Genomic DNA, 284,583 nt, shown 5'->3' on the forward strand with positions numbered 1-284,583 from the left:
CAAATCAGCGTATGGAATTGAAAAGTTTGTGCTGTAATTCATGTAAGCTATAAGGTGACCTTTACCACCTGTTTATATCTTTTTTAAGCTATGCCAAATGGTGCAAGTTGTTTGAATGGTGAACAAAAACAATACTACAGCTTATACACCTACTCAGCAGTGGCATCAAATAATAGATCATTGAAAGATATCTGCAGTTGCATACAGTCTGTCTGAGTCCCAGGGTGTAAAACTCTGCTTCTATAAAAAAATTATAGAAGGATGATGAGATGATGAATGGCAAATACAACTTTTCAAACTATACCATTCACAATTTGCTTTTGCTGCTACAGCAGTTACGCAGCATTTGGGGAGAGAGGCGGATCTTGTGTAATTTTGAACTCAAATGCTTGTAAATGTGACCAAAGTTAAAACTAAGTATTATTTATAGATAATCTTTATAATACAAAAGCTAGTGATAATATTCTTATGAAAAGTACAGTGTTTTCTTCCTTTAAATTGCAACCTGAGATATCCAGATTTTACTTTGAAGTTTTTGCCAGTTTCATTGACAAGTTGAGGGCTTATTGACTTATACTTGGGACATAACTTTGTAATAGATCAGAAGCATTATGACCATATGGAAAGAGAGAAGAAGCAGACTAACTCCTTGCTTTAACATAGAGACACGTAGCTATATAGCTAGACATATAGCTATGCCACATAAATCATCTGTACTTTTTTTTTTCAGAGAATGCACAAGATGTTGTACAGCATATTTTATACCTCTTGCCAGATGCAACACTGCATATGGAAGAATTAGAAATCATTGCAAGTAAAATTTCTGATATCGTAAGGCTTGCAGATATAAGCGTAACACTTGCAGAGACTATATTTTCTATACTAAACTATATTTTGCTGCAAGAAATAGAAGATGAGAACATTAGAAAACTGACCAATAGGTAAGTAAGATAACTTGCCGAGAAGTGGCTTCCTAAGCTAAAATGGCACCATGGAATAATTCATTCAGTCTGTTAAAATACGACCACAAGAGTTAGCAGTTTCTGTACATGGTTCTTAAGCGTGGTTGTGGTTCTTAGCAGTAGAGATTGATTATTGTGCTGTCAAAGGTGTTTTTACCAGAACCAGTTCTGCAGAAGTCACCATCACGGAGTTGTTCTTTATGAGCCTCTCAGCCTGGAGGCAGACCAGGGAGACTGCCTGGCTGCCATCTCATCTCGGAGGTGATCTCCACACTTCACAGCAGTGAGGTCTGTTGGCGGGTCAGCCTGGAGACACGTATCTGTTCCACCAGCACACCAGGCGGGAGTGCTGGACCTGTGCTGATAAAGATTTTTCAAACAGCTATTCAATGTTAGACTTCAAAATCTACATTTAGGATCCTATGTCCATTATGTGATTCTCACACACCCTAAAGTCAAGGTTGCTAGATAACTTTAAAAACATCTCTCCTTTGAGATCTTAAAGGTAACTCAACTACCTGTTTTTGAAATGTCTGGCTTCTGTTGCTGAGCAGCGCACTGTTCAGAAAACTACTGCCAGCCTTTACAAAGGCAAATGCAAGTACACAGAGCTTACTCATCTCTGATTTGGGCAAGGCAGCTTACCCACTCCTCACTGCACGGCCTGAACCTCCAAATAGGAAAGATTATTCTACTTTGCACTGGCAAACCCAATGCTAACCAACAGTGTAAGAGATGCCGTGTTCATCGTATTAAAGTCCTTCAGCATCTCTCATTTTAAAGACTGTGCCTGCCTGCAATTTTCTTTCACTTAATGTAAAACAGTATTTTAATAAGAAATATTAAAATAAATATCAAAAGCAAGAAAAATGAAGTTTCCACTTAAGTTCTAGGTGGGGCATAGACTACACAACAGCCCAGTTGTTTGTACTGGACAACTACGCATTGCCTTTTCAAAGAAGTCAGGAGCCCGCAAGGAGGAGTAGCTAAAAATAGCTTAGAAAATCTGCTGGAGAGAAAGCATTGAGCATCGTGATCCTTTTGGCTGTATGCTCTCTCTTCAAAGTCTACCGCACTGCAGTGTGTGGAGTGGGGGCTGTGATAGCTGCCAGCACTCAACACCTCTGCCTTCTCAAATAGGCTCTGGGGTTTTTTTTTAAGTGAAATATCCATTAGTTCGAATTCTCCTCTTGTGAAATGTAAGGTTCCAGGGACAAGGATGATCTTCTAATAGGCCCTGGACTCCTGATCCTTAATGGAGACGGAGTTGGTATATGCAAGTTGTAATAAAAACGTCTTTACAATTTTCATGGACAGGAGAATCTTAGGTATTTTAATTTCTCCATAGATCTGACCTCAGAAGAGCATAACCATTGTGATGATTCCTGATGAGTGCTAGCATGATATCCTCACAAGAGCTATTAAGCTCCTTCTTTCAGGCCTCGGTAGAAATTTTGGATCCCTGATAGTTTGAGGAAGTTGAACTTTGCATCTCTAGGGCAGCTGTGGCTGAAAGGACCCCATGGGGGTCCTTGTGTGTCTGGGCCCAACAATGCATGAAGATAACACCAGACCAAAGAAGGACAGGAAGGTTTTCCTTTAGTCTGTTGGGGCCAAGCTGTCATACACACTTTCAGTAGAGTATTATCCCTTCTTGCATACTGCTGAATAGCCTTAAGGGTGGCCAAACAAGATGTGGAGCCATCTCTGACTCTTTTAATACCCATGGGCATTAAACAACCCTGATTTGCTGCTTCCTTTGGATTCCAGCCTCTTCTCTCTGCTTAGAAAAAAACCCCTTCTGAAAGCAGGGCCCAGAAAGCCTGTGAAACCTCCATCCTCAGAGATGTTCAGAGCTTTACTGGACAAGATCCTCAGCAACTGACCTACCGTTAAAGCATGCCCTGCCTGAGGGAGGTAGGGAGTTGGAGGACAGACCTCCAGAGATCCCTTGCAGACTAAAATATTCTGGCTGTAATATCTCACTTGAGGGTACAATTAGATGATTGCAAATAATCAAATTAGCAGGTTTTATGAGTTACTGCCTTCCAGATGAAATGTAGTATTTGACTGGGTGTGAGTTTTCACCCAGGTCTTCCCAGAATCACCTTGTGTTGTCCCCGCGGGAGGGTACCTTCCACCTGCCAGATTTTCAGCCTACTGAAAAATGCTAACTCAACTGCTTGCCATCACCTGACCCTGTGCCAGACAAAATGCCATCTACCCCAAAATGGACCTATTCTGCTCTAGTGATTGCTCCTTGTGATCATAAATCAGAGCAGAGGGTTTTAGCTGATTGTCTCCTGGATGTATATTTTGAAGTCAGGAGAACGTTTCAAGAGATGTATCTTTTTTTTTTTCTTGCCGTTGCTCTTGGTAAAGTATCCTGAAGACAACTGAGGAGATAGGCTATAAGGTGACTTACACAGAAAGAAATACGTCGGTCATAACCACTTCCTTGGCTTTGTTGGTGATGCGTCCAGATCCCAGTGTGTTTGAAGGACTGGCCTTTGGCGTTACCTCCTACGACAGAGGCGTGGATCTCAAGGTGAGAGCAAATATCCCCTCAGGGACCACTGACTAAACCAGACAATCCTCCTGCTATTTTGGACCGTTGTGTATTTGACCTGAGGAAAGCAGCTCTGAGCATGTCATCTCTCTCTCCTGCAGATCGATGTTCAAGAAAACCCTTTCAAAAAGGCCTGGGCCTCAGTGTTTTTGCCAAAGTCACTTAAGAAATTCCTAGGGAGCGAGCACTCTGACCCAGACAAGCATTCGAAGATCCAGTTTAAGTTTTTTGGCACTACTTCACTCTTTGCGGTAACTACGACTCCTAACAAACGCTAACACGGCAGTAATTGGTTCAGCTGTTCTTAGAGCGTATGAAAGAAAAATCCCAATAGCGTCATCTGTTCTGGGCACATTTACCATCAGACTAATGGAGCACTAAGAAATGTGCAGGGAAAATGCACCCAGGCAGCAAAACCTTCTCTGTAGCCATGATGCTGTGAGAGGTGTCTGTAGACCTTAGACTTTTTGTTCATTTTCTGTAGCTGATGTTATTCTAATACTTCTGTTCTGTAGGAAAAGAACATAGCCTAATCTTCCTCTGATAGTAAGCTTTTTCTTAAGGAACATGCATAGTACATGTCAAATATAATGAAAATAATTTCAAGTTTTATGTCTCCATTAAAACAACGGCAGCACTGATACACAGCATTTAGGACTATTCTAGTACTTGCTATGTTTTCTTAACTCGGGGAGGGGGTGGATGAAGGTAATTTAAAAAAAAGATATTTCTTTTGGTATGATGGAGCGTACAGTGTGCTGAGCAATGCTTTTCACACAAAAGAAGCATTCACAATTGTGGCTACTATCTAATGAGCTAAATGATGTACAACTGGCTGTTTTGACGTACTGAAACGATTATACAGCTTTCTCAATCCAGCTGGTGCATCTGAAACTGTTCTGCTTCAGCTGATGTGGAGGCTGTCCCTGAATTTACAACTAACTACATTTTCTAATGAAGTAGCAAGTAGCTAAATTACATCAGGCATCCCATGGTGTTTAGCTGATCGCCATTTCCAAGACATACAATTTAAAAAAAATGGAAGCAGGGAAGAGCTTGGATTTTTTTTTTTTTTTGCATACATGTATTTTTTCCACTGCAGGATGACAGTTTAATGAAGGAGAGGTTGAATACTTACGTTGTGAGTGCCAGCATTGAAAATGCATCAATTCAGAACCTTAATGAGCCTGTGACTATTACTCTTCAGCACATAGACCAAAATACGGTAGGATGTGTTCATTTCATCAGAGACATGTTGAAGTAAAGCCTATTTCACTTACCCTTACAATAAACTGGGAACAGGACATATAAGCTAAAAACATTTTTCTGCCTGACCTCTCTGTGATATATCAACCAAAACATTGACAGATCACACAGATCTCAGTGTTTAATTCCTGCAGGTTAGTAAAACTTGTGTCTCCACTCCTAAATCCATGCTTAGCAGCAAGGAATGTTTTCATTGTTTCTTTGTTTTGATCTGGGCAATTATTTTCAAGGAATAGTTTATTTGCTAAAAAATGGAGGTTTGGGGTTTGACTGAAATGGTTTGTAGATTCTCTGAATTCAGCAAATTGTTTTAGTCACCAAAAGGGGTAAATTTAAAAAAAAAAAATCAAAACATTGCATAGATGATTTCAAAATTAATTTGCTTTGTTTTGTTTCAAAATTATGTTTCAAAACTAAAATCTATCTTAAATTACTTTTGATGGGCATGGTCAAGCTTGTTGACTGGGTTCCAACTTAAGATTTTTGTGTTGCAGCTGTTTATGGTCCAGCCTCCACATAAATATATTGCAAACCCAGAGCAGAACAAAATAATTCAATAAGATAAATTTGATTAAAGTTTAAGTTAATGAGAGCTTGAAAATGCTGCTTTTATGACAATATGCTCTTTCCATTCAGTTCTAGCAAGTAATATCTACCCAGAAATTTCATCTAGATAACCCCTCTCTTCCATGGTTTTTACTCCACCAGGCCATCTGGCACCTCTCAGATTTTTTTCCTTGACCTTTTAAAAATATCCTAATTAAATATTTAATGAGATATCATCCCAACCTTCATCTTTGGCTCTCTGCCTAATTATATTTGACAGTCTACAGATCACATGTCTTAACAGCTTATCTGTTCACGTGGCTTCCTGTAAACTCTGTGCTTTATTAAACTTCATTAATAATAAAAGAAAATGAATCTGTGCCTTGGGAAAGTTTGCTGCAGCATTATGAGTAATAAACTAGAACGTCCCCAAGGGAAAACATTGCATTGAATACTCATTTAAATCTGTTCAGCTGTTTGCAATATGCAGGCAAGCTTTATTTTCTCTTAGGTGTCTTTCCTGCCTGGTTTCAGAGACAGTGGAAACACTGAAATTCTAAACCAAAGTTTTTCTTGTGTTGAGAATTATTATTTTTTTTATTGTACAAAATCTCAGGTTGTTATTCTAGGTCTTAGTCATAACTTTTGAATTTCACCAGTAATTCAGTATGACATCTCCGATACCACATGAAGCTAATGAGATCAGACACAGGAATCAGTCTAAGCTGGGGAACTTGTCAGATTTTCTGCTGTCCTTAAAAGACAATACATGGTACAGAAAGACTGGGAAAACTGGGAAAACCACCGACTCCCAGCATTTCCCTTGGTAAAGGGGAAGGCGAAACTTGGGACCTCTGCTGGTTTTCAGTGCCATGGATGAGATGGCCGATATTCCAGCTGGTTTCCAGTGCCCAAGTGTCCAACTGCTCCTGAACTGCTGGCATCTCCCGTGACCTGCAGACCCTCTGCAGCACCACCATGCAAATAGTCGCAGAGATCAGTGGGCTTTCAGCACAGAGGAAATCAAATCAAACTGCCGTAGTTATAAACCCTCATTACAGGCAAGATGCACCGTCTGCAAGTGCAGGCGGTGTACAGACGTACTGAATAAATGTCACAGCCTCCTTTTTCTCTGCTTTCAGGGTAATGCAGCCGTGCACTGCGTCTTTTGGGACTTTTGGAAGAACAGTAAGTGATATTTACAGAGCTGCCACGCTTGCTTTGTCACCAGCCTCACAGAGCCTTTGGCTCCTTGACATTGTAGCTTGAAACTCTGAGACTGTCCTCTTGAGTCTGTTGCTGGTTTCCATCGACATTGCTACCTTCGTAATCAGTGTTACTACCAGGGGATACGTGTTCAGCATCGTACAATGGTGCATCTACGTGAATAAGAAGACGGTTTAAGAAAAAAAGCAGAAATTCAATGAAACGTCAGAAGACTTCTCACAGTTTCTTCAGGGAAGTCAGCGGGGGCTTTGCTGTGGTTAGGTCTTGAATATGGCTCAGAAAGTCAACAGACACAGAAAGAGAAGTGTGTATTGGGTTAACTCAGAATGCGTGGGAGAGGTTTTTCTCTGCAATTATTGGTGTTAGAATAGATATATTTTTTAAATTGGAAGATTACCTTCTGAATACGTCATACATGCCACATAAATAGGGTCATAAATTTAATCTTACCAGGGAAGATCTGGCTTTTTCAACGCTACACTCTTCCTAAACAAATCGTCTGCCCTGTAAATATTTCTTGCCTTCTGTGTTTCCACAGCCTGCAGTGTAATCTAGCCCAGCGCACTTTCCTTACCTTCCTTCTTTCTCTGTGTGCAGGCATATAAATGAGTTTAAATATTTTTTCATTCCACCAAAGGCTTTCATCCAAGTTTTGAGGTTCTCAGGCAACTATATAAGATGTGTTCCTGTGTGAAATCTCACTTGCGTGCTGCTAAATGACCCTGCAATCTGTACTAACTTGAGCTCGTATTCACACATTCTGCGTGCTGCAGAGCTATAAATGCCTGAGCATGACTAACTCTGCTTAAAAATCCCTTTTTCTCTATTACACAGATGGACTGGGTGGTTGGAATACATCGGGGTGTGAAATGGAATATACAGATATGAATTACACAATCTGTTTTTGTAACCATCTTACCCATTTTGGAGTCCTACTGGTAAGTACTCCGTGAATCATCTCCAAAAAAGTCCCGTGGCACTAAACAAAGTCATCGCTAGTTTGGGGAGAGATGGGAGATTCATATCTATACAACCTGTTTGATATCTGCAATTTTGCCAAAATCACTAATAACAAACAAAACAGTTATAACCATTTCTATGGTATAAAGTCCTCTAAATGTCACTTGCTTCAAGGCAAATTCATTTTACAGATGTAGTTTGTACTTCTTTGCAATGTAACTTAATCAACGTTAATGTGTTATTTGCTGCATTGTAAGTACCCTGTTAAATTTACTACCTGCCAGTGGCAACTAATCACATTACATCTTTCTGAAAGTTTTATCTAGGCTCCGTCAGAAAGGGAAGTTTAATATAAATGGGGGAGATGTCATTAACTATTGTCTCTTATTTCTCTGTAACACAGAGAACACTGCCTCTAAAGCTGAATGTCAAAAAACGAGATTACTGCTTGAGAATGGGCTGCAACAAATGCAAAGTGTTAGGCACGTTCAAAGCAAACTGAGTAGATTAGAGTTGTCTAATCCCAGTAGGATACAACCCACACGATGGGATAAGGCCATCCCTTTGCCTTCAGATGCTTGCCCGGCTTCCCCTAGAGGTCAGCATTACCCTGCTCCACCAGAGGCACGCAAGCCCTCCCTGGTAGTAAAAACGTGACTTCCACAGGAATTTCGATGTCACGGATTTCGGACAACTTGCTAAAGTTTCCATTCAAGCAGAGAGAATTCAGTCTGATTTTAAGATCACACCCCTTCAGCACTGCCACTTTAGTAATCAGCACAGTTACAAGTATTTAACAGCACCATCGATTGTACGTCAAAGATGTAGGTTACCACTCTGAGGTTCGAAGTTTCGCCAAATAGAAGAGACACTGTGGCAGGGAACAACAAAATCCTCTCAATATTACTCCTGGCAGCAGCTGTGGAGGAGCAGGGCCCAGCCTCCCAGCTGATTTTTGCAGAGGGATCGTTTCTGGATCTGGAGAATCCTCCCACGCTCCAAGACATTTAGCAGGTCTGTGCAGTTCCCAAGCGTGGCAGCTGCCATTGAAACGAAGTAGAGTTTCTCCTACAAAGCGAGCTCCCAGTGGAATTTTTTTGGCAAGATCCTGGAATTCTCGTTGAATTTGTGGTTTCTGAAGTACAGTTTTTCTAGCTTCACAACTTATTACTGGATACTTTAAATACTGCATATTTTTACTAGTTTGGATATTCTGTAGGACTATACAACAAGAAAGACAGAAAAATATTAATGGGCACCCTCCAAAAGTAGCAGTAAGCAGAACAGAAGTTGATTTCTTTATCAATGTGAAAGTGTGGAAAGCAATTTTCTTTGTCTGTTATGGCAAACAACTGTGATTCTTTATTTTATAACGTAGGACTTGTCCCGGACAGAGATAGACATCACACATGATCGTATATTAACTCTGATAAGCTATGCAGGATGTGGTGCTTCTTCCCTTTTTTTGGGCATAACACTGGTGACATATCTAGCACTTGAGTAAGTTTGATCCTTTTTCTTTTATTGCTTTTAATATGTTAGCAATAATGAATTTGCAGCAACTGTCAGAATGTTTGTAATATTTCATGCTGTGTTGCATAGGAGGGAAGACTGAGAGCTGACAGTATAAATATTGCTTTATTTTTGACCTGCAATTGTGGTGAAATAAGGGGATTCAAATACTCATGCTTCAATACAAGCACTAGTCTGAACTGTTCAGCAACTTCTATATTCCTAAATTTCTGTCATTTCATAGATTTACCCACGGACATGGGTAAGATATCATGTCAAGGATCTGGAATATTCCCTGTATATAGCCTACACAGTGGATGATATTGACAGTAAAATAGGGAAAATTTTGTCTTTTGCTCTTGGTCTTTCAGATGTTTTGTCCTTTTGGATAGGTTTCGTTTCATACTGTATGTGCCAGTACCTCCTGGCACGATGGGGCCCTAGACTTAGGTAACTGTGGGTGCTTTCATAATCCAGTAATATTGCAATAACATTAATATTGGATGCAGTAGTAAAAAGATGATGTTATGTCTGTCTCTTCTCCACCAAGTGTGAAAACCCTAGCAAATCTCCATGTATATAGAAGCTCTGCTTTTTCAGGCTGCGAGATCTGCTTCAAAACCACACTAGTGATGTGATGTAAAACACTAATGTAGACACAACTTATACCACAAGAAGCCAGTTCATAATATGACGAATACACATTTGTGCTACTTTGCATTAGTGAATGCACCCAGCACAACTCATGCGATGATAACCTTGTGGACTTTCCCCTTCTTTTTAGAAAGCTGCGGAGAGACAACCCTTCAAAAATCCTGCTCAATCTTTGTGCCGCGCTGCTGATGCTGAATGTGGTCTTCCTCACCAATTCCTGGCTGTCCTCGTTCAACCAGCCAGGTTTCTGTATCACCGTGGCAGTGCTCCTTCACTATTTCCTTCTTGCAGCTTTCACGTGGATGTGCCTGGAGTCCGTTCACTTCTACCTGGTTCTTGTCAAAGTTTTCAATATTTATGTCCCAAAGTACATCCTAAAATGCTGTATTGCTGGCTGGGGTAAGCAAGCAGTTTCTTCTCCACTTCTGTGCTTGTAAACTTCTCTAAGATAGGGGCATATCTGCAAAAGTTAATTAGGACACTGAGCTAGTAGAAATGTGGTGTACACCTTGAGCCGTAAGGATAGATTTCTTCCCCCAGGCAGGTTCAGCTTAGGTTTCTTCTGCCCAGGGAGACATTAGCAGAAAGTGCTCCCTGGGCAGAGTCATATGCAAGGAACGGTGAAAGTGGGTGTAAGGAGCGGCTTTCCCTACTCCTCCTGCTCTTTACAGGAATGATTTCTCATGGTACCCCACGTCAGTGGATGTGCCTGAGGAAGTATGAGCTGCCCGTAGCCTTCACCCCTGCATTGGTGATGCTCAGAGGTGATTTTGACCTCCTTCTCCAGGCCTCGTGTCCTTACCTGCCATTCTGTGCACGATTTCCCTGTGGGGGGTGGATTCGGTTTTCGTTCATAGCTCTCCTCAGGCAAGTTCACCTTTCCTCCAAGCACTGAGCATCACACTTCTTTGGGAGAAACATGACAAAAAGGACCCAAAATGCTGACTCAGCTGTTAGAGAAGGTGTTACCAGAGGCACTGACCCAGAGCAGAATTTGGTCTATATTTTTTGGGTCGCCATTAGATGCTGTTTTAAAGGGGGTTTTTAGGCTTTTGAGTAGCATGCAGCGTATCACCTTAGATCTGGTGTCACATTTAATTGTTCTCAGGGGCAGCCATCCATCATGGTGGTGTTGGCAGCAGCCGTTCTCAACAGAAAAGCCAGAACTGAAAGAAATATGGGAAATGGGGAATGAGTGGAAGGGAAGGCTGATAAAACACTGTCTGGAAAATGTCTATCAGATCTTACCACAAAATGCTGTGGTCTGCTTGTCTTTTGACACTCTGCTTTTTGTAATAATCAGTTGGGTTTATTTTACCAGATTGGATCCCTTCTGGAGATGTTTGAACAGTCACAAACATTTTGCAAACACAGATATTTTTATGCCTACTCATCTGTAATTTACATAAATAAGGAGATTAAACCTGCTATGCCACACATTTAATTATACTCATTTCAGAAGAGCTTGAGGGGTAGAGTTTGATCCTAAGCTGTACATGTCTGCTGTAATTACTCATCAGAGGTTATCTGACATCTTTCCATATTCTCCATTTCTTCTTTTTAATCTAAATATTTTTTTTTCTTTTGCCTTCCATATTAGGAATACCAGCTATTGTAATTACTATTGTGCTTATTATAAATAAAGACTTCTATGGCAATGGATCACATTCTGAGAGCAATCCCTTCAGCAATTTGTAAGTATAATACTTTGAGCTTTTCAATAGTCACTAGAGTATTTTAAAGATACAAGAAATAAAGTGAAGGCAACTTCTCTCTTGCTTTTGCCTTTTCTCCCCCATCTTTTAGTGATTCTGGTTCATTGGATCATTTTGGATATATGGCTACTACATGGAGTAACTCTCACATCAGTGGACTGGGCTTGAGGACAGGAAGGGCTTCTGCCAGTCAACTCCATTTTTACTTTCTGGAAAATCTCTTTCTTTTCTAACTCAGTCTGATGGGACATTTGTATATGCTCCTGCATGTTCCAGATTTCTGGTAAAACCTAAAGGCAGAGTAATTGCTCTAGTATTTTGCACGCTTGCTTCTGTTTTTTTTAATGTCAATTCACATCACTGTCTCTTCATAATTTCAAATTCTTTTATTTAAATCATCTCAACTTCCTCTCTTTTCCAATGGGAAAACACGGCATTCTTTCATCCTTTTTTAAAAGGGTTTTATAGCAAAGAATGCTTCTATTGTTTTTTTGCCTGTATAGCATGATCTGATCACTTGTTGGTGAAGATTACCCGGAATATTTGAGTTCTATCCCGTTAGAGAGGCAACACACACCCATGACACCTCAGAGGGAAAACTGTTACTTTAGCAAAAGGGCAGTAAAACTCACTAATTCATGTCAGAGGAAAAGCTAACCAGTGCTCATCTCTGTCCTATACTATTATTTTGACTCCTAATTAAGTCATATTTAACTCGGTTTTCCTAAGGCAGTGTGTGTGCGCGCGTACACATTATTAAGTTGTGAAACAATTTTCAGGTTTATCTGAATTTGGCAGAAATATTAAAGTCTCAAAGTTATTGAATTTCTATAACATCCATAAAAAAGGCAAGTGGAGAGATTCTATGAATGTCCTCACTGGGGGAAAGCAATGGGCGTTAGGGAATGCCCCTTACTAGGTATCAGAGAACCATATGGGACATTTATTTTGGAAACCAGGCTTCATTAGTTTCACTGCTCACAAAACTCCTTATTGAATACACATCTCCCTTTCTTGCAGTTGCTGGATTCAGGAGAACATGGTGTTCTACATCTCCGTTGTGGCCTACATCTTCTTAATATTTTTGACAAATACAGCCATGTTTATCACTGTTCTCCTTCAAATCCATGCTGTGAAAACAAGGACACAAAAGAGATCCAGATTCTGGAAAAAGGGTTTTCTTCAAGACCTCAAAAGTGCTTTCAGCTTGATGCTCCTTTTGGGCTTAACTTGGGGCTTTGTCTTTTTTGCCTGGGGAGCAGTGAGGATATTTTTCTTGTATCTCTTCAGCATTTTTAACACCTTGCAAGGTAATTTCTGAATGGAGTACTGTTATAGATACAACAGTTTAGGGCCATGGAATAGAAATAAATTTCTAACGTCATGTAATTCAAGCATGGGGGAAGAGAAGTGCTCATATAGCTTTTGTGTTACAGTGTTTAGCTATTATAATAGGAAAGCTCCATTGCAGTGGGGTGATGGTGTTGTTTAGACAGCATTGCTGTGATAAATATACTATTAAAGACACGAATTTGTGCCTTTGAAACATGGGTCCCAATAAATGCATCTTTTCAGGACCTGGCACAATCCTTTTCATCTGGGCATAAAAATGGTTGATAGACTCTACAGTGACTTGCAGATTATTCTTATACCAAATGTGCAGAAAGCTCTTCCCATTACCCTTTCATACGCACAAAGGACTCAGTGCAATTCCGGGCCAATGTGATGCTGGCCCAGGGACCACCTCTCTGCCCATATATAACATACTGGTAACTGAGTGGCATACGAAAAGTTTAGAAAAGGGACAGCAGGTTGGAGAATCCACCTGAAAACCTGTGAAATTATCTTCTTACTTCTTCAGGGTTCTTTATCTTTGTGTTTCACTGCCTAATGAAGGAAGAAGTAGTGAAGCAGTGCCGACTACACTTTTGCTGGGGAAGATTTCGTCTGAGTAATTATTCTGGTAAGCATTGAGGGGTTTTGTTTAGCTTGACTCATAAGTCTTCGCCTGCTACTGGTGTCATGTTTGCTCCACACTAAGAAAAAAGGCTCCCCTCAATAGCCTTTCTGCATTGCATTGGATAATTGTTCTTCAATAGGTCTTTATCTTCTTCCATTAACTGCTTATACGATATGAAGATGGGGTGACAGCATGCAGTAAAAAATGTAGATTTCCAAAAAAGATTTCGGCTTGGTCTCTGATTCTCTTCTCACATGCCATTCAGTGTTCCCTTACATAAGCTATGTTTTTGGTGGCCTTCCAGTCTTCATACAGCCGAGGTTCAGAAATTTATGCAGGATATTGGACATACTAGTAGCTATTTTTTATGTGCAGGACCTGGGTTTGCTCAGCCTGGGAAGGAGAAGGGAGATGTAATTACTGTCTTTGGCTGTCTGAGGGGTGGTTATAGAGAAGAGACAGACTTCTCAGAGGTGCACAGCAAGAAGAGAAGAGGCAATGAACACAAGTCGCAGCTATGGAAATTCCCATTATTTATAAAGAAACACGTTTTTCACAATGAGGGTAGTTAAATAGGTGACAGTGGCCCAGAAAGGCAGTGGAAAGAGTCTCTCTCCTTGGAGAGTCAAAATTCAGCTGGATAGGTGTCTGACCAACTCTGGGCAGGATGTTGGAGTGAAGACCCGCAAGGGTCCCTTCCAACCTAAATTATTCTAAGATTCTACTATCTACCAGCTCAGCACGAAATAACATGGGCTGTGGCTTATTCTGGGTTACTCTGGTAATGTTGATTTTTCACAGAAATGTGGAAGAATTTAATAACTTCAGTACCTCTGTGTGTCTATCAAAATTAGTTGACATTATGAATGGGAGAAGCTAAATCAGTTGGTTTAGCCTTTTCAGGAAACCAGACTAAAAATCCTGTATTAATACATATGTCCTGTACACAGCGGTCTTGTGCATTGTGTGCTGCTGAGGAATATGTAGCTTTCCATTTGCAGAGGGGGGAATCTGCAAGAACGCTCCAAGTAGCACATAGAGTATTCTCCCTTGAGCATAAGCCAGCTCGATGCTGTATGATACAATAAGGGTAAGGCTGCCATTCCTCTCCTTTGTGTACCACCTGTCTTCTTCCATATGACCTTATCCAAATTAGTATTACTAGATTGGGTCTCTAAAGGGGAAATAGAGGACTGAATTGCTGGTATCCAGCCCCGCCTGCACGAGTGTGACAGAGCTAGTGTAAAAATTAACAGCAGGAATTGTGCATTGTGCTTCACGGAAACCCACGGCTTCAGGGCAGGTACAAGGATGGCACAAGAAGCAAGCACAGACGTTTCTCCTCCCTGGTCTCTAGTAGTTTGGGATGTGACACCTGTAAAAAAAATCTTTTTATTCCTGTGCCTTCCACTCTCTGATTTCAGACTGGAGTGGGTCAGGTGCAACTGCTGGATCTACACCAAGGCACTTAAACCACAAATCACCATCCCAGGCTTTGTGGAGTCTAAATTCTAATGGAACAAGTTCAACTTTCAATGGTTCGGATTTCCTTCCCAGGACTTCTCCAGATAAAAATTTTAGGATCGGTAAGAAAAACAGTATGCCCTGCATAGACTAGAATGCAGTAGGTTCCATATGGTGACTGTCAAAACCCAAGCAACAGAATTAAATAGAAAACCTTTTACTGCTTTGTCTGTGTCAGACTTCAGTTTGGGGTAAATTGCTACCTTACAGATGGCTTTTGCTGTACTAAAGAAAGTAAGAAAGCCCTTAAGATCCTAGTATGGCTCTTCTCCAAAAGGAAGGGAACTCTCTGCTCAGCTTCCACCTTAGGCACTTAAGAGATATTCTAGCCTGGGCCAGCTGGCTCTCATTCTCATGGGACCTACTTCCAGTCAGGGAACACTACAGTCTATTGCATACATTCCCAAACGAGCAAAGATCTTGAGGGTTACAGAAAGCCAAACAGGACTTGCTGTGAGCCTGTTTAATCCAGAAGAATCCCAGCAGGAGGTTTTGCCTTCCAAGATGGAGAAATTGTTGCAGACCCCTATTCTGAAAAAGGAATGCCTTTAGAGGAATTGTGACATAAGCACCAAACATTCCTGGTTGTTTTTGGAAACATGCTGATTTCTGTTATCTCCCCAAAGACCTTAAATCAGTGAGTTCTGTATAGACAGGTTTCTTTCTAAATATATTAACCCAAATGATTATAATAGAAATTTTTCCCTAATTCTTTTCCATAGCTGAAGTTCATTACAACCCCAGTGCTGTACCTCCAGAAGATGCTGAGACCAAACATCCTTGTTCACGAAGAATACTACCCATGGATACAGGGCACTATCCACTGAAAGCAAGATTTTTTCATTGATACTGAACTTGTTTTCTTCTGATCATGTAATGATGGCTCTCTTTTGTGGCATGTAGAAATAAACATTGATCTAAATAATTACTTCTAATGTACAATTATCACTCTGAACACAATTATGGAGCCAAAACATCCCATGATTCAACTCACTAGGCTTCAGTGGAGTGACAATACTGACCACATAAGGATTTGGTCTCCCTGTGTTTCCAAGGTTAGCCCTCATGTTAAACAGAGACTGGAAACATTCTCTTCCTCATCATTAGTCCTTCTCATAGTTTGTCCTCTTTTTTTTCTCTTTACACCCTCCTGCCATACCTCTGCTCCCTTCTTCATCTGATACTTATCCTCAGAACCTAATATGCATAATATTGAGTTTCAAGTCACATTTTTGAGCCTGGTGGCTGACTGTCTCGGGCATGGATGTCTAGGCTCCTCAATAAGTATCTTTCATTACTTTTCCTGAGATGGACTTTGATCAACTTATAAATTAAGAAATTGGACTCAGCTTTCCAAGATGTTCCTTTCAGTTGTATGTTTTTATTTTCAGACATGCTGGCACTGTTGACTTGGATTTAGATCTCTAAAGAGATACACATGTGTGTTTAAATGTTTGAAAATGTTGCCCAGTACCTTCAAATGGAATGTGGAAACAAGAAAAACTGAAATCCCTGCCTCTAATGAGTATCCATGTGTACGATACAGGTTTCAGATTACCTCTCCTGCAAAAAAAAACCAAAACCAAAAAAACCACAAAACAACCAACCCTAGAACAATAGCAGATAAAATCGTACCATCTTTGGAGGTAGTGATTAAGAAGTTTGTCCTTTAGTAATACTTTGGTGTAAATACAGCAGGAGGTAAACTCCATTTCGTAACATCACAAGAGAGACTTAACTTTCCTCTCCTACTAAAGAGGGGCTTTCCTTCAGCAAATGTGTTTGAACTGGTAACTAGCCTGCTCAACCAAATCCTAGTTTCAGTTTTGAATGCCTTCTCTGTATCATTCAAGTGAAGATTTTTTAATGATTGCTAATATTATAAAATACTAACCTGCACCGATGACAGAGAAGTAAGAAAATATAAAGGAGCGATGTCTTAGAGCTGGTATGTACGATAGAAAATACAAAAGGTTCTTTCATTCTGTGAATAACTCCCACACAGCAATTAGTGGAAAAAGATGAGTATTTCAATATACAGTAGCTACAGCCAGCCTACTTGAAATTAGACAGATCACCTTCACTTCCTTGGCTTTCTGGGAGAAATGTTAGTGTTAAAAACACATGCAAACGAGTTCCACCTCGTACCCACTTGTTTCTAACTTGAAATTGCTTTCAGTGACAAAGAAATTTAATACAAAATACAGTTAAGTATGTCAGACACTCGAACTATCCTCTGCTTGTATTCTTTTCATTAGTAAACTCTTTGTTCCACAATCTGCTGCTGAATACAACTTTTCCCTGCTTTGCAATGAGAAGCAGGACATGATGTGCCGTGGTGCTGTGTGCTAAAGCTGTGCCTGACTCCGCGTGCACCCCTAACCCGGCTGCTGCACACCCCAGGGGGGTCCTGTGAGGGCCAGGAAGGAGGCTGCGGAGGTCTTCGCAGGAACCGGAGCTTTAGTCCTCCGGAGTCCCTTTTACACCAGTTTGTCTCTGCTATGAAATCTGTACACCTAGGTGGATGGACAGTCTGACACCGTCTCCTTCTCTACCACCCTGCTTCGACCCCCACCGTCCTCCTTCGTGCAGTAATTCTTTCTGCATACACTTTACAGGACAGAAGGTAATAGGCTTAAATTTAGACTAGGCATTAGGCAACAGTTTCTAATTTTAAGGAGTAAGTGGTCTAGAGTGCACATGGAATTGCCATCATTGCAGGTCTTAAAAATACTCATAGTGGTATGACATGCCTGCCAGAATTGGTATAAGTAAAGTTGATTTCGCCTTAAGGCAAAGGACGGACTGGAAGAACTGTTGAAAGTCCTCCCAACTCTATTTTCTATTACTCTAATTTAAAATAAAAAGGCAGCAAAAGAGGATCAATATGAGAGCAACATGAGACTGGCCTTGTCTCCTGCATACTGTAATTGTTTTATTACATACCTGATAAAAGACAAAATGTACCCTGATTTTCTGAAGTTTTTGCTAAATGCCCTTATAACATCATTAAATGATTAGGAGCAGCAAAGATTTGGATAAAAGCTAGACAAGCAGTAAGAATAGTGCTGGAAGTCTTAGGACTTCTCAGGCTGCCGAGAAATGGCTAGAAATGCCATTTTTTGGGCAGATCCGTCAGCGTGTTTCCTGCTTTGGAGGTATAACAGTAGGAAGAAGAGCAAGCTGCATGGCAGGAAGCAATGTCAGGTCTCCATTCTTGCTATTGATTTTTTTTCTATTCAAAAAGCAAAATTTGGAAGTAAATTTTTAAAAACCTGTCAACTAGCTTATGTAAAATGCAAAGCGCTATTTGCTCTGCAAAGGCGGTTAGCTCACTTCCACTCTCCATCATATGCCTAATGGCTTTTCCAGCTAAACAGTGTATCATTTATGTTTCAAGCATGGCATTGTTTAGGTTGTCAGCCGGAATGAAGATGTATAATTTTCTTTGGGCTGAAATAATATCTTCTCTGCCGCCACCACTACATTTGCTCTTCTCCAACATATCTACGCTGACATTCTGTCACAGAATTGTGCACTGATGGTTTTCACAGGGAGAGGACATGCACAAAGACAAATCTAATAAAAAATTGCTTTGCGCTTCTGATTCACATCCTAATAATTTTAAGTGATGGGAACAGCTTCCACAGCTCTGGCTTTGAATGTGACCTGACGGGCAGTGATGCATTACCGATACAAACGCATCCTCCTCCCCACGGTTTTGATTGTATCAGTTGAGTCTGCTCGCTCTCTGAGAAAGCAGCAATCTAAAAGCTCCTTTGATTTTTAAGTCATCCTTGTTTACTCCTAGGTTGCTTATTTTTAGTGATACATACACCAGGAAATGAGTGCTCTGTTTTGAACCAATGAAAGAAGGATTTCTGAAAGTATATTTATCTATGAAGACAATTATTTGATGTCAGATCTCAGTGGGTTGTTAACAATCAGTTAGATGATGCAAAAGAAATAAAAAATGATAGTAAAATCACTGCAGCAGCTCTGGTGACTTGGGCAAAACCCTCCCCACTCCCACCTTGCTATTTAGACCGGCACAAAACTCCACCACCCTTTGTACCAGCTAAGTCAGTGGATGCAGATCCAAGGTCTAGACAGCTCACTCAAGGGTCCCTGGAGATTTTTTATGTCTCTGCATCGACAAGTGGCTAAAGCTGCCTTCTAGCTCAGTGTATGTACAGCGCTTTGAAACCATGTGATAGATAAATATTTCTGGCGGGTTGACCCTGTCTGAATGCCAGGTGCCCACCAAAGCCATTCTCTCACTCCCCCTCCTCAGCTGGACAGGGGAGAGAAAATATAACAAAGGGCTTGTGGGTCGAGATAAGGACAGGAGAGATCACTCACCAATTACCATCATGAGCAAAAAAGACTCAACTTGGGGAAAATTAACTCAATTTATTACCAATCAAACAGAGTAGGATAATGAGAAATAAACTCAAATCTCAGAACACCTGCCCTCCTCCTCCCTTCTTCCCGGGCACAACTTCACTCCTGGATTCTTTACCTACCAGCAGCACAGGGGGATGGGGATGGGGATGGGGTTTACGGTCAGTTCATCACATGTTATTTCTGCTGCTTCATCCTCCTCAGGGGCAGGACTCATCACACTCTTCCCCTGCTCCAGCGTGGGGTCCCCTCCTATGGGAGACAGTCCTCCATGAACTCCTCCAACGTGGGTCCTTCCCATGGGCTGTGGTTCTTCACGAACTGCTCCAGCATGGGTCCTTTCCACGGTGTGCAGTCCTTCAGGAGCACACTGCTCCAGTGTGGGTCCCCCACGGGGTGACAAGTCCTGCCAGAAAACCTGCTCCGTGGGCTCCTCTCTCCACAGATCCACAGGTCCTGCCAGGAGCCTGCTCCAGCGCGGCCTTCCCACGGGGTCACAGCCTCCTTCGGGAACCCACCTGCTCCGGCGTGGGGTCCTCCCTGGGCTGCAGGTGGAGATCTGCTCCCCCGTGGACCTCCCTGGGCTGCAGGGGGACAGCCTGCCTCACCAGGGTCTTCCCCACGGGCTGCAGGGGAATCTCTGCTCTGGTGCCTGGAGCATCTCCTCGCCCTCCTTCTTCACTGACCTTGGGATCTGCAGGGTTGTTTCTCTTACATGTTCTCACTCCTCTCTCCAGCTGCTGTTTCTGTCTGTCCCAGCAACTTTTTTTTTTCCTTTTTAAATATGTTCTCCCAGAGGCGCTACCACTATCACTGATGGGCTCGGCTTTGGCTGGCGGTGGGTCCAACTTGGAGACGGCTGGTATTGGCTCTGTCGGACACAGGGGAAGCTTCCAGCAGCTTCTCACAGAAACCACCCCTGTAACCCACCCCCCCCCAAAACCTTGCTGCCACACAAAGCCAACACAATATTACATAGAATGACAGTTAAAGGTCACTACAGCTTGTTTAAGTTTTCTTCTGACAGTTTATGAATCTACAATAGTGGCTAGCAATACAGGTTAGCAATACTTATGCCCAAGATGTATAATTCTTTCTAAATTTAGCAGGCAGTTGTTATTGGGACAACGAAAGAAATGTCATTATGGGAAATGACTTGAGATTAAAAATCAAAATACTGGGAAGATAATTACCTATTGCGCAAGATGACTGTTAAGTCTTAATGCACAATACTCTATGCTCTTAGGTGTCAGAAAGTATTTAGCATGTAATGGCACTCTAATGGTTCTAAATTAAATGTATCATTGAGAGTTTCAAGGATGCCCAGAAGAATTATGCTTGCTATATCACTTCATTTCCTGATTGTTCCTGTAATAGAAGAAATTCAAGGATACATTCCAGTGTTTATTTTTCTCTCTTTTCTGAGAAATGACACCAGTATTTCACTGGCCATTCCCATACCGAAACCGGTTGAGGAAACTCTTGGCAAAGGAGGCTAGTCGGGATTTAGATATCCCTCTTGTTGCGGTATCACTGAATGCTGCTTCTGACAGCTCATCTGAACTGACCTGCTGTCTCACCTTCATAACACTGAGGGCTGGGATTGTGTTATTTTTGCTCCTAGACATGCTGGTAAGTCTTGTGGTATTTGAAAGTGTAACTCGATAGCTCATCTTCAGTTCCAGAAAACAGGGATGCAGTTCCAATCAAACATTATTGCAGGATTTGATGCCCTAAGTCTCAGTGCCTGCACAGCTCCCTCTGCCCTTGGTGTAGAATCAACTCCATACAGGTGACAGGGAGATAAAACCAGTGATAAACTAATGCATTTTTCTCCTAAATGAGTAGTCATTGACAATGAATGGTTACACTCTGCTATGAATGTGACACAGCCAAGGAAATTGTCATTAAAGAATCCTAAAAAGATATTTTCCCTTTTAATAGCTCAGTAGTCGTTTTGTCTCCAACTGCTGAGGACACTGGGCAATGGTAAAAAATCAAAATACAGGGTAGAGAAGATGTTGCCACTTAGTGGTGAAAAACATCAGATAGACAGACACTGAAACCAAGCTCTTGTGCTCTCAAGTGAAGAAATCCAGTGCAGGCAGAGCCTTATGCAACCTTCCTCCCCATTGCCTGACACTCGTAGCTCCGAAATGGATGCCTGGAGAGATGGGGAGGTGATGTTCTCTCTGTTTCAGAAGAGACTCAGATGTAGTGCACGGAAATGACTCATTCCCGTTCTCGCAGTAGGAACTGGAAACAGCCCTGGATGTGTTAGTAATTTGCTCTAAACATGGACTGCTGTCTCTGACATCGACGCTCGCTCCAGGTGTGCATTCAGGCCTTCCCATTTAATACTTCCCTGCCTGAACACTAGAAAATGGATTGGGAACAGTTACACAAGTCATACAGCCCATGAAATGGCTGTCAGATAAAAGCTTCATTCTTACTATCGACGTGAGTCATGATACTCTTTGTGCCCTCGTCTTGCCATTATTTGTCATGCTATTGGCAATTTCAATTTAAAGAGAAGACACTAAAGCTGCAACACAGATGCAAGTCAGAACCAAGGCAATTACGCGTATCCATCCCTGAGAATATCGTCTGTAGAGCAGGGACTCCTTTTCCCAACACAAAGGTGGCAAAGCCAGTTCAGAAAACACTAGGAAGAAAACGATATTTCAGATAATATTCTAGTTATAACTGCAGAGTCTAATTTATAAGCTATGTATGTTAAAGGACTCCAGGTTAGGACTTCTTGATGGAGGAACAAAAAGCCTTCCTTCATCTTTATGTCAAAAGAAGATGACCTAAAAGAAAGGCTACTGAGATTTGCGGGAAGGGAAAGATTTACATTGATCTGGGCAGACTATTAGACTTCAATCAGTTTTATACCTCCAGGGAGGAGTAAGAGGAATGTGCCTGTGGTGACCCAATGGCAGAGTCCTGCTCTGTGCTGAACAGTCTGGGCACGTGGATATCAATCAGGCTCATCTGTAGAAGAGATCCTAATCTGAGAAAAGCCTTTTATAAGAGAGGATGCCACAACAGAGTCTACCAAAATTGAGGACTAGGATAGACAAGCTGTTCGGTATCTCTCTGCCGTTAACACCCGAAGAACATAAACGTCAGTTCGCTCAGTGGAGAGACAGAAAGATACATCAGCCAGCAATAAACAGATGGCAAAATTGCTAGGAGAGACAATCAAAGCAAGGGTCGAAAATGAGTTTGAGACATAAAAGAAGAATTAAGACAACTAAATAGTTTTGTGCAGAAATGATACAAATAATGACCTAAGAAAGTGAGTTAAAATAATCCTAAAAAACCCAGGCTGGCTAATATAGCTGTAGTTCATTGTGTTATCAGTTTTGTGTTTCTATCACTCTACCTACAAAGCATTTTGACATATTTGTATAAATAACGATCAATGCAGCATGACCAATGTATACAGAAATAACAAAAATATGCTACACAAATTAATTACAATTTTGGAAAATCAATTCCTTTAATGGCAGTTAAGAGTTTTGCTGTTTTCTCCGTATTTTAGTTCGGTGCAGAGCAAATGGTTCTGAAAGAGATTTTTCTGAGTGGGTGACACTATGCAGCACATGGAAATGACTTAAGTCAGCAGTCACACTGCATTAAAACTGAAAATTTACATAAAAAATACAGCTAAATGATATACTCTTGGGTATTTTACTAGTTTGGGGGCTTTTTTTCAGCATGGAGTTCAAAAGGAACATTCATTTTCTGTGACGCCTGGTACTTGAAACAATAGCCAGAATTACCCAAATTGCTTTTCTCTTTGCACCAGAAGACAGAGCTCTAAAATAACGCCTTAGAGTTGTTTATTGTTTGGAATAATGATGCCATTCTCTTCCTTTTCAGCTGGATTTGCACAACTGAAAGCTACCAGAATCTGTGTTAAAAACACGGTGTGTTGTCTCCTGCCTAGTTTCTACCCATGACACTAATGAAGAGCACACAAAATTAATGAACAGAAACACTGAAATTCTACCATCATAAACAAATTGCATATTTGATGTTTACTATCTGTCCTTCAGGCTTTTGTTGGGTCTAGAGAATGTTATTTTGTGTGCTTTTTCAAAATAATATTTTTCACCTCCTAAAGTTCAACTACTATCTTACACTCCATAAAGAGAGAACCTGGCTGACTAGCTAAAACCTGCAGTAATACAAGGGCCGTTAAGAAGAATTATGAGAAACGAAGGAGCTTCCTTCTGCCAGATTCCCCCAAGGAGGCAGAAAACTGGGAAAAATACATTCTCTCACTAGAAAGAGAAAACCAGGTAGAATTATATGCTGCTGTGAGCTAGGTTAGACATATGTACCGTGCCCTATTAGAGAGAGAGCAAGGAAAATGTGTCTGTGTTTCCAGGTAATGCGGGCTTCTAAAGTGTGAAGCATCAGACTGAGCACTCAGGTTCAGATATATGAATTTAGGTCCAGTTTGGAATAAACAGCACATGAAGTACCAGAAGTAAACAGAATTTTAAGCCCTTGCCACTTTCTGGGGTTGCTTTCACCTGTGGCACATGTTGGTGTCCTCAGGAGGTTTAAATATGGGTTGGGAGGTCTGTCACCTTTCCCTTCACAGCTGAATCATCCCCCAAACCACCTGTTGGGAGCATCTCATAGTTCAAGAGTCTTCAATCCTCTGGATTATCTCTCACACAGACTGGTATAAGTTCATGTCCTCTGTTCTGCCATACAAAATGGTCAAGTGAGAGAATAAACCGATCCTCAGATTTCACGTTGTCAGCCCTGATCTCTCAGATGGCTCTGAAAGCTCTGGGACTGTAAGAGGTTGGGATCTAGGCTGCTAGCTGAACTTTGATGCATCAACCAACCTCTAATGCAATTCAAGGCAAGTAACAAGTTTCTTTCAGCTAAATTCCAGTTTCAGCTAAACACCCGATGTTTCATTCAGATGCCACCCTTAAGTATTCAACACTCGGTGGAGAGCAATTAGTTCCCAATGTTTGGCGATACCCTACTTCTATACAGGAAATCTAAACATTTTATGTAACTATCTGACATTAAGCTGTCACAATCTGCTACAGTTGCTGAACTCTACATTAAATATAATGCACAGTACTACACCAGTGTGGGTGGACAACATAATCGGGCATCCTCAAAGGCACCTAAATCTGTGAGCAACCTACATACTGTGCCTGCATAAAAGGATATATTATGGTTAATCGTGACAAGAACTTCTCTTCTAAAAGCACTTTCAAAAAACATAATTGGAATTTTTAACCCATGCATCCTTTTTGTATTAGTGACTCCTTCTTCCACCTGGCCACAGCATTGGACTTCCATCTTATCTACCATGTGGTCTGTCACCATCTGATATCTATGGCATAGTTGTGTTTGCAAGGATTGGGGTTGGGAGAGGGAAAATTAGAACTTTCATGCATAGTACTTAGAGGAGTTTTTCTGAGTATATGAAACAAACTTGATTTTGTGTGTCTGTATGTGTGCAGCTAAAGGTAAAGGGACTTGCCTATAAGATTGTTTTTGTGATTTAAGCAGGTTACCTTCTCCACTCCAACGTCACAGCTAAAGAACAATCTGGAGGAAAAAATACTCCAGCTACTCATCTTCATTTTCAAGGCATAAAGCTCAGTCCTTTGATATCTTTTAGACTTCTACTATTTAGAAATTAGATCTTGGCTTCCTTAATTTCAGGAGATTTAACTCAATAGGTCACATTCCTCGTACCTTATTTTATGTTAAAGTTAATCAGGAGTTCATCACAGAGCAGAGTTTAAGATTTGACTGTTGACTAATCTAAAGATAAGAAAACCCATAGTACTAACATGTTTGATTGAGATAGCATCATGAAGAGTTATTTTTCTCCCAGAAGATTTGAAACATCAGCTGTACCATCCAAAGCCAATAAATACATGGATTATTGCAAGGTAATAGGCTTCCGTACAGCAACCGTCTAGAAACCTGTTCAAACTTCAGCGTAAGTTGTGGTTTTGATAGCAATGAGACTGTTTCAAGGGACAAACCTAAGCTTTAATATAAGTGTTAGCAGGATTATGGCCATAAATATTGATTTTATATTGTCTTTTGGAAGGTCACTGCATTTCTGTGATAGAAAGACTCATCAGAGCATAGACAAGCACAGGCTGTCTCTATGGCTTTTTTGGCAAATACTATCTATACTCTGAAATACTTTATCTGCCATTAAGTTATAGTGTACAGTTGTGTGTTAAACTGTTATATTCTATCCTTACCTATACTATTGAGACAACTATTTCAGATTTTCATTTTATTTCCTTTTCAGAATATTTTGAAAAATATTAACATTTGCTAGGTAATATGCAAACCCTAATGCTACAGTAATTACAACACAATATTTACTTGTCAGATACCTCCAAGAAAAAAAACATCATTTCACCAAATATCTTTAAAGAAACTCCTTTTCTCTTCTTTTCCTCCTCCCTCTCTGCTCCACTAGCTGCAAAGCCAATAAAAAAATTCTCCACCTCCTACACAGTTCAGAACAGGATCTGTGTGCATTTCTCCTAGGCATGTTTTGAGACCCAGAAGGGGATGAAAGTAGTTAATGCGCAACGGGAATCTTAATTTCAGGCACAAATCTGTACCTTTCTATTGACCTTGCTGATATGCTGCAAGCTAAATATTAAACAATTTTTTGATCAATTTAAGTCCAGCCTGGGGAGAAGAAACAGTTAAAGAAATGTCTCAAGTATACTTGCATTCAGCTAATCAGACTTTGTGTGCATCTACAAATGGTACAGAACTGAAATCAATCATTGATAATGAAACCACAAATGAAAAATGGACCGAAGACTCCTTTCCAGGATTAGAAATACTGTGTACAATTTATGTTACATATGCTGTGATCATTTCAGTGGGTCTCCTTGGAAATGCTATACTCATCAAAGTCTTTTTCAAGATTAAATCAATGCAGACGGTTCCAAACATCTTCATCACCAGCCTGGCATTTGGAGACCTACTGCTTTTATTAACTTGTGTGCCTGTAGATGCAACACGTTATATTGTGGATACCTGGCTCTTCGGAAGAATTGGGTGCAAGCTGCTGTCTTTTATCCAGTTAACCTCAGTTGGAGTATCAGTGTTTACCCTGACTGTTCTCAGTGCTGACAGGTGGGTCTGATGTGACTGATTTGCCAGGAGAGACTGCAGGTGTGAAGTTAGAAATGAATAAAAGAGCAGAAATTATAATTTTGCACAATATTAAATGGCACATTGTAATTAACTAAAAAAAAAACAAATCAGCAACTCTCCCATTTAATTTTAAAATGTCTGTTAGAAAAATTGCAGCAGTTCTTTATAATGGTGTGAAGTGAGAAAGACTCTTTAAGTCTTTTCACCTTTTATTAGCTTGAAGTACAGTACAGGGGTTTTTTCTCAGTTGCACAGAAAAGGGAAACTGCTTAAGGCAATTAAGGAAAAAGACAGTATATTGGTGCTATCTAGTGGTGCACTAAAGTAATTAGGGAAAACGAAAAAGAAAACTGTGAAAATGACTGAGTGGAAATCCTTTGTCCTATGCACTCAGTGAGGCTCTAAAATCCTAGAATGTCAAAGATTGACATGTGGGGTAAACAGCCAAAAGAAAACACAGAACAGACTGTTAATAGTCTGTTAATGACTCTCATGATTTGATGGTTACTGTAATACTATAGTAATTTTCAGCTTGATAAGTGCTTAGTGGGACATGACACAATTATAGTACTTTCTCTTACAGTTCTTAGATCTTTTCCAGAGATATTTTAGCCCAGAGGTCCTGAAATTAAACTTGGGTTACAATGACAGCACTGTTAGTAGGGATCAGTGCTTCCATCTGACTGCTGTTAGGAGCTGCTGAACAATCAGTTTTCCATGCACTTCTTTTCTGAATTAACAAAACTAGGATGTGATTTCAGTTCATGAGCATGTCAAGGAGCAGAAAAACCCAAAATGAATTTTAGTATTAAGAGAGAAAAAGATTTTCATCTAGTATGCCAGCAATTGTGGATTGTATGTAACAGCAAGTATTTCATGTATCCACAATTTAAGCAATGCTACTGTTACTGTACTCCAAAAAAAATCAGCCAACACAGGAATGGCCACACTGGGTCAGATCAAGGGTCTATGTAGGCCAATACCAGCCTCCAGCAGTGCTAGCATAAGGACAAGAAAAGACGCATAGGAAGAATAAAAACCACTATACAACACTATGCTTATACCCTAAGCCTTCAGATGACCTTCTGAGCAGATGTGGGTTTTGTGTATTTAATAACCTCAATGGATTTCTCTTCTAGATCCTTGTTCAGCCTCTTCTTGAACTTGTTTAGCAATGACTTTCACTGCCTGTTGCATAAGCAACTCATTTTTTTGCTTTGCACGTGGCTTCCTTTGATGGCCCTGGCTCTTGTGCCAGGACAGACAGTGATCCCTAGCCATCTCTCCAGGCTATTCATGTTATATTCCATCCTTCATATAGTGGGGTTTTGAGTTAAGGTGTGCAGAAAAGCACATGGTGTTTGAGAGTTGCATGAATGAGAGATACAGGTAACTGCACAACAGTCTCTTTTGCTCTCCATTGTATCCCTAATAATTCCTAACATTTTGCCTTTTTTTTTTTTTTTTTAATAGTTTGGTGTGGGTTTTTTTACTGCTGCTGAATACTAAACTGATGTTTTCACTGAACTTTCTATCATAGCTCCAAGGTCTTGGTCCTGTATGACATCAATTCAGAATCCATCATGGACTAGATGACCTTTAAAAGTCCCTTCCAACCCCAGCTATTCTATGCTTTAGACACTTGCTTCTGTATTTAATTTTTCACGGTAGCTGTTACGTAAATACTCCATGCTGGATTTTCACAGCGTAACTACATGGGTAAACTTAAAGAGAAAGCTCAGAACATCAGTCATGTGAGCAATGCCAGACTATCATGTTCCAGTATGTTAGAAGAGCTCAAAGTCAATAAAAATGGTATTTACTTGATAAATAGCAGTCCAGCTTGCAGTTTTCTATTTAAATTTGCCTAGAAGAGAAAAAGACCAGATCCTCAGGTTGTGCAAAATGGTACAATTAAGCTCTTGTATCCTCCAGATCCTTTTTCACTTCCTTTTCTTTCATGCCAGTTTTGTGCCCTCCTGGAAGGGGTCTTTTCTTTCCGCATCATCCAGAGTCCCTGATACTTCAGGAGCAGGGTATATTGTTTCCTTTGCTTCATCCACCTTTGTGGCAGTTTGTCCTTTTTTCATGTGCCATTTCCACACAGATTTTCACACAACTACAGATTTACCCAGATCTTTCTCATATGTCTGACTCAGTCCACATGCTACAGAATCACAGCCATGAATCAACAGCAGTGTTAGCTCCTGTTTTATAAATATGAATGAATACTGGAGCATTATTTTTAGTCAAATCACTGCACTCAGCTGGGATCTTAAGAACATGGAAGAAAGGAGGGGTGTACATGCTTGGTTTCACGTATATATAAAATAGTTAACCTGTTTATACCTTTACTAGTTTTGCCTATTAATTCTGTCATTTACCTTTCTAGGCAGTGCCATAAAAAAAAAAGGAGAGATGATTGCCCTTACTGATCCTAATCCAAACAGTAGAAGTCATCTTTACTTAGGAAGGCTTTAATGACAAGTTCTGCCAGCCAATTCATTAAAATACATGCTTCAAATTAACTTTTACATTTCTATCTTAATTACAAAGAGCTAGTATCTGTTCATTTCCAAGACGATTCTACCACCCTTAGTTTAGCAAGAACAGAGATGCCTTTATCCTCAAGAAGTTTGTATTGTCAGTGCTTACATTATTTCTGTATTTATTCTGACAATGATGTTGGTTGGTTTTAGGTACAGAGCCATTGTTAAGCCCTTGGAACTGCAGACTTCAGATGCGCTCCTGAAGACCTGCTGTAAAGCTGGCTGTGTTTGGATCATCTCCATGATATTTGCTATCCCAGAGGCTGTTTTTTCAGATCTGTATTCTTTCAGCAATCCTGAGAAAAATGTAACTTTTGAGGCATGTGCCCCCTATCCTGTATCTGAGAAGATCCTGCAGGAAGCTCACTCCCTGGTTTGCTTCTTAGTGTTCTATATTGTACCCTTAGCTGTCATCTCTGTCTACTATTTTCTTATCGCCAGAACTTTATATAAAAGTACATCCAACATGCCAGCAGAAGAACATGGTCATGCCCGTAAGCAGGTAAGCTATGATCAAGCACTAAGTGTCCAATTTTCCAAAATCCATCATGCTGATTAAGTCTGCATTCTTGAGTAAAAAACCTTTACCTGATAATAGAGTAAAAAGCTCCATAGACTCAACCCATATTGGCAATCCAAATTCAGCTATGCACTTAAGCACATGCTCATGACTCATTAACTTAATTGTGAGTGTGCATGCTTTCCGAAAGAGGGATGGGGTTTGTTTTGCCTTATTATGAACCTATTAAACTCAGGAGTTAAAACACTGAATTGTAAAAACTGAGACCTCATCCATATCAGCTGACACATTAACTATTGTTCTTCTAAATCCTAGTCTAGATGAGATTGCCCCATGATTTATAATGGAAAGGGAATGTGCTCTGCACTGGAAATACTTTGTTAGAAAAATTATCAAATAGATTTATTTTACGGTTGGTTTCTTGGTTTGGTTTTTTTTTTCCATTTTGCTTTTTTGGTTACTAATGCATTTAGACTTTTAGACTCCTTTGAAAATCAGCACCAACTACGTAAACATGTGTTACTAACTGCTATTAATACCAGATATGCATTATTTTCTCATAGATTGAATCCCGCAAGAGAGTTGCAAAAACAGTGCTGGTGCTTGTTGCTTTGTTTGCCTTTTGCTGGTTGCCTAACCACATCCTCTACCTATACCGCTCTTTTACATACCATGCTTCTGTAGATGCTTCCACCTTTCATCTGATAGCTACTATTTTCTCCCGTGCCTTGGCCTTCAGCAATTCCTGCATCAATCCTTTTGCTCTTTATTGGCTGAGTAAAAGTTTCCGGCAACATTTTAAAAAGCAAGTCTCGTGCTGCAAGGCAAAATTTCGTACAAAGCCTCCCAGTGCTACCCACAGTAATACACCTACCAGAGCCTTGTCAGTCACGGGCAGCACACATGGCTCAGAAATCAGTGTTACACTGCTAACAGATTATAGTATCACAAAAGAAGAGGAAAGTGTTTAGTCCATCTGGGATGAAGGACAGAAACTGAGCCTTTGCAATCAAGTCACTACTACTGGGATCCTGGAAAGAGGTGGCATGCCTTGCCCTGTCTGTGAAAGAGTTTTCATCAGAAGTTCCTCATTTTTTTAAATATACAACAAAGAAATCAAACTGTGTGGGAGAAGGAGCTGCAACAGCTGAACTTTCCATTGTTCATGTTCCCAAGCATGAACAGAGATCCCTAGCTGGAATTCCTGAACTGGACAGGACAGGAGTTAGCAGAGTTGGTGCAAGAATTGGCTGTGAGGATGGTTTTGTTCTTGGTGACTTTTCTTTGACTTGTGACTGAGAGCTCCGTCTGTCAAGGACTTGCATCCACAGCAACCAAGCAAAACCACATATCTTCATAAAGTGATCAACCAGGCCGATTTTTTAATTATTTCTTTTCTTGTCCTGAAAGTTAAAAATTGTTAAACACATCAGAAAGCATGCTACAGTGAAAGAAAGCTAAGGTTTGTAGTACAGTGTAGGAAAAACAAAGCATTATGGGCCAGATCCACACTAGCCTTTGCTCTGTCAGTGACTTACTTTGAAACTCTGGGTGAGAGCTGACTGCTGTGTAAAGAGATGCTCCTCTCAGTTCCTAAGGAAGTCAAGGGAACCAACAGGTGATCATCTCTCTTAAAAAGCTATAATCATCTTGAAACACACTTGTAGAAGTTTTTGCGATCTATCAACAGTGCAGAGTTCTTTATTATAGTGATTTAACATCAAGAATTTGGGGTGGATCTATATTAGAGTTCTGGTTTGGATTTACAGGGCACTTTTGAAGTGAACTGCTCAAATGCCCACTCTTGCCTTACTCCGCTCCTGCACTCTGTCTCCCAGAGTCGTCTTCAATGCACAACCTGGATTTCTCTCAGATGAAACTGTGAGTCCTGCCCATGGAACCAGACTAGAGCTAATCTGAAGTAAAGCCCCCAAAGGTGTACGGGGGGGGGGTCAGACTAACCATTTACCTCCACAGATCTACTCCTGCTGTAGTGTACGTGGTCTTATCTCAGTGGTCTGCACATTTTCAAGCATGCTGGGAGAGCTGGATTTTTCTACTGCACTCATTTTCTATTCTTGACGTTATTCAAGTAGTATCCCTTTTCAATATTAGGATAGACTGTCTTTATGAGATAGGCCTTCTAATCTCAAATCCACTGATTTTATAACTTTGCATACAGAGGCAAGCCAGTGACAGCCTATCATGGGCAGCCTGTGCATCCCTAAAAAGCTCAGCAGCACTGCTGGCAGAGACTGTCTTCCCATAAAGAAATACAGGAGGCAAGTCTTCCTACCCCACATTACAAAAATGTTGAATGACACTTATTTTTATGAATTTCGTGCACCCTGAACCAGAATTTTATATTGTGGGAATTGGTGATAAAAAAACATAATAGATTTTCCATTGCTTAAACCAAGGGACTTCTATTTCAAAAAAGAATTTGTGCATTAAAAGTACAGAAGAGAGGCTGCAACTATATAAATTAAACAAAATAGTGCTGTCAGTCACAGAAGTTTGAATTTTAACTAACCCTTGAAGATACAACACCTCTCCAGCTACACAGAGCCCATAACAACACATGGATGGAAACCCATCCATCCATGTACCATTATTTGAGTTCATTAAAAGATGCAGAAAATCTATTTGCAGTCTCTCTCTGTTGACTGCCCTAATCAGAATAATAAAACCAAACTATAAATCCCAAGGGCATTGGAATACAATCTCTGTCGTCATCTTAAACCAGTTTAATGATAGGCCATTTTAATCCCATCAGGCCTGGCCTTATTTTACTGCAGTCTTCATGTTACATGCTGCAAGGCTATAAGCACTAATTTTCAAATGGATTCTCCCTTTTATTGTACCAATTGTACAGCAGGATAGAACCACTGAAATAAATGGAAATATAACAGCACAGAAATACAATTTATGGCAAAGCAGACCTTATTTTACTCTCTTTGTCTTAATGTAACACATTCCCTGGTAGTGAGCTATGTACAAATATAACAAACATATTGCACTGATGTTTTCCCCTTCTCTTTTTTCTTAATGGATCTGCAGGGTGAGACTGAAATAAATTACTAAGCCTACACACTTACGAGTCTACTTTTATCTTCCTGGATCTTACTATAGGGAATTCTAAACAAAAGAAAAATCGACTAACATTGCAGCTTCTTACATCATTCTTTATTGTAGCTGATTAAAGCTTTTGGAAAACATATCTGCCACATGTTCCTGGACTTCACAATTTATCTCTGTTGGAGACCATATTTCCCACTGCAAAATCCTTGGCTACACCTCAGAGTAGCCCTTAAAAACCAGTTTCCTAATTCACCATTTTCCTTGCTTTGCATGCAGCTGCTTTTTGCTTGTGTAACTACTCCTTTCACTGGATGATCTATCTATTGCTAATATATCCTGTTACAAAATTGATGTTTTTACTATATGCTGCACATGTTTTTGTTAAAGACTGGTAATATTTCAAGCCATAATTTAAATATTCTGTGTACTTTATGGTTTTATAATTCTGTACTTTCAAATCTTCATGACGTGTTGTATTGGAGTGATATATTGGTCAACATTTATTTTTATCTAAACAATCTGGTATTATTCATTCCATCTATTCCCCCAATATAATTATCCATAAAATGTCTCCACATTACCATAACTGGATTTAGGGGAAAAGGGTTGTTTCCTTTGCAATCTTTTCTGTGTTCCAAAAACCAGTTCTTTCACCCCTAGGTCTTACAAGTGTAATTCTATCAGAATAATGTCTATTTATAGAAATATTGAATGTTATTTAGCAAAGAGCTGGCATAAATAATTAGGGGTTTACTATTTATATCCACAATGAAAGAATAGGTAGAAACAAGGCACAAAATACTGAAAGGCAAGACTGCATCAAAGGTCTTATTCATGTGGAATCTTATTAAGTAAATACGATTTCTAGGATGTACTTTTTTAATAGTTTGTTTTGTGAACAAGATGTACACATTAACAGCTTTAATACATATAAATGTAACAACTAATGTTTGCATTAGCAACAGGTTTAGTATTGGCACTCTAATTTGTGCTGTCACTATGAGATGCTGGTTTAAAAAAAAATTCCACAAAAATGAACAAAACCATGTCAAAGCACGGATATAGTGTAACAGACTGCGTCTCCAGCAAATGACACAGAATATTAAAGTCAGTTATGAAATTATAGCCATTTTAAAGCTCACTGTTCTGTTTTCATAGAAAGTATCATTTTATTTTACATAGTTAAATATGGGCTGCCCACTGACACTCATGTTTTTCTGCTAAGAATATTACAATTAAAGAATAAGCTAAAGTTACACACAGCTACGGAACTTACACATCTCACTCAGTGGTACTTAAAAAAATAAATACAGGCTCTAATCAGCATTTAGTTATGGGCTCTGCCACAGATGGTCCCCTCAGTGCAAGGTGAACTGTTTTGTGGAATTTCCTTCGTCAGCATATAAAAGGATATTGAAATTTTAGCACATCTGGATCTGGTCTTGTCATTTTTCGCACCGTGAAGACTCCTCTTCACTCTCACTAGTCAGTGTAACAGCTACAGGCTCCAGCACCATGGTAAACCCAAAGAGGAGTAATCTCTCTGTGCTTAATCACTAGTTACTGCCTCCTTGATGTAAAATAACAAAGCATCTTAAGAAAAGAGTGTTAACTCTTTACCTAATTAAGTATTAGTTAGTTAATTGCTGGTTCCCCTCTATACAGACAGCAAAACACCACTTTACGAAAACCAAGATTTCGGTACTTTTAGGAGGTTGTATCTCTAGACCAACAATCAGCTCTGATGAACCAAGATTGCCTTTTATCACACAGAAGAGTCAGACACAGATACAAAACCATCATGCTAATGCCTCCTTTTGATATTTACTTTGAGATATTTTGTCAGGATTTAAATTCTTGACAGCATAGACTAACATGAGCTGTGTAACACTCAAGCTCTTCGCACCGTCCCCCAAACATGCAGCTTGCAGCAGCAGTGCTTGTGCAGCCATGAGTTACATCGTTTCAAGGACGTGATTGAGAGGAAAGCTGTCTTGACCCCCAAAATGATGAATTTCCAGCTGAATCAGCTCCCTGAGCTGGCTCACTGGGCTGTCTTTACTGTAGTGGAAGAGAACAGATGGTGGCAACACGGTAAGAAGCAGTGCTGCAGTAGCTGCCATCACGCATACTGTTATCTGCTGAATGTGTGAGGGAATTTGAGGTAGTTTGTCCTCTTAGCACATTACATTAAAGTGTGCAGACCAGATTTACCATGCACTAACCCTGCTGCACACAAGCATGCTCTCACTTCCATCAGATTGAGATTAAATCTGGATCTCCTACTCGCCAGGACAGTGTCCCAATTACTTGCTGTAGGCAGATCTGCACACTAGGGAAATCTGTACTGTGTAGGCTCAGACTTCACTACATTTACTCAGGTTATGAATGTAAAAAACTCTGCCAAAATCAAATAAGCACTTTAAGACTTAAATTGTATCGTTCTTACAATGTTTAAGGCTATGATTATCTTACTTCCAAACATATATCCAATTCCAATTTTTATAAGTAAGCGCAGTTTATGTTAAGCCTCTCATGCTCCTCACCAAAACCCAACCTATTTGAGAGCTAATACAAATGTCTCCTAAGCTGCCAGTTCATAAGTGATCACAAAACAATCTTTGGACAACTATTGTAATAGCCCTGCCAAGAGAAAATTCTTGAAGCATGAAAGATGTCATTAACTAGGCTGGATGTTCTTTGCGTAACAGCCAAAGGTTGCTAGAAGTCTATATTTATATCCTCAGCAATTTCATCTGACTGGCTGGTCAGACAGTTAGCTGATGTTGGCTTCTCCCTACAGAGCTTCACAAGCTCAGGATTGTGTCTTTGATTTTAATATCATTCCAGTCTGTATGACAGTAGAGATATATTTGTTCCTGGAATACTCATTTCCAGAAAACTTCTGTACTGAGTATCATTTTCATTTCTGAGTGGAAAGATTGCTTTGCCACTGGCAACCAGCCACTGCCAGCTTCGATGGGGCTATTCAGCTAAATTTTATTTAAAACATGTGCACTGTTTTAATACCTGGGGTTTATAGCTCTAAGTTAAATTTTGCAAAACCTAAAGAGTGTTCTTCTTCATCCTCTAAATAAAAATACTTCGAAATACATACTTGAACAATCAAATTTGGTTTTGATGTAATGCTATCTGGATTACACCGTGAAAACCACTAGATGGCACTGAATGAAGGTCTTTTAAAAGAACTGACTCGAATAAAAAAAAAATTATTTAAAATATTTAAGTACCCACAGATAGAGTACTATACTGATTAATAACTATCTGCAGACTTCATTAATGCAAACCAATTAAAAAATGTGAAGATAAGCCTCATAGCTTGCATTGTACCAACCTATCAACCCTTTCTGAAGGGAGTGCAACAGCTGTAGCTGGACACCCGCAGCCTGTCACACCCCTACCCTGTAGAAAGCAGATACTTGTGCTGCCCGGGTAGACTGGAACAGCAGCCTTTTCTCCCCAGGAGGCTCAATCGTTCAAACCATTTGCACCAGAAACCTGTGCCAAAGGAGGAGCAAGAACCCATGTGATTTTTTTGATATTTAGTAAGCCATTTTCGTCTCACCTACCTCTTTTTGGTTTTGTCTTTGCCTCTAGTAGGATACGAAAACAGACTTTGTGTCAGTGACAGATGATGGCTACCTAGTGGCACCGCACCACAACTGACAGCAGCAACTTGACAGTTCAGTGCTGTCCAAGGCACAATAGGGTAAAGTACTGCAGGAGGAAGTACTTCCAGTGCTTCATGCCCCTTAGCAGGCTTTTATTTTATCATATAACTGCAACAGTCTCCATGCAAGGCCCATCTAGGCACAGCTCCTGGCCCACAGCAGGCCCAAAAGGGTCTTCAAGCCTAGGGCCTCAGGGCCAAGCCGCCCTCATCCCAAGGCCCTGCCGGCGTTGAAACAGAGCTGCAGCCTAAAGGAAAGGAGCAAGGCCGGTCTGGAGCAGCGAGGAGAGCGACTGCCTTTGTCTCAGGCCGGCCCGAGCCCCGGCGGCCTCAAGCTGCGCCATCACTGCAGGCCTCAGCCCGCCCAGAGGCGGGAAAACAGGCCCCGCCCCCTGCCCCGCGGCCCCAAGCGCCCAGCCCTCTCCAGGAAGAGGCCTCCCTCCTTCCCATTGGCTTCGCCGCTCTCCACGTGATCAGCCAGCAGGCGGCTCAGTGGCTGCGGCGTGAATAGGGCCGGGAGGTGGGGAAAAAAAAAAAACCAACCCGTACGCGACCGAGGGGGTCACTTCCGCTCCTGCGCGCTGCGGGGCTCTGGGTCGGTCACCGGCCGCGTGAGGGGGAGAGGGTCCGCGCGCGCGCCCGCCCGCCCGCCCGCCGCTCCCGGCTGCGCGTGCCCGCGCGCTGCCCGGCTCCGCCGCTGAGAGGAGAGGGGCGGGGCGGGGCGAGCGGGCGCCTCAGGCGGCGGCGGCGGCGGCGGCGGCGGCGGCGTGGTGGTGGTGGTGGGTGCCTAGGCCCGGTGCGGGCGTCTCCCCCACCCCACCCCGCCCAGGCCCGCTCGAACGGGCCAGGATGAGCGGTGAGGACGGGAACGAGGAGTTCTACCGGCAGCTGCAGCTCCAACAGCAGTACGAGGCCGAGCCCGGCGGTGAGGGCGAGTCCGACCCCTTCACCTACGTGGACCCGGCCGATGGGGCCGCCTACGAGTGGGACCGGGAGAAGAAGGCCTGGTTCCCCAAGGTGGGTGCGGGGCGGGCCTCGGCGCTACCTGACGGCGGGCGGCCGGCCGGCCGGGCCCGCCCGGTGTCCCCTTTCCCGTTGTGAGGAGCGGCCTCCTCGCCTGGCCGCGGCCCTCCGTGGGGGAGCCTCGGGGGGCGGCTCTTTTCCCCCGTGGCGTGCCGAAGTTTCCCCGAGGAAGGGTGAGAACGAAGAGCAGTTGGTGTTGGGCCTCTTCGCCACGGAGGTGTCTGGCTTGTCTGGATTCGGCCAAATAGATGTCTGCTGCGAAGTCTCTGTAGTACTGAAACGCTCTTTTTTACAGGCGAAACCACGGCAGCTGGCGTTGTCTCCATCTGTAACCTTACCGGCTGCTTTCCGCTCTTTTGTTGCGAAGAGCTGTAGGTTGGCTTTTCTCCTTGGCTGTGAATCTCTAGAACTGCTCGGGCCTGGCATGAAGTCACGGTTGTATTTGTGGATCTTAACGAATCGGTGCTGCCTCTGACATGTTTAGGTGTCTTTATCACAGTCGCTGTGTGTTGTCTTTCTGTTGGCAGTGAAGAAGTGATCTAGTCTGTTAAGAGGTCTAGATGAAAATGGAGTAGTATATCCTTCTTTTACTGTTATTGGAAAACGACGCATGTGTAAAGGTGTTTTGTTTCCTCTCCTTAGATCTTGGAAGCGCACTTGAAAATTAAATGTATTGACTTAGAGGCATTCCACAGAATGGATTACAGTTTTTCACCTAGGCTTTTTTTATTAAATACTTCAAGTATAAAAAATGAATTTGCTATAACAACATGGCTCTTCAAGGTGAGAGAGGACATAGTTTTAATGTGTTGAGCCAATTACTGATCTGCAAGTGAAATAGTAGTTTTGTTGCTATAGAGCAGTGAATGAGGGCAATTACTTAATTTAGAAGTATTTAGACTTTTTTGTAGCATATGCTTGATAAATGTAATGTGCCAGTTCTTATTTCTGACTCTGAATTCATTGCAATTCAGAGAATCTGAGTGAGAATGAAGCCTGTAGTGCCAAGTTTATATGCGTGTAAACCTAGTAAAGTGTCCATGTAGCAGATGGCTTACAGAGGGGTGAAAACATGTGAAAAATCCAGAGTCACAAAGTGGAGCAGTGGAGAACTGAGTATCCCTGGCTCCCTGTGGAGTGCTATATCTAGTAAGCACAGTAACTTTTAACGGGGTTCTTGTTTTTTCTCACTGTTCCTTCCCCTCTTTCTCACCTCTTTTTTTAAATTTACCTCTGCTTCTCAGGAGCATTGGTCTTTCCTAAATGCCTTTCTTATCTCAAATTTCTGTGTTGGAGAGGAGATAACATTAAGGGTTGGACAGATTAGACAGGAACAGCAAAGTTCATTAGTAAATATTATGTATAGTAGAAGTTTGTAAAGAATCATTGTGGAGCACTATGTGTCATGGATGGGTCACCATGCTAGATACCATAATATCTCGGGTTACTTCATTTTGCTGATGATTATTCAACAGAATGTTGTATCAAAATAGATTTAAGAGACCACAGGAGCCAGAAGTTGTAGTTCTTTCTCCACTCCATGAGCAGTAATAAAATTTCTTATCTCTGTTCTCTGACAAAAGATTAAAATATTCTGACTGGTCTAAGTAATTGTCATCTACAGACTAGTATTGCACTGCTACTCTACTTTGGGAATAGAGTGTGTGCTGAACTTCTACTAAAGCATATTTCAAAGCAGTGGGAAAAGTTAATGATATTAACTGTCAACATACCTTAGAAAAAATTGGAGACAGTCAAATATTTAATTAAAGTCATTGCAACCTTGTGGATTATTTAATGATTTTTATTTCCATGGTAGTATGTTGATGGATACCAACTTTTTGTAGTCCTTCACAGACATAGCACAAAATCGCATGTTGAATTCATCTGCCTTCCTTTATCACTTGCTATGAAAAAACAGATGGATGTCTTCTGTAAGCATAGGGTTTCTGTTCTTCATTTGGTTAATCTATTCCTTTCCATTTCAGTGTGACCAGTAGTTAATTACATGCTAGCATGTCTGAAGTATTGTATTTCTTTTCCTATAAGCTTCCTTGCCTCAAACTGTACAACTGTCTGGGTATGGAGGTAGAACTGATCTCTTTCTGTGATGTTCTCCACCAGAACTGAATTGAAGCCCCAAGTAAAAAATTCTGTGAGTGCTTGTTTTCCATGCAGGCATGGTATGAGATAAGTTCCAATGAAAGCCTTTATACTTGTATAAATTCCTTTATGCTTGCAAAAACACATTTTAAATTGGAGTAGTTGTAATGGTATATATGGTAGGATGATAGCATATTAGGGAAAAAAAGTCTCTGTTATTGACTGACAAAATTTCACATTCTGTGGTAGGTAATTTGCTAAGAATAAAATTAGATTTACATGAGAATGTGGTTCCCCCTGAAGTTGAAAAATAATACTGCTGCAGGAAGGTGGCTAGTTGTTGCAGGTTTAATCACTGAATTATCAGTACGTTCTCTGATGAAGAAGAGTAATATTGTTCACCAGAAAGTTTAAAAGCTTCTTTATTCCCTGGATTTCATCAACTGTAAAACTAAGGATTTGATAAGATTGCTAGTGTCAAATATAATGAACCTGATTAGAACAGAGTCTCCTTTTCTTCGCTAAAGGTGGTTGTAGTCTTCCTTTCTCTTGACATTGTGTTATGTCATGTCTGTAAGAGCAGCCACTTACATTCCTGATTGAGGTGTGTTGCAGATCTTGTTTAGTGTAGGAGCTATTTCGTGCTAAACTTTGAAGTTATATGGGGTTCCACAGCATCTTGTGTTATTCATAAGCCTGTTGTTGTCAATTCTGCATTTTGATTTGTCATAATAAAAGGTTAGAGTTGAAACATCAAGCTTCCAATCATTAAGAAAGATATGAGATTGCATTATTATCATTGGCACTTACTACTGTCTGTTGTGCTGCTCTCTTACAATAGCTTAATGACATTAAGTTTTGTACCCTTTTGAATACTGATGAAGCAAGTGCAGCACAGGTCAGAGATAAAATTTTCAAAGGTTAAGGCATAGTTTTGGAAATAATTTCGGAGTGTGTAATTTCAGAAAATACTTCATAGTGCAGTGATTCTAGCAAAATCAGCTATGATGTATTATCTCTTTGCGTGTTATTGCTAGTGGCTGTTATTAAAATTCACCTGGCTAGAAATACTGGGTGTAATTTATAGTTGGGGTTTTTTTGTTTTGGTCTCTAAAAGATAGTAGCCAATCTTATATTTTACCCAAATATAGTCTCTCTCTAGGAAAGAGCAAGCTAATTATTTATCTATTAGTAGGATATAAAGTAGAGTGTACGGCCTTATTTATAAACAGTGTGCTAAGATACATCTCTGTCTAAGTGCAATATTTATTGTCTATCAACACAAATATATGTCATCTCTGAAAACGTTTCTGTGAAAAGGCAGATGCCTACAAATGTCAGCCATTTACCATCTGTGGATAAGTTGTTGGCTTACCTTCAGTGTCACTTTATCTCTTCAACACAGTCAGGAGCGCTTAGTTTCTGTACTTCAGGGAAACCCAATTTATGTGGAAAGCAGAAAGCTTTGCTTGAAAAAAAGCAGAACTTGTGGAAAGTTTGTTTAAAAACTTCTTGTGCTGTATGGAATTAGTATGTTAATATAGTCAGGTAATGTCTGAACTGATCATTCTTGTTGTGCGTATGGCTTTTAAAACTGTTTTTCAATCATCTTTGTAAATAGTGTTATTTTCTGTGTTGCTGGATTAGAAAATGACCATCATCTAGCTAACATTAGAACACTTTCAAACCTGAATTTGTAGTTCCCAAAATCTTGAATTAATTTTCCTAATTTCCTTTCAGATAACAGAAGATTTCCTGGCAACGTATCATGCCAACTATGGCTTCCATGCAGATGATACAGACAGTTCATCTGCTTCTGGCACAGCAACTGAAAGTAAGCAACCAGTAAGTTCTAAGACATCAGGAACACAACCATCAGCAAATGAGAAAGGACCACAACAAACAGATCCAAAACAAAAAGCGGAGAAACGGAAGCTTGAGCCAGGTAAGTGACAAAGGGTTTCCCTCTGTGTAGGCTGCAACCTCTATAGTACTGAGTGGAAACTGGCAATTGTTCAATGTTACCTACCATGTACAGCAAAGGTATGGGTTGTTCTGAAAATTGCCGGAATGGTTTTAAAATTGTATGGTACTTCATAGGTATCCTCCTAAGTCCATATACAAGGTGGAAAAAAAGGCAAATTAAGGCATGTTCAGAGCTTTTTCCCGTGAGCAAGCAAAAATTCTTAGAAATCTGATGGAATGTGAACATCAGTGTATGTTCCCATGTTTAATATATTGGCATAACTGCATTAAAACTCTTGTTTTTAGGATGGTTTCATGTTGAAGAAGACAGAAACACGAATGTTTATGTGACTGGTAAGTGATACCATTTATTTATCTACTTTGAGCTGAAGATGGTAAAAGAAACATGTGCGTCTTGCTGACTTCGAATATTATCTATTCAGTCTGCCACCTGCAAGCTGCTTAACGGTATGTTCCTGACTGCATAATGTCTTTCTGACCTTTAAATTGCAGATGTGGAAAAGTAACATAAGGGGCATATTCCATGCTTTTATGTTTTAAATGTGATATTCTGTGAGCTGTCAGCCAAGTCACTGTTGTTTTTTTAAGTAAGCTACAGCCAAGAAAAACAATTTCTGCGAGCTCCTAAGGAATAGGATACTGAGAACAAGTTTATAATAAGATCGTGCATTGACTATACACATCACTTAATAGTTTAATCTTCAATTTTTATTTGATTTTATAAATACATAATTAAATTCTTAGATAAGAAAGAGAGGAAACAGTAAGTACAAAACAAAAAGCTGGGAATAGAATGAGCAAGTAATAGGGAAGCTCAAATGAAACTATCTCTGCATTTATTATGGTATTTCTCTACCCGTTTTGGATGTTGGGGTGTTATCTTTAGGTGCATATACAAAGGTACATTTAGTGGTTCTGAGCAGTGACAAATGCACACACTTGAATTCTCAAAAATCTTCATCCAGGCCAAACTAGCATGGAACATTCACATAACTTTCTCCTCCATTTTGTTGGTTTTTTTTTCTTGTCCTCAATTTGAAGTTCAGACTTTAAAAACTCCATACGTTATCAGTTGCTTTTTTTTGTCAAATTTGTGGGTGGAGAGATAGTTGCCTGTTTATATGTTGGGGTTTTTTTTGTCTCAGATCCCTAGAGGTGCAGTGGCACTTAAAACTTCAGCAGGGTGGTTACATCTGCATAGGCCATTGTGTCCACTGCAATGTCGGTATCACGTGTAGCACTAAAGCTCTAGGTCTGCATATTAGGGAGTGCAAAGATGTTGCTGTATGTTACACCTATTAAAAAGCAAAAAGGATTTTCAAAATATTGTTATGAAGTAAAGTTTAAAAGGAAGTATCAAAAATATTGGTCCCAAGGGCAGTGGTTTGTTATGATGTATGTAAAATTTCATCCTTAAGTTTGATATCTTTCATTTAAAGAAATACTGTGGGTTTTTTGTTCTAATGAGGTTAAAAAAAATTTGAACATACTTAAGCCTTCTGTTTTAATTTATTTTGCAGGTTTACCTCCAGACATTACAAAAGATGAATTTATACAAGTCATGTCAAAATGTGGTATCATTATGCGAGATCCTCAGACAGAAGAACACAAAATCAAACTGTATAAAGATAAGGAAGGAAATCTTAAAGGAGATGGTCTCTGTTGCTATCTAAAGGTCAGTGGTGCACTGAAACACAGTTTTCCTTCCCACTGAAGATACTTGTGGCCACTGTTTTCAGAATCCTATTCAGAAGATTATTGAAATATCTAAAGTATAACTTAGAATTTAGGTGTCTGTTTTAAAGATTTATTCCAGAAACACCCCCTTACCTGCTTGTGCACCTCATTTGGTTCCTCTTATCCACCTCCACCCTCAGCCTGAAAATGTCCATAATACCTTGGTGAACATGTCTCTACATGTTCCTTTCTGTCTTGGCTGCCAGTGATTATGGGGTAAAATGGGGGACCTCTTCACCTTTTCTTTGAAAATATGCCACAGTGTGGCCAAGAATAGAAAAATAATGAGATGGGAAGGAACATACTGTAGTTCTGTATTTCCAGCTTTTAGTTGAGAACTGGTTAGGTTCAGAACTGTTCTTGTCTTCTATATTAACCTATAAAAATTCAGGCTGCAGTACTGTTTCCTTCATGTGTTTCACTTGTGAATCATTTGCAAAGTTAGTGCTTGCAAGTGCAATCTGCTTTAATTCTGCAAGAAGCGCCAGGCAGTACTAAATCAACTGCTTTGTAGTCTATACTAGTTTTGTAATTTAGGTAGTTAGGGCTGTTTAGTGCAAAAGTATACAGTCTCCGCTCTTAAGGACTTTTAGGAAAATGTTAAAAATTGCTTAAGAGCCTCAACATCTGCTGTTCTTGGAAAAGTGATACAAGCTTTATAGAAAACTAGCCCCCTGAATTTTTTTGATTCTTGCTTTTAAATTCATCAGCTTGATTGACCATTGCGGATTAGTTTCTATGACATACTTGAATGAATTGTATGCCGCTGCTTTTTGGGAGCATTAATCTGCAATAACAGTGGTGAAGAAATACTGGGTTTTGATTAAGAAAGCATTGCCAGCTGTGTGTCAAGAGACTTGGAAGAGATATGGCATTATGGTTTTCTGTGAAGGGAATTGATTCTTAGCACAATATTCTTAATTAAATGTTATTGGAATGATTTGACTGTACCATGTGCTTTAAAGCTTGTGCTCTGTTTTATCTTCAAATAGAGAGAATCAGTTCAACTTGCATTGAGACTTCTGGATGAGGCAGAAATTAGAGGCTATAAATTGCATGTTGAAGTTGCAAAGTTTCAACTGAAGGGGGAGTATGATGCAAGCAAGAAGAAGAAGAAATGTAAAGACTACAAGAAGAAGTTGTCTCAACAGCAGAAGTTTGTATTTTTTATTTCAGTAAAATATTGTTTGAATTCTGAGTGCTATTAGTAAAGCACTGCTTTCTTTCAAATGCAATTCTAAGAGTTATGCAAAAATTGAAGTCTTACCTGACAGTGAAATAGCTTAAATAATACACATTTGAAGGGGAAGAACCCCTAAATTAAATGTTGACATAATGAACTTCTTTGCAATTGACACATTAAAATAATACATAGGGAACCAAGGTCCTTTCAGATATAGCAGAAAATATTACAACTCTGGGGAGATGAAAGAATTTTTTTATTATTTTTTTTTCTTTCTCAGTGTGTGAGAGTGTGCAAGTCCTGTCATGATAGCTAGGCTTACTTTTATAAGGTAATAACACTCTGGCTGTCCACATGTTGTTTGTACCATACTTCGCTAGTTGCAAAGGGCAAGAGATGCTAGCTTCCGTAGGACCAAATACTAAAATATCTCTGTAGATTCCCCCAGACATCTCTCTCTGGTATAAAATATACTAGATTCATTGTTTTTGTCACTTAAAAATTGTTTTTTTGCATTTTGGAACCAGGAAGATGCAGATTAAAGAAGAAAGAAGTTTGAGTATATAGGACTTAATATTTTCATGGAAGCAGCATTCCACTAAACATTTTAAATAGTAATGCAGAGGGAACAAAGGCTACTTGATATCTTATCAGTTACAAACAAAAGTAGCTTGAAATGTATCAGCATCAAAGATACAGTGCCAGTTCTTTCTGTAAGAAATCTCCAGTGTGGAGAGAGAAGTATGAAAGTAATGAAATTGCATTTGACAGCAATTTCTGTGAATAAACTGACCTCGGTGTTCCTTTTGAGTTGAAGAGCATAATTTACTTGCAAAACTACCTCCATTGGAAATCCAAGTTTTCTTCAGTTAAAGTAGCAGGTACAATAAGGAACTTAAACAAGGTTCCCCCCCTCCCCCAAAATACAAGATTTTGAGATTTTACAGTGTAAGTGAATGTGTTCTTTTTTGGTAGTAGGATATGAAGTAGGCATTTCTATGAGAAGTAACATTTTTCGTGAGAAGGCAAAGTCATTAGAACAGATGCCCTGAGTTACATTGCTATGTTGTGGCAGTGGCTCTGTACACTGTGGAACAAAATACATCTTGCAGCAGTGCTTGTGTAAGACTTAAGGTGTTCTTGCATGCTTGTTTAAATAAAGCGGTTAAATTTAACCAAAGGGAATAGTGGATCTCCTTTTTTTACAAAACAAGTTAGGAAAAAATGGCAAAATATTGACATTTTTATTATACTTGGCAGCAGCTGGTTCCTGTGTCTGAGCTGATATTAGGAAGGAATTAAAACTTAAAGATTAATTTTTCAGTGTTTAAGAAAATGCTTTGATTTTAAAAATAATTTATATTCCCTCTGAGCATTTAAGTACCTTAAAACATCAACTGCTTTGTAGAAGAAGTGGTAAAACTGGGTGATGATTGCATTTTTTAGAAGAATAACTTAACTCTTTGTGTCAAAATACGTGTTTTAGTTGATGGATTGCAAGAAATGCCGAATTAATGATTTTTTTTCAACAAATACTTGTAGAAACTGAAGAGAGCCGCAACAATATCTTCTTACTGTTGCTTCATTTCATTAGACAGCTGGATTGGAGGCCTGAGAAGAAGGATGGCGCAACTCGAATGCGACATGAGCGCATCGTTATTATCAGGAATATGTTTCACCCAAAGGACTTTGAGGTAGGAAGGTGCAGTTTGCTACTGTAGATTGCGCTATTACAGTTAACATTGTCCGAACTTTCTGCAATAAGAATTTTAGCAAAATTCTAAGACGATGACAGCAAAATTAAATTTACTCTCTGGGCAGGGCTTTTTCCTGTGCCAAGCATCTGCTTAAAATTCATTCCTCTATTTCTAAAAAGCAAGAAAGATGTTGGTAAAAATGTATTTTTCAAATTGGCCTTTTTCACTGTGTGTATCCTGAAAGTATCCCTTTTTGGAATGAAAGGAGGAGTAAACTAATGTCATGGTTTAACCCCAGCCAGCAACTAAGCACCACAGAGCCTCTTGCTCACTCCCTGCCCCCCGCCCCCCCCCCCCCCCCCCCCCGCCCCCGTGGGATGGGGGAGAAAATCGGGAAAAGAAGCAAAACCCATGGGTTGAGATAAGAACAGTTTAATAGAACAGAAAAGAAGAAACAAATAATGACAATGATAACACTAATAAAATGACAACAGCAATAATAAAAGGATTGGAATGTACAAACGATGCACAGTGCAATTGCTCACCACCCACCGATCGACACCCAGCTAGTTCCCGAGCGGCGATTCCCCACCCCCAGTTCCTATACTAGATGTGACGTCACATGGTATGGAATACCCCGTTGGCCAGTTTGGGTCAGCTGCCCTGACTGTGTCCTGTGCCAACTTCTTGTGCCCCTCCAGTTTTCTTGCTGGCTGGGCATGAGAAGCTGAAAAATCCTTGACTTTAGTCTAAACACTACTTGGCAACAACTGAAAACATCGGTGTTATCAACATTCTTCACATACTGAACTCAAAACATAGCACCGTACCAGCTACTAGGAAGACAGTTAACTCTATCCCAGCTGAAACCAGGATAAATAACTACGTTAGAATGGAGAAACCAGCACAAAATAGCCTTGTTAATAAGTAGTATTTATTAAATTCAGGTAAGGGCTGTCTACCAGCTTCCAAGTGGCTTTGAAAATGCAGCATAAAAACAATTTATGAACTTTTAATAGACCAGCGGTTGTGTTCCATTGGTGATTGAGCAAAAATAACACTGGGAGAAGTAAGGGCTTCTTTTTAGTTTATCCTATGTGATTGCATTGCAGGAGGATCCCTTAGTGCTAAATGAGATCAGAGAAGATCTGCGGACAGAGTGTGAAAAGTTTGGTCAAGTAAAGAAGGTTCTCATATTTGATGTAGGTATTTTTTACATGTTGTGTTGGCAGAATTAATGTAATGTGTAAGTGTGCAAAACATTCAGGATTCTTTAAATATTAGTGGAGCATTTATTTGGTTTCTTGTGTTTATTTCATAGAAACTTGACCTAGTCTTTCAGTATTTTAAAATTAACTGTTTTGGAAATTAATTTCTAAGCACCTATCTATACCAGGCTATGTGAAGACAAACTCTAACTCTTCCTGATAACTTGGATAACGTCACAAGTTTGAAAGTTTATAAGTATGTTTATTTGTAGCTAAACTAGCTGAAACGTTTGTTTTCTGTGTTCAAAAAGTCTGTTCTGTGTACCCATAGAATAAAATATGTAAACTTGCAAATTGAATTTTTCAAACACGATTGTGTATGATCAGGATGGAGCTATATCCTGATTGATTTTGTAACACAATCTAAAAGGTGTTGGAATAAAAACAGTATTTTGAAAACTATTAAATGAAAGTTGTCTTTCCTTACAGCGACACCCTGATGGCGTGGCTTCTGTGTCATTTAAAGAAGCAACAGAAGCTGATCTCTGCAAGCTAACTCTAAATGGAAGGTGGTTTGGTGGCCGTCAGCTCAGTGCTGAAACATGGGATGGTGTAACGGATTATCAGGTAGCCTTTCGTGGTCCTATTTTATCAAATATTTCTTCCAAATTGTAAATCTGTTTTAATTTGAGAAGTGCTTGGTGTTCCTATCCCCATACCCTCCCCCTGCGTGTTCATGCCCTATCTTGCTTCTCTTCAAAAACTGCTAGGATGTCTCCAAAAAATCATCCTTAATTATTGAATTTAGCAAAAAATTTAAAGAACCTGTTCGATGTTAAAAATTGTGTGTTGGAGATGTCAACTTAGAGGATTAGCCACTGGATATACAGATCATAAGTTCACAGTCCATGGGGCCTATAGACGTCTTGAGATATTACTGCAATATAAATGTTTGTATAACTTTATCTGTGTAAATATTCATTTTTTACAAGTATGACTTTTGTAATGTGTATAAACATATCTTTAATAGGTGGAGGAGACTGCAAGAGAAAGGGAAGAAAGGCTTAAAGTGTGGGGATCATTTTTAGAGGATCCTGATGCAAAGGAGCAGCAAACTACATCTGATTCAGATTCTGCAACAAGTAGCGTTAAACTGCCTGAAGGCAGACAGCCTTCAAAAGTTAATGACACATCTAAGGAGGATGTAAATGATGAAGCCCATAAGAGGGAGAATAATGGTGAGGGCATTAATGAAGACGGTGCTCCATCTACAGACAGCAGCCTTGCAGGCAGTGATGTTGAAGCAGATACATAACATCTTTAATGCTTTATGAAAGCATGGTTTTTAGGGTGATGTTTGAGTTTATCCCTTTCTTCAGGGTGACTGCAGACAATATTCATATGAATATATGCATATTAGAATGTCATCAACTGTGTGCTTTAAAGTTTTCATTAATAGCAGTATTTAATGAGGTTCTAAAAGTTTGTATTAATTGGCTGTTCAGGTAAAGTAACTCAAGTTGCCAAGAATGCAGTAAAACTCATCAGGCTTCTTTTGTTCTAACTATGCTTGTCAGTGTTTCACTATGTAAGTGTGAAATATGTTCCAACCCTTATGTTTATGTAACTATATGTAACTTAAGTAGTGCAAAGCTATTACAAGATTGGTGGATTTTACTGTTAATTTTCCTGTACTCCTTGGAACTCAGTATCCTTAAAAATTATTCTTGTCCTGAGTACTTGGCTTGTTTTATGGAACAGATGCTGTGATATGTATAAGGTGTTGCTATGCATTAAGTAGCAAATGTTAAGAGTAGTACCAAGTGGCAAACTTTAAGGAAGTGGAAAACAAATAACATTGCCATAGCCAACAAAAGGCAAACTGAGTGAAGACAGATTATTAAATCACAGCATTCGGTAAATTATTTTTTTCTTCCCCTGTTTAGATCTTCTGTTGATGCTTAGATCTTCTGTTGAGGCTGGAATTTTGTCAAGGAGACTAGAAATGCATGAGCACACACATTCTAGGCCATAATTAGATAAGACTGATCTTAACTCTTATGGTCTGTATGCAGTAGGTATGCAAAATAGGCTTTTGACTGATGTGTTGGCTTTGTTTAGTTTTTGCTTTAATATTAGAGTAAAGGTTTTTGTTTAACTTTGTTAGAATGATGAATGTGAGTTCTTGTCAACATTTTAGTTTAGCCCTACATGCTCTTCAAAATGGGGAGGATCTCACATATTTCATAAAATTTAAAGGCTTTTGGCAACTTGAACTACATCTGTTGTGCAAAAGTTAGAATACGTGAAAATGCGCTTTCAAATAATACTCTTTTGTATGAAAAAAGCCAATGCTAGCCCTCTTAGAAGTATTTCCAAAAGCAAGGATTTAGAAGACATTCTAGCTTTAGATATCTTAATAAGTGGCAGGCTTTCAAAAATAACTTTGGGGGAGATGTTCTGGGCATAGTCATTCTTAATTTAGAATCCCATTATTTTGATACCTAAGGATAGAAGAATATGGGTTTAGTCACTAAACAATTAAAATATTGGTGCTAAATTCATAGCACACTGTTCATTCGGATGGTTACTAGTGCACATTTGTAAGGAAGATTTTATGAATTTTTTTAATTCATATTGGATTGCAAGAAACCATAGATGCTAATTCTTATATTTCCATCCTGAAGTATTCAGAATACTCTGAAAATTGGTGTTTTCAAACTTTGTGGTCTGAGATTACCATCTATATTTTTTCCAGAAGCCTATATGGTACTTGTAAGTTTGGGGTTTTTTTGTTTTGTTTTGTTTTTTTTTTTAATATATAATCAATATGTATGGGTGGCTATGCCAACCAGAGCATCTAAGTTAACACTTGCCACTGTGGTTATAAATGATATCTTTTTGTGACAAAATATCTGGTCTTACAACAGAGATGATATTTGGATTCTGGGTTTAAAAAGTCTGGGGGCTCATTATAAGCTGGCATAACAAATTTCCAATTTTGAGTTGCATTACAAAGAAGAGCTGTAACTCTTGCCAGCTAAGATAATTTTCTCATCTTCACAAGTTTTTGAATTGTACACTTCAGCGAAACAGGTGTTTGAACAATTCAGGGAGTCTGAAATACTGCCTGGTTTGTAGCTACACGTAGTGGCATATTCAGATTACATCTCTGGGTTGTGTTTGTTCTGCGTAGTTATTTTTATTGGTAATAAGCACCACAAACCTTTGAGGGCTGGAAGATTTTGCATATGAAGAGTGTAATTTAGTGTGGTGGGTATTGCTTTCAGTGTTCCTCTTTTTTTTTTTCTTCCAGCTTCTAGACTCCAGGCTTTAGATCTGTTAGACTATTGTGTTTTGTTAGCTTTTATTTTTTGAGAGCCTAGTCATATAACATTCTACACAGTTAAATCACCTGTTTTACTGTGGAATTGCAACTGATATAGGGAAACTATTGACAAATATATAAACATTGTACAGTTCTATGAAGCCTTATCATGGTATCAAACATAAAAAATTAAGGTTAGTGTTAGTGTTTGAAAAAAAGACTTTGAAAAATAAAGAATCATTATATGTGCAGTAACCTTCCTCTCTCCAATTGATGTACAAATTTGATTGGCTTGCTTCAAAAGTCAAACATGATGTTAGTCTTTTCACCTTTTCCTCTAGACTTCATGCTGAAGCAGAGCACTGACAAAGACTGAGACCAAATGCTTTCCTGGCTTTCCTATTAACTAGGATTCTTACAAAAATAAAAGCTGTTTTTCCATGAAAATACGTTGTTCTGAAGTGCGGCATTACACTCAAACTGGTATTTTCCTTTTGTCTACCTCTGTTATTCCCCAGTAAAATGTAAAAATATATTTTTATAAACTATTCATTGAGTTATTGAGGCATTTAATAGTCTATGGAGAGGTTAATGCAGCTGTGACTTTCTTTTCAGCAGATTTTAATTGAGACCGAATTCTTTTGATGTTTTCCTTTTTTAAATGATGCAAATTTTTATAAATTAATCTGAACATAAATTAAATTTTTTCATGAAAGTTAAAATTCCTATTTTGAAGTATGATTATGAAAATCTTATAGTATAGAGCAGTAATGTTTAATACCAAATTTTAACAAACCTGAAGCTGAACAAGCTGAGTTGCTTTTTAAACTTACCTTTTTCTCTGACTGAGCATCATCATAAATAAATTGGTAAGAAGTTAAAACCCCAATGCAATTTTCACTATATTTGTTCTTTTAATTAAAAGTGCTTTTTCTTAGGTTCCATTCCAGTGTTCCAGTATACTGCATGTTCCTTCATCCCTAGGCTTTTGGTGAGAGGTTCATTTTAAGAAGAGCAGTCTCCTTCCCTCTGTATGTTACGAAAACAGTAACTGGCAGCAGGTTGAAACACTTTGTGGATAATCATTGTTGTTCAGTTTTGAACTAGAGAAATATCTGTTTCTACTAATTCGCTCAGTGTGACAAAATGGATGTGAAAACACTTAAATATAACAGCAGGGAAACAGTATTAACTAACTGGTACTTCAGCATAATTCGGCATAGATAATCACTTTATTAACCACGCAATACAAAATCAGTTGCTTAGCTTCAAGATATGTTGGTAGTTTGCTTTACAATCAAATGCTATTTAGTGGTTTGCTGGCAAGGTGATTGTACAGAGTTAGAAATATTCATCAGAGATTACATGGTTTGAGGAGCATGGCCAAGGTAGACATCTGGAAACAAAAAGCCCCAAAAGAAAAGGCACGTAAGTTGTAGCAGGTTCTCGAATGTTCATATACAGCTGTAAAGAGAGAATTAGTTTCATTTTGCATCAAAATGTTTATCTGTTTCTCCTGCTGACTTTTTTTAATTACTTTTTTTAATTGAATTTCAGTCGCTCGTACAACTTACATTTTGTATAAGGATTGCAATTCACTTAAAATCATTAGTATGTTAAATGCAGTGCATTTTAGCTAAAACATGTCCTAGACATTATTCAGTTAGGGTTAATCTACTTACAGTTACAAATACTTAGCTTAATTCACTTAAGAAAACTTAAAGGTATTGGATGCTTCATAGAAACCCAAACTTGCCTTTAGATTTTCCAGTGAAATCAGTATCCATACCCTGACTTCTTGAACTGATAACCTAATCAAATTCTTTAAAAAACCAAACCAAACCATACCTCTAGACTTTAATTGGATTTTAAATTCTTATTTTTATTTCTGAATTTGAGGAAACATACTGCAGTATGATAAATGAATTATGTAAGTTGTGTACTTGTGTTGATTTGACTTGTGTGTATTTTAGTGCTCATTATACAAGGCTTGAAGTCTTACTGTCAGAATACTCTGAAAGTTCTGTAAAATGTTTATAGAATTATGAAATCTTTTGCAGCAAATTGTTTTTTGCTCATTCTGTAATATGAAAGTATATTGTTAGATTAAACTTTTCAGTAAGTTGACTCGGAATTTTTCTGACAGGTTATTTTCTTTCGATAAGTTAAATTGATTGTTTTCATCTATCCTTTAGAAAACCCAACATTAAAAAAAAATAATAAATTTGAGTAATATCTAGACCTGTGACAGCATCTGAGAATCCCTTGGTTTGTCTTCAATTTTGTTTCTTAAAGGGGTTGTGTTTTATACTACCTTTTTAATAAACAAACTCGTGAACAAAACAAGTCTTTTTCTGATTAGTGTCGAGATAATGCATTTGTCTTACTTTTTTCCTCTGTAAAAGATACTGTAGCATTTGGTGCCCAGTGACTTCAATTTATAAAGCCTATATGTTAACATGCCAGCGTTTTCCAACTGGAGTCCAGCAGTCATGTTGCTAGAACTGTAAGTGTTTGCAGTGGGATAGTGGGATGTGGTGTTTGTTCCCTCTTTGTGGGTTTTGTCTCAGACTTCATTCTGGCTGCTTGTGTTAGCAGACCCTGCATGAAGATAAAAGGAGCTGGAGGAATGACTGCAGACACCATAGTTGTAATAGAGATTGGGGGGGGACGGGACACTGTTGTTTGTTAAGGACAAGCAGAATTGCAATTTTTATTCTTGGAAATTAAGTTTTTTGGTGTTTGGGTTTTTTTGTGGTTTTTGTTTTTAAAGCTTAACATTTTGAACGCTTAAAAAGTGCTGGAAATCAGTTGTTTCAATTCATAAACTGCAAAGGAATAGGGATGATAATCCCATTTTTACCCAGTAGTTCTTTGGGGTGTTCACGTAGGAGCTTTAAACTGATGCCATCTAACAACCTTATGAGTCCTTTAACTGCCAACCTAAGAGGAAATTCTTGAATGAGGTCTTGAAAAGCTTTAGCAGATGAAATCTCTGCCATATGAAACAGTTTAGAAAAGGGGGTAGAAGAACGAATGATTGAGATGTTGGCACTTGCCCTGCTGATAAACTGGAATCCAGTCTGTCTCACAATGAAAATGTGTTTGTGCAAAGAGTGTGTCAATAAAAGACTAAGCACCATCCTGGGAAATCTTACAGCCTGGTAGTTAAGTTGTTCTGGGAGATGGCAGAGGGCGGATTCGTACGTATTTAGGCAGAGAGCATTTGACTGTGCTCTCCTACTTTCTGTGTAAACAAACTCTTAAGCTACTGCATAAAAGACTTCATGTCACCACTTTTGTGACTCTAGTTCCCCTGTGTATTATTCCAGCTGTGACTGGCAAATTTGACCCTGATTCAGCATTTCTGGAATGGCTGCAATTTGGTAATCTTGGCAACTTTACTACAAAAAAAACCCCAAACTACCTGTTTCTTGCTACAGCCGTTACAGAACAAGAATGATGTTTTTATTTTCTGAAGATTTCTGTAGTCATTTAAACAGATCCAGTGAAGAAGAGAGAGAAAATTGGGTATCCAGCTTATCTGGGATGGAGACAGGTGATCTCTTCCTTCTTCCAGATGTTTGTAGTTACACACTTAATGCTGAATATGTTATAACCTGGCATAGGAAAGTCCTTTCTGACCCTGGCCATGTTTGGTTCTCTGCCATAACTTGTTTATCATCTTTCACTAAACTCTTCCGAAGTCCAGACGCTGTCTTCTTTATTGTGTACACTTTGTCATAAAAAAAGCCCTACTTACAATCCTATTTTCCTCATTCCTGAAACCTCCTAACCTGGTTGACTTGTTGGAGTGCATTTCATGCATTCTTAGCAGATAGGCTGAAGGAAACGCCTAGTTCACTCGCAGCTAGAGGCTAGAAAGCATGTAGGGAGTTCATGAACATTGCTTGTCTCTTCCTGCAGTCATTGCGGAGTGCACATAGCTTGCCGGGGCAAGGATCCCAAACTGCTGGACGCAGCATGACCGTCCCACATCTGGAAAATCTTACTGGTGTGACACCGTTGGTGACATTGCGTTAAGGTAGGAGAATTCAATGATAATTTCAATGTATGTTCACTGACTTTCTCAGATGTTCCCTCATTTGAAAGATACTTGAGGAAAGAGAATGCCTGCTTGTTAAATTAATGCTTAATAGTTGGGAAGTGGAATTTTTTTTATTTTATTTATTTTTAAAACTAGTTTGGGCTGCATGAACTAGAGAACAGAGGGTTCCCTGTCTGATGCTACAGTGATGGGAAATTAATACTACTAGCAAGGGTAGGGGATGTGAAAAATACTGTATAGTATTGTCACTTGTGGTGAGCTGTCAACAAACATGTCTCTTAAGCCTGTGTTGCCCTTGCATCCTTGTCCACCTGAAGGACAAATAACTTGGACAATTACTTGCACTATTTTGCCATAATTAACCCATTCTGAGAGTCGTGTGAGGTGACCTGAGTCCCATTTCATCGTGAGCTCCAGTTCTTCTACTATAGTTTGACAGCAGTTAGTGGCAGACACAAATCGGAAGGATTTCTGCCTTTTTTTGCAGACTTCCTGCTGGAAGATGGAAGAATGGGAAATTCAGGTAATGCAGACCACAGTGCTCCAAATCTTAAGTCCTGACTCTTGGGACATTAGATTCCTCTTACATGCATATGGTTCACTGAGGGGACTGAGATATAACCTAGGTTATATCCAGCCTTCTTATGACTACTTGTGGGAAAGCACAAGAGGTTTTGGGGGGAAATGAGGAGAAAAAAAAAAAAAAAAAGACCATTCTTTCTTTTAAAAAATGTATTGTTTTTCTAATATTGTAACTACTGTGGTCACAATTCACAGAAGCGTAATAGCTGCTACACACCACTAAATAAATGGTGCTAAAAGAGCTTACAATTAATGTCACAAGCAAGTCAAGCATGTTAATAAAGTGGTACAAAGACACAGTGGCTGGCTTGCACTGAGTGAGGAACAGGAAAAATAGACCTCTGGGCCAGAGCTAATGCTTTTTAAATTGTACGTTGATGTGTGGTGGTAGAGCAGTGTAGGAAGAGCTGGTTTGCTGCTTGCTATTGAGATGGCCTGATGTAGTCCTTTTTCGGGCCATATGGTTGCTGATGACTTTGCCAAGCTTTCACCGCTTGGGTTGGAATTTTCCATGGCAAGCGTTGGCCTCCAGCTGAGCAACCAGAAAGTTTCTTAACCTAAACAGTGGGTTGCTTTCCGAAACAAAACTGGGAAAAAAATAGTGTCTCTTCCTGTGCTTGAAGTTGTTTGGCTGGGTTGTGCTAGTTTCTGCTCCCCTCATGGGCCTTGGGAAGATGCCTGTAAATCAGGAGGAAGGTTTTTTGGTTTAAGTTTTCTGTGTTTGGGAAAGTTTGGTCAGCTTTAAAGTTCTGAAAGATTGTCTTCTCCATCAGACAACTGCTATGGAGTATCCCCTTGCATTTCCTAACTGGTGGCCAACCTGTATTTGTCCCATCCCCACCACTATGTTCAGGTGGACCAGAGGTTGGAGTTGAGGAAAGGATGCAAGAAGGGCAAAGCAATAGAAATCCTAAGATGAGGACTGAGGAACTCTTGAGTTTGAACATAAATTGGTAGTTGATGACAGGGGACTAGGGCTAGTGAGCAAGGGATCATGAAGAGGGGGAGAAATGAACAGACAATATGGGGGAAGTAGAGCTAACAAGCAAAACTAGACATAGAAGCAAATGATAAACATGGACAAGAAGTTTGTAGGTGAAGGCTTGAGATTAAAAAAGGGAATGGATTATGGCTGGATAACCTTAATCCTCATTTTTCTTAATGTCTGAATAGTTGGCTTTACAGCCTGAACAGTCTTTTCATGCATAAGAAACACTGAGAGACCATTTGGAGGCAGCCTTTGCAGATATTTCAGAATACCCTTCCAGACACAGATGAGTGCAATGTTTATTAGGAAGGTACTGAGGATTGGGGGGTTTATGTATGGTTAGAAAACAAATCCGATAAATGTATCGGAATAGATTAAGCAACACTCTGTATTGCAGGGCTAGTTGGATGGAAACACAATCTAATGATTCATTAGGTTTTGTCTGATAAAACTGGCTATTGGCTGAAGGTTTCCCCAGTCTCTGAAAAATAGCGGCCTTCTTTTTGCTAGCAAGGTAAATCAATTATGCTATGCGGTGTGATGAGCTGTTCCAGTGAGACTGGAAAATTGAATAGAAACAGCAGGCACTTCTCACTGCATGCATAGCTTGAGCATTGCTAAATATGATTTTGATTACAGCAGAACGTATGAGCTCTGGTTGTAGAACTAGCTCCCCTGCGGCCAGAAACTGCACAAATGCATAAAAACGATCCTTCTCCAGGGCAAGCAGTGACGTTCCTTGTCCTACTCTTACCATATCTGGCAGCAGAGATTTTTAAGAACAAAAAGGAGTCTTACAGTCTTCTGTTGACTTCCTGCAAACTATTTTAGAGTAATTCCTGCCTTAAATCCGTAACTTCTGGTTGAGCTCCAGTGTGTGTGTTAGCAGTTTTGCTACCAAAGTTTTAAGCAACTGGCAGACCCACCACGTTCCTAGGTAAGTTGTTGCAAACAAAAAGGGGTTTTTGTTTGGTGGGTTCTTTTACTTGAATTTGCCATAATTTGAATTTACAGTAATTTAATCTGAGTGTCTTTTTCTAGCAGGTGAAGCAACTAATTGCTCTCGGAAGTCTTTTCCTTGTGGAGGTCTGTGCTGACAGTGATCAAGGTACTTCGAACTCTACTGTATCTAAAGTTGTTATTATTTTAAGCTCCAATGCGTATTTTTTTCTTCTTTAATTTTTTTTTCACTCTGTCAGTATGGGTTTTTTTGAACAATGCAAAAAACAGAATTGGACAAAGCATTTTGATAAGTTCACCCTGAGCTTCATCCAGGGATAATGCCACCTCTGTATTGTCTGAAGTGCTTCCATTCTTTTAGCACGCTTCCATCCTCAGGGTATATTTGCGCAGTGCTAGATCCTAAGCCCAGAGTTATAAAGATGGATGAAGGCAGAGTGAGAAATAACAGCTGGTGGATAGATGTACTGATGTTATTCTTCAATAGAGCCGATGCTATGGCATTGACAGGTAACTTATACAAGGTTGGTATCCAACAGGCCCTCTGCATCTCTAAGCCATTCACTGCTTTCAAGACGCAGTATGCCTTACTAAAGTTGCACATTGTACAGTTATATCAAACTTAGAGCTGACCAGCAAAAGATAACTGCATTGAATGAGTTAAAGACTAATTGGACTCAATTTGTCTGATTGGGAAAAATGCACCCCCATCAAAATTCTGAAAAATATAGTACATATTTATTGAAAGGTTTCTCCTTTTGATTTATACTTCAAGTATTTCCTATTAGAAGTATATAGTAAGGAAATCAGTAAAGAAAAGGTGCATGGAAGAAGCAGAAACCCAGATGATTAATCTAATCTTACTAGTAACGGTTCTTGTGGCACTACCAGTTTCAGGAAGAAGGCGGGCTCACCACTGACTGCGGACTTTAAGTTGAATAGTATTTCTTTGACTGGTCTGTTGTTCTTGTTTTGGCAGGGGCTGTTGGTTATTGAAAATGGAAGAAACAAGGAAGCTCTCTCCAAAGCCGTGTAAAAGCAAAGAACCTGTGAAAACAGAATGGGGGTCTCAGAGTGTTGTATTTACGTATTTCCAAGGGGATATTAACAGTGTGGTAGATGAACATTTTTCTAGAGCTCTAAGCAATGCCAAGAACCCACAAGACCTAAGCACAAAGCACAAGGGTGAGACTGTTGTCCTGAAGAACGGTGAGCGGCTTTCCACGTGTGAGCATGGTGTTAGACAGGGGTGACTAGCTTTCACTAACGAATTTAAGATGCAGCGTGCTTCAATTTGGAATTGTGTGCAAACAGAAAGCAAGAAAATTGTGCTTGCAAAGCCCTGGATTATGTAGCTGGGACTTCCTGGGCAAAAACCTGTGCTCGCTGGTGTCCTTCCCAAGCTCTCTGTTGGCGGGACCGGGTCCTTGTTTTCCAGCCAAGAGCCTCCATCACTGTCAGATGCATTAAGCACATTATGACTTAATTTGTTGTCTTTGCAAGAATATATTTGTCTAAGCTTGCAATTGTTAAAACCCTGCCTATGCCAGTGGCCTGTAAGAAAACACATGTAATATTTATTTGAAAGTATTGGTGGTGTTGGTTTAATCCTGTTTTAGTATGAATTTGTTGTTGATTTTTAAGATAAGCAGCACTAAAGTGAATATATATTTCTTTAAAAATGAATATGCAATCTGGTAGCATTCCCTTAGAAGTCCATTGGAATTTGCCTTGGAAAAAAGTGAGAATTTACGAGACTTCAGATGCTTTCTTTCTTTTTTTAAGTAGATAGCATGTCTCCCCATCAGTGGAATTTCTCTTCACATTGCTCCAAACCATATCCGTCATCTTCAGCTACAAGCATGTCAAATTCTGGTCTGAATTTTTCTGCTGCTGGTATGGCAGGCCAATACCAGCCATCAACTCTGCGGAGTCATCCAACTCAACCTGCAGATTTATGGCCCTTCCCTTCGATTGGGACTCCCAGTCTTACCAGTTCGGTGTATCATCATGCCTTGCCTGACCTGCATGCGGTAGATGAACCGATCTCTGACAGGAAATACGGTTCTCTTCTTGGTCTTCTGCAGCAGGAAAGGTGCCTGACATCCATGCAAGAATGTACCATGAAGCAACACTCAAGTCCTGCTTGTATGACTGGACCTGCTAGGTTACAAAATATAAGTCAAAGTTCAGCTCCTGGGGGAGGTAAGGAGATACTTATTATCACTTTATTCTTTGATAGCATCTTATGTAAAGAGACAAAAATAATACAGTCTGTTCCTACAGTTCACAAGCTGGAGTCATCTCCAGCCCAGCTCATAGGAATTTTTTTCAATAGTTAACCCATGCTGTGTACTGTTTTACTTGGGATTGATTAGCTATATAGTACGGCTTCATCAAAAATACGCACTGCCCACTTGCATAGTGTTTTGCCTTCTGGCTCACATTAGGGAGATACTTTAAGTGAATATAAGCATTATCCACAGTGTTATCAGGATCTCTACCTTATAGGTAGCAGGTAGGGTGGCACTGTGTGTACTGGATGCTCCTGTATTATGACAAGAAAGGAGTGGCCAGGTAAGAGCCCTGAGCAACCGAACTTACTGCGTAGGGCGTTAGTGATATTCTGAATACAGGATGTGAAACTGCAGCCCTTACCAGAATGGCCAGGGATTTCTCTCCCTCCCCAGTCTCTGTCTGTAGCTGGAAGGACTAGGGTAAAGGGGCTGGCGGGCTGGCCTTGCCTTGTCTGCCAGCTAATTGCTGCCTGCCACGAAGCACTGCTGCCCTGTGTGTCAAAGGCTGTGTCTGCGTTTTGCAGTAGATTTCCCAGAACTAATGCAATTCACGCAGAAGTGATGATTGTTACTTACTTATTATAAACAATTAGTAGGAATCCCAATCCTAGATACTACTAGCGCACAGGAGAAAGGGGCTGGTGGCTGAAGTCCGTTTCCCAGGAGCTTACGTTCCTACAGCATCTAGGTTGGCTGGATAAAATTGCTCCCTTGTGAGTAATTTCTGCCTTTGAGAAGCTCTCTGAGATCAAGCTTCCTGGCCAGAGCCCTGGTGCCCTGCTAGGGTATGCCTGCATTGCTGTTCCTAGGCGTTACCCGGATAGTCAGCTTGGCACTGGTCTCCAAGAAAAAGGGTTGTGAAATGTTTAGGGAGTTGCTGGAAAAATACAGCATGTCCTACCGGGTGCTTCTAGATAAAAAAAAAAAACAACAAACAGGCATGTGAAGAAGTGATCCTGAGTCTTAGGTTTTGAAAAATAACCAGCTGTGAAATACCTACTGGTTACCTGGTTTCTAATCTGCATCGGCAAAAATATGGCAGAACGTGGGCTAAAACTACCATTTACATCTAGAGGCAGTCTTCTCCACAGTTCCTCTTTTGAGGCTATACTGAAGCTCTGTTGTTATGAGGACCCCAACTGTAGGTGTGTTGCTACCTTAGTCCTGCTAGTGTGTCTAATGCCTGTCTGTGTCTGTGCATGGAAAAGGGAGAGTGTGTGTGTCTTTGGCTGGAATACAAACTTTCTGCTCATGATACGTAGTTAGATTTAGCTGAGGCTGTATGTATGTGTTACACAGGCATGCACCCTAGACTTTTTGCAGCTAGTAAGTGACAGTCTAATTACTTTAAAGACACTGTCTGGACTTCTAGGGTTTAATTTAAGAACAAGGTTAGGTGCCCTCTTCCCCCAAGGGGGCAATGTGAGCCTATCAAGCCTTGGGAACCCAAAGAACCAACCCCTCCAAAAGAGGAGATGTTTCATGAAACTAGTCTTGGAATCGAAAAAGGGAAGCAGTGCTGACAACAGTGGACTTTTTGTTGAGAATTTCAGAAAGAAAATGAGTGGGGGAAAAATTGAAAAGGAAATTAAACAGCTTGGTGCTCCCCAGCCATCACAAATCAAAGCCTTTTCTTTCAGGAGGTTTACAGGGCCTTTCTGAATATTCAGGGAGCCTTGTAACACCACATGTGTAACACTCTACATGTGCTTATCAAGCAACCCAAAAAGAACAGATAAGAAATGGCTGGCCCAGGTTCACAGGGAATCTTTGGCAAGTCCCTAGGATGTGTGCATCTAGTCTGGCTGTGGGAGTCCCTGTTTCTTGGCTCTATCTGTTAAATATACTTCTTGTTGCGCTGTGTCATGTTTAAGAACAGCTGATATTTATATTTATGGAAGTGTATATTGCTGTGCCAGACAGCACAGAGCTCCCCAGCACCTGTGCTATAGGCTGGGCTGCAAAAGCACAAGGTTTCTTTAGGAACTACTGTCTGCTTTTAGCTCTGTGTTGAATCTCTGCTCATCTCCAGTATTTTCTTTTTTCTAAGAGAGAAGAGCAAGCTCTTACCAAGGCTCAGAAAATCCCAGTGTAAGCCATGCCACTGCAGGTGAGTAATGAAACCAGCAGGTTTGGAACAAATGAATACTCTCCTCTGAAGGACAGCTGCCTTGTTTACGCATGCAGCATTAAAGATGCTTCCTTGCTTGCTTCCCAACTGTATTTCAAAAGCTTGCTTTTTCCCCAGATGTAGACACCATCTCCCATAGCTACATTAACAGAGAAGAGGGAAAACATTCTATTAAAATGAGATATGTGATTTTCTAACTCCATCTACCTTAGTTTTTATGGTTATACCATCAGCCTGCCACTTCACAATGCCTATTTTGCACTGGCTGTCCACGTTTCAGATCCCAGAAAGGTAGGACACCCCTTGCTTTGTATCTCAAGCACCTGGCTTCAGGCTGAGGTCCCCGTTGGAGCTGGGTGTTAGCATTACTGCAGTTTTCACCAGCAAATGCACCACACTGCTTGGAGAGTTGTTCTAAGAAATTATTCCCAAAGCATTCAGGCTTCCATATTTTTATTAGTCTCTTGAGACTGTGTCATACCCTGATGTTGGTTCTTTGATGTGCAGTATTTTGGGGATACTTTGGATGGGTCATTCTGGTTATTCTAGTAAGGGCCCTCTTGCATCAGACCCAAAGGTGCAATTTTTTTTGCACAACATCCTAAGAGATTGCGTGGACTATGCTGTTTGACTGTCCTGATACTGCTGTGTCTTTCAGGTATTCAGATTCATGACAGAAGACGAGATTTGTACTTTTAGCAACTGGATGTTTCTACTTCGTTCTGAAAGAGAAAGTTCTTGCTGTGAACTTTTATTATTTGCAACTGTGAATCAAGAAGAAATGAACTGCAGCTATTCTGTGCTTTTTCTCTCAGTTGGAAGAATACATGTACTATTTACTATCTGGGGAATTAAAAATCATCTTTTTCTATTCAGTAAATAACTTCTAATAGCTATGGTATTAAACCTGACAGTATGTTTGTTGTGAAGAAATATTGTCAACTTAAGGCTTTTCATGTAGCCCTCTTGAAAGGACTTCTAGCACTTTTTAATCTTTCTGTGTTTATTCATTTACCTTCTCTTGATAAGAAGCACGATTCTTATCAATGCAGTTGATAACTGATAAGTGCAGGGACGCAGTTAGCATAAATTCAGTGCTGCAGCTTCTTAGTTGATTTGATATCTCCATATTGTTTAAAATAGTCTTAGACCATGGGCAAGAGACTTCAAGAAAACCACAGGTCAGCAAAACACATTATCGTGTTTTGGAAGTACAGTAATTTGTAACCATACTTGCAATTCACAGGGACATTCTTCAGAAACTATATAATATGCATATGCCCAAAGGCTCTATTTTGCCTGCTTATAATGTATAATCATCCTCTAGAAAACAGTGAATTAACACTAGATCTGGGAGGAAATCTGGATCCTCACTGGATGCAATTGAAATCCCATTGAGTAAAAAGCTGGAGGTGGGAACAGTCTATTTTCCCAGTCTCTCTGCAGGTGTAAAAGGTTCTCTTTCTAAATAAACCCCGTGGGGCTGAATTTTAAATTATTGACCTTGAAAGGCTTGGCCACCTGAACAAGCAAAAATCAATCCCTTCGTGGTAGCTGCATCCCACAGATTTCAGAGCAGCTGAATGGAGGGGTGGTCTGTCTCGATGCTCTTCCATGCAGCAAAAGTGGCAGCCATGAACCAGGCATTGATACTGCACGTTCAGATCCTCCCCTTGCTTCACCACTCACCCTTGGCAAATATGTTTGCTGAAGCTACTGTGAGTAAAACTTCATGTGACTGGTGTTTAGATTTGTGCATGTAATCCCTGCAGTAAGAGAGACTGCTTAGCCTTTATTGTAAATCCTAAGGATAAAAAAGCTTTGGGTTTATTTTTTCCTTCTTCGTTAGCTATACATTAACTAAACATAAAGGAGCACAATTAACTTTTTCTGACAGCTCTACACAGTTGCTTAAAGAAATTTGACCTTTGAGATACTAGAGCTTGTGAGTTATAGGACAAATCCTTAGCTGGTGTAAGTGTTTGTGGATCTGTTTACACCAGGTATCTGTGCTGCCACCGGTCTACTTCAGTTATAACACCTTGTGTAATTTTATAAATAATTTGAGTTCAGCAACGTTAGATGTTTATGGTACTGATTTAAAAAGAAAAATTTTAAAAATCCCATTTGTATCATACAAGTTTGCTCTCGCATATACATGAGCTAGACCAACCTGAGATCACAGCGAGGGGAACTACTTTAACTAAATTAATAAAAGGTAGACCAACATCCTGTCTCCCTGTATAGACGAGCATGGAAAAATCACTTGTTTTTAATATTTCTACAAAATTGCCTTTCTTACCTTTTAAGTTTAGGAATACATCTCCAAGTAGTTTTCTTCTGTCGTGCCAGATCACTTAATTCCCTGATTTTTAGGGCTACGTGGTAAGATAACCTGATTTCCTCTATGGGACGAAGCAAAGATTTCCAAGCTGTACTCCATACATCTGTCTTACTAGTGTGTATTGTAATTTCGGTTATTGCTTCAAAATAGTGAAATATTATTTTTGTCTCCCTCTGCCATCCCTCCTAAAGGAAAATGGTTAAATAATTTCTCTCCAAGGTCTGAAAAGACACATAACAGTATATTTAAATGCTCTTAAAATGTAGTGCTGCTTGGTTGGTCCTGTGCGTGTGTCGGCTGGAAATATTCAAAGTGACTTATAACCTGTGTTTCTGGTGAATCAACCAAGTGGACTTGGACCGTGTGGGGGTGGGGGGGAAACCCCCTTGTTTTTAAATGTATGTCAGTGCAAGGACACAAGGCATCAGGGATTGTGCCTTGACATGGTAACGCTTTGAACCATTGCTTCGAGGTTTGGCAATGCTGCGTCTTTGTCATCCAGCTGTGCGGCAGACCTGGGAAAAAGGAGCAAGTGCTGGGCTCCACGCTGGGCGTACGGGTGCTTGCTCTCTTCCCAGGCTGTTAGAAGAATGATGACTTTGGGGTAGAGGGTTGGGGCACAGAGGCTCCGCCGTTTTGTCTTACACCACTGCAGCAACATGCACCAGAGCGTGCCTTGGGTTTACAGGCATCTTGCTTTTCTTCTGCAATAAACATGGTTAACCCATCAGTGCAATCTGCCTTTCATGATTTCATATGAATAGAGGTTTGAACATTTCACAGCGGTTCCCTACATTAGGTAGGCTTTTATATATAAGTGTATATACTATATATCTAAAATAAATATATACATATATATTTCTCTCAATATTGTTTGTCCAGAGGGGAGTGTTTCTTGTTTCTCCGCTCAGGCTAGCGCTGCGTTCCTGATGCTGCCATGCTGCCGTCATGCTCCGATGGCGGCATCTTCATTCCCATTCGGTACGTGCGCTCGTTTGCTCAGAAGGACTTGGCAGACAGCGCGCTGAATTCAGCAGCTGCCATCTGGTACTTCCCACGGTTATTTTCGGTTCCTTCTCTGAATGCAGCAATCATGGTGGTGACGGGAGGAGAAGGGATGTGGGATGTACCCGTTTCAACAGGTTCTGACTCCCCGAATGCTAGCGCACCTCTGCAGAGACCGCTCCGAAGGACAGAAGGACAAACGTGGGCCGGGTGCTACATTCTCTGGTAATCTACTGACCCTGTGGGAAACCACAGTTTGCCTCCCATTTGGGTACCATTTCTAAAGCTCTAGTCCAGGAATAACTTCTTTGCACAGATGGTTTTTTCTCCTGTCTTTTTCTGATGGGCAGATGAGATGCAAACTACGTGCTCTGTGAGCCCTGTTCAGAGACTAATGCAGAGAAAAACACTCAAGTGTTTGACGTGCCTACCCTGTGAAGAGTCTGGGGCTTTTTTTAATAAGCTGCAGGAACTGTTGTACATTTTTTCGCCATGCATGTCCCAGGACACAGCTATTTGCTTCCGCGTGTCTCGTGTTTGCAGGCGCCTTGCTCTGCCTTCTTGTGTGGGATGGCCCTGGTCCAGCTCCTCCTCTGATGGTCAGATAAACCTTGTGGGTGGCTGGGAGCAGCATAGCTGGCTTAGCTACTCCACCCCATTTTAGTCACTCATTAGTAGTGTTAAAAATAGTCCCAGACTGCAATGACAAACGAGAGAGATTCTTTTGCTATTAAAGAAAAACCTAAAGGTTTTTAAAAGGAAACAACAAAAAACAAAAGGCAGGAATGCTACTGGGTAACTTGGCCACAGTTTATATGGCCTCTTCTGGGTGTTCATTGCCTTTCTTCCCCATCAGCCTAGCTTTCTGCTTGACATCGGTCTAGTTCCGAAATGTCCCAGAAACACGATGGAGGTGTGACAGTATGTTTGCATTTATCTTATTCCTAATTTTGGATGAACAGCTGAAAGAAACACAAGTTTTCCCGTGTGTGCTCAGGCTGGAGGTGGCAGTGCTTTGCGGGGGAGCTGGGCTGTCTCCGGGGTCACTGCGAGAGGGGTGGCCCAGGGGACCACCAGGTCACAGTGATGCTCACAGCGATGTCACCTGGGAAAATGGTCATAGCTGGTGACCCTCACCCTGGAGCTGATATTCCTCATCCCTTTTTGGAGAGGGGAACTCAAGCTGCTGTTGCTTCTGTTTTTTGTTCAGGTGTCAATTAATTTGTCCCATCACAGGTGAGAAAGGGACACCTCATGCACCCATGTGGCATGTAGCCTTTGGTAAACACTTGCTCATCTCTGGAATTTTTGACTGTCTTGTGGTTTTTAAGCCTCTTTTCTGGCAGGCTCTGCCAAGCAGGACAGTCCTGCTCCTGGTGAGGGGCTCAAAGTCACACAGCAAGGCTGAGGTCTGGCCGGAGCACGTCAGCATTGCTGAATTTGTAGTTGTTTGAACTAACAGTGTGATCTGGGCCCTGCACAATGCTGCAGATGTCAGGAACCAGAAGTGATGTTTGCAAGTGTCCAAAATACTTTTTCTTTTTTTTTTTTTTTTTTTTTAAAGAAAAATAATCTCGAAAGTGGTTCATGTGGGAAAGTTCTCAAAGCATTGAAGAAAGCAAGCAGTTTGGAGGAAGACAAAAGTGACCTGATGGCATCCTCCCCCCGGCACGGAGAGCAGAAGCACGGGTAGGAAAGAGCTCGCCATCAGCCCGGAGAGGCTTTCGCTTTCACTCACAAATGTGACAGCTTCTCGTTCCTGGATAGATGAGCTCCCAAATCCCCCTAGGAAAATGGCAACCAAACCGAGCCGAGCCCTTTCTATCCCTTTCTGAAGGGCTGGCTCTGTTTGCTTCGTTTCCAAGCAGCCTGGAGAACCTCGCAGGCTGCCAGCCCTGCCGCTGGGGGTGAGAGCCTGGCAGGTCGGTGCCGCTGCCGGCGGCCACCCCAGCTGGAGCCGCGATAAGGAGGGGAACCAGAGCCAAACTTTTGCTCAGAAAGCACGGTGCTCTGCCAGCCTTTTCCAAAGCTGGTGTCAGTAAAAATGCCCCTTACTGGTTGGGGAGTTTTGTGTGTATTTGTGGTGGGGTTTTTTTCCCCCCTTGGACAGATTTATGACTAAGTGACCACATGGTCTTGGTACAAATGAAGGCAAACGTGAAATAACTAGGAGAGGTGATTTCCTGGGAATGGTAAAATGTTGTTGCACCGCTTTGTTCTGGGATGTGTTTTCCTGTACTGTCTGGTTTAAAACACTGCTTGTTTTGGGCTCAGGGCTCTAATCCACTTAGCCGCTGATCCACTGAGACCTTGGTCCTCCCCTCTGAGTTATCATGTATCGTTACACTTGGAGGATTTCAGCAGAGAACTGGTGCAAACCGGTGGTTTTGGTCCCTTGGTTGCTGGGAGGATGCTTTCCTTGTTTCAGTATCACACACCGTGTCGGAGGGCCGCGTGTTACCGCACTGGCAATACTGCTGTGCAAGCAACTCGGCTGTGGTCATGTCACCCAGATCACAATTTCTTTGCTGAGGGGGTGCAAAAGCAGCTGAGGTGTGGGAAGTCAGCGGCTGGGCTGCAGCACAGGACCACGGGGCTCTCCAGGCCAGCTCAGAGGATGCTTTCGGGTGGGCTGGAGCCATACCGGAGCTGGCTGACCCAAACTGGCTGTGAGGCAACTCAGATGTGGCGTTCCCCTAAACCATGGTCCACCGAGAGTCCCTCAGGTCCCCTCTGATCTGCCGTGAACCCGGCTGAGCTCCTCAGCACCCACGCTGCTGATTCACCCTGCCCCTGCAGCCGGGCTTCTTGGCGGGGGTTAAGCTGGGTGCAGCGCTTCCCGTGAGCAAGGCTGGCCCCAAAAAGCCCTTGCACCCCGGAAAGGTGGCTGCTTCCCCGACCTCCATCCTCACCTCTGTACCCCCATCTCCCCCCCCCCCCCCATCACCCCAGCCTGGGCTTTGAAAGCTCTGGGTCTGAGTCTGAGCAGAGCAATTTGTGTTTTCCCCATCTCTCTTTCTCCTCATGGCGAATGCTAGGTATAGCACGGGGCTATTTAAATATCATCAAGCAGTATTTCATACTGAAACACAACAGCGTTTCGTCCCCTGGTTACTACTTTTCCACCTGAGATAGGGACAAAGCAACAGCTCTCTCCTACACAGCGCAATTAAAATAAAAAGTTTCTGTGCTCAGCATTTTAAAATCTCTCAATTAGCTCCCAGTACTGTATATTTACCAGAGATAAGTGTCACTTTAGGTAAATCCCTCTGCCAAATGGAAAAACAAATTGAGCGGATGGAAGGAAACTGAATGTACCGAACACCCAAAGGGCAGCTCTGGTAACTGAGCGCAGCCCAAAATAATCCTGTACTCGCTGCCTGTCGCACGCTGTCTCCCTGTGCCTGGACGGCTGCGAGTGACTCCATCGGCAGCGGAGAAGCACCCCCGCACACATGGGCTTCATCTGTTACCCGTGTTTGTAGGCTCAGAGATGACCCAAGACTTGCAGATCCCATGAATGATGTGGTCAAAGGACAACCCTTTGATTTGGCCTTGCAGAAGATCAACCCTTTCTTGGTCTTTAAGGATTAGTTCCCAGGAAAGCCTTGAAAGTCTCAAAGTTTTGTGAACCCCATCCAGCTACTGGGCCCACAGAGCAGCCCCCACGCCTGACTGGGTCTGGTTGTGGCTCTGGAAACCAAGACCTCTGGATTTGTGTAAGTTGTAGAGAAATAGAGACTAATGCAGACGAGCCAGGTTCTCAGGGGGCTGGGGAGTAATGATATTGCTTCTTGTGAACTACCTAAATATCATCAAGTCTCAAGTGTGTGCCGGATAGAAGGTATTTAACAAAAGTCGCCATGTGCAGCTCACCAGCACGAGGAACGTTGTGTGCAATCTGGGTACTGTACTCAAATCACTCCAGAGAAAAACACAAGGACTAATTAAAAATGATGGGCAATTAGGAAAGTCCTCCAGCTGGACTTTTTGATGCATGAAGGAGGTTTTTTTTAAGGTAGAATAAGTAGAGTTTAAGGAAAATCTCCTGGCTTTAGTAAGCTGTCACATAACTAAGACATTTGAGATGTGTGTTGCTATCACAATTCCACCTACCGTGCATTGTTGGTGCTGGATCAGCGCCACGTTTTAAGAAAAGATTAACATCGAAACACTCTTTCCCCTGCTTCACGTTGCACCAATAACTGCTGATTGCAAGTGAGCAAAGAGCAGCCAGGCATTATTTTTCTTGTGAATCATAAAGGTACTTTGCTAGAAAAACAGCATCAAAGACTGCGCCGCGTTGCGGGTACACAGCACCCGAGGTCTCTGCGTAACATGAAGGTGAGTGATTTACTCTGAGTAAAAGGGCTGGGGCAGGAGGGGCAGGGGGACTTCCACTCTGCTCCATGCAGGATCTAAGCACCATCTCATTGACTTCTACATTTGCTGACAGAGTGAGTGTGAAACAATTGCCCAACGCCTGCCGTGGGCGATTTGGACTGTTTTTCTGGGTTTGTCCAAATATGTAGGACGAGGATCACGGTTGCACCATTTGTCTTGTTTCTTGCAAAAAAAAATAGTATGGACGAGTCAGTTTATTAGATGGATTTAAGGCGTAAAATCCATATGCATCATCTGTAAGATGACTTATTGAACAAAGCTGGTCAGCATGTGACTAACGCCTGCCCACACCTGGGCAGGGCTGGAGGATGAGCTGGGTCTGACGAGGAGGCTTCTAGGTCTGTTGTTCAAAACACGCTGTTATGGACCGCTTGTCTCACAGGGACACCTATGGGATGGTGCAACGGTGGGGAAGATCAGGAGGCAAAGCCCCACCGGAGCCCACAGCCACGGGCAGACAGCGAGTTGAAGGGTGCACCACGCATCGTCATCCCACAAGGCATCCCTGTGCAGCATCCTCCCAGTACAGGCGCAAGCGGTGACCCCCGCATAGCAACCCATTGTCTGCCCACAGGCTGTGTCAAGGTATCCCAAAAAGTAGGTGGTTTTTCTTAATTTTTCCTTGCTTACACAGGAAAGCACCTGGAAATACTGGTGAGAAGTGGTGGTTTGGGAAGCAGCTCTGACATTATCCCGCAGGGTGCTGGTGCTGCCTGGGCTGCAGCAGGCTGCCAGGCTGGTCTTATTCCAGGCAGATTTCCCACACTGACAGGCTGTAGGGCACAAAACAACCATACAACAGTGACTAATGGGAATTGCTGCCCGTCTCCATGCAGAAACACTTGGGATGGGAAGGTTTCAGGGAAATAAGAGCCTTCTCTATCACTCCTCCTTGCCTGGGAAAAATGCTTTCTGTGGCTTTGCAAATTGGGGAACGCGGGAACCAAGAGCCAGGTTTACTCCCCTGCGCATATCCATCCCTCTCATCTCTCATATACACAGCTGCAGCATGCACAGAAATTTGCTTTAATGCAAACTGAAAACCCAATGACCTTCTGGCCTGATCCCGGCTTTTATGCTTATGAAGACAGATAGAAACTTTCTCATATGCAGCAGTGCATCAGGAGCATAAGCTATGGCAATCCTGCCTGTCACCGACTTTGTTTATGTCAATAAGATCAGGAATGTTGCACATCTCTGCAGGCACGACGAAAGGAAAAAATTAGTGCATCTAGTCAATCCGGCTCAGTTTGAGTGGTTCTGGGATTGTGGTCTGAGTCTTTTTTAGCAATCTTGAAAGGAGGGAGAGAAATCTGTAATTAAATCAATACATATGTAAACGAGCATCTGCCACAGAACCAGTTTAGCTTCTTTGTGTTAAACACGTATTTCTGTTGATGTGTTATTTGTGACATAGTCTTTGTATATAAGGGTGTTATTAAATTGGATTTTGGCTTGATTTAAACAATTAAATGAGTCAAATCATTCTATGTATTTGCAGGATTTTTTAAGTTGTTATGTTGGCTCTTGATGTGTGTTCTTGAGACTGCCTCTCAGCTGACAGCTACTTTTATAATTTACGATTATTCAGAAGTAGGTTTGGGTAAATTGTGCAGCTGATAAACTGTCGGTGTTCGTGTTTTCACTGACCAAATGTGGTTGGATGTGAAACTAAGAGCCCTCCTCGCAAGACTTCTGAAACCTCAGCCAAAGCAATGGCTTCAGTAACTTCAGTCCGATTCTTTGGTGGCTCTAAACTCAAGTAGCTCTATTTCAGTCATCTGGCATATAGTAAAAATATTGAGAGCCTGAAGACTTCATGGTATGAAAGAAGATATTGTTATTTGCCATGTAGGAAATGAGTCTGGTCTTGCATTTCCTGAATGCTCAGCGCTGCCAATTTACTGCATGGATAAACACAATCCATTATTCTTTGTTTCTTTTCAGGGCCTGGTTCAGAGCTTGGACCTCCCTAAATCTCTCTTCAAAAAAATAAATATATTCCTAGCTGATCTCTTTGGGAAGAAAAAAAAACCCGTATCGGTCATTTTGCTGTCTGCGATCACTCATTCTGCAGTGACACTCCACAGTGTGCAGGGCTTGTGCATTGGATTTAGGTGCGGCTGGCGTGTGGGTGGCAGGGTCAGAGGATGAACATCTCTTCTTCCTGAGGCGTATACTCGTTTCTTCCTAAATTGGGAAATCTAGCTGTGTCAGTACGGCTCCATCAGGAAGGACGCTTGGTCTCGCCTCATTAGATATATATTTTGGCTCCAGCAGCTTTTCACCACGGGTGCATAGTCCCATGTGTTGTTAGATCATACAAATGCTGCATCTCTCTTCCTTTTTGCAGGATATTTCTCTTTATCTCCTGCCTTGCGTTGCTTCCACTGCTGCCACAGAAGGAGAGTGGGAGCAGTCCAAACAGCAAGGGTCACCTTTGGCTGCTTTTGCATATTATGGCACTTGGAGATTATTAGTGCTATTAGCAGTACTTTGCATGCCCGAGGATATGCAATGTGTTTGCACATATGCAGTTAAGTTTGCCCTCGGTTTGTGGGTGGATTCATTGTACTGCTGGTGCTTGTGATAGATAGATGGTGCAGCTCCTGGGTGACAAATGCCATGTCATGATGCTAGGAGGCTTCATCTGCTGTATAGATGCCCAGAATGAAAAGATGTTCACTGATCCCAAAGACTTTAACATTTGTCACGCTCTGCTGCTGCTGCTGCAATCTTTGAACATTACATTTGCTATATAGACACCAAAAGACACAAGAATAAGAAACGGATTGAGGCAAGGAATACGAATACTACCATTTTGCCTGATGCTAAACCAAGAAGATATTTGGAAAAGCCGCCTGCGGTGCCCAGCGGAAGAGGGATAACGCAAAGCCCACGCGTGCTCCGGGTGCAGTGCTTTGCAGATGCCTTAGTCCTCAAATAGAGGCAGCAACAGACTGCATGCAAGCCAGCTCTTCTTCCAAAGGTTCTGGCTCCCACAGCTAATGCTGCTACCTGGGGAGCTGCACGCTGTCCGGGAGCTGCACTCTCTCCCAGAGCTGCTGGCAAACGGCGCAGTGTGGGAAGCAAACTTCCCACCAGGTTTAGCTTGAAGAAGTGCTACATTACTGTACTGCATCAGTAAAACTAGTGAATTCCCACTGCTAAGGAAATGAAAACTGTAGAGCAGCTTGGCAGGGATCAGACAGATGGGTGAAACAAGGGAAAACAAGTGTTTCTGTCACAGTGTGTAACCAAACTGTGGTGCTCCCAGTTCAGGGATGCTGTGGGGTACAGCAGTATGCACAGGTCTCTCCTAGAGTGCAGCCGTCTGGATGCAAACCTTCAGTGTAGGAATTTACAAACAAACTTCGATCGTCACAAGGTAGGTCCTTAATTTCCTTGGTTATCGGGTACTCTTGGAAGTGGGCACTGGATCTTTGACCCTAATGTAGGATGACTTTTATGCCTGGTGTCTCCTGAGCTCCAGCTGGGCTGGGCTGGCATTGTAATCCAGCCCTCAACCCATGTAATGGTGTGTGCTGAGCATCATGCAACCCCATCCTGCATCCTCTAACGCTGTGTGTGGGAACGAAAACTGCCAGTCAACGTGCTGCCAGTCCGGGTGAGCCTTTCTGCCCTGCCACCACTGAACCCTGTAGGGACCCAGCAATTCAGGAGTTGCGTCTGCTGATCCCTTCCTAGGCCTTCATCGGGTCCCAGAGCTGCTGAGCGTTGGGGCTTAGTGTTGACTGAGGCTGTATGCTGGGCTGATATATGAAACACTCAAGGGCTCTTCATTAATTTTGTATGTTAATATCCCCAGGACAGTTATGCAATTTCAAGAGCATTTCATTTCCCATGCAGAGCTCTGACCTTTTTCCTACCTGAGGCATAATTTTACGAAAGACTTGCTGGCACCTTGCCACCCAGCAGGAAGCCACCACGTTGCAAAGGATTGTAGCGGCGGCTGTTAGGGAAGAAATTTCCTCCTCCTTCTGGGAAGAAGGAGAAGGTTCACCCATCCCATGAAAACCAGTTACCCACAGGCTGTGAGGACGACATGGGAGCAGAGGCTTCAGATGCCCCACGATCCTCCAGGCCATGGTGCTGCTCCTGTGCCGTGCGAGAAGCGGTAGGCACGTGCCCACTTGTGCAAAGTGGTTGTAAATTATGCTTCCTCCTGAGTCCTTATACATAGCTGGAGAGGGATTTCTCAGGGGTTTTGGAAATCTGCTCAGAGGAAGGAATTGTTTGCTGCAGAGCTGTTTGGTGTTATCCCTCTTCTGACCGGGAAAAGTGTCCCTGCATCAAGGTGGGCACCGTGTCTGGAGCTGGCATGGCTCTGCGATGTGTGCGCCCAGCGGGGCTTCGGCTTGCGCACCTCAGTGTACACACAGCCTCGGCCTTGACCATCCCTTACGGGTAGAGATGGTTTCAGCTCCAGATCCCATAGCATGGCCAAGACAGCCCACACGTCTGTGTGTCCAGGTGGGTTCCCACGTTCTGTTCTTCAGAGAGAGTACTGCAACTTGCTCCTTACCTTGACTTCACTTAGGTGGGGTTTTTATTAAAAGCAGCTAGTTATTTTAGGGGGTTTGTAGGAGAAGGAACATCACATAGGCGTTGTGGTGGTGTCTGTGGTTACCTGCCTTCTGCTCTGCTGGATGCCTTGTGTGATAGTGCCTTTGGCCGTGACCAAAGAGAATCTGAAGATCCTGGTCTGGATTTCAGCAGGGGCAGTGTCTGGCAGCTCCCGAAGTGGGCTAAAAGCACATAGTTGGGTCTAAGAGATGCCTATTGTCTACTATTAATCAGATATGCCCTTTCCATATGGTTCCTTGCAGGCACCATGAACCTCAAGCTCCATCCTCCTGGGACATGCCCATCCATCCTTGCCATGCAGGGAGGAAAACTTGCTTTATAACTTCTTCCTTTGAGCTCAGGTACGTGAAGGAAGGTGATATGAGAGCTCTGGGTTTGTACTGAAACACAGGGCTCATTCTTAGAGACCTGAATTGTGTGCTTCTACCCTCTAGGAGAAGCTCAGTGGTTTTTCTGGCAATAGCAGACCAAGAGGTCATTTCTACCACTAAACTCTCCTGAGGTTGTTTTCGGCAGCAACTGGTGCTTGGAAAATGAACCTGCTAAACATTAGAAGAAGATTGTGTAATTGCCTGGTTTTGTGGTTCGTTATAGCTTTGCATGGGTGGGCACTGTGGTGTGAACCTACTTTCAGTTCCATTGATGTTCTTGACTTGCAAAACTAAAGTAAAAAACCTGAGTCCCCTTTTCAAAGATCCTGACGACCGCCCCTTAGGCTGCACGCTCTGCTATTATTTCACACACTGCAGGAGGGAATTGGGGGAAATTCTCCTTCCTGCGCCAAATCCAGGCTGTCGCTTAGAAACTGTCTTTGCATCACGTGGCACTGCCACAGACCTTCACGGTCCGGGGGGCCGATTAGTAGAGACGGGAGTTGTGTGCGTGTGACAGCGCTGAGACTCAATATTGCACTACGTGATTATTAGCTGTAGCGATTCAGGTCAGTTCTTTGAGAATTAGGGTGAATTCAGTGGTCAGGAAGACAGGACGGGCAGTGATGCTCCTCAGGAACTGCATTGCAGAGTGGGAAGTGAATGGGGCTGTGGGAGGGCTGGGACCTTGTGGGGGGTTGGCCTTGGCTGGCTGCCAGACGCCCACCCAGCCGTTCTCTCACTCCCCTTCCTCAACAGGACACGGGAGATGATAAGATCAAAAAGCTCATAAGTTAAGGACAGGAGGATCCCTCACCAGTTACCACCACAAGCAAAACAGACTTGGGGGGAGGAGGGGGGGAAGGGAATCTGGTAATCCTGCAGCTTCACCTCAATATACAATCCACTCTGAAATAACATTGCTCTGAAGGTTAGAGCTGGCATAATAATTTTTTTTCTATATCCACTGAATATATCTGGCTGTTTCCATCTCTGGATCTTTAGTCTTCCCAGCAACAGAGACGCCTCATTTCACCAGTGATGAAATTGAGACCAGTTGACTTATCTAAGGTATCATAAGCAACCGGACGCAGGCAGCAAGAGAAAGCCAGCGTCCTGCCTTCCAGCTCTCTCCTCCTATATACCCAGGTGGCAAAGGCCAAGAGGATCCATATCCCAGCTGGCTCCTGGCCTGCGGTACGGCATGGGGAGGCTGATGCTGCAGGAACTGGCTGGGATGTGCTCTGGGTTTTCTTTCCTTTCTCTCAAACCACTTAGCCGTTTCCAGTACAGTTCCCCCAACTTACTGTCACCGGGCTGACAACACTCAATACTTACGTGGGTAGATTTTCTTGTGGCTCAGCAAAATGGTAATAATTTCTTGACAGCTGCACGTTCTTCTTCTCTTCCCTGAATACTGGGGGGAAATGGTCCTTTTTTCTGTCCTTATGGTTAGTGCCATTTAAGTGTTTTCCTTGACAGGGCGTTTGGGGTTTTTCTTTCACTGTATTTTGCAGCAAGTGGCCATTTCAGTGTGCAAGCCTCTCTGATTGCGTCACGTCTGTGTGATAGTTCCCTCCAGGTGTGCAGGGGTTTTTTAGGCCAAAGGTTTTCCATTTTAAAATAAACGTTGCTTTTCTGCTAAAAGGGAATTACAACTTCTGGGTTTTGGTGACTCATTGAAGCAAGAGAAGGAAAGTGTGTGCTCCAGCCTGGGCTTATGAGGAGCTGCTCTGGAAAGAAAAAGGTGTACCCTGAGCAGCGTTTGCATGTCCCCAGGCCAGCTTTCATCAGCTGATGTGGTGGCAAAGTGGGGATGTGCTGCCTGGGACTCTGGCTGAGCCTGGGCATCAACAGGAGAGCTGAAATCTTATGGCTCTGCAATTTGGTGTCCGGCTCTGTTCCCTGAACCCATAACCAGCACCCACCCACGAGGCACGTAGCGCTGGGTCAGATTTATTATGCGTGAGATATATTTGGAGGAGTCTTTTCCAAAGGAAGCTCGTTCCTCTGGTGTGACTTGATCTTGGAGGATGTGCATGTGGATCATCATCTTAATTTTAGTTTTTTAGTCCCATCCCCTCCTAAATCAGAGTACTTGAACAAGTCACGTTTTTCTGTAGCTCTCCAAGACCTTTGTCGGTACCTTATGGGAAACCTCTGGGAAGGATGAGGATGGCTGACACAACACGCTTCATGGGGGGTTTCCACCCACCGGCATGGTGGGACAGGAGCCAGAGCAGAACTCCCACAACACGAAGCAGCCAAGAGGGGCCGGAGCTGGGTGTGGGGGTCCCAGCACAGCAGCCGCTCTGCGGGAGCTGCCTGGGTGTGCGCCTGCCCCTGTGGTAAATGTGAGATGAGCTGAGGTCTCTCAGCCCTCTGTAAACAGCCTGCGGGCTGTAAACTCTGAGAAGTGCCGTGAGTCTGCTGGTAAGAGTGACTTGTACCTAGAAACTGCAGCAGATTTTCTCCCAGCGTCAGTGGGACGCAGGGGCTGGGGCTGCAGCATCTTCTGCCATCACATTCCTGGAAGGACAGGAGATGCCTTGCTTGTGTATCAGGGCTGTGATTCCACTGGGCTGGAGCAATTTCTTGGAAATCCCTCTCCTCCGGGCTGAAAAGGGCAGAGGGGAACGCTGAAGCTGGCATATCCAACGCCATACCATCACTGGGTGCTATGCGTGGCCACATCTATTGACCTTATTACTGGTTTTCAAGTTTTCAGCACCCTTTGCAGAAAGGATGCTTAGCACAGACAGCTCAGCAGGGTTTTTGGAGATTTGCAGCTCTCTGGGCAGTGACCAAAAAAAATTAAAAGCAGGTCTTTCTGGTGACAAGTGTGTCTGGTTGTGATGGAAATGGTGTGCCAGTAGGCAGGAGAGCTCGAGCTGCAACACGGCCTTTTGCGACTGGTACCTGTGTTGAAAATGAAGCATCTCCCTTGGGAAAATGAAGTATTTGTGGATCAGCTCGTCTACACAGCAACCATGATTTCAGCTTTCTCACTGTTTAGAAAGAGAAACATCTTAAAGACCCCCATGTCACTGCTTCTGGTAGCACTATCCCACTGCAGCACTGCCATGGGAAGTCTCCATCCTCCATCTGGTGCATCCCCAGAGCGCTGCAGGGAGAGGGAGTCCTCGGCCTCTGAGATGAAAGCTTAACATTTGTCATCGTGCTGCCACCATTTTCCTCTGCAGAAGTCCCCCAAGCTACTGGGACTGCTGGTGTGGAGGTGGGAGTCTGGGGCTGAGGCCACGGTGCTCCCAGCAGCGCAGTGCGCTGGCCGACCAGCCATCTCTGGCTTTAGAAGTCCTGCAAGTGCGGTGCATGCCGGGACTCCACTGCGGAGGAAAGCAAAAGAGAAAATCAATTACTGGTGTGTTTCAGCACTTCCACTTACCACACACAGCTGCCTCTGCACTGCTTAGGCATGAATTTAGTAAGGTGCAAACTGGGGCTGGGGTGCTGGTGATATCCTTGTCCTTATGGCCGGGTGTCTCCCCTGATCTCTGCAGCAAAAGCTCCTTTGCTTTGCAGTGCTGGAAAGAGGGAGCAACCCCAGTGGCCAGGATTTATTCCAGGAGGTATCTTCCCATGCTGGCAGGATGGTTTCCATAGCACCAGGGGTGCCTTTCTTCTATTTCCACTTTTGCATGTGTTGTTTCCTTTTAATTTTGCTAGCGAGGTGACGCTGAGCTGATCTTGCCGCTCAGGTTTCTGTGTGCGGGCGGTAGTTCCTACAAAAGGGATGCCGTCCAACCCTGCCCAGGGGTTGTCCTTGTCGTTGTGGCGGTCCGTGAAACTAGCCAAGTGGGGTCAGAGCTCAGCCCGAACCCGGGCTTTGCACCGCCTCTGGTCACAGCATCGGGGCTGGCTTGGGGCTGTCACTTGCTCTCCCCCACCGTGGCTGCCAGCACTTCGGCAGAGCACACGCTAAGCCAAACGTGGGCTCTGCGCCGGCTCGACTCCCACGGACTGTGGGAAAAGCGGAGGTGGCCAGACCCTGAGGAGACACATGCCAGCCATGGGGCCGTCCAAAGGAAAACCTGCAGCTGAGGTCTGTTCAGACAGAGAAATTCCTGCAACATCAGTGCTTTATGGAAGTTGGACTTGCCCTCTTCTTTTCTCTTGTCCCTGGCCTGAGCACTAAGAATATTATTCTGTCGGCAGCAGCTTTAGTTTGCTCTTCTCCCCACAAAACCTTTTGCTCTGCAGCCTGAGGACTAGCCAGAGCTGTGCCCACATCCCCGAGCCGCAGGGCAGGCGAGGCTGCATGTGTTCTTGGCTGCAGGGCTCCTCCGGCATCATCTGCGGAATCACATCCCAGCACGGAGTCCCTCTGTTTTTAGCAACAACTTTCCAGGTGGCTGCGTGTGGCAGGGATGCAGGGATGCAGGGATGGATGGGGCAGGGAGGGGAGCCAGAGAAGTCAGTAGATGGCAGAGTTGATTTAGCATCTGCTCTCTGCCATGTCTCTCGCAGGGTCACAGGGATTTTATGATGGATTTGTTATCAAGATGATGCCCCAAGGCTTGGGCCATTGCAGCCTGGCCTAGGAGCAAGCTGGGGCTGGGGCTGCTGCAAACCAGCTGGTCAGGGAAAGCATTCACACCATCACGCTGCAGCAGCAACAGGGCTGGCAGCACGCAGGGAGAGGGCTCCTTGCAACGCCTACGTTCCTGGGTCAGAGCATCATGGTTTATGTACGGTGCCGAGACGAAAGGGCCATGGGTTACCACTGCAGTACCTGTTGCATGCCACTGAAGGTGATGCTGCTCTGCCTTTGCATTGCTTTGCAAGAGATTCAAGTCTGATTTTGCCGCCTCCAACTGTGTGTGCATCGTCTTGGTTGGGCTCTCAGACCAAGCGTTACTAGAGAGCGTGGCTGCATGTGGATTTCCAGCCCAGCACATATCCATCCTGCCCCCAGGCACTGCCTTCTCCATGGGGGTGGTTAGTCCCAGGCAGGGGCTGCAGATTTTCTCCCCAAAGCCCTCAGGTCAGAGCAGTGCCCCTTGTCTGCCCCCCACCCTTTTGGCTGCTCACCCTTGCTGGCTGATCTCCTGCCATCGCCAGCAGCAGCGTCACTCTCTCTTGCTCACCTTGGGGCTGGGCATGGCCCCAGGGGGATCCCAGTGATCCTGAGGGAAGAGCACAGTCTTCCAGGGGATTCGGAGGTCAACAGAGGGAGAGGGGAGAAATGAGAGTGAAGGCTGAAAGGGGATGCAGTGAAGACCCACGGAGGTGATTCTCGTAGTGGTGAAGAAAGCCCTACGATGAGAGCCTTATGGAGGTTGATGTGTGTAAGGTTTTGAAAAAGATGAGTAATTTGCATTAATATTGCCTTAGCTGGGGGATTGTGGTTTAATGCAGGAGAGAGAAAGGCAGAAGATTAAATTAGTGGCTGCCAAATCAACCTGGGAGATTGCCCATCTCTTGGTAATTTCCAATCAGGATTCAGATGATTTGCTGCAGGATGTATCCGTGCCACGCAGCCCCGGTGGGATAACCAGACACGGCCAGCCCGGGGCTCAGCCAGCACGAGGGCTCACTGCAAACCTCTGGCTATGGAGGGAAAGGCTGTGCAGGACGGCAGGTGATCCGGGTTGTGTCGCACCCACCTCCCATGACAGAATCCACCTGAAATCCTTGGGGTCCCATCCATCCCACCACCGCATGTAGCATCACCTCCTGAGCTTTGGGCCAAGAGCTGTGGAACCCTCCTTAGGGTACAATGCAAACCCTGACCTATGGGCATCTCCCACCCGTGTGGCCGGGGACCCTCAATGGGGTGGTGGCACCCAAGCCTGGGGGGTTCTGCTGCAGCAAGGCTGGGTTTGGCCCCGTGGAGCTCAGCAAGCGCTTGGAGCAGGCTGCAGCAGCGTCTGCTGGGGGCTCAGCCCCACAGGGTGGGGAGGAATGGCAGAGTCCCCCCTCTCCTCCCGAGGCTTTTGTTTTGTCCTGGCTGTTTTTTTGGTCCTGGCTGTCTTTCGGTCCCCTCCTGACGGGGTGGGTGGGGGAGGAAGAGGCGATGCAAAGGCGACGCTGGGACCCTCCCCACCCACCCCATCGCGCCGTGCCGTGGGAGGCAGCCGCTGGCGTCGGCAGCCCCGTAGCCTCCCTCGGGTTTTGCTTTTCCCTGCTCCTACCCTCTCCTTTTGCAACATGAAAGGGCAGAGCCTCGCCAGGGTGTTTCACTGCGGCTTTGATGGTCGCGGGCCCCCGCACCCCGTGCACGGGAGAGCTGCTTTTGGCCCTCGGCTGAGCGCGGGGGGTACGCACGGGATGCTCCCGCTCCCTTCCGTTGTGACTCAGGCAGGGGCAGCAGGGGCTTGTTTGGAAGGGCTGGGGCCATGGGGCTCCCCACGCCAGGCTCTATTTTTAGGAAGCTGGGAGAAGTAGGTGCAGCCGTCACAGCAAGAAGTTTCTAGTGCAATTTGTGGTTTCACAGCTTCGGTAAGGCTCAGCATCAGCAGTTTAGAGGCCGGGTGCTCTCCGTGGCTCAGCATGGCAAGGCTGGCATCACTGCCCAGATGTGCAGCCCAGATGTGGCGCGAGAGCCACGTGTCCTTTGGGGCACTCCATCCTCTGTGGGGTCACTGGGGCTTGTTCGTCTGCCTTTCCCTGCTCTCCACCCACCTCAATCCTCTTAGGAAAGGCCAGCTCGGTTTGTGTCCATGAGTGGTACCGCAGGGTGGGGAGGTGAGGAGGGATGGAGGGAAGGGGGCACAGGGGATGATGGCCCTCAGAGCAGGGCAGCTCAGACAGACAGCAGCACCCCAGTGCCATCCCTTACAGCTTTTTCCCATTTCTCTTTGCTGCTCTGGAGGGTGGCAGAGAAGGGGCAGATGTCCCCTCACATCTCTGGGGAAAATGCAGTGGAGATGGTGCTCTACACCCTGCTCTGATTTACCTGCTGGGCAGCGGGAGCCTGGGACAGCTTGTGTTCGTGTCTGCTGGAGCTTGGAATTTTTGCTGACCTCCACATGGGTGTCTCCATGGCTGAGGGCCACGGCGAGTGATGGGGCTGCAGCCTGCCATTACCACCATAGTGGCTACAACCACCATCTTCTGCTCTTTTCTTCCACAGAGAGATGTGACTGTCACAAATATTGACACCTTCATCTAGCCCTGAGACTGCTTCTTGCTGCTCTGGACTCCAAGAGCTTTCTCTCATTCATACCAAGGTAAAAAATGAACGGAAACTGCAACGCAACCTTTCTTTCTCCGGATGCTGGTGATTTTTTCTGTGGTGTTCTGGCTATGTCTGTTCCCTCTTCCTCTATGGTGATGGGGTTGTCCTGGAGACACGAAAGCTCAGAGAATGCAGGAGAGGGAAAAATCTAAAGAAGTAACAAAACAAATGGTGGAAAAGCTCACATTTCCTTTCTGCCCATGGCCCTGTGTGGAAGGGATTTAGTTTAGGTTTCTCTCATAGGTTCCCTTCTGCATCCCTCCCACAGCATCACAGGCAAACTCCTTTTGTGACTCAGAATCAAATCTTTTTGAATGTATTGTTCTTAGTACTGCACAGCACCCAGCTTTTGTTAATTGTAAAGAGCATGTGGGGTAAGCAGCACATTTTAAAGAGCTAATCATGAAACCACAGCAGGCACCCCCCCCAAAAAAAAAAAAAATCACTCTCTTCTCATCAGCTTTCACCTTGCTGCCTTCAGAAATGCTCCCAGCCTTTGACAGATCACTGGGGCAGGCAACCGGATATTTTCTCAGTAAACAAAACTCTGAGTGCAGAGTACGAGTGGAGACAATTTGCTGATCAGCGGAAATACCACAACTAGGTCAATAGGAATGCAAGCGATGGATCACATTTTCCCATCGTCTCACCCGGGGGTTATCTGGCTGAAGGAACTGCCAGTCTGGGTTCGCAAGTGGATGGGTAGGGTTATGTTCAGAGGGTTTGAGGGGTGAAAGAAAACCCTCTTGGTTTCTCGGTGGTGGGCTCATCACTAGGTGAAGGTGTGACTTCGCCTTCCCTGGGGTTATCCCATGCAGGCAGACTCTTCCTTCTGGTGGTGGGTCCTCTCTCCATTGCCCGTCATCTCTTTGGACCATGTCCCTCTTTCCCCAAGGCTGTGTCCCCCCTCTGCTATGCTCCCCTTGTTCTTACAGCAGCCAAGTGGTCAAGGATGTGCAGTCATGATGCTACCTGGCCCTGGCAAGACATAATGTGGGATTTGAGGATTTTGAGTCTTTCCCCTTATCCCTGCCTTCCACGTGAAGCAGTGAGGTGGCAACAGAGCATGTCCCCAGGAGCCAACACCACCACAGCATCTCTGTCCTCCTGGGCTGCCTGGCTCTGAGCAGCAATGGTGATGGGACAGCCCGACAGGGTTCTGCCTTCCCCAGAGCTTGGTCGGCACCTCCTGGTAGATCTGGCACTACTGGCATCGACTCCTGTCTCAAGCCGGAGAAGCCCCAGGACCTAGTGGTGCGGGGTGGAGGTCGCAGATCCCGAGGGCTTGCTCCCTGCCAGCCAGGGCGGCGAGGGGCTGGATTGCTGACGTGGAATGATGGTTTCCTGATGATAAGCTGCCAGCCTGCCCTCCCCGCTGACGAACCTCTGCCAGGATCCCTGCTGTCATATTTTCCACCCAGTTTCTCCCGTCAGGGTGCTGGTGACTAGCGACTCTCAGTTTCCTGATTTGCAGCACAAGCCGGCCAACCGTCCGGTGATGTTTTGTGCCAGGTACCCAAACCCAGAGGCTTTCCCCATCCTCCTCACCGAATCCAGCAGCCCCTCCAAGGCTGCTGCCGGCGCCGGCTTCCCCAGCAAGGTGCATGCAATGGGACCGGCGATGCGCTCGGGGTTTCCGGCATTACCTACAGGTTCTTCTCATTTCGGCGAAACAGTGATGGGTCGCTATCCAGAAATGGCTTTGAAAAGGTTTTGTCTGTTGGGGACAGCCAGGGTTCAGGAATAGCTGTGTAAAACCTCACTTGCTGCTCTCTGCAACACTCATTGCTGCGGTTTCACACATTATCGGCTGCCTCTCAGTCCCGACACTCAGGATTCGGGGAAAGTATTAAATGATGACTTCTCATGTCGTTTTGTTTCTCATGTAGAGACTTCCCCCAGATGTGAGCGTTAAATGCAGAGGAAACTTTGAAGAGCCCTGGAAAATGCCGGTGAGCGCCATGGGGCTGAGGCATGGGGTGAGGAGTTTGGGGAGCGGGTGCTGATCCTCACCGTGGCCTGGTGGGCCTCAGCTGTGTGGGGTGTCCTTGGGGATGTCCACAGGCTTTTTGCCTGTGGCAAGCTCGCCGTGGCTGGGACGGTGTGGAGGAGCTTGGTGTCAGACCAGTCCGCTGTGAGGAGGCCAGGACTGGCCTTTCCAAATATAATGCCAATTTTAAGATAAAAAGAAACAAAAGCAGTGGCTAGGCAGTGCCGCCAGGCTATGTGTTGTCTTGGTCCCATACACAGCAGGGCTGCAAGCCCAAAGGACCGGGACCGGGTCCAAAGCCCAGTGACACCAAGGGGACCCCCCTCTTGCGACCCAACACGGGGCATCCCCACCACTGTTTGGATCACCTTGCTGCTGCCAGGAGGATGCTCCTGTGGGAGCTGGGAAGCCCTGGTGAGCTGGACAGCAAGGCAGCCCTTGGATGGCGAGGGTGCGTGGGCAGCCCTTGGGGCATGGGCATCCATGGAGGGGACCCCAGGGGCCACTCTTTCCTCTGGAAGGCCAAAATGATACTGGGGGACTGGCCACGGAGCTGGCAGACCCATCCTAAAGCTCCCCTTGTCGCAGAGGGGTGATAGTCCTGGCACGGTGAGGGGTTACATGGCTCCTAAGCACCAGCCAGGGACTCAGCCCCAGGCTGTCCTCTGCCCGGCTGTCAAATCGCTACCCACGAAGACCCTGGTGCCATCCCACACTTGTGATTTGGATGCTATATTTAGGAACATGGTGACCTGCCAAGGTCAAACTCTTACTTGGTTGCAGAGATGTTTGTGCTTTGTTACCAGCTTTTGCATTTGCAGCTTACAGCGCCCTAACCACACAGGACAGGATGCGAGAGAGTGGGTAGACAGTAAAAGCGAATGCTGGACTCCATCCTGCAACACTCTGAGCAGCCCTGACAAGGCGCTGTGTACCCTCTTTTCCTGGGGCTGCTGGCGAGCAGCACCCTGCTGAGCACCCCACTGCTTCTAGCAGGATCCAACCCTTTATTTGCTGCATGCACATCTGATAAGAACATTGCCTTTAGCGTGCTACTTTCAAAACAACTTTACATGATGGGTTGATGACTACCTTCAAACCGGCGCCCCAGCCCTCCTCACAGTACATCCTCGCAGCCCTCCTCCTCTGCACCCCAAAAGAAATCCAGATTTATCCTCTTTACATGGAGAAAAGGAGGTCTGTCCCTGTTTCAAGCAGTGAAGACCCCTCTGCATTTACCCTAAATTATTTTATCGGTGGTGCATGGCTGCACAAGTGTTGGATGCTTGAAGAGCTCGGGGGCAGGACCTTGCCTCCCTGCTGCTGACTTGAGAGCTGTGGGTGCATGGAGGGGACACGGGTTGCCCAAAGTTGCATGGTGGTGATGCTGGGAGGTCAGCAGCTGGCAGGGGTGCCCAGCATCCCCACCAGTCCTTTTCATGCCCACGTACATAGATATAGGTAACATGGGTAAGTAGGGACGGGGTCTGAGGTGGCTTGTGCCCTTGGGTGCAGGGTGAGCACCTCACTAGGGTACCAAGAAAGCTGCTTAAAACTTGTGTCTCCAAAGTGATGGCCAAGCACCAAGACCCAAAGTCCCGCTGTCTGTCGAGGAGCATGAAAGCCGTGCCCACGCTAGGGTCGCAGTGCCCATAGAGATGGTCCTTTCTCCAGCCTACCCAGGCAGAGACTTCACCCATGGGGAGCACAAGCGAAGGCCAGAAACCAGCACAACCTGCCTGCCTCAGTCAAGCGCCTTCACTGCAAAATCATCCTTCTCATGAAGGAAACAGGGGGCAAAAAGCCTTTTTTCCTCTTTTGAGAAACAACCGACTTTCCGAGTGCTTCCTAGCCCCTAGCATCCCACAGGGCTGTTCAGCAGCTCTGTCTGTGTATTCATGGTCTTCACTTCTTTGAACACAACTTGCCATGAAACTTTCATCCACAGCAGGAAAAAAACCACTGGCGAGTACTCTGGACTGTTTGGAGGGCAAATATGAATATATGGAATAAGAACCTCTTTCTGCTTCTGGTAGAATGGTAGGAAAAAGTATGGAAGTGCACCAGAGAAGAAAGTCTAAGCAACCTCTTTTGTTGTGGGAGATGGTAGTGAACAAACCTACCCACTACGAAGAGTTTTTTCCAGGAAGTGTAGGTTGCTGCAACCTGTATCCCTTGAGCAGCGGGTGCTCACACAACAGTTCTCATGCTACTTGCAAGCAGCACATTTGAAGGAGCCCCAGCAACGTGCACGGAGGATGAACGAACCCTACAGCCCTGCAACGCCCCGACCCATCAGCAGCACCTCGCCCAGCACCATGAAAATGTTCATGGGCTTCCTCGCTGTATTTACTGTAGCACAGACGATTGGGACCGTACTCTTCTGTTTGTATCTTCACATGAAGATGGATAAGGTAAGTGGAGAAATAAAGTTGTCCCTGCTGGATTGCTAACGCAATTTGCCTTCAGCCGTGGCGAGATGTGCTCACCAAAAGGACGAACGTGGTAGAAGATGATGCTGGCCACAGGAGTGGCATTTATTATACCCGTGTTCTCATTTCTGCTTTAATTTGCCACTAAGACGTATGCTGAGGAAGAGATCTGTTCCCTTCATTAACAAGACGAGAATGGATCAATCAAGAAGAGCTGTTAATAGCAAAGCTGGCAGCTAGTGGCCAGTCTGGGGAGAAGAGAGTGTGGTTTAAACACACAAGTGGCTATTTTAGGCTTGTTGGTGGGGTTTTTTTTTGGTGCCGTAGCACTCGGCAGCACCAGGACACTAATTGCGAGGATGGGGCGGTCCAGAAATGAAATTTTTTTTTTAGCATTTGCATGTATGAATTTGACCAACATCTCACTTCAGATGCCGTCTTTCTGCTTAGGGAAGAAAAGACTGGATCTTAGTACTTTGTCTTTTTTTGAAGAGACACAGTATCTGTGATCCTGTCCCATACTTGGGACAATATTTACCAAAAAATTTAAAACTGAAAAGCTGTTTTTGAGGTTGTCATGACTGCATCTGCACTGCGTGATGCTTAAAATGACTGATCTAAAGCTGCTTTCCTCCAAAGCAGAAAAGACTACCCACTAAAGAAATGAAATGCGTCTAAAACGCAGAATGAGTTCTCCTTACCAGATACAATGATAAGATCGTCATTACTGATTTTTAAATGTGTTGTCTCAACTTAAATTGAAATGTAAGTGGATGCCTTCTGATCTTCAAGGGTCGAGAGCAATCCTGAGCTACAGGGGCTTAAAAGTCAGGGGGATGGAAGGGGATTTCACTGCACAGAGGCTGCAGCCGGGGGTGAAGGGGTGGATAGAGGATCCCTGGCAGAGCGAAACGTGGCTGCGCGGGGCCGTGGTGGAGGATGAGAGGCAGCCGAAACACAGTCACAGGTGGCAGGAGAATTTCAGCTGCCGTCAGAGCTCACGGCAGCGCTTCAAACCCGACCCTCCACATCCCAGTGCTGCCTGCGCTGGATGCTCTGCCGGGCTGTGTGTCCTCACGTCTGTCTGCACTCCTCTTTACTGTTTAGCTGAATGTTAGTTTTTTTACGAAAAACAAATGTAATTCAAAAATCAGTATTTTTACATATTTATGTATATTTTTATATATTTATTCTTTTTTTGGCTTTCTGATTCTTTTTAATCTGATTTTTTTTAATCTGACGCTCTTGGCAGAATTCAGCCCTAACCCACAAGTCCTTTTGGTCTCTTGGCAGCTCCTTTAGTCAATAAGCTAGCTGAAAAAATGAAAAGCCACCCTGCATGGGCAGGGCAGCTCAGGGCTGAGCGAGCACCCCAGCTGCCTACTGGGGCTACTGGGGCGGCAGCAGCAGCGAGCCCTGAGCCGCTCGTTGAGATTTCTGTGCTGCTGTCTGTAAATGCAGGCGAGTGAGTATTTGCCACCTGCCTTTTGGAAAAGGCAGAGCGGGAAATTTAAATTCGTTATCAAGGTGGTAGAAAATAGGAAGGGGTCCTGAGCAATCCTCCTTTCATCCAGCACTGCCGGCAAGAGTCAGCCCTGTGGATGCAATTCCCGGTGGATGCGGGTACAGATGCTGTGCTGGGTGGCTGGTGGGAGCACTCGGTACCTGCAGTGTGTCTGCCTGGCTCAGCCCGATGCTGAACAACTGACCCTGAGCTTTCCAGGCTGCTATTTATGGCTGGCAGGAATGCAGCGTGGCTCCGCTGCCAGCTGTTGCAGGTTTCCCACTAACATCCCATTCACCCTCTCTTCTCTCTCCTCCCTGCAGATGGAAGAGGTGTTGAGCTTAAATGAAGATTACATCTTCGTGAGAAAAATACAGAAATGTCAGACAGCAGAAGGTCAGAAGTCGACATTATTGGACTGTGAAAAGATTTTAAAGGGCTTCCAGGACCTCCAGTGCAAGGTACACTGCCGTTAGGAGGATAAAGACCCCATTGAAGGTGGAGGGGGTCTCCCAGAGGCACACACACAGCTTCACCCCGAGCTTTTTTTTACCTTGGGGCTGCATAGCACATGCCCTTTTTTTACACTATATTGCTCTCATAGAAAAATCTCATCCATTTTTTTCTCAAAACGGTCTTGGCCAGAGCACGTCCGGCTGCGGCATGCCGAGGGGTGCTCGGGGCTCACCTCGGTGGGGATGGAGCTGCAGCCACCCTGGCTCTGCGCTTTGATCCTGGTCTGAAAAACATTGATTTTCTGCTGTCTGGCACCTTGCTCTGATCCTGTGCCGGGTGGCTGTGAGGATGCTTGCAGCCACCTGCCGCTGGGAGCACTTTTACACCCACATTGCCCCGGTGTCGATGACGGTGCAAGGCTTGGGCCAGGCGGCACGGCTCCTGGCAGCCGGCGAGGAGGAGGAAGATGCTATGCAAATGCCACCCCACGGGCTCCAGGGATGGCACCTCCAGCCAGTGCAGCGGCTCCTCACATTTGGGTACCAAAGAGCCAGCCTGCACTGCAATGTCCTCTTGGAGCGGCTGAGGGCTGCCCAGCCAGGGATGAGGTGGTCTCAGCCTGCTCAGCCCTTGAATTCGCTGTTTAGGAGTGGCTTTGCTGGCCAGAGCAGGCAGGAGAGGGATATTTCTTCCTCGTTGTCAGTGCCCGATGGCATCAAATGCCTCGGCTAAACCTTCAGGTTTGCATCAGTACCCAACTGACAACAGAAAACTGTGTCTGAGATGGGCCCTGCTCAGCAGTCCTGAAAACCCCCTCTTGTAGGGGCAGGGATGTGCCCAGCTTGCTGGGCAGCATCTACAGCGTCTCTGACATGGTTTTAAATGAAAAGGAGATTTTTGTTTGTTTCTTTCTTTTTTTTTCAAATAAACTTTCACCATCCCATCATTTTAATTGCATAAAACCTAAGAACATAAACCCTACAAACCCCTTGCTGCAAACAGCTGGTCAGCCCATGGCCATAATGTGATCCGGAGGAAAGTACTGGAGGGACTTTGCGGTTTCGGGTATGCTCTGCCAAGAGCTGGCAGAGCTGTTGGGGCCAAACAGCACCAACCTGAGCATCCTTTACACAGAAGCTTTCAAAATCATTGATTTGTACATCTTAAAAAAAAATATATATATATTTTTGCTGTTGTTACAGGACGGGGGAGCCGGCAAGGGACAGCCCAAGTTTGAAATGCAGAGAGGTGAGTTTCCTGGTGCCATCAGTGCACCCATGGCTTGCTAGGGGCAGGAGGAGTAGGTTGGCCTGGGAAGGGGTTTCCTTCACCTTGCGACAGCCCGCTGGTGCCCCAGGGCACGGCACGGAGGCAGGGGACTGGGTCGGGGTTTGGAGCATCCCTATGGGGGTAGGACTGGGGCTGGCAGAGGGAGGCACTGGGCATGGCTGTCTCACCAGGGCAGGTGGCTCTGGGTGCCATGTTGCCTGAAGTCAATGAAAATGGATCCAGAATTAACTGGCCTTTTTGCATTGCAGGCCATAAGCACCAAGAGCATCTCCATTTGATGCACAAAAACGAGACGTCCGTGACAGGTAAGGGGTGGGCACATCCAGGTCCTGTTCCCACAGTGGGCAAGGTGGCACAGTCTTTATCCCTCTTTACCCCTCGGAGGCTCCACCTTGAAGGCAGCTGAGTGTCTTTGCTGAGCAGAAGCCAGATCCTGCCTCACTCAAAGCTGGGGGTGGACTTTGGAGACTGCGTCTCTGAGCTGGATTTGGCCCATAGAGAAATATCGAGGGTGGGAGGTGCCGCGGACTCTGCAGAGGAGCTGTGCTGCCGGAGGGGGACAGCGGGTGCCAAGACATCGCTAACACCAACCTTTCTGAATTGCAGCGGAGAAGAGGCAGCCGATTGCAGCCCACCTGGCAGGTCTGAAAAGCAACAAGGTAGTCTCAGGTAAGACAGACCCGCTTGACACTGCCTTGGCTAGGGACCCAGTGGGGCATGGCAGTGTGCATCCCCCAGCCGGACCCTGCGATCCTGCCCCATGGCTCTGTAAGGGTAGGGACAGGGACAATACAACCCCAGCATGAAAGCGTGTCCCCAGGACACAGCAAACCTCCCAGCGGTCACATCACCACGTGCGCCTGTGCCACATCCCATGCCAGCTGTCCTCAGTAGCCTTACATACGCCTTCCTAGAAATGCACCGCAGCGGCTTAATCTTTACAGTGTTTTTTATGAGCGGAAAACTATTTCTCTTTGTATTTAAGGAAACCAACCTCTCACTTTTCTTTTGGACTCAAAACACAACGCTTTTGCTCTCCTGGCCATGTCTTGCCACGCTGGCTGCTGCGGGAAGGCTCTGCTGGCATATGGAAGGCTCTGCTGATCTAATCATCCTCCCACCTGTAGTGGTCCTGGTAGCAATATGGGCTGGCTGGTGACTTTACAGTCGCAACATAGATAGCTCCAAACTGATTTAGGCAAGCCGCACTTATTCACAGCTATGGCCGCGTTAGGTTTGAGAAACGCACGTGAGTCCGTTTGCATTCGTGCATCCCTCTGCACAGACCGTGGTTGCTCTCGCAGCTCCATCCACCAGCGTAGCCTTAGCTAAGGGGCATCCTGCAAGAGCAAGGATTACCGAAGTGAGTAAGAGCTTGCAAGGTCAGTCTCTTCAATCTGGCAAAGATTTCGCAATCTGAGCGCTTTTGATTTAATTCTGGAGTAACTGCCAGTAATCTGCAACTGCTCTTTCCATCTCTGACGCAGCATTTCACCCAGAGCTCAGTCTACCTGTGGAAAGCTTAGTGTTAGATAAGATCAAAGAAGCAAGAAACTCACTGCATTTTAAAACTCCCTGCTTAAGCACTTGCTGAGCCTACAAAGCAGGTTGAGATTGCCCCGAGAGCAGCAGCTGCCTGGAGCTCGACTCTGAGCCTCGGCCGTCGGGCACAGAGGACACATCCCTGCGGGATGCACGGGCATGGACCATGGGCTGCCTGGATCGCTCACGTTATTCCCCTTAGAGCCAGGTTGCTCACTGTTGCTGCTCTCACAGGTGTCCCTGTAGGCTGGGGAAAGCGGAGGCCCAAAATCCCTCCCGGAGGTCGTAGCTGAGCTCAGCCTCTTTGGCCGTGGCTTCCCAGTCTCCGTATCTGTACTGACTCCAGCAGGAGTGTGTGTTCATGCGCTGCTCTGATGCCACCAGTAGTGCCCCAAAAGCTATGGAAGTAGCAGGTCTGCATGGGCAGCGGTCCTGGCGGTGGGAGGCAGCACTTGCCATGCAAAACCCTTCCAGCTCCGCACCCTGTGGGCTGGGATGTTCATTTTTGTGCTTCCTTGGCAAAGTCTCGCCTTCTGCGGAGGCCAAGTGGAGGAGGGACTTTGACGGAAAGGCAATACCCAGTTTGGAAAAACTATCTGCCCTGGAATGGGTGCCTCTGAAGATAGGAGCTGAGGTGTGTGTTTTGGCAGTGTGCTGAGGGCTCGGAGGTTGTGCCACCAAAAGCCATGAAGAGAGCGACCCTACAGGGGTGGACACAGGGTGTTTGGCTCATGGTGGCAACTGTGTGCAATCCTCCACTCTAAGAATTTCCACTTGGTTGGATGAAGGAAGCAAAATGCTCCTCTGCTCGCATCATTGATTCAAGGGTGTCAAAGCCAGTGACCAGAAACATGGGTTAAACCTGGCCTGGCCTTGGGGAAGGGGACCTTGCTCCCCTGGGCTGGGAATGGTGTCCTGGGGTGGGCAGAACCCACTCCTGCACCCTGCAGCAGACAGAGGTTGTGATGCCAAATGTCTGTAGGGTTTCCCCCCCAAAATCAGCCTTCCAAACTGGATGTCTCCTCCCAGCTCATCTGCCATGCTTTCCCCTTACAGTGCTAGAGTGGCAGACAACGACGTATGGCCCCATGAACAACAGCTTGATATCCTACCAGGATGGGAAACTGAAGGTGAAGGAAGCAGGGCTCTACTACATCTACTCCCAAGTCAGCTTCTGCACCAAGGCAGCGACTTCGGCACCCTTCACCCTCTATATTTATTTGTATCTCCCCATGGAAGAGGACCGGCTCTTGCTGAAGGGACTAGACACACACAGCACTTCCAAGTCTTTCTGTGACCTCCAGTCCATCCGGGAGGGAGGTGTCTTCAAGCTCCGGGAGGGTGACATGGTCTTCGTCAACGTGACAAACTCAACACAAGTGAACTACAGCCACGGCAGCACCTACTTTGGCATCTTCAAGCTGTAGTGAGGAGGGGACTGACCTGAGCTGGGGGTCCAGCCTGACTTCACTGAGCAAAGTGGCTTTCCCCGTTTCCCGTATTTATGTTCCTCTGCCTCTTTGGTTTTCTTGTTTCTTAATTTGTATATTTTGTTATTTATTAACGAACACAAACGGAACAAAGTTTGAAGCTGTTGTTGTCTGCATTTTGCTTTTTTTCTTTCGTTGCCAACGGTTTGGTACGTGCTGGTGTTGTGTGTCTGGGTCCACCATGCCCTCTGTGCCTGGCAGGGTGGATGTCCCTGTTATGTCACAAGAGCTTTATTTAGCAAATTCTACCATCAACGTTTCTTTCCTAACAACGTAGGATGGCTCAGGGTAGTACTCCAGCCAAGCTAGGTTCATACATATCTCCCATACCAATCCGCCTACAAAACATCAACGGAAAAACATTAAAAGGCTTAGGAACGTCTCCTCTAAAGGAATCAATCAGCCAAACGCTGTCCGTATGTGCTAGCTGCTGGTGATGCATCGTTGCCACCCTAACTGTCTGCTTTATCTTGAGAACTGCCTTTTTTCCACCCATGCCTATCTACGAAACTCAACCAGCCTTCTTGTTTAGGGTGACACTGCCTTGGCCGTGTTCACGCTCGGTGACAATTGCCCTCCATCAGAGGGGCAATCGGTGGCCCAGGGGGACTGCTGATTTCAAGCCAGAGTGTGAGTAAGGCACCAGCAGTGCTCTGCTCTCAGCGACCCGAATCCGCTCACCAGACTGTCCTCCCACCTCTGCAGGTAGAGGACCCTCTGCCTGTGGGCTGTTCACTATCCTGTGGAAGGGGTGTTGGCCACCACCATCAAATTTGGACCTGCCTCCTCTCCTGAGACCCCTCCTACCCCAGGAGGAGGACCAGGGAAGTATGGAGGTGGCAGGACCAACTGCTTCTTCCCAAGCCCTCCAAGGTGCACGTGCAAAGCATCTTCTGGCTGCCCTCAGTGAGGATGTGGCACTTTTCCTGGAGGTCCAGGAGAGCAGGACTGTGCAGACGGGCAGGAGCCCATCTCGGGCAGGGGGGATCTGGGTGACAGACATGACCCTCTTCTCCAGCTTGGCCCACAGGGAAGGTGAGCTGAGCAGCAGCAGGGCACGAGGATGTCGATGCAGCATTTTTCAAAAGCATCTAAAGATGCTAAAGGTGGCAAGCCTGGAGCATTTGATTGTACAGGTCACGCTTGTCAGAGTGCAAAAGTTTGGAAATACTCCTGGAAGCCAACAGGTTTGCAAGTGGAAGAGCTTTCAGATTTGGGCAGTCCTTAGGGTTTGCTTGGCTGGAGGCTGCAGGTCTGGTCCTAACACAGTGCCTGAGTGCCACCACTGCCAGGACGGTCAGGGCGGTCTTTGCACAGCTCATTGCAGTCCTGGGTGGCTGGCATGGCCCCTTCCCAAAGATGGGGAGGCTCAGAGACAGTCTGGTTTTACTACAATTTAATATGTATTTGATGGCCGTTCTCCAAAACTGCCTATCACCATCAGGGAACGGACCGCTCTGACACTGGGTATAAAAACTACTTATTTAACTAAAATTGTCTTATATTCATAAACAGAGAGGGACTGTGTGCCAAGGGACTGCGCACGGCCGTAGCTCTGTTTTGCAGCATATTTCAACGTTCATGGTTCCCCCTTCCCAAGCGTGGGGTTTCATCCGCTGCAACTAATACAATTTATGAATTAAGAGATAGGTGCTTTGTATGCTTCGAACACCGCTCACCCTTCTCAGCCCCAGGCTGGGATTTCCCCAGGGTCCTGCTTGGGGTCTGGGGACCAAAAGGGCAGAGGGGTGGCACTGGGGGGGGGGGCACAGTGGGAACAGCCAGTCCCAAAAGCCTCTGAGGGCAGCCATCCCACCCTGCTCCTTGGGGCATCTTGGGGTGCCAGGGCCATGTAGCACCAAGGGCATTTTGGCTGGAAGAGACAGCGAGGACCCCCCCACCCTGGGAAGGCAGGGAGGCACCAGGGCTGGAGCCCCCAGCGCAGCTGTGGAGCAGAGGGGTGGGAGCTAATTTAAGGGAATTTAGGACACCTGGCTGGAAGAGGACTATTCCTGCTTGCCCTAAGGTCACGGAGACTGCAGGGACATCTCTACTTTGGAGCAGAGGGATGGCTGCTGTACGAGGTGGGACCCCGTGGCCGCCGTGCGTGGGGTGGCAGGGGCTGGGTGGCTGCTGTCTCCTGCGGTGGCGTGGGTCCCACCACCTCCTGAAGTGGCGTGGGTCCCACCACATCCCCGCTGCTGCTGAAACCCGGCCAGCCCCTGCGGGTTGGGCTTGTGGAGTCGGTGCTGGTGTGGCTGGAGAGCCCCAAACCTCTGCAGGGGGGAGGTGGAGGTGCCTGGCCAGGGTGGGAGCGTGAGTGGGAACCACAGGAGAAAGCAAAGATCGTGCAAAGCGGCATGGTCTGAGAAAGGGGAAAAAGCTGGCTGGGAGCGAGCAGATGAGGAGAGGAAGGGATTGCTGCGAGGAGCTTGTGCGTGGCCATTTTCAGGTGCCCAAAACCTTCAGGAGCAGAAATGCTGTTTGTCATGGGTGAGGGGAAATTGTGATCGGTGCACAGCTTTGAAATCCCCCCGCAGTCCCCCGGCTTTGGTGGCCAGGAGCACCCACCGGAGGGTTTGGGCCAGGCTGCGATCCCCAGCCCAAATCACTGAGAGGGAATCCAGGAGTGGCAAATCGCATGGAGAAATAGATTCTTCATACGTGGCTGGGGGAAACAAGTAAAGAGGGGAGGAAAAAAAAATAGGCATAAACCAACTTAATAAATTCTGCAGCAAGAGCAGCAGATGCCAACTGCCGCCTCCCCTGCCCACCTGGCCCCAGCCCCCTGCCCGCACCGCTGCCTTTCCCGGGGCTTTTGTTTCTTGGCTCCGTTACTTCTCTTGCCAAAAATAGCCCGTGGGATTCAGATGTGAGGTAGCGCGTGGGAGGGGAGGAGATGCGATTGCTACCATCCAGCTGTGGCCGTCTCCCGAGTGGCTTTGTTCTCCTCCCTGCCCCTGCCCGGTGCCGTGGCAGGTACAGGTTTCCTCTCGCCGTGGAAAGTTTGAAGGTCGTCAATACATTGATTTTTCCCTTGACGTGGAGCCTCTCTGTCACTCCTTGGGCTGTGGATTTTACAGTTTCTGAACTGATTGTTGTTCTTTCTGAGTAAAGAAGGGAGAAGGGGATGAGTACGTGGGGCACATCAGCAGGACTGACACAGAGGGCCATGGATGAGCAGCGGCAGGAGCAAGCAGCAGTGTGGTTATCTGCTGGGAGAGGTGCTTGCATGGCTCAAGACATGCTGAGCTCACCAGCTAATATATATATATATATATATATTTTAGTTCTATATAAGAAATGAGATTTTGATGGTTTTTTTCCCTTAAAAAAGATTGGGATGCCAGTTTCCAAGCTGGGTCTCTCCAGCTTGTGCAACTGAGCTCAGGGCTGCTGGGCAGCAGGAGCTGGAGGATGGCTGGCCACGTGCTGCGTGGCTGTGCATGGTAGCCACTCGGGTGACAAGTGTGTCCTAGCACCTCTGTGGACTACTTTGGGTCTTTTTTTTTCTTTTTTTTTTTTTTAATCCCCTTTCTCAGGCACCGTGTGCCTGGGTGCCAGCCTTACCTTGGCACCAATTGCTTGGTGACAGCCCTTTCTCCTGGTCGGGGTAGGGTCCCCATCTTTTCTAGGAGGCCAAACTCATTCCGTGCATTCCTGTCTGGGGGCAAGGGAGGCTTCTCCCTCCTTTTTTAGTTTGGGTTCAGGTTCACTCGTCCAGCAGAGCAGCGCTGCACTGGCGCAGTTAGTGGGAGCAGCACACCCACCGCAAACGGTCGCCTCCAGGACATCCCCAGACGCGGCGGTGGTTTGGGCTGCACAGATTAAGCTGTTGGTGGTTTTTTTTTTCTGTTTTTGCACATTGATGGTCATCTGGAGCCAAACTCTGTTGCTTGGAGGATGCTGGTGCTGTCTGCATTAGAGTTAGGTCATGCAAAGGGGCTGTTTGGGAGCTGGCACAAAAGAGGAGGCCAAAGGGACCCTGTATTCAGTAGGAGAGCAGGATGGATGGTCTCTGGTTAAGGCCTGGATCCGGCCTCATGGGGACCCAGGAGTGGAGATGCTCCCTCCAAATTGAGCCCGGGGGGATGCCTCCTCCTTGCTCTTCTGCCCAGTGCAGGCTCTGGGGCACTCGGGTCTGGATGTGGCCCTGCTCTGCCTCTGCAATAATTCCCCAAAGAGCCACTGGGGTTCAAGCAGGCACCCTCGCAGACTTCAGTGTTTTTCTACACTGTGCCCGAGACCAGTGTTTCTTTTTCACTTGTTCTTTTTCCCACTCTGACTGCTGTGTTTGGTGAGGGAGAGCAGGGTCTGGCCCTCGATCCTCCCGGTTTGGCTGTGTGCTGAGAGCGCAGCATGTCTCTACCAAAGAGTTAAAAATACCAGCATGCAGGAGAGGTCTTGTCCAAGTGGTAGACCAAAGGAAATCCTGTCACCACACCTAATCGCCAGAAAAAAAAAACTCGAACAAAAAAAAAAAAAGTCTCAAACAGGCAGGAAGTCACTTATCTACAGCAACCCACTGGTGCAGCGGAGAGCAGCTATATCTCCATAAAGCGTCCTTGTTCGCAGAGTGCAGGTGGAGCTTGAGGGATGGAAATGTATCTCCTTCCCAGGGGACCAGGTGCTCTTCCCTGCCGCAAGTCTGGGTGATGGTGGGAACAACAGCCCAAGTGCCAGCATCGCCATTTGCACCGGTATCCCCACCAGCATCCAGTAAATCGGAGGGTGGATGATGCAGCCACGGGTGTTTTGAGCAAATCAGGGATGTCCGGAGAAAGCACTGGCTTTGCTTTTGTGGCGGAAACAAAGGAAGTAGCACCGAGAGCTAAGAAGCGATTTTTATCCTTCTTTATTTGTTGAAAATGTCAATTAAAAAACTGTTCAAAATAAAAACATGTTAGAAAAGTTGAACTTGCATAAGTAGTTACAGTAAATAAACCTACATGACAAAGATAAACTGGAAGGCAGCTGACACAACATCCATCTAAAGACACTCACTGGAACCTATTTACAAAGCACTGTAAACAAAGTAAATATGGAAACATTGCTGTCCATCCGGCATGGCTTCTTTTCCTTTTTATTTTGTTTTCTTGTCTTTTTTGGCTTCTAGCTCTTGACAAACACTTGATCCAAAGTGTCCCAGTGTGCCCTCCATCACATTACATCTTACAAACATGCATATGTACACAGCACAGGTTTCAACTAAACCGGGGGGCAGCAGGGAAACATTTCTACCCTCTCCTCGGAGTGTAAACGGCCCTTGGTTTGCTTCCTTGCACTGGCTGCGCATTGCGAGTCCGGTCCCCAGCCCGCCTTCGGGCAGGCAGCAGGACGGGTCGATGCCAGGGTGTTTGGGCATGGCACCCCAGAATAGCAGCTTGAGCCGCTCGGTGTGCAGCAAAGGTTGTTATCCTGGAAAACGATTAACCAGCACAGCAGGGCTTGACTGTTGACCAAACTGCTCAACTGCGTGCCTGGGCAGGGATGTGGGGAGCTGCCATCCAGCTGGGATACTCTGGAGATGGCAAGTGTAGCCAGAGCGAGAAAGATCTCTGGTTTGTCCTAGAAACAGCTTAGATTTAAAAAGGGTTTCTGTTTACACTCCTTATGATGTTTTGGAGTCTAGCTCTCCCCAAACACCATTTGCTATGTTGGGGCTAAATTTTAACTGAGAGGAGGGAGTTGTAATTATTGCCTCTATTATGTCCTTCATGACCAACGTAATGGTATGACTGTAATGAGCTGTGGTGTGTCTGCACACCCTGGGACCATGCTGCCCTGTGATATACGTAAGACTTATTATTAACTTTAACAGAAGGTTACTTTTATAATGCTGCTAAGGAAGGAAGGAAAACATCAGTTCTAAACTAGAGTATAACACCAAATAAGATGAAGATAGCCGATACATATGCATGTTGCCTGTGTGCTGTGTTCGAGGAGCTGTGCAGGGATCTGGAAGGGTGTTGCACGTCCTTGCCCCAGGAGCGTTTCAGTTCTTGTCAAAGCATAAACATAAATATCTTTCCTATCCCAAGAGAAAGTTCCTTTTTCCTAGCCGAAAGCCCCTTTGGGGCGATGGGGGGACAAGTGGCCGTTGGCTAGGTTCCCAGCCTTTGGAAAGGAGCGATGGAGAGCCTAACGTGGGCAGAAAGGAGCAGGGAACCAGCACACTTGGGGGTTGTTTTTTGTTGTCAAGCAGTGTTTACATTTCATACAGAGAAAAGCATGTCCTGCAAGGGGAAGCACAGCAAAACTATAAACTCATACGATACCTGGACACTCAATGTGAAAAACCAGGGGGTAGGAGTTATAGGTCATGCATAAGAAAAGGGATGGGGGGGCAGAACAGCAGTTACCTGTTGTGCTGATCACGAGCTGTTAGGAGGCAGCACTGTGCAACATACCTTCCCATGCGCTCTGACAGGTGCTCCAGATCTGACTTCCCCAAGGAGTTCAAATGTCTTCATGTTAATTGCACATTTTAATCAGTATCAAGGCCACACGGGAACCACAGTATTGCTGGGCTCTAGTTCGCTACAGTCAACTAATGGGGAAAAAGAAGGTGGTTGGGAAAATCTTCCCCAGTTGTGATTATCTGAAAAGAGGAGCATGGTGCTTTTTGGTTTCTGCTCAATGCCACCTCAATAATGTTTTCATTCAATAAATAGGTACCGGTGCTTTTGAAAAGAATGAAAGCATTAAAAAGTGCTTAAGCTTCCTCTAGGAAACTGCTGCCAAACCCTCTGTGAGTGGCAATCATTAGCAGAGTTTGTATTTGCTCCCAGTAGCAGGTACGGATGAGGTATTAGTTGCTGCAGATGAATTGTGAATCATGGACCGCTTGCTTACTGGTTTAGTTGTGATCGATTGTTTCTGGTTTATTTCCTTATTGGAAGGAAGAAAAACAATTTTTTTTCTCCATTACTTTTTTTTTTTTTTTTTTGGTAACAAAATTCCCCAAACCAACAAAATAAGGAGCAAGAAGAGGCAAAGGATCCAGTTCCGCTTCCCGAAAAACACCTGAGGTCACAAACCACTGCCAGCAGCTTCTCCCCTAATTCAGGCAATCAGGGATGACTTGCGCCCCGTGTCTTCCCTGCCACACTCATCCGTCTGCTTCAGCAGCCTTCTAACCAGCTTCTCCAAGTCCTTCCTGGATTTAAGCTCTTCTTCCAAACACTGTTTCATCCTTTTGTTCTCCTTCGAGGGGAAAAACAAAGGAATAAAGATGCAGTTAATGCCCATGCACTTTACGCAGCGAGGTACCTCCGTGCGCCTTGCTGCCTGGTGTCCCAGTTACTTTAAGCAGGCAGAAGCATCCTCCTGGAAACCTAATTTTAGCCTGGGTTGGAGGACCCTGTTCTCCTGGGGAGGTCTCTCCCACTTCCAGGCTTGGGGCTGGAGGGAGGAGGATGTATTTCCTCTAAGGCTGCAAGAACTGGTATCCACCCGACCCTTATAAAATGAACAGTCAAGTTGAAAGAGCTTTTAGAGGAGGGAGAAAGTTTCATGTTACCACCAAGACCTCCTGCTGGCTCTGGTGCTCAAGGGACTGTGTGGTGAGCTGATTCAGGGAGCTAAACCAGGAGAAAACTAACGCTGATTCAGGGAGCTGCCGGACTGCACCAGCATGAGCAAGACTTTTCCTGGGCACAGATCAGTCAAGGACAACGACCCGGCGCAGCCTGGCTGGCTTTTGCTCAACTCCTAGCACAAACGATCCCGCTCAAATTACCTGCTTCAGTTCTTTGACTTCATCTTTCAGTGCATAAACCGTGTCAACAAGGCTCCTGCAAAAACAAATGCAAAAAAAAAAAAAAAAAAAAAGAATAAAAAGAGCTGGAGTGCAGCAAAACAGCAACAGCATGGGAGCTTTTGTGAGCAAGGCACTGATAAGGAAGGTGCTTCCAGCTTCTGCTTTGCAAGCATCAGGCAGCTGCTATCCCTGCTGCCTGTGAGAGGACTCTGGAAACACGGCCCAGGAACATTTACAGGCCACCAGTCCAAAATTCAGGGGTCTTTTCTCGAAACTCAAGAAATATTCCTTGTTCTGCTATCTTTCAGTTATCAACAAAGGACTGTGGCTTTGACTTCCTTGTTTACGCTACTGCAGTAAATAACAATGCCTTTAAAACTGGAAATGCCTGAGCATCTTTTGGAAAACGGCCTTGATTCCTTGAGGTTATGCTGCAAAAACCCAAGCATGAAAGGAATGCACCGTCTGGATTACAAAAGGAATGGATCAATGCAGTCACCCAGATGCTGAAGCTACATAACAGGCCGGGAGCACTCACAGACAGGGTGCCAGCCAGGCTCCCGAGGGGTAGCAGCAGCCCACTACGTCAGTGGTTAAAAAAAAAAAAATAGCCACTTGTTTGGTTTTGTCCTCCCTGACCCCATTAGCTACATCCGGATAAGCCCTGGGACTCGATAAACTGGCTCTCGGGACCCAGCACACAGACTCCCGGAGGGCTACGGCCACGTCAGAGCAGCTGGGAAGGCGGCTCTGTTCTTAAAAAGGGACAAAATAGCAACTGAAATAGCCCAGTGGTTCTTGCCAGGACTAAGGCAGCAGTCGGTGACACCAGCCCTGCTCCTCTGCAGGGATGCAGGAGAGGGCGTTGGTTTTTAATGTCCTTCCAAAAAGCAACAAGGGGATCTGCAAATGCGGAGCAGCCGCGCTTACTTTTCCTCCGTGACAGTCTGGCCGTTGCTTCGTGTTTCCTCTACGATGATTTTCTCTTCCTCAGGAAGAAGGACTTGGGGGATGGAGTCTTTACGGGAGCCTGTGTACAAGAATTACTCATCAGGAAGAAAAAGGGAGACTTGATGACCTGATGCCCAGGCCACTCTGGAGGCAGCACGGCAAATGCAGCCCTCGTTCTCCCCGCTCCTCTGCAAGCCTGGGGCAGACTGGGGACGCAGGGGCTCCAGCAGCCGCCAGCTATCTGCCACGGTTAAATACAGGCTTATACGTATCGCCAACCAGGAGCTAAAGCAGCTAGTGGAAAGTTTTCAAGAGTGCTCCTGCATCTAAAGCTACATCATGACTTATAAATGAAAACGTTCGATTAGGGGCAAGAGCTCTCAGAAGAAACATGCCCCCCCTTTTTAAATGTACCATTATTTGATAGTTCAGTGATTTAATTCGACATCTCACCAGCAATGAAAATAGTTATATTTCCAGAGTTGAAGATGTTAGATAGGTTCTTATGAAGCAGCTTGTTCTTAAACACGCAGCTGATTGAGAGATAATATTCATGCTTCCTTTCTAAAGCTATATGCAACCTGAGATTACCATCAGGTTTTCAGTGCTGACAGCCACAGGCACTGACTAGGTTTGCTTAATTCCTAACAAGTGCTGGTGAAATAGCTGTGTCTCATCTGCCCTCCTACCTGCTTCATTCTCTGTGTTTAGAAGAAAAACAATGGCAACTAAACCACTAGATAGATGAAGCTCCCTTATCTTGAAGATTGAACACCACACAGTTTCCTAGCATGAGTCTCGTTGCTGTATGATGCAACCACCTGGTTTTTCCCAGAGGGGTTATCAACGTTGCAGGCAGAGTATGAACTAAATAATCTGGTTGTGTGCCCACCTGAGCTGAGGGCTTGCTGGAAGCCTGCCCCGGTACAGTATGCCTCGATCACCTTCAGGATCTGAGCATCTTCTTCCAGCGCAGCAGTACCTGTAAAACATTGCAGACAATAGCTATCACAAAAACCAAAGTGCTCTGGCTTCATCTCTCCCAGCCTTTGCTCCCAAGCCCCTTACGAGAAGAGTGTGCTGTTTCCTTGACTGACGCTATCTCTGGGACTTTGCCCAATTTCTTTTTGAGGTCCTTTATATTTTCTGGCCTTTGCAATGTCCTGTGGCATTGAGCACCATGACTAAACGGTATGAAAACGCACTTTTAGCTGCTCATCTCAGCAAAACTCAGGGGGTGATGCCTGACTTTGGGTGCAGGCAGCACCAGGAGATGGGTAGGCAGAGCAGCCCTGCTGGGAGCGATCTGGTACAGACACAGGAGAGCAGGACTTGGAAACGTGAAGTCTCAATTTCCAGCCTCAGCTCAGTGCTGTCTTCTTCAGGAAGACAACTGACCTTCAGTGGCAGCTCACTGCTGGGCGACCACGGCCTGTCATGTAAAACCCCTGAGGAGTGTCCCAAGTGGACTTCAGGGAGCTGTCAGGACATCCCTCTTTGCAGGTTAACGCCTCTGCAGGGATGGGGCCTTTTTTTGTTTCCTGATCCCCCACGGAAACTGTTCCAGGACCTGCTGGCACAGCCAGGTAAGGGTTTGTCCCAGCTCTCAGGCATATTTTGATGACTGTTGATGTGCAGTTTTACTGCAGCTCTTAACCACGTGGAATTAGTTCCTTGGCTTTGTACCCAGAACACGACCACACACAACCCGTGACCTTGGGCTAGCAATCACGAGGAGGGTGGTAGCATGTCTGGCAGTCATAACTGGGAGGGGATCTGGCAGAGACTGAGGACCGGTGCGCTTCCAGAAGCCTCCCGTGCTCGGCAGCACACAGGCTTGCTCACAGCGTGAGCATCCTGTCGCATCCTGCACCATAAAAAAGGCCGTTCTCAAAGTCCCGTGGAGATCACCGAGTACACAGAAACCTCCGAAAAGAAAGAGAAAAATACAACACTTACTTTTCCGAATAACGAACTCTTCATCAGATGGTTTTCTCTCAGTTTTCCTTTTTGGAAGAAACTTCTTCATTGTTTTTGGACTTTTGCTGGAATCCTACAGAGAAACAGACTCCTGTGTTTAACCAGAACCAAAGGCAGCTCAAACAGCGGAGCAGCGCAGCTGAATGCAGCTATCCGTGTTATGCACAACACTTTAGAGAGCTACAAAGCAGACAGTAACAAAGTTGGGCAAAATGATGCTTTTTGCCTTCCCTGTGTGCTAGTTGTGGCCCACTGCTCCCAGGAATTGCACCTGCAGGTCTGGGCCAGGACAAGCTCCTCTAGCAAATTCAACCCTCGGCTACGATCCTTTAGCCAAAGAATTCAAACACATTCACAGCACTTTTAGTCTGCTTACCAACTCTGTGGCCTTTGTTAGAAAACCCTATAATGTTGTTTATTTCCTTGATTTGATTTCTAATATAAAACAGTTGGCAAATAACATGGCTTCTAAATGCATACAATTTGTTTGAGAGTATAAATCCCCCATACACATAGACAGAGAACAGACAAATACACACAATGTTAGTGTTTGCTATGACTCCACAGGTAAGAAACACAAGCTTTTATCTCCTTCACTGAGTTACAAGTCTTGCTGATTTGGAGAGAATTAGTGTATTAGTAGATTACATGCAATATGGATTTTAAGCAGGAATAGAGACATGCCAGGAAGTTTAAGTACTGTAATACTAAATCCTTCTTGAGAGTTATCTCAAAATATATTTGCCAGTTGCTACTGACTCTCACAATAACTTACTGATACAGCCAGGCAAAATTAGGGTCATGCAAGCACAAGAAGCGTGAAGAGGAACAAGCATTCTTTGCCACGGTAAGCCAAAGAGATGTATCTACCCTTACCTTTAAGATATAAGACATCCTCTACAATGAATATGCAAAGAAAGAGAAGATGAGTGTGAGAGATTGATGATTTTATTGACCAAGTCCATTAAATCCACAATTCTAAACCACATTTAAATGTTAGTGTTGCGATTAATGTGGCACACCCTCCGTACTGGTTTTAGAGCACTATCAACATGCAAAGGAGCACGGTGTCATGCAAAACTGAAAAAATTACATGTGAAACGCATGGTAAGTGGGCATTAATACACTCTAAACACGTCAAAATAGAGAACATGCCTCCTCAGTTAGTAGTAGGTTTCTGTAGATGTTGGTTGTCTAAGAGAACAGCGCTTAAAAATGCAGCACCTCTCGGTGCCCGGCTCTGTCTGAGCCCCGGGGAGCAGCTCCGGGTCTGGCCCTCTGTTCAACACAGGTCCTGGGGTCTTCAACCTGTCCCAGCTGGGATGATGGGATGCTCTACCCACCCTGGTGACAAGCCCCCAAGGCTATATCTTCTCAAAGGGGACCTGCCATCCTCACTGGAGACCCGATAGCGTCAGGCATCAGCGCAGCGGCATCTCCCTGCTCCGCTGGCAGGATGGGGAGCTCCCTGCACACCCTGCGGAGGGTCCCATCCCAGGTCTGGCCAGCAAAGTTCTGAATCCCGATGTTATAAACCCTTCACCTAATGCAAAGCAGGCCACTTAAAACAAAAGAAGTAGAAGAAATCATCCGTAAGCCTTTTTCACTTTGCTAACCTGAATCCGGACACACCGCTTTACTCACAGCACCTGCTCTGTCATTTCAAATGATTACTGGAAACAGAACAGGAAAAATGACCCAATTTCAATGGAAATAACAAGAGTGCTGTGCAGTACGCAAGCAGGTTCTGGGGTTTCCTGAGCACAGCTTGGTACGAGGAAATGCACAAGACTCTGCCATCCCATCCTACACTACTAGAAGCCAATTAAAGTAGCACTGGATGTCTGAAAATCTCTAATCTTTTAATCAAAGTCTCCCACTCCCTTCCCTGCAAATTACCTTTGAAATCTGTATTCCTTCATTACATCTTCGTTATAGGAAGGTGACATGCACTGAGCTGTTAGCATAGCTTATTTTCTGCCCTACTTTAAATTAAAAAATAATACAATGAAATAGGAGTTCTGCTTAGTGACTGACCATCCCCGAGGGAGGGACGATGCAGATCTGCTTGGGCCAACAACTGAACTTATTTCATATTTGTCATCACAAGCTCGTGTCCACAAGTCCCTCCCCTGAGAGGGGAGCTGCCCCCCAGGCTCCGGCTGGACCGACTGGGTACCAGACTGCGCCTGCCTGCCCAGCTCTGCTCCAGCTCTGCTGGACCCGTTGGCCTTCGGATTTCCACCAGTGTGGCCAACACAGCCCGTTCCTGTGCAAAACCACATTTTTGGTCCTTTGACACCTTGCACGCTACCATCCAGCCTGCAGCAGCATCCCGCCCCTTGGGGCTCCCTGCCTGCTCAGCCTCTGCGGCAAAAACATCTCACCTGGTTTTGACACAGAGTTTAACTCCTGCTGTGTGCGGCAGGGGACAACTGAGAAACTGCAAAGGACCATGGCATTAAAGATACCACTCAGTCTGTGGTTTTAGCCTGCTTATAAATAAATATCAGCCTTGCACTTTCACACAGAAAAATTTTGCCTCTACTTCATGCCTCTTCCTATATTTTAATTCACCATGCAAGGAAGAAATGGTTTAGTCTACATTAGGGATTTGGACCATGCAAAGATTAAGGGTCATTTCCAGCCTGCTTGGTTGGTTTTTGAACAATTTAATTCCCAAACTGAAACGCGTTGGTTTACAAATTTTAAGAAATAAAGGTAACAGAATGCCTAAAATCTCTACCTGCAGCAGCAGACTCACAGCCCCCCCAGCTACCGGGCTCTCCATCCCTGAGTGCTGGGGGGGCTGGGAGGGTTGAAGCTCCCCTCCCCGTCCCCATCCCCACTGGGAACCCGGGCAGTGGTGCTCCCAGGGCTGCTGTACCAAGAAAGGCAGCTGACTCAGAACTGGAGTGCTCGTTCAGTAAGGGGAACATTACCCAAGTTACTGGTGAGTAATCCCAAAAGTTTAACGTGAGGTAGGGAAGAAGAGCACTGCAGTTGCAGCAGGGGGTGAGAATCGGAGCTGGGTTGTATTTTGGGTTTCCCCACGCCGCCTCCTACCTCCCAGGCTTGGGGTTTCTGCGGGGGAAGCGATCCCTCGGGCTGCTGCCTCCCCAGCAGGGTATGGGTGTGTAAAACACTTGGGTGGGCGGCAAAGGAGGGTCGAGCCCCACGGCTACTGCAGCCACCAAAACAAGAGAAATATCAACGGGCCTTTTTCCTCTTCCTCTTGGTGCAGAATTGCTGCTCGATCCTGCAGCTCCGGCTCAGGCAGCGCTGAGCCACTGCTACGGCTGGAGCTGGAATACATCCCGGCAGGGAGCCCAGCTCCCACCCACGGCTCAGACCAAGGCAGGAGGAGGAGGAGGAGGCAGCTTCACCCCAGCACCACTGAAGGACGGCGCTCAGTAGGATGCGCGAGGCCGTGGGACGTGCGGCTGCAGGACCGGTGACATCCAGCAGCTGAGGGCGCTGGCTACAGCAGCCGACAGCAAACATCGAGCCTGCAAACACGCGTGCTCACGCTTCACTTGCAGCACAAAGCCAGCCGCGGCCACAAGCATCCATCGCAGGACCGGGGCAAAACTTGGCGGAGTCATTCCTCTCAACAGCCCCTAACCTTCTGTGCCCTCGCTATGGGATAAGAAACCCCCACACAAGCTCTAGGGATAGCCATGAAATCAGGGTCCTCTGCAGGCGCGAGGGACGATTACCTCTTTGTAACTCAGCGCTGCCGACGGTCTGAGGGGAGGAGCAGGACGGAGGCAGCTCAAGCTCCAGGGCTTGAGGATTTTGGGGGGTTCTAGAGGCCCACGGATCTGTCCGGCTGAACTAAATGTCTGAGAAAATAGATGAGAAGCAAATGAAGGCTGTTAGCCGCCGAACATGTAGAGAAGCAGAGGGGGATGGAGAAGAGTTCACTGTGAACTCCTCCGAGACATCTAGGTTACAACAAAAATAGGGCAGATTACATGTAAAATGGTACAAGCATGACACAGTTACAAACAAAACTGCAGGACGTGTCTTCCAGCTGTAGACATTAGCTCCATATCAAGGTGCATTGCTGAAACAGAGACATCAGCCAGCGCTGGTTCCTCAGCCGGGGAGGTGAGATGCTTACCGAATGAGCGCTCCAGGACTGTGTTTTGGACACCGTGTTGCACGTCCCTTTGGTCAGCCTTTGCAAGTGGTCAAGCCATTCGTGCAAGTCCTGGCTGCTGCTGCAGGACACGGTGATCCGCTCCGTCATGTTCCCTGCAGCAGAGGGTTAGATAACCGTCTTTAGCAAGCAGTACAGACCCAGGAGGAAATACGGGGTGAGCTCAGCTCGCCACAGCAGCAAGCGGCTCCTCAGTTTGCAAAGTCCAGTGGCTGCAAAAAGGCCAGGGCAAAGATGTGACTGCCCATCCTGCTCTGGGCACCCAGTGCCAGCCAGCGTGGGAGCTGCACAGAAAACCTAAGGGAACTGGTAAGACGAATGTCTGAGGAATTACTTCGTGTTAAAAGTAAGCAAATGCAACATTTCCATGATTAACAGAACGCTGACGCCAAATACCACCAGCATAAATAGCTGCACTGCAGCCAAGGCACTGAGCATGAAATGACTGTGTACAGCTACGAGTAATGAGATTAATCAAAGGGGAAAATTGGGAGGAACATTAGGAAAGCTACCTGATGACCACAGCCATTAATCTGTCAATAAATGAGGCGCTCACAGCTGCATGGGATGGATGCTGGATGCAGACGGGGCACGCACAGCACAGAGCAGTGCTACTGGGCCAGGAGATTTGTCCCCAGCGCCAGAGACCAGAGCTCAAGGGCGTTGGGGCAGAGACAGAGCTCAAAGGCATTGGGAGGAGGTTGCTTCAACCAGGAGGGAGATGGTCAGGAACTCAGACAATGCACCGTAAAAGAGCAAAAAGAAGAGCGTGGTGCAGTGCTTAGGGGGAGGAGGAGGACCAGTACCTCCAGTGGCAGCTGCTGGTTGGACTGGGAGGATGGCCCCAGGCAGGGGCCCCACTGACCTGCGATTTCAAACATGTGCTCGTTCCCTTCAGCATCTTCCAGCTTTGTCAGCGTCATTCCTGTCAAAGGCAGCTTTCCCTAGGAGAATTGAGGAGGAGTCAGTGTCTGCATCTGCTTCCCAGCGGGGGTTGTTGTGCTCGTTTCTGCTGATTCTTTTCTCTTTAGGAATCGCCATTAAAAGCTAATTTGTGAAGGCTTCAGACTGCAGGAAGAGTCTCCTTTAATGTATGGATCTAGACTTCCCTGCACAACAAGGTCAAACCCCCCTGAGAAGAGGCTCCCATGACAACTGAGTCATGCTGGCTCATCTGCTACCCCTTCCCTTCACTAGGTGCAAACCCTTTTACAACCAAGTCAGGAGGATCAACTTCCCCTGGTTTTTCTGAAAGCCTTCCCTGTCCCTGTTTTGCATACTGAACGGCCTGCTCACCTTGCCCCCGCTGGTCGGTGAGGTCAAAACCCCAGCCAAATCCTTCCCAAATCTTTCCCATCTCCCTTGCTTATGACAAATGACGCGTCAACACAAAGAGCATCCTTTTCCCGGAGGCAACTGGAGAAAAGCCAAGTTCCCAACAGCCTGATTGCAGCCATTCAAATGGTAAAACACATGAAACGGCAGAGTTTTGGGGTGCCTCTTGGAGGGGAAATTTTGGGCTCTTTACAGTGGGCTTTAAAGTAGTGAAATATTTTCCAGAGACAGCACAACACTGAGAGCTGGCTGGCTGGTCGTGTGGGGCAAAACCCTACAGCTCGTCAGGACACCTTACACACACACACACACACACACACAGAGCTCCCATTCCTGAGAACAGCATGCAGGGCAACATGCTGCGAGGGGCTTTTTTTTTCCTAACTTCACAGCATTCACACTTACCAAATGCTGTTTAACCAGTTGGCAGCACAAAGGCACTAAAGGTAAAACCAAGCCCTGGTTCCCAGCCTGGGGCATTTGCATCACAACAGAGAGGTTTAAGGAAGCAGAGGATTTGAATTTGACAAGAGCTATCTGATTTCCTTTTTCACACCTAACGCCTTGCAACTTGAAATTAAGCATGCTTACCTGATAGATGAACCCACTCATCCGTGGGCTTGCAGACAGCATCAGCAAAACGTTTGAAAACAACAAGAAATACCGCTCTTCTTTCTCCTGCAGGGATAAGAATTTAGGTTAATCCAGTTTGCAATGCATCACAAGCATTTTCCTCCAGCAAACTGAACCTGTTGCAGCTGGAATCACAGCTTGCGAGAGATCACCCCCAAACCAATTATTTTGGCTTTTTTTCTTTACAGCATCTCATTTCAGTACTAGTTTTTCCTGCATAAGTTTTTGTCTGCATCCTGCTAATCCTCTTCCAATCATTACAGAGTGCCCCAGAAGACCAAGACCTTACGTCCCCCAGCATTTCACATCCCAAACGAGACTCTGGGACTAGACTCTATAGAGCTTTGTTTTACAGGTCTTCCCTTCCCAGGGAAAAGTTGCTACAGCAAGCAAGCAATTCAGTGATAACAGGCACTTTCCCACACCAAACATGCAGTACGCATGGCTTTAACACCACTGGTGAAGGTCTGTGGCAAGCACTGGTGTGATGCTTTAGGACCAGTAGCACAAGAATCCCTCCAGTTATTTCCAAAGCGCAGTCAGCTCTGGAGTGGGACGTCACAGCAGCTGCCGCGCTGTGCACAAAACATGGCAAAATGGTTATGCTAATCCACACTTTCAAGTCACTCTCATTTCTCAGAGTAAGTCACAGAGGGGAAAGAGGGAAATTAACGTGCTACACGACACTGAGATACTTCTGCTTGAAAAGTGTGTCACCAAAGACCTGAAGCTAAGCCCCCAGGGTGCCTGACTCCAAAGACACGCACATTCCCATTGCACAGCTTTTCTCCAGGTAAAATTATTTATCAGCATTATTTGTCAGCACTTTGCCGGCCTGGAGTGAGAGTAGCTGCCGCCTAGTATCACTGATCCCATGGGCAAGGAGGGATTTGGACACAATGTTTTTAGCCAGGAGAAGGACCACCGCACTCACCTCGCTTCCCCCACATTGTACCATAACTTGGGACATGTAGATGATGTTTCCCATTGTTTTTATGTCCTCTCCTTCCCAGCGCTGGATGGATTCAGAAAGGATCTGCAGTTCAAGTTGTTTCCTCTTCCTCAGATCCTGGCATTGCGACTGGGAATCACAGTAGGGTGCTTCATTAGCCGAAGGGCAGGAGCAAACCCAAACCATCCCAATGAAGATGGTTTCACCAGCAACGCTCTCACAGCCACGTGGGCTCAGGGTTGGTCATGTCAAGGGATCAGGAAAGCCTGCTTTGGCTCTATTACACAAAGTTTGTTAAAAAAAAATCACAGCCTAGCGATTTATGAAGTAATGAATACATTAAAATGTCAAAGAAATTGTGAACTGCACTGAGCAAACTTTCCTTTCCAAACCAGTCCTACCTCTGAGAGTACAGGGTCACATTTTCCAAACCAAGACAGCCACAGAGTTAAATGTCTCTAATTTTGCTGCTGCTTAGAGAGATTTTGCCCGTTTTGCCCGAACAGCAACGAAAGTTATACTTGCAGCAAAGCAAAGCCCCCATGAATCAGATGGGTGGATATTTTCTAACCAAAATTTGCAAACCCAAAAGCAGGACTTGGCGCAATATTTCAGCAGCGCAGTAGCATAGCACAAAAAGCTTTTGAAGGTCCTGTAACTGAAAAGACTGCAATGATGCTCAGCAGCTGGGGACTGGTAGAGCTCCACGGATCGGCCAGTCCTTCAGCAGCTTTCTGCAAGAGAGGACAATGCTGACTGAACAAAGACAGCCCCGCAAATCCGAGCAAAACTTGCTTTAACCGACCCCTCTGCCAACAGGCAAAATAGCTGCAAAGCCAAACCCAGGCTCAGTTTTCACCAGCTGCTTGCTTTTTTTCCAAACCCCTATTTCTGACCGAGATTTTTCTCCTTTCTAGCTCAAACCCTCTGACTGCCCAGATCTTCAGAGAGAGGCTGCATTGGATCTAGTCTGAAAACACACAATTTTGCACCAAACTGTGGGGGCTTCCTTTGGTTTTGCAACTGCTTGTGTGCTTCAATGACTCCCTGGGTGTCCAAATTCAATGTTCCCAGGATGCAAATCCATGTAAAATCCACAGCAGTCCATCGTAGTCTGTGCAGAGGTGCCACTGCAAATCACGGCGGCTCCACGGTCCCTGCCCTGCCATCGCTCAGGAGCCTCCCTGGTCCTACCACGGGACCACGCATCCGTCACAAGGGGCATCTCTGCCCATCTAACCTCAATCCTGAGGTTAGATGGGCACTGAACCTCTTTAGCAGTATCATAATTACATTACATTACTTAGCACCCAAGTACATATTTCAAGTAAAACTGTCCATCACTTACACACATTCCTAAAGATTAATGACACCTTGTAATTTAACTGAATTATTACCCTATTATCTACTAGAACAAATGGAAAGGGAGCCCAGTTTCTAAGTAAATGTAACATGATCGCCCTTTCCTGTTTTCTATGAACTTTCTCCTCCCCATCTTTTATCTGCACTGCTAAGCACCGAAAACTTGCATTTGCTGTGCTAAGGAAGGAAGTTGGACCACATCTGGAGTGGTTATAGTGAAAGGTATTCAGTGGCTACAAAGCGAGAGAGACTATAGCTTTTTTAATAACTGAAAAAACCTTTGCCGGGTAAAACCTTTGTGCACGTGGATGGCTTTTCCCCCTTTTTTTCATCTCAGTGCAGTAAGACTTTGAGGGGTGTATGTAACACAGCTCACAGAAATAGGTTTGTTATCTCTGACTCATCCCTTCGCTGCCACTTGCTCTGCTCCCCACCGATGGCCACGGCACCCGGAGCCACAAATTACCTGCAATATTGTCAAAGCCTCCCGACGCCCGTGGAGCAAACCTCAACAAAACGTAGAGCCGCTCAATGGGCTCAGAGGGGACCTTCCTGCTGGCAGCAGCAGTTGAGTCAGATACCCCTGTTAACCTTTCACAGCTCATCTCAATGAGCAAGGGGCCGTCTAGTTTCAGGTGGCAAATGATTAGGGTATGGAGGCAAAAGGAGATGAAAGGGACCCCGCTGACACCACTACCCACACGTGGCTTTCTGCAGCGGAGGAGAAAGTCACAGATGCTCTGTCTCTGCTGCTGGGACCACGGTGCCAGCGTGCAATTGCTGAAACATGCAGCCAGAGGGGCAGCTCTAGGCTCGAAACTTGAAATTAAGATTCTTTATAACCCATCTTTTCCATTCAAAAAGACCTTTTTTTTTTCTAATGAGGAGACAAATGTCAGGCTTGACTCATTCTTCATGAAATGCAGCCCTGAAATGGAGTGCTCTATTTTAAGAATTGCCACCTACCACAAGGGACTTGAAGGATGTGACGGCTTTCAGAACCTCTTCATGATCTGCATGCGCCTCCTAGTGAAGGGAGAGAAAAATCCCTCAGCCACCAGTACCAGCACCAGTACCAGCACCAGCACCAGCAGCCGCCCTGTGCAGCACCCACTGCCCCAGCGCACCCGGGGCTGCAGAGCTCGCAGGGTGCTGGGGGATGTGGGGCCGAGGGTGCAGACCCCATCGGCTGCCGGAGGGGGCCAAAATCCCCCAAGGTACCTTCCCCACCACCAAACGTGACATGGTTTAAAGCAGCTATGCAATTCCTTGATACCAGTTTAATGAGCGTAAAGCAGCCAGAGCAAGAGCAGATACGATTTTACTTAGAACAAACTCGGCTTGCAAAGAAAATCAGTCAAAACAGGCAGAGGTGCAGGGTGAATTTCTGGTTTCACCTTCAGGAAGGAAACTTCCCTGGGCAGGCAAGGCATTCCAGCCACTGCCCCATCAACGGTGCCATTTCCATGGGCATCTATTAGAGCTTCACCTCTGGGGTTAAGGGGGGGCACGTCTGAGCGGAGAGCTCTTGGCCAGGTAGGGGAAAGCAGTATGCTGCCCTTTATCTTTGACCGTAGCTGCATGCTAGTACTCTCCTAGCACCTTCTCCTGTATCTAGGGCCCTACATCATAAGCTCCTCACCATCCAGTCCTCCTGCCAAGCAAATCATAAGGTGTCTAGGTTGTGACTGAGCTGTCCCTGCGGCTGTCAGAGGCTGCCTGGGATTGCTCACCTCTGAAGCCGGGATAAGGGCTGCCCTGAACATACCTGCCCCATCTCCAGCTGCACAGCAGTGCAGGGAATGCTATGGTATACATCCACACTGCCTCCATCTATATTGCATACATCCATACTCCTCCCACGGCATCACAGCTTAAGCCTCAACCCCACCGATTCATGCAACAAAACCCCCACACTCAGCTTAGAAACTAAGAGAAATAGGTGATGCGTGTGTCCCTGAATACACTGCCGATCCCCGCAGAGCATCCTGCAAAGAGCACGCCGTCTCTGTACCGGCGTGGTGGCTGCAGCCAAGCTCAGCTCGGTCCCTGCAGCTTAGCTAAGCCAGGTGAGAGCGGGACAGGTCAGGTCCGTAGTGTGCCTACAGTGCCAGCTCTTACGCTCTCTCCTATGCAGAAAACCCCCTGGCTCAAGCACAGAGATTTTAATCCTCTGACTGGGATGTGGATTTGAATGATCATGGCTAAGTGTGCTGAGTAATTAACTAGTAATTAATACTGGAAGAGGGAAAAAGCAAGCCCAGTTAAAAATAGACCGTTACTTCTGTTTTCTTCACCTCCTTGCATCCCCTGAGGTTTGCAGCCCTGCAGCTGGAGTGCACCAGCAGGCGAGTAGCAGAGCTCCAGCGGCAGAGACCTCTACAGTTCCCAGGGGGGAAAAATGTCCTAAAGCAGATCTGCCACTCGCCGAGGAAGTCTCTGTCCCCCTTCGCTGCTCTCCCTGCTCCCAGGCACTCGCTCCTCCACCCCCGTGTCTGCGCCAGCTGCCAGATTTCTGTCTGCCTGTGCGGCTCTGCCTCCATCCCGGAGCAAAAGCCTCGGGCGAGGGGTGGGGATGTGCCTGTGAGCTGCAGGAGCGAGTGGCCAGGCATAGGAATCTCATAAAATGATAATAAACCCACTGATTTATTACCCGCTGTGCCAATAAATACTAGCTGTAGCCTGACCCTGAACTCTGCTTTTACTTGTGCTGGAAACGGCCCCTCTTTGAGGAAGGGCTGGGATGAAGAGCAGGCAATGCCTTCCCACAGCATCCCCCAAACTCCTCCACCACTTTCCCGCTTTTAACCTGACAGGTAGGTAACATCCCATGGAGGTGGGACATCTCCTTGGAGGGGCGGCAAGTGCTTTTAGCAATGTGGTGCTCAAATACCAATGGGCAGAGGTGCCTCTTGCAGCTCGGGGGGCAGCTCTTGCAGCATCAAGGGGCGCAGCCTGCCCGGCAGCCCCACATCCCACCTACCTCCATGTGCCGCTCCAACTCCTGCAGCAGTGTCACATATTTATCCAGCCTCAGGAAGGGTTTGCTGAGGCTCGTGGTTAAGATGAGAATGCCTGGGTTGGCCGCACCCTGGCTCTCCATGAACTTCTCCAGCTCATCACTATAAATAGAGAGAACAACAAGAAGGAGGGCTCACCACCACTGAGGGCTGTGTTTTGCCGCCTCCCACGCTCTCCTGATGGCCGGAGCTCTTGCTCCGAGATGTGCCTTTTTAAAGGCAGCCCAGCCTCCCCTCCGAGCACCTCCTGCGGCAAACCCAGCGGGGCAAGCGGGGAGCTGCAAGCTTCCAGCCAAGCAAGACCCTGCTCCCCAGGGACGCAGGGGAGGATGCTGTGTGGTGGGAGGTGTTGGTGTGCACAGTCTCTGGGGTACATCGGTGCTGGCAGCTGGTCCCCAGGCGCAGGGCCAGGCGTCTGGTGGACAGCGTGTGCTGCAGGATGCCACATCAATGTGCTGGGACCCTGCTGGGAGCCGTGACGCAGGTGCCAGCGCGTACATCGCTCTGGAAAACCTGGCTTGTGTGTGTCAGCACATTTGCCAAAGCTGATTCTTTGACTGATTTAAGAAAAGGGGTCAGGCTGAGGAACTACATGAATGAGTCATTTACAGGAGCCAAGCTTTTCGTTAGGCTGAGTTACAGCTGGATTTCAGCAGGTAAGTAAATATATTGTGAGTTCCCATTACAGAATGGGAAGACTTTTAACAGTATGGCTTTAACAGTCCTGGCTTTCCCATCACTGCACAGAGGACAGCTAAACTGCATTAGGGATGTCATAGTTGTAGCCTTTTGGCTTGGCATGCTCTTTAGCATAACATTCCACAAATTCAAGTGTCTGCTCAAGTGGGACATGTTGAAGGAAGATGTTATTACTGCAATCTACCAACAACCCTGCGAATCAACCATTTGGTTGAATAGCAGCTCAACTATTAAACTGGGTAACTGGGCGATTTGATGACCACCCTCCTTTTGCAACAATGTGCCCCACACCATAGTGCTACGGGGGGACATACTCCCACCTGCAAGTGGGTGAGAATTTCAGCAGTGGGTCTGAAACAGCATCTGGGTCCCTTAGCGAGTAACAGTCACAGGAGATGTTACTGAAAGGGCTGAAGTTGCCTCTGTTTTACCCAAGGTAAGAGAGTCCTGTGAGACAGGACCTGTGAAACCAGCTCTGAACACAAGCAGCATGAGTTTTGTCCATGCTGGAGCTCCAAGGCTATGTTGAAGAGTCCAAAGCCCCAGCAGTTTCCCCAGCAGCAGGATCCCGCATTACCCCCTTGCCCTATTGTCGAAATACAGGTCAAAATCCATGCAAGGCCAAGTATTAATAATAAAAGCAACTTTTTAAAGGAGGGATTTCGGTCTGAATCTCCTCCTTCATCACTCACCTGTGTTGTGTGAGGACGTTGACTGCAGATGGGTGGTTAGCACAGTACGTCAGGTACAGGGAGCGGAACTGGGGCATCAGGTTCATGAAACAGCCTCCCACGCGCTGCTGGTTCTCAGGGAGCCTACGGACACCAACACACCAGCCACAACGTTAAGCCTCTTGATCTGCACCCTGCAGCTACGGCACTCTCAGGTATCTGCCCAGGAACCACCCGCTGCACAGGGACATTTCCAGGTCACCATGTAACTCCAGCACTGAGCAATATACCCATGCCTGCCACTTGGGGAGGAGGAGGAAGGACGTCCTCAGATGCGTCTGGGTTTCTGTGGTGCGGACAGTGAGCATCACAACCCGTTATTAGCCTGGGACAAGGTGTGACCTACCCCGTCCTCTCGCACAGCAGAGCTGCAGCTGGGATGCTGTAGCCCACTGCAGCTGATGGAAGATGTGCTGGAAAGAACTGGGTGCAATGCAGGAGTGGTCCCACTGTCTGCGCTACTCATGAACATGAGAGAGGAGATGGAGAGAAAAAGGGAAGCCACAGCCCGAATGTATTTCCAATATTCAGTCTTTTCCCCATCTCTTTTCAGCCCTTCCAAAGGAGAGGCTGGGCTAAGGCTGAACATGTCTGCCAGCCTGCCCGTGGGAAATTATCACCTCTAATAATTTGCTCTTTGCTCTCTGGCAGTCCCCACCTTCATGCCTGCCAGATCTCTCACCCTGCATGTGTCTGCATCTTTGGTCCAGGTACACTTTCATATCAGCTCTAGTGACACTCTCATTCAGCAGATGCCTTAACAGTAGAAATGCCGGAGTTTCTTCTACCTTCCCTCCTCCCAAAGCACTACCTGCTGCCTTTCTTCAATCCTGTTATTTTCTTCTATATTTAACAACTCTAAGACAGCAGCCAGGATGAACATTAATGAAAGTGTCTTTCCATTGTTTTTAGCTGCAGTTTAATAGCTTAACAACCTCAATGCTACGGCACAAGCTTACTTTGCAACTTCTTCCAAGGCTTGGTTCAGTGTTTGCTGAAATGCAGAGATTTCTTCCACATTTCCCAGCAATGATGCGATGTCCACAGCGCTGAGCCTAAAAGAGTCAAATCGCCAATTAGCATCAAAGAGACGTTGCGCTCAGGAGCACCCCCATGGTCTTTGTAAGAGGTCCTTCCAAAAAGACCCAAGAATTTGTCTTTCCCCAGATACATCATCGGACATGGGAAAACACAAAATCCATGACTTGTGAGCTACAGACCACAGCCTCCCAGAGAAGATGTCTGCTGTCAAGGATTATCTTAATTGGATTTTAATCACTTAATCACATTAATCTTCTCAGATGTTTAGCTGTCTAATAGACACAGACAGATGGGACTTCAGCCAGGGGTGGGGAGGGAGGTGTGTGCACAGACACAGAGACAGCTTTGTCTTCAGGGATTTATGCTGCGGGCTTCCCTACGTGAGGAGGGTCCTACAAAGAGGCCCCTCAGGTAGATGTTCCTTTATTCCTTAAGTGAGGTTGGATTTTTCCTAGCCAAAGCTAACATGTCTGCTTCTGTCATCCTCAGAGCCATCCTCAGAGTCACTCGTACCACTGTCATTTAAGCCATTTGTCACCTACAAGGCTGAGAGCATGAGAAATTTTCACAGCTGAATATATCCCACATGAAGATTTGGGGAAGGGAGGGCAGATTTAAATACAAAGGCCTTAAGACACCATTGTCCTATCTCTCTGGACTGGCCGATGTCTAAATATCTGCCCTCCACCCGTGATGCCCCAAGGCCGCCCAGTCCTCCTGCAGCGTGCTCAGCTGGAGGGACCCTGGCCCCAAAGGCAGCTGCATGGACAGAGTCACCAGATGGCACCGTTTGGAAAAGACGACTATAAAGCTGAAGCAATAAGCAGGAGGTGAAGTTAACTGCGCTGGGTCTTTTATGCAGGGTGAAACTATTGATAGGAGTCTGCCGATAGGCACCACTGCACGGCCGGTCACTGCCTGGGTAAGGACAGGGCGGTGTGTGCTGCCTCTGCACCAGCATGGATGGAAAATGCATCGGCTTATTTCTGCCGGTAAGCCCTGACAAAGTCCCCCAGTTGCCCTGGCATTGCTCAGGCTGTAAGGTACGGCAGCATGCTCTTCCCGAGCACAGAGGTGCTTAATGCCGATGGCCGTGCAGACGGGGAGACAGGGGAGTCACTTCTTGCTCAGCAGCAGTTTGGATTTAGCGAGAGGCAATCTAACCGCAAAGAATATGTGTCATCACGCACGAAATGAGGAGATGACTAGGAGATGCCACTTGGGGCTCAGAAGTCACAACAAGGCAAATTACAAGGGGAGAAGCCATGCAAGGCACACCGCCAGGAAACACGCATGCTGGGACAGCCACACACGAGCTTGCAGATGGGTTGCAACCGCCAGCCCTCTACCAGATGGAAATGCCCATCTCCAACACAGCCCAATGCCTGCACGATCACCGAGGAATAGGAAAGAGCAGAAACCTGTACAACGTGCGCTTTTATTCTGGTTCACAGAGAAGCTGTGAGGCTTTACAAGAAGAGCAGTAACAGTCCCTAAACATTCAAAAGCAGGGAAGTAATGAACTGTGGTCGATTTTACAGGGTTCTCTCCACCTCAGATGCCCTTATATCTTACTTATCGTAAGACTGGAGGGGTCTTAAGTAAGTTCCCAGAAGTGACTGTAGTTCCTTCGCATAATCTCGTTCTGTTTCCAGAATATTTTGCAACACCTAGGGTGAGAGACAGAGTACTGAGTAGATCTTTGTACTAGCAACTAGTCAAAGGAACATGAGATCAGCTTCCAAGTGTGGAAAAGCATGGAAGTCCATAAATTACATTTGTTAATGCAGAACCCAGAACACTCAGGAAAGCCCTGGGGGGGGTCCAAATTTGGGATTTTACTTTGCAAACTGGGGGAGGCCTGGAAAGCAGGTGTTAAGGGCTGCTCCTTCTTCTCTGGCAAAGCATGAAGACAATGTCAGTTCAGACCAGAGTTTAGTATTTGACCCCCGAGAGGTTCATGCCTAACCCTGCATGCATAACTGGCTGCCAAGGTATGCAAACAAATGATTTGTGCATGCATCCTGGGAGCACCGTTTGCACGAAGGCAGGCAATAATTTAAATGCAACAGTGGCCAGACCAAGGACGGCTCCTGCAGCAGCTCAAGCCAGGTCACAGCTCACTTGCCACTTCAAGGACGTGCCAAGTTGGGTTTGGTCCTGATAATCGATCTCAGCAGCCAATTTGACTCCAGCAGCAGGATAGGCAAACCCACTGCCTGCACGCTCCCAGTTAGCACTCAGGTTTCTCAGTGTGGACGAGCTTTGGAGACAGCGGAGGTGGTTCCCAGCTCTCTGGACATATTGTTTCTGCTTTGCTTTGCTTGAAATATATTTAGTCATGCTGATGAGCACGTTTCACGTCTGGCACCAAGAGCCAGGGACGTTCACATGCAGGCATTTTAACTCTCTTACACCGCGGGGTTCGTTCTAGCCTGGACACAGCTGGAAGGTACCTGCCCCCCTTTGCTAGACCTCACCGCTCCGGTAGCAAGATAGTAGAGGAGGTGATGTTTCTCCACCCCTTCTGCAGCCACAGTTCATAGCCCGGCACGCTGACCTGCTCCAAAGCCAAGGCCAGTTAACAAGCCAGGTTGTGAGCCGTGGCAGCTGCCCCTTCCCTGAGGTCTGCAGCTGCTGGCAGAGGCACAGGGCAGACAGCTCGGAGTGTAACACCTCCAGCCAAACCCAAGAAAAAGATCATGGTTCAGAGCTCTAATCTGGCTTGCTTCATGCCATGACGTTATCTCCCCATTTTTATCAAAGGGAGATAGCCCACGGTCAATGGCAAGGACTGGACCAAAGACATTGCACCTTATTCCCCAACACTGATCTCAAAGCTGCCACCTCTGCTTTATCACCTCAGTCACCTACTTTGAGTCTCTCCTTTTGACATCTTGCAGCAACTTCCATTTGTGGTTTATTGTCTCGACAGCCTTGAATCAAGGAAATGGCAACAGCTGCATTTAAATACAGAGTCACATCCCCAATTGTTACAAATTGCTTCAATGATTTCTAAGGGAAGGAGCCAGTTCAGAAGATTAATAATATTCTAATTATTAAAATGTATGATCAGCACTTTAAAACTTACCACAGGGTAATAATTCTTTGTCAGCTGAGTGCTTTCGAGTCCTTTTAATGCTTTGGGAGAGAGTGGTTTATCTGTACAAAAAAATACATCAATAAATCACAGTGCACAGCTCTCATTATTCCAGCAGGAAAAGTCACTGCTGCGTAATGTTCAGCAAACCTAACTTCACCCCTGTGAACACAAAACTTCAATTGCAGGGTTTGTTTGCCTGCTTCAGAAAAACTAGGAGCAAACCAAAGGCGTGCATGACACTGAAGGCAGCCGAGCAAGTCGCACCAGAAGCACCGCGCAGCGTCTGCCAACTAACTTACAGGTTTGCTCTGAAATCTCTGGCAGCAGCCCAGTGTCTGGCACTGTTTGGAACTACAGTGTGGCTTCACCCGGCCCACAAAATTTGGGTTTTAAAACTGTGTGTCTATCAGAAATGCTGGATACAGCGTTTTGTTCCAGGTGATTCACAAGGCACTTGAAGCCAACGCCAATCAATATGCTGAACCCCGATCCCCGCAGTCATTTGTGATGCAAAAGCCTTCTCTGAACAAAGGTAGACTTGAACAAAAAGCTCCCACAAACCTGGAAGTCAATTCTCATCTTGTGCATTTGCTAAATCCCTGCAGATGCCTCCAGCGTGCTACGCGCGTGCACGCACGCACACGTCCACAGGTCCCCGCTCCATTCTCCTTCCCCAGAGAAGCCCGTTCCCTGCCAGCAGCACAGCTTTGCCAGCTCTCCCGGCACCGCAGCGGCACTGTTACCCCTCCGGACTGAGACAGGTCAGCAGCACAAGGCTGCACTGCTGGCCCTGACCACGCTGTACACCTCGTACCAAAATGCCTCTGTACCGTGAGGAGCAGCCAGTCTCTCCTTTCTCCCTGCAATTGCTCACAGAAGGCAATTACTTTCACACGGGTAGCAGGGGAGAAGCTTGAAATTGATAAATTTAGCCCCTGGAAACCGCAGCTTGATGTATTGTCTAATTATTGCCCTTGTAGAGTTTCCTGTCACTTCCAGCTGGGAGCTCTGTGCCTCATTTGAAGACTCGGAGGAGCTTTGCTCCATGCTGCTAGTTATTTCCACCCAAAGGGCATGCTTAGGACACAGTGGAGGTACAGGCACTGCAGAAAAACAAGTAACTCCATTTAGAGTGACACGTCTCACACTTTGGAGGCGAGGAAAGCAGCTCCCGCTGGCTTGCAGCGAGGGCTCCCCCCGCGCTACGGTCCCCAGGCAGCGGTCCTGGGGCAGGAGAGGGCTAGCTGATGGTTCCTGCATCCTTCATTTGCAGTACGACCACACGTCCTGAGCAAGCAGAGATGTGGGGAAGGAACCCTCCTCCCATACGAAATGGGTGCTGGAGGGAGGATCTGGAGGGAAAAGCTCTGCAGTTAAAAAAAATCTGATGGGCTCCTACATCAGGATCAACGGTAGACTTGTCCTTCGCTTCGGTGAGGTGTCGTTATTTCACGCAGCTCCCATCTGATTTTCCCCATAGGACTGAAGTTTGCTCTCCTTTTTTTAAAACATTTCTCTTCTCCACTCACTGACTCAATTAGCGATTCCTGGGTTGTGCCAGACAAGCCTTCAATCTCTGCTGCAACGTCCTGCTCCAGCTCAGACATCATTTCCCAGAGGGAAACAGTGGGAGATGAGATATCCTAACAGTGATTTTTTCATTTAGAATTAAACAAAAACTGGCCTAATTCTGAGCACTCACTCGTTAAATTTATTCTTCTCTCTTTTGCTTTTTTGCTTGCAACTGTGGGAGCAAGGATGTCTAACAGGGGCTGTACATTTTGCAGCCACTTTGCAGACCACTGCTGATGTCTCCCAGTATTTGAGGCCAGGGCTGATCCTGAGCCATAAAACCAGCACCGAGCACACAATAGGTCTCTGTCTAGGGTAAGCCCTCAAGGCACATTAAGGAATTAAAGTTGAATTTTGAAAAAAACCAAGTTTACTGTCACACAATGGCCTCAGAAGCAGAATGGGATGAGCTGCTTGAATGGATATGTAACACTACAGGGCAGTTAGCCAGGGGCATGCTTCATGTCATCACCACCCCACATCTGGTTAAAATCACATCGCAGAAATTGTTAAGGACACTCAAGACAAAGCTCAGTAAAGGCAGATGTCATCAGATGGATCATCCCCTCCCTCTTCCTTTCTCAACATCGCAGCAGAAGATGCATCTGGGGGAAAATGTACTATATGAAACCAACCATCACTATGGACAAAACCGGGGGACTGTTCCCTGTGGCCATATAGTTTTTGTTGGTTTCCTCACTGCGACCGTGAGCATCCATTCCACCACTGCCACAAATGGCAGGACCAAACACAAATACATTGCCTGACCGAGGTCTCTAACAAAAAGCTAATTCCGTGCTCAGACACTGGAAGGACCTGGCAGCTCTACATGACAAAGGGGACCCACGAAGCCATCTCCAGGCTCGTCCTCCAGCAACATCCCCGCTCCCGCACTGCTGGGACTTGGGAGAGCAATAGAAAGGCACGATGCGCTCGGGAAGAGGGCGAAGCAGCTCTCAAACAACTCATGCGAAAGACTAGGCTTTCCCCTTCTGGCCTCTTTCATCCTTCAATTAGCCCTGCTGCTTTAAGGACACAAACGCTCCTTAATAAATAGCAGCAATTTCCCAAAGGCACAAGGATCTACACTGCATTATACTGCTGTCATTCAATCAGCCCTTGAAAGCAATTTGCTTACCGGTGGATTTGATTTCTCTGACGTAGTTGCTTGGGAACCAGCCTGTTTTTCCATTCAAGGTCCCTTCCCACCAGCCCCCTTCTTCAACCCGGGTGACATAAATAATGTCTCCTTTGTTAACGGAGAGTTCATCCTCATTGGTCTGCTTAAAATTGAACCTGGCCTTTACCACCAGCTGATGACTGCCATTCTCGGTCATCTCCTAAGGAAAGAAACATGGAAAACCATCAGTAAATAGTCCAAAAAAGCAGAAGCCACTAGGACAAGCTATTGTTCTTCTTTGTTGTGACAGCTGTTTTTTCAGTATTGCTCTTTATAACAGCAATAATGTCTTGCTTTTGTGTAAGCACTCCTGCCAGAGGACCACAAGGCCCCTCCCAAGCATTAATTTAGTTTCACAGTGCAATGGATGGCAGATGAGAATCGTTCTTCTCGTGTCACAGAGAGGAGTACCGCGGTTTGGAGAAGCCACGAGACTCTCTCCAGCCGGGGCAGCAAAGCCGTGATGGGGATCGGGGGGAGAACAAGCCCTTCTGGTGTGCTGGACCCACGGGTACCACTCATAGCCCTCTACCCCCACAGCCACCAAACCCTTGATGGGATGTTAAATAAAGGATACCACAGGCTTGGACTGCCTCCTTAACACCCTCGCTGACTGTGAAGCTGTGCCGTTGGAGTCAGTGTGGGGACCTCCAGCCGCAGAGCTAAGAGACGATAGATGTGAACATGGCCCTTTTGACGGCTGATCTGGGGAGGCAAAAACAACATCTGAGTTTTACCCAACTGTCCACCACCTCTCTGCATCACAGCAAAGCAAAGAGTAAAGCCTGTAAAGAAAACAAGAACCGGGCACAACAGTTGGAGGAGCATCTACCAGAGCAGAATAGCAAGTGCACTGCATCTCCGGTGTGGGTACTCCTAGTCAACAGTGAGGAGGGTTTTGCTGGGGTGGGTTAAACCTTCCACGATGGAAGAAGTTGAATCGCATCCCAAGGCACTCCTAGGTTATGCCAGCTCTGCAGCCACACACCCGATCACAGTATGTTTTTGAAATCCCCCTTAAAACTGTTTAGAAAATAGAATAACACTCAGCCCAATGCTGCCCAGCTGGGAATGTTTCTGGGATTCAAGTAAGCACTGTCGAAGGTGTTTCAAAGTTTAGCTCCCAAGTGAGCGCTCTTAGGTCACCTCTGCAGCTGCAGCGTGGGCTTCCCCGCTGAGTGGGGAAGAATGCTGAACAGCTGGTCAACACAATCGCGTCTCTATTTAGATAAGTCCTTCTGGGTTCATTATACAGCTGAAAGAGGCTAGGCACAATTTTGATTACTGTTCGTGGACCGTTGCCATTACCATGTGAGAGAGGGATTCAGACCGTGCTGAGGCAGGACAGGAGCGTCACCCCTCAGACCATCCCAGCAGCTCTTGGAGTTGCCTCCTTCACTTGCTCGAAGCAAATTGTTCTGCAAACTAGTCTCTGGGCTTGTTCCTGCCACCACGTGCCTGATGCTGGAAACAACGCCGCTGCTCTGACACATATCCGTTTTTCACAATTAGTGATTTGTTTCTATATTGATACCAAAAAACTTGCCAGAGTAAAAAGCTTTCTGGTTACAACTGTCCTGTGCTGAGATTGAGACAGTGGCCTCATCACCGAGAGCAGTCCTGGCTCCTGCAGGACCTGGCAGCACTCAGCCCCAGAATCCTGCTTGGATGCTGCAGAGAGGAAAAACATGGGATTCAAGCCACCCAGTAATTCCCAGTACTTCTCTGGTACTGTAGCTCACGCCACATCATGGGACAACACTCAGATCACCTCCTTTCTAGGTGCCATGGTGCTCAAATGAAGCAACGGTAGACATTATCATTTCAGTAAACCGTGAAGTACTTTCAAGATTTGCCTTGTAGCTTCTTTTTAGATTTAAGAACATTTCTGTATCCCAGAGCTCCTGTTTTGCACCGGTGGTGTGGACCTAGCATGCCTATGGAGCTCAAAAGGAGGACAAAGAAGAGCAGTCTGAGGTCTGCAGGTGTCACTTTGCTGGGTGTGCAAGTCACCTGGATGTATGGAGTTCTTCTTTGAAAATGCTGCAAGGAAAGCATGATCAAGCCACCAAGTGTGCGCAGGAATCAGAAAACACAAACTCTAAGGCTGCTCTTCCCCCATTCTCCTCCAGTCTGAATGTCAACATGGAAAAGTCATTCCGAAGGGGAAGTTTGGTGGGAGTTACAGGAACTCAGCTGGGCTTTTGTTCTTCCCAGAGGATTTTTGTTTCGATAGGAAAACACCGCATCCTTAGATTGGACCTGGAGCAACACAAACTGTGAGCTCCTGGAGAACGGGCTTGCTTCGTCTTTCTCCAACGCCTTGCAAAATGGGGACCAGGTCCGTGCCTACGACTTCCAGGTGCTGCTGTCTTACAACCCCCCAACCGTACCGCACCCACACACCGGTCCGCCTGGCCCGTGCTCCAGCAATGGACAACATTCACACTAAATCTCGTGTGCTGCCAGTGAGTCAGTTCTCTCTCTTGCCCTGCTCGTTACACAACTGCCTGACGACTGCACGGTGAATTCCCAGCTCCCTGGGCTGCAGCAACAGCAAAACCTCTCTGCATGGAAAACCCACTTTGCAAACACAGAGTGGGTTTTTTTCTCTGAAGCATCCTGATATTTGAGCAGGAGCGGTTTCGGCTGCTCCCGGCGACTCACAGGCCGGGAGGGGTGGCTGGCTGCCAGCGTGAGATGTTCTTCCCCTGATTCCTTCTAAAAAGGGAGGGCGTAAACCGCGAGTCCAGACTTCTCCGCTTATTCAAGCCATCAGCAACAGTCCCACGGAAATGACTCGGTTACTGTAGATTTTATGCTTCTCCCTGCCCCTCCCAATCTTCCAAAGCTTTTATAAATATCTGCAGCAACCTAGAAACAAATGTAAAACTGACTTTGACAGTTTGGCAGGGAAGCGTATCATTTATATTGCATCATGACAGCGTCCTATTTTATGCCTGGTCCAGCATGGAACACTGCTGCCATATGTTGCTTAAACTATGGTTAAAATAGCTGGGTTTTCTGCTCACATTCCTACACTATTTTTGGCAGATGGGCCGCGTCTGATCCAGCACAGCTGGTTTTCCTCCCCTGCCCTCTCTTTCAGATAAAAGCATCAAGCTCTGTATTGCTGTTATTCGATGGACAGCCGCTGAACTCTGAGTTTATCCGCTACAAACAATGCCTCTAGTTACTTGCATAACAACACCCATGAAGACACAAGGGTTTGGACTTCAAATGGATGCTCACAACCACATTCCCACGGCATTTCCTTAGCTGTCACCTACTTCCCTCGGCCTCCGACAAGGGTGTCGGGATGCAGCAGCCCTGTGGGTGTCGGGATGCGCAGGGATGCTGGAGCCCTGGCCGCAGCAGGAACTGCAGTAGCCAGTACGAGGCTTGTCCTGATGCTCCACCGAGCCCTTGGCCTCTGGCGAGACGGACAAACCGGACCATCTGCAGTGGCGGTTTGTAGGACACAGGCTCCTGCTTCTCAGGAACTTGGCCAAGCCACCAAAAAGCAAACGTTTTAAGACATGTATTTATTTTACCCTGTACTTTTCCCAAGGGTGTTTTCTGCCTGAGCAGCTAATTATATCGCAGGCATTGCGCTTTTTAACATTTAAACAGAGAAAGCATATGTTCAAACAGATGTTTGCCATGAAACCAAGAGGATCCCAGCTTCCCTATAGTCCCGTCGGTAACGCGTGATAGGAACTGTTCTCCACCAAAGCCCCATCCCGCGTCTCGCCCAGTGACTGCACGGGTGAACTGGGACACCGGTGGCTGCAAGAGTAGAGCTGGGGCTGTGAACACGGGGGCTGCTCTGACAACGGCACCGCGGCCTCGCCGCCCCATCAGCACACACCCCATCGCAGCCCTTCGGTCCAGCAAGGAACAAGCAAGCACAGGAGGCAGGAAAGTTTCTCACTCTTTTCGCTTTCAGGGTAATGAAGCTAATGTCAGTCCTAATGACAGCATCTGCAAAGGTTGCTCCTGGTCTAGGCAACCTGCATTTTATATCCCCCATCATATTGAACCGCAAGAGCTTTCTACATGTGGTCACTGGGTGCTGTCATTTAATGGAGCAGTAAGAGGCCGTAAGGAGAGGTACTGAGGCTGAATTACCATTCGCTGACTTCTCGGGAGAGAGCTGGCGGCAGAGCTGAGTGCTGGCTGCAGAAAGGCAGTCTAAGAACCTGAATTTCTTCAGAGGAGCACTATACACCCATACACACACACCTATGTGTGTGTGTACATATATATACTACTATTATTATTATTATACATTTTATATATTATTAATTATATTTCATGTACGTTGCTGTTTACGTACTATATACATGATAATTCATACGATAGTTTATATAATGTATAAATACAGTATATATTTATATATATATATGATTTTATAAAACCTTGCATCAGAACAGAACAGAAAAGAGGAAAAAGGGAGGAAAGGGTCCAGTCCCAGCAATGAGGTTGTTTCACTAAACACCCGAGCAGCTTCTGTAATAGCAGAAGAGAATCCAAAAGCAAAAAACTCCGCTGAAAGAGAAGTGAAACAACTGAGAAAACCACCACAAACCAAATCTAGGCAAAATGCAGTAAGCCAACAGTAAAGCCTTCCCATGAAAGGAAAATTATGGGTTTGGGGTTTGAATTTTTCTCCTTTTAATTGCCTAAAATGTAATCTGCAACAGGGAAATTGAAGAATTCTCCTGGTGCTGGACTTCAGTGGGTGTGCAGGACTCCCTCTGCAAATCTGTGTGTATGATAGGGGGCCATAAACGCTTTCCACCCTGCAAACTCTTCCCAGCTCCATGCAGACCTGCTCCTCATCCCCTCAGAAAACACACCCTGGTCCTCCCGCCGCTCCCCAGAGCGCCACGGTGTCATCATCCCCTCTGTTTAACTTCTCCTTTCACGGCCTGTGTGACTGAATATCAGTTTAAAGCAGCCTGTGGGGAACACCAACATATTTGGGATGGAAACAAGAGGAGCTGATTTGCTTTGCTTCAGCAGCCCGCTCCTGCACCCACGGAGGCAGGACAAGCCATCAGCTTGATTTCCGAATCTGGGAGCCTATTCCACTGACCCAGGGCGAGGAGAGAGGGAAACATCAATACATTTGACTGAGCATCTGGCAACAATGTACGTTCTGACATTCAGTAAAGACATTACACAGATGGATCTGTTTTTCTCTTTGGCTTTAAAATGCACTACTTAAAATCTGATATTTGCATTTTGGGAGGTGCATGCTCATTTACATCGAGGCTTCTTTACAATGACCTAATTTGAGATCCCTTAATATTGTCAAAACTGAGCCGAGGTCCCTTAGTGTAAAGCAATAATAATCAAGCTCTGCAAAGTGCATACCGCAGCTCTGGAATGCTACATCTAAAACCAGAGCTGGCAGAAGCATGAAATGTCAATCCCACTGTCCAGCATCAGGCATTGGTGCCGGCAGCAGGATTTGCCAACCTCCAGAAATCACTCTAAACTAGGAATTACCAAAACAAAAAACCCACCCCAGCATACATACGAGAGAATTTGAAAAGATGACAGAAAAAAACCCTTTTTTCTTACCTTCAGTAGCTTTATTAACAGCTGTTAATGTACTCAGGACCTTGGAGAACTGTTCTCCGGTGTACAAGTCATGTGGATCAAACACCTGCAAAAGAGGAACTTGGTCACTTGAGCCCAAAACATCTCACTCCGGCTGTCTGAGCAGCCCACATAGAGGGTGACAGTGAGGATTAAGTAGCCCGTATGTCTCTGCAGGGGAAGGGTGTTTATTCAGGGCTGACAAGTCCCATTTTCTTTATAGCAAGTGAATTCCTGGGGCACCGGTGGCAGACGGCACGGGAAGGACAGGGGGACCCGGCAGCATTTGGAGCGTAACGCTGGGGACGGGAAAGGAAGAAATCGGTGCTGTCTGCAGAGCAGGGACTCCTCCGAAAACCACGGAGAAGGTTATTGCTTGCCTTGAGGGAAGGAAAGATTTTGCTGCTATTTTTGTTATCGAAAGCTGAAGAGATTGAGGCTGTCCACACACGCACACACACATATTTTCTGCAGCAGAAGAAACAAACACACAGAATTTTCTGCTATTGCAATACAACACATATAACACATTTACATTTTTTTACAGGAAGCCAAAACCAGTTATTTTATGTGCAAAAATAAGAATTTTGTGTTGCTAAGCCTCAACGGCAAAACAGATATGCATAGTTAGCAAGGGCTTTTTTTCTGTGACTGGTAACCTGGACCTTGTACACCCAGGCCCTTCAGAAATCACCACCAGCACAATGAGGGGCAATCTGAGTTTCCAAACCACTGCAATCCCCTCTAACACCTCAGAAATGCCCTCAAGTTCATACAGACCATACAAGTCCTACCATTAATGAAGCAAAGGTAAGTGATACAAAAAGCCCCCATTATTGGTACCACCAAGGCATCATCTGCTAATCCCCAAATACACGTCCTGCAGATGCAGACCACAGATCTGCAAATCCAATGAACAGGAAAGATGATTTCAAAGCTCTCCTGGCAGACACCATCTACTTACAGATACTTCCAATGCACTAAAGACTGTATCCTGCTAAATAAGTACACGAGCCTTAATTACCTTCAGGATAGTACTGCCCTTTAATATGGCCCATTTTTGCTTTCCACATATAGCTCCTCAAGTATGCTTGGCATATTTCAAATAGGAAGGGGACTGGCCTCTTCCGCAGCCCTGGGTGCTCGCGGCATCTCTTCCTCTCAACAGACACATCAGTGCAGCAACAAAGTCCAACACGGGCAGTACAAAGGCTGCTCTTTGTTGAGAATATATTTAAAAATTGACTCAGCCTCAATACTGGGAGAAAGGCTTTACCCTAAAAAAAATTGAAACCACGCTCAGAGAAACAGCCTGCTGTCATTACAAATATTAAAACCAGTAGCTCCGCAGCTCCGATCGCATCAACCGCCCTGCACATTTTGGGGACATCCCCACCTACCTGGGGCTGTTTCTGAGCTGATCTATCGCCCGTGCTCGCTTGGGTTTGCTCCTTTGGACCACGCGGACCCCATCCCCTCTGCCAACTGCTGCGTGAACTAGTTTTCCTGCCTTGCAGTTGCAGCCAGTGCTATCTGAGCATCGCCTCCAGCCCTAAGCAGCGACGTTTGCGTCTCCGTGGAAAGAGAGATGGTAATGGAGAGCCTGGACGCGCACTGATCCTGTTGCCAGCCGCTGGAGGATGCAACGTTACAGTAACGCGCCTTCACCCTCCTGCCAAGCAGGAGAGGAAAGTAAAGAGCGAGGCTGGGATGTTTGCGTGCATCTCTCTGGTGTGTCATTTTCTCAGTCATACCCTTTTTCTTCCACTTCAGTAAGTCCAGAAAAACAAGTCCTGCCTTGAATGAATGGCATCTTTTTTTTCTTTTTTTTTTTTTTTTTTTTCAAGGACTAAAGCAGTAAAATACATCCCTGATCCTTCAATGCACATAATAGTGCTGTAAGCTCCGAGTCATCAGACTGACAAAGTCCAGAGGAAAATGGTGGCGGGAGGGATATGCAAAAAATTCTAGCACAGAAGGAAGCAACGACTTCCAGGACTTTTCTTCACGGAGAAATTGTCCAGAATAGCTACTGTGGAACAGGGGCTACGTGGAAAACTCTTCTGGATCAGCTACTGTAATGTAAATACACTCTGCAGCTTGTTCCAGAATAAATTCATCATACAGAAAAGTCCTCATTTATGAGCTAAAAATGACTTTCTCCAGCACAATCCATCCATAACTCTGTTCCTAACTAAAAGGCAAGCTGCGAGGCTAGAAGAAAAATAGAGGGGGGAAAGGCTTTTTTTTCACTCTTAGCTCATGGGAGATCTGACGGATATAAGTAAAGCCCTGCTTAACTCTATGGCTGTCGTCTGAGGATCTCCATTAAAATGCTTTTCCGACTTTGAGAACCACAGGCTGCAGCTCCCCTCGGTGAAACACTCCGGCTGCTCCATCAGGCACCGCACCGGGGGAGAGAAAACCTGCACTGCTGCACCGCCGGTCCGACAGACACACAGCCAGCCAGCCAGCCAGCCAGCCAGCGAGAAGGTGAGGAGGGGCCGGTGCTCGCAGGGCAGCGACCGGGAGAGCACCCAGCTTCTCGGGAAGAACGAAAAATCAAAGCCAGGAGCACCTAGCAAGTCACCAGCACCCGAAACCCCAGTACCGGCGTGGGAGGTGCGGCAAAGTCAGGGGCAGCCGGCTTGCCTTTCCAGCCCGAGCCGTTTTATCCGCCCAAACTATTCTCGCAGTCAGACAAAACCCCCGGCCAGCCTCAAGCCAGGCGCAAAGCCCAAAGCTCGGCGCGACCGCGACCGCGACCCCTCCTCCGCACCCGAGGACGAGGGCCGGGGCCGGACCGTCCCACGCCCGCTCCCACCGCCGGCGATGCCGGCGTTTCGGGCGCTCGCTCACCGCGGGCAGCCGGCGGCCACGGCTCCGCCGGCTCCGCGCCTTGCCCAGCCGAGGCAGAAGCCAGCCCTGCCGGCGCCCGGAGCGCAGCCGGCCGCGCCGGCTCTCGGCCCCGCGATGCTTTTTCCGCACACACACACACACACCCCCCCCCACGCACCCACCCGCCAGCCCCCAAATCTGCTTCGCCTCCCGGGCAGCAACGAGCCGCGCTCCACCTCCGGGAGCCCCCCGGAGGCACCGGCAGGGCTGCCCGGGGGACGGGGGGGACGCCGGCGAGGCCGGGCCAGGCGCAGCGGAGGGGCCGGCCCGGTAGCGGAGCGGTCGGTACTCACGGCGGCGGGCGGGCGGGCGCGCAGCCCCGGGGCATGGCGGCGGCGGCGGGCGGCGCTGGGGGACCGCGGGGCGGCCGCTGCGGCGGCTCTGACCCGGAGCCGGATCGCGGCGCGGGGAAGGGAAGGGAAGGGAAGGGAAAGGAGAGGAAAGGAAGGGAAGGGAAGGGGAAGTGACAGGCGGCGCCGCCGCCGCCCCGCTCCGCCCCGCCGCCCGCTCGCCCGCTCGCGGGCGGGTCGTGCGGCCGCAGCTCCCTCCGCCGGCCGCCGGCGGGAGGGGATGGGAGCGGTCGGCAAAGGGGAAAAGAGGGGGTGGGAAGGGGAAGGGGGAAGAGTAAATCAGGAAAGGTGGGGGGGGGGGAGGGGGAAGGGGAAAAAGGGAAAGGAAAGGGGGAAGGGAAAGGAAAGGGGAAAGGGGGAAGGGAAAGGAAAGGGGAAAGGAGAAAAGGGAAAGGGGAAAGAAAGGGGGAAGGGAAGGGAAAGGAAAGGGGAAAGGAGAAAAGGGAAAGGGGAAAGGAAAGGGGAAAGGGGGAAGGAAAAGGGAAAGGAAAGGGGAAGGAAAGGGGAAAAAAACGGGAAAGGGGAAAAGGGAAGGGGGAAAGGAAAGGGGGAAAGGAAAGGGGGAAAGGAAAAAAGAAAGGGGAAAACAGAAAGGAAAGGGGGAAAGAGAAAGGAAAAGGGAAAGGAAAGGGGGAAAAGGGAAAGGAAAGGGGGAAAAGGGAAAGGAAAGGGGGAAAAGGGAAAGGAAAGGGGGAAAAGGGAAAGGAAAGGGGGAAAAGGAAAGGGGGAAAAGGAAAGGGGGGAAAGGAAAGGGGGAAAAGGGAAAGGAAAGGGGGGAAAGGAAAGGGGGAAAGGGAAAGGAAAGGGGGGAAAGGAAAGGAAAGGGGGGAAGGAAAGGGGGGAAAGGAAAGGAAAGGGGGGAAAGGAAAGGAAAGGGGGGAAAGGAAAGGGGGGAAAGGAAAGGGGGGAAAGGAAAGGGGGGAAGGAAAGGGGGAAAGGGGGGAAGGAAAGGAGGAAAGGAGGGAAAGGAAAGGAGGAAAGGGGGAAAGGGGAAAGGAAAGGGGGAAAAGGGAGAAAAGGGGGGGAAAGGAAAATTAGGGGGGAAGGATAGGAAAAGAAAGGAAAATCCAGGCTACTGAAATGGTAATTAGTGGTTACTAATGGTTTTGCGCCACTGAGAAGAGAAATGCTGCAGAAGAGTCTGTAGATGAGGCACAGTTCAGCTGAGGCAGTGAATTCTCAGAGACAGCATGTCCTTGCTGCGGCGAGCACGGCGCCTCTGCTGCGTGTGCCCATCTGTTCGGGGAACACTCTCCTGCGGGGAGCACGAAAATGCCCAGACACTTGAGCACAACAGCGGGCTGCAGCACGGAAAGGGAATGAAGCCGTACTGACATCCAGGGTGAAGCCTGGCTGCAGGTCCCAACTCCAGGCAGGACATAGGGGTGTCAGAAACACCCCCCACACCTGTGAGCTGGAGGCCTCTGGGACACCAGGTCACTCTGAATTCAGCCATACCCATTCTGCAGTGCTTGTGCTGGTCGGCGCTGAACAGGAGCTCTTGCTTTTGATGTCACCCAGCTAGGAAAGGTAACGTCGCTTTGGAGTGAAGCTAAAGCAGAGCAGGCTTTGGGAGCACGTGGATGGGGAGCCAAAGTGGTGATGATTTTTCATCTGCTCTCCCACACCCTCAGTCCAGGTACAAAGAATTTGGTGGAGCTTGCAAGCCTCTCCAACTGCAGGAGTAGCTTCAGTTCTGCCCACCATGGCAACGACATACTGCATGCTCTACGATCGTTCTGGACAGTCAGGTTTAATCCAGCTATTGATTTACCTTGCAGATACCGTTCTTAGTTCACAAAATTTAGCCCCTTGCCAGAAGTTTTGTGGTTGTATTAGCAATAAAATGCTGCTGCTGAATGAAGGTCTTGTGCTTCCTCAGCAGTAAATGATGCTTAGCTATTGAGCTGCTGTTATTATGCGCACGGTTGTGTCAAGAGCAAAAGCAGACTAACCTCCCATTTGTACCGTCAAGTACAAGCTAGGCCAGGAGCTTTCTACCCGATTTTTCTCTTTCCTCATGATCTTTTCCCTGTATCTTCTACACTAGACTCCACCTGGCCATCAGGACAGAACCTCTTGCTTTCCACTTTCCACCTCAACCTGCTTGTATCCAGCTGTCACTGCCTTGGCAGTACTCTCTCACTGGACCAGATCTTGGGTCCTATACACAGCTCAGAGGTTGAAGCCAGTGTAAATGAAGCATGATCAGATTATCTGCACTGTTCCTCAGTCCAAACCACCGAAGAATCCTCTAAGGACACGTAAGCTCCAAAGAGGTGCCCGTGTCCTCTGCCTAGTCCTCTGTCTCAGCAGAACTGGGCTGATAGACGTTCTTATGACTTGGATCAAATTCTAGCACTGAAAGGCAGTGGGAAAATTGTAGACGTGGTCTCATTGCTTCACCTCATTACAGCACTTGTCTAGCTAGAAGGTGTTGATTCCCCTGCTTGCCTTCTTTTTTAGGACTAGCACATTTGAAGCAGCAGAGTCCTGGGCTGCAGCTAAGGAAGAGTTTGTTATTTACACCCTGCAATGAGACGGACTCTTCCAGTTCACACCACCAGTCTGTAGAACTGCTGCAACTTAATGGAGCCACCTCAAAGCAGGAAGGACACAGAGTGTCCTTCTTTCTCTTCTGCTATGTCCAAATATTTCACCATTCCTGTAAAATGGGAGAACGTGCTGTTTGCCTCGCCGCATCTTTCTTCCACTTCCTAAGATTGAGTTACCAGGACAACAAAGAAGGGTAGGAGGGAAGTGCGTATGTGTAGCTCTGCAGGAGTAACCTCTTTGCATGCCTTCCCACTGGAAGACATTGGCAAGCGGTATCCGTTCAGTGGAAGGTGGGACTTGGGTTTCAACTGAAAGCTGTTGGAAGCCCTACTTCCCACGCTGATCATCTTCCCTGCACGCTAGCAATGCCCAGTGAAGCGATGTATTCAGCTCCAAATGGCAGCTGTACAAACGTCTATGACTAAAATCAATTTAAGGCATAGTATAAAGGTAGCCACTGCTTTGGCAAAGTACAAAGAAGTCATGGGATGCTAGGATGGGACGCTAATGTTATGTACGAAGTTTTTCATGCTCGAGATTCCCCTGGATGAGGCCCTTTTGTACAAATCGGTATCCAGAGTAGAAGTTGTGAGCTGTGACTTTCCTCAGAACATCCTCTTTTGCTCACATCTACAACAGGAACAGAATCTCTGACCTTAACATGCACTTGTCAGTCTCATGACAGGAGAAGTGTCTCAGATCCAGTCCCAGGCTACTTCTTCATATCTAAGGAACAAGAGTTCTCTGTGGTATCTGGAGAAGGGCAGAATTTGACAGAACCATTAGGGTTTTATTGTCAAATTCAAGGCCTGGGTAAAGTGGCAGGATGGCTGCCAGGGAATTCAAACCTGCTAAGCCGAGAGTTTTCCCGATACTCTTTTCTCAGGCTAGGTGATTGGAGAAGAACAGATTTACTATCCTATGCTGATCTTCCTTAGGCATAATACCCGATTACCGCAACTTCAGTGCTGATGGATCTTGGAACCAGAAGGTTCTCCGCATGTTCTGATGCTCCAAACATGCTGTCAGAGTAAATATCCTGCAGAGAAACCCCCTCTGAAGGGCAGTGGCCCTTCCCAAGGCAAACTAAGCATCAGACATGAGGGAGGACCACCTATAGGTACGCCTCTGAGTCTCTTTGCCAAGAGGGTCCAAAGAAGGCAGCTTGTAGAAGGAACAGCTGGCAGAGGGTTTTCATGTCTCCTCTGGCTTTGCCTTCAAGGCACTCAGAAAAGCTGGCAATTCAGGAGGTGAAGAGCCAGAGGGAAGCATAAGCACTCTGACTTGTGCCATGTCTTGCCCACCATCTCAGCTGTCCTACCTTGAGTGTTCCTCTGCCTGAGCCTACAGAGATGAGCCAGGAAGAAACAAAATTTCTGTCTTCACTTGGTGTTCTAATATGACTTAGTATTTTGGGGAAAAAAAAAAAGAAAGAAGAAATCATTTTCATTTTGCTGCAAACTTTATACTTGACCTTGAGAGATTTGAGCTTTTATTCAGCTTTTGGGGTCTCCTTTCGCAGCAACCAAGACGAGGCAACCACATGAGCACTAGGGAAGTTACTGAAAGGTCAGAATATTTCAAAGATTAAGGGGGTTATAAATCAGAAGGAAAAAGAAGTCAGAAACAGTTTCTTAAATTAAAACCAAGGAAGAAAAGGCACAGGGAGTATCAGAGAAACACCCAGAGCTGGACACACAATGTTGCTAGCTCCTAGCGTCTGAAAACTGCGGAGTGTGACTGCAGTGTTGCAGAACTGGCTTTCAAAACTATGAGTTGTTATAGTACAACAGTTGAGGACTGTTCCCTTGCCCTATTTTTAGCTGTTTAAGACTCCTATTTTTAGTGTTTTCCACCATAACCATTATGATTAGTTTTCAAATAGAAAAATAAACTCTGAAAAATGGAGGAAATCACATGGTCAGTACCAGAAGACTGGCAACACCCATTTCTGATGTGATATATATAGAATCACTGAAGGCCTATCTGCTCTTAAAACTGGGCTGCTGCTGCAGGCTCTAGGAAATGTATTACTGGGAAACAACAGGCTAGTGAAACAGTTCTGGAATGAGCAGATTTTCATGCTGGTTAGCTAAAAAGCTCTGAAGAGAAAAAAGGCTCTTTGCTTGTTTAGACCTTCAAAGGAAAAGCACAAGAACAGAGCTACCATGGGTTGGACTTTTCTCACTGTGGTGCATGAATATTCTGTGCAATGCCCAAGGATGCTGTTCCTGCTTCTGGCAGAATTTGTCTTCAGAATGTATTTTTTTCCACAACGTTGAGCGTTATTTCAACTAAGACAGTGATGGCTCTTAGTTACAGGTTCCTTTTTTACTGCAGGGATTTAAGTGTGATACAAAAGTCTTTACATTTTAAATCCATATGCAATTAGTAAAAACTCTGGTGGCAAAATTCGCTGAACTCTTCAGTGATTCATTTAGACTCTGATCTTGCAAATACAAGCTATGCTTAAGCGTAAGAATCAGGATATAGATAGGACCAGGAATAGCTACTGAATAGGCGTCTTTTGTCTTCATTAGGATTATTTTTATGTGCAAGGATCAATTTCATATTATGTGTTTGGTAGAACCTCACCCAACAGTTGGAAGGGGATGAAAAATACTGCAGTATTAAGAATATTTCAACCTTCATATTAAAGCAAGGCTAAAACCTGCAATACCCCTCTCCAATAATGAAGAAAAAATGTTAACAGGTCCACTCTGATTAGACAGACCTCCTGTTACTGCTGCACGTATTTCTACCTGACCATTTAGGTTTGTTTCAAAAAACAAGAAGGAATCTGTTAAGCTTATAGTCAATACACTCAGTTTCCAAATTCTCCAGGCAGAATACTAAATTACCCATCCTCTAATTTATGTTATTAATACAAATGACGAGGAATTAATATTGATTTCATCCCTCTGGTATCTGGCTTCCTTTCAGAAGGCTGATTGAACAAGCATGTTACAACAATCAAAGAAAAGATCTTAGTTGACTTACCTCCACTTTAAGGAGTGCACAGCCTTTCAAGAACTCTTGAATATTACTGATGCAGTCAGCTTCATTTTTAGGCTCCAGGCAATACTGAAGAAAGAAAATCCACTGAGATCATTGCATCACCTTCCATATAGCCTCTGTTCAGAAGGCCTGCATGAATATTGACATGTGCGTTTTATACTGAATTAGGGAAGCTTCTTAAGGGGGCGGATGGGGGTGGCAGGCAAGCTGTTGAAGCAGGAAGAAAGAGCCACTAGAGGAAGTGATGCATACATCGAAATGGTCGGCATCGTTTTGAATGTCAACATATGACAGTGCCCTAAGTGACAGTGGGAAATAGATGACCTTTAAAAACACTCTGCCCCCAACCATCACATATAAGCAAAAGATAAGGAGCTAGCAAAACTGATTTTTGCATAACAAATAAAGGCTCCTGTTTTACAGGGTGGAGAACCTGGTTGGTTTTTTTTACTTAAACAGCTTCTCTTCTGTGTTGCCATTTCCTATCTCTCATTGGACTCCTTCCCTTTTTTTCTCCTGCAGTTACTTAGGACACTTCTGGACTGTCTGAAAATTTGCTTCATAGAACTGTAATAGGAGGCGCTTAAATGGCTTCAGTACCAATGGATTTGCTGGCCTGGGGACAGTTCAAAATGGCATGGATGCAATGTTTATTTATTCCTAACCTAATTTGCTTCTCCAGTATCTTTCCTGACTAACAAAGTATTTTACAGTGAGAGTTCTTAAAGATTGAATATATTAAGTTGTAATTAATGATATTTACATACATACAGACTAACTGCATATCCTTCTATTCAAAACCAAGCTCTTTTGACCTCTGGTAGGCCCGGTACTTCCTGCCACTGAATGAACACGCGTAACTTGGCCAGCTGCAACCTTTCAGGGTTTTTTTTTCTGGCTGTAGCGACAAAATCAAAGAACTAAAGCTACAATCGTACTTTGCCCTCAATCAGATACAACTAGTAACTGAATTGCAAAACATTCATCTTTCGGACGCTTCTTATTCATCTTACCAAAGAAATCTGTACCTCGAAACGACGAGGACAATATTTTACTGAGCAGTGCTCCGTTTCAGGCTAGCAAAATATATCTTGAAGAGTTACCTTTTCTGCAGATCCCGGAAGAAGTCGATTAATGAGTTTACAAAGCACAGTTCCATCTTTCAGAGAAGTTTTCAGGAACTCCTCCGGATCATCTACTATTTTCTTAGGGGAATTTAAAACTCCTAATGAAATAAGCCACGTTACAATTTGTTCTTCTGGATTCATCGTGGAGAGTTCTGCCGCCAGCGCAGTTCTCCTGTGCAGCAGCTTGCTGGAACCCACATCCGTGATTACATCTTCCTGCCTCTGCTGCTGCTTGCCGAGCTCAAGCGTGAAACTATTTTTTTTTCGCTCAGCACAGAAACTACCAAATCTTAAGACCCAGAAGTACTGTTACTCAAAGGTAAGAAACTTTTAATAAAAAGTTTCTAGTGCTGTTACTTTAAAAAGAGACAGTGAAAGCAGATCTTTAACTACACATTTTCCACATTATTGAAAATACAAGCATTTTATGTGGATACTTTTTCCACCAAAAAGATCTTACCTAGTGACTTCCTCCATGTGGCAGCTGGCATACTATCATCTGGTAAACTTGGTCTTAATTTGTGGCTATTACCCAAAAAAGTAAATGTAAATTTCTTTACTACTGTAAATAATGAACTATTTGTAGCATTAAAACTGAACTTCACACTAAAGATGATTGGTGGGAAACATCACACTAACTTTAAATAAACATTTCTTAACTTTATGTCACAAACCTAGTTATTAAAATTGCCTTTTATAGTAGTTTTCTATTTTCAAGGCCTGATTTTTGAAAATAAATTCTGATCATGTACTTTATACAGAAAAAATTGGTTTTTTCAACTGTTTTATACAAGTAGTGCACATATAATCCATAATGGTTTTTTGGAAGGTGATAATCTCTGAAAACAAACATCTGGATAACTTGGAAAAGCTCATAAATGTAACTCATCCAACGCCGAGAATGAAACTTGCCAACTATTTTACTACTTCTATTAAAACGTCCCTTTCCACCAGCTCTTCAAGATCCATTCTATGGAGCAGCATCAGTTTTTCACCCTGTTCTGGGACAGTATTAACCATCACTATTGATCATACCAATTTAGAAAAATCGTCATCTTGCCATTTTCTTCTCCTTTTTAACTGTCCTTTCACTAGAACAGATGGAAAATGAAGCAACTCTTCAGGATGCCAAAGAAGTTGGAGCATCATGGATTGAAGCAATAAAACAAGAACAAATTATCCTAGAGACCAGAATTGCTTGGTGACAATATTCGGAGCCAATTCCTAACCCTGTTACTTGAAGCAACTGTTTTCAAGACCTCAGCGCTCTCAAACTGCTTAGGCTAGTCATTTAAAGGGTCAGGAGAAACAGAACAGCAACAGGAAAAATTATATATGATAAATATGCATGGCTTTGTGTCCACTTTCCAGGCCTTATGATTGGTACTAGGACCTACGTAAGGATAATTCTTAACAGCCACCAGTAAGAAATCAGAATTGCCCTTTTAGGGTTAGACAGACTTTTGACCTTTATGAGGACGCAAGGATGAGTTCCAGTTCTCTGTTGTGTGGAAATACTAGTAGTAACACAGAGCTGCAGCCAGTGTGAATGATAAAGCTGGCTGAAGCTATATTACAAACCTCACTGCCATCTGGTGAAGTAAATCTACAACTATCCATATATGTACAAAACATTTCAAATTTATGACTTATTACAAGAACTTTAGGGTTCTTTTTTTCCTTCTTCCAGTTCTCATGAACACCACTATTTTGTAGAAGTTGGTACTTGCAGTCTCCACTTTTCGTAGCCTGCTTTTTCTTTTTCCAAATCTGCAGTAGGCAACACAACTGCTAACGCTCATTCATCTACTGGGGACAATCATTTGTATATGTAAGACATCCACTTCAGTCGTTTCATCAGAACATACCAGTTTCTGATGTAAAGAGCAAGAGAAATATTTCAACACAGGGAAAATTACACACCTGCTTCATTAAACTCAGTGTTACAAACCTGAATACACAAAGAGTACTTCACCCACTCCCTCTTCTAAAGCAAACCTTTATGTAGATAGGCAGGTTTAGTTTCATGACTATTTCACATGCAGCTGTTGCAGCCAAACAGGTGTTAATGGTTGTAACCACAACTAAATGAAAACACTTCCCACATCTTCAACACTTACCAACTGCTTGAAAGACCTGGAGACATAGCATGTTCAGAAAACCCCCAAATTTAAGGCATTTCTGATGAGCGAGGCCAACCTCGCATCTTTCAGAAAGGAACCATCTAAAAATCTTCCAGTTTGTTCGCCCACCCCTACACAAAAATTAATTCGGTGACAAAGCCAGGGTATGAATGTATAGCCACCAAGCAAGGAACAGTTTCTGGTCTGTCTTTGGGAAAGAATTCAACTTCGGTTATTTGCCGACAGGGAGAAATCAAATGAATTGTCAATCATCTCTTGCAGTGTCAACCTCCACCCCCAAGTTACAAATAGACTTTTATTTGCAGCCTGATTTACACCACTGATGACTATACAACACAGTTTAAAAAAGTGGGGGAGGGCTATACCAAGTTATCAAAGGACTCTGATGGCATGTACATCAGCAACAGCATGGTAACAGAATCAAGTTAAGAATAGCATTCAGATGTTCAGAAAACACGCTGCAGTGATTCTCCTCACTTGCTTTTATGTCACCGGCTCTTTTTTTCAGCATCGAGGGAGAACACCCAATACAGAGAATACTGGAGTATTTTTCTTCTGCAGAATCTACTGATGCCTTACATTTAAACTAGTGACTTTCAATGATGAAGTTTCAGTCAGTGCATGAGCTAATTTACATTGGCAGTACATTCTCACAATTTAGTATTTCAGGCAGGTATCAACCTTTTTTTGTATGTTAGCTTATATGTTGGCATTACATTTCAGTTAGGATGATCTGGTTCAGCCTAAACAGCAGTACCCAAACTATAAGCTACTGCTGAAAAAGGAATCTCTTAATATTACAGCATATTATTATTTTTTGTAGAAGATACTCTCAGAGACCACTTTTTAACAATAAACATCCATCAGTATGTAACACTAGCAATATTTGCACCACGCAAGTGTCACTAACAGGTTTTTTTTTTTTTAATAATAATAATAATAAAAAAAACCAAACAAAACCCGTAATGCTTTTTTTAACAGTAAATTTATTAGCCCTGGGAAATACTGCAATCCTACCCATCTGCTACATACAAGCAGACTTACTCCTAGAATCTGCAGTCCGTAACTGAAGTTTTAAGTGCTATTCTTATCCCACAACCCAAAGGTAGTTTTAAATCCCTAGACAAGGTACGCATGCTTTTTCTTCTTTAGCTACTCATTATAAACTGAGCATTAGCTGTTTAAATGAGATCAGTTTATGTCTACCACAGAAGTCAATATAAACTCTTTTAGTCATGACTGTTTGAGTACTGCAGTCAATCTAAAGTTAGTTTTCTACATGAAATACTGGTGCCTGAGGATTCTTCTCACTTACACTGGCACATCAATGTATATGTAAGATAAAAATGCAGCAAGGCAAAGTTTTGAAGAAAGGATCTTGTTGCGAGAGATGCAGTGCTGTCTGGAGTTTTGCAGGAAACTAGTGCATAGAAGAACACCTAATTATTCTGGGGATTTATCACTAATACCATCTCAGTACATCAACACTTCCTTTCATCCAGAAGGCCTGGACAATTATAAAACTGTTAAGGTAAGAATATAGTAGAACTTTTCGTGGTTTCTTGGTGAAGAAGAATTTGTAACAATGTAGTCCTCTGTATGTTGGAGGACTAAAACTCACTTTTATACAACTTGGTCTTTTTTTCAGCATAAATGGAAAGCACCCTATTTAAAGGGCAGCCCTGGAGTATTTTCCTACTGCAGAAGCTACTGAAGCATGTATACTGACTAAAAAGAATGCTCACTCTTGACTCTTGGAAGATGTTAGCTATGGCAGACAGAAATTGACTTCCACCTGAGAATTTTTTTTATATCCAAGAGATTACTAGTACTGCTTTCAAAGGCAACTCCTGAATGATAACACAACCCTCTAAAACAAATAGTGGGTAGCACCACACTCAAAAGCCAAACTTTGTCAGTTGCATTGTTATCCTTCGATTTTCCAACGCATATCCACTGCTGCACTGCCGCCTTCTAGTCACCACAACTGAAAAAAGAAATGCAAGTTAGTACGCTCTCAGAAACTGAGACAAAAAAGCTAAATAATCTTCCAGTTGATTGTTTTCATATACACGCTGCATACTTTTGGATTATATTCAATTTGTCCCAACAGAAAATATATCAACAGCCAACTACAAGAATCAAAACAATCTGAGGACTACTTGTATTAATGCATGGTCCTTGTACAGCATTGTCTCCAGAGCAAGTACTAATCAAAGCCTCTATAATTCCTGTGCGTATTCCCCCTCCAAACTCTGCCTACCACAAAATCCCGCTAGCTCTTGACCACCTCAGCATGATACTCGGGAGCCCTGTAATAAACTGGTACATGCACTGGTACTGATCTGTAAATAGTCACATACTATAAATTAAACAAAACTTGTGATCAAGAGAAGGCAAACAGCTTGCCGATTAGTAGAATTGCATCCTTATTTTTTACACAGTTAGCGTTACCTTTGCTGCCATGAGTTAAGTTCTATTTACTGCTCCCTAACTAACATTCACACCATACCTGTTAAGAATTTAGAAATGTTTATAAGCTGCAGAGTAGACTGAGAAAGTGAGCTTTTACCTTGAATATCTTTATTAATTACAACATGGCCCACTACCAGCAGTAAGTGACAAAACAGATCTAGTGAATTGAGAAAAAAGCACTTTTATTTTTCCAAGAGAGAGAAGCTTTTTCACCTGCCAAGAGTAACCTTCTGCTTCCCAGGTAATAGAATTGAAGCGCACACATATAAAGAAAATGAAAACATTCTGACACAACCTACACAATGATTTGGCAAAACTTTTGAAAGTCACCTAGGATGCTGCATATTAAAAGACTGTATTCCATCTCTTTATTACAGGATTCATGATCTGGATCAGCCTCAAACCATAAATTTAAAAATTGACTCCTGCTCATGTTTTGCAGGCTGGTTTGGGAGCGAGGGAGAAGTGCTTACTTTTAGACATATTTCCCTAATCCACTTTGGTGCCATAGTACTGACGTTAGTGATTTTTCAATGAAAAGTGATTTTTTAATGAAAAGTGATTTTTTAATGAAAAAGGTTAGGTTTTTTGATCTTTAACGAGATACCTATAGTTCAAATGGTGTCCTTTCCAGGAGGATTTGTGATTTAAATATTTCAAGCCATGCTTAAAAGGAATACAAAGATAAGCAAAGTAACACTTTTTGTTGGTTGAAATTTTATCAAGTGATAAAAAGAGTTGGTCAGGTAGCAGCTTTTATTTCATTTAACTATATGCTTCCTTTGACTCAGAACAGAAAACACTCATGATGCTTCTGTATTTGATCTGAAATACAATCCAGTACCCTGAAATAAAAGTGTGGTTTTTTCTTCTTTATCAAGGTAACAGCAGCAATTTATCAGGACTATTTACAAAACATTACTGGCATATTCTGACAAAGGCACTGCACAGCTATATAGTTGCTGTTGCCGAGACTCCAAGATGAATAAATTGTAAGCCAAATGAGACTACAAACATCACACAGTACGCAACAGAACCTGTCCATCACACAAGATGGAAATTCCCTGAAATCAGTAACCACGTGGCAGATGAACAACACTGTACCAACTACAGATTTTTCTTTTCACCGTTTCAAAGTTGGTTCTCAAAAGCAATATTTGAAACTAACAGCAAGATACGTTCTTGCATTTACAGAGTACCTTGAAAACTAATTAAAAAAAGACATAAAAAGTACACACGCTTCTTACATAAATACCTCCCGTGGAAAAGATATTTGTTCGTATCCTTCACTCTACACTAGATTTTAACAGATTTTGCACACGTTAGAAGTTTATTTCCTTTTTTTTTTTACATTAACAATTATTTAGTAGGAAAGTTTTCCAAAAAGCTGTGTGACAGCCACTATCACTTTCTTTTTTCCTGGTGAGTTATCAGAGGAACAGAAGAGACGGTCACTCTTCCACATAAAGTCTGAAGACATCTGTTCCTACATCTACATGAAAAGTAATTTTAATAGGGTAGGCTTCAAAGTCATGAAACACAGCTGACCTACAAAGTTTTAAACCATTCTGGAGATACCTAGAAGTCTGCAATTTAATCCGAGGATCCCTGCAGAGATTAATTCCTAATCAAAGATTATACTCAGTATAATCATTAAATTGCATGTTCTGCATTTAGCAAGACAGACTAAATGTCTGTACTGACATCTATTAATCCAATTCAGATTTTTATGGTCTGGTCTTATAAAGATTCCTAGACTAAATACTCTCTGCAGCATGATTTAAAGTGCATTTGTAATCGTATTTTATGTTCAGCCATACCCAAATTGGACCAATTTCTGCAGATGAGAAGTCTCTCAGTCATTCCAAACTTGGTAGGATTAAAAAGCCTACTTAAACCTCCTCCTCCAAAATTCAAACAGGAAGTTGAAAATATTATTTAGCCATGAATAATGTCCATCTAAATCTATAAACACAGAAGCACCAAAACCCCTCCTTCCAGCTATTACACTAGTATAACATTTACCTTATGTATTGGTGCAGGCACCACTCATCTCTGCCATCAACACAGATGAACCAGCATTACTTCAGTGGTATCTTCTAGAAGGTATCACCCTGCAGTCAAAAGAAGATACAACAAATTGAAAAAAGTATATTTTACAGCATGAGTCAACCTATAGTGCTTCCCCCCACCATGTAAAAAAAGTCACAAGCTTGGGTTTGTGGATTATTCTGTTGCAAGTTTTACTACTTCTCTTTTAAGTGGTGGAGGATTCACTGGCTTGGAATGGACTGGAATGGCTTAGTGATAGGTTGCATGGCTTATGGATTCTCATTCCTTTTCAATGGTGCACTGCCATGTTAAATCCATAAGTTGAACGACAAAATTTACTGAGGACTAAACAGTAGTACAAAGCTTTTGGGTTTGTGGTTTGGTGGTTTTTTTTAGTTGGAAGTCTTCACATCTATTATATTCAAGAGCATCTTTTGAACTTCATGGCTTTACCCGAGTCATAACAACTTGCCACAGGTTCTGCCACATGTACTAGATATCCCTCTAACGCAGTGTCAAACTAAACAGTCAGGCATCCAACTAAACGTCAAGTTTGCAATGGCTTGCTTCAAACTCCCAATAGCCGAGTTGATATTTGTCAATCTAAACCAATTCCTGATTTCACAAGGCTTTAATTTTGTTAAAATATAGTATATGCAGCCTCTTTAAGCATCTTCACTGAAAGATACTGGGCACAAAATACCCCCTCCCAACCCTACTTGGCAATATTCTGTCTACAGTGAGCTGCATTATGTCTTTAGTTTCAAAATTGGTGCCATAAATGCTTTTATCCAAGAAGAAATGTTGAATTTGGAGAACTTCTAATGTATTCGAGTATCTTTTCCTTTTTTTTTTTTTTTTTTTTTTTTAAATCTAGACAGCACTTCCATTGCCATGACGTGCAGCTTGTCTTACTGTACTAGAGGAAGATAACTTGGTTCAATTTTGACTTAGACTGAAAAACTAGTTTGCTTTGCTTACCATCTTTGCTGTTTCACAGGCATTTGATGCTTTAAATCAGCTGTGGAATGCTGAAAGATTCACTTGTTTTTATGAAGCCATAAGCCTTTGAGAAGTTGGAGAGAAAGACTTCTTTGCTTATCTTATTTTCTCCTTTGGAATCAAAGATGTTCCTTTAAAAGTGAAACACTACAGAGTTGCAAAAATTTGAAACAGTATGAGTAAGCATCGTTTTGCAGCTTCTTTTTGATGGAACTGGTCAAATTTTTTTTTATTTTTACAGTATTCTGTAGCTGACTTACATGTACATGATTTATTTGGAGGGGAGATCTTTTCAAACTCCCCATGAAACAGTAGGAAGGCCGAAAATAGTATTATCCACTTGTTTTTTCGGGTTAAGTGAATGATATCCTCTATTTTTCTTTACACAAGGATCTGAAGGCATTTTGTATTGGGAACACTGTGACTTCAAATTCTAGGCACAACTGAACTTTGTGTGGAATATCCCCACCACCCTCCAAATCACAAGCAATACTTTGTTTAAGAATGAGATGCTGAACATGTAGAACAATCCACCTCCATGTTAGATGGTTGGATGTTGTGTAGAAGATCTTAAGAACTGCTTGTTCCATTCATGAGGAAAATCAGATGGGAAGTGTCGCATTTCAGGGAAACTTTACTTTGAAAATTACAACACTAGTACACAGCTCAAGTTTTATACATTTAACATTTGCTTTTTGAAAGAAATGTTAACAATTTTGAAATGAAATTAAACATTGGTTTAACTTTTCCTCACAAAAGCATAAAAGTCATGGAGGGGAAAACTTAACAGGCAACAATAAAAAAAGGTAAAAACAACTTTTCCTTTTAGTAGTCCTCTGGTAGTAAAGATAGAACAACTTCCACTTTTCATTTTTTTTGAGAAGTAATCTGTCTTGGTCCAAAAGTTTAAGAGTGTTTTTAGTATCTGCTTCTGCCTCCACCTCTATCGGATCTGCTTCCACCACGGCCACCACCTCTGGGTGCTCCGCGGCTTGAACTACTGTAAGAATCACGAGGAGGTGGATAGCCCCTTTCCATGGATGGGGGAAGACCCCTGTCTTGTCTTCCAACACGATCACGGCCACTTGAGTAGACATCACTTCTGCTGCTTGAGTAACTTTCTCGGCTTCCATATCCATCTCGTGTGCTGCCGTAATCATCATATCGACTGCTTCCACCATAAGATGGCGGGGGCCCTCGTGCAGGTGGAGCACTACGTGAGTTACCTGCAGGGTCAATGGTCAGGTAATATGGCAACACCATAAGTTATATATAACAATTTCAATCTGAATTTACAGAATTGCTGTATTTAAATGTTTACTGCTACTCTTTTGTATGTATTGAGATGTTCTTAATAAAATCTGCCACATTAATGGTATTTAAAGTGGGGATTGCATATCAGGCAGTGAGTGGATTTAAGGACTCTGAAGGAATGAAGACGGTGTTTATTCAGGCAGGCTCTTTACTGGGTATTCCAGAACAGCTTGTTATTTTAGAGAAGAAACTCAGCCATATTTTCCAGAGATAGTTGCAATTCTGAACTGTAGACTTTGCTTCTTTAGCTTATAGCTTATTTAACAAGATGATCAAATGATAACCAACAACTGCACTTTCACTGTAGGGGAAAAAAAAAGCGTGCCACTTCCCCCTAAAACATGAGCAACCTAATAAAAGTCAGATTTTATGACACCTGTACAGATTACTACATGATCCTCAAAATGGATTCTTACCATAACTCTCATATGAATCTCTGTAGGAGCCTCCACTTGGATGATCTGAGTAGTCTCGGTCACGTCCACCACCGTATCCATCACGATCACTATAGGAGGAAAGACTACTAAGACTTAGTACAGATCAGTAAGATCACAGCAAGAAAAAAATGACAGGGAGAAAAATCCAACAGTAGGTACCTATATCCCCTAGAGGGGTATTCGTCACGTGAACTGGAATGACCATAATCACGATATGCGTAGTCTCGTGGAGGTGGTGCGTAGTCCCGTGTATCTCTGGAACTGGGATAATCTCTGCTTGAATAACTATAAAGAACAAGAATCAATATGTTAGCCACATGTCACACCTCAAAAGATCAGGGATCAAAATCCTTCTCTGAACAACAATAACAAAAAAGCCAAACTAAATTAGTAAAAAGAATTTACCCGTCTTTAGTGCTATAGCCATCATCCCTTGGAGACATGTAGACATCTCTTCGTGATGGCATTGGTTCTCTGCGTGGAGGACCACCATAACTGTCTCTTCCACGTGACACAGGAGCTTAAGAGAAACAGTCCATATTTTTAAACTTAATTGGCATTTAGCCACACAGAAGACTCAAGGCAAATAAGTATTACCAGACTGTTTATAGCTATTTAAAAGTATCTCTGTAGCCTACATATGTAATACTTCACATTTCTGCTTGGACAGTTTTAAAGCTGCACTAGAAGGAACACAATCAACAAATCACACCAAATTGTTCCAAACAGCTACTAAATTACCTTGTTATGAAGAGAACTGATAAACTAGAAAAACAATACACTATCCCACAGCAGATTTAAGTTAGAATCAATGATTTGCAACAGTTCCTGAAGGAAGACTAAGGTGCTACAGCTAAGCAACAAAGTAGTTCATGAAGCCCTTACCTCTTCCCCCCATACTACTGCTACGCACTGGTCCTGAAGGTGCAGATCTTTTAGGTGGAGGGCCTCCACTTCGTGGAGGTGGACCTCTCTTCATGGGAAGTGGCCCTCGAGAAGACCCTAGAAGGATAAGCCACGAACCAAATTGTTATTTCTGTGATATTCACCTGTATGCCCCTAAAGCCTAAACTACAATAACCTATGTGCTGTTATTACCACTATGTGATCAACAGTAAACCTCTAAAATAAGACCTCAAAGCCTTCTCCTGTGTTTTGGCCACTACTAGATGCTACTGGCAGAATTGAGAGCCCACCAAGTTAACTTTCCACAGCCTAAATTCCTGTCAAAAACTGTCTTTTAGAACTTATCCAAAAGCCACAGGGTGTGACATAAGGGAGAAAGACAGCTGCTATCTGTAATCAGTCACAGTTTTAATGCTCAACAAGTTAGTTTTCTCAGAAGACAAGAGCCACCTGGGAAGATGTACTAGAGAAGATCCTACATAGAGGGAACAGAGGCCCTACAGAGTCTGTAGAACCTACTACACAGACTCTTCAAGACAGCAGTTTTCACTACTTCCAGGGTTTTTTTTCTGCATTACAGCTTTTGTGTTATACCTCAGGTGCTGCTTGCTTTTTCTGTTCAGCAACAGTTTTGTTTTGATACTGAAGTCTCTGAATAAATAGCTATACCTTAAGTTAAAGAATATCCAGTATCAAGTAATGTACTATCCTTCCACTTCAGAAAGCTTCAACTCAACACACTACTATTTTATGACAACAAACAAGGCTTAGCTTCCCTAACTCCCACTATGATCTGGAAGGATCAGTCCTAGAATTTAGTAAGTTTAGAGCTCTTGCTAGTAAGAATGAAAGGCAGTTCCCTTTCCCTGGTGGAAGAGAATCGCTTTTTCAACTTGAATACCAGAAAGCTTCCTTTCTCACGTGCAGGGCAGGAGTTTTGCTTTTCTTTCACAGCCAAAAGTCAAGTGGAGTGTTAGTTGTAGAAGGGAATCTTCATATTTGAAAGCCTTTTCTTAAGGTGTACTTGCCTAACCAAAAATTTGACTAAACTGCTGAGATCATATTTCATCATTTTAATAAAGGAGTGCACTATTCAGCTGTTTGACTTTTTTTCCAGTAGGATTATTGTCATCTTCCAATGGGATTGTCTTGTATGTTGTCCAAGTATATAATGAGAGAGGTAAATACATACCCAAGTGACTCCCTCTTGAAGGTGGTCCTCTCGCGCCACTTCCGCCTCTTCCACCTCTAAGGCCCCTGGGAGGACCTCTGCTTCGTGGAGGGGGTGGCGGCCCACGCCTACCACCACTTTCAAAGGATGGCTTGGTTGCTTGTTCCACTTTAATTGCTTTCCCATCTAATGACTAAAGAAGAAGCTGCTTTACTTACTGCTCAGTCATGTTTGTATTTCTTAAATTAAGCCCCTCTTGCTTCACTATTATAGGGCTTCCATTTTATAAAGTTAGAGCAACTCTAGAACTGATTTCAGTCTTCAGTATTAGTGCCCATGTACTCAGCAGCATGTTGGGCCTAATTTCTACAGTACTTCATTCTTGTGGTATTGATGAAAAAAAATACAGAGCAGCATCAGAAAGGACTTTCAGTGAAAACACAAGTGTCCAATGATTACGGCAGCCCCATGTCATTTATTCTGTAAATGAAACACGATTTATGATCTCCAATTTACTTTCAATTGCCACGGACTTTTGTACCAAACTAGGACTGCACCAGTAGTTACAGGATTAAGCTGAAGGTATCTTAGCTTCAGTTGGGATTTCTGGCAATGGGGAGGCCGTTTAGTACATTTTCTTGATGTCCTGATAAAACGGTGATCACTGAAGTATTTAGGAGTAATTTCAGCATCTACAAAGCAGACTGAGTATGATAATTCACCCCTCTTTTCTACTGTTTCAAGCTGGGTTTTCAAAAAAGGTGACTGACACAATTTACTCTACTACTTGCTTTTCCAGAGTGGAGGTGCTTTGGGGTTTTTTTTTGTTTGTTTGGGGGTTTTGTTGTGTGTTTTTTTGGCAGGGGAAAAAGAAAAGTGGAAGCTTTTTCTGGAATATAAACCTGCAATAACAGGAACTGTGCAGCCAACTATTATACCTCAAACATGAGCAGGTGGTAAGACATATTGAGTAACTCAAGCTGATTAATCAAATTTCTGTATAAACTTTCAGACAGCACACATTTGGTAATTATAGCAGAGCCAAGATCACAAGCTCTCCTCAAGTTAGGTTACTGCACATCTATCCTGGCAAATACAGTTTATTTGCCTTTTTTTAGCAGTTAAATATTTAACTCTGCTATGACAACTAATGAATTATACAGGTAGGAAGTGGTTTCTATTACTAGTAATGTCTTACTCCCAACCGCTGATAGTATTTTACTGAGGTACTGAATCTTTTTTGCTCTCCACTGAAATCTAGCCCTCTCTGAAATCATCCACTTTAGTAGCTCACATATTCTGCCACCATATGTAGTTGTAGCTACTGTTCGAAAAATCCATGTGTATATCCACAGGTCCAATTTAACCCATTGTAAGGAAAAAAATTAATACTAGCAAAATCATACTGGTCTTGGCTTTGACTTAATACAAGTATTTTACTTATGGAAGGTTCCTCAATAAGCCTTTTTGCATGACAAGCTGAAACATTCCAGGAACGAGCATTAGTACCTCTCATCACTGGAACTTCTCAGTTTGTATCATATTAGTTTGCCATTATTATCATTCATCTGTCTCTGGCATCCTTCTCAAAACAGTAACAGTGGGCTTGAAGCCTTAAGCTTTGCCATCATGACCACTGTTGTCCTCAATTTCATGGCAGATTCTTAACAGCCTATTTGAAGTTTAGAAACCAAACACCATCCCCCTGTGCTAGCATGGGTTATGAAAACCTGGATGCTAGGTCCAAGTTCTTCCCTTTATGTAGGAAGTACAGTTTTCCTTATCATTTCTCCTCCTATTTCCTTTTGCCTTGCACTTATGCATCTTACCTAGGCAAAAGATAGGTTTCTTTTGAAACTGCTTTATGCAAGCAGTCTTAAAAAGCTATGCCTAAGGTCCAAAAAGACCTTTCATTAGGTCCAAGAAGATTATTTCTCTTTGACAAGTATCTTGTGCTTAACAAAAGTTTGCTGTATTTTAAAGCAGAGGGGACAACTTCATTTTATAGGTTCTTAGCTCAAAGAAGAAAGGTCTTATCTCACTGAACAGATAAAAATCACACAAGCCATCTCAGAATAAGGAATTTTTTTCAATGAGCCCAAAGCACCACCTGCCAACATGAACACTCTTAGTTGGTGTTTATAACCTTGATTCAGAGTGTTACAGTAGCATTTTTAGCATACGGGCACCATGAAGTGGAGTCACCTTGGTGCTAAAAAAACAGGAAAGTAATTTAAGATACGAGTCATTTAAGGATAAGAATAGATTGGCAATCATAAAAACTCCTATATGTGGAATGAACAATCTATAAAGCTTTGCAAGGTGAGCCAGGGAACCTTAACCAAACAGAATCAGAGAACTGTCCTGCAACATGTTCAACATTCCAACCGAAGAGACGAATGAAATTTAGGAAATTTTGGGAGTGGGGCAGAAATCCAGTATTCCGAAGAAACTGTTGCAGAAATTTGCATGAAACCGCAACCTAATGCCACATAGGCATTTCCTCTCCAATGGATCATTTTACTGTTGATGCTGCAGTGACTCCACCATTCCTCTATGTTCCTTGATGGCACATCAAGCAGGCTTCCTTTCACCAAATATATTCAAGAACTGAAGATTATTTCTTATCAGGCTGAGCTTCTGTGTATTGTATCACTTCTTCACCAAAAGAACTAGAAACGCTTTCTGTTGATTAGAGGAAGACAACCTTCAGTAGCACTGAGTACAGTTTAGACTGTTGTTTGTATTATAGTATTTGCTTCCAACCTCTTAACACAGTCCAGCTGGCTTGGCAGGTCTACACTGGAACTAAATCTTTGGCTTGTCCTGGATGTTTTCCTCTAAGGTCATATCTTCTCTTTAATTATCCATTTTGTCCTCAGGACTTAAAAATCAAAAGATCATGAGAACAGCCTACTGCATAGAATGACCATTACAGACTTGCAATATTCACACTTGTGTCCAGATTAGCATCTACCCTTCATGACATCAGGATGTAGTCTTGACTACCATGAATTAAGGTTCTTCTTAAACAAGACTAGTAATTTGCTACGATAAAGTACTTCTAACATTTCTTCTGTGCTGCTCAGACACACTAACATTGTTCCAATTCTGTAGAGAAGAAGTTTAAGTGAAAAAATCTCCACCCCCACTCCAAAATCATTATGTCCTGACCTCTTTCTGCAGGACTGAAATGAATCTTCGACAAGCAAGCTCAGACTAGTCTATGCTTGTCCCATTTTAGAATGAAATATAATTAATCCCCTTCCTTCCCCCCCACCCAGAAAGGAGTAAAACGTTGGATATACGTTTTTCATGAACATTTGCAAAGCAAAAAAATCAAATGCAAATTCACTCTTGCAGAATCTGAATCAGCCTCTTCTACAGGCTGCAACTTTGAATTCCCTTGGAATGACAGAACGAGCAACACAGTGGCGATGCAGAACTCTTCCCCCTGGCTACAAGTCAACTTCTTTCAGAGTGCTTGAATTATCATCTGCACAGCGCTTCTGCTGCTTCATATTAAGTGCCTGAAATTCTCATGAGTGCTCCGATCCATCATTTCCAAATAGACTGAAAAGCTCCCACTTCTGACTTGTAACAATCTCTTCCCACAGCATGCCTCAAACGTTGCTCCTCCTAAGATCTAGAATGCAGTCTTTTTGAGGTACAAGCAGTACTTATTGTCCAGAAGGCTTTCTGAAGATGAGGATGAGAGACTACTTCATGAACGTATTCCACATCTTTTATATCATGGTCAAACCGAGCTAGACCAGTACAGAACTGGAACTATACACAGCAGCACCTAAAGGTTTACATTAAAAAGGTCACTCTAGGCCAAATCCCAAGCAAGGATGTTCTTTTCATACATGTTCTAATTTCAAAGCAGATGAAGGTGCTTTTAGATTTGTAGTGTTGAAGACAGAAACCATGAGAATGATGATCCACAAGGCAGTACTTTCTAACATTTCTTGACAATGATGCAGATGGTGCATTCCAGAACACGTAGACATTACCTCAGCCACAAACATTCAATCTCATTTAGCTACTTCACTACACATTACTCTCCTGAATGTTTCCAATGTGACCAAACACATGCCACAACATTCAAGATTCAGAACAGTTGGTGATTATTTTCAGAGGGATTTTCACTTGAAAGCTGCACTCCACAAACACTTAGGATTAGTGACTGAACTCCTTTCAGTCTGACATTAGTTGCTGGTGCTTGAAGTTACCTTATGTGAGGGTTCACTGTAATGACTACTTTAGAGGAAATCAGTATTTAAGAACTGCAGTAAACAAGTCTTCAGAACTGTAGCAAACTACACAATGGAGAAATAAAATTCAATAAAAGGAGCACCTTTAAGGATGTTTAGGCTGGTAGAGAAAAGACATTATCTGACTTGTCACTCTCTGCCTTGGCAAAAACTATGAACTTGTTTAAAAAGGAAGCAAGTCTCCAAAGAAAGTAATACTAATTGTCATGAGGTTGCCCTGAAGCACCCAGAAACTATGTACACACAGCAAAAAACCTGCTGTAACACAAAATAAGGAAGTTTTAATGTTTGTGTTCACTGTGAACACTGCAGCAAGCTCATTTTCTTATTTCCAAAGTACAAATATGTTACACTTTACTTACTGACCTCAATGACTGACATTTTTCTTTCACTTCAATGTCTTTACACTAATAAGACAAACAGCTATCAAAATCCCAAGTGTTAATTAATCAGAATCAGTAGAAGCTTCTTCACCCTACGTGAATGGCATCTCAGAGACACTACTTGGAAAAAGGCCAACGCAGCACGACCTTAACACAATCGTTCAGATTATGCATTGAACACCAGAGTCTGAAATTCAAGTTAACTGAGAAGACATCTTTCACTGCCTAAAGAGACAGCACCCCTATGACAATAAGCAGCTATATTGACCATTAAGTTGCAAATTTGCATCTAGCTTCTCAAACACGTGCCAGAACAGACACAGATCACAATAGCCTGCATTCCTTTGAGAAACTATGCTGATATTTATCTCGGAACTTTTCCTCCAAATGCCTAAGTTTTTCTTTTTAAAGATGTTACATATGCATTAAATTTTTATTTCCTGTTAAAGTCATATTGTTGCATTGTAGAGTGTAAACAAGCAAATTCAATTGCTGGCTAACTGCACAGCTATTTCACATTAACTGGCAAGACGCTCCTTGTACATGCCAAGTAGATTTATGATGCAACTCACAAATGTAGGAGGTTATCTACAGATCACCAGATAGCACATCAACACTCCAGCAAAGTAGGGAAGTCACATTAAACCCATGTTAAGGGAACCATTAATAGTTTTCAGGTAAGTCACTTCCCTGAAGTGTAATTTACATAACACTGTATTCCAGTATGATAAAAACATTACAGAAGACATGCAAGAATGAAGAGCTGACTAGTAACAAGCCCTCCATCACCAACTGAAAAAAAATAAAAAAAGGAGACTGTAACTGACAGCCAGACTTTACTTTCTACAGTCACATGCATAATCAGGAAAAAGTGATTTGAGCCTCATGGAGACAGAGACATTTCGCCAAATTTGAAACTGGGACTTGTCTCCAGGATCTTCTAACCCGTTGTCTTTCCAACTTTTATTACTCGTTAATTTACCGTAAAGATCAATACTGCTGGTCAGTAGCAACAGCAACATATAATTGGTCTTAATTCCTACCTTTCCATTCATATCTCTGGCAGCATCTTTTGCATCTGCTGGACTCTCAAACGTGACAAACGCAAATCCTCTGGACTTGTTGGTTTCACGGTCTTTCATCAAAAGGACTGCAGAAATAAAGTTACATTACTCTTTCCTGTAATTAGGTACTAACACTTAACCTTTATTTAACCTTTTAAGCTCAGAACTTCTTAGAGGACACGAAAGCACTATCATTTCAGATGATCAATGCCAAAAAAGTCATCACAGCTGTGTTGTTGCTTTTTATTTTTTAGTATTTTAAGTCACAGGGTTTTCTTTTTACCTTCCACAATGCGTCCATATTTGCCGAATACAGCCTCAAGGGCTTTTTCATTAGTCTCTGTGTTCAGGCCCCCAATGAACAGTTTCCCAGGACGATCTGCTTCAACCATTTTGATTCCGCAAATGACCTATTAAAAGCGTAAGGTTGTTATTAACAAAACATCAGACTGCAACAGAGACTCCCATACCACTTCATGGAGTATAAATTACTTCTTTCTTCAAAAGCACAAGCAAATTTTCTTGAGCAAGATGACAATTAAAGAGATATGAAGTATAAAGAACATAAAATTAAAATTTTTAGACTGAAGCAACTAGTAGCACTGCCTTCAGTTACTTCTTCACATTATATAGTCTATTTCAAATAGATTAAGTTAACTTTAAAGGAGTGGAACAAAGCACTGATGAGAAGTCAAGATCTTAAGATCAAGTAGTATTGGTGAATATGAAAAGTCCTTCATGATTACTGCCTTTTTGCCTCGATGGCAACCCTAGCATATAAATCCTGCCGTAGATATTTCAAGAAATTTACTTAGCATATCAAAGTAATACCAAAATATTAACTTTAAAGTCAGCTTGAAACAATATTCCACATTAAACTCATTCTTTAAATTATTTAAAGAACATCAAGAGTATGCCAAAATCCTGGCCTACACAACGCATGAGCCTGAACGGATACCAGACCATCACTGCAGTGCTACAGAGCAAAGCCACGGCTAAGGCAAGGCGAGAGGACTTAATTGAAAAAAAAAAAAAAAAGAAAAGGCCTTAGACAAAGCAAAACCTCGAAGCGCCTGGCGAAACGCCTGGCGCCTGTGGACAAACGTTACCCGGTTGCCTCCCAGCCCTACCTATGGCGGGAAAGCCCGCAGCAGCGTTCAAGGAGGGCCTGCGCAGCTCCCCGGCACACAAGGAGAGCCGGGACAAAGCAGCCCCCCCCCCCCCCCCCGGAAGCAGGAGACCGGCGGGGGACGGGCCGACCCGGGAGGCCGCGGCGCGCGCGCGGCCGCCCCCACCTCTTCCCCGGCGAAGGCGCGCGCCACGGAACGGGGCGGGGGAGGTTGGGGGGGCGTCAGACCCTCCGCAGTCTCCAGGCACCTCCACAAAATGGCGGCCACCTTTGGCAGGGACTCTTCTCCCTCCCGGCGTCAAACGACCGCCTCGGCGCTAACCCGAGCCCCGTTTTGAACTATCCGCCCGGCCCTCCAGGCGCGGCCGCCGCCCTCCCTTCGTCCTCTGCGGGGATGCGGAGGACCACGCGGCGGGACCTCGAGCAGAACCCCCCGCACCTAAAATGGCGGCCACCGCGCCTCACGCGGTTAGGACGACCCCCCCCCCCTCCCCCCCACCACCACCACCCCGCCACAGCCGCGCTGTTCCCTCCAACCTATGCAGGGCCAGGCGGGCCTGGCTCCGCCGCGCCTCGCCTCACTTCGGGCCCGCAGCGGCGGGCGTGCGGAACACAGCTCCCTCACCCACGGGCCGGGCCTTCCGCCCCCTTCCGCTGCCGCCCCGCAGGCCCCCCGCTCTCCCCCTCCCCGGAGCCCCCGGGCCCGCTCAGCTTCGCCCGGCGGCACTCACCTCTGCTCGCGCCGAACCGCAACTGCGCAATGAGGGCGAACAAAGGCGCTGCGGGCCTTTATACCGCTGACGTCACCAGCCGGCTGGAGTCCCGGATGCACGCGGCCGGCGACGCCGGCAGGGGGAGGCCGCAGCCCGCCGAGGCGCCCCGGCGTCCCCGGGGGCCGGCGCGGAGCCCCCCGCCGCGGGGCGGATCAGCCTCCCCGCGGCTGGAGGGTGGGGAGGGGAGCGGCCCGCCGGAGGGGCTGCGGGACACGGAGCACTCGGTCCGGCCTGGAGACGGGGCGCGCACCGGCCGCGGGTGGGGGCGTGAGCCGGTCTACGGGAGCGCGGGTCGATGCTGCCGGCTGGGAAAGGCGGGACCGCCGCGGGCAGCGCTTCCCCTTTGTCTGCCGGCTCCTCGTCCCGCTTGGCAGCGGGGTGCCCGGAGGAGCGGTCGCGTCACTAGTTTGGAAGCAAAATCACTCACCACAGGGTCAGTTTGACTCTGGGGAAGTGTCCGTGCGGGAGGTTAACCCCGTTCAGCTAAAACTGCCCTAAAGGCACTTTCAGTTCGTTTCATTAAGACGTGTGCGCGCCAATACCCCTTCCTTGGAGACTTACAGTAGGCTCTGATAAGTGCGGCTTAAAATGAAATCTGTTGTTGACAGCACGAGGGTTTGCACTAGTTCGACTAACTCAATTTTGTAATTATACCTGAAGTTCAGTTGCAGCTATTCTGCTGGTTTAAACCCCATAGCTGAGAAGTTAGGAGCAAGCCTGTGCGTACAGAAATTGGCTAAGTTTTCATAAGTTGAATTTGTAGATTATCTAAACCAGTATTAATCGGTCAACAAGGCCTATTAGAGTCACCCAGTGTAATCGCCACTCAGTCTTTTAATCGAAAAACAAAAATGGATTTTTCTGTCACTTTCTTAAAAACTTAAGTGACAAAAACAAAAGCGAGGTTGGCTGATCGTGTAATCTGTGTGGCTTCTAAACAGGACAGCTATGTTGCAAGTCTCTCTCCATTACCTTTTATAAAAATTCCAGAAGCACAGTGAACTTGGTCACTGAAAACTGGCAGCCAGGACCTGTAAATAACACCCATTCCTACTCCTTGAAGAAGGACCCTTACAGTTGATTACTACAAGGTGTAAAAGCTAAGGAACTGCAGGTTCCTGGAATGTTTTAGGATTTCATATAGCTCCTGACTCATCCTCGTGCAGTGAGGGAACAGTGCCAAGATGTATCACAGGTAAATTATTTAATATACCTTGCTCCCATGCTGAAATCCCACTAGGATTAATCAGAGGACTTAAAACAGAACCTCGGGTGAATCCCCTGATCCCGTGTTTGAGTAAGAGGATGCCAACGGCCAGTCCCTGCGCATTCTTGGGAATCCGTGGCGCTGAGGGATGCCTCTCTGGTCTGAGGAGCTGGTCTCCACAGCCACCCCATGTTTCTGTAGTGGACCTGCATCAGCTGCAGCAGGCCACCAGGTGGTTTTTCCTAGGGCTTTTCAAACAGTATCCATGCTGTATAGCAGGCAGCGGTGCCCGGTACCTCTTCAGTCTCTTGCTTGCATACACCGATCCCTTTCCTTATAGACACCACCACATGCCTTCATTGAGACGTCCCTAGGGCTAGCAGGGCTCTACAACAAACCTGCTGGGAGCTGAAAGGAACAAAATGCCACCTTTCCCACCTGTATCTGCTGCCCTTCTGACTCTTTCCCACACCCCTTTTTGTACCAGCTGCTTGGAGGGGTAGGAGGGGTTGGGTGGGGTTGAAGCAATCTGAAACAGTAGTATAGTTTCCTAGGCCATGTTGTCTTGTAAGAGTCATAGGTGACAAAGAATATGGTCCACCAGCATATTACCTTATCCACTTTCTTAACGCAGGGGATGGACATTGCTCAACTCCTCTGTGACTTCTGTTCTTCCCTGTGGTATTCTACAGACCTTCACTTCTGAGAGATGCCACAGAGTCTATAGACTCTACTGGTACTGCCCAGTGCTGTTACAGTTGCAGAGCTGCATAATTGTTGCATTCTGGTAAGAGAACATCAGACTTTATCCTTATCTTCAGTTTTTCACTCTCCTCTGTTCAGTTACTGATATTCATCTGGTCTTTGTGTTAGGAAAGCAGAAGGCAACATTACTTCAGACTACCTCATAGATCTGCTGAGAATACAAAAGAAGGTATCTCTCAAACACTTCTCTAGACTGTAGTACATACCTTTCCAGCATAGATGCTAAGAGTTTCTGGATGCTGTTACTGTGCACGGGAAAAGAGAAAGATGACCTTGGGTAACGAAGTGGGAGGGCACTGCACATGATAACAATGCGGTTGCTGAAGAATGGCATAGCTACTCATCCAATTATCATATGAAAAAAAGGTTCAAATTCTAGTTTCAATGCAGAATAATTTAAACCTCAGAGCCTCCCTGGAATGGATAATGAAAACTAAAGCGATTTGTTAGTCCTGTAAGAAACATGCTAAAAATAGTCTCCATCTATGTGTGAAGTCTCTGTGTGCTTCTGTGACCTACAGTAGAGTATTTGCTGACTGCCTCCCAAGTAATTGGAAAGACAAGCATATACAAACGAAAGTCTCTTTTTCTTCCTCTGATTAAAAGAGTAAAATATTTCATTGGTAACTCCAAGGCTTCATTTTATTAACATTCTGTTAACACGTACTGTACATGTAGCTAGATGGGATTAGCACGAACCTAATTACATTTGAAACAGCATTTGAACATAACTGCTGTAATTGTATTAGGGTCAAATTCTTCTATCCTTTGTCCTAAAAGATATCTTCATCAGGCTTCTCATCAAAACCTTAGTTCCATCTACAGTGCAAACCAGAACAGTATTTTACTGTATTCCACTACATAGTTTATGTATGGTCTTGCTCCAAGTTCAGTGAGACAGATCTTTTTGCTAGAGGATTAGAAGATATACAGTTCTTCTAATTCTTCCTCCTTCTCTCTCTTTTTTTTCTTTCTTCATTTTTGTAAGTTCAAATTTTTGTAGAAAAACTACAGAAATCTTCAGGGAACAAACTGCAGTCTGTATGGAAACTAATCCCTCTTATACTTCATTCAGTAAGAAGTTCAAGGCTGAAGAGCCATGACAGTTTCTTTTGCAAATGATCTCTCAACTTTGAATTTTCTGATAGGAAATGAAGATAGTAATAAGAGGTCCTAACCCTGGCCCCTACAGAATAGGAAATGGGCTTAGATGGGATAACTGGGGAAATGGAGACCAGGAAAACTCCACCAACCTTTACACAGAAGACAGTTTCTATCTGACTGGCATAGATATACTTGCCCTTGCATTATCACAGCTTAGAAAATTTTCCTTACATTTTTATTAGTAGAAGAAATGCAATTAAGTATATTACTTGCAAACCCACATACATCTAAACTGATCCCTTCATGCCTTTTCATTGATAACCATAAAAATGGGCCCACTAGATGGGAGAGGTGGACAACATTCCATGAGGGTAGTATTCTATGAATTTTTGTGGTAGCTTTCACCTAAAATGTCACTCCCTTGAATTAATTCTGTGATGTTTAACAATGTAGTTGAATTTACACTACAAACTTGTTTATACAGAGGGCAGTCCTTTGGATGTCCCTTGTACCATGCTGCGTATTTTCATCAAATGTATTGGCCTTTTACCAAGTTTATCATACCTTGGGTTTAAACTGGATAAAGGGTTCAGGAGAGCTGGAGGATGAGGACTAATGAATACATAAAAAATCTGATCACATAAGACTCATTCAGAATGAATCAAAAAGAGAATGTAATTCCCTCTAGATATATAGTCAAAAACTAATAACTGAAAAGATCAGTTTAATACTTTCATGACAAAGAGCAATTTTCTAGGCAGCTGTCAGTTGATAGGTATTCATAGAAATTCAGCATTTTTCCTCTGTGAATCTCAGACTAGAGTAGATGAGAGCAGCACACAGTAATTGTTTCTGGCACTGACTTTGTCAACCATTTCTAAACTGGGACTCCCTAATGTGCTTCTCCCAAATCACCTGTTTGGGATCTAATTGTGGCTTCTTTCAGTTTAGCAATACAAGGTGGATCACAGGTCCCTAAGACAGAGATGGAGCTGCCTGAAATGGCAACTCAAATTTTCCAGGCTGTGCTAAAAAGACACAAGATAAGCGATTGTTATACACCCTTTATTCTTTCTCCTTTTGCCTGGTGTTGTCCTATGGTAAGGGCAAGTCACTACTGACTGACGAGTTGGGTAAAATTGTTGGATGTGGAGGTTTTGCAGGGGTAATGCAAATGTAACAGGTTGGAAACCAGGAAATACAGGGAGGAAGATGGAGGTGTGTCTACCCAGTATTGACAGCAATGCCTTTAGTGCAATGTCTTAGCGAGTCTTGCCATGGTGGCATGGAGCTCAGCTTGCAGCCATCACTTGTACTTACCCTGCTTCTCAGACAGGTTTTGCAGGTGTCCCTGAGCGCTGCTCCTGCCATTGCCACCTGAATGAGCGAGCCTGGAGTTTGGCATCACGTTCGTGGCACCACCGTGGCTGCGTTGCAGCAAGGAGCCACGGGACACCATGAGCTGGTGTGCATCCCACTGCTGGCTGCAAACATCACAAGATGCTAAAACAGACGTGGAAAAACACCCAAATATAATTCCTAAAAGAAGCAGGGTTGCAGATAAAGGTTGCAGTACAAAATCTTTAATTTCCACCCCTAATTTCTGAGCTGGTAAAATCCCATTTAAATGTTTTTCTGCTATGCTGGGGACTAAATCCTGAAAAGAGCTTCTGGCGCAAGCCACCACAGGGGACTTTGGGAAAATGGACTGAGGTGGGCGTGGAAGAAGGGAAACCACCTCCTCCGCACCGAGAGGAGGGCGACAGCCCGCCCAAACGCTCCGGTGCCAACAACGGCCGCCGTGAGAACGCCCGCCGAGCCTCGGGGTGCCCTGCCTCAAGATGGCGCCTAGCGCCTCACCTCCTCACCGCGCAGGCGCCGCGGCCCCAACGCGACTGTGACGCCGCCGCTACCGGCCTCTGCCTCAGCTGAGGCCGCCTCTGCAAGGCGCTGGCCGTGGGAGTCGGGGCTGCAGCCTCGGCTCATGGTGCCTTCGCCCCTTCAGGCTGGAAGATGAGGCTGCTGGCGGCCGGACTTTTGCTGGTGGCGCCTTTCTGCGCCGCCTTCTACCTGCCCGGCTTGGCGCCTGTCAGCTTCTGTGAGGAGGGCGAGGAGAGCGAGGGCTGCAAGGTGAGAACTCTCACGGGAGGGCCCGACACGGGCGGTCGCCCCCCTCGCCGCGGAAACACCGAGAGGGGCTTGCCCGGCTCGGGGTTTCCGCGGCGAGGGGGGGGGACCGCCGAGTATCCCCCCACTCCGCTGCGTGCGGGCTCCGGCCGTTCTCCCTCAGGCGGCAACCTTTGCTCAGGGAAGCCAACCACCACCACCAGCTCCCTTTGCCTTGGTGCACCCGGTGTCGTTTTGGTTTTTGGGTGTTTTTTTACGGTGAAAACCTCTCCCTTTCCCACTGAACTTTCCACTCAGCGCCGGGAGGGTCCTTCGCCGGCGCTCGGTTCCTTGTTGCAGCCTCTTGTGGCGGCGGCGCCGCCGCCGAGGGAGGGCGGCTCTGGCGTGGCCCAGCTCCGCGGCGGCGGTCGGGGCCTGTCAGAAGTCTGTGGTAACTCTGCCGCGGGAAGGCGAGCTACGAAACTTTAACAGCTCTTGCCAGCTAGCCATGCGTTTCCTGTCGCTCGCGCTTTCGTTTTTGCAAGTCTGTATTTTCACACTTTTTTTTCCTCATGGCCTTCCTCGTTTCAGTCATTAATCGAGCTCTTCGTGAACAGACTGGACTCGGTTGAATCAGTTCTGCCATACGAGTATGATGCGTAAGTACATCGCAACAGCCTTCCAGAAGCGTTTGGAAAGCCAGCGTTCTGTTCTCAGTGCAGTGGTGCAACTGCTGATACAGCGCGCGTGTTTCTTGAAGCAGCGTTTTCGATGTAGGGATGGAAGAGTAAACCCAGTGCTTGGTGGCACTAGTGAAAAACAAGAGGCTGGAAAGGATGGCGGCCACACGTGTGCCTACTGCCAGTCCTCTGTTAAAGATAAGGCTGCTGGGTTTCTAATGGGTGCATGTTTTTGAGCTGAGTACTAGATTTGGTGTTGACTGATAGGTTTGAAAGTTCTTCCTGCTAGTCAAATCTGGGAAGCCAGGAGTTTTGTGTTGCTTGTTTCTGGCAACTAAAACAAGTCGGAAGAAGAGTCTTGCTATGTTTCCCTTTTCTGCCAGAGCTCTGCATCTAATTATTGGTTTTTAATTTTTATTATTGTCTATGAAAACTACTACCTGCTTTTGCAGATATTTATAGGCCTACAAAGCAATGATACACAATATGATTTGTAGTCTTGCTGTTGGGCATGCAGGAAAGAGAAGCTTGAAGGTGGTGTAGGTCTTTTCCTGTGCAGTGCAACAGTACCAGCAAGACCAGAGACTAGCTCAGAAAGCCCCCAGTGTCTCTGTTGACATTAAACTTTATGGAAGCCAATGAATTTAGGACCACTTAGTGAGGAAAAGTACTTACTCCTAAAAGACAAGTGTTTTTTTTTGGGGGGGGAGGGGGGTTCATAACCTACTGCTACCTGTGTTTAAGTAATGAAGATCCAGAATGGTTATGTTCTCTCTCCCATATTCAGCTGTTTCAGACTGTATGTAGTTGAAAAGAATTGGTGAATGGCAATTGGCAGTGAGGCACATTAATATTAAAAGCACTTCCCTTCTTTGGAACGATGTTTCATGTTAAATACTATTTGTAAGGACTCCTTTAAGAAAGGGGTGTGGTTGTTTTTCTAAAACTTTTTTGCAAGAGAAATGGACAGTCTGTAGCGTAGTCTCTTTTTTCCTTCTGTGAGACATTCTATTGTTTGTTTAAATAGCCATTTGAGAAGAATGCTTGGATTATGCATCATGCATTTTGTTAGAGATACTTCAGCTGTGATATATGTTGGTTGAAATTGATATGAAAACAGAAATATTTCTATATGATATATGCCAAATTTCTTTGCAAAGGCACTCCAATTTTTACCTGCCAGAAGAAGCATGAATACTGCCATGTTAAGTACATAACTTAAGAAATTGTTTTAGGCTGATATTTACAGTTATATGCCAATTAAAAATTAAAGGTAATCCTTTCCACTTTTTTCCAGTTTTGACTTCTGTCAAGATACAGAAGAGAAAAGACCATCAGAAAATCTTGGACAAGTGCTGTTTGGGGAGAGAATAGCATCATCTCCATATAAGGTTATTTTATCCCTTGAAGTTGATCCTATTTAAACTTGATAGCTGCCATTCTGATGTCTGTAATCCATAGACATCGCTGAAGATTTGATGATTGTGTGATTTTTTTATTATTATTATTTTTTTAATATAAGCTTTATAGTGTTTATGTAATAAAAAGAAACCCCCTCCCACCCCAAAGGCGTCTTAGGGTAGCTAATTAAAGTTAGGAAGCTGAGCCAGTAATCACTCTTCTTTCCTGTTCTGTGGTAGAGAAGTTCAGAAACTGTATCTTAAGCAGTTCTTGAACAGCTGTGTATATAGAGTGTTAGATGATTTGAAATCATTAGGTTTTTAAATGTAATATTGGAGGCTGTAAACTGGTGGTTCAGGAGTTGTGTTGTATGCTTGGTTGTACTATTGGGCAACTTCCAGAGTGGGAAGGGGAAGTCAATTTGGGGTTCACTTCCAGTTTTTCCCTTAACTGGGAAAATTCCATTTTTTTTTCACTTAACATCTGTTGTCCAAAACCAAATTTTTTCATTGTTGATGCATGTCACTTGAAATCTTCTTTAAAATAAATGTATGGAATTATTTTGTAAATTAGGTATGTAATATTTTTCTGTCTCATGCCCTACATTAGCAATGACCAAATGTAGTGTCCCTAAAAAGCTATACAATCAACTCGGGAAAATTATTAGCAGTAAAAGAGAGATGGTCAAACACTGGCTCTTAATGCTTGAAAACTGTGTACTGTTCAAGTGCAGTTTCCAGGCTGGGATTTGCTGGTGAAACTGAAAACTGGGCTATGTTTGTGTGTGAGGGTTGCTAGATAATCCAAATCCCTGAGAAAGAGGCAGTAGAGTTCCTGAGTCTACTGCTGCTCAGTCATTAGGGGCCTAGTCACATCTTTTCATAGGACTGTTAAGGAGGCGATGCCTCCTCCCTTGTGTAAACTGCTTCTAGAAGTCTCTTTTTCTTTGTCTCTCTGAGCTAATGTAATTTTAAGTCTTATGAGTGCTGGCCACAAGAAGCTATTAAATACATAGTATAGTGGTTCATTTGGACTGGATACCCATTGAATAGATATATAACAATTACTTGTTCGAAATGGCTGTACACTACAGTAATTAGAAAAATGCTGTTATTGGTTAGCACTTAGGCCTTGATACTGTTAGAGTTTTCAGCTCACTATGTTAGAGTGTTAGCTCACTAACAGGTAAATCCTAACTCGGTTGGAATAGAAGTTTGGTATACAAATGTGAGCACATTTGTGTTAGGTGGTGTTGGCAGTTGAAGCTTAGATACTGTGCAACTTGTTGCATTTTTGGCAGCCTTGTCTAATAACTTAGTCATCATGGGGAAATGCAGCTAAAATTAACAGGAAACATTCAAAAAGGGTGCAGTTAACAGTCTAGTTTAGCAGATGATGAAATGACCAAAATAAAACAAACTGGCAAGAGAAAAAAGCAGTACCTTTTCTACTAGTTTTCACATTTCAGTCCTCAGGGTTTATCTGGAGGTAGTTTGTCTGGGCTATTGAGATTTTTAGCAATGTGAAAGGGAATTACTGGTGCTGAATACACATAAATTTTGACATTTAAGTTAAAGCTGTTTTATGGGAAATTCTGGCTTTAGTAGCAAGGAAGTGAGGTATCTCAAAGTCAGCTTTACCTGAAGAAAAGGCTGTAGAAGATTTTTGAAGCAAAACTGAAGTTACTCTTTTTGTGTGCTTTTTTTAACAGTTCACTTTTAAAAAGCAAGAAACATGCAAGAAGGTTTGTACAAGATCATATGACCCAGGAAACAGTGCTGATAAAAGCAAACTGGCTTTTCTGAAGAAAGGAATGCAGTTGAATTACCAGCATCACTGGTAAGCTGAGATACGTGCTTGAGGTTGGGGGTTTCTTGCCTGCTTTTTTGCATTGTTATATATGTTTCAGGTGGTCGCTTTCTTTGTTCTATGTGATAGTTGTCCTCTACTGTGTATCTTGTGGGCACTACTGAAAACTATGTGCATTACCTGAATGTTAAATGTCAATGTGAAATATGGTGCATCCCTTTCTGAGGACGTGTTCTTTGATGATTTCTGTCTAGGATTATCGATAACATGCCTGTAACGTGGTGCTATGATGTGGAAGATGGACAAAAATACTGTAATCCAGGATTTCCAATAGGATGTTTTGTTACTCCAGATGGTAGAGTTAAAGATGCTTGTGTTATAAATGTAAGTGGTGGAACTTTTTTCGCTAGTATAGCAGATGTAATTTCATTTACAGTTTTATTTTTAAGCTTTCTTTTCCTGAGAAAGAACAGATACCCTTGTAGGCACAGTTAACGTTCAGAACGTGGGCATTGACAAAGCTGGATGCTGCTTCTGTGTGCAGTGTCTCACTCATAAAATTGTCCCAAAAAAGTGTTCATGCAGATATTTTGACCATTATAGATAAAGCTATAAAACAACTGTATTGGTGTCTAAAAGCCTTAGAAAATTATGGTTTTGTGCTGAAACTTCATGTGTATCCATCCCTCTACCTATTCATTCTTTGTCCATGTAGTGTTTGTGTGCAAGACTTTCTTTTATCGATTTCAGATAGAAACTTTATAGTGAAGACCTAGAAACGAGCACTGTGTTCTAGTTGCAGAAGTTATGTCTAGCACAGTTTACAAGTTAAATGTGTCAGGGTTTTCCCAGATGGCTGGAAGATAACAAACACAGCTGTGATGGGGAAAGAATTATATTGACAACAATCTGAAGTGTGTCAGTCATCCTGGGAGTTCCATGGTGAACTAGTACAGTTACAGATAATAGTCATACAGTTTTATCTCTCCTGGAGTGAGGGAGAGAGCTCCCTGCTATGAGTCTGCTCTGCCATATGACTTACTGCTCGTATGCAGTGCAGTCAATTTATTTGTATTCGGCAGGTCTGATGCTTCTTGGAAGTGATGCATTTATCATGCATGTTCAGTTTACTCTGTTTCCAGTCACCTTCCAACTCGGTTACTCCTCAGGCTCCCTAGACTATTGAAAAAGGTCTGTGAATTGAATAACCTGTTCCAGTTAGGTGTTCAACTTTATCACTTTGTACACGAGATTGTTTTTATGTTAAATTGATACTGGTGTATGTTGTGTTGGAAGCTATCTGGTATGTAGAAAATGGTTGTAGCAAAGTCAGCAACTTGGATGAAAAGTTGTTTTTTTTTGCGGGGAGGCCTTCGTACATAGGCATCAATGGTTGAATTTCCTAGTGAGTGCTTGGGGAGCTTGTACTGTGTATACATGAAGTGCTGTGCAAACTGTGTGTGCTAGCTGTGGTGTAGATGCTTTGCAAGTGTAGCTGTCATACCCAGCGTCAATTTTAGTCTGTGAATTGTAATTGCGATGAGAACGTTGCATGGCATAGCGCTAGAGGGTCAATTGTTACATGGGCATATAAGAATGTAGTACCATCAATATGATTGTAATCTCTGGGCTGAATTGAGGAATTTCATCCTCTTGGAAGTATACCCAAATACCTGTCCCAGCAGACATAATTATCTCTTTTAAAATGGGGGCAGGAAAGGGGTTGATATCATGCAATGGCACAGCTACTGTTCATCCTCACATTTATGCTGCTGGTGAGCTATATTATTGCTTCAACTGCTACTTTGGAAATGGAGGAAACGGGTACCTAAAGATGGGGTTATAGTATGACACAGGTATGATCCTAGTCTACTCCCAATGGGAATCTTGTTCATAGTCAGAGAAGAATCCAGATGAATTTAATGCAAGACACCTTCATATTTTGCTCGGAGGGGGCAGGGGACGGAAGTTGTCTGGCAATTGGAAAATGGCTAATATACACATTAAATAAAGGAATTTTTTTATTTATTTGAAAACTCAACTAGCAGTCTGTCATCCTGGTCCCTTAATTCAAATTAAAGTTTTTTGAACAATGACAGTGTTGAGGAGAAAAGAAAATTGAAGTCAACTTAGTTGACTGTGGTATCATCTGAGCTTTATATAGTTCTTCATAATTCCAGATTCTGAAGGGGTAGGGATGATGAAGCAGAGTAGCTACTGGAGGTGAAAGGTAGTTTTTTGAAGCAGAACCTGGTTTGTAAGCTTTGATAGCTGCAGTGTCTACCAGGAAGACTTGGGGGGTGGGGGGGGGGTGGCAGGGGAGGACAAGAAATGGTGAATCTGAATTACTTGTATACATCTTTGAACTTGAATACATCTTTGAACTTGTTTTGGCAGCTTTTTGTGGTAAATACAAAAATGGTCTCAAATACATTTAAATTTTACTAGTAACACAGCTGTGATACTTTATTATGTAGGTTTGTATTTATACAATACAACACCATGTATCGAAAAATATATAAATATTTTATACGGGTATATTAAAAGAGTGAATGTTGACGTATTTCACCTTTTTTCTTGTACTTCGTTGGAGAGTAGTCTCATCTAAAGTTCTTGACTGCTTGCGCCCTCTCCTGTTGGAGGAGTTTCTCAATCTCTTGATGATGTTTTGTAGTCAGAGTTTAACAAGAAGAACACTTTCTACCTCTTCAACCATGTTGACATAACAATCATGTACCATAGTGGGAAGGATGAAAACTGGCCTGGTGCAAGACTGGTGATGGCGAGACTGAGACCCCAAAGGTAATTGTGCATTAGAGCAGCAAGTTCTAGTACGAGGGAGTCCCAACAGTAGTGGCAAATTTAGAAATGATATTTGATGTCAGTAAGTTCTGGGGAACTGGTTGTTTTGACTTCTGATAAAGCTTTCAAGTATACTGGTTCACAGCTGGAACTTTGTTTACAAAGAGCAGTTTCATGCCTGTAAATGTCACTTAACTTTGCTTTTAAAATGTTCGCCGAAGTCCCTCCTGATGGAAAAACTGCTTATGCAGACTCTTAGAACCTAACACAAAAAATAGAAGCTTTCTCATGTTTTTATTGATTTGCATCTGGGTGTGCATTACTTTATTTCAAAAGTCGTGTTTTCACATACACTGAGAAACATCCTTTAACTGAGTGACAATTTCCCATGTCATCTCTCTTATTGTTGCTGCATTGCCTCCCAAATGTGCTTTGTATGAATGTACAGTATTTGTACAGGTGTACTTTTTCATGCGTTAGTTTGGATACTGAGGTATGGGTGAAATATCAAGTTAATGCTGGTATTCAGAACAGCTGAAGATGACAACTAATTTCCTAAGAAGATTAACTTATTTTCTTCAACAGTGGCTTCTTTGTTTCTCTGTGGACCAGAGAGGAGATGCAACAATTCAGAAACAGACTGAAGCGCTTACTTTGGCCTCTTGTCAGTCTGTTCACGTACAGTTCATACTTACCTATATTTGAAAACTGCAGTCTGTTTAGAAAATTTCAAAGAAGGTTGCTTTTCTTTTTAGCTAAACTCTTCCCTCTTTTTTACAGAGGTTAGGTACATTCTTAAATTATGCTACCGCAGTTTCTCAAGTCATACAGATGTGTAGTACAACATGACTTGGGTATACTTGTTTTTTCTGTTGCAATGGTATAGTGTGTTTTTAGTGAATTATACTTGCTATGCAAATTTATTCCTTCCATTTACATCTGCTCTGAGATGCTGGCAGGAAGATTCTACCAACCTTCTCCATTTTTGATTAATGCTTTATCAGTTGTATCCTGAATGGTTGAAAAATGAGAATTTTTCTTTTCACTAGTAATGCAGACCACAAGGGGGCACAGTTAGGTTGCACATAACCTTAATTTTGTCATTCTCTGACCTGGTGTTTTGCTTGGTACTTTACTTCAACCTTGAAGCTCTCCCGATGGGGAGTATTTGTGGCTGGTGCACCCTACGTCTTTCATGAGAGTTCTTATTATCTTGTGGCTTGACTTTGTTGTTGACATATAATAATGCATGTAACGTAGAATTGTTTATCTAAATTGGGTGAATGCAACTTGCCCAAGACCATATGAGAGGAAAGCTATTTTCCAGTGTTAGAGGAGGTTCACAGGAGTGAATTTAAGCAATTAAGATTTCTTTGACTTTGTGCTTCTGTAGCTACAGTATTTCTAAGGTACCCCAGAGAAGGGTTTGTGTATTTGAATTTTAGAATGTAGAACGTTGTTTTGAGTTGTCAGCCTTGCGTACTCTGAAAAATATAGAACAAGAGGTGAAATTAGACCACTTGTATAGGAATGGAAAATGGAAAGGTTCCCACATTAATTTCTTTTGCCCCAGTGTAAAAAAATAGTAGTAAAAAACCCCAAAAAGATGCTCCCAAATCCACCAAGACAAAATAAATGCACTTCTCTCTATGAAACTTGAAGGGAAGGTGAGAACCTGTGGGAGTTTGCTAAGAATTTCTCTGTCTTCCTTACTGATGAGCACACACTGAGGTTAAGTCCTTCACCAATAATGCAGTCTTGTTAAAACGTGGAAGGGAGGTATGATGGCAGAGAAGGGATATTTTGTGTTAAAGGTTACCATCTTAACAGGTAAAGATCTCCAGACTTCACAGCCTGGTTAACCACGCAGCATTTTAGCTTAGGGCTAGGACTTTATTCTGATCATGGCAGGAAAGTGGGTAGGGTGAAACCACATCTCATGACCTTTAGAGGTCTGCAGTTCTCATCTCCCACATGCTTAGCAAATAACTTTACCTATAATGTTCTCAAACGCCTAGAAGCGTGAACAGATATTAACTGAATGTAGGATAGTGATCCGAGATCCAAATCCCTAGGATGCTTTCTGTGGAGTTTTTAGCTCTCACCACAAGTGCTTGTGAGAACTAGTGTTCAGTTCTGTTGTGGCTTTAAAGCTGTTACAGAAATGCTGTATAATGATACCTAATTATATGCATGATTTTATTTTTCTCATGATCACTAGCTACAAACATAAGTATTAATAAAAATATATTTTTAAGAACTTCAACCTTTGTTGGCAGAAGAACAGAAAAGCAGGTTCTCAAGTTGAACAGCTGTATAAAATGACATACACTGCTCTCCTTGTTTGTTTGTTTTTAAATAAAACCTTGTTTTAATTACCTTAGAAAGGAATTTGTGAAAATTTATCCTGTATTATTTAACTTTTTTTCCCCCCTTAGCTACAAACATACAGATGAGAACAACTTAAGTTGTGAAGGTCCACCTATGGAGATTCCTGGAGAATTCACCAATAAACTGAATTTGATCTACACTTACTCTGTGACATTTGAAGTAAGTATTGAATTTGTTACATTAATATGTAATTCCCCAAATGAATGAAATCAGAACAACTGGATAATTTGCGCATAACCACGACTGGATTAAAGCAGTGTAAATTCCATAAAGATGATCTTGTGAAGCAGTTTTCCCAAAACCTGTTACTTTTTCATTACTGTAGTTTAAGTGACACTTGGAATGTATAAATAAAGCCTCCCCCCCCCCCCCCCCTTTTATGACTAATACAAAGGTAGTAGATTGAATAACTGCAAGAGTTGTCTTCCTTGCAGTATGCTCTTACGTTTTCAGAGTTCAGTCAGGGTACTGATAGTCTCATGTTGAAGAAATGTTTGTATTATATTTGGAGACACTTTTGTGCTAAATGTAGATTATAGCATATTGTAAAGATGTTTTTTCTAGTGAAGTTGCAGGCTTTGTCTCATTTTGTATTGCTTTTTATTCACTAGCTTTTTTTGAGTAGGTGGCCATTTATCTTTTAGAGTTTAATGCTCTAATGTTTACTAATACTCTAATGCTTTATTCAGCCTGTGATGACTTAGGAGGAAATTAGGCTTTCTTGCAACTGGGTCTTTACCCCAGCATGGAAAGTGAGCCTCCTGTGGGGGTAAAGGTAATTTGATTCAAGTTACTTCAGACTTTGGTACCTTGGTTCCAGTCTGTCCTGAAAGCATGGTTGTTTTTCTGATGTAAGACACCAGTCTTACAGGATTTGGCTTGAGACCACCAGCTTATTTTGTATAGGCAGTCAAGCAGCCGTCATATGGTAACAGCTTTCATTCTACCAAATTGAATTTGATTTGAACCAATGACCTTGAGGTGCAAGGCTCTATATCCTGTTACTTTTCCCTTGAGACACCCAATCCTCCTTAGACTCTCTAATTTTACTACATGAATGAGCCTCCTGTCTATTAACATTTGTGTTTAAATCTTGGTGATAAATTGCAATTTAGAATTGCAATGTGAACTTTGTCCAGTTATTCACGCAACGTGTTATGCATTTGAGCTGCCTATTCCCTTTTTCTCGGGCGTAGAGCAGGTGAGGCTTAGCTGCCATGGGTTCAGGCGCTTCCAGCAGATGGCACTCAGCACATCCCAATCACCAGGCACTTCAAAACTGCTTAGTTTCTCTGTTACCCATTAGTCTTGATTTGAAATAATACCTGATATGTTTTACTTTTTATCAGCAGTTTCAGAATAACTTGAAAGGGGGGTATTTCAGTGAAAAGTATTTTTTTTAAATAGGAGAACATTTGTTTCAGTAAGCCTGAATATATAAACCGGTAAAATGCATAACTGTTCATTCGTGGTCCTTTCTAGTACGGCAGCTGACTTCTGGTGAGAAAGCTATGGTGTCTGCTTTAATTCATTGAAATGGGCAAGGTATTTAGGTCTGTGTATGTGAAAAATATACATGATCATGCCTTTAGTGTTTAGTACCCAAGTGTACAAAAATATAAGCATGTGAGCAGTTTGGTATGCAAGTAACAAACTTTAGAACCACACTTCTGAAACTCTTCCAACTAGCTGTGAACTACTGATCAACTACTGCTTGGGCTGATAAAGAGCAACTTAAGGCAATTTCAGTCACATGGTTGTGTTGGTGCAGTTCTTCATTGTTATATGTTCTTAATCCAGAACATGAATGGGAACTTAAAAACTCTAGGCTGGAGACACAGTCTAAATTTTGAGAATTAACTGTACAAAGTTACCAGGTGGTGAATAAATGAAGAAGTTAGAACTTCATGCCAGTCAGGAGATAGAATTTGGTAGCAGGACAGCAGGCATACATCCCATGAGACAAGCTGTAGAGGACAAAGCTTGGGGGTTAGAAAGAATCATCACTGGTACAGCTCTCGCGTGAAGTGTTTAGAGGAGGAGATAGAAGAGAATGGAAGCATCTTTCAAAGGTGAAAGTTGCTGAATGATTTCTTCTTAAATTCTTCACAGGGATATCTGGAAATGAAAGTTGTCTGCCAGGAATCAGAGTGGAAAATAGTCTGTATCAGACAGCATTATGGCAGGGAGTGAGGAAGCCTGTGCTAAGTACATTAAAGATGATGAGAGAAAAAAATTCCAGGGGAAACTAGAAACATATTCACAGAGTATGTTTAACAAAGTTGAAGTTTCAAGATCAGTGTGCTATGCTGGGTGTATCTTGTAGTGGTGGCATGATTGTTTCTCAGCATGCATTTGGGAGCTGCAGGCAGCTACATACTGAATCACAGGAAGATGAGCCTTAGTGAAGCCTCAGTTGAAGGCAGAAAATGTGGATAGGAGACTTCAATAAACAAGATATTCTTTGAGAGGCTCAAGAGATGAATTAATGCAAGAGGGAGGTCTAACATCCAGGGTTGATACCAAGCTTAGATATTAATGCTGAATGGAAGGTTTGTGGAAGAGATTTGATGTGCTTATTCCTTCTCAGAGACTGCAACAAACTTGTACTTGTTTCTGTTAATGGATATTTAATTTCTTTGTAGGAAAAGAATAATATTAAGTGGGCTTCCAGATGGGACTATATTTTGGAGTCCATGCCACATACAAACATCCAGTGGTTTAGGTAAGATTTGCATTTATACAGTGAATAACCTTGCAGGGATATAGAACTTCTGCTGTGGTAGAACAAAGTCAGTTTTCAGGCAAGAAAACTTTCTTGTTTTCATATGTGAAGTAACTTTTATCAGTCTTCCATCTCTTGGGAGCAACTGTAGTATTGCATTTCAGCAAAGGAATGCACCATTAGTGTCCAAAAGGAAAGCAGCTTCCATTGTTTTACTTTATCATCTCCATTTTGTAGAACTTTTGAGACGTTGCCACTCTGCGGTGTTCTTATTGTTACTGTCTGGCTTTCCCTAACTGCCAAATGAGAGGTGCATATGTGTACTGTGTGTTTTGTACTCAGCAGCTGCTTACAGTAAAAAGAAGGGCTTTTTTCATGAGTAAAAGATGTATATGAAAAGCTCTTACTTATTTCCCTCTGTACCATGCAAATGATATCAAGTAAGTAGATCATTTATGTTGAAATGTTAATGTTTTGCAATATAAAGTGTTTGAAAAGGCTAATCTGATTAATAATGGCTCCACAAAATATTAAGTGGTATGATGTAGATTTCATTGGTTGAAAGATATGAAATCTACTTGACAAAGTTTGCTTTAAGAGCTGTAGCTGCTTCACTAGGGAAATTCTGAGCTATATGAGGAGGAAAATAAAAGCAATATGTAAGTGTTTTGAGAATCAACAATATATCATAAAATACTATTCTTCTCACTTCTGTCTCCTAAAAAACCGTAAAGGTACACAACTTAAAACAGTTTATCTTCTCTGGGTGCAAAGATGCTAAAAGGTCTGAATGACTTAAGTGAAGTCTGAATACCTAAGGCTATTCCTCAGACTTGAGCTGTACATGTGGTATGAATTGGAGTTCATGTCCTGAAACCTGAATAAGTGGATTGAAAGTTTGACTTTTTCTTTATCTACAGTATAATGAATTCCCTCGTAATTGTTCTCTTCTTATCTGGCATGGTGGCTATGATCATTCTGAGGACTCTTCATAAAGACATTGCAAGATACAACCAGATTGACTCTTCTGTGAGTAAGATTTACAGCTTTTACATGAGCATGTTTTTCCGGAGATAGTGTTGTCTTATCAATTAGTTTTGAATACAATCTAAAGAGATGCTTAACTACCAAGAATTTGATACGTGCTAATATATCTGGGAGTTAAAAATAGCTTTATTGTTATTTCATCTTTTCTAACAGCAGGAATACATGGGCAGATGTGGCAGTCTTACTTTTCTAGTGTCATTATGTGCAAAGACAGACTTCAGGTTTTAGAAGTATGTGGAGTGATTCACAGAAACTTTTTGGTAGTGAACAAACTCAATTTTGAAATGTTAAACCCCTTTGTTCCAAGATCTCAACCAAGGAAAGCCTTTTTTTTAATAAATACTTTCATGGTATACCAACAGCCACAAGACACAGTGCAGACATTGAAAAGTGTTCTGGCATTGGTTCACCATCAAGATGTGGCCATTGCTCCTGAGTCCTGTGGGTGCATTATGGAGTCAGTCTGGACATGTAGCTGGTGGTGTGACATTGACCTAAGCAGCCAGTGTGTTATATATGGAATCTCCATCCTTGGAGATATTCAGAAGCCATGTGGACATGGTTCTGGGTAACCTGCTTTAGGAGCCCTGCTTGAGCAGGGGCCTTGGACAAGATGACCTCCAGAGGTCCCTTCCAGCGTTAGCCACCGAGTGATTCTGTCACTCTGGCAACCTGGGATTATATGTAAGATTCCTTGTCGATGCTGCCCTGTTTTAAGTTGTTATGTGGCCTTAGCACAGGACGTGCACTTGTATCTGACACAGAGATATTTGTAGCCTAGAAGCCCACTTGGGCATATTTTCTGTCTAAAAAGGTGTTTTATAGTCTGAACAAACCAAACTTGGGAGGAGAACAGTTATTTTTATTGATAACTTGTTTTATCCCCTTTGCAGGAGATTGGGCTTAAAAGTATTGCAGCGAGGTATTGTTGCTGTTGTAATGAAGCTGCATTAGGAAGCTCAGTTGCTGTAACTTTTCCAATTCCAAGGTGGTATTTCTTTGTAGCAGTTTGTAGTTAGCACGTGACTTGTGAAGTTTGGAAAGTTTGTGGTCTAAATTTCATGAGAAGCATGATGCTATGCAACTTCATAAAGCAATATATTTTTAAAAAACTGTATCAGGTGATTATTGCAAAAAGGATGAAAACATTAAACCTATGGCTAACAGTGGAGTAAAATTAGTGTGAGGAGTGGTAGTTGTCTCGCTAAATGTTAGGGGAGAGATTCTGATTAACATAGGCTAATAAAAATTGATGTTGCGTTTTGTCTGTGGCTAGAAAGTCTGGTGGAATCACATACTTTGTCTCCGGTTAGGAGATAAGAATATTCCAGTTCATGTGCAGCACAACTTCTGATCTCTAGCTGTGTTAGAACTACTTGGTGTGTGTGTAAATGATTTTTTTTGCTTTTTAAATACAATTCTCCTGGTGATCACTGTGTCAAACTGAGCCTGGTTTGTCTGACTTAACGTAGTGACTGAAGCTTGTTGCTATCTGACTGAACCTGTTGTAAGTTCTTTTGAAATACGTACCCCTTAAAATGGGAAAGGGGTAGGTCTGCTGCCTTGGTGGAAGAGAATATAACTGATTGTCAGTTAAAGAGACTTGACCAGTTGACTGTGAGTGAAAAGCTGAGTAAAAATTACTCTTTCTCATTGGTAAAAGTAGTATCTGCAAGCCAAAGATGAGAAATAGTGTCAGATACTACAAAGTTTTGCATTTTCACTGTTGTTGCTGTCTATCTGGATAAAGAAATACTTTAAAATGCACAAAAATGTTTCATGTTGAAACTAAAACATCTGAAAGTATTTTTATTCTTTTTTGTGTTTTTGATATTAAATATCTTTTGTTAATGCAAATCCAGACAGTAATTAAAGTGGAATAATTTTTCCACATCCTTTAACTGATCGTTTTTGTGAAGCTCCTGTTTGATCTCTCAATTAAATTATGTTCAATATCTTATGCTGTGTTGTCTTTATTAGTTGGTCATTCTTAATGTAGTAAAGAGCAAGACTTGTAGAAGCTTGATTAGTTTTTATGAATAACAGCAGGGATAGGTATGACTTTCAAAAAAACCACACTTTTTTATTTTCTTGCCAGTTGTAACAGACTTAAAGATCTGTTGCAGTTCAAGGACCTGACTTTAAAAAGTGTGAAATAATTGTGCAAAAGAGGACCTGGGCTGAGGAAGCTGCAATGAAGAAAATTAGCATCTCACACTTAGGGAATGCTGGTGATTCTTCTCGAAAACAGATCGATGCACAAGCCAGTGATTGTGGTCTTAGTATGCGCATTTAATGTTCAGCTAATACCAACTGACTTTTAGTGTAATGTAGATTTAGCAAGACATATGTTAATGAAGTGTTTAGAAATAATTAAATTACTTTTAGGGTCTTATGACTAAGAAAAGATTTCTGAACTGAACTTAAGAGAATTCATGTCAGTATGTTTTCAACAGTGTGAGGTAAAACTCTTTTCTCTTTTTTTTAAATCTCTTTGATCATGACTACTTGAGTGTAGGGGACTTAAATCTTTTGTTAGAATGTTTTGAGAACTAGGCTAAATTAATGGATAAATTGAGGATTACTGCACTTTTTTAAAATTTAGAGTAATTTTTAGCATATCTTTAGATTTACCTCAAATATTTCTTTATAATGATAAAGTGTAGCTTCCTACTTGGATTAGTTGTACAATTCTTATCCTCATCTTTGAATAGTAAAGGTTAGCAATATAAAATACTGCTGAAATCTTTAAACAAAGCCTGGAGAATACTGACTTACAGCTAATTGGCCTGTAACAGAAGAGTTTTAATAAAAATCGAGCCCATACAAGATAAATCGGGAGTCTCAATCGGCCAACCTGGGTCTCTCTCCCCGGCTCCCCCCCCCCTCCCCCCGGTATTACTATGTGGCTATATGTTTTAAAGTTTGTATTGGAGCCAGAGGGTGTCTTTTGAGTGCATTTGCCAGATCAGGTGTTGATAACAAATGTAATACCAGCTGTTCCAAATTTGTATGACGTTTTCCTTGTTCTGTCAGGAACTAAAGTACTAAGTATTTATTTCTGCTTAGTGTTCACCATTTTGAAAACAGATGAAGATTTGCTTGAGATGGTACCTTTTAAATTCTTTTATTTCTTACTTAAAACTACCTAGGAAGAGTCTTTTTTCTGTCTGTCTTTTTCCTCAATAGCTTTCTCATCATAATCACAATTAGTTCAAGTTCAGACTTCCAGGAAAATGTGGTCTTTATGCTTCTTTAACCAAACAAACCTTTCTTTACTGGAAGAGCACTGATGTGTTGGAATTACACCTAGATACCTGTTATCATTTTCTTTGCAGGCATAGTTGGGTTTTTTTGTGGTTTGGTTTTTGTTTATCAAAGTGTTATCTTGTATTTAATAGTATTCAGTTTTTGTATTAGCATAACAGATGTCTGAGAGTAATTTCTAGCCAATAAATGCAAGCAGCTGTATCAGTGTTGCGGTTTAACCCCAGCCAGCAACTAAGCACCATGTAGCTTGAATGGAAAATTGGGGGAGAAAATCGGGGAAAAAAGTAAAACTCATGGGTTGAGTTAAGAATGGTTTAATAGAACAGAAAAGAAGAAACTAATAATGATAATGATAACACTAATAAAATGACAACAGTAATACTAAAAGGATTGGAATGTACAAATGATGCGCAGTGCAATTGCTCACCACCCACTGATCGACACCAAGCTAGTCCCCGAGCGGCGATCCCCTGCCCCCACTCCCCCCAGTTTCTATACTAGATGTGACGTCCCATGGTATAGAATACCCTGTTGGCCAGTTTGGGTCAGCTGCCCTGGCTCTGTCCTGTGCCAACTTCTTGTGCCCCTCCAGCTTTCTCGCTGGCTGGGCATGAGAGGCTGAAAAATCCTTGAATTTAGTCTAAACACTGCTTAGCAACAACTGAAAACATCGGTGTTATCAACATTCTTCACATACTGAACTCAAAACATAGCACTGTACCAGCTACTAGGAAGACAGTTAATTCTATTCCACGTGAAACCAGGATAATCAGTATGGGGAAGTCAAAGATAATCTTCCAGGAAAAAAAAAATAAATTACATAATCTGTCGCAAGTTGAGGTGCTCTATGTCATTTGCCAGTTTGGTCTGTATTCTTTCTTACCCTATTTTTTTGTGTGCTGTAATTCTAGTGATAAGCAGTCCATTGAACTAAACTCAATACTTCTAAGTTGAATAAACCTGTAGCTTTTAACTTTATGAGGAAGAGAGTGGTGGTCTTGAGAGGTTGTTTATTTGTGATCATGTGTGTTTGGGTTTTTTTATGAGGGGAGGTGTTTGTTTTGAGTGACTTTATTGAGAAGTTTTACTCTTCAGCAGTGGTTCCTTGGAGCCACTGGACTGAGGATCCCCACTGCATGCCATCCATCTGTTCACCTCTGGCAGTAGGATAAACAGTGTTGGTACTTGCCCTCGGTGATTCTAGAGACCAGACTTTCTTCTGGAGTACAGGCACCATTTCATTCTTTTCCAATATTGTCATTGAGACCAATGTGCTTTGTAATGAAAGCAAAAAAGATAAATGCTTGAACTAGATTGAAATGCTATAATCCAAGTTAAATTCAATGGAAGGCTTTGTTTTAGTTTTAAATTTAAAATGACATTATATGGTTTAGCTAATTACATTTTGTTTTTTCTTGCTCTGAGATGAGGATTTTCTTGATAAATCCTGCCTTTTTCTTTCACTGAACCATTAGGGGGTTATAAAATCAATGAGTGATGAATCACATGCAATTAGTCTGTCTTTGGATCTAAACTGGAAGTTAATCAAACTTTAAATATGCATTTTGCATCTTGTTTGTGTTAATTCACTACTGCATTATGTATCTTTGCTAAAGACATTGTTGATTTTATACAGGAAGATGCCCAAGAGGAATTTGGCTGGAAGCTGGTTCATGGAGATGTGTTTAGACCTCCAAGGAAGGGAATGTTACTGTCTGTCTTTTTGGGGCAAGGAACGCAAATTTTCATTATGACATTTATTACTTTATGTAAGTAACTTTTATTAAGGTCATGTGTTTGTAGTATAATGGTGTAAGAAAGATGCAATATTATGAAATAAATTATAGAAGTCTTCTTTTGGAAATGAAGTCCTTCCTTTAGTAAAATAAAATATTAATGCTCTTTCATAACAATAATCTAGATAGCTCCAGTAATGCTGTTGTAAGCGGTGTCATTCAAAACGTTGTGGTATCTGGGCTAGTTCAGATTTTTCATGATTGCAGAAATGAAGTGTCCTTGTTACAAGTTTCTTGTTAAAAAACAAAACCAGTTTGTCATGGTGTAAATTATCCAAGGATCCAGTAATGCAAGTTCAAAGACATGTAATCAAAGCTTTAATGTTCTCGGAACACTTTCCATCTAATACATTTGACACAACAGCCTGCAGCCATGCAGAAATATGAGCAAGAATGCATGCCAATGAAATAATACTGGCACAACATTGAGATAATATGAGAGCCTACCATGAATAGCTATATATCCATGGGATGATGTAACGTGTCACAAGTTGGTGTTTTATTATATGTTATCTATAAAGTATATAACCATCCCTTTTCTTACTGTACAGTAGAATTGGGAAGTGTACTGATACTTTTTACAAAATAAGAATTTTTCAAATTCTGTTCTCCAGGTTTTATTCAGATTTTTTTGTCTTTCATAGATGAGCTGGGGTTTTTTTCCTACTCATTACATGATGCTATAAGATTAATAGAATTTTCTTGATGGGCTTGTCTTTCAGTGTTGATCACAACTCTGTAACTTAACTGTGATGGTTTCCTGTGCAACCAGTGTAGTATAGAAAGAAATGGGGGGGAGGTCCTTTTTCTGTTTAAAAACAAAATTTCCCACTAGAGATCACTAACAAACTCCTTTCTGAGATTATCTCTGGGCTGGCCTCTACAATCAGTTCAGACACAGGCAGCCTTCTTTTAATAAAGAAGCTTATTTTCAAGACAGCACATTCTTGAGGAAAATGTTATCCATCGTGGTGGCTGAGAGCCTTTTTTGAAATTGCAAGCAAGTGACTCCATGTGTCTAAGATCGTCTATCTTTGCACTTATTTCTATCTTAAAAAACAAAAAAACACCAAACCAAAAAACCCACCAAAACCTAAAAAAACTCAACAACTTCCTCTTCCAACCAAAAAACCCCCAACGCTTAGCTCTGTCAAAGTTTTTGGCTTCTCCAGACCTACTGTTCTCAGATGTCATTTATGCCACATATTAAACTTCTGTTGTTACTTAGCATGCGTAAGTACTGACCGTGGAAGTTTACAGGAGGACTGTAGGATTTTGGAAGCAGACTTTTTCAAGCTGAAATTTGGTTCAGGTTCATTGTTCGTCTCCATGTGGCATTTTATTTTTCAGTCTTTTGGCTATGAGAAACTTTCTATTTAAAAGATGAGGGGGAAATAATGCTTTATTATGAATGGAACAGTGACATCAGGGGTATGGTCATGTGATGGGGATATATGAGAGCTTATGCACATAGTCTTCATTTAAATATCTGGTAGTGAAAGGGATAAACCTGTACAGTGAAATGTGTTACAGGAGGATTTTGACGTGTGTCCACTAATGACTAAATCTTTTTGTCTCTTTAGTCCTAGCTTGCCTTGGTTTTCTTTCTCCTGCCAACCGTGGTGCTTTGATGACCTGTGCAGTTGTATTGTGGGTCTTACTGGGAACTCCAGCTGGTTACGTGTCTGCTAGAATGTACAAGAGTAAGTATGTGCGTTTGTTTAATGTGACAGCAGGTTAAATTCAGAATTGCTTGGGTTAATATAGACCTCAGACTGGAGCTGGTGACTCAGGCAACAAATCTGCTTCTTGCTGCTGTACTACAAAATAGTTGGAAAAAGTTCTGAACTTGAAATTGTTTTTACTTTTTCCCTCAGCATTTAGAGGCGAGAAGTGGAAGACAAACGTTTTGCTTACAGCTCTGCTTTGCCCTGGGTTAGTATTGTTTCCCCTCGTTCTTTCCTTTATTCTTAAGTATAAATGAATGAGGTGGGGGGGAAGTAAATTATGATGCTTGTTTGTGTGATTATTTTCTTTATTGTTCTCCAAGTTGCTGTTCCTTTTGTATAGTGCCTATCTGCGAATATAAAGAAAAGTGAATTTTGAGGAGCTGGAGCCTAGTACTCTAGAATACAGCTTCTTAGCATCTTGTTTTGTAATCAGCTGTGGGGGTAGGAGGACTCTCTTGCAAGGTAGTGTCACAGCCTTTGAGAAGCACTGCACCAGAACATTAGGCATAGTGATGGGGTAATTCCAATTTGGTACTACAGCACTGGGTATGTTCCAGGTAATCCTGTCTTAACTGTTAATAGGTATGGTTACTTTGTTAGAATATACCTGGTTTTGTGGTAAATTTGGAGTGTTCGTAGAGCTCTTCTGTAAATTGGCAGAAACAAACCTTTAGGCAGAACCTCTGTTACCTTAGTTATAGTATCAGTGTTTTCTTTTAACTGTGTTACTGAAAAGGACACAGTTCTGGGTGAGAATGATGCAGAGATTCTCTTAAATGGGTTATAACTTTCATATAAATACAGGTAATGTCCAGTTTTGGATATGGCTGTAGCATGTATCATACTATGGCCAATACTGTCATGCTTGGGAAGGGTGATAGGTCTCCTACCTTTTGTTTTCTCATAGCTCTCAAGACCTTCCATGAGAATTAGGTCAGTGAAAAAAGGGAACAGAAACTAATTTCTTCTGCGAGTCTTCTGTATTTCTTGGTTGCAACTGAAGTTCTGTATTTCTTGGTTGCAACTGAAGCTACCCTTTGACAAATGTCCTTGGCAAAAGTTGAGGAAAAGGTTATAAATAATTTTTTAAGGTATCTCTCCCCCCAAAAAGCCCAGAATGAATAAAACATGATTTGGTTTTGAGTATGGTAGGATTTCATCAAATGAAATGTGATGCATTTGATAACAACTGAGTGTAGTATTTCTATGAGGAAATCTTATTTCTAAACAAAATGTGCTTCAGTCTCCCTGCTGTCATTTAGATATTATCTTGAGAGAGAAGAAAATATTTATCAGTGGAAGAAATACTGTGCTGATCATTTAAACTCCCAAATAAATTAAGTTTCACAGAGGAAGTAAAATGATTGGGGATGGTAGAATAGGAACAGATGTCTTGATTATGCTATGCTAGTTCAGTGAATTTGCATAATATCATAAACAGCCTAGGGCTGTTACAGTCTCAGTAGACTGATGGGAGTTCATATTTGCAGTATTTTTTTCTAACTTTGGAGGGGGTACGTGGGGTCTGTGTTATGAGCTTGGGCAGATGATAAAGATTAGCAAGACTTCTAAAATGGATTTGATTTTTATTTTTTGTTCAAGAAATGCTTACACCAGGGGTTGTTTGGGTGTGCTTATTTAACAAGTCTATTCCCCCAAACAGTTCTGGCAAGTGTAAGGCCTCTCCTAGGGAAAAAGGAGCCTGCCTATTGCTCTAATCCTTCCTCCTTCCTTTTTAAATTAAATACAGTGGAAGATGCATGTTCACTTCAGGGCAGTTTAAATTCTGCGTCAGGAACACTTTTTAAACAAAACCCAGACAATGGTGCACTTTGAAGGGGCCCTTCCTGAGGCTTAATTTTCTGTGATACATCTCTGAATCCATGAATAATGGAAATTCAAGCAGGCTTTTATATGGGGTTCCCTTGTAGTACGTTTTGCTTTGCTTTCAGAATGGGATGGGTTTGAAGTCTTCATCATATGTCTTGGAGTTGTTTTCTAGTGTTTTCCCAGGATGTTTCGAAAATGAGGTAGATGCACTTAACTGTGGAGGGAAGAACAGGTCCAGAGAGATGTCATGACTGATGCAGTCTTTATTTAAATTCTCAAAAGATGTGGGCTACTTAACTGTGTAACTGCGTAAGGTGTTGATACAAAGATTCTTGTTGTACGGAAGAGATTCTTGTTGTACCGAAGAGCCCTTTTTAATGCACCCTTCTGCTAGCGTGTTGCTGTGACACAACAGCAACAGGTAGATGTTTGTTGTGACAGTAATGTGTGGCTTCCTAAATGTGAGGTTTTCCTATCACTGTGTTTTTTCGGAGGGAATTTACTGGTTAGAAAGGACCTAAATAAAGGAATTAAATGACTGGCAATAATAGGAAAGGTAATTCAGATAGGAGGGGTTTTATATTTATTTTACCTTTTAGTATTCTTTGTATAGATCTTTACACTTGAATCTTTGTTACTTTTTGGTTTTGTGTGCAGAGTCTTTATTTAAACAGTGGCTTTACCATAGATTCTTGCATTATAGGCATTGAGTGTTGTAGGCGTTTTTACGTTAACTGAACAATTGCTGAAAGTAACCAGGACTGTTAGGGAATGAAAGATTGCAAGAAGCTAAATTTTTCTGATATGGACTTGTGTTTTTTTAATATTAACTGATATTTATTCTTTACTGAATATTTTAATATGTTTTCTGATATTTTTCAGGATTGTCTTTGCTGATTTCTTCATTATGAATCTCATTCTGTGGGTAAAAGGATCCTCAGCTGCCATCCCTTTTGGCACTTTGGTTGCTATCCTAGCTATGTGGTTTGGAATTTCAGTCCCCCTAACCTTTGTTGGTGCATATTTTGGCTTCAAAGAGAAGGTAGGGTTCTTTGAATATAGTTTTGAAATACACTTGTCTTCTGCAGTTGAGCCATTGAATCCCTAAGCACACAAGAACTGGTTGGATTGAAACATCTATGGCCCTATGACTGTAAAATGATGTTTTATTTTGTCATGATTTTGAAACTGACTGTATGCTTGTAATGTCACACTAAACTTTTTTTTTCCTGTCTATTCATTAGAATCAGATTTTAATAGTGCTCTTGGAGGTCTTGCTTGCCTTTTGTACTTTAGGAATACCTCAGCAGTTTCATTTTTGAAGTAGTAATTCAGAAGTACTTCAGTCCGTACTTCATTAGTTTGAGATAATGCCAGACGACTAAGAAAACATTTTTTTTATTAAGGACTGAACAGATTTCTTTCCTTTTGTTCTGACTTGGTTACTGACCACTAGTTGGAATATCTAAAGCATATGTGTTTTTTCCATATGATGGATATCAAGTTTGTAGTTTTCTTGTTTGGTAACTTCTGATGGCTGATAGATGAAAATAAAGTTACGTTTATCAAATCTTTAGATGCTAATATTAGGGAAAAGCAATCTTATTTATGATGTAACAATTTATCTTAATTTTTTTCAAAGCCTATTGAACATCCAGTTCGTACAAACCAGATTCCTCGCCAAATTCCAGAACAGTCCTTTTTCACAAAGCCGTTGCCTGGTATTGTGATGGGTGGTATCTTGCCCTTTGGCTGTATTTTTATTCAACTTTTTTTCATTCTGAATAGCATTTGGTGAGTATCACTTTTTTGTTGTTCTAGTTATGCTGGTTTGATAATAAACGAACAGTTGAGTTTGAACATCCCGAACCAATGAATATGAGGAATAAACCAATTCTTAGAATTTGTGATCTTCTTACAGACTTTTGTGGAATTTCCAGAATCTGCATATTTATTCCTGTGCTTAGAAATTATAAAATTAGTTGTTCTTATTGACAACTGCAAAGTATGAAATTTGACTCCTGTTTCCTTGTTTTATCTTCCTGGCTCTGAATGGCACAAACATGGTTTAATGCTGTTGTGGTTATGTGGAGCCTAATCTGGTGTGCAATTATATTATGATTTATGAAACTAATGTGATCTAGCAGTTTCAGCTTTTAAATGAGAATCAGGTCAAGAATTTGGGATTCCATGTTCTGCAAAACAAAGACTCCACCGCCTGTGAAACATCCACATCAGTCCTAAATCTTGCCAAAACCTAGTCGAGCAGATGCATGGAAAATTAAGCCAGTGCAATCTTTCATAACATTCACAATGTAAATATGAAATGTTTAATATATTGTTGTTCAAGAGAAAATATTAACCTGAAGGTGCTAAGTTGTCAAGGTGTCCTCTGTTTATGTTGAGATTTCTTACAGAACAGTTTTCTAAATCTATTCTTAAATGCAAATATATTTAGATACGTTAGCCTTTCATATTAGTCCTCAACAAAAGTAGAAACCGTGTAATGTAGCTATGCTGGAAAATGTAATCAGCTGGCAAACAGGTACACTCTGGCCTTTTGTAGTTGAAATTACTGATTTCCCAAATTGTTTCTCATTATTTATCTTACAGAAGGGAAGCATGGAAGGAACATGCAACTTCCACTCCCTCTGTCAAATCGTACACTTGCAGTATAATTGTCACCATCACTCAGTAAAGGTGTTTGGTTACTTCCCTTATCTGAATGACCCCAGATTAAAAGTAAACAAGCATATTTCCCTTGATTATTTTTTTGAGTGTTTTGGTGTTTGGTTAGTCCTTGTATTGGAGTCAGACTTGGTCAGGGGTTAGACTGGAAATGGAGGAGCACCTGGTTGGATGTAGTGAGGAGGTGCAGAAACACTTGGAAAACTTAGCTGCAGTAGTAGGAAGGAAGTGGGTATTGTAACTTGGGAAGAGAGTACAGGTAATGTGAGTGTTAAGGAAGCTAAAGGAGGCCTGAAGTGATAACCATTTCTGGAAGCTGCCTGTAACTGTTCTCTGTGAAAGCTGATTGAAGCTCATTTCAAGGGAATTATAACTGAGGACTTTGAACAGTAGTTTTATTTACAGAGTACATTCAGATAGAGTAAAAAAATCTTTTTATGAATTGGCCAGTAGTGCTATAGACAAAGTGCCCCAGTGGTGTGGATTTCTTTTTTTTTTTTAATTACCTTAGCATCTGGCCAGGTAACACTGTAAAGTAACTCAGAGAACTTCAACCAAAAATTAGACTCTTGTTTTTATTTATTTTTTATTTTAGGTCACATCAGATGTACTACATGTTTGGTTTCCTGTTCCTAGTTTTCATAATTCTTCTAATTACATGTTCTGAGGCTACAGTTTTGCTGTGCTACTTTCATCTGTGTGCAGAGGTAAAAAGTACAGTTTTGATGTAGCTACCACTTGTAGTTGGAAGATGTTAGAAATAGAGTTGAGGTATTCACGTGTATTGTGATGTGCTGGATGCTGTGAATGGATTGTATTGTCAACCCTTGACATGGCTGTTTTGGCCACGCTTCAAAATCCACTGTTTGCAGCAGATAAGCAAAAATAAACAGCCTTCATCTTAGAATAATTTCATGTTCATAGTGTAAGCAATACAGCTGAGTGAGAAGGATAAAAGGAGCTACATGCTATGTTGGAATTTTTCTTTTTCGAAGATAAATTTTGAAGAATTAAATGTATTTCATAAGACAATGTTATTTTTTTAACTGGATTACTTATATTCTGTTTTCTACCTGATGTCTCTTACTGAATGGTTTATTGTTTCTTTCAGGATTATCATTGGTGGTGGCGATCATTCTTGACGAGCAGCTTTACAGCAGTTTATCTCTTTATCTATGCAGTTCATTACTTCTTCTCTAAACTCCAGATAACAGGAACTGCTAGCACCATTTTATACTTTGGTTACACGATGATCATGGTCTTGATTTTTTTCCTTTTCACAGGTAAGTCCATTGTTCAAATTAAAATGAATGCAGGGGTTTCTGGTTTTGAAATGAGAAACACTAGGTGAAATTTAGACTATCTGAAACATTAAATACAATTTATGACTCTTTAGGCAGTGTTACTTTTATAGTTTGTGACACCACATATCACAGGAAGATATTCTTTAAGGGTTTTTTTTCCTAACTTGAAATTACATTTATTTACAGTATAATTAATTTTCCTTTATTGCATATTATTTTAGCAGTGAGTTCAAACCATTATATTTTCAAAGTGACGTTCTAGTTTACTTTGTATCAGGGGAGTTTAACTTGATTCTGGATTTCATAATTGCTTCTAGAAGCTCTATAGTTAGAGATACTGCACTCTGCATATGGACAATAAAAGATGTTTTCAGCTTTCCCTATTAGCAAGTGAAGCAGGTTGGTGCTGGGAAAAAAGTGAATGTTGGCAATAGAGAGCTCTAGTACTGTTAGAGGTGGTCTTACCTGCTCATTAAGCACCACTTCTTAATGGCAGGAATGTACTTTAACTGGAGGAACCTATTTGAAATATGGCTTTCCATTTTTAGTAGTCTTAACTTTTCTGATGTTACTCATGCAGACTAAATGTCTTCTACAGAATTACTCTAATGTTCATAATCATTTGGCTCAAACTATAATTTTGAGGTTGATTTGATGTGAAATCTCTGCCAGATTTACCATGTGTTAGATGAAATTAGAAGGTCTTTGAAGGGTACTGGCCCTTAAAAATAGCCAGGGGCATTTTATATTGGTGTTCATCATACTGCTGCTGGTTGTGTATGTAGTTTTAACACATGAAGTCAGATTTTCTTATGTATCACTGCTTAGCATCATGAAGTATTGCAGTGGTAGAACTAGAGAAAATGCTTGTTCATATGTAAGGGGTTGTTCATAAAACTAAACTTTGCATTCATTCCTAAGATTTGTAATAGAGGATCTCTCTGTGGATGGCATGATGGTTCGGGTTGTTACTTCTTAATATCTGCCTGATTATTGAAACCTGCTGTAATTACTTTGTGTTGGCTTTCTGAACTGCATCACTTAACTCCCTCGATGTGGTTAAAGAAGAGTGGCTAAAATAAGTAATGAAAGTAAGTCTTAGCATCAGACTTCAAGTTTGTCAGTTCAGCAGTGAGAAGGACCTCTTTCGTCTTTATTGCCTCTAATATTGGTTGATATGAGGCAAAAAAAAGCACTGTTCATAATAAAACACTGAAGAAAATTACTGTATGTGTTCAAACAAAGCGGTTACTCTGTAGAAATCATCTTTAACAAGGTTAACTGGCACTTATTGCTGGATTTTTATTACTGTTTGTTATTTAGACCTGTGTCTCTTCAAAAGAAAGTAAAAAAAAAAAAAAAGTTTTAAAAAGGGGGGAAGGGAGAAGAGGAGAATATAATTCTTTTAATTTTTAATTATTAGAAGGCAAACATAGACATTGGCTTATTGCCAGTTAAACCCCTGCTTAAATCCTGGTGAAACAGACAAGCTCCAGATGTCCTTTATATCTATATATATATTTTAAAAAACCCCAAACTATAGTCCAAAATGTCTTAATTACTTTTAAACTAAAGCAATATGTTAATATGTGTCTGGGTTTTAGCATAGGTTAGTTGCTATTCTGCCAATTTCAATTTCACTTACAAGATGCAAATTGGTAGAATTAAAAATATCCCTTTCATATATAAAATGATAATTGAAATTGTCATGGCAGCTGCTGAAACGGTATTAAAAGCTTCAGATGTGCTGATCCTGGAGCTCTTGATGTGGAGGCCAGTGAGGCCCCAAAAGTACAATAATAAACTGTGCTGCTGTTACTTTTGCAAGTGTCTGGTTGGTTTTTGGGTTTGTTTTTTGGGTTTGTTTTTTTTTTTTTTTAACATTTAATGGAATAACTAGTCACTACAAAGGTAATAGGTATAATAGGCAGTGTGTAATAAATGCTGTGATAAATTTCTTTCCTATATTTAGTTTGATGATTGATTTTGGGGCTGAAATGTAAGCCATTCTAGCTAGATGACTTGAGCAGACGACACCTAACTTTGCTTTGTTTTGTAAAATATTCCTTAATAGCAGTTGCTTTGGAAAATAAGGGTTTAGTCCTTCACAGGTTTATGGAGGTGAGGGAGCTTGCTAATGTAACTTCACACGCTGTTTGCATTAATAGTGTTCTTCCTGTATGTGTGTTCCCAAAATGGGACCTTGATCTGTTCCACTTAAGTTAGCACTAGGTATTTTGGTTTTCTCTATTCTTGCCTATTAGGTCTCAGTAACTGTGACAGAAATATAAAGGGCAGTGTTAATACCTCCTATGTGGTGGTGTGTTGTGTTACTGTGGACATTACAAAAGAGATCATAATGAATAAGTAAATAGGAACTGAATGCTTGTATGGCAACAACGACAATAATATGATCTGACCGGTGAAATCTAACAATTAATGTGCACACCCAAACAAGAGAATTTTATTTTAATGTACTAAGTGCAGCTAATCTTTCAAGAAATAATAAGTGTGGTTGAATGGGGATAGCTACATGATTACATGCATTTTATGCTAGGAGACGAAAAAATGCTGAACATAGTCAAAGCATGTTGCTTTACAGTGACCTCTATTTTTGAACATCATTTTCACTTGTGAGTTAATGCCATTTTCAAAATTGAGTTTTGATCTTCTGGGTAGATTGTGTTTAGAATCCAAGATTCTGAAGCACCCACCACTGTGCGGTGATTGAAACCAGTATGATACAGAGAGCTTTTAAGGTACATAAGAAGTATCAGCCAAGTGCAGAGTGCTTTTCTATTTGCTTTCTTACAATCTGTTCGTGCTTTGAATTCTTTTTTCTTCATTAAACAATAAAGCTAGAAGAAATGAATAGAGCAGAACAGTCTGATTAACGTATTTTGGCATTATTCTGTGCAATAATCCTTGTTTTTAATTTTGAATTTAAGTTAGTTTACTAATAACTTTCCCTTACCCAGTTAGATGCTAGCTTTCTGTGTCTTAAGATCTTTCTGTGTATAAGAAAACTGTTGCTGAGTGGTAGTATATATATTACAGACCAGAGTATTCAACAGTATATAAATTGGAGGACAGAAAGATCAAAAAACAACTGAGGTGTCAGTGTCTCTCTAGTAAGTATAAATGCATATATTGGGCATATTTTGCTTCTTGGCTAGCCAAATTACCTGAGACATCTTCACAACTGGGTTCTTGAATTTTAAATAGCTCCTGCAAAAATCATCTTTTAGCTGTACCTCCCTAGGATGATCAATGATGTACAGTGGGCTGCAGTGCACTAGGATGGCATCAGTTTCCTAGACTAGTATGGGTTATTTAGAAAGGCAGAATCTTAAAATATGAAGGTCACCCACTTAGGGAAAAATAAAAGTCTACCCCACAAAAGTAAGTTCTTAAATGTATGTAATTTAAATGCTTTTTCACTTAATTTAAGCTGGTGAGTGGTTAGGATTGGTTAAAGTAAACATTAGCCATGAAACTAATTTGTAATATTAGGTTAAAACAAACAGATTTTACAGGCTCAGTGGAGGAATTGGTGTCAGGCATGGTATCTTTGTGCTGTGTCATTTGATAGAGATGTGCATGTGAAAGCTGTAAAACCTTACAGTGGAAGGGATTTTAGATCAATCAGAAAATAATTTTAGAGGTCTCAACTCTTTCAACTAGTGGGCTTTTTTTGTTTGTTTGTTTGGGGGTTGGGTTTTGGGGTTGGGTTTTCTTTTTTTTTTTTTTAAATACTTGCTGTTAGAATTTTTTAAATGGCTTTAAAAAACACCTTTGGGTATCTGTTTTCTGTCATGTTGTGTTCATTGATGTCTGTCAGTGAAGCAATAAGCTGAAGCGGTATGCTCCTTGTTGATAGTGCTTCAAAACTTTGGTTTCAGTTTGGATGTGTTTTGAAAGAAACAAATATAAGCAAGATCCTAGGGTGGTCTTATCTAAAGCTTACCTAAATAGTCCTGCTATTCTAATGAGAGGCCCATTTTAAGTAAGGGATGATTCTAATTTTGCTGCAAGATGTGCTTGGTAAAATGCTCAGGATTGAAGAGCTGAGTATGCTTTTCAAGAAAATACATTTTAAGCCATGCTACTTGAGGTGACAAGGTTGTATTTTAACTAGTGCAACTAATGATGGTAATTTTACTGGGTAGAGCCACAGTTGTAGGAAACTGATCACACACTTATCTGTATTTTAAGATTGGCCTTAGTCAAAGTAGTTAAAAAGGGAATCTGAGAACCTGTTATGCTGGTCAGCACTGGCCTAAAGATCCAGTATGTTGATGTTTTCTGTACAAAGTGCTAAAATTTGGAACAAGTGGCAAAATTCTGAAATGAGCTAAAATGTAGAAAACATATTCTAGCTAGAATTTTCAAACAGGCCAAACTAGTTCAGAGTTGTTCTTCTTCCCCAATCATTATTCATTTTCATATCCCTTTCTGGTTGGGATATTTACTTCTGTACAGAAAATTGGAAGCTTTTTGACTGAATTACTTTTTGTGAACCTCTTAGCAGTTCATGGAATCACAAGCACCCCCAGGTCTGAGGTGGAAAAACCACTGAATTTCAGTGGAACCAAGCAGTGTACTCTTATGTTCTTCAAAAAAAAGTTATGCTCTTTGCTCCAGTACCATAAGCAATCCTGTAGGTAAAGCAACTCTACAACTTAAAGCAACTTATAAATAATGTTTCTATGTATTAATACCCATTTTGTAATATCAACACAACTCTGTGCTGACCTGAGCTTTTGGAAGTTCCTAGTCTGAGTGTTTGGCCCATGGTAATTAAAAAAGAGAGCACTAAAGGTGCCTAGTTGATTTGCTGTGATTAATTCTCACTTCTAGATCTGGAGTTGGATTCTTGAGGTAGATTTTCAACCTAGTTGTGATTCTGCCAGCACCTTTAAACCATTCTGATCTTTGAGCATGAAGTATACTGTTTAGGAGAAGTACTTTTGGGGTCCTTAATTTGATGCTGTTTTTGAAGTTGCGGGTCCATAGAGGTATCCACATCTAGAATTTCTAGGATAGAAATTGTTCATGGGAAGGAAGAAGAAATTACGATACTGCTAAGCCGTAGTTATTGATGTGGAGGTAACAACAGAAGGAAACTGCTGACCAGGGAGGGTACTGACTACATGTGGCTGTATCATGGTGATGAGTCTAGCCTTTCTCTCCTGAGCTTATAAGTTCATGGTTCAAATCTGGTGTCTGACAAACATTACCACTTACTGCTTGTGTTAGGAAATAGTCTTACTCTAGTTCCACTACATTGGCAAAATTTCTGATAAAGTTTAAGAAAGGAGCAGGGCTACTTGGTCTTTGATTTGCTAAACAGACTTTTTTAGGAGGGAAGTTGAAAAATCAATGTTACTGAAACCTGTGAAAATCTGTTTATAGATGAAATGCTTGTTCACAGTAGGAAGTTGTCAGATTCTGCTATGAATGAGGCCATGTTTTATAGAAAGCTGGTGTATCAGAAAGATTCAGAGTGACAAGGATTGGAGGAAAATACTGTAGATTTAGAGGGTGTTCCCATATTAAGTTATGGCATGCTCAGAAAACTGTGTGGAAAATCTCATTCTTGTGTTGAAGGTCTACATTTTAGTTATGATATTACAGTTTTGTTCTAGAACAGCAGAGAGATTTTTAAGATATCTCATCTGTTAAACATTTGGAAGAGCATTGCTTTCAAAGCCATAAAAGGCTCAAAGTGGGCTATATTATAAAAACAACTAGAAAGCAGATGCTGAGAACCATTATTAGGAAAAAACCATGAGCGTAAGGCTTAGAGTAACAATGCTGATATTGGAGTATTGGACACAGTAGGAAGGAGTGAGAATTGACCATAAACTGCAAAGACTTAGCGATGTCAAGCCTACAAAGGAATTAAATTCCTTCTGTGGCTGGTGTCTGATCTCCTATCAGCAGCAGTAAATCTGCCGTCTCCTACTGTTTCAGAGGATGATAACTGCAAACTTGGAGGGAAAGGGTAATCTGTGGCATATAATAGTAGGCTGTCAAAAAGCCTTTAACTGCAAATATACATGGCAGCACAAAGAATACAAGAATTGGCATATAGATAATAAGCATCCAAAGACAGGTTCCTCACTTATCAAATGTGTAGATGTGGTCTAAAAGACAGAAATGTAATGAATGTAGAAAAGACAAGTGCTTAATAAAGAACCTCCTAGTTAGTAAACCAGTCACAATGAAATAGCAAAAAAAGTTGGAGCTGATGTTAAATGTGGGCTGTACAAACAGAAAAGGATGAAGGTAAAACTGGAGGAGCTGAGTGCATGATCTTGCAAGTGCCTATAGTGTAGCTGGTAAGGGCTGTCACAGGGCTGGCATGTAGCTGAGCCTCTGAGAGTGAATTCAGCTGAAACTGAGACCTTCCCTTTTTCTAGCTGGTAAGGCTTAACATCTGTGTGGCAGTTTACCCCTAGGTAAAAGCATGAGGAGCAATGCATTGCTTCCCTTAGAGGCTTAAGACTTAATTAATTGTATGGTACTCAATGTCTCCTTGCATACTAAGTTCCTAAAGTAATTTAAAAATAAATGTGATGGATAATGTCTTTGCAGTTGCCCCATAATAGTGACTGCGGGGTGCAAATTACAGACTTGTTCTTCAGCTTAAAAACAGAAAATTGGTATAGAATAAATCTCATTGTGTCACCTCTCCATCATCTTACTCTATATTGTGCTAACTGGAGCCACAGGACTTGACATGTGGCCCACAGTCTTTCTGGAAGGTAGTTGTGGGGTTTTTTTCCTCCAATTGTTGGGTTGGGTGACTGAAGAACTGGATTGGTAAGAAATTAAGAAAGGCTATACCAAACCAGACCACAGGTTCTGCTACCCAAGCACCCTAATGGCAGTACTCCCAGGAAGGGGTGTGAGAATAGGGGAAGCACTTACTGGTGCTTTCTCCCAGCCTCCCATCAGCTGTGGCTCAAGGGCTTTTTTTAGCACTTGAAATGGTGTCTCTGTAATTAATAGCTTTTGGATTTCTTTGTTCATTAACTTGTTCAATTGCCCAAACTAGTGTATGTTTCTTTTATCTATAGTGGCCTGTGACAAGAAAATCCGCAGCTTGAATATATGTTACACAAAATTATGTGTGTTGGTTTGTGTCACTGCTAGTTTCATTTGATGCTTGCTCCCAACTTCTATAGCGCTCAGAGCATTGCATTAGCAAAAGGAAGTAACAAGATAGAGTAAGAAGTTTCATGTTCTGGAGTATAAATAGAGCACAATGAGCAGAAAACCAGGCCAGGTGACTTTTCCCAAGGCCTTGGTTTATGTCATAATTCATATGTGGCTGTGAACTATTGTAGACCTAGAAAACCTAGGTAAGTGTTGACTTTGTGTGCATATAAAAGTCAGTTTCTTAAATGGTGCTGTGTGCCTACTAGTAGTGATAGTAGCATCACCTTCAGTGGTTTAAATGTACATCAAGCAGCCTGATCCTAAAAATCATCTTTGATCTAAATCAATAACTTAGCCTAGGGATGAATGTGTGTTGTTAAATTTAACAAGTGCTGTTATTCTGGATAGTTAGCTGGATTACAATGTTATATTCTGTCCTGCTGGGAAGTACTTGTTAGATTTTTCTCTTGGAGCAAACTGGAAGATAAACTAACCATTTTCACTTTCTCATTTTAGGGACTATTGGATTTTTTGCCTGCTTCTGGTTTGTAAGTAAGATTTACAGTGTTGTGAAAGTGGACTGAAAAGCTTCAAAGTGTCTTTTGAACATATCTCCCTTGCTGTTTGATGATTTTTACCATGTATTGAAAAACATCCTGTGTAATTATTCTAATTTGTAAAAGCTGAAGCGCAGACTACAGCATAAAATACAGATTTTTATGGAAGGAAATGGCACCACTGGAAAAATGTTTACATCAGTATACTCATTGAATATGTTAATTCTAATATTTCTAAAAATTATATCCACAATTTGATTTAGGACAAATAAAAATTCCATGAACTAGTTTATTTGAAAAATGAGTGCATTATACAGTCCTCCAGCTGAAATTCCTTGTGATTTTTTTTTTTGTTGTTGTTACCTCTTTTGGTTACCATTTATATACCATGAAAGCATAGGACTGTCAAGTAAATCTATGTAAAATGTGAATTTTTTTAACTTAACTATGATTGTACATATTATCCTGCACCTTCTTTACAACTAGATATCTTCTTACAAATGTACATGCATTTAGTGTAATGTAGACTTTATTAAAAATACCGACACTGGTTTTTGTTCAAATAAAACTGCACAACTCTAGCTGACTTGTTTCCTTTCTTGTTAATTAGGCCTTCACTACTTGGACACAGATCACATTAGTTTGACCAGTTGATAGGTCTCAAGTTTTATACTGTTTGTAAGCAGTTTGGCTGTGACTTTGGCTACAAATTGTCTATGCAAGCAGAAGGACTGGTAGGTCACTTGAATCCATGGCTGTAGGATGGGTAGGGGCTTCTGAAGCTGCTGCTGCTATTACCTGTGCCTCAGCTGTGTGCTTACTCTAACTTTCGCCCAAATATTTTTTGTTGGGCAAATGATTACTTTCTATCAGAGAGTGAAAGATACCACCTTTTCCTTCCTTTATCCCTCTGAAAGACATATCTCTCTGTTCTTCATCCTATGAAGACTGTGTGCAGCTTGTTGGGAAGTTTAGCCATGAGCCTAGTGGGCTGAGGAAGGGGTGTTTCTTAAAGGTGAAGCCTTTCTTCTTGCTCTCTGCAGAGTCTGTGCTTAAATCCTGGATTACATGAGATGGAGTATCTTAATAGCCTCTTCAGTTATAAGATTGCAGGCATTCTTCTCTCAGCAATGTCAAGGCTTTAAAGAGGCTCACCAAAATCTTGAATTGCACTTGAAGCTGAGCAGAGAGTCACTGCAAACGCATAATTCAAATGGCTATGTTACTGACCCTGTTGGAGATATGCGCATAAGGGGATGTTCACTCAGATTAATGGACAAAATACTCAAAGCTTATTAACTGGCATATGGAAACATTCATCGCTGGAAGCTGCTTTTCAATGTCTAAGCCCGCAATTTAACAAGGCCCAAAATGACTCCTTATCTTTTCGTAGTCATACAAATACCAGGTAGTTATAGTTAATGTTTAATGTCTTTTCCAAAATATAATCTTTGGTATGAGGATTTCAAGCCTCACCTCTGTGTAGTTGTTCCTACCAGGTTACTCAAGTGTGGGACAGATCACCTGGCTAAGCTGGGATGAGTACCAGGCTACATCTTTTGAACAGTGCCTGTGGCATAAAAATGAGGCTTTAGACAACTTAATAAAAAGAGCCAAGCGTTCCTGTACCAGGAAGAGCTGGCTACAATAAAGATTGTTTCAAGTGAGGTTCAGGTATGCCTTTGATGGCAACTCGGCCTTCCACTTGGTTTTCCCCTCCTACCACCAAATCTCCATTTCCCTTCTGTTTGCTCCCAGAGGTGGAAAACTTCAGAGGTGCCATTAGAGAAATCAGCTTGCCTTTATCTGCTGGTTCAAGAGCACCATTCACTATTAAAGATTTCATGCTCATATTGAAATTGGTGCTGCTCTGTTTAAAAAGGTCCTTCCTATTAAGTCTTATATTTAAAGTTGGGGGAGGGGGGGATTTTATTGGATACTTAAAAAAAAAAATTAAAAAAAATTGTTGTCTGAAGCTGCTTTTGAATTCTACATGTTCAAAGGGAAATGAATTCTTGAGAGAATTTGGAGATACAATTGCCATAAACTCCCAGCAGGAAATTTTGCCAGATTAATAAATATGGATTTCACAAGAGGCAAAGTAAAATGAGTTGTAAAATTGTATTTATGGTGCTTTCACTGTTTTTACTGTGACTAGTAGTGAGCTAAAAAGTAGAAACTGGGTTAAGCAAGTTTCTGAAGCTTGCCAGTAATCTAGAGCCAGAGCCGTAGCAGTAAAATCAGTTTTTCTCATGCAGTTATCATCAGAGAACTTGGTTTGGTTTTTGTAATTGGCCCCATTCACGCAAATCTGGCATAATTTGTAATTCAACAGTCTTTGTGGTGAGACAAAATGTTGTGGAGCAATAGAGTGTATCTAAAACAATCAGAAAAAGGCTTGAGTTTTGGTCTCATTTCTTCAAAATGGATACTGTTGTGGCAAAGGCAGTTATTCTGCTGTAATGGTCTGTCATGGGCTGTATGTTTGAGTATAATTAAAGTAAATTTTAAGGATGCTCTTTATTTACGTGCTACAGGGATGATCTGGGGCAGGCAGTCTCATGACTGACTTAATACCTGAGTGGTGGCATGTTTTGAAATAGTTTGTCCATTGTTGTTTTTCTGTCTGTGGACACCTGTGAGATTTGCTGCTGCACTCCCCCTGGTGAAGAGACAACTGCGCCCATCATCTCTTGAAGCCTTCTACATCTATATATTTTTGCTGGCCCCAGATCTAAGATTTGTGCTGTTTGCAGAGAATCTGAATACAAGCCCTCAGAATTTTCTGACATCTTTTTTTTTTTGACCAAGGAAAAATTGCAAGCTGTCTTTTGGCTTTGCACTTATAGAGAAAGGCACTAGGCTGTAAGTTAAATATGAATTGTTATGAGCATGTATCAATTTAAAGGTGGTGTAAGCCCTAGCCAGAAAGTAGTAGACAAACTTCTGAGTTTAATTTTGAGTGCAGAATGGGCTGTAATAACATGGTTTTCCAGTGACTCTCAGTGCTCTTTTTGGGAGTTTTTAAACTATGGGTGAAGATCTTGTCTACTCTGTGTTGAATCAGCCATGGATTTTTGAAGATGAAATGGTCAGTGTGGGGACACAGATGTTTTAAGTACTTAGATTACGAGTAACTGGTGTCTGATCTCTAACCCATTTTATATTCACTTATAAATAATAGCTGTCATGTGGAAATAACTGTTATTCATCTACTCTCATTAGAACAATGGGCTTAGTAAAGCATTCCCTATCCTGTTGCAGATACTCGAGCCTTCCTGCCCTCTTTAAAAAAAAAAAACCAAAAACATTAGGCTAAGATTTAGCTTTTCTGAAGTGTGTGTGTAGGCATCTACAGTGCATTTTTGTGATGCTCCCAGTAACGGACTCACAGCAGATGAAGTAAGCATCTCCTGTGTAAGACTTTTTGTAATAACCACCCAAATCCAGGAGACTTTGTAGAATGTCGTGTTTGTCATATTTTAAGTAAAACTTGACAAGTTACAACAGCACCTCAAAGGAAGGAGGGATTTCAGTGCTGATGTTTTACATTTCATTCCGCTTGCTTGAGCAGTGTTGAACAGATACAGCCTCATCTTCATTCCTGAATGTAAATGCCAAGAACAAGGCCATGCTGATGTACAGCGAGGGTGGGAGTCAGGTGCAGTACGTATATGGGATTGTAGCCCATACCTATGTAAATGTCCTTGAGGACTATAAACAGTGTTGCTGTGGGGGAGTTGGGAACACGTGGCGTACTCGTGATTAGTTGTGATGGAAGGCTGTTTGATAACAGCAGTAAACTTGTCTTCAGTGGCTTGCTTAATGTTACTTATACCAGTTGTGCTTTTGTGTTTGAGAACACATTCCAAGTTCACGTTTAAAATTTGTCTGAGAATTAAGTCTGCTATGCCAATAGCTTGAAAGTTTACAGAGATCTGTTGCAAAGGACAGAGGGAAAGAAAATTTAAACCAAGCTTTGCCTGCAGCTAAATGCTAGTACAGACCTGGGATTTCTTCTGAAACCTGTGGGTGAGATCTTTAACAGCACTCACCACGTGAAGATCCAACTGTGAAAATCACACATAAAAGAAAGAATATTAGGCTTTTTGCATCGTAAGGATTGGCGATAAGACAGATGGTTGCTGAAGTGGATGGAGAAAGGTTAGGTCATGCTGGTCAGAAACTCTAAGGAAAGGATGATTCCTAGACGTGCGATTTCCTGATGGAGATCTGTCTTCCATAGTCTTACACCAGATGTTCAGATGTCCAGTTCCATTCCCATGAGCTGTATCACCAGAGCTAATGGAAATAAAGTAGTAAAGTTCAGTACAGGTGTCACTGTTTCTCTGACCAGTCTTATGTTCACATTTTCACTTGCAAGCAGGAATTAAATCACTGCATTTCTACAGAAGAGCTGCTGGTGCTTCTGGGCTAAGAATAGAAAGATGAAGCTGCTGTGCTCTTCACCTGCAACTATGACTTGTTTAACTCAACTAAACTTAAATCTAAGTCTTAAAAACAGTGTCTGCTAAACTCATGTCATGGAGCTGAGTTATTTCAATATTCCTATTTTTATTACATGTGAACTGTGTCTACTGACCATTATTTTTAAAAATAAAGACGTGCAGGTGGCTTTGAGTTATGTGGCCTTCATTTTCCATTTCTCTTTCACATCCATTGGGGACACCATTTTGCCCTGAGCAGAGCTCCTCCTGCCAGAGAAGCATGAAAAAGACGGTCTGGCTTTCCAGTGCGCTTCTGCAGCCATGGAGACCAGGAGGGTGTCCCAGAAGGTGCAGGTCTTGCAGCAAGCGCCCGAGGGCCCAGGTACATGAGAAGAGGTCAAACTGGTTTAGCCTCTTTGTTAAGTCAAAAGTCACAACTTGACCGCAATGCGATTTGCCTGTGGAGAACGGACTTTTTTGTGGCAAAGAGTGGGTGGGAAGGGGCTTAACTGCAGCCTAGGCTTTCCCTTAGGATAATAACCACTGATGCAACTCTCTTGGAGACATAGTACTTTCTTCTTGGTATGGTTTCCCACCCGGGTGGGATGTCTTTGACTTTGCTGGGATAAATCAGGATGGATGTCTTTCATGTCCTGTGGAGATGCTGCAAGCCTGTACCCAAAACTTCAGGTCAGGATCATCGCCTATTTTGGTATCCAAAGTAACTACAGTTAGGGAGTTCCCAGTATGGTACTTCATCTTCCTAATCTAGATGCCTCTTAAGTTACAAGCCACACACGCTAATTAGCTTTGCTCATACAAACTAGGAAGCTCTTAGACTTTTTGTGAAGTTATTAGTGCCAGGATTTTTAAGGATAACATTAGTGTCTGTGGAGTTTACTCAAGGTAATTTATGTTCTATTCGCAACTCAGGGAAAACTCTTAGATGTTTGACATCATAAAACAGTAAAACTGGGAGATTTATTACAGGGGCAGAAAGAACAGGGCCCTTGAGCTGCTTTGTTTATCATAAAAACTCGGGTTAATCAGACGTGCACATGTGCCTCCCATATTTTCTGGTTTTGTTTCCCTCCTGTGCTGTTCCTTGACAGGCTCTGCAGTAGATGAAAAGGAATGGGAGCCCTGGCAAAAGTCCTTTGGACTCTACGGGATGAGGCTTATATGTGTACATCCAGAGGATGTTTATCTCCCTCTTGAGCGACGATTAATAGGCAAGAGACGTATGCAACTGAGCTCTCAATGAGGCTGTAACTTCTCTCGGAGAAGAGCAATATAGGAAATCCCACTAGCGCAGTTGATGGGTGGATTGAGAGCTGATGCTCCCGGCCTGTGCCGGAGCTACCGTTGTGATGTCAGCACCTCCGAAACGCTCATCCCAAAGGTTGACGGCTGCAGGTGAAAAGAGACACATTAACGATGCATTTCGGGCACATGGCCGGACCCTGCACTGCCCAGTGCCAGCGGGCAGGGCTGTGGCCACCGCAGCATCCTCGGCAGCCCAGCCAGCGGAGCGGGGCTGGGGTGGGCAGCCTGCGGCCGGGTGTCCTGCCTTAGTTGGCTTAATAAGATGCTCCCTCTGCCTGGACACCTTTTCCCACTGCTATCCTGAGACCACGGTGGCTGCAACAGCCCTGCCTCTTCCTTATGGGGGCTTCTGCAAGACTGGTGTGAGTAATATCTGGGTGTTTTGGGAGGGTTTGCAAGGAAACGCTGTCACCTCGGAGGTGCTGTGACCAGCAGAGAGAAAGTGGTTTCCTCTAACCGTGCTGGAGCCGGGACTGCATTTGGCTCAGCTCGTCCGGCAGATGCTGCTCGTGCCTTTATGTTCACAGGTCCTCGCTTTGTACGGCCTGGTCGTGTGCTCAGGGTTAAACTTAATCCAGATTAAGAGACAATCCATCAGACTGGCAGGGGCCAACGCATAGGTTCCCCGGCAGGTTAGCATGGGGTACTTTTTGCAACAAATTTCCTATTGATGCCGGCACTGGGCATCTCAGGATGACCCCCATCCTGCCTGCTATAGCTACTCAGGTTTTGGTCTTCATTGGCTGGTCTTCTCTTTGCTGTGGATGCGTGGGGTGCATTGAGTAGATACGTTCCCTGGTGCTGCTGGGCAGCAGCAGGAGAGACCCTCCGGGTTTCTCAGTGGTGTTGGTCTGTGAGCAGAAAGAGAAGTGGTATTAGCATCAGGTGGGTCCTGTGTCATTCAAGTAGGTTGAAATGGCTGCCCATGGCCAGGCATCCCTCTGGGAGGGGTGCAGATGGGGTGGCAGCAGGGGTCTCCCAGCCAGGCTGGGGGAAGCGGGGTCACGCAGGTGGCTGCAAGTCTTCAGGCTTTGCACAGGCTCAGCTGGCTTCCAGCTTTCTCCTGTCTCTCCAAACACCTCCTTTGGAGGTTGCATCAGCAGGGAAGATTTGGTTAAGAGGGAGGAGGTAAAAAAAAAAAAAAAAAGGCAGGTACTTTAGCTGAAACAACTGCCCATCATCCTTCATGCATTGCAGGGTGAGCTTGTACTGCAGGAAGAAGTCCCATGGGAATAAGGGAAGCCGAAGCAGAGGAAAAGCAGGTAAAATGGTCTAGCGTGTCTCTCGCAGGGCTGTGTGAACAGCTTTGTGTAGGGTAGGCTGGGGGAACTGGGCTAGCTCCAGCATCAAACAGGGAAAGCCGTGATCTGGTATTAATTGTGCAGCTGAGGGTGGTTAAGCAGCGAAGCCCCTAAGACCCTGTGACATTGTGAAGTTGTTAGGGCTTTCAGGTGTCGTGAGGAGAGAAGTTGGGGAAGGATAGGAGTGCTGGGCTGTTGGCTGGAGCTTTTGCTGGTCCTGTGCCCTAAGCGGTAGGACAAGGTGTGAGTTAAACCATGGTTGTTGAACTTCCCTGTCTGAAGGAGGTGGGGACGAAGGGGGTGTTTGTGGCAATAACTGTGGTGACATTGCCTTGGCGTGAGGGTTTCCTGGGCAGAGGTGGGCTGCGTGGTCATCTGGGGGGTGGGAGCTGGTGTCTTAGACTCCCTTGGAGCAGGGAGTGTCTCCGAGCAGGAGGGTGGCTGTGCCATGGTGTGTCCCAGAAGCTTGTCCCCGGGCTGCGATGCCACTGTCACAGCAAGCTTGGGGGCCCCCACACCAGGTACATCTCTGGGAGCTGGCAAACGTGCTTTATGGAAAACAGTGGGACCCTGGTGTGGCAGGACCTTGAGGTGGGGGAAAAGATTGTCCTGGGCTTAACTGATGCAAAATGGCTTCATGGTGAAAAGTCCAAATTGGGAAATTTAAAGCAGGGAATGAAACTCTGCAAGCTTAGTCTGTCAGCTGGGGTGTTTCTGTGTCTTGGGTGTAAAACCAGAAGGATGGTACTTGTGTCGTGGTGGCAATGGGAGAAGGTGCTTGGCCCTCAGAGATGGCAGGACAGGCATGTCCCTGCCATGGGTGGTTAGATGTTGCACAGGAGAGGCCCTCAGGGCATGTGTCACGCTTAGCTCCTGTCCTGTCACACTGTGGTCTATGTTAAGGCTGGTGGAGATACATCTATAACGTGTTTAGGGCTCGTGCTTTGTGAAAGGGCTGACTGGGGTGGCTGTGGGCATGGAGAACTGCAGATCTTGTAGGACAACTTCGTGTTGGGTGATGTGGGCAGGAGGATGCCTTTTACCTCCCAAACTTCTGACTCAACCCCAAACTAGCCTGAAAGAAGATCCATTTGAAGCCCCTGAACAGGTCCATGGTCCCATGGATCAAACCCAACAGGTGGCTTCTTCTCCAGCTCCCTCTTTGTGTGGCAGATGCTGCAGCTTGTGCTGTGTAGAAGCAGCCAGGTTTTCCTGGCCTGATGTAGGTATCCCTCGGGAAGTGCAGGATGCCTTTCCATGCACTGCATCATTAACAACTTTAAACCACCATTCCTGCATGCTGTACATAATTCTCTTTACATACTGACTAGAGGTGTCTAGGCTTCAGAAATGTGCTCGCTGTGTACGAAATCATATGCCAGCGGTGATCTAATTAGCCTGCTTCTCAGGATCTTGCCACCAGGCACATGGGACCTGGTGTCTTTATTTCCCTCTTCTTCCAGCTCTGAATGACTCCCAAGTTTCCTCCTGCTCTTTCCCTTAATGAGTTGTGTTGCACTGGGACAGACCTCTCAGCTGAAGGAGTCTAATTTCTGGAGTAAGGATCAAATAGCCATTAGAGTGTTTGCTACTAATTAATTATTGCTTGTCGCTGCTCAGAAGTGGAAGGGCTCAATTGCAATGTAACAGGCTTACTGGTGCTAAATAATTCCTGTTTACAGGGATCTGAAGGCTGGTGGTTACTCACTGCTTGTAGTGCTGGTCTTCTGGGGATGCGGGGAGGGCTGACACCCCTGTCTGTGTCACACCTTTTTCTTCCCCCCCGCCCCCCAAAGTCTTGTGGTTTCTTGCTCATCCTGAATTATTTTAGTTGGCTTAAAATGGATGATGTCTCCCTTACCAGTCAAACATTGCACTCTAGGAAACATCAAAGAACTAATTAACCTGCCGGACTGCTTAACAACATTACAAAAAGATTTCTTGTAACTAAATACAGGACATGTCTGCCATCTACTTTGCTCATTTTTAATTTAGAAAAGGTGGAAAGCGGGTAGGGAGAAGAGGAGAAATGTGCACATCCAACTGGAGGACTGATGGTTGACAACCAAGCGGCGGTGATTTATGACTGGGTAATTTTCCAGCTGCCATAGTTTGTGTTAGCGCAAATGAGAATTGATGGCAGTTTGAGTTAATAGCCGATGCAGTGAGGAGCTGGCACATGGTAGCTTTGATCCCCTCTGCCATGGGAGCAGCCACTTCTCAAACCACCCAGGCTTGTCTGCCGAAACCCGGAGGGGCGGGTGGGCTCCAGCTGAGTGGAGGGGTGGGTGCCTGGGGGAAAGGGACGAAGGTGCAAACGGATTCAGGTGAGACCTAGAAAGGGCTGCGAGTGTGGCAACGCAATGAAAGCAGAGCCCAGTGCGTGCCCAGGATGGCTGGGAGGAGATTTGGATTTCTCTCTTTGCTCCCCCTTTCCAATGCCTTGCTCCTCTGTTGTCCAGGGCACCCCAATCCCTGTCTGCACTTTGTCCTTCCTTGAGCATCTCACACCATTCCTCCAAACGCTGATAAAATGGCCAAGGACAGTACTCGTCTACCAAGGCATGACGGGCCATGCCACCAAGCGTCGTGATGATAGGACTACTGGACAAGGAGCCCAGGTGTGTGTTTGAGCATGATTAAAAAAACTGGAAGGTTTCCCCTCCTCTCCCTTGCTAACGCCCAGGGGATATTTGAGAACCCTCTACCCAGCCCTATCTCCATTGTGCCCCACTCCAGAGGGCTGCAGAGGCTGGGGCAGGAGCATGTGGAGCTTAGTCCCAAGGTGATGGGAACAGCAGCAGGGACAGGACCGGTGCTGGCACCGTGGTGGTGCCCACCCTGCGTGCACAGGGCTCGCCTGGCCTCGGGGAAATGCCAGCGGCCGTCGGAGCAACGGAGAGGGGTTTAGTGGAGAAGAAACAAAGTGCACGGAGAGAGCGTTCACCAAACGTGAAGCCCCTCGGGGCTGCCCTGTGAGCATCCCAGGGTGGCAGCCCAGCCCTAAGCTTATGCGAACACATCAAGTGTGTGGTCCCCCAACCAGGCGTTGCACTCTCTATAAGGTGTTTTTAATTTTTCACTAAATTATTTTCTCAGCGCGAGCACTGGTAGAAAGAGGTTTTTATTCCAATGTGGTTTATTTTCAATAATTAAGGGGGATAGTAAGACAATTGCTGGCAAAGTACATTGCTTATAGCATAAATAGCCTTTGTTTTAAGGTTTTCCCCAGTGTCAAAGTTCTTCAGTGGCTCTCATTAGGCAATATTACACATGCCAGTCTTTGACAAGGGGCAGCAAGAGGAGCGTAGCCTAGCAGAAAGAGTCTAAAATATTTAAGTATAAATAATTTACCTCAAAAGTTGACTCTCTGAATGTTTCTTGCCACGGTACCTGACTAATTATCATGTTATCAAAGGATTGTGCAAACCTGTAAGCCTCGGCGTTTGGAGTGGTTTGACAGATAAGCCTTCCTAACGGAAATAGATGTAACTTTGCTATTATCAGTCTGGTTCACTTTTGAATTTTGAATTACTATCATTTTTTTAAACTAATAGTCTGTTTTATGTAAACCGCTCAGAGATTAGGAGTTGATTTCAAAGATCATCCTCCATAAAGTCTCTTGATCATATTTTATGGTTCCTGTGACTCATGGGTGTAATCTTGTATCCCTGGGATATTCATGACATGTTCGCCTAATTCCCCATGGTAGCTAATCTCACTTCTGTACCTTAAAAAAAAATATTAAAATATCTTTAAAGCAGGACTGGCAAAAAGGCAACTTTTACAGCCAATCTTCAGCTCCAATTGCTCCTGCTGGGGAAGTCATAATGATGAATTTGTGACATAATTTCTGCGGCAACATGCTGGGATTTCATAAATGGGGATGGTGATTATAGAGCAGGATCAGGTGAAGCTGGATTGTGATGGAAAAAGCCCCGATTCAAATGCAAATTGTTCAATAATGGCATAGGGGATACCAGAAATTACTGGCAATTTATTTTATTTGGGTTAAGCTCCTCATTCAGTCTTCTCTAGTCGGAAAGTCACTCTTTTAAGGACGTGAGCAAAAGAAATGGCTGGAAACATATCTTTCTCCTCTCAAGAGAACAAAATTGTCCTAATTTAATAATAATTAATCAGTTAGCATAATTAATAACAATGCTCTCTATTTTTATGATTCTTCCCATTCAAGACTCTCCAAGTGCTTCACAAACCCTAATTGATTCCACCTTACCACTCCCTGTAGCAGGACCACATAAATTACCCCATTTTCTGGAGAAGGGGAGGCGTGTGTGTCAGGCAAATCATTTTAACCAGGTTAAATGATTTGCCCAAGGTCAGATGAGAAGCCGAAGTCAGGACTATCTGTGTTTCAAAGATCAGCCTCTACCCAGTTTGGGTTTGGCTATGGGACAGCGCGTGCAGCTATCGCATGGCCACGCAAGCGGTGGCCACCCAGTTGCAGCCTCAGAATAAATCTGGCAGTTTTCTGGTATCCAGCACGTGGAGCTGGGAATAGGAACAAGCCCCATGGGCACGCATCGGTGGTAAAACCAGCAGAATTGGCTTTTCGTTAGTTATTTTCACTGAAATTGGATTCAAGTTGGTTTGTTTTGGGGGTTTTTCTTTTCTTTTTTTTTTTTTTCTTCCTCCAAATCACTTGGAATTTAAACTGTTTAGCTGAGGATTAAACTAATTGCTTCTGTAAAATGCTGTTCCCACACCATCTAGTGTACATCTGTTAACTGGGGAGGGATAACTTTGTGCAGTTGCCAGATGGTCTCTTGGATTTGGGTGGCCGGGAGCCAAGGAGCTGCCAGTTGGCGGTTTGTGGAGTTCTAGCAAAGAAGTCACGCTACGTGCACATTCCCCTCAGTTACTCTTCTCTGCCTTAATGAAGATACTGCCTAATGCAATAAAGCAGCCATTAGCCCCCTCCCTGCGCTCCCCCCTCCCCAAAAGGGGTGAGTTTATAAGTCTGATTTGTCTGACTGAAGCAGGCTTTTCCAGGAGCTTGGGTTCTCCTCACGCTATGTGTGCAAAGGCACTTTCTCAAGTACGCGAGTTATTCAGTCCCGTGCCCGCCGGCTGCCTCTTTCCATGCTGGAGTGGAAAGATGCTGTTGCAACAAAACTGCTATTTGAAAGGGTTTTTTACCTTTCTAGCTAGCAGTTCAAACTTCATTGCTTAGCCTTTACTATTGAATAACACATCCATAATGCATATTGGCTCACATCACATCACACTGTACCATTTTAAAAAATTCAACCTGAGGGCTAGATGCTGTGCTTTGTATTTAAAAAGCATGCAATATTCACCTGTGCTTGGAGGAGGACACAGCCCTACTCTGCTGGAAAGAAGTGTTATGTCAGACTCTGAAGAGACTGTCTGAAGTAGGATAACACAGGTGCCCTTGACCAAAACTCAGACCATCTTTCCCAGGACTAGGCTAGAGCCTGGAATCCTCAGAGGCGACAACTAGGCAGTGTTTTGCATGGGACTGCTGCTAGGGGATAGCCGCGGCATCCAGAACCCAACCTAGGCATGGAGCTTGCTCTGTTTCTGACCGTGCAGTGCTAGACAGGGTTGGGAATCGCATCTGGTGGGCGGCGGAGTCACCCCCAGGAGTGGGACAGCCACAGCCTGGGGTGGTTTGGAGTGGGAAGGGGCACCCCATGCCGCAGGTACAGTATGGAGGAGGCAGAGAGCAGGACCTGAGCTGGTGGCCAGCTTGGACTGTATTCCCACTTAGACTTTGTGCTGGTGAGGTTTCCTCTTCAGGGTGCGTGTCTTTGAGAGCCGTGAAAAGCCCAAGCCGCCTGCTGGGGTAGGAAAGGACAGAGCTGGGGCAAATCCAGTTTTAGAGCAATGTTTTCTTTTTGGTAGAGAGTGTATTTACTGAGAAATATTAGGCTTATGTGACTTACACTGAACACTTCAGCACAAATACTCAGCTGGATCCCCTGCATCCCTAAGCCACGATGCTGTTACTCTCCTACCTGGGCTGGAGCTTGCATGCAGTAATGTGCATGTGTCTGTCCAGGTGAAGCACTGCTCAGTAAAAATAACTAATAAAAGCAATGGATGCACTTGGAGGTGACAATACAAACAAATCCAACTGCTTTTTGACAACCAGAGCCTTCTGTAGTCTGTAGGAAGATTCCCACTCAAGCAGGTAGATTTTGCAGGTGGAAATTTCCTGCATCTGAGGGGTTTATCTGTATATCTCTGCAGGGTCTGTGATGCCCATAGCTATCACGATGGGTTGTGGAGTGGAAATCACCCACCTTGAGATAAGTTAATGAAAATGGGACTCTCTTCTAGTTGAGGAGGTCTGGGGTGGTGCAATATGGAACTTTTTTTTTTTTTTTTTTTTTTTCCCCTTCCTCCCACCCCTCTTAGACCAGCAAATCCTTTCCTGCCCTGGCTTGGGGAGCCTGCTGGCCTGAATGCTGCAGCTCTTGCAGAGCTCTCCTCAGAGGCAGGCCCAAGCAACAGCATGAGGGGAAACTCAAAGGAGGGGGGAATTTATGGTTTCACCATTAAAAAACTGCTTTGGCAGCTGAAAATTTGGTGTTCGGTTTACTGTCAGAAAGGTGGTGGACACAGGCAAGTTCCAACCAAAAAACTGTTGTGGGGAAGTCAAGTCAGCAATGGTTTCTCTCCGTTCTGTGAGATGGAGCGATGGCACCTCCAAACCCACTGGTGCTGGGGTCAGACAGTGGGGCTGCATTCCTGTCCCACCCTGGCTGGGTAGCTCCTCTGACCTGAACCGAGAGCAGACCCTTGGTCTATCCTGGCGTTGCGGGAGGAAGCTCAGCTTGACAAGGCCATTGGAGTCTTAGGCTTTGGGGGGTGATTTGCCACCTCACAGGAGCCTGTGCCCGTGGGCTCTCGGGGATTTCCCTCTCAGCTGTGCACGGGTGATTCCCTCCCACACTTGTGGCAGGCATTGGGAGCTTTCCCTGACGGCAGAGCAGCTTGGACAGAAGGGGTGGTTGCACCTCTGGGTCTGCATCACCTGGAGGTTGACTGAGCCTACTTCCATTCATTTCTGGAAAATAATCTTTTTTCTTAGTTGTTAGAGTTAAAAACTACTTCCCATAGTCAACGACTGCCAACTTACTGAGTTTTTCTGCTGTGCAACACAAAGCAAGTAACTTAAAGGCTAATGAATCTTGCCTTCTGCCATATCCTGTGCATTTCTCTGCCCAGGATAGACTGAACTATTTGGCTTTGTTAGTGATGGTAAATGGACTGCTTAGCAATTGCTGTTGCTTTGAGAGGTGAATTTATTTTTTTCTTGAAAGGAGGAGTTTGGCAAGGGGCAGAAGTGGTGTGTGCCCCCAGTGCTGGTCTTGCACAGCTTGCGAGCCTCCCCAGGGTGGGTTGTGCTGGTGAGCGAATCTCCTGGCATTGCAAAGCAGTGGCTGTTTCCAGATGTGGTCTGTGCCGATGGGGAAAGCTGAGACCCTGTCCGTGGGGAGCTGGGAGCTGCCCTGGGCATAGGGAGTTCAAAAATCCCTTTGCTCCTTGCCTGGAGAGATGCCTGGTCAAGTTGGGGCCAACCTTTGGTGGGGCAGTGCCCGTGTGGAGACTCTCATGGGACGTGGCATCACTTAGCGAACGTGTGCACAGCTCCTAGTGGAAGCAGGGCTGGGATCTGCAAGACACCCTGAGTAGGCATGGGAAACAGCCCTGACCCTGCAAAGCTTTCTCCCGGTTTGCCATGGTGCCCTGCGGCACGCTCCTGGTGAGCCCCTGCCCGTGCCTCTCGTGCAGCACACAAGCACGGGTCGGGCAGAGGTTTCCCCGGGCAGGGGCCGCGTGTGTTGAGAATAGCACACAGCTATATACGGAGATGTCTGTGCCGCCGTTCCAACCCGTGTCCTTTTGTTCCTCCTCTGGAGGAATGGGACGTTCCCTGCCAAAGAGCCGTTCTCTGGAGGGATGACACCCTGTCCTGGGGGCCCCGTGCCAGGAGCAGGCAGCTGCCTGTGCTGTTGCCCTGCCAGGCAGAGCCTTGGCAGATGTGGGGCACATCTGCCTTTTCCTTTTGCTCCAGGTTTAGTGTGAAAAGTCTTCTAGAAAAACGTGCCTGAACACTTGGGGTTTGGGCAGGGACCTGGGCAGGAGCAGGGGAGGGAGGAGAGGGGTCTGTGGTGGATATCTGTTATCATCTGGAGATGTTCTTGCTCCTTTTGAGCTCCTTCATCTGCCCCAGCCCCGGGATGCAACCATCACCATTATCCGTGCGTTGCAGGCTCCCCTTCCCAGCAGCTGCGCATGGTGCTAGATCTGTCCTTGGACCTCCTGGCAGCTCATGGTTTATGCAAGCAATGGTGCAGCTTGATGGTGAGGAAATAAATAAAATTAAAAAAAAAAAGGGGGGCATTTCTGTTCCTGGCAGCGGCTGCTGGGAAGTTGGGGATGCCTTGGCATCCTCTTTGCAAAGCCTGTGTTTCCAGGGGTGTTTTGCTTTGGAGGGAGCAGGAGGGTCCCACAGAAGGAGTAAGTAGTGGTGGGGACTGGATGCAGCAGAGTTGCTGGGGCTGGGACCCCTCCTGCGGCTGCCTGGGCTGGGGGCAGGCAGGACAGCACCCTTTCAGCTGGACCTTTCAGACTTCCCAGAGAGGAAGGGAGTTGAGTGGGTGGGTGGGTGACAGCACGAGGGACAGATGATTTGAGTTGCTTTTCTTCTCTGCTGGCTGCAAGCCTCTGGCGTGGGTTGGGGCTGGCCTGGGGTAGAGGGTGCTGGATCATATTTATTGCTGCACTGTAACTCTCCTGGGACTGTGCTGCATCAGCCCTGCTTGCAACCCTCCTGCCAAGCTCCACGTCGCCCATTTGCCTTGTGCCTGCTTGGCTTCTCCTGCTCCTGCCTGCTGCTCACGCACGTGCAGCATCGAGGGAGGACAAAATGTGCGTGTGGCACTGGAGGAAGGAGGAGATGAATGGAGATTTGGGCTCAGAAGGGAGTTTTGTCTGCTGTCTACACACAGGGATGTGGGTAAGGCCTTGTCCGAAATTCCCAAGGAATATAAAGCTTTCTTGGGAGTGGAGAAAGCAAAGCAAACCATCCTGAACAGGACCCACCAAGCATTCAGTGCCGCTGCTTGGATGCTCAAAGCGCAGGGCCCAGAGGCTGCTCTTGGAGCAATATTAGGTATATCACCAAGTCAAGATATGTGGAGGTACAAATTCCATCAGTGCAGTCGTGCTCTGCCCTGCCCATCCCCAAGAAGGGAGCTGTGCATCTCTGTCCTTGGAAGACACTTCTGAGAAATAGAGGATGAAATGTGAAGCAAGCCTTTGTGGCTGTTTTTAAGGATGAATCAAAGAGATAAAGGCAAACCGAGATGCTGAGAAGGTGCACATATGGAAGAAGCTCCTTTATTGAAATTACAGGCACACAAATCCAGAAAAGCCTCATGGGTTGGGTCTAGGTGCTGATTTTGGTAAGCTTCTTAATCAGCATGATCCCTCCTTGCCCGGGCTACAGGGCAACTGACCTTCAGAAACCCGGTCCAGGATGAGCATGGCAATCCCTGAGGCTGCGTGGTGGCACGCGAGGGGTCCCCGCTCCACGGGGCTGTGACACAAGGCAGAAGAGTGAAGGAAATGGTCAAGGGCAGAGGACAAACCCCAGCTCCTCAGAGTCCCGGTTTCCCAAGACAATGCAGAGCTGCGATGCTTAGAGAGGGTCCTTTGGAAATGACTGACGGTGGAATGTTAGCTTTGGTTTCTGTACCTATCCGTTGTGTTTTCAGGAGGGTTGCTTTTTCACCTGGTCCAGAAGCTCAGGTTTATTGCAGCCCTTGTGCAGAGAGGTTCCTTGGAGGTTGCAAAAGCCATGGGCGACTTGGAAACGCCAGCCTGGCTTCAGGATGGCGCGTGGGTTTGCAGGGAACCATCCTGCTGCGCAGGGCTGCGTCACTCCTTCGCACATCCAAGTCATTAACGTGCAAGGAAATTTGGGAGGTGATCATTCAAAACTCTGTGCCTTCCACATAATAGCCTCAATTTCTCCGAGCGCATTTGGAACGTGTTTGGGGGTCGGATGAGAAATGAAGTGGGATCAGAGTTAGCCTGGGGGAAGGCTCCCATTTACGTGCATTTCTCTCTTTCCAAAAAAAGAGGTCTCCAGCGTATGCATGTGTAGCAGAAAGTGGTCTGGGCAAAGAACGCGCCCTCAAAGCAATTCCAGTTCTGTCTTGGGGATGTGCCTTGCGTTTCACATAAACTGAACTCGGTCCAATATGCTCTGCATGTTAGATTATGGCTTCGTGAGCACGTTCAAATGCGAGACTAGTATTAGTAGGCACTCGCGCTTCAATTTATGCTAAAAGCCAACAGATGGGGAAAGTAAATGCCAGGAAACCAGGCCCTGGTCAGGTGGCTTGAGCTGTGCTCATACTGTATTTAGACAATAGGCTGTATTGCATATTTGGAGGCTGATCTTGTGAAAATGAAACCCTGCTGGTGCTAACCCACAGAGGCTTTGCACACTGGGAAAATGGCCAAATTCCTCTGGAAAATGGTGAACCTCCAGCTGGGGGAATTAATGAAAATTCACTTTTGCCAAAAAGTAGAATTTCATCTTTTTGCATGACAAAGATTAGCTCTTGCTGATGGAGATTCCCTTTCTCCTGCCACCCCATCTCTCACACGCAGGAGGAAACATGTGGCAGTCAAATACCCAAAACTGCTGCAGGGACCACGAGTAATTTGTCCCCTGTATGTGCTCGGGGTAAGGCAAGAAGTCAGGGCTTTGAGCTGCAGTAGGAATGGGTAGGCTTCATGCTCAGAAACGCTTCCTAGATGTAAGGAGTCACCCGGGATGGGATTGCCCAGGGCATCTGTGACACTAGAGGGTTTGAAAACAGCACGGTAAGTATGTTTGCAGACATGCAGGCTTATACAATCTGTTTCAAAGTGGGGGAATGGACTAGGGCATCTCTTCTAGCTCCGTTTCCTATGATTTCTGACACCTGCTCCTCAAGTTAGCTATTGGGCAGCTTGGGCTCAGTTGCTGGAGGAGATGGATGGCTGCACAGCTCTTCTGCTCCCAGCACTGGCCTTGTCCTGGAGTTTCCTTGCTTTCTGGAAAGCTTTGTAGTGGTTTGGCTGTTCATTGGTTGAATCTGGCTTCACTGGGATGCTTCTCTAACTCTTTCTCTCTATCCAAAGGGAGATGAGGATTTGCTCCTTGTACCAGCTGTGTTAAGTGGTACAATCCAAAAATCCCCTGCTCCATCCTATCCCCTTGCCCAGGCTGACGTCAAGGAGACCAAATTCACAAGGACCACGTGCATGAGGCAAGGTCTCTAGAGGGCAACAGCTCCTCAGTCCCCCAAGGATTGAGACTTTCAGAGTATTTTGACCTAAATAACTTTCCCAGACCAGTTTTCTCAAGTTTTCTTCTCTGATTTCCAACACCTCATTTCTGAGGTGGGTGTGCAGTTCCCCTCCATTAGCTCAGCTCCTCCTTCCCTGGCACAGACTGCAGGATCTCTGCTGGGAGCACAGGCGAGATAACCAAGCACCTCAGATGGACACCAATCCAGGCAGCATTTTAGTTTTGGAAGTGCAGTAAAAAGCATTTCAAGGATTTTGCTCTTCTAGTAGAGCTGTCTGCCTGTTTCTGAGCAGAAACTTGATCTGAGTGCTCTTGTAAAGCCTTGTGCTATTTTCTTCAGTAGCTCAGTGGTTAAGTTCCTTGACGGTATCTCTTAGCCGGACTGCCTGATAATCACAACTGGAGTAAGCAAGAAGACCAGTTTACCTTCAAATGCAATAATTATATGTGGAAGAAAAGTAACTCAGCATGTTGCTGTGCTGTATCTTGCTGCCCTGCCTAAGGAGAACAGCAGAATGACCTGGAGGATGGGGTGCTGCTGTACTGAGGAGGAGAGGAGGGCTGGTTTTCCTCTTTCCTTGCTACTGGATTTTTAGCTTATGATGAGGAAAAGTGGGGAGATTCAGGATCTTTCATCATTTCTAATGTGAAGGGGAACAAAACAATCTGGGAACACTGATCACAAATCTATCTTGGAGGACCTAAAATGGGTTGCATTTAGGGAAGTCTGCCTAACTTTAAAAGAAAAATGATGTCTGGGAGTAAACATCTGTGCATCTGTCCTGGTTTCAGCTGGGATAGAGTTAACTGTCTTCCTAGTAGCTGGTACGGTGCTATGTTTTGAGTTCAGTATGTGAAGAATGTTGATAACACTGATGTTTTCCGTTGTTGCTAAGTAGGGTTTAGACTAAAGTCAAGGATTTTTCAGCTTCTCATGCCCAGCCAGCGAGAAAGCTGGAGGGGCACAAGAAGTTGGCACAGGACAGAGCCAGGGCAGCTGACCCAAACTGGCCAATGGTGTATTCCATACCATGCGACATCACATCTAGTATAGGAACTGGGGGAGGCAATTGCCGCTCAGGGACTAGCTGGGTGTTGATCGGCGGGTGGTGAGCAATTGCACCGCACATCATTTGTACATTCCAATCCTTTTATTGTTGTTGTCATTTTATTAGTGCTATTATCATTATTAGTTTCTTCTGTTCTATTAAACCGTTCTTATCTCAACCCACGAGTTTTGCTTCTTTTCCCGATTTTCTCCCCTGTCCCACTGGATGGGGGGCAGTGAGTGAGCGACCGCATGGTGCTTAGTTGCTGGCTGGGGTTAAACCACGATAGCATCTTAACAGCCAAAGGCTGGGGATTTCTGGCAAGTGACAGAAAGGATTTTTTGGTGCCATTGGCATGCAAAGAAAAGGAAGGCGAGTGCAGTGCTCTTGGGGGATCAGTGTGGCCAGGTGGGATCTCCCCTCGTTGTCTCCCTCTGCATGGAAGAAGCTTCCCTGCCGCTGGCTGGGTGGCCTGAGCAGATGTACAACACCTTGCCCTGGGGATCTCTTGCAGGTCCCTGGCCACCAAGGGCTTTGCTGGGGTCACGGCACAAGCCCAGCCGCAGCCCTGGCTCCTGCTGCCCCTTCCCTGGGACCCGGCACCCCACTTACAGCTGCAGTGCTGGCCTTGGGAACCGCCTCGCTGCATTTAACAAATATGGGCTGTAGGGAGAAATGAGAACATCTTTAACCACCCTGGGGAGATTTGGGTCGTGCTTATGACTTGAGAGTTTACTTGATGAAGAGTGAATTGATGCTGTCCCCCCTGCCCCCTTGCAGCCCTTGGGAACCACTTGTGAAATGAATAGCAATTGTTCTCTGCTCAATTAGTCATATATAAGTGAATGCCTCATGGTGGCCGTCCCCAGAATGGTGCGTAATTGATGCATTTCACCGGTGGTTACACCAGAAGGATCTCACTTTCTTTGCGTGGCAAGGATGGGGGAAAAGATATAATGACGGCCGAGTTGTCCTCGGCCTCTCGAGAGGAAGCGTGCAGTTGCTGTGTGGGATGCTATTGAGCCGAGCACGGTGCTCTCGAAACATATTGAGCTTATTAGAAGTGCATGTTGACTCTGGGACTTCAGTCTGACTGCGTGGCAAAACAGTTAGGCCAACGAATATGTGATAATGTTTTTTATAAATGTGATAATTAGATAAAAGAAGGGGGAGTTGGAGTTTAGACTCGAAGACACTAATTAAATTCACATTGACAAATCAACATATTGGTCTCATATGGATTAAAGCAGCCCTGAAATGCTTCTTTTGTTTAGATTACACTAATTAAATTCACACATTTTGCCAATCCACAACAGTTACCTTGAAACACAGAAGGCTGAAGCTTAGGGTTCGAAATGCATATCAGTGAACATGCCGAAGTCAGGGCATTTTTGCAGAGCAAATAGCTGGGAATTTTAAGAAATTTTGGGGCTAACGTTTGTGAAATTTTTATACCTTTGCAACCAAACACTGTCAGAATGATGCATGCTTTTACTTAAACGCTGAGCACTTAACTGCAGTTTTAAATTATGCTTGGTGATGAGGTAATAAAGTATTTCAGTAAATATGTCTCGGAGGAGAACTTGGGAAGGAAAAAACACATCTATTCCCAGTAGCCAGTCTGTTCAGGTCAGTATTTAAAAACCATAGGTCACACGTCAGAGAATTATGGCCTGCTGCTGGCAATATTTTTGGAAGTTAGGACTTCATAAATATATCAACTACTCGACGCAGGGCTGCCCCACAGCAGCCACCACCAAGTAAAAGCCAGGGGATAGGAGTTTTAAAAAACGAAGCTAATGTCTGTGTTCAGCAGTGAGTTTCTATTGGTTTAAATCTTAAAAAAATGAGCTCATTGATGTGTGCATCACCCAGAAGTGGGAGAGGTGGTGTCAAACTGGGAGCACCCTGTGTTGAGCTGCTGCTAATGATGCTGTCCCGGCAGGGCAGGTAGGTGCCTTGGGAAGATGCTTTTTAGGGTTTCAGGCTGCTTTTACAGCTTCCCCCGGCTGGAGAGGACCCCAGAAGCATTGCAGGGTTGTGTTTTGCAGTGTACAGTCCAGACAAAGCCCAACTTTCATCTTTAAGGACAAAAATCCAAGCACAAGCATTACTGCTTCATCTCCAAAGCCTTAGGTGTGAGGCCCCCCGCAATAATCCTGAGTCATCACCATCTAGTCATTAGTGAATATTCTATTTTCTGTCAGTAAACACAATTTAAGCACTTGGCAGTTAAGCTTCTTAAGATTCATAGCTGATGAGGGAGCAATTAGGACAGGATTTTAATGAATACACACAAACTGGGGGGTTCCCGCTGGGGGAAAGGAGAGGTTCGAGCTCGGTCTAGAAAAGTGTTCAGGCACGCTGCAGTAGAATGCACAGGAACTCTTTACTTTGAGGCCAATTATACTAATCTTTGCCATGTTATCTGTTTAAAATCTGGCTGTCAAACAGGCAGCGGGCCCTGTAGCTGTCTGAGTTGGGGCATTTCTACTGCAACTGGTGCCACACTATCACAATAATTTACTATATTTCCTTGAATAAAAGAACACTTTTTGTCCGTGTTCCTCCCAGAAGGTTTGGTGGTTACAGGGTTTGATCGCTAGTACAGGGAGAGATTTGGGGCTTTATTTCGATACAGGTTACCCTTTTAAATGTTTCCAGCTGCAGGTGAAAGGGGAGTCTGTGTGGGACAGTGGGAAAGCAAAGGGAAAAGGCTCTGTGAGCAGCAGGGGGGGTCTGAGGGGTGGCAGCACTTCTCACCCGTGGTTTTTCATTTCTGTTGTGGGTTTTTTAGTTTTGGTTTGGTGTTTTGGGTTTTGGTTTTTGTTTGTTTGTTTTGTTTGTTTGTTTGTTTTAATCAAAGCACTGAGGTGCTGGTGGATGGAAAATGCTATATAAATTCAAATGTCATTCACTTCTGTCTGCCGTCAGCTGGGGAGCAGGTGAATCACAGTTCCCAGGCTTGGGAGCGATGTGGGCTTGTGGGGATGAATGAGCATCTTGGGAGATAAAATGAGCACTTTTGGGGCTCTGCCCTCCCTGCTTGAAACAGCCATGGGGTGGCAGAGCAAGGGCACATGCTCAGGGATGGCACTGTGCCCCTGGAGCCCTCCCAGCCCCAGCGTGGCTCGTATCTGCAGGACTACCCGTGGGAGGGAAAGGGGATGGCGTGATGGCTTTCCATGTAGTGACCTTGAAGGCCCACTGGAATCTGAGACATAGCAGTTACAAATCCTTGTCACCTGCAAACTCCTTTACAGATGTTAAGTAATTAATCCTGCCTAATTTGATCTGTTTGTCAGCGACTTGCACTTGATCAGCACCAGCCACGTTGACGAGTGGTTGGTTGCTGCCGTGTGTGTAAGGTGAGGGCGCGTTGCTGGGAATTGTCTGATAGCAGCCCTTATTTGGGGGGAAAATAGTGGTTTGTTGCAATATAGGGTTTCTGCCACCCATCTTCACCCAAGGTAGGATTTCTGGGTTGCTCCTGCCTTGCAGTTGGGATGTTTGCGCTGGCACTGGTGCAGAGGCTCTGGCTCGCAGGGTGCCAGGCGACGAGGTGGCACTGGGTCCCCAAGTTGGACCCAGGAGGGGACAGTCCCCACGCATGGCTCTCGCTTCTCTGGGGTGTTCTGTCTGAGCGCCGAAAGCTCCTTAAAGCCTCTGGCTTTGTCTCTGCGCACCGCGGGGGTTGCTGCTGCCGACGCTGCAGTTCTTGCTTAGCTCTGCTGGTGACAGTGTCGTCTGAGTAAAATCCCACCGTGGCTCTTGAGGGTGGCAAAATGCTGAGTGCCTCTGTCCCAGCCCCTTTGGGATGTGGGGATCCAGCTGCTGGCTGCATCCCTGGGATGCGTGAGGCTGTGGATAGATGGATGGCAAGGGGAGGGTGCCTGGGCTGCGGGGGTAGGAGCGGAGGTTGAGTTGGGATGGGAGGAAGCAGGCGAGGAGGAGGGATAAAGTGTAGGAGGCTCAGCTAAGTTTTAGCTAACTATCCAGACGCTAGATTTGCTCAAGCTAGCCAAAGGTCGGACTACTGCTGCTGCGACTGGTTTAAAAATGCCCGTTGCCCTGAAGGATGCTCAGGTCCTTAGCCCATATCCAGTGAGGTCCCCTTGGGAGCCGGGCTGGTTCAGACCTCTGATTGCAGGGATTTTGGTGAGGCTGCACCAACCAACCACCCCGAGATGGTCATAAGGTCACGTGAAAATTGGAGGTGGCAACTGGCCAAGGCAGCTGCAGATCTGGAGCCATCCAAACTCTGGACAGCACGAATGCGTTTTCGGTTTTTCTGTTAGATCACAGAAGGTACAGAGCCCTGTACAAACACTCAGATGAGTCTGCGCCTTTCCCATGTCCACGTACTTTAGTTGTGTAATTACATCTTGTAATTACTCGGTAACTGCCATGTGCCCAGCCCGTAGCCAGTCTATATGAGACGCCCGCTACTGGAGAAACGAGCTGTGCTTTTAGGCCAGTGGTGACCAGTGTCCTTGAGAGGAGGAATGCTCAGCTGTGTATGAGGTGCATCAGAAAATGACACAATAAATGAAGCCAAATGGAAACTTGGATGGAATGGAATTAGTTGGTGAACTAAATAATTGCACACTGCTAGTCTCCCTTCATGTGAGCGTAATGAGCGCGTAATTCAGGTAATGAGCTGAAACCAAGGGCCCACCCTGCCTACTGGTGGGCTGCAAGAGCAGAGTCGTCCTTGGGACTCGATCTGATCCTGCTGTAATTCAGATCATTGATGTCACCTGGTGCTTCCAGTCCTCTGGAAAATCAGCTACTCTTAATTGTAACCTGCCCCAACCCATGGCAATTGCCCCCTCCTGCTGACTACCCCCTCATTTTAAAAATAAAGAGCACCCACTGTTCGGCGCAAGCATGATGGGCCTTGTTGAACCTCCAGCCTCTGCTGCTCTTGGTGAACAGCTCATACCTTGTGGTCACCTGGCAGCCGTGATGTCCCCAGGCTGCGTGGGTGCCAGGGATGCCGCTTACTGCACAAGTCCCTGCTGGTGGAGAGGGGTTGGGCATGCTTGCATGCAAAACTCATTTTTCCTGGGGCTTTTTAGCTGCAATATGGCTCTAAAGATAAGTTTTCCCACCCTGAAGGAGCCTGCCAAGTATCTCAGATGTCTTTGGGGGGGCATAGCAACTCTTTTTTTTTTTTTTGGCTTTTTGCACACTTCCAATCCCAAAGCTGTCCTTTCTTTTTCAGAACAAGCTATTCTCCGGGAAAAAAAAAAAAAGAGACCAACAGAATAATTTGCTTAAGACTCAGATTCACAGCAGCAAGTAAGATATAATTGCACCCTTTGATCTTCAAAGATCTCATCCAGTGTCTGCTGAAGTCAGTGAAAGCCACTCTGTTTGACTTCAATGAACATTTATAATATACAACTCGGAAATATCCTTCCATTTTATCTATACATGTCTGATGCCTCTCTGGTGAAAATAAACTTCAGTGTGTAAGTTTGGGCGTTTTAACATAATTTTATGTGGCATGAAAGTGTTTCATATTTGAACATGAAAGGAATAAAATTTGTTTGCCCAAAAAACCACAACCGCTATTAAAGAAACGTGTGGCATCAAGCCCAGATCACCTAATAGGAGTTTATGCAACACTCGTAGCTGCATCAGCATTGCCGAAACAAGTTGCTAATGAGCTGCCAGCCAAGCAGCGATGCTGCCATCTGAAAACCTTTCTGGTCCTTGGCACCTGCCTGTAAAAGAGATGTGTGGTATATAAGCTCAGAAAATTATCTTCATTATGTCAGATTAATTCTGCGCATAGTCCAGTGTTTTAGCCTACTGTAAAACTGGAACTATCTCTATGTAAATGCACTAAATAATTATCTGAGATTTGCCTCTGTGGGGGGGAGGGGGGTGTTTTCCATCCTCATCTCCATCCCTATATACATCCTCAGCAGCAAATGTTACGGGCTAGTCCAGAGGGGAAGGTTTTAGCAGCATGAGGAATTTGTAATAGAAATCAAATATTAGTACAAGCAAGATGATATCTTGCCCAAATGAGACTTGATTACATTATTAATCTTGATAGTTATACATGATTTTGTGTGCATGTGATTTGAATATTGGATTAAAAAGCCAGGAGATGAGTCACTGAGATGAGTTGGTTTCTTGGGAAATCCATGCAAAAAGGTGGCTTTATCACTGAGCAAAATTTCCACGGGCTCTGGGATAAGTTTGCAGGATTTTATCCTGCTTGGATGCCAATGGAGGCTTTTCCCTGCAGAAATCCTGGGACAGAGCTACCCGTTGTACAGACCACAAGCAGCGAAGCAGTTCAACGCATGCTCGAGCACCCCGGCCAGCTGAGGGGACTTGAGCCCTCTCTTACAGTTAAGCACATGCTCATGCTTTTGATAAACAGGAATGGTTTTAATGACGCACTAATGATTACCAGCATCGTGGCCTCAGTATATTTTCTTCAAATAATGTCATCGCCCAATGGGACATACCCTTCTGTTCACAGCCATCGCTGTGGTACCTTATCTCTTCTTTGCAGTCTAGCTTCTGTCTATCATCTTTTTCTCTACAGTTATGCTTTGTACACCCCTCTCCACTTCATAGCGGTTTTGGTCAGGGGAGCACCAGACTGCGGTCCTGCTCCCGGGGTGATGCACCCCATGGGGTGGGTGTTGTGGGAACACGCTCTCGCCAACATCAGGCTCTGCAAGCTCAGCCAGGGCCCCGCCAGCACTGAAACCTGGAGCATCTCCAGCAGCCGAGAGGGCTGCAAATATGTGTTCATTAACCATCTGGCGGACTAGATCCCAGACATTTCAAAGACCAACTATCTCACACTTGGAGTGTTTAACATCTGATCTCTTTCTAAAGAAAAAAATCCTTTTTATTCCCTGTTTTTTATATAGAGAGCAGTTGTAATGGGGGGAAATGCTCAGTCTTTGGTCCTTTTATTTACTTTTCAGTGGGATTGCTCTTGTTCTCCCACCTGCTTTTTGAAGACTGCTTGTAGGGTGTGTAGTTCAGCAAAGCAGAACATTGCAAGAAAAGATAACATCTATAAAAATTACTGAAATCTCACTTTGCAGGCTGGATTTATTATTTTTTTTTAATTACAGCAGGTTAGTTGTTACTCCTTGAGTCCCCTAGAGTCTGTTAGGAATCTGGTGTGAATGGAAAAAAAAAAAAAGTCACTAGAGAGTCTCTCAAAAGGTAAACACATGCCTGTGCTCAGTGCATGTGAGTACAGTATGACAGAGCATAATCATAGAATCGTAGAATAGTTTGAGTTGGAAGAGACCTTTACAGGCCATCTAGTCCAACCCCCCTGCAATGAGCAGGGACATCTTCAACTAAATCAGGTTGCTCAAAGCCCCATCCAACCTGACCTGGAATGTTTCCAGGGATGGGGCATCTACCACCTCTCCGGGCAACCTGGTCCAGTGGTTCACCACCCTCAAGTAATCTGCCATCGGAATAGGAATTACCAGCGTTTCTAAGAAACTGAGGTTTTGGACCATGCAGAGGGAATCATGAGTCTTAATCATTATTTGAATTTTGCTATTTTGGTATCTGCTAACTGTTAATTTTGTTGTAGAAATGGTATGAACATAACCGTTTCCCTATACGGGGTGCGATGCAGCAATGCTTCTGAGAGCTGAGCCCAAGGCTTTCCACGGGACCAGACTTAAAAGAAAATGAAAATAATTGCTTGCAGTCACCACTTTAAATCCCTGAGAGTTATTCCACTCTCCCCCCACTCCTTAAAACCCAAGCCCATCTTGGTGCTGCCTGCAGGGATCTCCTCTGACAGCTCCCACCTTGGTGACAGGCACTGCACACATGATTCCCCACCAGAAAGATGCAGGCAGGAGAGGGGATGTAGAAAAGTTCAGAAGATAAAGCAAGCTGGTGAGAAACCGTGAGCACAGGCGCTACAGGTAGCAGTGGGGTACGTACAGCTGAGCAGGTTGGATTTGGTGTTTAAGGATGGTTTTGTGATTGGTGTTTTGGTCTTGCTGGTTTTGGAGCAATTATTCTGGGTGAGAGATTGTTATTGCACGAGCTGGGGTCAGAGCAAGGCGAGAGGAGAGAAGAGGATGGAGCAGCAGGCGCAGAAGGGAAAGTGTTCTGCCTGGTGTTGGAGATGAATGTGGCAGGGAGAGGAGCCTGCATGGATGGGGTACCTTGCAAAGTTTAGGTGGCAGCACTAGGTGACTTCTGTAAAGCTTACCGTTGCTACCATGCACGTGAGACTTTATTTTAGGAGAAACCTTAGGAGACAGACACAGCCATGATGAGAGATGGACACTGTGATGGAGGCCGTGCCTGTTGGTATCTCTGGTGTTGCACATTAGGATCAGTTCAAGACACAGAAACCTAACCCAGCATTGCAACTGAAGAGTGTAAATGCTACCATATTCCCACGAATGTTTTTGAGCTCCTGCCATTAAAGATTACCTTATGTACAGCCGGGATCAACTGGACATAACTCAATTTTAATGGTGCAACAGTGACAACCAGTGGCCAGCTGGGCTAATCCGGGACTAGCGCCATCCCTCCAAAACCAGGTCTGGGCACCCTGGGGCTCTTGCTCCTGGAGGAGGCTGGGGTCACGCTGGCACAGCTCTGCCCGAGCAGAGATGCCCCACTGGAGAGGCTCCAGAGAGCAGCAGGCTTTGATGTTTCTTTCTGCAGGGTCATGATCCCCTGCTGCTAGTGGGTGAAATGTCAGCATAGCAGTTTTGGGCTGAGTTTCTAATACCAGGTACTCAACTGCTGTAACACAGTTAGAGGACAAGGTTTGGTGTAAATGGTCATAGAGGGCAGAGCATGCCCTCTATGCTTCAGGAAGAAGGACTCAGGTTAAGCCTCTGATGCTGCCAATTTACTTTTGGAGATGTGCTCACCTACAAAGCCTTTATTTCCCTATCCCATCCTTGTGCGCTGTGAATGGACGTGTCCTCACGGCATGTGTTCGAATATCTCCTATACGACTTTGCTTTGTGCATCCCGGAGGGAGGGAAGCAGCGAAAGCCCATTTGTAGCCCAGCGGTTCCATCAGCACCAGAGAGACTTGGATCCTGTAGATTTACAAGGTGTGTTGGTCCAGGCGGCCTCTCTCCTGGGGCATCTGCCTTTTGGGGAGGTGTGGGTCATTGGGGCCAAGTAGGGTCTGCACTGTGAGTCATAATCAGATCTTGTCCGACATACGACCAGCTCTGCTGGCAGAACCCCGCTGGAGGCTGTCATGGTATGTTGGCTCTGTCTGCCGGCTTTGTGTTGCCCCCCCTCCCAGGGTCCATGAACACTGGGTCATCCCGAGTGATGTACCCACCAGAGTCTTTCCATTGGGACATCCTAGAGCAAAAATTCAGTTCTGACTTGCACTCGAACAGCATCGGCCTCTTTTCTGTTGGTGTGAGTGAGATGGACTTGGGCAGGGACAGCGTGGCCGGCGTCCTGCCTGCGCTGTGGCTTGGAGCAGCTTCTCTGCAATCTCACTTCACTCTTTGCTTGCTCATTTTGTTTTTCCCTCCCCTCAATCTCAAACGAGTCATTTAGACCCCAAAGCACTTGTCTTGTTTTTTTGTGTGCAGAGGACCCTGCCGTCGGCCAAATGCTTTTATCCCAGGAAAGGCAGAAATTCCGCCTGCCTCCACCTGGGCACTGCTGCATCCCCCTTGCAGCATCCCCGAGGCCTCGGCGCTGTGTCTAGCACACCGTCTTACTGCAGCCTTTCTCCTCCTGAGAGAAGTTAGGGGCTGTGTGGGAGCTGGCGGGGCTTTAGGTCCTCCTGCTCCACGTTTGCCATCTGCTTTGGGCAGGCCTTGGTGCCTTTCCCAGGGAGGTGGCAGCATCCCTCCCCGGGGCCACCGCAGGGCAGGCGCACGGGAGAGGGCAGCCTTTGCTTTTCCCCTGCACGTCTGGCAGTTCAAAGGCTGGTGATCTCCTTGTTGCTGCTCACAAATCGGTAGATGATACAGATGTGCATATCTGGTTATATCGCAAAGGAAACCACGGTTTCGTAAGCAAGGGTTCGAACAGCTCGAGGTATCTAGCCGAGTCACGGGACTGCCAGTAAGTTGCCATTTGCAAGATCTGGATCGATTTTTGAGAATTTGGGACCAAGGTAAGCCCCTTGCAAGCTGGCACGCGCAGCCCAAGGGTATTGACCCCTCTTGTGCGGTGGCTGGCTCTGGACCAAGCTGCCCTGCAGGCATCTGTGATGCCGCCGAGACACCAGGAACCACTTTGGGCCCTCGGTGGGCAAATTTTGCTGAAATCCACAAAACTTTGGGAAAACACTTTGGTATTTCTTGGCCCAACATAAATGTGTTGCGTGTCTCAGTTTGGGGTTTCTTGGGTGAGTTGCAGGTCCCAGTGATCAGTGCCGACTTCCAACTGCGGCACCGGTCAACTTAACTAACTGGTTCGATTGAAGTCTGTAGTTCATAAGATCTTAAATTCTTGCCCCGATAGCTGTTTTGACCTCTGGGGCCATTCGAAACCATTCTGTTGTGCGTGTTTGGGGTTTTTTTGAACCTAATAATTGATTTAAAAGTTTAAGAGTTTGGGGTATAAGAGCCCCCAAGCACGAAGCTGAGCCGCTCCTCGGCGGGGAGAGGCAAGGCAGAGCTCGGCCGACACCGTGCTGTGCCCGCGGGGCCGAAGGGCCGAGACGGAGCCGATGACCCGGCAGCGCGTCGCGGTCCTCTCCTTCAGGGCGCCCTGGGTTAGGATCTGCTCTCCTCCTGCGCCTTGTTTCCCTGACCAGATTGGGCTAAAAGTAAAAAGTAAAACAGGAGGTGAAACCCTTTACTTATGTTTGTTAATCTTTCTTCTTCTATCTTTCTTTCTCCTTTCTTTTTTTCCCTTTCTTTCTTTCTTTCTTTTTTTTTTTTTTTATTAGCAGGGCTCCTTTTTTCTCTCTCTTTTGCCTCAATAGAAAGAAAAAAAGTTTTGTCAGCACTCCTGTTTCTTTTGTTGTTTTCTTTTTCTCAGAAGTCTTTTCTGCTTTTATCCTAATCCCAGGCATGCATGAGGGAACAGTTGTGCTCTGTTGTTTGTCTGTTCTGCTAGTTTTGAACCAGTAGGGCTCCCGCTTTGTTCTCTTTATTTTCTGAACACAGAAAGGTAAAAGAGTAGGAATAGCGATTGAAACTCTTAAGAAGAGAAACCTTCGATATTTATTTAGATTTAATTCATTTTTTGCCATGTTGGTAATAATTAAGGGATGATGACAAATAAAAAAAAAAAGAGGGGAAAAAAAAAAGGGAAAAGGAAAGAAACCTCTTTTCACCCTTCTGAGATCAGAGTTTTGCTACCCAGAACATTTTAAACTTGTACCCCTCGAGATGCTGCTTTTTTAACCACATTGTCCAATTTATTCACTCTCTGGAACCAGACAACAATTTAACATATGCCAGGGTTGGGGTTTTTTTCCCTGCACGGAGAATCGCTCCTTTGTAGAGATGGTTTTATGATTGAAGCGCATATCTGAAAAGCAGTGTTAGGCTGGTTTACCTGATGCGATGTCAGCCTGATTTTCAAGTCACATCTCGGTTTTAAGCCTTATATTTATGGCTTTAAATCCACTCTGGCGCTTCTCGGCTTTTTGGGGCGCATGTTGCTGAACTGTCGGTAAAGCTTGTGCAGGTTTTATGATTGTTTTAGGTATTTCTTTAACAGTTGGGCATACTGGCTGATAAATTGCCTGCAATGTTTTAACAAATTAAACTAAAACTAAGCATGGATCCATCTGTTTCTGTTTCATCCCTGCAAAACAAACCTTTTATGATTTTGGTATCCAACATGTGCTTGTTCTCTGTTGCCATGGAGATGCTGTAGGCCCGAAATTTTTTTTTCACAGGCTCTTACGATGAAGTTTTTTTTGAAAACTGTTTTGATTAATTTTTCCTCCACTTCAACTTCTCTCTCATTTAAACTGTTTTCCCCTTTTGTTTCCCACTTGATTTATGGCAGGTCGCTGTCATTTAAATAGATGCGCGTTTTGAAATTCCTTCTTTCTGTTCGAATGCAAAGGGAAAAAAAAAAAAAAAGAAAAAAAAAATAACCCATGCAAGTCATGCTCAAAGACTTGGTTATTGTTGCTTGTTGGATTTCTGCTCTCTGTGGTTGTCGGGCCTAATTCAAAGTAATTCAGGCTACTCAGTGGGGGCAGTGCATAGCTCCACAGGAAATTATGATAGCAAAAGTCTTCCTGTAGAGCTCTACACTTGGCACTACAAAGTGCCTCGGGCTGCAGTTACCTGAATAGGGTTGAATTAGACCAGACAACCGCATCATCCCACTTCTTAATCTATTAGAGCGATATACAAGTGGCAATTGTTGATTGCAAAAATGGGATTAAGAGGCTCTTCAAGTGAATTGATTTTCTTGTGAGAACAAAAAGAGGAAAGAGAAGGCTCGTTTGAATCACACAGCCAGAAAGTTTCGTGAATGGGTTCCACTCCAAATGTTAGAATTAAAGCAACCAGTCTTTCCCCATGGAGCACGCAGGTGAGAGGAATAAACTGCTGAAAAATAGAAAATGATGTCTAAAACTTAAAGTTTGCAGCACTCTCGCCAAATCAGGGCTGTCCCCCTGCCACCCCTCCCTCCCTCCCTGCTCGCAGCAGCAACAACAAATCCTTGTTTCAGCCAAAGACTTTGTTGCTCTTAATCAGCCTCTGCTTATTATTCTTTAATCTTTACTTTTACCGACATGTTTCATTTATTTATTTTGCTTTAACTCGGGGAATAAAAGGGGAGAGAAGCTGCTTCGACTCCTCCTGGTTTCCCTGAACCTTTCCACTTATTCCTTCTCCCACCAAGATCAAAGCAGTGCCATGTGTCTCCCAAGGGACCTACAAAACATGGTACCTACGCTCCTCCCAGGGCGACTCCTCGGGGGTTTCACCCAGCCCTGCCAGTGCTTGCTTTTCTCCTTGGGGCTACTATTTTCCCTGCAGCCACAAGTTTTGTGTGGTCAAGTGTCCTAAATCTCCCATTAACCTCAATGTATCATCCATCGGGAAGAGCAAAGCCCGGAGTTCGAGCCTCACTGGGATGGGTCCCACTGTTTTTGGATGGCTCTGAGGGATGCTGGAAATCATTTTGCCTCAACTGAAAGCCAAGATGCCGAGCGTACATGTAGTAGACATCAAGCTGCACGTGGAAGGTAGCGGTGAAGGCATGTCCTGCACCCAGACAGGGCTAGCTGTCAGCAGTGTGGAGAATAGAAATGACACCCAGCAGGGAAAAGGAGCTGCCAGAGCAGATGGAGGGAGCCTGGTGCTTAGTGCTGGCATTGGGGCCAGCCGGGAGGAGATAGCAGGGAAGGTCTCCACTTGGGCAGAGGGATGAGAAGCCTCCCCTCCCAGCGTAAAAGCATGAGCGCTCGCCCCAGGAGCCAGTGCTGGGGCAGGGATGCAGGGGATGAGCCACTTTCGAGTGGCATCAGAGATTTTTGGGGAGGGGAAGAAGCGGCTGAACTAGACCTTTCTCCATGGGTTGGAGAGGATGTGTCCATCCTTGTCACGTCATTGGCAGCGTGGCCGCTTCAGGGCTTGTTGTGGGGTTTGTTTGCCCTTCTTTAAATTTGTCGTTGTAGGCTTGTTTTCTCACCTGGCCCCTGCTTGGCAGGCAGCTTAATGAGAAGCATCTTGGAGCAGAAAGCGCTGATGGAGTCATTGCTGTGAACTGGGGGGGGGGGGCACAGCCACCAGTGAAGCTCTCACCCTGCTGCTTCAGGAAGGGGCAGAAGCAAATTTGGAGCAAAAGCACTATCTTGACGCTTTACTTGACGATTCTTTATTTCAGAAGATAGTTATATTCTTGCAAAACTTTTCCTTTTGGGTAGGTAATGGTAGGAGAAAGCTAAGTTTCTATGGCACCAGAGCCCCCTCCTAGAGCCAAAGCACCCTGTGTGCATGTTCACAAGTGCTGTGAATCCAAACGAAACAATAAGACAAAATGTGCCTCCTATTGAAGGTTGCGTTCATACTTCCCCAAAGCCTTCATCGTGAGCAGTCACCTTAAGTTTCTTCCTAGCATGTTCCAGCCCTTCCTGCCTCTCGCTCAGCTCTAACAGTTTTACAGGGTGTAATCTGCAAAGACCCAGTTGCACAGGTCTCCCCTTTTCATCTGTCCTCCCCCATGGAAGGATTTTTCCCAAAATCTCAGTCGCGGGATGCTGGGAGCACCCACCAGGTGCCAGCATCCATGGGCAGCAAGCAGGCACAAATTCCCCCTTTGGAACAGCATTGCTTTCTCTAACTGTGACCCATTAATTGCTCCGTATTTAATTACCCAAGATTGCATCAGGTCCGCATAGCGTATTTGTGTGTATGCTATCAATTATGTCATAATAAATGAATTTCCTTTTCAGGATTCCCCACAGCCGATGGCCGGGCTTCTGTTCCTCCTTGACTGTTCTGACTTTGAACAGGTTTATTCAGCTGTTGTCTGCTAAGCCCTACAGAAAAGAACAATAGCTTCTGATCTGCCTTTTATGGGTTATTGGGAACTGGTGGTCCGCACTACAGCTTTGGTCAGTGATTAACCAGAGTGAAAACAAACTACACAAGGCTAAGTTGATGTTGGAGGAGGAATGAACCCACTTCATTAAGGCTTTAAGAGGAAACCTTTTCTTCTTCAATGCTTGTTCACAACTTTTCAGGTCTCTATTTAATCACGTAATTCTCTCTAAGTAGGAAGAGAAGCTTGCCTCACAGCGAGAGGTCTTTTGCCACATGACAACTTAGAAAGATAAATTATATATAAATATCTTCATGGTTTTGTGGAGAGGAAACCAAATTCAGTTTTACTGCATGCAGCTAATTTACTCGTTTCTTAGGTGCCGTGGGCTTCCCAACATCCAGTTGCAGGAAGGGAAATCTTTGCTGCAATTGCCTTAATTTTTGGCGTGTGTGTGCGCGTAGGGTGAGCAAATCATATCTGACCAGTGCCAGACACAGGCAGCCGATGGGGGCCGAGGGCAGATGAAGAGGCAGCAATAATAGCAACCCTCCTTTACAACGCCACTGAGCCAAAATGGAAGTGCTCCTTAGGACGGGTTTTTTATTCCATCGCCTGGAGAAAACACACCCTCCTGTGTCCCAAGGATCTCTTTGCGGTTGGTATCCCGGGGAGTTAAAACAAAAGCCATGAGACTTGGGGTGGACGAATTTGGTGCCGGTGAACGTGACGAGTGTCTCCGGCCCATGAGGTCCAGCCCTCGCGCTGTGCTGAGTAATCACACAAAGTGCATCACGTCGGGGCAGCCCGCGTGCTTTTGTTTAGTGTAATATTATTTTTTTTTTTGAGTATGGCGGTTAATTACGGTTTGGGGAGCATATGACTTCAACCCAAAGCACAGCAGTAATAAATCAACCCGCTGGCTCCTTTGGGGTATCCGGCAGCAGCAAAGCCTGTTGTTCCCACAGCCCCTGCACGTTCAACAGAGCAGGCTGCAGCCCTTCCTGCCCGTCGGTGCATGGACAGGGAGGGATAACGCAGACACCCTGGGAAATTCCAGGGAGCTGTTTCCCGGGCACCTTCAGCATCTCTACCGAGCCCCGGGTGGACAGCTGAGGTCTTCGTTGGGCAGATGCCCAAAATGCAAAGGGACGCATGTGAATCTGGTGCTTGTGGGATGAGCACGGCTGGTCTAGGCTCTTGCTCGTGTGCTAGGATAAACAGGGGTTGGCTTTGGGGCCAGGATGGAGAGAGCTGCTGCTAGGTGGGTGCAAGTCATCTGGTTTTCTTGTTTTCCCCTCTGTGGGCTGCAGTGGGGATGTAGGAGATCCCGCTGAGCAGAGGTGATGTACCACTGGGCACCTTCTGCTGGCAGGGCTGCCTTCTGACCCACCTGGGTCCAGCAGCCCACTTTCACTGTGGTTCATTCAACACCCTGAGACTCCCTGCTCAACACCCTAAATTCAGCATGAAGCCTGGATTTGAGTGGTCAAAATCCCTAGCTGCAGTTGTAGGGAGGCCAAGGGTGGTCTCTCAGGAACGGGGCACACACAGCATGGGGTGAGTCCCTGCATGCACCCCAACCCCTGCAGCTTTTCCAGGGCTGCTCCCCTCTCCTGCTGACCCCAGTCCTGTTCCTAAATACCCTTTCCAGCTTCTGGGAGTAGATGCAGCGTTCCCTTCTCTACCTGGCCCGAGTGATATATATCGCTCCTCTGCACCCATCTGTTAAATTTTGTGGGGAAAGCATGGACCTTGATGAAAGGACATTTGAGAAGGAGCAATTTCTAGTCCCAGTGAGGCAGGAGGGGAGCAAGAAAGCAGATCTTGCCTGGGGCACCCTCTACACTGCAGGACCCATGGATAAGGCTTGGCTCTGCTCTTGGTGCAGCGTTGCACCGAGGAGGGATGGATCCACCTGGGGATCTGTTTTCCACAGAAAACCCATTGGTCCCCCCTGGGGGGAATAGTGGCTGCAGCTAAACAGGTTGGGAGATACGGGGGCAAAGAGGACAAAATATCTGTAGAAGAGATCTCCCACGTCTCACAAAGGCAAGAAAAGTAACAGGTGGTGGTTTCTTCCTTAAATTGAAGAGAGAGGGCACAATTTTCCCTCCAGTGTTGCATTGCAAAGCATGATTTTGCATAAAACTATCATTTTGCTTTCTCCAGGTGTTTTGTAAATTGATTAATTTGGGGTACAAAAATCTTTAAATACTTCATTAGCTGAATTCTTTGAACTCGAATCAGGGGAGCTTGTTGAAATAATTTAATGAAGTGCCTTGGTAGAAGCAGAGGACAGAGGGGGAGGAAGTCTGGGGCGCTGGGATGGGAGCAGCATGGGTTTGCAGCAGGTGAGGATCTGGCCTCATACAGGGTTTGGCTATTAAATGACAGCACTAAGCTCTCTCAATTAATAATTAAAATGTATGTTTAAATAATGCATCAAAGGAAATTGCTTAAATTGCAAACTTGAGATTTTTGGGGTAAGTTCCTGTTCAGACTCAGGCTTCAGATGTGGGAGGAATTCAGATATCTAATGTACCGACATGAAAAGGGGATTTCAAAAGCTTTAGCTTTTGTGTTAAAATGATGAAAAGAGAGGTAGGAAAAGAGACCGCCGAGCTCCTCAGAGTGTTTGTGAACAAAATAGCACCTTTTTGGGGAAACAAAGGCAACCCTTCAGAGTCTATCAAACAGTTTATGCCCCAACTGCTGCAAAAATTGGGCAGTAAAAAGTATGAGAGATCCTTTAGATGATTCCTCCGGAGGGAAGGCTAAGCTACAGACTGAACAGAGAAAACGAAAGGCAGATGTGCCTTGGAAAAAAGGATTATCAGACTAGTGTCCGTTTAGGAGTCTGCAGCTGAATGAGGAGAAGAAACTGAAGCAGGGTGAGACTTCCCACGAAGTTTTATATCTGGTGCAGAGCTCTCCTTGGAGACAGCACAGGGTCTCATAGCATCGGCCCGGGATGTGCCGCATACCTGGCCATGCGGGGACATTTGTGCATCCTTCCCCCCGCCCCAGTGAGGTCCAGTGCCTTCCTGTAACTGTGGCAGCTGGCACCAGTCACTGCATGGCTGCAATCAGCCGTTCTTGCCTTTTCCCATCCTCTGACTCCCTCCTGCTCAGCCCTGCGTAAGACTTGCAGAAAGTGGCTGCTCCAGCCCATCCTGTTCCCCCTCCTGCTGGGTCTGGCCCCTGGAGAAACACGATTTTGCACTTGGAAATGTGGCACGTGCAGGGCAGCGCAGTGGGACAGGCAGCGTGGGGAAAGAGCCCCGTCCAGCGCAGCGTTGCTCCAGCATGATGGTATCTATTTATCTTGCTTGCATCTCTCCTGCCAGCCAGTACCATGTCACCAGCACCGGACCATCCCCATCCCCACGTGGGGCTTCTTGTAGGTGGAGAAGGGCCCGTTTGTGCATGGGAAGCCTTTTCAGCAGAAAGGCTGGAGACTAGGAAAAACCACTGGCTGCTTAATCGCTGTCTGTGCCCCGGTGCAGGGGAGCTATCGTGCTCCCAAGCAGAAAATCCGTTTGTCTGGGCTGAGTGACAGCTCATCAAAGCCTTGCCAGTGCTCGCAGACATGCAGCCAAGTAACTGCGTACCTTTCTTTTTCAGCACAGTATGTGCTTTGAGGCTGAGGGAAGAGGAGCCCCTGTCCTGAGCGTTGCTCCTGTGCCAGTGTCCCAGGGAAGGGATGCTGCCAGTGGGGTTGTGATGGACGCAGCCACGCTCCTGGCTCAAAGTCCTGAGGGGGGGAAGGATGAAATGCATGGTGGGAGGCCAGCACTGCTACCTTTCTGGACCTTGCAGAGCCAAGAGGATTGTATTATCCCATAGCAAACGGGCTGGTTTGGGTCTCCTTAACAAGATCTGCCCTAAGGGAAGTTGGCACTCAACTGAAATAGCAACAAACCCACATGCTTCTGGGTGTTGTCCTGTTGGCATCGGGCTACGTCCAGGGTTGGTTTGGGGATCAGAAACTGTGCAATCCTGGACGTTCTGTGCTCTCAGCTGTTTCAGCTGTGCCAGGGCAGTGGCAGAGCCACCTCGGGCAGGCGCAGCCTTCGCTTTGGCTGGAGAAGCAGAGATTGGGCTTTCCTAGCATCTCATCCAAACACCAGGGATGGCACAAGCCAGTTTCACCTATCCTGCAAGAGCCGGGTTCGGCTCCTTCCCCTTTGGGTGCTTTCAGGGAGGCAAACCCATCTCCTGCTGCCAAACCCCAAATCCTCCTCTCCTCACGTCCCCCCAGGATGGGGCCGGGTGGCAGCAGCATGTCCTGGCAGATTGTCACCATTGTTTCACTCCCATGGCCGTAGGGTTTGGCCACGTTGATGTCTGTCTAGTTTGACTCCAAACATAAACCTCTCCCTGGCTGAATAGAGGGGATTCCTTGGTGCAAAAGGCTGGCTTTCCCTTCACACATGAGGGGTTTGCTCCATTATGCTTTGACGTCCTGCAAAGAAGCTGCCTCGGCATCAATGGCATCTAACACGGTGACACATGTAGGGCCCGAGGGCTCCGGGAGCAGGTTTAAATAGGACCATTGAATCTGTCCGCCCGCGTGCACGTGACTGTCGGTGGCAGGAGCCCAGCGATCGATTGAGCTGTCAATGCATGCCTATGGACCAAATTTTGGACTTTCTGCCCTGTGCGAAATGCATCGGCCCTAATTCAAACCTTGGAACAATATTTGGATGCTCAGGGAGTGACTGGGGGTACAGGACCTGTCCAGTGTGTGTAATTACTGCACCGTGGCTTTTTCAAACCTGTTGAAAGGATATAATTTAAACTGCAAATCGTTTCCCTCCGTAGCCGAGTGCTGCACAAAGAAAAAAGTCTCTGTTTGGGGTTATTATTAGACCACGGGGCTTTGGAGATGTTGTACCTAATGGAGAGAAAACTATGTAGTGTTTAACCAACAGACGAAATAGTGTTTAACCATAAGCATGTCTCTCTAATTTCTGTCCTAATCATGAGTGGGTCTGAGCATCAAAGGCAGTTTTGCTGATACCGACGCCACAGGGATTTCATCCCTTTTACCAGGGGACAAGAAAAAGCCCTGATTTCCAAGGACAGGTTTTCTCCCAGAATGCTGCTGCTGGTCCAGACTTCTCCAGCCAGAGATGCCCTTGGAGGCTGTGGTCCAGCACTGGAGCATGAGGGCTGTGACCAGGCACCTCTCCCTCCAGCCTGCACCCGCTGCTGAGCATTCCAGCAGCTGTCCAGTGCCACCATAGCCTTTTCATAGGGCAAGTATCTGAGCAAGCCTGTCTGGTCCGAAGGTACCTCCTCCAGACGGGAACGTGAGTTTGCGTATGACACAGTGATGGTGCTGATGCTTTTTTAAATGTGTGCTGGTGTTTGCCCATCTGCGAGGTGCCCGTCAGCATTTTTTGGAGCACACAGATGTCATGTTTGGAAAACCTGACCCATGCGCTCAACCTGTGAAATGATGCCCAAGTAGGGGCAGGCTCTATGGGAGATGCAGTTATGACCCAGATTTATTAAGGTCATCAGGTGTCTGTTGATTTTGGCTGCTCTTTGTGGCCCAAGGTCCTCCCTTTTCACCTAGGAACAGCTGGACGGAGTCTCCCGAAGGAGGGGTGTGTTTTGCAGCAAGCAGCTTTTTGCGTCTCTGCTGAAAGCATGTGCTGCGAGGGTGGTGGAGCTGCTGGTCCTGGGATGTTGTGACTCTCTCTGGGATGGAGAAGAAAGAGCGTATGGCAGCTTTGAACCACGCTGGGTCAATGAGGTAACACGCAATCTCTGTTTCATTGTGAGTAGGAGCGCTTTTTATTCAAAATTTGCCTTTGCAGAACTTCTTTAGCAGATGTACATGGTGGAGAGTGTGCGGGGAAGGGTTTGGACGATGCTTGTTTGAGAGATGATGGGTGATGTTGGGCTTTCCTCACGCTTGTGGGGAGCCCTGAATCTTGTTGGGATGCTGCTGAGGTGAAGCCTGGAGGGTGATGCCAGGATCTGTGGGACCCCCATAGTCCCTGACCAGTGGGTCAGGGTGCCAGGGAGCCTCAGGAAAGACGAGCGGGACAGCCCTGGCAGTGCAACCCCTCCACGTGCAACCAGTTGCAACCCCTGCAGCGAAGCACATGCTCCCACAGCGGCTCCCTGCTCAGCGGGTGATGGCCTTGGGCTGATCCCGGCTCCCTGCATGGCCAGGGGGAGCTGGCCCGGGGTGTCAGCATCCCAAGGATGGCCCTGCCCGTGTGGCAGATCCCCATCAAAAACCGCTGCCTGCGCAGGGATTCTCAGCTCTGATGGCGGGGACGCTGCGGGGAGACCCTGCCCAGAGCTGGATTAACTTCAAATCCAAAAAGGCAGGGGGTTGGGGGGGGGGGGGGGGGGGCGAGGGGGGAGTGAAATCACTTCTCGGGCTGTGCAAGGCGAGTTTCTGGCTCTGGTGACTCAGGATTAGTGCTCCACAAAGGGAGGGTAGGAGCATTATAGTGAAATGTAGACTCTCCATAGGAGGCTCCCATACATCCCGGCAGTGCGGGGAGGGAAAGGAGGGGGGGGAGAAAGGCATCTGTGGCCCGGCCAAGTTTGCCGAGGGAGCCAGATCGCCCTCGCCGCTGCCCAGACGCAGGTGTCAAACCTGAATAGAGCGGGTGGAAAGCGCGGCGTGGGTATCTGCAGGTAACATCCCTCCCGGCTGCATCGCAGGGGATGCCCGGCCCCGGTACCCCACGGCACGGCTGAAAGGATTGCAAAGAGAGGAGATGCGGGAGGTGGGAAGAGAAAACGTATTTGCGTGTGTGTCGGTGCGTAGGGGGTAACGTCTGCTGGGAACCGTAGTTAGCAAATGCACGGTCAAGTGTGAAACAAGGTACGAGGTTAATGCTGCACAGAAGCTGCCGCTGTTTTCTCTGCACCCGCGTGCGACGTGTACGTGCAGCGTGACGTAGGCTGGTCCTGCGTCCTGTGGGCACAACGCCTGCAGGAACCCACCCGCACCCTCCATGCGGGCTGGGGAAGAGGAGTGGGGGAAGAGTTTGTCGCGGGAGCGTGTTTTTCCCCTTGTTCTCAGCGCTTCATTTCGTCATGAGAGCACTTAGAAAGCAAATGGGGAACTTCTCCTGCTGGGTTGAACGCCGTCGCTCCTCTGCCACCGCTCCTTGCAGGTTAAGTTTCCATCAGCCTCTGGCACCAACAGGCGAAACACGGCGTTCCCTAAGGAGGTGCTCGGTGCTGGCAGTGCCTTGTTCTGGGAGCTGGCACCTAAATAAAATCTCTGGCTTTCTGGAGGAAGCTAAGGGGGTGAAAGCTTTGGGGGGTCAGGGATGTGTAGGGTGCACAGGTTTTCAACTGGGAGGGGAGGAAAACACCTGCAAGCACTGGTGATGCCTCCTTGGGTACCTCTCCGCACCCACTGCTTCCTCCCGGGGCTCTGGGGACACTGGGAAGCAGTGGTGGGGCTCTGGGGAATTAGTTAATCAGGTTTAACTCACTTCATTTTCCATTGGAAAAATGGCATGCACAAGTACGTATGTAATTATCTATATAATTATATATGTGTATGTATATAAAGTCTGAAGACTTTTTGTGAATAGGCATCTTGGAGGGTAAATACAGGACTGAAACCCAAGAATCTTAATTTTGCCTCAAATTTTGGCTATACTGTTTCTATAGAGACCAAAAGGAAGCTTTGGCTCCCCCACTCAGCTATTAAAGTTTAGTGCATTGAAAACTGTCTTCATGCTGTGATACCCTTTCACGGAGTAGAATAGGGTCTGAGCTAATCCATGAAAGTTGTCATGCTATGAACTAGTAGTCAAGCTTTTTCCTTTCAATTGAGTCTAAAACTATACTGTACTTCACACTTGATTGGCCCTTCAGATGGCAGGACTCAATATCCCTGCTGGAAATAAGCTCGTCTTCACACAGTGATGTTGAACGTGGAAAGATCTTGTTTCTGTGGCATAATTACTAGCGCCACAATATGAAAGTCGTCAGGATGAGGTTGTTTTGGGGTTTTTTTTGGTTTTGGGTTTTTTTTTTTTTCTAATTAATATATATCAAACTTTGATTTCTTCTTCTTAAAGATCGGCGAGGTTTGGGTGCGATGCTAGCAGCACGCGGTCCACCGAGAACCTGGACCCCAGCAAAGGCTCCCACTTGCTTGGGAGCTTTTTTCTCCTCCGTGTTGCAGGCACAAACGTAGCCAGGCAAAGTTATCATCCGCACACCAGCCTCAGCCTTCCCCCATTGAGTATACTGTAGCAAAGGTAATGAATGGGTCTTTTTTTTTTCTTTCTTCTTTTTTTTTCTTTTTTTTTTTTTTTTTCCTCCCATCTATCAAGATAACTGTATAAAGCAGGATTTTGCACTGGGGCAATTTTTCTAATGGAAATCAGCCCCTTCCTTTGACCTTAGCTGCTACTTGTTCATGTTCACAGGGGCTAAATCGATAGCGGGGACAGTGGACCATCACTATAGGTGGAGCAGCCGTGAGACTCTAGATTAAGACTTCACCAGTGAGAAGTTACTGTATATTTATGATTAAATTTTTAAATGGGGAAAAATGCCTTGAACTGTATTGTATAGACCAAAAGGGGGCACCAAGGTATTAAAAAAAAAAAAAAAAGCGATGCTGGTTATGGTAGTTTACCTATATAAACTATGACGGTTTCTGCTGTAGCTTTCTTGCTTAGCATAGTTACTAAACAACAACAAAAAAACTCCTCAAAGTTTATGTGAATTTCCAGTATTTTCATTGTGCCAATGTGACTCTCTGATTCAACTGGGGAGGCTGCTTTGGGGATTTCTTCTGGTCTTTTTTTTGTTAATCTCTATCAGGTTTTTTTTAAGATTTAGAGTTTTTTTAAATGTAGAGTTGGGTTGTGTGGACTTTCTTAATTCAGGAGTGATGCATTAGAGAATAAGCACCAGATTAATTTAATAATATAAATTTTCAAAGCACTGTCTGCCTTTTTGGAGTATTCAGTATTGCCTCTGCCACCACTTTTAATCACAAGTTTGCTGTTTCCTTTTGGGTGCATTTACCCCCTTACTGGGCGTAAGAGGATTTCTCCTTAGCTGGCTGTGGGATGAAACGGAGGGCACAGGTAGGGACAGTGTTAGCCCCCTCTCTCTGTTTGGGAAAGCAGCTTTAATTACAAGCAGCCTCATTTATGGGTCGCTCAGCCCAGCGTCGTGGTCAGGACAAGGCACAGACGTTGGAAGAAATTCTGCCCTGTGACTAACACGACATCGAAGTATCTCTTCTCCCACGGCTGTGAGAAAGGGATGAAAGAGCAGAACAAACATATATTTCATCCATTTTCCATCCCCGTCCTATAGACGGATTTGGTTAAAAGCTTTCTCGGTGTGAATGGCTGCGACGTAGGAAGGGCGCAGAGCAATTGTGTTCTCGAGTCCGGGGTTTTTTTCCTTCTCTCGCCTATGCAGGGTTTTATGGTGCACGGTGCACATTTATAATCTCCATTTTTTACAAGCATCTAGCATGTAAAACGCCAGTCGGATGATTATAGCTATTTTGTAATCGCTGGTTTTTATTTGTGCCTTTGTAGCTCTGCTCGTACAAAGTCCTTTCGTAAAATTGTCAGATTCAATTATTTTTCATACCAAATTGGAACAAGTTTGTTTTCCTTATTTTATGAAACCACCTTTATTGGTTTTTAAATTATAATTTAAAAATGAAAGATGGGGTGTTTTCAAGCACTGAATATAATGTTTTATAGTTTAATTTGTACTGAGACTTAAGCCTTATTTTTAGTTTTGTTATGTTACCTAATTTATTGGATCGTATATTATATAATGCAAGGCAACTGAATAGCTGAAGTTACATTAATAATTTTGATACATGTGGCTAATTAGTTTGCATTTTCTATGGATCTCAATTTAAAAAAAAAATAAAATCTACTTATCTATTTTAGATTTCAGCAATAATGTTAAATGCAGCAGGTACCTAAATAGAACTATTCGTACAAAATTGTGAAATTTACTTTTTAAATATAAATAACTTGATATTTTACAAAAGTGACTACCCCTTTGGTACCTCACAATTTGTTCACAAAAGGACACAGTCGTCTTATCTGTCCACCGTTTACTAACACCACCTTCGAAACTGCAGGGCACGAACCTGGTTTGTTCTGTGGTTTAACAAACGGTATTTTGATCCCCTCAGCTGCCTCACGAGAAATGAAAAGTCGTTGCTGTTTGGGTTGCAAGTGCCTTATGAAAAAGTGTGGGAAGAAGAAGAGAGACTTGAAATACCATAAACTAGCCTGCGTAATTTAGTTGGAAAAGTCATTTGTTGAATATCTAATTTTCACCTTCTGGTTTTGTTGCCGTTTTAAATTGCTCCATGCTTTGAGTCTGTTACTACTATAGTATTCTAATTTAGCTTTTCCAGCTAACTTGTTCAAAATAGTTTCTGGATTTAAACAGTTTCCTTCGGTTTCTGTAGTTTACTTTGAAAAATGATCACTAAACAGTGTTAGACTTCAGCTATTCTTTTGATGCAATTAATAATAATAATAAAAAGAGTCCTCCTATTGAAAGCACTAAAATATTGTGCATTTTCCTTCCACTGCGCTGTTTGGCTGATCGTAAATCTATCCTGTACAGCTCCGATCGTGTTTTAAAGGTCTGTCATAATTTATTAAACCAGTTAACAAAAATGTGTAGGTAAAGAAAACTCATTCAAATGTGAACATGAACCACTTCAATCACGATCTGCAGAAAGCTGATTTATCAGGTTAAATTCCCTTTCTGCAATGAATAGTGTTTTGCTCTGGAATAGACTTGCAATCTGAAAAAAAACCCCCAAACCATATATATGCATGTGTATATATATATATATATACACACACACACACACACATATATATATATATATATGGTTTGTTTCTTTTTTTCCCTGGGAAGCAGAAAGGCAGGGGGAAAAAAAGGAAAAAATAGGAAACACATTCTTAGTTTTGCCTACGTATCATGCTATAGTTGCAGAATAAGTTTTTCTTTCTTCATTTCAGAGGCGAGGAGGTAAACATTACCTCTTTCGCTTCCATGCAACTCAGATTAATCAAAAAGTGCAGATGTATAAAATGTGCAGGCAGAATTTGAAATCCAATTTCCCCCCTCGATTTGCAGTTATAACCTATGGAAAAAAAGGTTTGAAAATTGGCTACTACAAATGCCTCCGATTCTATTTTTAACTTATCCCACGTCTGTGTGCTTTTTAAGGCATGGGAGGACCTGTGCTCCTGCTTTGGGTGCTGTGCTGTGGAGTAAGTTATCACCTGAATTTCTATTGCTTGTAGCACAGAGGAGGGGAAAAAAATCTGCCTTTGTGCTACTCTACTGGCATTGCCATTTCACCGAATCCAGCTTCATTGCAGATGGATGTATCAGTGGATGAATTTACTGCTGATTTCTAGTGTGCTCTGCATGAACAGGAGCAGTTTTTTGTTTTGTTAAAAAGCAAACCGAGAAGCAAAAAAGCCAAGCAAACCATTTCCAACTCCTCGTTTGGTTAAATGCTGAGGGTACAAGTTCTCTGCACCCGTGGTTGTGTGTTGGGAGGCTGTGAACCCTGTAAGAGCTGGCAAAGCACATCATTAGAGCAGTAATCCAGCTGTATTTTAATTTTCAGGGTACAGCAGAGCACTTACTTGGCATCTCTCTCCGTCTCCCTCCCTAACGTTAGTGCAGAAAGGAAACTTAATCTCTCCAGTGACCCTGCTTCTGTTCTTCAGCTCATAAAAGCCAAAAAAAGTCAAGCCAGAGACTCCTAAATGTTGGCAGGTCCTGTAAATTACCCTGTAGCACTGACGCGGTAACACCTTCCGGGGAGCAGATTTTTGCCTGGACTCTGAGTTTTACTCCCTTTTGTGAGTTTAAGAGACACTCTCGACGCCAATTCAATGTATCTGTACGTACAGTATTTGATCTATAACAAATTGTTTTATTATGCACAATGACTGGAGATAATTATGATGGAATACGAATTTTTAAATTAATTCCAGGGCGTTGGATGCCTCATTACCTACACATAGAGGAGAGCTTCTGTATTTCTGGCTGCAGAAGCAGAGACACAATTTAATCAACGCATTTAGAAATAAAATCCTAATGTCTCGTTCCAAAGTGGGCAAATTAAATGCACAACAGAGGAACAGTTTTAACGTTGCCATGTATAATTAGCGACGCAAATGTAGGCTGATATCGTTATATTGTTTTGCTTACCGCGGGTTAACCTAATATTGATAGGGAATAAGGGAAGAAATGGGTTCTAGCAAGGTGGTTAGGACAGGAGCCTCAAGTACGAGCTGGATTTGGTGGTTTTATAAAAATGTGCAAAGAAAAAAAAAACGCCATTCCTTTCTGCTCCTTGCTTTGACACTGCCTAAATTAAATGCAGAGTTGCGTTGGCTTTGCACGTTGTTTTTTGCTCGTTTGACATTTAATACTGTTGTATCAGGACCGCTCATCTTAGCTGAGATACTGAGGGGAAAATACCCAATTTAGACCAAATGTGAGAAGGACTCGCTGAAGCCAATATCTGTGCAAGCTGCTGAGCAGGGAGGGAGTTCGCGTGGGCTGTAAAAGGCAGATTGCCCCCGGGACGTGGCTGGGGAGAGGATGGGGAGCGTTGCTGCCAGCACAGCGCTGGGACCCGAGCAGGTCTCCGGCACCGCTCTCTGCAGCCTGCAAAGGCTCTTCTTTTGGTAATTGGTACTTCCTAACGTAGACGGATAAAATGGGCTTTCTCCATAAAACTCTCATTAATCTGGTGTATAAAGTATATTTTAAAAGTTGATTGTAAACAACGTGGTGCTCCGGGCTTTTTACTATCACTACCGCTGCAATGCTAGCACATTCAATAAATGTCATGTTATTGTATGTCTGAAGTTCAAAAAAAAAAAAAGGAGGGGGGGGGGTGTTTAGTTGCAATCTGTAATTAAATCCAGCGGGAAGTATTTCCTGAATGGCAGAGACCTTTCACACTCTGTTACCTAATTCTTTACAGGTGATTCCCCCCCCCACCACCACCACTTTTTTTGGCACTGGGAAGTGGTAGTCATAGCAGAGCCGGCTGGATTTCAGAGCCAGAAAATGCTCTCTACTGTCTCTTAGTGAAATTGGGAAACGTGACAGCTAGTCCTCAGAGTGAGGAAAAAGTAATTTCACATTTCTTTTTTCTTCCCCAAGAAGTAAAACGTGACTGAAGGGACTGGAAGATCCTTATTTTTATTCCCAAAAAAGCCCTCTTTCGGTTGAAAAAGAGCTCGACGCAAAGCCGTATTTTCCCCTTTTGTGTCCGAAATGACGGAGGGCAGCGCGGGGAAGGGGCTGCTCCCTTGCAGATCTCCCCCTGCCTCCGTCTCCCGACCCTTGGGTACCTCCAGCCCCTTGGGGCAAGGGAGGCTCTGCCCCGGCCGGGGGCTCTCGCCCTGCGACGGCGGCCGTGTAAACCCTTGCGCCGGCACAATAGGGAGCAGCCCGCGCACAAGACGGCCTTTTCTCTTCCGAGGAAGAGTCCGCCTCTCCCCTCCAACCTGCTTTGCTGGAAAAAGGGCTTTCCCAGGCGAAATAACTTACTTACATTGGGAGGAGCCTTTTGTGGCCAGGCTCTCATATTGTTCTTTGAAAAAAGTGGCCCTTTTTCCCCCGCTCCCCGAAGAATAAAGCCATGCAAAGAAATACAAACGGCACAGCAATGACTCGGGCTGTTACATGCAGGTCTGATTTGATAGATGAGATCAGTTCCTATAGTATAAATCTGCTCTGGTTTCCTCCCGAGCTTTGCGCTGAGATTCTTGCACGGTGTTTTGATAATACCTTCTGAAAAGTGAGCGACTCGAGAGTCAGTTAAAACCATATTTCTTCCAGGCAAATAAATGTGTAAATGTTCCCCAAACGCACTTGCAAGCAGAAATGTCAGCTAGCGTTCTCCAGATATTTTGATGTTGATGAAATAATATTTTGCATTGACAAAGATGGAAATTTAAAGTAATGACTTGGTGCAGCAGCCTTCAAAATGGTAGATAAAAATACAGCAAAATTTCCTTACTGTTGATAGAAAAGTTTGCTTTAATTTTAAAACATCTGTATAAAAAAAAGCAGTTGCACTCAGTTTAGCGGCATTCCTGACTTCTTGGCAACATCCCTTGCACCAGGGTTTTACTGCCAGACCTTCGAGACGTTGGTTGCCCCAAATGCCGCTCCTCTCGTTTCGTGTTGGCCACCCAAAATCCCTCGCGTGGGGGTTAATGTGGCTCCCTGGCTCGGGTGTCTCAAAGCAAACTTGGGAGCAAAACTGCCTCTTTGAAGTCAACAGCTCCTGGGTAAACAAAGTCACATGTATTTTTTTCATAACAAATGCTGCAGAAATTCCCTCTTTCCTCAACACCAGCGTTACCACTCACCCCGTGGCTGTGGATGGTGCCGCTAAAACAGGACTAGGGGTTCGCAGGTGGGGGAGAACTGGCATTCATCACTTACCCCATGGAAAGCAGGAAAGCTGCCAGTCTGGTATGGCCGCAGCTGATTTGGCGAGTGGGTTTGCTCCTTGGGATGCTGGTGAGTCCCAGAGCTTTTGTAAGATCATGGGAGGAATAGGACGTTGGTGCCTAGCGAGGGAACTGCTTTATATTGGCCAGTCCACGAGCAAAGGGACGGCTTGTTCATATCAATCATGACGTTTGTGTGTGTGCAAAAGGTCCCGGGGAGGACTCTCACATGGTGGGACAGGGACTGACACCACCTCCCCTGCTCTTGCAGCTACGGGACGGTTATAGTGATGTGCAGGAGTGAAACTTGTAGTATGCATCTCATCCAGGGGATATTCTGTGTACACGTCACCACCATCTGCTCTGCCGTGGCCACGTGCTTTCTGGAGGGTTGTGGGTACGTTAAAGCTCCTGTGTGGTGTCTGCACTGTCCATGCCCTGCAGGAGGCTTCGCCTGCACCTTGGGTTGGAGATCAGTCGGTGACCAACGCCATGAGTGCCGTATGCACAGAAACAATTGACCTCACAGTGCTCTAATGAAGGTGGCTTGTCTGGACTTAACCATGGTTTGGGTATGCGGTACTTCCTTCTGGTCACCCAAAATGCAGCAGCTTCCCTCCCTGTCCCTCGGTGGCTGTAAACCGGAGCACCCGCTCTCTGGGGAGCAGCTGAGCTCTTTGTTGTAACTGCAGAGCCCAAACAGCCCGACTAACAAACGTCGGATTGGAAAAGACAATCAAGCCGGTTGGGTACTTTGCTATTATCTGTCCTTGGCACAAAGTGGAAGTACCTCGTCTACACCAAACCTCGCTCATTTACACTTTGCTTATCTGCAAATTCCATAATTTACACACACAAAACAGTGATTTCTTCACATTTATTAGCACTGATTAATAGCAGAACGCTGCAGCAAGCCCTCCTGTTACTCCGACTTCATTACTTTTACAAAGTAGACTACAGCCCGCTTACCCGAAGACGCTTTGCTCAGAAGAATTATCGATGATTAAAACCAAGCTACACTTGTCAAAATAAATTACCCAAGCACGTTTTGAGAGGCAGCAGCCTTCCTCTTTACGGCGGTTGCCTGCCTTGCTAATTTGCACCGTGCGGATACTTGCGGTGGGACGGCAGCGCGGGTGGAGGCCGCGCGATGCCACGTGGCAGCTCCTCAGCGCGGGAGGAGCCTGTGGAAGCGATTCGGATTCTCTTGTGTTTCCTCACACATTACCGGTATTACATCAGCTGCGGGTGTAATCAAACTTCGCCGATGGAGGAGGGTAATTCGTTCATTGGTTTGCAGAGCTCGGGTCCCCCAGGATTGCCTCCAACCTGCGTGGCGTCTCCGGCTGCTGGATTTTGCGTGTGGATGTGGGAGTCAGCTGGGAGCTGTATGGAGAAGCGGGGAGCTCCCCGTTGGCTGTGAGATGAGGTGGCACAGAAGTGCATTTATTTTCATCAATGGTGTGTGGAATGAATTATACTCATGAAATTTGCTCCAGATCTTCCTCTTTCAGAGGGCAATAAGTAAACAAATGGTGCAGAGTGCCGAAATGTCCTACTTTTCCTCCCAGGGGAGACCTTGGCGGTGGTAGGAGACAAGATGCAACGTGGCAAGTGCCTTCTGCTCTCTTGTTCTATGGGGCAGAGGAGGAACCCTCCCGCAGTGCTGGTGGGCAAGCACCCATTTAGAGGAGACAATATTGAGGCTTCTAGTGAAAAATCTTCAACGCCAGGGCAGGAGGAAGGTCTGAGCGATGGTGTGCTGCTCGTCTGCCCACCACAGTGCTGGGGCCACTGCTTCTGCAAGGACTGGCAGGGACAAGAGCCCCTTCCAGCCTGCTGGGCTCTCTCCGGGCAGCAAAAGGGCTGCGGGAGAGCTCTGTCGTACGTGGTCCGGCCGCTTCACGTGCTCGGCGAGGCACTGTCGGTGGTGCTTGTCGCTGCTGCTACTGCTGGGGGTTTCTGGAGGGGCTGGGGAGGATGCTGATGGTAGAAAGGGTGGCCCTGCAAAGGACTCGGTAGAGCAAAACGGTGCTGTGGGTTCGTTGCCGTTATGCACTGTGACTGTGTGTGTGGTTACCGTAAAAGGTTTCTCTTGGTAAGTGGAGAAGGCAGGTAGATATTTGGCCCCAAAGGCAGCGCTGGGAGCTGCTGGGTCTAATGTGGGGCTCGGTGCCACGCTGAGGATGCCACTTGTGTCCGGGCATGGTATGAGCAGATACCAAGGAGGACTTGCACCCTATGGAGAAGCAGAAAGCAGATGTTGACAGCTAGTGAGGGGGCGATGTGGTTGATATGGGGACACTACCGGGAGAGCTGTGTTTGGGGACATCCCTCAGCTCCTGTTGTGGGTGTAACCAGCTCGCTTCACTTGACGTGGGGTCGTCCCCCCATACCTGAGAACACGCTACCTTTCGTCTACAACATGGCTCATCAGAGGTGGTTTTTGGGTGAGCGCTCATTTTGATTCCCAGATGTAGTGGTGGTGATATGGAGACGGTTGTGAGAAGGACTTGTTTCTCAACTGCCAGCGTTAGGGTGTTCACAGCAATCTTTGGGGACAATATTATAGGCAAAGCAGAACTTTCCAGACCAAGTTGCTTTTTTGGACTAACGCAAGAGAGGATGCATTAGCACCCGCACGTATTAATTACACTTTCAGTGGCTTTTCTTGGGCACAGGCTGAAAGTACAGAGCATCTCATAACCTGAACCGGGCAGGCAGGAAAGGGGGGGCAAATCTGAAATATCGTCTGACTCTTAAGGCTTCAAAGCGGTCGTGGAGGAGGAAGAAGAAAAAAATCACTGTTGCTCCAACCAAAGGAATCGGAAAGTGTGTAGGCAGAGAGATATTTTGGCATTTCTTCTTTGTGCATGGAGCTGGTAAAACGCTGTGAAAGGCTGCCACGGGATAGCAGCAGGCTGGATAAAGGGAGCTTGGCTTTCTGCTGTGGATTAGATCCTTGCCCAAAATGCTGTTCCTCATTATCAGGCTCACAGTAGGTGAGGGTCTGTTTTCCAACCGCCCTAGAAACTTGCCGTCGGGGTGGATGGTGTTTCCGTGAGAAAGGCGTCTGTCGCAGGCAGCGAATCCTCAGCCATGGGCTCTTGGGGGACCCCACGATGGGAAATCTCGGGGGTTCACATCTTGACTCAGTTACAGCGACTCTCAGGGTCTGAATTCCCTTGCTGGAGTGGTGGTGTGAATCCTCGGAAGGAGGAGAGTGGGACGAGGAGCCTCTCGTCCCTCTGCAGAGAGGCTTGTCCAGAGGGGCATCCAGGGTGGACAGGATTCAGCAGCCTCCTTCTTGATGCAAACCCCCAAGAATTTTAAATTGCCCTTCCCGGCATAGGACACCTAAAGCGATGGGTGTACCAACCATAAATAGAAAGAAATAGCAGATTGCCAAGTGGTTAGAGGAACTGTATTTTATCAGGCAAAATTAAGCACTTTCAAAAAAAAAATAGAAGAGCAAAGCAAACAGCATAGGGAATGGAGTAGAGGTAATGCAATAGCTTAATTGAAAAATTAACTCGAATTGGTGGAGATATGACTGCTGCTCTCTGGATTGAAAACTGGCTGGAGGAATGTAAACAAAAGACAACGAGAAACAGGATTTGGCTGGGGGGGAGGCTCCACATAGCTGCAGACACACCAAAGGCATATCCCCTCCGAGCGGCACCCCGATGGTGGTATGGGATGGCGAGCAGGGGGTACCCCATCAGCAACTGCAAAATATCTGAAAAAGACCAAGGAAGTCTAGAACTTGGCACAAGAAACCACATTCTCGGGAAAATCCTGGGTAATGCGTTAAAGAAAACCAGTCCTTCGTGCGTGCGCTCAGCAGGAGGAAGGCAGGAGAAGAGACAGGAGCCTTTGGGAGCGGTAGACAGGACTCGGCAGCGTGAGGCAATGTCGAGTGCAGGTGCGAGGGGCGGCCAGAGCCCTCCCGAAATACCCACCCTGGCGAGCCAGCCGGCCGGCCGCACCGGGACCCTTCCTCTCGACGAGGTGGGATTTCACTGAAATGCCAGTAATGCCCATGAACCACCAGATCAAACAGACCCTTTCCCCCCCCCCCTCCCAAACCCCAGTTATCTATTGGAACCAGATGCATTTTTTTCCACAGGAATTTCCAAGCCGGGAAGGCCAGGCTACCTTGTTGCAATCAGAGAGGTGACTGTCTCCCTCTGAATTTTTGCTTTTTTCAGACATATGGAAATGCAGCCTTTTTCCTTGTGATGAGGAAGGTTTGCTAGGAATCCTGTTAGAAGTACTCAGCAGACACTTGTTGTTGAGTAGAGCTGGGCTTGCTTGGACGGGCTGCAGCACAGCGCCTTGCAAACTTCACCCGCCGTATTTAACAAGATGTCGCAGATTGGTACGCCAAATTATTTCCATGTTCTCCTTTGTGTACCTTAGTAGCATTTAGGGTTTTTTTAATCATGTTGAACGTGTGAGTTTGTTTTCTTTTTTTTTTTTTTTTTTACATTTATTTCACTTAGAGCCGTTTTGAAGTGATAGACACCTTTCTAGGTAGCGGCTTCTTACAACGTATAAGCCCGTTTATCAAAGGCAGGATTTGCTGCTGTTGTTTTTCTATTAGAGAGGAATTACACTAAGCCTGTAGCAGACATTTTGTGTTACCATGGCAGCCCATATTTCCTACAGGGTTGTGACCTCTAATGACTACAGTGGAAAGCTAGGAAAAATGGGGACTCTTTGAAGATTAGTAAATAAATGCATACTTATGCAAACTATCCGAGAGATGGCTAAACTATGGAGAGGGAATGGCACGATTCCGAAAGCTGAGTAAATGGCTCTATGTAAATACCTGTGTGTTTTTTAAAAATCACCTTTCATTTCATGATCCTTTTAAAACGCTGTTTTGTTTCCATCAAAGTGGTACACAGAACACATTTTCTTCTGCATAGGGCCTGTATTATTTTTCATGTAATGAAACAGAAATACAGAGTTCAGAATTTCAGCAAAAAATGTTTCTTACCACCTAAATCATTCTTTTTTTATAGACTTTTCAAATATTATTGCCGTCATGATTGAATTTTCAGTGTTCTTTTAGTTCATCATTGCTAGATAAAATAAGGCAGCAGAACGTACTGAACTTTTAAACAGACATCTCAGTAGGAGCTGTCTTTATTCTTTTAAAATAGAGTAGTAAAAAAAAGTCTCTGTTTTTAAAAAGAACAGATTGATTTTTACATATGGAATTTAGTAAAAAGGAAAAATTGCACCTATTGAGTAGTACACAGTACTTGTTTTGCACCATTAAAATACCTACAAAGGTATTTTATGGGATTTGTTTGTGAATTTTAAATGTTCCTGCATTGTAATCTGCAGTGATCTCCTAAATTGTATAAACCCTCAGTAGACATGCTGGTACTCTGTGCATCTTCAGTTAATGACCCTTTTCATGTAAGCACAGCTGTTGCAATGTAAAAAAATAAATTAGCAAAATGCGCCTCTTCTCCCTGCATCTTCCCTTCACTTTTCAGTGGATTTCAGCATTTTTCCCCTTCAGTCAGTAACTTTCCAGACTCCTGCAGCCCAGATACGTGGTACGAAACTCTCTCCCATCAATGCTGTCAGCAGAAAAGGAGCAGATCAAGCTCTTACAAAACAAAACCAACGTCGGCCAGATCCTGAATCTCCTCCTTTCCTGTCAGGAATATCAGGGTCGAGACAACACTACTGCTCCTTGCAATGGAGGTTGTTTTAACCCTTTTCTCTTCCTTTATAGACTAAAACAAGACCCTTTGCAGGTAACCCCATAGCACTGGCTTTCAGGGAGAGCACTGGAGTCCCTCGTGTTGAAGCCACATCTACTGAAGGTTGAAATGCTGCCAAACAGATACGGGTTGTCCCCCCCTCAAGGTGGGATGGATTGGGGATACATCACCCTTGTGCTGAATCTACCCGCCATGGGAAGTCCTCTTTTTGTGGAAATCATGGGGTCTTGAGTACACCGGGATGGGCCGGGGAGTGGTTTTGTTGTGCCCTGGAAGGCACAAACCCAACATCCACAGGGATATTCCCCGCTCCCCACAGATTTGACTCCCTGACACTTTGGGTGCCCACATAGGATGGGAAAGCCGGGGCGGTTTTGTGATCCACCCTCCCATCAGCATCTAATATTGTAGTGACAATCAATGAGGTTTTGGGATGGCTGCTAGATAGGGGCACGTGCAATGCTCTTGTGCTGGCTGCTCCTGGCTGTTGCCATGTCCTAAAGGTCCTTCTCCTGGGAAGCACTCCGATAACTCGCTATTATTTCTAGCTTAAGGAGCAGTACGAGGTGCTGCAGTACGAAGCAGCACAGCTCCGGGGAGCACAGAAACCACGCTGCAAGGCGTGTGATGTGGGGAATTGCCGTGCTTTCTGGTGCACGGGAAAATGATGGAGACTGGAGGCAGATGGAGAAAAAGCATCAGTTTTGGTGTTGGCTTTGATTTCTTTGCATGTGATTTTGCTTCTCGATAACTGCACTGGCAATACAAACTTACAGGCTCTTTCTAGGGATGTGGGACACCAGATGCCTTCTGGGCTGGTTTGTATTGCCTAACACTTGTGTTATTAATCTTCTTGGAATTGGGAAATTTAGTTCAAAATGAGAGGCTCCTGATGTCACTAATCCTACTTTTCTTGTGCAACTTCACAACGTGCTTATGAGCCAGGCTATTTTATGTTCTTCTTTCTTCTCTTCTTGGTAGCTTTGAGTCCTCTGTTAATTGACAGCGACCCAAAAAGGACCTCCTGGGGAATTGCCCCCTCCTCAGGCTGTCCTCCCCTCTTGTGTCAGTAATGAACCCCTCACAGGAGCAGCGGTGGGGGTGTGTGGTCCCATGTTTTGGACTCCTGCCCTCCTCGCCCAGGGACAGTCCTTCTCCTCTCACTCGCTGCATGGCTCTTCAAGCTTTTCGTACCAACTGGAGCTCTTCCAACATGAAGGTTTGCTTGCTAATCAGCTTCACCTGAGGTGTGGGGTATGCACAGATCTGCCCTTTACCTGATCCCAGGCTCTCTGGAAATCTTGCCGTTGGCTTCCGGGGCTCCCGCAGGACCTGTTCTACTTTTCAAAGCTTGAAAAAAGCCCTGAGACAGAGGGACCGAGTGCGTAGCCTCCATCTGTGTGTTGTGGGTCGCTTGCCTCAACCATGAAGCAACCCTATTCCCCCGCCCACCCTTGAACGCATAGTTTCCAGCCCAAACTATTTGACAAATCTGACCCAGACTAGCTAATAGTTTCAGGGTGACCAAAACCACGTATCTGATGAATTTACGATTTAACTGAAAATTCTTGCTTTACTGAAGTCCAAACATAGAGGGGAAGCTGGTGGTTAAGGCAGGAGGGAGGAAGAGAGGAAAAGAAAGCTGGTGAGGAATGCTGGGGAGGCTGAAATGGGATCCTGACGTGAGCTGCGGGGCTGGCAGAGCTCTTTGGGAAGGGGGTCTCCTTGGTGGGGGACCTGACCTTCAGTTTGCACATGCTGGTTGGGGGGCCCCCAGGTCCTGGCTAAAGGGAGACCCCTCCACCCCTTCCAGTGGTCTCGTGAAACTGCTCTGTACTTCCTTTGGTTAATATTTTTCTTTCTTTTTTGTTTTGGAGGGGATTTTTCACTAGTCCTTGAAAGCAGAATTTTTTTGTCCCTGCTGATGTGAAGTCGGAGGGACACTTGTGTTAAATGAAATGGAAAGTGTGCACTTCTGAGGAGGAAAGTGGTACAATTTTACATCTGGTGGGGTGGAGCAGCACTAAATCCTTACTGGGTTTGTAGTGGTGGCAGCTGAGCAGACCAGTCTGTGATTTCCCAGTCCTTCTCCCAAGCCACTGGCACTTAGAGCCGCTGCCATCCCCAGCCACCGTGGTGGGCTCTCTGCAGCTCCCACCTTCCGCAGAGTTCCCTGCCTTGTCTGCTGGGCAGCCGCGGTTCGGAAACACAGTGGGACCGGCAGGAGAGCAAAGCGAGGACCTTTGGGAAATGCAATGACTTCTGCATGTCTTGCTCCTGGTTTCTGCTAGCTGAGAGCCCGCAGACTGAAGGTAAAACAGGTAGGTTTTGGCACAGCCCCAAGCTGAGCATCCTCTGCTGTAGGCATCTGAGCAAGTCCAAAAGACACCAAAGTTACACATTTTGCCTGTGGCTGGGAGAGCCTTTGGGAGCCTAAATTTCTGCCTCTCCCAGGGCAAGCCGGGTTGCTGCCAGCTTCCTCCAAGAAAGCACTTTGGTGTCACCTGCCTTTAAACCAAACTGAGCAGAAAAGCCCTGTATCGGACCGGAGTCGCGTTGCCCATGCCGTATTTCTCCTATCGAAGCTGGTTGTCATGGAGTTGATTCCAAGCAGGAGTAGAAGTTCAGGTGAGGAATAGACGGGTTGGTGTTTTGCAAGGCTTAAATATAAAGGAAAACGGGGGAGAATGATAGCTCCAAACAAGGCTGCCCTCAAAGAAAATATTGCTCATGGCTTTTCCACGCAGCTCTGTGGCAGCAGAGACAAACCCTCGGCTGCTGCTGGCATTCCCGGTCACGATCGGAGCAGTTCAGGAAGTCAGCAAATGAACCACGTTCCTCAGCCCAAATTGAAAGGTTTTTTTTCTGGTTGTTTTTTTTTTTTTAAGACTGAATGTAAAGTAGTATCCTTTATTGCCCAGAGTACAGAGGAGACCACAGTGCAGCTGTGACAGAGCTTTCTGCTTTCCAAAGTACTGCAGTGATTAAGGAGAACAAGTCTCTGAACACCGATGGGAGTTAGGTGCTTCATTGCCATTTCAGTCTTTGAAAATCTCTCTCTGATTTAGCCAAGTAAACTGTACCAATTATCTCGCAGAAGTTTAAAAAGCCTGTCTGAGCAACAGAAAACTCAACATATCTAGGAACTTATGCTGCTGTGAGGACAAATCTATAAATCTCTTTAAAACAAACAAACAAAGGAAATGGATTAAGAATCTATCATAGATATATTTAAAAAAATATATAAAATATATACAAATTGTACCCAACTTGCATTCCAATTACCTTCACCTCCATTTCATAGGAAATCAGGGAGCGGGTCGGGCTGGTGTTTCCCCGCTCACGTCCCTCATGCTGTAGTACCCCCATAGTTTTGCATCTAACATTTTGTTAAGCAAGTTCTCATTTAGGGAAGGACCATGGCTTTTAACTGGGACCATGGCTTTTAACTGGGGCTGGCTTGTATCTGGACAACTGAAAATGCCAGAGGAGAGCTGTCTTTGTAGAGGATGGATAGATGCCCCCAGGCGACGTGAAAGCTCTTCCTTGTGTTTGCCGTACTGCTTCCAGACAAAGTCCTTCAGCAGGCTGCTGGCATCGCCGTGCTGTCCTGTGCTTCTAGAGGTGAGGAGCATTTAAAAACCCCAAATAAGAATGCAATAATTCTGAGACGAATGTCCCCAGCACTATGATCCAACCATTCTCACAGCCGTGGTCACCCCACGCACCCCTTTCCCACCCAGGCTTGCTCCAACGCTGCACCCAGTGCTGGCTGGTGTTGCTGCTGGGGGTGACTCATCTGCTTTTGAGACTTACTGGTTTGTCAGGTCTCCCTAGCTGAAAATCAGATATGTATGTCCAGTGCGCTTTTTATCTAGTTAACTAAACACAAATAATGCGTTCTGCCTTTTCACTTTGAAAGCTTTCAACACTTTCTCTTTTATCTCTGTCTGCATTGTTCTTTAGCAACCTGACAGTTGAGTATTAAATGGTCTCTCTTTTTCCTTTATCTTCTGCTCATAATTTTCAGTGATTTTTCGCTGGGCATCACTTCCCAAAGTGCCTTTATGTATTCAGAGCTAGGCAATGTTGGACATTGATGTGATCTAGACTTCTGAAACAACGCAGGTACTTGCAGGCGTGTTTCTTCTTCTCTGGGGCAGTTAATTTGATCTGGTGACTTAAGATTTGTCTCCAAGCCTGCTGGAGAGGCGTTTTGGAGAAATGCCATCAAGATGGAGTGACACATGCTCACTACCAGCCCTTTTTTTGGCATATTGTACTTTCTGCTCCTCTGGCACCAAATCCCCGTTGCATGTCTGTGCTGCCTGATGAGTGGGGGCAATCTCTTTGAGATTTAAATTGCTTTAACATGGCTTATTAGCTGCTGTGGGGAGTGTCTTTGCCTGCCAGTGCCCGTGACAGGACTCTCCCCATTCACAAAGTCACCTTGTGTACACAGATGCTCTGATCTACACTCCCATAGATCCAGCAAGACACTGTGGAGGGCACTTCTGGAGCTCCACTTCCCAGCTTGGGACTTTTGACCAAAAATGCTGATATTCTTCCAAGACTTTTGTGCCTGGTCACACTGCAGGCTGCTGCGTAGCTCCTTGCTTATTTGCCCAAATTAGCATAAAGCCAAGCTTTCTGCCTGAAATATTTGTGAATCTCACAAAACATTTTTATTTCTCTATTTTGGATATTTTAGTGATCTTATTTTTCCTCGTACATCTGTGTCACTGGACTTCATGACTACTTCTGCTGTGTTGGGCCCATTCATTTGAGCAGTCATTTCTTGCCATTGATTTTCAGTGAATAGTTGTGTTATGGTTATTGGTTTGCTGGTAAAACTATGATTTTGATGACTGCAATGGCCATTTCCACGTTAGGTCTTGAATTTGTACTGAATTAGAAGCAATAGTTGAAAGAAACAACTTTGTGAAGATCCCGCTTTTTTTCAGCCATTTCCTAGTACAGAAGTTGCTAACACAACTACCGCATAGCTGCATGTCAAATGTGGACAGAAATATTTGTAGTAACGATGCGAGCTGGAATGATGTTTTGGAATTCCTGCTATGCTGAGACGCTAAAATATGGTTTAAATTAAAACTGAGGCTAAGCGTATTATTTACTTGATGAGGTTTGTTCCACTCCTTCTCTTGGGATACCTAAAAGCAGGCTGCTATTTCTTCTTCTTTTTTTTTTTTAATTCCTCTGAGATGACTGATGTCCTCTAAATCAAAACGACACTCAATATTTGAAATTCACCTTCATTCGGTTGCATTTGGTCATGTAAATCGCACAGTGGTGTTGCTTCTGTTTCTCAAATAGCCATGGGTTGTTTCTTATAAATGGGAAAGGGCAAGAAGAACCAACAAGGAAGTTCAGCCTCCCAAGGAGATGCGGTACAAAGAACAGGGTCTTTATCAAAGGTTGGTATTTTCCCCCTTGTTGAGGCAGTGCAGCATTCCTAGAGGCATTGTGAGTGCCAGAAAGGACTGGCGGTTTGAAAGTTTCTAACCTGAAGGTGGGATCTGGATTTAATTTTCTCTCCTTACAAATGTATGCAGTAATCTGGCGTTTGTAAGTGCCTTGAGTAGTAAAAAGTATCGTTGCATCTCTGTCTGGCTTCTTTAGGAGGTTTTTTAAGGCTGGGACTAAACCTTCTGACTTTCCAGTCTGGTATGTGGCACAGCAGAGATGTAGTCTTCACCTAGAAGACTTCATCAGCTTTGGCTCCAAGAAGTGCCACTGTCTTAAAAAGGATGCGGTCCTTAGGGACAGAGTCAACACTACAAATAATTTTGTGTGGCCCCTCTAGAAGCTGGTGCACTGCTCAGTCGCCCTCCCTTGCAGATGAGCAGCTTTTTTCCAGTTTACAACTGCCCTGGCCTTTGGGACTGAACTGTGTGTGCAGGACTTCCCAGGCAGAGATGGGTGGGCATGCAAGGTGGATCGTGGGTGCAAGGAGTCACGGCAGCTGTGAGCTTTGCTGTGCACCGATTTTGTGCAGTACATTCGACTCCTACTGGGTGTTAGATCCAAGAATCTTGCTGGGTTCACTCTGATGCGCTATATCTGCAGGAACCATCTACAGGACTTCCTAATGTCTACTGCCCTCATGTTGTGTCTTGACAAAAGTTTGAAGTGTATGAACAGGTTGCGTTGGCAAATTTGGATGCACTGTTCCCCCGCTCTGCCTAATAGAGAAGTAACAATTTGTCCTGGCTCTTGCAAAGGTTGTGCTTATGGAAACACTGCAGGCACAAAAGAATTTTATAGGCAAGGGTGAACCAGCCTTATGTTATATTTCACATTTTTCTCAGTCCCAAAATGGTGCCAGTTTCTGCCTGTGTGAAGCTGTTGTGCAGCGACGTTTGGGAACTCACTGTGCTGAACATCTCCCTGGTGCACTATTAGGTTTTGTTTTGGATGGTAGTGCACGTCCTCCTTCACTTTCTGGGCTCAGACCAAGCAAGGAAAAAAATAGGGCTTTCTTCTGCATGTTGTTAGAGAAAAAAGTTCAACAGGTTTGACGTGAAATCGCTGGACTATTAAGAAACAAAGCAGGAGATTTTGATCTTGCCAAATCCTATGGCTTGTAAACAGAAATTATCGCTGTCTTTCCTGTAGTTGTAGGACAGAGAGAAGGCAATCCAAATTGTAAATAAATTACGACTAACCTGGGGTATAAGTGAGACTAGATACATAAGGACTCACCGTTCTTGGCCAACCCTGGGCCCTGTCAGAGACTCCAGAACAAACCCGCTGGAAAAGCCTGACTGGAGATTTCAGCACGCACCCTGCCATAGCAAACCATAGGCTCTGCGCTCTATTTATTTGAGAGCTAGAAAAGGTCACATGAGAGCGTATAAAATGCCTGGCTGATGTATTTCTGGGCAGGGGAAGGGCCGGGGTTTGAGCCTGAGCTCTGTTGCTGATGGTGGAGATGGGGTTCCCCAACACCCCCCCCCCAACTCCAAGCAGGGCAGCAGCCCCCAGCCCCAGGGTGCCCCATTCCCAGGCAGACTGCATCACGCCAGGGAGACCTCCCCGCTGGGACTCTGCCCAAAATGCCAGTGCTAGCCCTGCCAAAGTGGGAACCCAAGAAGCACAAGGGTCTCCTGCTCAGGGTGAGTGTTTGGTGTGGTTTTACGAAGGGATGGAGCTGGAGCTGCTGGGGGTGGCGAGGCCTTTTGCATGGGAGCGGCTGTGCCCGAGGTCCTTTGCTTTGGCTGTTTCTCTTGCCCCAGCAGCCCTCCATCAGCAGGTAGACTGAAAACTCAGAATTTGTGTTTTAAATCATCTGGGTTGTGGTGTATATACTTCTTCCACCTTTCAATGATGTTTCTAAGCCTATGATTGCTAATTATCGGTTAATAATGAAGCTTTCAGAATTAGGTCAGAATAGGGTTTCTTTTTTATTTCATTCCTTTCTTTTCACACACCAGCGTGTACAGTGGGGCTCTCTCCTGCCTGCACTGCTTGTAGCAAAGGTGACAGACCCACACCTTGAACAATGTGGAAGTGTTTGTTGCAGAGGGCAAATCTGTACCAGGGGACAACAGGCCTGATTGGAAGTAACTTAGTCTGGAACAAATTCAGAATTATCATCACTGAGACCAGGAAGAAGAAAAATAAATAGAAATCTTTTCCTGCTAAACTAAAACTTGTTTTCAAACTTCATAATTTTGCAAGGAGATACATTTGTAATTCTACCTGGAAGCCAAAGAAGTTAGTGTGTGTGCATCATCAAACCCAAAGCTGCAGAAAAAGGAATTGCTGAGATCAAGAAAAATTAATATCAAAGAAACATAAAGGTTACGCCCAGGGGTCCTGTTCTAGGTCAGAATATTTGTTCTTTGGGTGCAGGGCACAGTTGCTCTTCTCCCCTCTGCCCACAGCTCCCCAGTGCATACCCTGTGCTGGGTCCCTGGGCAGAGCAATCCCTGCTCCCACCAGGGCAGCAAGGGCAGGATATCCAGCGCAGGCATGGGGGGAATGTTTTGCCCCAAATATAAAAGAAAAGAGGCAAGATTTAAAACAAAGACTTTCTTTTGTAGGTCGACAACAATTTTGTATCGATGAGTTCCAGGATGCAAACCGGTTGTGGGAAGCAGGAAGACAGGGGTATTTGTTTTCTGGAGCACTTCATTTATTTTCCATAACCGTGTACCATTTACTGTTTTCAGTGGCTGGGACTTTCAAGTCCGTAAAGGTGCTACGTTATTCGGCTCTACTTGGCTTTCTGTGTGGAAGGAAAAGCATTCATCTCTGGACTGATGGAGGCCGATTCACATAATTGACTGAACACCTAGCAGTCACGGGTTGACCTGACAACTCTGGCTAATAACCATCCTGATTAGATGACCTTCATATCCTCCCAAGAGCTCGTCAACCAGAGTTCTGATGATGAATCACAGAAAGGGCTAAAGCAACACAGAGCTCTCCCAACAGCCCTGTCCTACTGTGGGCTCCAGAGCAGAGGAACTGAATCTGAGACATCTTCATCTCTCCCTTAATCTGCAGTCACGGAGAGGCTGAGGTTTGCAGGACATGCCTAAAGCTGGGGATCATTGCTCTCAGGAGTTGATACCAACCCCAGCAACCGCCTCCTTTCTCACCAGACTCGCACTTCACTTAGTCCTTTACTGTGCTGAGGACAGGTCTTGGTGGGTCACTTGGAGTTATTCGCAAGGAGAAATCTATGAAGCTTCCTTCTGGACAGCGTGATCTCTGTCTCCTGTCTCTACTAGGTCTGAATGTGTCTTGTGGGAATCACAAAAGGGAGTGTCGGAGAGCCATGAATCTATTTTTGCACTCGTACGCGATAGCAGAAGAAACAGTGGTTTGTCATGGGGATGCCCAGTGACCTGCCTGAGAGTCACGCATCTAGTTGAGGATCTCAGTTTGGAAGAGACTCCCCAGGGAACTGTAAGGGACAAACAACCTTCTGTTCTCACTGGAAAGCTGTAAGGCAGCTTTCTTCCATCTACCAAACTACTTTCTTTATGAACAGAGGAACCTGCAGAGTGAAAGCAGCAGCAAGACATCAAGGCCGTGGAAAACAGACCGGAATCGGGCAGCCCCTGAGCTTCTGGGGTAGGCTGTGTCTGCGTGGGTGGGCCCAGTGGTCTTTGGTGGCAGACTGAGATAACACCAGAAGTCACCATCGCTCCCAGAAGTCGTGAGAACTCCACGGAGGTAATACCTTCTTCAAATTTCTTTACACCTCGGCCAAGGCAGCCTGGGGTCTGAGCCTGCCTTCATTGGTATTTATGAGATGCTCCCCGCTCTCCCAGGTAGTCTGGCTGAGTTCAAAGGCACTGCTGCAGTTGCCTGGGCAAGGATTATTCTCAGGAGTCAATCTCCACAGGATCAGGCCCTAGGTGTGCATGATAACATATTTACACTTTGTTTTATTTCTTTTTTAAACGCCCACGGTTTAAGCCTGTAGGTGCATTTACTCAACAAATCCTGCTTGCTAATGTTTTCTTGGCAAAAGCTACCTTGGAAGTCAAAAACAACCACCCCCAGAAGGCACTGAAATGGGTGGCTGCCGCAGTAAAAAGGATCACCTGGAAGGCACCATCTTCAGCCAGAGCTGTCCTGAGAGCCCTGTCTCTCTGCTAGCATGAGATAAAAGCCCCTGTGGACAGACGGGCTCTGGCTGTGCCTGTGAAAAGGGAAAAAAAAGCGCCTGGGTCTGCTGGATCAAAAGGGACTTGAATCTCTGAGCACCAGACAGCCTCTAAACCCAACCTTGCTCGTCCTCCGGCGCTGGCACTGTGTCATATGCAGCTCTGGGCAACTTATTCCCTTCTTTCCCTCACCATCCTCCCAAGGATGAAGCTCCTTGCAGGGCTGATGTCGCGTTTGCTGTCCCTCTGCTCCTTGCCCAGCGGGGACCTGCTGCCCCGGGGCACCCTCCACCCCACTCCAGTGACAATTAATCCTATAACTGGGATTTAGGCAGCCTGCTTTTCATGGCGTGGGCAGACACGGACAAGGTTCCCCGGCGGGGGGGGGGGGGGGGAATGGGATCGATAGCGGCACCCCCAGCCTCCCGGCACGGTATGGCACGGCACGGCCCGGTCCCGGCAAGGATGCTCTTCCCACGCCTCCACCGTGGGTCCCCCCAGACCCGCGTGAAGCCCATCGGAACCGGCTCCAGCCCCGCCGTGGTCCCGGGGGGCTGCGGGACGCTCCGTGGTGTCGGGCTCCGGCCGCTTTTCCCCTTCCCCACCACCGCCGTGCGGCCCCCGCCGCTGGTTTTGCCCCGGGAGGGCAATTAAGGAAACAAACGATTTGCAGCGATTAGCTGACTCGCCGCTTTGCATATTAATACGGCGGGGATGCCTTCTAATGAACTTCCCTGCACTCCGCCCGGCCGTGGGCTCCTGCCGCGGCTGAGAGCCCGGTGGCATCGGGGGGGGGGGGACGGGACGGGACACGAGTGTAACCCCCCCCTGGGCTGTGGGTGCCTGCCCACCCTCCCGGGGGATCGGCTGGGTGCCAGGTCTGGGTACAAGCACGGGGGGGGGGGGGGTTTGTGCAGGTGTATCTGCTCCTCCAGGGTGCCCCCGGGGGGGGTGAGGGTGCCCCCGAGGGGGGGTGAGGGTGCTGGGTGGGCTCTCAGGTCCGTGCGGATGCTGCAGAGCTCCTGGGATTGGACCTCCCGGTTTTCCAGGGGATCTAGCTGTTTCTAGAGGGAAAGGTGTACGGAAAGTGCTTTGCATGGGCCGCTGGGATCTAATTTAGCAATTTAGGGAGTGCTGCCCAAATCGCTGAGGTACCGGCCTTTAGCTGTGCAGGGAGCCCAGCACCCAAGCGAAGTACTCGTGTCATGGCCAGGAGGGATATTCCAAGTACCTGTCGACAGATCTGTACACTTCTGGCTCTGTGTGCAGCATCCCTTTCCCGAATGTCTTTAGAAGGTTATTTCAGATAGGCAGCTGGGATGGCCCAGCTCTCTCCACCGGTACTGGGAATGGAGGATGAGTCCTAGGACAGCTCAAATTTTGGCAGATTTTAGCGTTGCGCGGATCGCTGAAAAACCTTTAGCCTCTTGCCTAGGATTTTGCAATGACCAGGGGACAGTGGTAAGCAGAGGTGCCACAAGTTGTTATTACTAATCATAGCAATAGAGCAAAGAATAGGAATAATCAAAATAATAAGAATAATGAAAACAACAAACAATAGCTTTAATTTCTTCTGTCAAACTGCTATTCAGAAATACTACACAGCAAATTCCAAGTCAGCTTCCAGAAACCCCCATCTGCACTGACAGCATCCCAGGCAGCCAGGCTGGGGACAGTTGGGGCAGTGGGATTTGGGACAGCAAACCTGCGGGTTCACAGGCTCAGGAGAGGAGGCAAAGTGCCCGCAGCACTTGTGTTTCTGCGTACTTCCCTCCCGATGATCCAGTAAAATACGGCATATCTTGTCTTTGTAAAGCTGCATTGTGTTCAATGAGAGAAGATTTTTTAGAAGGGAAGCTGTGTTTTCTGAAGCCGTTTGCATGTGGGGATGTGTCGCGTCGGCTGAGAACAAATGCGCCGGAATGGGGCTTGTGATGTGGCTGGTGTGACCCATGTAACCGCATGTGCTGGCTGGGGACTGAGACAGAGGCAAAAGAGCACTCTGAAAGCTTAAGGAAGTCAAAAATCACTTTTGAAGGGACACAGAAATAAAGCTGGCATGTATCTGTCTGTCTGGTTTTAATATACTTCCCAAGATGAGACACTGGTTTGTGATTTCGGGTTGCTTTTTTTCTGCTCAGCACATTTTATGGAGTATTAAAAAAGCAGTTAGAAAGCTATCTGTTTCATCAACAGTTACCCCTTTTCTCTGTGAGTTAGAGTTTGCTGAGAGTTTATTCTCTGCTTTTCATGGGGGAAAAAAGTTCTAAAATCAAACTTTTTTGGTTATTTTGGCAACTGACTATTTTCCAGACAGTTACCTGTAGATTACCTGGAACGCTTGAAGGAAACTAAATATTTTGGGGTTTAAAAAAAAAAAAAAAAGATACTTGATAGTTCCTAAATACTTTTCTCATAAGAACATATTTTCTGTAGAAAATATCATTGACCAAAAAAACCCCTAATATCCACCTGGAATTTATTTTTTAATGATTCACTCTTCTTATATACATGCAGCTGTCTTCTTGCGTGTCAAGTACGCACGACCATTTCGGATGCAGTTGATTTATTTAACGTATGCAACAAAAAGGTTAAGGAATTTTTAAAGCCGGTACCCACGTCAGTATTTTGGCATCTAAACAAGCAGCCTCGCTGTTTGGATGTGCACGCATTTTCTCGTTGTGTTTTGTCTTCTGTTAATAGTCAGCTCCTGTTATTGACGGGAGGCAACACGGGTTGCTCCCTGACAGTCCGGCTCTTTATTTGGATGTGTAACTCCAGGCACTGCAACTTTGGCCGTGAATGCTTGGCCGCGACCCATGTTATGTAGTCAGCAGGAATCTTAAATTATGATGATGGGTATTTATTGTTTGTGTTATGACATTTTCTAGGGATCCAGCTGAGCACCGGGCCTGCTTCTTCCAGGCACGGCTTGTACATGTGGGGAGAAGTGGGATTGTCCTCCCGCACCCTTTGGCCAGACGAGGGGCAGGAGGGGAAGGGGAATCGGCAGGACCAGCCCTGCACTGGCCACTCCGTGGCAGGCTGGCCGGAGAGACGTGTAGATTTTAGGAAATGAGTCAAACATTACTCTTTAAAAGGAGGTGGCCAGGCAGGGAGTTTGGAGAGTTCATTATGGCCAGAGGGAGAGGAGTTTTGGAGGTCAGCAGGGGTTAGCAACAGCCCCTACCTCCTGGGCAGGGATCCCCGCAGGGTCCCCCGGGCTTGGGCTGTGGGCTGAGACCCGTCCTGCGCCATGCTGCTGTCTGATAAGCTCTGTCCCAGCTGGTTGCTTTCACAAGAGTTATTTTCAACCAAGCAAGAGTATTAGGCAGCCAGATTAGGGTCTACGGTTTGGCTATTGTATCTAGAGCAATTAGAGCAATTTAGTGTTGCAGATGTTATGGGAGAACAGCCTGTTGGCTTCATTTGGAGCTGTGCTTGTGCAAGGCATCCCAGGCTTTTGTGGGCAAGATTCGGCTTATGGCTACTTTGCCCCCTACTTAGACATCTCTTCGAGTCCTGTGTCTGCTAAGCATTCACAGCTCCCATCTCTTGCCGTTGCCCTTCTCTGGCCAGCACTGGTGCTGGCTGTGGAGTTTCCGACATTTGGGAGCAAACATGAGAGTCTCGAATTGGAGTTACGCTCTTCTGCCCGGTCTCTAGAGAGGACGTGTTGTTCACCAGCCGTTTGCACGTTAATGCTAAATAATACAAACCCTGGAAGAGCATTTCCTGGCATTTCTTCTTCTGACACCCCTTTCAGTTGCAAGTCCTGCTTCTGAGGAGCCAATGGCCATAAATTCTGGTGTAGCAGGTGCTTTTCTGTTGGGCTGGCAGCCCTCCTAATAGCTACCTTGGCTTGAATTCAAGGTGTAACCCTTAGTTCTGGAAGAGTTGCCCTAAAAGTCTAGGTTATTTCTAATAGCCGGGCAGCTGTGGACCAGTTAGCATGACGGTCCTCCTCTAGAAATGTCCCACATTCATGCTTTTGCGCGTTCATGTGCAGCGCAGCTGTAGAAATGCCTATGGCTGTCGTGAAGGAGCAGGAGGAGTGGTGGGGCACAGGCTAAGCCCATGTGTAGTCACTAAGTCTTAACCGGGTGGCATCTGGGGCAGAGCATGGCCCAGGCTTGGTCCTGCATGCCATCTCTTGGGTCCTGTGTGCCATCCCTTGTGTCCTGTGTGCCATCCCTTGGGTTCTACATGCCATCCCAGCTCACTCCTGCATGGCAGCACCAGGGCTTTTGGTACCGATAGCCGTGGAAAATACCTCTCCTTAAAATTAATCTCAGCTTAGAGGTGATCTCCCTGAACACAACTTTTGCTTTGGATAAAGCCTGATTTTCCCCCTGTTCTGGGGTATTCATACCTTTCAAACTGATGCTGTTTCAACCACCTTCTGAAGCGCAGCTTTGGCTTTCAAAAGCAGAGGGCTGGGGAGGTTGTTTTGGTTTCCCCAACGCACAGGACTCTCTGTCTGCCTCTGCTTTGTCTGCCCCTCTGCCACTCTCTCCAAGCCCGACCCAGCCATGTGGCCAGGGATTCGTGCCTTGGTTGGAGTTCTCTCATTTAATTTTCATGCATCATTTATAGCTTGCTGCGGTGATTTCATAAAGTGAATGTATGTAGTTAACGCAGGGGGCCGGCTGGGAGCTGGTAATGCAGCTGTGACAGAATGGTTGCTCCCTGCCTTTGTCATTATTTTCTGTACTTGGTGTGTGTTGGTGAGAAAATGCTTCTGGACCAACCACTCAGACTTATTTTTCTCCATGAAACTTGATTGCTTTCCTGAGGAAAAAAAAAAAAGGATCACCTTCCCTTTCCTGGAAATCTGGAAAATTTCCCACATGCAACTTCTGCCCTTCAGATGGACATCGTCACAGGGTGAAACCAAGCAGGGAGACGGCCTTGAGCAGGGGTGGCCAACCAACCACCACAGACCACAAAACAAGGGCTATATATGAGTGGAAAAGTTTGATTTCTTGCTTTTATTGGGCCAATTCAGTGCAAGTCCCACTCCTGGGGTCCATGAGGGTTGGGCACCTCTTACAAGGAAGATCTTCATGCTTGATGGGCTGGAGCTCCAGCGTGGTGGTGGAGGATGGAGGCAATGAGTCCCTGTGAGCCAAGATGAAAACTGGAATTGATATTTAGAATATGGTTTGCATCCAGGACAATGCCTGACCAGAAAGCTTAAACCATGCAGTAATGGCTTTGAAGGCAACTCAGGGCCTGCGCTTCTGCCGTGAGACTTGGGAATGGGAATCCTTTGAGAAGGCAAGAGGTCAGCAAGTACATCCAATCTCTCTGCTGGACGACATACAGTAAAAGCTGGATGGGGATACAGAACACAAAGCAGTGATAAGGAGACATGTTATGACCTTGTCTGCTGTCAGCAGCTTACATAGCCTGCCAAGGAAAAACCAGCCTGCATTACAAGGGCCATATGGTATTTTACTAACCGAGTGTATAAATCCCTAATACAATTAGAAGATCCAACTTCCATGCTGAATTAGAAGCTCTGTACTGCTTTATCTGGAGGAATTTCTGGATCGCTCAAGACTGTTGATATCAGGGAGGAAAAAAACGTATATTGATGGAAAAAGGGCAGGGGTCCGTCAGCCTGCTGGGTGGAGCAGCCCTTTTGCTGGCCTGTGCTGTGAAAAATCCTCTTTCTGGCTTGTGCAGCCCCTTGGGGCTGCCTGGATCTGGCCTTTGGGTGCTGGCTGTCCAACCTTGCAGTAGCAGATGTCTTTTATCAGAGAGAGTTTGTGCAGGATTCCTCAGCAAGGTTAGGATTTCTGTAGGAGGCTAACAGGAGCTATTGCTACCAGGGTAGGGTCAGGAGAAAAGAAGAAGCCTTGTACTTTTGGCTTTCTCTTCCCTGTTGGATTTTGTCCGGATCAGACGTGTGAGCGCAGGAGGGAGAGGGGTGCCCGTTGTGTATGGGGATGGGTCTGAGCACGTCAGCTCCGAAGGTGCTTAGGTCCAGAACGTGGGCTGTGGGTGGTGATGGGCATTGAAAGGAGGTACCAGGTAAAGTGTTTGGTGGATTTGGGGGCGTCTGGGTAAAGGCAGACTTGTGTGGTGCAGTCAGTGGAAGTGCAGCTCATCCAGGACTTGGGCTGCAAATGGTGCAGTCAGCCATCAGCCAGGAGGGGGGAAGAGAAAGTCAAAGCAAGGAAACAAACAGGCTCGATCAGAGATTTTTCTCCAAATCTGACTTTTACTGGTAGGGAAATACCATTGCAGAGCCAGAGACTTGTTTTGTCTGCAGCCTTTTTGGGTCCCCATATCTCCTTTATTCATCCCCAGGCTGTCCTCTCCACCAGCATTAGCTAACGATGGGCGGCTGGGTGGTAGAACTCCTTGGCACAGGCCTCTTGCATAGAATATTTTGGGTTGGAAGGGACCTTTAAAGGTCATCTAGTCCAACCCCCATGCAATGAGCAGGGACATCTTCAACTCGATCAAGACATGCTGCCTTGGAGAGGTACCTCTGTGTCCATCAGCGACTCAGTCTATCACCACCTCTGGATTTCTCTTTGGGCTGTAGTTTAAAATGCCAATCCCTGCTGATACCCACAGTCACGACTTGTGATCCCCTTCTGGGGAAGGCAAACAAAATCTTTGGAGTCCCACAGCGGTCATCCTGTAGCCCATTGTGTGGGGAACCTTGGGGAGATGCTGGTGGAGACCTTTGCTGCAGTAAGCTTGAACTCCAGACCTTGTGGGTAGGTTTGAGAAGCAGGGCATGGCTAGAGCCAGTTCCCAGCAACTGATCTGCTTGAAGATCCCCCTCTTATAGAAATTAAAAACGGGTGAAAATTTGCTGGTTTTGACTATTTTTTGGAGAGGCTTGAACCATTAAACACCAGAACCTGCTGCTTTGTAAAGCCCAGAAGAGTTCAGCAAAAAGTGACTGAAAATGTGGGTGCTTGCAGCTCTTGCATGGGAAAGACACAAAGCCACGGTGCTTTCTCCTGTTCTGAGCACCACAGCTAAAGGAGGGAGTGTTGGGCTCCACGTTTTTTTGCTCGGGGACCCTTGGTGGACTGTCTCTTTTTCTGGACCATAGAAGTCTCCACATGCTGGGATCATCCCTCTGAGTATAGACCCTTCCTTAGCCTTATGCACCTTTTTTCTTGTCTGTCCTGGCCTGGACAGGTTTACTATGGTGTTACCCATGTCTTCTCCAGTGGTTGCTGGAAAGGCCTCCGGGAACATACAAATTTCCTTCTTTATTCCAGTATATGAACCTCTGCAAAAGATACCACTTTATTTGCAGAGGAGAAGGGAAATTACTTCCTTTTATTAATAAGCCCTGTTAAGTACTATGGAGGGATGTGGCTGTGCTTAATAATATCAGCACTGAGGGACAGCCTTGAAGCAGGCTGGGACATGCTCTCCTTTTCCCCATAGCTATTGCAAGTCATTTCTTTCTGCCTCGGTTTCTTCCTTTCATAGAGCTGGCTGGGGAGTGTGTCCTGCCCTGCTTTGTGCTTCTCATGGAAAGATATTATTGCTCTGATTTTCTTGGCTGTAAAGTGTCAGCCAGGCATTCAGTGAAACAACCTCCCTTTTATCTGGGTTGGAGGGAACATGGCTTTTGTCTGAATGGTTATAGCTGCTCAATCTGATGCAGATGTCTCGTATGACTACACAAAGCCTGGTTTTTGGCTGTGCCGCCTCTCTTTTTCATGCATACCTATTTCCAAGCGAATCGCTCTGTGCTGGAGCATGTAATTGCAATGTGCAGCCCTGGCTCTGCCCACCCGCTGGAGGAGACCATGAGATGGGAGCGATTTACCCAGGGGCTTGTCAGGTGGTGGTTACCATCTATTTAGAGCCTGAAGGAGGGAAGTGCCATGGGGTGATGTGCGTGAATAGAAAATACGCTTCCAACAAGAGCCGGATCCCGCAGGCGGTACAGCTCAGACCTCAGCCCAGTGAGTCCTGTGTCCCCATGTCCCCACTGCCAGCGATGCTGACCTCATTTCGCTGGGATGGGAGCCACTGCCTCCAGAGGCTTTTCACATCTGGATGCCCATAGCAGCCCGTGTTGGAATGGGGCGAGGGTGATGCTGGACCACTTTCTCCAGCTCCCCACAGCTCTGTGTGTGGCAGCCCCCAGGCCCAGGCACTGGGTAAGGGGCAGTGACTTCTCTCTTGCTGTGACCATCTGGCAGCGGGTTTCTGTGCACAACTTGCATTTGTTTTGATGGCTGGAACGGCAGTGATGCATTGGTTACCTGAAGTTTTCGACAGGATGAGACTTTCAGAAGCCTGATTTGTTGGTCCCTCCTGTAGGAATTACTGCTTGCTCAGAGCTTGGCTTCTCTGAGCTGTCTCGCCTTTTTATTTTTAACAACTGGAGAAGTTCTTAGATGCTGTTACATCCCTGGAGCATTTTTAACATGAGTGCGAGTATATATACATGCCATGATGGATGAAATTGTTGAAAGCTCCTTCAATGAAATGGCCAATACGGTGGCAATAAATTCAGAGGAAATGGACATTATCTGCTGATTGACCTTCTTGGTACGTTAAACAGCTTTTGCTTTTGCCTTGAGGCATCTGGCTGCCTGACATGGCCAATTATCCTATGATAACATCAACTTCATTGGGTCTTATTGCTTCATTATGAAACTGCTTTAGCTGATAATGCATTGCGATTAGCGGGCAAACGTTCTTGGGAAGGGAGATTACTCCTCACCCACCGTTCAGCGTCAGAGCGGTGCAGTTTGTCTGTTTGCTGTGCAGAAGGCAGAGATGTGGGGAAGGTCCTTTCCAGCTCCCAGGAGCAGCCCCAGCGGCTCTGGCAGCGGTGACCCTGTTTCCCTCTCTCAGCTTCCCATTGCCTCCCTTGACGTTTGGATCTTTTTCTTGCCCAAGTGAAATAACTTGTAAATATTTTTATTTAGGGCAGGAAAAGTGCCAGCACATGGGTGCCACTGAGGGGAAAAAAATACCGGCGCTTAGTCCTTGCTTGTCTGGAGCACCAAATCCTTTCGTCTTGTAATCAGAGCTGTGCATAACACTTTGTGCCACGATCCAACCTGGCACGTTCCTGCCTTTCTGTCCACATCACTAGAAGGAAAGAGAGCCTCTCCGCAAAAGCTCTTTATGCTTCCACCCATCTTCTCCTCCCGGCGCACGGTGGAGCGGAGCTTTTGGCCATGACGGTGATTGGTGCTGGTGCAGAAGGAAAAACTACACATCAGTAGCCTGTTTCCCCTGCATGTTCCTAAGGTGATGCCAACACTGGGAGTTCTGCTCTGAACCCATGGGGATTTTGCTCAGTGCCCCATTCCTGGAGTCCTGTGAGCATGAGAGACTCTCCACTTCCATTGAAAAAGGGAGAGCCGTCCTTGCAGAGGGTGAAAAAGCATGAAAACACTGACTACCTTTTGCAAATAGTTTTCATTTTTTCTTTGTAGTGGCCAGCCAAGTGGGGGGCTCTGGTGGAGGTGCAGCTTCTCCCACGGAGCAGTGGGGAGCCCATCCTCCCTCTGCCACCCACCGCAAGGTACCAGCGTGTTATGGAGTTCGGTGTCCATGCGGATAAGTCACGGTGTCGAAAGTGTGCACGCGTGGTACCTGTGGGAGGCAACAGGGAGATTTCGGGGACCCAAACAACCTTACACAGTGAATATAATGCAAGCGCGTGTGTTTGCTGGAGCATCCTCCTTGTGCCCTGTACGTGGAGTCACCAGACAGCAGGGTGCTGCCCAGGCTGGGGGTCTGCCTGTCCCCCCAGCCCTGTATGCTGCCCAGCTCGTGGCATCACCCACCCTGCAGGCAGGGCAGGACAGAAGCCATTTTGCAGCTGGGGCTTTGTCCGTGGCTGGAGGGCAGCTAGGGTGCAGGTGGGAGCAGCCGAGGAGGGGAGATCAGAGGCTTAAGGAAGCCAGGGGAAATCAGCCAGGCCGAGTGCAGCTGAAGAAGGAAGATCAGAGTCCCGGAGCAGCTGGGGGGGAGATTGGATTAGTAGTTGGGAGATCAGAAGCCCAGACCGACTGGGGAGGGTGGATCAGACAGGCAAGGAGAGAGGAGATCATAAACCCTGCTAGCCCATGAAGGGCTTCAGGTGGGTCAGGACAGCTCACAGGAGTGACCAGATGGGGCAAGAGGTTTGCCGGTGCTGCCCGCGTCCACTGAGCTTTAATACGTGTCGGCGTGTTGGGTTTGCATCCCCCTGCGATCACACTGTGTCCCCAGCACAACGGCAGGAGCTCCCACCCCACCGAATCCGTGTGATGCAAAATGCAGCACAAGGCGATAACGCAGCGGCTCTTCCCAGGGACACCATCTGGGTGAGTGGCTGCTTGCAGCAGGGAGGCACCGCGGTAATTACGCTGTGTTTCAGTCGAGAGTTCCCAAGAGCTGCTAAAATGCCGCAATCCCTGCTAAGACCCCGACTGCATCACCGCAAAACGCTCCCTCCCACCTGCAGGCACCATCCACCAAAGGCTGTGTTTGGCTAAACAGAGTCTCGACGTCCTGCCCCTGCCCATCCGAGCGTGGAAACGCACAGCGATCATAAGGGAGAAGGAGCTGTTTAAGACGGATAACTGATAAAACAGCGGCTGTGCTCTTTCAGCTCACGTGTGGCTGCGGAGGTGGCACGCCAGCATCACCATGAAGCTCCACCACCCCTGCAGCCCACCCCTGGTCTGATCTCTGCACCTCTTCTTGGAGCACCAGCTCCAGAGAAACACCCCCGTTATCTGCGTTGGCAGCTGTCCCTCTCCTGCGGCGATCTCGGGGAGCCCCAGCCTGTGGAGAGCAGTCCCTCGGGAGAGTGGGTTGGGACACGGGGGGGCGAGACGTGGCTGGCGGAGGGGACAGCCCTTGGGAGAGGTGGGCTCCTGCCTCTGCTGCTGGCAGTTGGGCAGCACTTAGGAGGTTTGTGCTTCTCTGCCGGGTTTTCCCAAAGGAGAAATAGGAGTGAAGATGGAAGGGAATGCTTTCTAGAGAAGAGAGGACCAATCACTTCTCCGGCGTGTGCTGTCCTGACAGTAATTGCCTATTAATATTCCCTTTCTTGTGCTTCTTCCCCTCCTTCCCTCAAGCGACGTGGCTTCGCTTCCCAGTGCTGCTTGCTGTGGTGGCAATGCCTGAGCCCAATGCAGAGGTGTTGGGTCACCTTCCAGAGCAGCAGGGATACCCAGCGGGGGGACATCACTCAGTGGTGCACTTAAACCCACTGACCCCAGTTTTGGGATTGGTTGCTGGTGCCTTGATTAAAGGGATAGAGCTCTGGCTGCCTGGCGCTCCCACCTTCAGAGGTGTCACCTTGGACCTTTGCCATGTGGACCTTTGCCACCGCAGCTGGTGGGGACAGCCTATGCTGGGCTCCTGCCAGCCCAGCTTTTGGTGTCCTCCAGGTGCTGGGAAGAGCCGTGGGTGGCTGCATGGAGGCAGCTTTATGGAGCGTGGCTAATCGTTTCGTTGTGCCTTTCAGGCCCTGAAGGTGGGCTCAGGCTCTGAGGACGCAGGGTCCAAAGGGAAGGGAGTGGAGCAGGACCATTCAGAGCAGCCTTGGGTTTGGTTTTGCAGTCACAGGCAAGACATGGATGAACCTCGTATGGCATTTCTGGATGTTTTCCTGTCTCCTTACTCGCTTTCTTCTGTTTTCAGCTTGGGTTTGTTGTTTTCTGATGTTTCACTGACACGGGAGGTGTGCCCAGCAGTGATGGAGGGCACTGCAGCACGAGCTGAGCATCCCGGCACTGGCACCAGCCCCGCTGCCATGAGGTGTGCTGGAGCCAGCAGGGCTGGGTCCTTACGGACCCGCTTCAGCCCAGCTCAGCCCGGCCGTTCAGGGTGGCCTCCTCTGCAGCCTTGGTTACAACATCTCTGCCCCGTGGGAGGTGTAAAAGGGAATGTGTCGGCAAAATACCAAAGTGACGGATGTTGCAGTTTGGATGATGTTCTTGTTGCTCAGTCGAAATGGTTTGATAGCAGAGATGGGAAAATAATTGTTTGTGCACAGCTGATTTCAGAGACACAAGTAGAGGGAAGGAAGGCATTTTGCCTGGGTAAGGGTGCCAGGGTTTTGGCCATATTGGGTCCAGCATCTGAAAAGCTAAACTTAAAACAGCCCAGGGGGAAGACGTTGCCAGCCCCACACCTGGCACCTCACGTACCCACCATCCTGGGAGGCTCACAATCACGATGCCAAGCGTCTCTCTGCTCAGCGTACATGCAGAGCTCCAGTCCACACGCACAGGGTTCCTAAAGCTGCAGCAGATCCTGCCCCATGGAAGCCACCGCTGCCAGCTGCTGGGGCTTGGGATGTGCCTGGAAGATGGCTTAAATGGAAAGCTAAGACAACCTTATGCGAAAAGGTAACAGCTGAGAAAGCAGAAACCTGTAAAACCTTTGAGCCATGTTATTTGCTAAGCTGATAAAAGGTAGAGTGCATAAATTTATGAACAGGGGAAATCCCTGCTGTATTCACATGGGCTGCTCACGGTTTCGTAGTTAAGTAAATATAGTTCAGAATAAGAACAGTTTAAAGGAAATTTGAGAACATAATGAAGCTCAGAGAATTAACTGAATAGCTTTCATTTGAGATTACAAAACCACAGTATAATATAAAGTTTAAATACCAATCTGGCTTCAATGTTATATAAAATAACCAAACAGAGATAAAACCACTGTTCTGTCCTAGCATCGGCTGGTAATCTTATTACTGAATTAATGTAACCACATACGTTATGATCACTGTTTTTCCCCTAACTTGACAGACTAAGTGAAGGAATAAAAAAATGTCAGAAAAGGAGCACGTGTTGGTTTTGAAGCTCACCGAGCTGCAAAGCCTGATGCAAAGCAAAGCCCAATGACCCAGGCTACACCGTACTGCCAAAATGCTGCTGCCCTGGCATTGGATGGGGCAGAAGAGACGCCTTGATTTTGGGGCAGCTGGAAGAGGCTGGGAGGATGCTTCATACTGCTGGTGCCAGCCTTCACATACAATGGGGAAGAATTTGTGTTTCTGGGTAGGGAACGTGAGTTTAAACTATTGAATTCATTGTAGGAGGGACTGGATGCGAGAGGGGTGAAGGTGTGTAGTGGTTGCTGGTTTTCAGAGAGAAAGCCCAGGTTTTTCAGTCTCCCGTGGTGCACCTGGCTTTTGGGCTGAGGCAGGACCTTCCGCAGGCTGTCAGTGCAGAAACTGCCCCTTGGGACAAGATGGGTCCCATGATGGATTTATTTGACACACCATTGCATCCTTTCATGTGGTCTGAAGGGAAAAATATTGAAGAATTTATTGTGGTTTTGTGGCTTTGCCCTATCAGTCTTATTATTGGGAGACTAAAACCCCTCCCTTGTTTGGCTGCCAGCTTTCCCCCGAGCAACGCACCGATCTAACACAGCCATCCTTGCTGCAGCATCCCAGGGGGATGGGGAGGCACATGCAGGAGGAGCAAATGCTTCCTGGCCCCATCCACCTCCATCCACAGCATCTCTGAGGGCAGCAGAGTCCCCGCACGAGGAAGCCAGGAGGAAGCAACAAGCAGTGAATGTCAGGAGGTTAGGGGGAAATAAGTTATAAATGACTAACCGGAAGAAAAATTAACCATGTGCTTTTTCAGTGGAGTTTTTTGCCCAAAAGGTCACCACTTATGTCTGTGATTTGGGGTAGGAACCACATGTTGTGGCCAAACCAGGGGCTGCTGGGGCTACAGTTGGCAGCAGGGACCAGCACTGAGGATGCTTGTTCATGGCATCCGCAGATGTGGTGTAATCAGGATACTGGCATGGCTCCTTTGGGACTGTTTTTTCATGTTGTGCAGGAACAGCAGCCAGTATTTTCAGTGCTTTGGCATCTTCAAGGTCTCCCGCTGGTACACGTCTTCTGGCTGCCGTGGTGGGGGCTCAGCTGTGAAGGGCAGGGGACCCTCTGGTCGTGCACCCAGGTGTGTTGCAGATCTCGTAGCATTGTTTGCAAAAGATGCCAAGTTGCCTTGGCCCAGGGAGAACAAATACCTTCACATCCACGTTCATAGCCAAAATGATTTGCTCAGCTTTGAATTATAGAAATGTTTCTCCAGATGTTTTGAACTCTGGAATAATGCTGCTCACCAAACCTAATACCTAAAAGGCCTCTTTTATGTGACTATTACTTTGGTGACCAAAGTGCCAGGGTTTTACAAGAGCTGCTTATCCTTTGATAAAACAAAATCAGTGAATTTATGCTGACAGCTTCAGATGCTGCGGAAACCTGAGCAACCTTTCACCAGCATATGTTGCTTGCTGGATCCTTCCTTAAGAACAAACCGCAGAAGCATCTTTAGTAATTTAATGAGCAATAAAGAAGACTATAAAAAAACAAGGATAATTAAATGCAATGATAGATTTTAGCACCCTAAATGGTTACCAGAAGTGCTTAATCAAAACTAAGGTTTGTGCTAGGCAGAATGAATAGCTCTTTGTTGCCCCATAATAGAAAACATTTAAAAATAAAATGCAAAGAAAGATTTGGGATAGCACTGGAATGACAGAATCATTAAAAATCATCACAGCCTGCCTCCTGATGCCCCTCTGATGCTTGAGTAAAACAAATAAAACAAAGCAAAATTAGGGAGCTGTTTTTGTATATTGCTGTGATCTTTGTTTCACCTTTTGCAAATATTTATGAAGGGTACTTTAATACAATTCGGCTTGTAATTTTTCCATTTGGAAGAGGAACAAATAGATTGACAATGTTAAAGGTTAGTCAGTGAGGTGATTTATTTTTTTTTTTTCCCCTTCAGCCTACTGTTCTGGGAGGTAAATCCTAGAGCATGAAACACTGGGTACCTTGGCAGAACGAGGGCGATGTGTGTGCCTGTGTCCTGTCAGGATGGAGTGTATGTGTATTCCAGTCCCACTGCCACTCTCATTTCAACAACACAAATAGGAAACTAAGGAAAGCACCAGCATTGCCACAGATTCTTTCTTAACACAATAGTCTTTAGGAAAATCTGTGGATTAATTACACATTTTCATGCGATAACATGATGTTAATTGTTTACATTAAGCCACATTTGCTTATGTAAATTAACTTAATTGGAAAATTCTTTAGCGTATAATTGTGATAGAGAATTAAAGAAATGAGGAAATACGGAGGACGTCAAGGCAATCCTGTGCAGATGATACTCTGGTGTGATTCAGGGTGACCTAATCAGTTAACTTGGGCACTAATTTCTCAGATAGGTACAAAAGTGCTTGAAACAGAAGGATTGTAATTCTAACAGTTAATGGCCTGATCCTGCCCTCTTTCCCTCCCGAGGCCTCCCCATGACCCAGGAGGGAATGGATGAGGAGGGCTGAAGAGGTGGCCTCACCCTCGGTCTCTGCTGGTGGGACAGCAGCAGCTCAGCTCACTGGTACTTGAGTGAGCACAGCATTTTTCATGAAAACATCTTCTTTGCAAACAAATCAAGAGGGAACTCTGTGCTGGATTTGGGTTGCTGGGCTGTACGCCGCTGGCCAGACTCTCTTGCCTGTTGTTGGTTGCTGGAAATTTGTGATGCCAAGTGAAAAACCGTGATCTCGGAGAAGTCTTTGAGCAAATAACCAGGGCAGAGCTTAGGTCTGTAAACAAGGAGCGTGAACAGCCTTGCCTGCGGGTACCAATGCACTCAGTGCTGTAGTTGGTGTGAAGTGTGAATTGGATGGTGATCCTCAATCAAATACTATCACTTTCTCATCTTGGTGGGTTTAGTGAGCAAAAAAACCCAGCAACAAGGAAACCGCAGCCAACTTCGCATATGCCACAGGTCAGGTCTCTGGGCTCAGTTCTCCTCATTCCCCCTTTACAACTTACTTTGTACCCAGGCTAATTACTGTAAAGGTACTTTTCCAAGGCTGTCGGTTGTCCCAGTTGCTTCAGGATAAGCTGGCATATGGTCAGGAGCCTTCCTGGAGTAAGTTGGTGTAGTGCTGTTGAAGCTCTCAGTGGAGCCTGTTAAATTAGAGAGACCAAGGGAAATACATGGAAAAATGCCTGGTGGCCTGTTTTGGCTCAGAAAGGGCAGGTGTCAATGGGGGAGGTAGTTTCTCCGCAAGGAATGTCTCTGTGCAGCCACCGGCGTGGGAGACCAGGGTAGCCCCTCTCACCGCTCCGGGGCACAGCCACCTCACCCCAAGGATGAGGCTGTTTGTCCTCCTTGCCATGCTGTGGACTTGTCCCGGGCTTTTACCCTTAGGATGCTGTCACACAGCATGCCCTCACCAACACTCACAGGGTTCCCAAATCTTGTCCCCAGCACCCTGACGGGGCAGGATCCCTGGCTGCGGGACTTTTCTCCTGCCCCAGGGATGTGAACCGGCAGAAGGTGTGTGTCTCCATCCTGGTGCAATGTGCAGGAGAGCTCAGCAGCCCTGTCTTGGCAGCCGGTTTCACCCACTGGTGCACAGTATCACCAGGCCGGGGAGAGGTTTGGAGAGGGGGGGAGACCATTATGGCCCCGTAAAGGGCTTTCCCGCTATGGCCCCGGCTGCTGTGGGTGTTTGCGTTGGTGCCGAGGTGGGTGCCTGCATTGCCGCCGTGGTGCGGGGATATGTCCGCCCGCTTGGTTAGGGGTGCAGGGTGAAACCAGTGCAGAGGACTTCAAAGCTCCGCTGTGTCATCCAGCCAGGAGTCGCCTTGCTGCAGCCTTTTTCACCAGCGATTAGACGTTAGGTAGGTAGATGAGCAGAAACGCTGGGCTGTGTCCCAATCCAGCCCCTTTGTTCTCCCTGCCACAACCCGACCAGGAGCAGCCAGACCTTTTTGCTCATATTATCCTCACCATCTCCCTGACAGGCATAGTAATATACTGAGCTATCTTAAGCTGGGACTGTTTGAATGAGGAGAGATTTTAAAAGAAAAAAAAAAAAAAATTAGAGTGAGATTTCAAGTGTCTCACCGGAGCTTGGTGCTACAAACTGCTTTGGCAGGAAGGTGCAGGGATGAGGGAGCCAAAATTACAGGCAGGGAGAGGGAAGGCTGCCTGGGCTGCCCACAAGAGCGGGCAGTGCTGAGCTGAATTGCTGTGTATGTGTTATCATCACTTAATAAATGTTATCCAGGAGAGTGGAGTGTGTTTGTGATCAGATGGGACTCTCCTGCTGCACTTAAAATGTTTTTCTTTGATTCAGCAGCTCCTCTAATGGGATGATGAGCATCACTCCTTAAGGGCTGGTATCTAGTTAAGTCTTTGTCAGCATAAAAAAACCCCAAGCAATACCTTCATACTCCACTGCAATGATACTTCACTGTATCGTATGCCTAGAAGAGTTGTGTGCTGGACCACTATCACTGATCAGAATCTAGCCATATTTAAAGGGGGAAAAAAAAATATTTCCTTTTTCTTTTTTTAATAGACTTATTTTTTTCTTAATTTTGCATATTGGGAATCACATCATTATTTTCTTGAGAGAATCTACTCTTAATGCTATGTAGAGATTGACAATCTGGAGCATCATAAAGAAAATGTATCTGAAATATTTGCTCAGCCGAGTCTCAGAGGCACTAGGCTGTCTAAAAGTGTTAATGCAAGCAGGCTGCAACTAAAGGAGCTTTAGCAACTCCAACAGACATATTAATTTTGAAGGCTGTTTCTCTGAGCATTAAACCTTTCTCATGCTACATGCTGTTTGCACTCTTTTGTATAACAAACCTTTTAAAAGTTATCCCAGGACGCTTCAAGTCGAGGCTTTTGCTTTTTTGGGGTGGCTTTTTTTTTTGTTTCTGCCTGTTTTCTGTCTTAACTCAGTAAACTAAGAGCCGATGAAGGGCTGGGTGAGAACTTCAAACTCCCTCCAGGATAGTTTCAGAAAAGATGATATGGACAGAGGAAAAACAAAAGCACATGTTGTCAAATGTATGCATCTTTTACATCAGCGTTTTATGTCGTAAAAGTGCCCACTTTGTCTGTATTTTCAAGACATAGAGGGAATATGTTAAATGAAATATTCAAATACTTTGGCAACTTCTGCACACTTTTTTTTTGGTATCATAAAGCACTTGTTCTGTAACCGGGTATGACATTTATTAAAGAGTAGTGGGTTTACCAGTTCCCATAAACAATTTCCATGGTTACCAAGGTGGTGTGGCTAGAGAAATCAAAGTACTTATTAAGATATTAAAAAGTAGGTTTCTTTTAAATGAAAGCAGAGGTGTACTGGGTAACTTCTGGTTTAAGTATGTTGTTTTAGAAAGCTTAGGACTTCATCTGGTGCTGGTGCAAGCAGGTCCAACAGTCTTGCAGCCAGAGATGCCCATGGCATCGCACCCACTTACAGTGGTGGGGGGAACCTGTCCCTCGGTTCAAACTCCGTGTCCATTCACAACCCAGGTCTCAAGCACATCCCTCTGAGGATGTGAACATTTGTGCAAACCTCACCAGCCTGCTTGCCCTTGTGAATGGTTCTAAGCGCCCAGCGGAGGCCACTGGAGTCAGCTGGAGCTGCTGTTTTTCTGGGGCGTTAGATCCAACCGCTAGACCAATGCAAATATTTCTGGTTTGCACTGCCATGAATCCTGAATATATTTACTGTGTCTGCCACCAGCAACAGCAAATGTCACAAATATATTCAACAAAAGAAAGAAGCCTGGTTTCTTATGATGATACTTGAGAAATGAGTTACAATATTGCCAGTCTTTGAGGTTTGTTGGGGTTACCATGAAGTTCTGGGCCATGTATTAGAATCTCTACTTTTAAGGTCAAAAACATGATTTGGAGAACCGAAAAGCCACAAACATTTAAAAGGACTCAATACATTCTTCAGAAAGAGCTGTGTGATTTCTAAGCTTAACTTATGAATCAGGAGACGTGAACTTATCTTCCCAAGACATGACCACCACCCCAGCATTCCTGGGTCTTTCACGCACATAGAATCATAAAATCATTTAGGTTGGAAAAAACCTTTAAGATCGGCTCCAGCCGTTAACCCAGCACTGCCAAGTCCACCACCAAACCATGTCCCTAAGCGCCACATCTACACCTTTTAAATACCTCCAGGGATGGTGACTCAACCACTTCCCTGGGCAGCCTGTTCCAATGCTTGATAACCATTTCAGTGAAGAAATTTTTCCTAATATCCAATCTAAACCTCCCCTGGTGCAACTTGAGGCCGTTTTCTCTTGTCCTGTCATCTATTACCTGGGAGAAGAGACTGATCCCCACCTCACTACAACCTCCTTACAGGCAGTTGTGGAGAGCCATCAGGTCTCCCCTCAGCCTCCTCTTCTCCAGACTAAACAGCCCCAGCTCCCTCAGCCGCTCCTCATAGGACTTGTTTTCTAGACCCTTCACCAGCTTCGTTGCTCTTCTCTGGACACACTCCAGCACCTCAATGTCTGTCTCGTAGTGAGGGCCCCAAAACTGAACACAGGACTCGAGGTGCGGCCAGGCAAAGACGGGGTCTGCTTCCATGGGCTGTCCTCTTAGGGGGAAAATCTCTGCCTCCAGTATGGCAGCTCGTGTCTGAGAGGACCTGGAGGCGCTGACACAGAAAGTCTGCCTGCTCGGTGTCTGTTTTATAAATAATGCTATTAAATCTGACTTTTAAAAGCACTGAAATGCCCTCTGAGATGAGACACGCAGCCAGGAAGCACTTGTGGCTGGGGTGTATTTCCCTACCAAGGTAAAATGCTGAAGCATCTGCCGCTCAGCTGCTCTGAGGCTACCCTAAAGCCCAGAGAAATCGCAAAAACCCCAATCCCTGTAACGGGACTTCTGCTCGTCGGCTGCCAGGGCAGTGGGACAGCACGGGGAGGGCTGGCAGGCACCCGCTCCACATCTGGGCTGTATCTTCAGCATTCAGGTTCTGGCCTCCCAGAAGCTGGTGTATCCACACTAATCAGCAACACCTTGGTTTAATATATACTGAAACAGGTTTTCCATGCTTTACATATAAAATGCTATATCAAGAACATATTAATGTTCTTGAGCCAAGACTATTTGGGCAGGATAATGCCAACGAAGTGTGACTGAATCCATGTGAAAAGGAAGTGTCTGCTTGAAGGAATTAAAGCAAATTTAAAATATTCAAGTTCACTGATTAGAAACATTATTACATCTCTCTGGTGGTGAAATAGCAAGCAGCAATTTCTGCTCCTTTCTTCACAGGCCCCGCATTACCTTGAGGGAATTGAGAGGATTCGTGGACAGGAAGGTAACAGACGGGGAATCCAGAGAACTTCAGCTGCAGTAAAGGTACCTGTGTGCGACTGAACGAGTTATTAATTTAAATAAATATAAAAACATCAGTAGTGCCTATATGTCACATTTCATCCAGAGGCAGCGCTGCCTGTTTGGAGTTGGCAGTTCGCTTTCCAACTTCTTTACACCTTGCTTTTCTCAGACTTGTGTTTTGAGTATTTAGAGTTGCAGGACCAAGTCCTCTGCTTCTTTTCTAGCAAACACCCCTACATGGGGTGGAAAAAAGATATTAGAGAGGGAGATGGCCTCATTAATCCTTATACCTTCCCCTTTAGAGCAGGAAACTCTGGGAGTTTCTTCTAAGAAACTCACCGAGTTGTCAGCTCCTGCCCCATCTTTGGTGCAACTCAAGCAGCACGGAGGGACGAGCCCGGGCTGGTCCCAGCCCCATCACCAGCTCCCGCCTGGGAGGTGGCTCTTTCTGTGCTTGCAGAGCCTCGTAAACAGAGGGGGCAAAGCTATTTCTTTCCTTTCTGTTCCTGTGCTGCTTCCTGAGGCCCGTTTCTCCGGCAGTCGGCTCCTCCTGACCCCCTCTTTCCCCGCGCTCTGGCAACCGTGTGGCTTTACGATGGCAAAAAAAAAAAAGTGGTCCCCAGATAACTATTTGGTATAAGCAAACCATGCGGCTTTAATGGAATTACCTCAGCCCTGCTAGTAAATAATTTATAGGAGGCAGTAAATAAAATATGTTTCTGTGTTCTTAAAAAAAAAAGAGTTGTCAGCCGGCAAACGCCTGCTGGGGGGGAGTTAACCCAGAACCTGCCCCACCGCAGAGATCCTGGCCAGGAACGGAGCCTGGTGGGGAAAGCATCCCACGCCCAGAAGAGCTGTGGGGAGGAGGGTTCCGAAAAGCTGTGCTGCTGAGCGGGGGTCCTGGGGGTACCCACCGGCCGCTTGCTGACCGGCTGCTGGCTGTACGCATCCATCTGTCTGTCTGTCTGTCCGTCCAGTGGGCCATTTCCGAGGTTGCCTCCCAGTAGCCTTGACCGTGAAACTCGAGTCCCAACCGCTTGACCTGAATTTCCGAGGCACCCGCTGCAGCCCCCGCAGTGTCACCGAGCCCCGATTGAAACTCGACCTCTGTCACTAATGGCATTAATGGGAGCTACGGGGCCTGGGCAGGGCGGCAGCATGGGGGTACCCGGTGGGCTTGGGGTGGGATGCTCGGAGGGATGCCTGGAGTGCAGGGGGGAGGATGGAGGGTACCCAGAAGGGGATGGATGGAGGGATGCCCCGGGAGGTGTGCGTGGAGAGGGGCTCAGGGCCGGCTGCCGTGCCCCTCCCCGGGGCTGTATGCCCCCCCCCCCCAGTCCTTTGTGGGAGCAGGGGACACTCAACGATGCAGCCCCCCCTCATCCCCGGGATGTGCTGCCCAGCGCCATGGTCAGGGCTTGACCCGGTCCAGCCTGGTCCAGGGGATGGGGTTGGGGGGGACGCAGCCGGTCCCCCGCTGGCATGGGGGAGTTCGGGCCAGGGAAGGCGGCAGCAGAGATTTACGATGCGGGAGGACAGAGCGTGAAAGCAGTATATCATCATCAGGTTGGGCTGAAAGAAAGAAAACATATCTTCAACAAAAAGCGGGGCTTCGCAATTCAGCTGCGTTGTTAGGACAACGCAAACTATCCTTGAAATGATTAGTTCCACTTCAAAGGCATTTACATTCAACAGGGGCAGACGCAGCCTCTTTTTATGTCGCCAGAGGAGGAGGAAAAAAAAAATATAATAATAATAAAAAAAAAAAAGGCGAGGAGGAGGTGGGGAGGTTTTGTGCTAAGGAGAGTCATATGTTTGCTTCTTCTATTTATTTTTCCTCATTCAGGGGACACTTGTGTAAGATAAACAGAGCGTTTGCAGCCGCAGGGCTCAAGAGCCGCTGGCCGGGGAGCTGGGCGAGGGGTGGCTGGGCAGGCGGCTCCGGGGACTGCGCTCGGACTCCCCCACCCCTTCCAAATGGGAAGCGAAAAGACAACAGTTAAAAAAAAAAAAAAAGAAGAGAAAAAAAAAAAGCAAAAAAAAAAAAATAAAAAAATCCCTGACCTCAAGAGCTGTCTTTCCTGGGACATCTGTTATTAACTTGAGGAAGCGTGACATACGTTTGGTTAGATCACAAAGACTCGGGGTATCCTGACAGAGTTGGGAAAGATTTGAAGACTGAGGTGTCCCCACGCTGCTTGGGAATTGGCTCCCATGTGATGGCCTGGGCCGGGAAGAAGTTTTTTACATCTGAAATTCCGCACCTAAACTGCTTCCCAGAGGCCTTTGCATGGGGAAAACCCATCTGGTGTGTTCCAGGTTATCCTGAGCTGCACAGGATCAAACATGAAGGAGGAAAAAGGTGCTGGGATTAGCACAGAGGCAACATTTACCATACGCCTGTTGCTTTCCCCAAACCCAACCCATATCCCCTTCCCCTGATCAATTCTCACATCCAATGAACCTAGCCTTCTCTCCTATTTCAAAGCAGGTCACTTATTTTAGCTCCCAAATTACCTAATGGTAGTGTTGGAAGTCAAAAAGCAAGCATAAAAAAAGTAAAATGCAAACTATGGAGCCTATGTGGAGAGTTAATGTGGGCTAACGGAGGAATTCCCCATCACCTGAAACATGCTGCACCAGCACATGTGCGTGTGTATGTATGAGTGGGGATCTTTGCTCTTGAGTCCCTCTGTTCCTGTTGCCAGTTTTGCCTGATGTTTTGCAGCTCATCCTTGGGTTAGACCTCATAATTCTGTAGAAGAAAATTGAAATTGTAAAAGATCCTGGGCAACAGTTTTCTAAAATATTTTGTCTCCCACAGCTATCTCAACGCATATGAACTGAATTATTCTCAATACTGGTGCTGATCAAAAATCTTTCTTTCAAGTCTCTTTTGTGGGGAGGTTAACACTTTGCACATTTGAAACCTAACAACTATATCTGGGGTTTTTTTAAAACATTTTTAAAGGTGTTGTGAACATTTTAATGCCTGCACCCACAAACTAGCAGCTTTAGCCTGGCTGGAAAGCCAGAGATGACAATGGCCCCAACTTTATGAAATAAATAGCAGAGCGCAAGTTAGTGTTTGGAAATGAAATCCTTATTCCAGCTAAGCTGTAGCTGAAGTCAAGGTTTAACTGTTCCATGATCCTTGTTTTAGGTTATGAACATGCATGCGAGTCATTCCTGATCAATCCAAGAAGTTCCCTTCGCTTTTTTTTTACCTTTCCCCTTTCGGTTTTTCTTCATCAACCTTTTTCTCACCGGCATGGGAAGGCTCGAATGAGGAGACTTGGAGAAGTCAGCACTCACTTGGTTACTTTCATACAGGTTTTGGTCATTTCAGATGTTTTGTTTGCTCTGGAGAGCTGTGGCCCAAGGAGGACCAGTCCGGTGCTGGGTCTTGTTTGGATAATGTCAGTTGAGAAATTGTGTGCTGCAGCAACCAGCATATAGAGATGAGAAATGGGCCTTTCTGTGAAATCAGCTCTCATGGTGGTGTTGGTAACCAGGAGAAATGTGGCCAAAAGTGTGGCAGTGGCATTAGAAAGAAAAGCGGTAACAAGTGGTTTTTTTTAGAGGGTGAATGCCAGGGAGTTGGTGCTCTGGAAAAAGAAAGAAATAAAACTAGAAAAATCTTAATAAAAAGAAGATAGTCTTGAAAATTAATAAAAAAGAGATAGTCTTGAAAATAGTTTGGAGTTAGAGAGGCAGATGGGAGAAGAAGAGAAGTGGGCGAGCGCTGGCTGCTGCGCTGTGTGAGGGGCACCGGAGCTCAAAGACAAAGCAGAGAGCACTGCCAGCCTGAGACACGTTAGCCAGCGGTGTTATTTTTCATTCCTAAAGATAAAGAAATGTTTTCAGTCAGAAAAATGCATTTTTATTGAATTCCTTGCAAGTTCATACTTTAAAAATGTGTTTTCCATTTCGGATTTTCTTGTTTTATGAAACACTAGAAACACGAGAGCTTTTCAAATATCCTCGAGAACGATGGGACTTTTACATTTGTTCTGTCATTTACTCCATCGTTTATAGAGGCTTTATCAGGAAACTAAAGCCGACGTGTGTTTTAGCTCTACAGCGTCTTCTGATACAGACCTTTCCCTTCTTCTGAGATTTATTGTTATTCTGCCACCCTGTTCCTAAAATATTGGTGAGGCTGCTGGGGCCCCTTGCTGCAGGAGGGAGGGGACCGTCTCCCCCTCGGGACTCCCCAGTTTGGTGGGGTGCTTGTAAAGGAGACATACATCGAGCGGAGAGGGGTTTTTAGGCTGCTTTGGGAGGCTGAGGGCTCAGCGGGGTGAGGCTGAGTGAGCCGGCAGCGTTTCGTGTTCCCTGGGCTCAAGAGTAGTAATTTTGGCTTGTTTGTCCCAGCTTATCCGTGCCTGTCCATAAGCCGGTGTTAACTAGGACCAGCTTTCAGGTTTGCAGGCAGGTGCTGGAGGCTGTGGCATCATCCAAGGCGCATTTTTGGGAACAGGAATGAGGAATATGGCTGTTGGTGAGAAACCCACTCAGTTACCTCAGGTGCCTTTGCAGATCCGCCGATCGCAGCCTCACCGGTAGCGACGCAAAACTTGGGTGATCGGGAAAAAAACCTCTCAGATTTGGGGGTTCAGCCCAAAGGCTCTGCTCGGGTGTCCTCACACAGGGCAAGCAAAGAGCGAGAGGAGCGGCGTGGGGCGCGGAGGGGGAGCGGGCCAGGTGAGGAACGCCCTTCCCCATGTGGT

At 44.9% G+C, this 284,583-nt stretch overlaps 8 protein-coding genes, 1 long non-coding RNA gene and 1 other non-coding gene across 19 annotated transcripts; 7 read left to right on the top strand and 3 right to left on the bottom strand.

The window, feature by feature from the left end:
* The first annotated feature begins 7,375 nt into the window (after positions 1-7,375).
* Positions 7,376-11,394, top strand: LOC126050382 (adhesion G-protein coupled receptor G2-like). The gene is made up of 4 exons (XM_049828208.1): positions 7,376-7,508; positions 8,909-9,030; positions 9,827-10,095; positions 11,297-11,394. Exons 1-4 carry the CDS (start codon positions 7,440-7,442, stop codon positions 11,392-11,394), a joined length of 558 nt encoding a protein of 185 aa, XP_049684165.1. The 5' UTR covers positions 7,376-7,439.
* Positions 11,395-11,584: 190 nt separating this feature from the next.
* On the top strand, positions 11,585-13,740 carry LOC126050235 (uncharacterized). The gene is made up of 3 exons (XR_007509466.1): positions 11,585-11,694; positions 12,432-12,721; positions 13,273-13,740. It is a non-coding gene; the product is annotated as an uncharacterized LOC126050235 (long non-coding RNA).
* An 11,048-nt stretch (positions 13,741-24,788) lies between these two features.
* On the top strand, positions 24,789-30,958 carry BRS3 (bombesin receptor subtype 3). The gene is made up of 3 exons (XM_049827915.1): positions 24,789-26,469; positions 29,190-29,541; positions 30,123-30,958. Exons 1-3 carry the CDS (start codon positions 26,039-26,041, stop codon positions 30,528-30,530), a joined length of 1,191 nt encoding a protein of 396 aa, XP_049683872.1. The 5' UTR covers positions 24,789-26,038; the 3' UTR covers positions 30,531-30,958.
* Positions 30,959-37,083: 6,125 nt separating this feature from the next.
* On the top strand, positions 37,084-52,908 carry HTATSF1 (HIV-1 Tat specific factor 1). Its single transcript, XM_049827904.1, has 9 exons — positions 37,084-37,348; positions 41,198-41,402; positions 41,729-41,776; positions 42,964-43,118; positions 44,173-44,336; positions 45,958-46,057; positions 47,173-47,262; positions 47,758-47,895; positions 48,299-52,908. Exons 1-9 carry the CDS (start codon positions 37,181-37,183, stop codon positions 48,581-48,583), a joined length of 1,353 nt encoding a protein of 450 aa, XP_049683861.1. The 5' UTR covers positions 37,084-37,180; the 3' UTR covers positions 48,584-52,908.
* A 1,079-nt stretch (positions 52,909-53,987) lies between these two features.
* On the top strand, positions 53,988-64,777 carry VGLL1 (vestigial like family member 1). 5 transcript variants are annotated; one of them, XM_049827911.1, is made up of 8 exons: positions 53,988-54,155; positions 54,524-54,641; positions 55,153-55,188; positions 57,277-57,343; positions 58,175-58,404; positions 58,984-59,400; positions 61,543-61,602; positions 62,282-64,777. In XM_049827911.1, the coding sequence occupies exons 5-8, from the start codon at positions 58,194-58,196 to the stop codon at positions 62,320-62,322; spliced, it is 729 nt and encodes a 242-aa protein (XP_049683868.1). In that variant the 5' UTR covers positions 53,988-54,155; positions 54,524-54,641; positions 55,153-55,188; positions 57,277-57,343; positions 58,175-58,193; the 3' UTR covers positions 62,323-64,777. The 5 variants fall into 5 exon arrangements, with proteins under 5 accessions (XP_049683868.1, XP_049683866.1, XP_049683867.1 ...); XM_049827909.1 differs by lacking the exon at positions 53,988-54,155 and having other exon boundaries at positions 54,162-54,641; XM_049827910.1 differs by lacking the exons at positions 53,988-54,155; positions 55,153-55,188 and having other exon boundaries at positions 54,162-54,641.
* Positions 64,778-85,789: 21,012 nt separating this feature from the next.
* Positions 85,790-92,339, top strand: CD40LG (CD40 ligand). Of its 2 annotated transcripts, none has more exons than XM_049827907.1 (6): positions 85,790-85,960; positions 87,806-87,943; positions 89,141-89,186; positions 89,477-89,533; positions 89,835-89,897; positions 91,827-92,339. In XM_049827907.1, exons 1-6 carry the CDS (start codon positions 85,805-85,807, stop codon positions 92,195-92,197), a joined length of 831 nt encoding a protein of 276 aa, XP_049683864.1. In that variant the 5' UTR covers positions 85,790-85,804; the 3' UTR covers positions 92,198-92,339. The 2 variants fall into 2 exon arrangements, with proteins under 2 accessions (XP_049683864.1, XP_049683865.1); XM_049827908.1 differs by lacking the exon at positions 85,790-85,960 and adding an exon at positions 87,398-87,443.
* A 4,760-nt stretch (positions 92,340-97,099) lies between these two features.
* ARHGEF6 (Rac/Cdc42 guanine nucleotide exchange factor 6) lies at positions 97,100-138,555 on the bottom strand. 4 transcript variants are annotated; one of them, XM_049827897.1, is made up of 22 exons: positions 138,282-138,553; positions 137,161-137,244; positions 128,339-128,423; positions 123,324-123,451; positions 122,705-122,906; positions 119,983-120,053; positions 118,467-118,561; positions 116,810-116,905; positions 115,812-115,934; positions 114,384-114,522; positions 112,367-112,426; positions 110,021-110,167; positions 109,045-109,131; positions 107,984-108,062; positions 107,080-107,213; positions 106,673-106,798; positions 103,830-103,850; positions 102,933-103,026; positions 101,866-101,955; positions 100,953-101,052; positions 100,002-100,056; positions 97,100-99,466 (listed from the first exon to the last, which is right to left on the bottom strand). In XM_049827897.1, the coding sequence occupies exons 1-22, from the start codon at positions 138,444-138,446 to the stop codon at positions 99,326-99,328; spliced, it is 2,322 nt and encodes a 773-aa protein (XP_049683854.1). In that variant the 5' UTR covers positions 138,447-138,553; the 3' UTR covers positions 97,100-99,325. The 4 variants fall into 4 exon arrangements, with proteins under 4 accessions (XP_049683854.1, XP_049683855.1, XP_049683856.1 ...); XM_049827898.1 differs by lacking the exon at positions 103,830-103,850 and having other exon boundaries at positions 138,282-138,555; XM_049827899.1 differs by lacking the exons at positions 137,161-137,244; positions 138,282-138,553 and adding an exon at positions 131,548-131,756.
* Positions 138,556-141,390: 2,835 nt separating this feature from the next.
* Positions 141,391-157,455, bottom strand: RBMX (RNA binding motif protein X-linked). 2 transcript variants are annotated; one of them, XM_049827906.1, is made up of 11 exons: positions 157,391-157,455; positions 155,814-155,940; positions 155,510-155,616; positions 149,828-149,999; positions 148,615-148,731; positions 148,135-148,249; positions 147,889-148,014; positions 147,709-147,797; positions 145,958-147,204; positions 144,950-145,038; positions 141,391-142,436 (listed from the first exon to the last, which is right to left on the bottom strand). In XM_049827906.1, the coding sequence occupies exons 2-9, from the start codon at positions 155,920-155,922 to the stop codon at positions 146,897-146,899; spliced, it is 1,143 nt and encodes a 380-aa protein (XP_049683863.1). In that variant the 5' UTR covers positions 155,923-155,940; positions 157,391-157,455; the 3' UTR covers positions 141,391-142,436; positions 144,950-145,038; positions 145,958-146,896. The 2 variants fall into 2 exon arrangements, with proteins under 2 accessions (XP_049683863.1, XP_049683862.1); XM_049827905.1 differs by having other exon boundaries at positions 147,709-147,812.
* LOC126050427 (small nucleolar RNA SNORD61) lies at positions 155,687-155,759 on the bottom strand. The gene has a single exon (XR_007509551.1). It is a non-coding gene; the product is annotated as a small nucleolar RNA SNORD61 (small nucleolar RNA).
* A 4,898-nt stretch (positions 157,456-162,353) lies between the features above and the next one.
* Positions 162,354-196,392, top strand: LOC126050255 (transmembrane 9 superfamily member 2-like). Its single transcript, XM_049827902.1, has 17 exons — positions 162,354-162,638; positions 163,206-163,273; positions 164,592-164,685; positions 166,407-166,534; positions 166,759-166,888; positions 169,179-169,306; positions 171,745-171,856; positions 174,343-174,422; positions 175,343-175,451; positions 180,376-180,508; positions 182,119-182,238; positions 182,413-182,470; positions 184,978-185,137; positions 185,738-185,889; positions 187,379-187,490; positions 187,895-188,066; positions 195,771-196,392. The coding sequence occupies exons 1-17, from the start codon at positions 162,522-162,524 to the stop codon at positions 195,836-195,838; spliced, it is 1,941 nt and encodes a 646-aa protein (XP_049683859.1). The 5' UTR covers positions 162,354-162,521; the 3' UTR covers positions 195,839-196,392.
* Positions 196,393-284,583: the final 88,191 nt, after the last annotated feature.

This window comes from Accipiter gentilis, chromosome 24 (genome assembly GCF_929443795.1).
Source record: "Accipiter gentilis chromosome 24, bAccGen1.1, whole genome shotgun sequence".
Taxonomy (NCBI): Eukaryota; Metazoa; Chordata; class Aves; order Accipitriformes; family Accipitridae; genus Astur; species Astur gentilis.

Excerpts from the sequence above, each read along its gene's own strand:
- LOC126050255 (XM_049827902.1), top strand. The coding sequence starts at position 162,522 with ATGAGGCTGCTGGCGGCCGGACTTTTGCTGGTGGCGCCTTTCTGCGCC. Across the intron at positions 164,686-166,406 it reads TAGCATCATCTCCATATAAG|TTCACTTTTAAAAAGCAAGA; the intron begins GTTATTTTATCC and ends TTTTTTTAACAG. Across the intron at positions 166,535-166,758 it reads TTGAATTACCAGCATCACTG|GATTATCGATAACATGCCTG; the intron begins GTAAGCTGAGAT and ends ATTTCTGTCTAG.
- HTATSF1 (XM_049827904.1), top strand. The coding sequence starts at position 37,181 with ATGAGCGGTGAGGACGGGAACGAGGAGTTCTACCGGCAGCTGCAGCTC. Across the intron at positions 41,403-41,728 it reads GAAACGGAAGCTTGAGCCAG|GATGGTTTCATGTTGAAGAA; the intron begins GTAAGTGACAAA and ends TCTTGTTTTTAG. Across the intron at positions 47,896-48,298 it reads ATGGTGTAACGGATTATCAG|GTGGAGGAGACTGCAAGAGA; the intron begins GTAGCCTTTCGT and ends TATCTTTAATAG.
- ARHGEF6 (XM_049827897.1), bottom strand. The coding sequence starts at position 138,446 with ATGAATCCAGAAGAACAAATTGTAACGTGGCTTATTTCATTAGGAGTT. Across the intron at positions 123,452-128,338 it reads TGTTAATAAAGCTACTGAAG|ATCAGCCGTCAAAAGGGCCA; the intron begins GTAAGAAAAAAG and ends TTGCCTCCCCAG. Across the intron at positions 109,132-110,020 it reads TACAATGTGGGGGAAGCGAG|GAGAAAGAAGAGCGGTATTT; the intron begins GTGAGTGCGGTG and ends TTATCCCTGCAG.
- RBMX (XM_049827905.1), bottom strand. The coding sequence starts at position 155,922 with ATGGTTGAAGCAGATCGTCCTGGGAAACTGTTCATTGGGGGCCTGAAC. Across the intron at positions 155,617-155,813 it reads ATATGGACGCATTGTGGAAG|TCCTTTTGATGAAAGACCGT; the intron begins GTAAAAAGAAAA and ends TTATTTCTGCAG. Across the intron at positions 150,000-155,509 it reads CCAGAGATATGAATGGAAAG|TCATTAGATGGGAAAGCAAT; the intron begins GTAGGAATTAAG and ends CTTCTTCTTTAG.
- VGLL1 (XM_049827911.1), top strand. The coding sequence starts at position 58,194 with ATGGAAGAAACAAGGAAGCTCTCTCCAAAGCCGTGTAAAAGCAAAGAA. Across the intron at positions 58,405-58,983 it reads GACTGTTGTCCTGAAGAACG|ATAGCATGTCTCCCCATCAG; the intron begins GTGAGCGGCTTT and ends TTTTTTAAGTAG. Across the intron at positions 59,401-61,542 it reads AAGTTCAGCTCCTGGGGGAG|AGAGAAGAGCAAGCTCTTAC; the intron begins GTAAGGAGATAC and ends CTTTTTTCTAAG.
- BRS3 (XM_049827915.1), top strand. The coding sequence starts at position 26,039 with ATGTCTCAAGTATACTTGCATTCAGCTAATCAGACTTTGTGTGCATCT. Across the intron at positions 26,470-29,189 it reads ACTGTTCTCAGTGCTGACAG|GTACAGAGCCATTGTTAAGC; the intron begins GTGGGTCTGATG and ends GGTTGGTTTTAG. Across the intron at positions 29,542-30,122 it reads ATGGTCATGCCCGTAAGCAG|ATTGAATCCCGCAAGAGAGT; the intron begins GTAAGCTATGAT and ends ATTTTCTCATAG.
- LOC126050382 (XM_049828208.1), top strand. The coding sequence starts at position 7,440 with ATGGAATATACAGATATGAATTACACAATCTGTTTTTGTAACCATCTT. Across the intron at positions 9,031-9,826 it reads GTGACATATCTAGCACTTGA|AAAGCTGCGGAGAGACAACC; the intron begins GTAAGTTTGATC and ends CCTTCTTTTTAG. Across the intron at positions 10,096-11,296 it reads ATGCTGTATTGCTGGCTGGG|GAATACCAGCTATTGTAATT; the intron begins GTAAGCAAGCAG and ends CTTCCATATTAG.
- CD40LG (XM_049827907.1), top strand. The coding sequence starts at position 85,805 with ATGAACGAACCCTACAGCCCTGCAACGCCCCGACCCATCAGCAGCACC. Across the intron at positions 85,961-87,805 it reads TTCACATGAAGATGGATAAG|ATGGAAGAGGTGTTGAGCTT; the intron begins GTAAGTGGAGAA and ends TCCTCCCTGCAG. Across the intron at positions 87,944-89,140 it reads TCCAGGACCTCCAGTGCAAG|GACGGGGGAGCCGGCAAGGG; the intron begins GTACACTGCCGT and ends CTGTTGTTACAG.